This window comes from Serinus canaria, chromosome 1A, assembly GCF_022539315.1.
Source record: "Serinus canaria isolate serCan28SL12 chromosome 1A, serCan2020, whole genome shotgun sequence".
NCBI classification, from domain to species: Eukaryota; Metazoa; Chordata; class Aves; order Passeriformes; family Fringillidae; genus Serinus; species Serinus canaria.
In genome coordinates this window covers 33,926,673-34,215,030 of record NC_066314.1, presented here as the reverse complement: position 1 = coordinate 34,215,030, position 288,358 = coordinate 33,926,673, and the positions used below count along the sequence as shown (strand labels likewise).

The window sequence follows — 288,358 nt, the reverse complement described above, 5'->3', positions numbered from 1 at the left end:
AGGGCTTTCTGCCTGGGGAAATGGAGAGCTTCACAGCATGAGTCAGCCTCAGGGGCAACCTTAGCTCGATGCAGTGACAGGAGCACAGTCTAAACTGAAATATTTGGGAATCAGCATAAAGGGCACATGAAGGGATAATCCCTCCTTCTTTTCACATGGTCCTAAGAGACTGATTGGCAGGGCTCCCACAAGGCTGTGGCAGCAGGCAAGCAGAGTCTGGCCAGCAAACATAACATATTAAGGAAACAATTAATCTTCATTCCAAATTATCTGCCATTACTGACTGCATACATGTGCACAGTAATTAATCCCCTTTCTTGCTGAGGAACTGATTCACTGCAATTTCACTCAAGTTTCCCCAGCCACTTTTGCTGCCCTCAGCGGCTTTGCTGGGGCTTTATCCTGATAACATTCACCTTTTTCTCCTCCTGATGCAAGGTGCAAAAGTGAGAGTGGAGGTTCAAATATTATCCCAGAATAATGTCCTATTGAATAAGGTAAATATATATCCAGTTGAAAAAAGTCTTTTAGAGATGATGTAATTTGTTTCTGTATCTCACAGTATGTTGGTACATTAGACAAAAATATGGACAATACAGACACATCACTAGAGAAGCCTTTAAAAAACCTATAAGAGTGACTTTCTCCCTGTTTTCATTCAGATGAGTAAATCTTTCTTACATTTCAGTCACGTGTAATGATGGAAGGTGGATTTGGATCCAACCCTCCTCTTGAACAGCTTAAAATAATCCAGACTTAAATTGATGGTGCTCATGTATTGTTGTATTCCAGGTGAGCCTTCTGCCTCACAGGTGTGAGATGCAAAGATAACTTTTACAATGGTTGGGGTTCTTTATAATTATAGCTATCCTAGCAATAATGTAGGACTGGAAATTTGTTACGTTGACATCATTTATTTGGCTGCATTTTTGTAAACTGAGGTGGAAATCTATGAAAAAAAATTTATTTGGTCCACGTGTTTATTTCATTTCTACTGTTTTTAAGTCAGAATTTGAAGTCTAGTTTCTACACTTTTAAGCAGAAATCATTGTAGAGCAAATGTCTGATTAGAGTAAAACATATCTATCAAAGAATTATTTTATAATTCAAAGTATGATTGCCAAAAATTGAGGAGCTTCTTCCAAAATTAGAAAAACTCAGTAATTCCTTTGTGCAGAATACAGTTAGCACAAATTACTACAAATAATACTAAAAATATTACAGCTTAACAGTTGGATGTATCGAGAATATAGACAAGGAGGTCCACACAATTAAAGATTCCAGCCTTTTTCCTTTAATACTCTCAGTAGCATTTGCATAATTAAGCAAAATGGTTGCAATATCAAGGAATGCTACCTGGAGAGGGATTGCTCTGAAACTGCACTCTCTCCTGTTTGTGCCACCCAGTACTGTTTCACACACAACAGCTTGCATGTAGTCCACCCAAATAACAGTTTTCTGCTGATATCCACCACTAATATTTGGTTAATTATGATGCCAAAATAGGGGTGTGCAGGTGTTGCCTTGGGGTCTGCAATGTCCTGAGATGTATTTTTGTCATCCAACTCTTAAGGGAACTGCATGCTGAGGTTTTGCATTTCCTGGTCTTTTTTTCCCAGAACATACTTTTTCAAGAACTTCTATCTTCTTTTATCTCTAAATCCTGCCTTTTATTTTGGCTAAATAGTTATCTAAATTAACTGTTGTTAAGCTTTTCAGCCTCACCGTTCTGTTATTACTATGCAAGCATAAAACTAAAACCCAGTCTCATCTGTCCTCAAACTTTTTTTCCCAAATGCTTTCAGCTTTGTAAGAAAGGTAAAACAGTCTGAAAAACATCTTTAAAATAAACAGGGCTGGGGGAGTTCCTGTATTTTTTTGAATAGTTTTGTCAGTAAGCTGAAAAACCTGTCATATCACAGTTGCCTTAAGTCATGAAAGAAGAAATAATTTTAACAGTGCAACTTAAGGGAGGGAAAGCAAAACATCTAAAACACTGAAGGAAAACCAGTAACCTAATCTTGCCTAACCCTTCTTCTATTTATCTGTATTCAGTCAAGTGGATTATTGGGAATTATGCTGAAGATGTTCAGATAGCTGGGGTTTAGCTGGTATGGGATTTAGCAGGAACATCCATCATGCTTCGTTTCCTGTCTGGGAGAAACTCACTGTAAACATTCACAAAGTATGGGCAAAATATAGCTTAGCCTAAGCTGCCTTTGTAGAGCAACACAAAGCGACTGCACAAAGACAGGCATGGGGAGAGCAGCCAAGAGAAGTCAGCTCCTTGTTTGAAGCTTGTAGATCATGTTGTGCATGACCAAACTAGCCACCCTTGATCTCACATTGGCTTCACTGCCACTAAAAGTCTTTGGTGAAGTTACCATTGTTTGCTTCTGGCTGGAATGTGGGAGATAAACACTTCAGTGCATGATCAAACTAGCTCCAGACAGCTAAGCTGGGCTCTTGGATGAAGGTCCTGTTTGGGTTCTCATCATCTGAAAGCTGAGGGGTGGAAACCCAGAGCACTGGGAATATTTCTCTGTCTGCTCTCGGGTGTCCTGACCCCCAGGGGAGCACTGACATTGACCCTCATTCATGGAGAAAGTTTCCTAGACTTCAAGATAGACTAGAATCCACAAAAATGTGAAATAGATTATAGAGAGTAGTGTAGGTGTATCACTTGGTGAGAAATTTAGGTTTTGGGATTTTTAGCATGTTGTGGATGGAAGCAAGATGGAGGGCACAGGGTGTTGTCCTGGGTTTCTTCTTCATGCTTCTTTTTCCTTCTTCTTCACGGGTTTGGGTGGCATTTTGTAATTGGGCAGAAAAGTCTGCACTGTGGGCTCTTTGGGATCAGTTATTGGGTTAAAAGGGAAAATAATCCAGGTGTCAGTTCTTAATTGGATAGTTTAGCTTTAAAAGACCTTGTAACAAGAGATTGTTAGCCATTTTGTGCCTTCTAATGAAAAGGTGCAGAACTCACAGTAGTGAGACTGTTTTACTGATAAGAAATAATAAACACCTGAGTCTGAACATGAGCTACTGTCTCAAGTGCCCTCAGTCCAGACCCAGAGAAACTGACCACTGGTACCTCCTCACTGAGGTTTCATAGAAGGATTCTGTTTGGCCTTGGCAGAGCAGGGCTGCACACAGCACTCTCCTTGCTGCTCGCCTCCCTTTCCTCCCTCTTCTGCAGCACAGGATGCTTGTCCTCCCTGGTGCAGCTTCCCAGGGGTTATTCCACTTCCCTACCCTACTGTTCCTTCACCCCCTGACAAATTTTCTTTTCTCCTTAGGTATCAGGAGGGGATCCCCTGTTTCCTCTTAACCTTTGTCACTAATTTTCAAACCAGGTTCTTCCGGTGCGCTTTCCTGTTTGCAGAATGCTCCCTGTAACCTCCCTTGTCAGGATCTACCTTGTCATCCTTTCATGGTCCCTTCTTTCTCCCTCTGCCTGGATTTGATAGCAGTACCAGACTTGGTGGCAACCATGTTGCAAATGTTCTGCGGTTTGTTGCCTCTCTACAGAAAAAAAACAGAACAAACCTTCTGCGAATTAAACATTAGCCACAGAGGAGGGCTTCAGGGAGCATGTATTTTTTTTACCTGAAGGCACGTGGAGATTTGTAGTATATTTAGTAGCAATGGCTCCATTCAGAGTCAGGAATATCCTGCCTAAAGATACCAGGGATCAGCTCATTCTCACTGCTTTTGAGGGATGGCCAGGGAAACTTTTTTCCATCTCCTGAGGTCGCTCAGACCTTCAGGAGGTTCCCAGCATATGGGAAGGCTGCCTGGGCATCACATGAGCTTCCTGAAGCAGTCACAGCCCTCTCGGACAATAACTGCCTGTGAATAATGGATCACCCCAGCCAAGCATGATGGGGATATATTATTCAAATGGCAGCAATGCCCAAAAAAGAAAAAGCCATGCTTGGATTCTGTATAATCACAGGGTAGCAATCGACCTCCGAATACACGGGTGGCTGCTTTCCTGGCACATGTCTGGTAAAAGAATGCCAGGCTTGCAAGCCTTAATTAGTACTTAATAAACTGAAAAGGTGTAATTTACACTGCTCATTTACCTCTAGAGACTTATTCTTGCTGCCTCTGTGTCTTTCCAGACTTCAAGCCTTCCTCTTTCGTTCTGCTCTCAACAGCAGTGGAGGGAAAATACAATGGCATCTTTAAGCTGGGCGAGACAGTTTGTTTATTATGGTTGGTGGCACTGTTCTTACAGCTAGCAAGCTAAGCCAAAATCACATGTCTTTTTATATATAACACTCAGCTGAATCGATTCAGGACTGGGTATTTCAGCCAAAGGTGCAATGCTGTGAGGGAAGTATCCTCCAGTGGCACAGACATTGAGTCCTCCCAACAAAGTGAGTCTCCATTTGTCTGTGCTTAACCCGACGTGAACATGGTCTTTAGACACTTCATGTAATTATTTCAAATTGTTACATCTATCCAGAGAAATACAATCCGTGGCTATGGGGTAGGTGATATTCTAGTTGCTACGTAAAGTCTGAGGACTCAGGAATTACAGTCTGCCTCTGGCTGTGCCCTTTTCACAGCTTCACTGGAGCTGGCAACTTGAATGTCTCCTCTCCTTAAATGCAGGTTGTACATACAAAAGTAGGTCATACATGCATACATATCTCTGCAGTCCCTCCTGAATGCCAGAAAACTCCGTAATTTACATTTTCTCTGCAAAGAAAATGCCTGGGATGATAAATCCTAGCTCACGATCCTTTTGTATAACGGGACACCAGTCACCAAGCAAGGGGCATTGAAAAAACTATTTACTCAGCTACAGACAGCAAAAGGGCTTTGACAGTGTCCTTATGTCCAGTGAAAGACACATGAAGAATACAGACAGAGTTTATTTTGAATGATATAAAAAAAGAGAAGCTGCTAAATGTAGTTGCAAGAAAATTAATGTGGGCAGCCATTTTATAGTATATGTGAAATCTTAAAAACAACATATGAATTTTCTTTCTGTCCCAGAACAGACATTTTCTGAAAAACTATTATAAAGTACACTTATTCTGATACTACAGTAATTCTACCATTTTCAAGAAATGAATTCATCCACTTATATCTCTAAATACTGACTTTTACTCAGGCTTAATAGTGCCCCTAAATTAACTATCATTAGGCTTTTCAGCCTTGTCATTCTTTTCATGTTACCATGTAAGCATAAAACTACCCAGCCCTTTCAGGTGACCTTCAAAAAATGAAGAAGTATTGCAGATAAAGACCCTGAAAATCACAGTCAAAGCTCTTGTTGACTTTAGCAGTGCCAAGGTTTCATGCAGATTTTCTCTAATACAATGCCTTTGTGAGTCTATGAGGGCACTGATTATAGCTAGCAAGGTACATGCTGATGACCTCCAGCTGAGATGCCAATCCTTGCACAGTGGATTTCAGCCTGTTGGCAACAGATTTGCATTCCGTGGTTGTCTTTTAACCCATGTGTACCTGTGGACAGAAGGCCAGAAACCTGATCCCCAGTGGAACAGCACAGACCCATGGCTGAAGGACAGGTTCAGCAAATGGCAAGAATTGGTGGTGTGCAGCCACAAGGCTCTGAGGGCAGCCTTTGTACACCACAGAAAGTGATGTGAGCTGTTCTTCCCAATAATTTTTTATTGCTGGTTCCCAGAATGACTGTGACGTCTTCAGAAGCCACAACTTGATTTAAGAGTCTAAGCCTCCTTAGGTTTCGCTCCTGGAAGTCTTGAAACACCTCCAAGCATTGCACAGAGGTTTTTCCCAATTAGTTGCCAGAATTAAATGCATCAAAGGAATATTGAATTGGAGATTATTCACATATTTAAAGGTATCTGAGCTGATCTCTGCCTCTCATAGGCCAATGCTGATCCTTTAGCAATGTTTCTGGCTCAGGCAGACAGACTTATTTTTCTGACCTATACATATGAAAACACAGATGGTTTTGTATCAAACCAAACCAAACCAAAAAGTTGCAAGGTTGCCTTTTGAAGTCTTCTGCTATATCCAGGTACTGTAGAATCCCCTGTGCACTTGAGTCTGCCCACAGAAACGAGTCAGCAGGGCTCCCAGGGCTCAGTGCTGGCTGAAGAATGTAGAGGTCTGTGCTGGGTCTGGTGATGGGAAAGCTCCTCTGGTCTCCAATGCTCATGGAGGTGTCACAGCTAAGGTAGCAGAGGAGATGAGTTTGCAAAACAACCATCAGGTGGCCACAAAAGGAAATCTTTAATATGGACCTTTGATGGAAGAGGAAGAAAAACTGAGTCTGAGCTTCCAAACTGAGCACTGAACTGGGATAAAAGAGAAAGGGCTTCATGGAAGTGACCATTAATCAATTTTCCATACATTCCATTATTTAAAACGTTAATTACCTTTCTGCCAAATTAAGCTGAATCAGTGGCTCTGTTTAAATCTGCCTACTGTAGCAAAATCCATCATCATTTTCTGATCACTCTCCTACCCTGCAAGGGGAACCACTCTGTGAGGCAAATCTTTGATCTAAAATAAAACTAAGTAAGCATAAATACTTTGGTTATGACCACCTCATTTAGAAACTAGTGCCTTCAGAAAAATAACACAGTGTTTTGATCTATGATATATTTGAGGAACAGGATGATATATTCATCCTAGTGGCTTGCATCTCTTGAAAGACATAGGCACATTGATTTTTAGTGCAAGGTAAATACTGCCCTCTGAGTCTTGTATTTTTTAGGTAAGTTGACTCTGGAGACATTTTCCTCTTTATTACATCTCATTTGGTTCTTTTTAGTCTCTTTTTTTCTTTATTTCTTTTTTAATTTTTTTTTAACAGAAACCTTGCAGGATTTTTTCAAAATTTCCTCCAGGTTTTCTTTTGTTCCAGAATTGCCTATTAGTTATTGAACAAAGTTTAACAACACTTCTTAACCTCACTTCAGCCCACTAAGCTTTGAAAGTAGTAAAATATAAGGTTGTGATAAGAATTTACAAACATCTGAGGATTGTTTGCAGTCAGTGCCAAGATATTTATTCTATAAATATGATGAGCCAAATTGATTTATATTTTTTATGCTTTCTACTTTTAAAAAGCCAAACAGACAAAAAAACACACCTCCCTATTGCTCTAGTTCAGAAAAGTAGTTTCTAGTTTGGAATGTAAAAATAATCAGTAAAAAGCTAAAAAAAAATGCATTAATGGAGAATAACAGAAAATGTTGGTTCTTGTGTGACTGTCTTTGGAAATTATATATAAAATTAAATATTCCTAGTTTTGAACATTCAGGTGTGTTTGACTGCCAGCAGTGCTCACTCCCACCTGGAATATTTCACACAGTAGTCATTTGGAGTGTTGTGAGGAGCAGAACTGCCTTTATGGAAAACTGTACAAAATAAACAGATTTCAGCACAGATCAAAAAATAGTGATGGGGGGGGCTCAGGTAGGGAAGTGATTGCAGTGGTTTTGCTGTTTGGGGCAAATCAGCTGTGCTTGTGCAGATGATCCTCTTAACAACCAAGGAAAGTGGAGGTGGTGACAGGAAGAGACCTGACCTCCTCTTCCCTTTCAAGGTTTAAAAAACAAAAGGAAGTATTTTCTGGTGATTCTGGGAGCCATAGTTATGAAAAGGCATCCAAGATTTTGCTTCTGTGGACATTGCTTACTCCTTAAGTTAGGTCTGGTGTCTGTACTAGGACAGTACCTGACCATTTTGCATCTTTGAAGCACAGAGGATCGCAAGGACACTCTGAGGGAGAAGATGCTGGCAGGGAAGTGAAATCCATGTGCCACAGTTTTATTCCTATGCTAACACTAGTTCAAACATTTCCCTCAGACTTCAGCCTCCCACTCCTGCTCCCCATCACCTTCTCAGCTGTGCCTCCCCAGCTGGCTTTAGAGCCAGATGTAAAATGATATCAGATGATGGATTCACAATAGAAGCAAGCCTGCATGAAGAGAGGGAAGGCTTTGTTTTCCTCCTAGAGCAGTCCCCTGGTAGCACTCATTGCTCAGCCCCACAAACAGTGGTGGCAGCTCATCACCAGGACACATCAGGGAGAGAGCCTGAGCTGACATTGTGACTGAGGAATGTGAAGTGTGAATCAAACACTGTGCCTGATATCCACATTTCCCAGGCTGCACTGAGACTCTCCTGGCTCAAAGCAAGATGGCTTTCCTTTGGTTTGTTGGAAGTCAGTGAACATTTGTGTACCTCGGCCTACTGTGATTTAATGAGGTATTTTACACACTTCCCTCTAGTTAATGCGGGATAATTTCCTGAGGACGTACCTATCCATGGAGTTCCTTTGCAAAGGGAACCCCTGAGCACTCCTGTGTGTGCAGTACTGCTCCCAGAGATGCCCCAAAGCCCTGCAGCAGGGCAAGGGCTGCTCCCAGCCTCTCCCCCAGCCCCTGAGTGTCCATTCTTCTCCTACTTGGGGTCCATGGGCAATCCCAGAGGATTTGTGGGGACTGGGATTTGCACCCTCTCCACCGTCTTTGTTCTCCCTCTGGCACCCCATCAAGGGACAGACTGCTTGGCAGAGACAAAAGAAAAATTCCTGGCCCAGGGACAACTTGGTCCCCTGCAATATCTCATGGAGGAAATTACTCTGTTGTAACTTTGTCGCTACCAAATGAATTCCCCATAATTATTGCATTCAGTGTGAATCCCAGTGGAAGCAATAATGATTTTCAGTTTATTCAAAAAGGTTGCTATTTTCCCTGACAAAAAAAAAATTATGATCTAAAAATATCTGATGTATTTCTCATTACTTTAGTGACTGTAATGATATGTTTGGAAGAAACACCAATTTTCCTGTCTACTGCTTTTGACACAACAACAATTAGTCATAAGCAATGAAAAAAAGACATTAGTTTAAGAAGTGGTAAGAAATACACAATGTTTCTGTATTCAGAGCTATTGGATTATTATTTGGTTACACTAGTCTAACTCATTTTGTAGAATCAGGGATTTAGAAAACACGCCCTGTAAAAATTCAAACCTGTTGATTGTAGAGGCAAAAGAATTGTATCTCATATCAAGTATAATCCTTCCAGAGGGAAAAAGCACTTTGGTAACAGCCAAGTATCAGATCATGTAATGAAAATAATGCAGTTTTTAGAAAACCAAGCTAGGCTTAGGATGGTAGTTTTAATTACAGAGAGAGAGAACATAATCACATCATGCTATCTCTGTGCCACGTCCTTAAGTTTGGCTGCTATATCTCTATTCAAGTGAATATACAGAAAAATATATTTGTAAATGTTCTCCCTAACCATTTACTTTATCACTGTTTGTTGGCATGTTTGTTGGTCACTTCTTTTATTCATCTATTGGACAAACATAAAAAACCAGTTATGGAAATGGTCAATTAATGCTGCAGAAACTGAAAACCACTTCACTCTGACAACTGTACTGCATCGATTTTGGCCTCTCTTTTCCCCTTTTTCACTCTTCCCAAGTCCTTTCTCCTCCAGACACTGCACTTCCAACTATTCTCTTCTCACATGTTATCTTACCCTTGCCTTCCAATGGTGCAGCATTTTCTGTGAATCCATCTTCATGAACAATGTATGGGGGAAGAATCTCCAACTTCTCTGTCAGTCCTTATCCAGAGGGTAGGTTCATTCTCCAGAGCCAGCACACGTGTCACTGACACACGTCACCCTTGTCACACAGATTGTCTGGCTCTCTCAGACTGAGCTGAATTTTTCTCAGCTTTTCCTAGCACCATGTATTCATGATATAATTATGAATTTAGTGCCTGTTGAATATAAATCCAATGTGGTTTGGAAGTTTAGATTGTCAAGGCTGCCATCTATACTCAACATAGGAGGCATGGTGGCTGAGGTCTGAAGGTCCAGGATGAAGGTTTTACTGCTCTGCTGGAACTTGGAGCCTTCTCATGTAATGATGGGACACGAGTTAGGCTACATATGCTCCCTCTGTCTCTCTCTCTGTTAAAAGAAATCCCAAATCTGTCTGCTCCCAAGCAGGATATTCATCTGGGCATGACCTACAGCAATGTGGTTAAGAAGACACATTGTTGTGGGCTCAGCACAGGCAGCTCTGACAAGAACTAAGGTTTGGCTCCTGTAAAAGTCAAAAAGAAATTTGCCTCTTTCTCAATGCAAAACCAGGTTCTACCACAGCATGAGGCTATTTCTCCACTTGTTTCCTCTTCTTTCAAAGTTAGATAATTTCCCTCCCCCACTTCTTAATTTCTTGCTATTTTTGGTAAACTGGGAAATCTCATTTTGGTAATTTTTTATATCGTGAACAGAGAAAAAATTGTTTTTGTTTCATTACTGCTCACCCTGCAAAAAATTGGTTTCTGCTGTGTTCCTTGCCTGCCAGTTTCCAATTTCACAAAAAGATACACTATTAAAACAGAATAAATTGCACTACTTGCACTTTTCTGAACCTTACTGCTTATAGGAGTGATTTAAACAGCACCTACTGCATCACCTAAACAACTTGGTCTTATTTTCTACAGATAATGAGGATCATCTGTTATTAATGAAGGTTAATTTATTCACCTCATTTTCCTTGCCGAGTTTGCTCAGCAACACACCCCAAACAACAAGAAAATGAGCATGGGAAGTTTTTTTTAAAAGACAGCTCAAGCTCTCCAAGACAGAGTCTGTGCAAGTGCTGCCATGGTAAGGCAAGCCCTCTTTGAGGCCTCTTGCTCTCCAAGGCTCTCTGAGAGTGTCTTGCCTCTGATGCATGGGTCCAATAAGTCCCAGCAGAGCTGATGTCCAGCAGTGCTGCAGCTTCACCCACTGACTCTCTTCCTCTGCCCTTTCTCAGAGGGTCCTGGGGCAGAGACTAGGTTTTAAATGGCACCAAAATTAGGAAAACTCACTAAAATGGAGAACTGCCTGCACATCTCTTTGAATTATGCTTTGAAATACTTTACAAAGTGTCACAGCCAGTGACTATTAAAGAGTTGATTTATTGTTCAAAACTCATTTTGTTTAACTCCCAGAATTGCTAGTTTCTCAGATGAAGCAGATACATATGACTATAGACCATGAAATTAATGTATATGAAAGTTTCCAGCTCTCCAAAGCCCCTCCCTTGCTTATACATTTCTTTGAAATTAAAACAAAACCAAACCTCTAATTATTTGGAGCAAACCCTGTGAACAAGGAGCCTTACCATCAGAAAGAAATTTTTACCCATCATCTCTTCTGTGCTGGTATTCCCATGCAAAATCTTTATTTACACACTTTCTAAGGCATCTTCCTTCTGCATGACTTCTGAAAGTCTTCGAGTACCAGGAGCCCAGGACAATATGATTTCCTTTGAGCTCCTTGGTTTTAATGTGCTCCCTACTGAAAAGCAGAACTGTTGGAATATTCTGTAATAACAACACCAACCATGAAATATTTGCTTTAAGATATGCAATGTGAAAATTCTACATTTATTAAGTTCATCAACAGCTCAGACTATTTCACACGTGATACACATGGCCCCAAATCTGGATTGTACACTGAGAGAGGCATAATATGTGTTTGAAGGAGAGCTCTCTACTGGCACTAACTGAATTTAACAAACAGTTTGCAAATAATTTATCAGGTACTAAGTAAGCTCCAGGTACTCAGAGAAACGTTGGGTCAAAGGCAGGAGAGTGATTTCTGTGTCTCTGTGGGTAAATAAGTGATCTCACATCCATAAGCTGCCACTGCTGTGGTTACTACTGTTACTACTGTTAATTTTCACTAATTTGGAAAATCAGGTCAGCTGTGTATGTCCTTCATGATCAGTGCATCCAGGGTCATCACTCATGTTCAAGAAGCCCACCAGCCTTCAAAAGTAAAATAAGCTGCCTTGCTGAAGGATGGAGATAGCTTAGTGGATGAGGTAAAGTTGTACCATTCTCTCATTTGCTAGATCATATTATGCTGTTTCTGAAGTTTTACACTGGCTACATCCTCTCCTGATCCTGTGGGCAGCATGAGAGACCTCAGGGGCACAGATGGTGAGTGACACCAGGTGAAGAGGTACATGGCTCCCTGGGTCACTCCTTGCTGCTGCAGAGCAGTGCTGGCCATGTCTTAGCTGCAAATGAGGAAGCTTGATGGTTGCCATAAATTACACTGCCAACCCTGGGGGCTGTTCCAGCAGTGCTGAGGGCTGCCACCTTGGAGTGAATGCCAAAATGCCAGCCCCCAGGGATTGGGGGAAAATGCAGTAGCCATGTGTCCCCTGGGGGCTTCCTGGTGCTGGAGATATCTTCAGAGAGGAGGATGAACCATATTAAGGGCTGATTTGCATGTCAGTCACTCGTACCACTACTTCAGACCTAATGATCTCCTTCTCTTAAAATATCAGTTGCTACTGAAAATAATAAATGGAAGTTTATGCAGCCCAAGCAGCTAATGCCCATAAAGGAATCACACAGCATAAAAGGGATTGCCAAGGGAAGGATGCACCCATTTGAAGCTTTTGGCAACAGCCAGACTCCAGACTGATTTGCTTAAAATTAGCCTCAAGGGCAGTTGAGAGCAGTTCCATACATCCAATGTCACATGTCAAAATTTCATTGCCTAAAATGGAAATGGTTCATAAATCACAAGGCAGTGCAAGAGCATGCCAAGCAGAGGACCATTAACTGCATATTAGAAGAAATAATCTTTTTTACTAGCAAGTTTACTGGGGCTACTGTAACCAGAAGGGGGAAAAAGAAATTCTTTGTTCTGTCCTTGGAACTATTTGCCTTGATATGTCCTGCCCTCAGAAGCCTCTGAGTTTCCTTCACAGAGTAATATTTCATTCTCCTTAGCAGCTGGAAGGTCGGTGTTCAATTTGTTAATGCACAAGGTGCAGAATCAGTGACAGCTGCATCTGTGCCTGACCAAGGGCATGGCATGAGCAGGCAGATGCTACACAGAGCATGTTTCACTTGCTAAAGGAACAGCATTTTTGTTGTACTTCAAGCCTCTCACTATTGAGCCTCCAAATAACTATCTGTTGGGCTTGCTGTACCAAGGATGCATTGAGGATTATGTCATGTGCAGGTCAGCTGTCTCTCTAGCAAAATATGGGTTAGTTATGAATGATGAAATGCAGTAGATTGTCCACTGTATGTGAGTGATGCCTACCTGAGCCTGTATACCATGTGCAATACTATAAAACCTGGTTTTGCAGCTAGAGCTGTGGACTCTGACTGCTTGTCCTTCTGCATGGGAGGAGACTTGATGTGACAAACTTATATGTCAAGGAAGAGGCATGTGCATGCCTGTAAACTTGAAATACAGAATAATCATCTGCACACACAATCTCAGACAGGACTAAAAGCCTGCAGACATGTCAGGATTGACAGCATGCCAGACTCTCTGGAGAGGCGGTTTGGTGGAGGGCTTGGTTTTTTAAAACTTGTAAAACAAGAATTCCCAGGAGGCAGCCAGTCTGCAGGCAATTAGGAGGAGCCTGCAGTACCTCTGCTGGGGAGCTTGACTTGTGCTGAGGCTTGCTGCAGCCTGGAGGGCATGGGTGGTGTCACACAGGCTGCTGCACATGGGACAGAAGGAGAACCCCAAACTGCAGCCTGAGCTTCTTCTGCAGGGCCCACATGAGGGTTTCCAGCATCATTTTAGTGTGCAGACCAGCCAAGGGCTGCACACCTCCATACTGTGCCTGGGAGGAGCATGTTGTTACACTTGGGGAAAAAGAAATCTCTGTCTTTCAGCAGCTTTAAAATTTCCCCCCTGTCATTAAGACCCAATAAAGCTGTTAGCACCTCCTCAGATATCCTATTTTCTCATGCCATCTTTCAGGTGTGCTCTATGGGCTTCCCTGTTTAGTAAATCCAGGATTCATTTTAAGAGCCTCATGAAGTATTTTGGGTAAAGCAAGAGGAAGCAAACTCCTGGCTTTGGAGGGAGGTTAATATGGCAACAGCTCCACAAATGGGTATCCTGGACCTCAGCCCAATTCTCTGTCCTTCTCAGTCTCCTTTTCACTTAGGTATGTTTTCCAGGCAGGCAGCTGGAGCACTGGAGACAAGGGACTCGCTGGAGCTGCTCTCCAGGGCCAGGGAGATCCCTGGGGTGTCTCCAGTGCTGTGCTTGCCTTGAGGCTGGAGGGCACCCCTGGGGCTCCTGCCCTGCTGGGGCAGAGCTTGGGTGCCACAGAAACGCAACCTGGAGAGCCAGAGGGGATGTGGAAACGTGGGCAGATGAGGCTGGAGAAAGTGCAGCGTGCGCAGAGAGGATGTGTCTGCAAACAGCGTTCCTAGGAGGCAAAGGGAGGTCCTGCAGAAACAATCCCACTGGGTTTATCAGATTGCCTGCTCCTGTCCTTGGGGGTTTGTTCCACTTCTTCAAATTCTGCCCTTTCTTTCAAGGTTTATTGCTCCAAAAGGATAAATACTAGAGAGCCAAGATTTTACAAAACTAATTCCAGCAATGTTCCAGTACAAGAACTTTCTCCTTTCTTTCCTTGGCACTGCAAAAACGTGCTTAAATTTAATTACATCTATTTATTTTGCATTAGCATATGCCTTCTGCCTTTGTCAAATCACCATGCATTGGATTCTCAGTTTAGGATTTCTTCTATTTCAGAAATTAGCACAGAAAGAATCATACTTTCGGGGGGAAAAGGTCACTAGAACTATCTTAGGAAAAAAGAGCACAAGCACATTTTTACAGATAATTTTCTCTTTTGGAAATTTTTCTGGTTTTTATCACTTGAAAATTAAATATTTTTATAAGTAGGATTTGGGCAGGTTTCAGAAAAAAAAAAGGAGGGGTGTATATATTTTTTCATTACTTTTCCTCAAACCTGTTGAAAACAATTGACATAATAAGCTACTTAAGCACTCAGATTGCATCAATCTCAATAGGAATAAGATATCTAAGAGCTAGACATCTAAATAGCTTAACTAATTGCCTCCTGACAAAGAGACTTTATGGAACAAGCCATTCAGCCCACACAGTTGTCTTCCTTACCTTCAGAGAGCATCATTACAGCTGTCAAGGGGCTGTCAAAGGGCTCCTAGACCTGAGTTAAGGATTAGTTGAGGATAGAGGGATTGCTAAATATCTTGATTTTTGTCCATAGATCTAATGTGAATCTCTGCTTTCCACAAGCTTTTTTGTACAGAATTAATGAGCCTAGAGATGGAGCAGCAGATGCAATATTGGTATCTTCCACAGCTGTAGCTGTAAGGATGGTCCTTCCTTCTCTTTCCTCACTGGCAGAATAACACCACCACATCACAGCTGCTGTGAGTAAATGACCCCTCACCAATGAGGCTGCCACTCCTCAGCTAGCTCAAGGCCAGTAGTTAATCCAGTGATCATCTTTGGAGGACATTTGAGAGATGAAAGTAGGAGCAGGCAGTGTCTCCCTGGAGACTGCAGAAGTCCTCATTGAAGACAGGTACCCAGGGATGGAGAGAGCAAGGTGTGGAAATACCCCAAAGCTCCACTGCATAAAACCTCTGCATCACCATCTCCAGGGCAGGGGGAGCTGAGAGCTGGGAGGGATCACAGTCTGGGGCTGCCAGAGGCTGCTGGGGAAACACATCCTAGGCTGAGATCCTCAGCCTGCTGTGGAAGTTTGGTGTTCCACCAGGTTGTTTCCGTCCTCATAGCAAGGCTGGGCTCATGCCTGAGATCTGGGACACTGTGCCACAGTGGCACAACCAAAATCATGCAAAAGCTGCACTGATTCCAAGCATGGCCAGGAAATGCAGGCTGGGCACTGGACAAGAGAAACAGCAAGCACACGAGAGCAGAGGGCAGGTCAAGAGCATGGTCAGACATTGCAGGCAGAGAAGACAAGAAGCTCACGCTGGACCAGGTGCTGGAGTAAGTCAAGGGCAGAAGCAGGATAAAATAGGAAGAAACATAACTTCAAGTTTTGCCAGAAAAAGCTACAGTGATGTGTCTTCCAGTGTCTGTGCGGGGTCAAACCTGTGGCCACAGGTGCATGTGAGGTTTAATTGTGCCCTCAGATGAAGCAGTAAAATGGGGGGCACTGGCAGCCTCTCAGACAGGGGCTGAGTGGAACTGACCCTGCCAACTGTCAATTGAAAAATGAAAAGATAACCCATCCTGCTGAAGACATATTTAAAAATACAATATGGTCTGAAAACCACAGCTAAATAAAGTGTTGTTGTAGTTAATTATGTATTAAGAATCTTATTCTCAGAGACAAGCAGAGTCTTGTTTAAATTAGCATGTCGCCTGATAATTAAGAAATTTGCTACAATAACAACAACACAACTACCCAAAGCCAACATTCTAAAAATAACTTTGTGAAACAGTTTTGACTGTCTCCTAAGGTCATTAACTAGAGTAATTATGTCACAAATATTCTGTTAAGGTAGTGGCAGTGTAAACCAAGACATAGATCCTGAAGGTGAGCAGAGATTGTATGTGGTATGAAAGGAGAGCATCTTAATTACAGGTGGACTATGAATGCACATTGACATAATAATCAGTGTGCACCTCATGCATTTTCAGTAATCTTAAAATGTTGTGTATAAGATATAGCTAGAACTGCTATTGACTCCAATAGTTTCAAATGAAAGGCATCACACAGCTAAATTCTGTGGGGGTGTGGAGAGGAGGAATTAACTTTAACAGATCTGGTTCTATGACCACAATATTTCCTCTGGCCTCCCATCCTGGAATGAATTTACAATTCCTTTTTTCAGTCCACTATGCCATGGACATGACAGGCCTCAAAGGCCATTCCAGGCTTGGTTTTCTCTCCTCTCTGTTGATTTCTGCATCCATTTTTGGGAGAGTGATTGTCCCCATGGTGCTGTCTGATAACACATCACCTGTTCTTTCTGTGTGATGCACATTTTGTTCAAATCCTGCCCCTATACCTGCTCAGATGGTCTCTTCCAGCACTGTCCACTACAAATTTCCTGTGGGAGTTTTTTGTTGCTTACAATTTCACCATCCTTTCACATAAGCACCATTCTGCCCCTTAATTTAAAAAATACAGTTAAAAGGACTGATTGATCTGTGCTATACCCATCATAATCAATCAAGTTCTCACTGCATTGTCTTTCTCCCCAAGAACCATTCTCTGGTTTTGTATACTATTTTTTAAATATCTCACCAAATCTCTTATTTTGTTATTTTTTCTTGAATATTTTCTAAGTTATATTTCTTCTTGAGATCAGAAGCAGTATTGAAGAACACATTCCAGAGATTTTATAAACATACAAACACATATTCTGTTTGTACACTCAGCACAGTAGTTGCTATCACTATTTAATAAGGTTTTATGGGCATTTAATCAACATTAATGTGTAATGTTCCCTGCTGCTGTACATGTCACTGATATCCAAAAGCACTTACAGGGTTTTCCACAGACCCAGCCCAGAAACTAACAACATATATGAATATATGATTTTTTTTCCTAATATTCACACCTTTTATATTTAATCAGATACAAACCTGACTTCAGTTACACACATATTACCTAATATAAAAATCTGCTTAAACTTTTTTAATGAGTTTTTTTTAAAATTTGCTCTGATTTTTACTAATGAAGTTATTTAGAATTGAAGTTCTTCCCTTCTTGTAACAGGCAAAGCAGGAGGATGTGGATCCAAGATTTGCTCAGCATGGGACTGACCATAAGTTATTATCTGTGTGGTCATGAAGGCCAATGTGCAACCATATTTCTAATTATCTAATGTTGATTTACATCACTATTTTAAATATTTTAATGAGAGGATGTGTGAGAAGGAAAAGCGTGCACTTTTGGGAAAAAGATGCTGTTCCCTCTTTCTGCTGTTTAAGCTGTGTCCCCTTATTTCTTTTGTGCTTTTTATTTGTGACATTTATGCCAAGTCTTTCAGATTTATCTTCCTTGAGGATGGTCTTGGTGGATTTTACCACACACTTGTGGCAAGGGTTATAGGGTTTGAATGTATGCACCCAGGAAGCTAATATTAAAAAATAAATTCTTTGTACTGTAAGGAGTTCTGCACCTCAGGGCTGTTCATCAGGATGGATGGAGCAGAGGATTAATTTCAATACAATTCCTGTGGATGCATCTCTCAAACACACGTTTGCCAAACGAACTTCCTTGAGTAAACACCAACTTCATCCTCCTAATTACACTGCAAAATTCATATGCACTCACTCAATATTTGCAAATGATCTCTTGCAGCAGAGTCCTTTCCCTTTTCCCTTTTTCTTTCTGAGCTGCACCCACACGCTTTGTGGCCCATAAGAATGTGTACACTGAAAAGAAATTTAAACACCAGCTGGCCCGAGCCTACAGACATTAGAAGAGAGCTGCAGTTTACTCAGCTGAATTCATTTCCCAGCAGTATATTTAAGGGTAGAATGCAATTTCAAGGTCTAACGGCTGACAAAGTTAATGTGCACATGGGAGAAACAAAAGGTGCTGTCATTGCTGCAGATGATTCCAGTGCAGATCCATTCCCGTGCATTCCTCTGCTGAAATGATTCTCCTCAAAACCATGACATGCTCAGCCACGTTCCCCAGGGAGCACAGGGGCTGCAGGGGGAGCCAGGAGGGACAGTGGGGTGTGGGCAGGAAACAAGGGGGTGAAGGCACTGGCAGCCAGTGACTGGAGGACAAAAGAGCTTTTGGGCAGGGGGTCAGGGCACGGAAAACATCCTTTTGTACACAGCTGGAAGGAGAAAAGAGACAAGGAGCAGGATCAGAGGGATGAGAAAGACAGGGATTAAGAGCTGTGTATAGCCTGTGATCCTGCTCCTGCAGTGAGGACAGCTCCCAGATGACAGACAGTTGACTCAGCCTGGAAAGCCACCACCATCACTTGGTGGCCTCACTGCATCCAAACTGTCCTCCCCTCCAAGGGGACCAGCTGGCTCCTCACTGCCAAAACCTCTCTGAAGATCGGTTTAAAAATGAAGGTCTGCCCTTTTTTTGTGCTTTTCTTTCATGAGAACTCCTGTTCTCACTTATGATTAAAGCTGGGAGCTGAGCAGATGTCAAGACAAAAGAAAGGCTTTATTGGAAATATTCTCTTCAACAGAGCTGGAAAAGCACGTTTTGGGCAGTTCTAGCCCAAACAATCCTGGTTTTACTGAGCTGAACTTGAGAGCTTTCAGACACAATGGCCAAAGCAAATACCTTTTCTTTGTGTATTTACCAAGAATGGGAATTTAGATTATAAAGAGTGGTTCAATTTGACCATAGGAAAGGAAATAAGACCAGTACTGAAACACCAGGGAAAGCAGCACTTAAGCCACAAATGTGAAGGGCCAAATCCGTGCTGGGATGTTGGGACAGATACTAAAGGAGATCCAAAAGGGGAATGTGGCACCTTAACCCCAAACCCTGATCTTCTCAGCTGAACTCCACAGCACCTTATCTGCTACCAGAAAGCTCTCCTGCTGCCACCATTTACCCCACTGAAGCTCTTTCCCCCAGTGAAAAAAAATAATTGTGAGTTCATGCCCAATGGCACAGACCATGGACAAAAAAGGCACTGTCTGGATGCCTTCTCCAGCTCGGCCCTCCAGTGTCCCCAGCAGACATCCCTGCCCCTCCCACAGCCCAGTGCCCACAGTGTCTGGGGGAAGCTGGTAGAGAGACACAGCTCCAGTCCCTTTGGGGAGCATGACCAGAGCACTGTGTCATGAGAGTAAATAAAGACCAGAAAGAAAGAAGCACGGCCATCCCCGTGGGCAAAGAGGAGCCACTGCAAAGGCACCAGCACAGAGCCACCCTGTGCTGCCAACACCCAGTGCTGAGGCTGCACAGGCAGATCCAGGGAGCAGGGATGTACCAGTGTGTGCTGGGCTGCACATCCTCTGCGTGGCTCTCCGGGGGACAGAGTCCCTGGGCAGGTTGTGTTCTGCATGCACCAGGCCAGAGCGCCGCGGCTGCGCAAAGAGCCTGTCAGGGCTGTGAGCCATCACATCAAACTAATGAATGCTAATCTCTGCTCAGAGAGGGTTTCAGGTGCTGCTGCACAGGGCTGGAGGTGGTAGGGCTCCTGTTTAACCTGGGCAGAGAGCAGCCGAGGGGGGCCTGCTGAGCAAAGGAAGCAGCAGGTGCAGGTCCAAGGGCAGATAAAATAACTGGACCAGCAAATTCACGGCAAAACCCTGAACGTCTTCTGTGCTGAGCCAGCCACAAAGCCTTGTATTAAAGAAACAAATCAGACTTAGGAAAGATAAAAAGTTAAACCCAGAAAGGCAGTGCTGCTGATACATAAAGGAAAGCCAGGGGCTGGAACTGAAAGCTTTGCTGCACGTTCACCTGGGGACCTCCCAATGGGCCTGAGAGGTGGAGGTGAACAGGAGTGCTGTCAGCAGCTGCCCTGCACCCAGCAGCACAGACAGGGCTGCCCCAGGCCAGATGGCCAGGATAGGGCCGAGAGAGCCCCTTTTCCCTCTCAGGGGCACAGGGGAAGATGTTGTTTCTAGGCATTTGTCTGTCCCACCAACAGCCAGAGCTTCAGCCTGGCTGCTCAGCCCCTCAAAGCACTGCCCTACAAATCTGAGCTAGCACAGCAAGGCACCAATAGCCTGCAATGTCTGAAAACAGCACCACAAATGGGACCTGAGGCCTCCCTCTGAGCAGAGGGATTTGGGTGGGACAGATGAAGAAAAACTGGCAAAGATTAATTTTGCGCAGGATGTTGTATGAAGCATGGATTTAAAACCTGTTCTCCCTCTCTGCAGAAACATTTGTCATTCATATAAAAAGGGTCGTGATTAAAATCACATTCATAAATTAAAAAATGGGCAACTTGCTAATCCTCACTCTAAAAGGGAGGGGAAGCTATTCTGAAGGGAAAAAAATAAGGAAATTAAGTTATAAAACAAGACAGTGGCAGCTGGTGGCAGCTTAGGACAGTCTGGCAGTTCATCCACTCAGAATCCTCCTGTGTAATGGAGCTGTCTATCCAGGCACCCTGGCCTTGCTGCTGCACTCAGAGCCACGGGCTGGGCAGCTGCACAGAGACCTTTGCTGCCTGCCTGCCCTCATCTGCCAGGCTTCTGCCTGCCACAGACCTGAAGCTCTCTGCACTGGGCAGGGTATTCCCTTATTTTTTGAGCTCTCCCTTGCACTCCCCTGCCTTTGTCTTCTGTGGGGTCTCTCAGCTCTACAGCCAGGTAAAGTAAAGCACTTATTCTCTGCTACTGAGATTCACAATTAGGCCCTGTAATACTACAAACAGTCAAACAGAGGAGCCTGTCTTATTAAGCCATAAAAAAGGTCATTAAAATGTTGGATTTTAAAAAAAAACCCCTTAGCTCTGAAAAAACTCATTAAAAAGTTATTATTAGGTAGAACGCCATAGCAGAAGGTGGTGGGTGTTTGGGTAATGGACCTTGCACATGCACAGAAGGACCTCCTGGTGATGCCATTATGATGCCAGATTACAGTGGCTAATCAATTTCAGTGCCAATCTATGGAGACCCCATTGAGTTACAGAAATAAAGCAAGGTTCTGCTGTGCAGACGTCCCTCTACTTATTACAGAAGTAAGAAAAGAAATAGATATACATTGCCATGGTTTTATTCTGCACCAGAGGTAGTCTCATAAAGAGAACCTCCCACCTTTTTCAGGGTTCCTGTGTGCCAGCAGTCAGAGGGTGCTGCAAAACAGCGTGTGCTCTCAGTACAGAGCACACACTGGGCAGGATGTCTCAGTAAGGGACAATACACCTAAATACACTGAGGCATTTTTAGTCTTTACCATCAGCAAATGGGTAGGTGCATAGAAAAAAAATGTATCATATTTTGCTAAGAAAAAATTTTTGTCCCAATAAATACTGATCTGGCTTCACCAGGGAACAAATGTTTTGAGTGTTTGGTGTAGCCTCTACCCTGTCCTCATGAGGAGACAGGTACACCTGACAGGTGAACTGCAAGGAGTCTGACTGTATTTTGCTAGAGGGAAAAAACCCTGCCTTTCCTTACACTGGTCACAGTAGCTTCCATCCAGCAAAGAATGTAGCCAAAGAATGCGATAAATTCTTTTAATATTTGTTTTAAACCAAAATGTTTGTTGCCCACAAAGTCACAGTTGCATTTAATGCAAGTAAAGCCTTTTGGTTTCCCAGCTGAACCCCATTCAGCTGTGGAGGTTGATGGAGGGAATGGAGGGCCCTGGAGACCTGCAATTACAAGGTCAGAATCTGAGCCAGTGTGTGATGCTCCCAGCTGTGACCCTGCTGTCTGCTCTGAAAATGCTCTCATGTACGTGAAGCAAAACATCTTTGATCAAGCTGTGCAAGGGCCTCATCTCAAAAATCCCCAAATCAGTAAAAGATAAGGTAACACAGACCCCTTTTCTTTCTTGCCCTGCAACTGAGGGTGCTTTGCTCCCTGCAGATGTGGCAGCCCTGGCACAGCAGCAGGAAGGCCAGTGTTGCAGGCTGTGTGCACCTGGATTTTTTTCTGGACAACATCTGTTTCCCATTAGCCTATAACAGAGAGTTCACATCTATTTTACAGAAAACCAGTAACCACAGCATCATGGTAGCTGGAATAGAGTCTACTAAAAATATCCACTTTCAGGACAAAAAGACTGAATCTTCCTTTGTTTTCTATTTCCATCCAGCTGCAGTCATCAGGATAAAAACTGTGCAAAACTCAGCCAGGTTTACTGCTGTACACAGAGAAACTCATTGTGGCATCCTCCAGTTCACAGGGATATTTTTCTACTCATTTTCAAACCTCCTGGCATATTCACAGGAGAGGCCACTATGAGCAGGTTGTTCAGTCACCTGTGTTGCAGCGACCCAAATCCTTATGCCCACTGGCAGCCAAGTTGCTGAACTTCTTTAGCAAGAATTTAGAGTAAAGGACCTCACTTCTTGCTGGGTTTGTCTGAGAGAAGCTTCCTCTGGGCTTCAGAAGTATTTCATGCGCTTACAGAGGTAAACATTGTCCAAGGGAGGAGCTACCAAACTGGACATAAAGTACAGGCTGTTGTTCTGCTTTTAAACACATTTCTAATATTCTAATAGCAGTGTAACTAAATATGTAATTAGAGTGGAGCCAAGCTTCTCAGAGCATAACTTTCCAATTTAGCTTTGACCACCGCCCAAAATAGCCACATGCAGGCAAGGCACCATTTGAGGAGAAAACCTTTCCTAAGAGCACTTGCCTGAGAGCAGCCCCAGCCCAGGTGACTCAAAGGGAGTGCTGGCCTTCTGCCAGGATTTGTTCTGCTCTTGGATGAATTCCCAGAGTAACTTCAGGAAACTTCCTGGACCTTCTGCATTAAAAACCACCTTTTTCTATGAAAGGTTAAGCCTTAAAATACCACAGGGGAACAGATCTTGGGAGCAATTGGTGTTACAGGCCAGTAATTGCTGGTCCAAGGAGGAGGAAGACTGAATGGCCCGAAGACATAACACCTCTCCTTGCATTTCCTTGGGCCCCTTTCTCTTCACTTACAATAAGGGAACTCCTAGTGCAAAGTTAAGACAGATTACTTGGGTTTCCTCTGCAATTTACAGGCTATTTAGTGAACTGGTGAGCAAAAGTGTGGCTCCAGCCAAGGTCATCAATGTGGACGAGCTGTGCTTGGATTTGCATGGAATCTACTCATCCACCACACCTGCAGTGTGACACTGGTTGTGTGGATCTGGCTGCTGCATTCAGGCCAGAAGTACCACCAGCTTGAGCTTTTCACCCTGATTTCTTCAGGGAGGAGAGCATCACTGCAGGAAGACTTGCTAGGTTTGTCGAGAGCAATCTGTGAAAGGATTCCTCACCAAGGGGTGTAATATCACAAAACCTCAGCTATGGCTTCAGAACCCACTGTAATGTTTACCTGCATTAGCTTTGGTTGCTGTTAAATATTAAGAAAAGAATGGAATAAATGGGAACTGCCTTCATGCCCTTAGGGGTGCAGGTGTGGAATGAACATGATTAGCACATCAAGGGGACTCTAGATGCAAATGCAGGCTTATATTTATTTACTATTACTGTGGAACCCTATATGCCATATCTATACTTAAAATTTAAGAATTAAATTAAATTATCAAAATTTTAAGAATTTAGAAAATCACCCTAGGCTTAAAAATACCAGGACAGTATGTTAGAATTAATTATATTATTGACAAAATTAATTGGTTACATTCTAGTTTGAAGGTTTTGGTTGATCTCAACTCAGTCTTTTAGGGCTTTTTGTGCTATCAAGGAAGAAATCTGGATACAGGAATGTAAACATGGACCATAGAGCTAGGGCTGAGGATGTCGAGGGTCATGTAGCTGACCCTGGGCTCTGATGGCTGGATTCTGTGCTCCCTAAATCACTTCTGCCAGATGTTGGTTTGGCCAGTTCTTAAATATCTGCAGACATCTTTGCAGAGATGCCATAATTGCAATTTATTCCCATTTGACAGAAATGCTAAGTCTGGATGGAGAGTGGATGGGATAGTCCTGGAGAAGCAGCAGAAGATTGGCAGGGGTTAATAGCACCTTTCTTAGCAGGTCATCAGAATCCCATGTGGGAGGAGTTTCTCCAGACATCAGGTGTAGGAACACATGAGGACACCTAACACAGGGAACAGCCTACTAGCATCCAGAGGTGATCCTTTAATGCAGTCCAGGGGGATGGCTGCAAAGGATGGCCCATGCAGAGACATCCCAGTTATCAGGGAAGAGAAAAAAGCAGATGACACAGTGGGCTAGGCTTGTGTGCTGAGCACCTCCCACCCAGCATCACTCACATGCTCAGGGCAAGCTCTGGGGGTTTGTAGTTGTTGTCACAGCAGAAAAAAGAAAGCACATTAACATGTACGACAGCTAATGATAACAAATGTATTGACAATAAATTCAGCACTTGAAGCCACTTTCCTGTGTCCACACAGTGATGTCAAGGTAGATATACCTGCTGTGAAATGAAACTCAAAACAAAACAATTATATTAGTGGCAGCTGAATCTCTGGCATGTGAGTATATGCCATCAGACACTACCCAGGAAATGGGCAGCTTAAGCAAGCCTAATTTATTCAGAAAACCATAACCTGAGGACTAATATTTTCTTTATTCTATTATTCACATAATAAGATTATATATGAAATAGGCATGATCTTCAGTCACACATATTCTATGAGTTTGCAAGCAGGGGCTCCTGCAGTGCTCTCAGCCTCCTTCTCTCAATCTCCTTCTTTGCAAAGGCATCTTTTCTAGTTTGGAAGAATTTCACTAACCTGATGTAGAAGATGGAGCTGTGGTGCTGTAAAGTATCCTTGCTCCTTAGCATCAGGCACTGATCCAAAGAGAGTGTCAAAATCACAGTGATGAGCACTTAATTTTCTACTGCTGTGAGTAAATCTAGATGTTCAGAAAAATGTTCTTAATTGCCAGTTGGTTTTGCTGCATTTATGGATTTTGTACCTCTGCTGAAAATGAAAGTCCAGACTCTTAAAGACAGGCAACTCCATTTTCACCCATATCAGGCTTGATGCCTGCAAGTTTGCAAACTAGGGTAACAACAGACTGGAGCCTAATACCTTACCTTATTTACTATCACTTGGTTCCTTTAGGCCACAAATGCCTGCATTATTAGCCCAACAGTTTTATGGGTTTTCCATGTCCTTTATGAGCTGCTAATTACTTGATTGTGCTGAACTGTTGCAGGCTGTGATATTTTGTATAACACTGCCTGCCAGTGCATTGCTGTCAGTTTTGCAGCACTGCAAAGCCCAGCCCCCAGCCCCAGCTTAGCAAAGCTGCTTGACCGGGTGGCTGCAGCACGAGGTCACCCCTGGATGCATCCTTTCCTGGATGTATCCTTTCCTGGATGCATCCTTTCCTAGACACATCCTTTCCTGGACACATCCTGGATGCATCTATCATGGCCCAGCATCCATCCATTGCAGCCTTCCTTGCAAGCCCAAAGCAGTCAGAGCAGAGACCTGGGAGCTTGCTCTGCCAGTGTGGGGATCAGCACAGAGGCTGACCCACATTCCAGGGTGCCTTGTGGCTCCAGCACACACAGGCCAGGCAGGAGGTACATCTGGTTTGCTCAACAGCAGGAGTGCTGCCGGATCTGTCAGGAGCACACACACCCTGATGTGCAGCTTGGCCAGAGCAAGGAGATAGCCAGGGTGGACAGGATGTGTCCTGGAGAACAAGGGATCCCTGGGGAAAGGTGGGTGGGAGATGCCACAGCCTTCCAGAGAGGGTGTCCAACCTGTTGCTGTGTACTTGGCCAGCACTGCATTGCTTTGTGAGGTACTTCTTTTTGACAGGCTGCATCAATACTGGTATGAGCCCCAGGCTGTTTCTCATGGCTGATCACTCCAGAACGTGTTACACGCAGAGCCCAGCGTGCCAAACTCAGCACTGTCGCTTCCATGACTGCCAATTCCTTACCTCCACATGGGGAGGGCAGTGAAGAGCCCAGCCCCTGAAGTAGTATAAAAGCTGCATGGAAACTTACAATTTTTGAGCATTGTTTGCTTTAACCACAGAGAATACTAACAAACTTTACTAGTAAGTGTTAATGTTACTATCACTTTCTGGGAAGCGGAAGGCACAGGTGTGTTATACACACTAAACTCAGGATTGCTGCTGTGTTCCAGAGACAGGGATAACACCAACGAGCTTTGTGCCACCAAACAAAGCACAGTCAGGACACCATCCCATAGGATGTGGAATAGCTGGAGTGACAGCCCTGTCACTTGTTGGAAGCTTGCTCACAGCCCAATTGCACACAGTTATCAGGTGATCATTTACAGCTCAACCCTGCACCATCTTTCTGATGGTGCTTAGCATGAAGCAATAAGGCTTGCCATGGCTCCAGCATCAGCAGACACCTGGAAACTTTGTCTGGCATGGCTTCTAGCAGGAGAGAAGCTCCAGCCTCAGGAAGAGTAGCAGGAAGTCACTCCTGCGTTTCACAGAGTTGGGACCTCCCTGAGCACTGGGAAACTCCATGGAAAATCCTAACAGAGAGCCCAGTAAAATTGTTTTGTTTGTTGTTTCTCATCTCCAGCTTGGATACATCAGAGGCTGTATCAGACTGTACTGAAGCAGCATGCTGTTGCAAAAAAAAGCATAAAGCCAGCACCAAACCTTTCACTCCAAGGCTGTGTCATGGTTTGTCAGCTCCCAGTGAGCATCACCCAGCCCTCACCCAATCCTATCCAGCGGAACGGGGGAGCAAAGAGTGAAAGTTAGAAAACTCATTGTTTGAGATAAGAGAGTTTAACAGGACAGAGAAGGAAGAAAGTAATGCTAATCATTGTAATAATAATAAAATTATAAGAGTACATAGAACAATTGCTCATCACCTGTGGGCTGATGCCCAGCCAGTCCCCCCACAGTAGCCCCTGGCCCACTTTACCTCCAGTTTACATATTAAGCATGATGTCTCCTGGTCTGGAACATCCCTTTGGCCAGTCTGGGTCAGCTGTCCTAGGTGTGTCTCCTCCCACTTCCTTGTGCCTCTCCAGCTTTCTCAGGGCATAAGTAGCTTGGTGTAGTATAAGCATTGTTTGGCAACAACTAGAAGCATCAGTGTGTAATCATCATTATTCTCATGTTATATCCTAAACACAGCACTCTACCAGTTACTGAAGGAAAATTAAGCCAATCCCACCCAAAACCACATCAGGCTTCAATATTCATAGTGTTCTCCTGGAGACAGACAGCTGTTTTCTCATTATTTAAACAAGACCTAAACCCTGTAAGAAAAGCTGCAAGTAATGGTCTCCTTATGTCTCTACACAGGAGGCTTCCCAGCTCTGGCACTAAACCATCTCCTATTAGACAGCCAAGGTATAATTACATCTGGGTCAGAAGGCATAAACTGACAAGTTTAACTTGGAAACAATCATTGGGAAAAGAAGCAATAACTAAGCTGAGATAATGATTTGGGATCCATTTAGCCCTCCTGAGAAGGCTTTTCACAGATTCTTATTACCACAGGATTTAATATAAAATCCAGGTCCTGAAGGGTATGCAAAAGAAATTGTTCTAAGAAAATAGGCATTACCAGAAAAATACATTATAAATTCTGAATTCTCAGATGAATGCACTGCAGTGGGAAAGTGAAGCAGCAGTCTGAGGGTTGCTGTAACATCTGGGGAATTTGGCTATTCTAGCAGGAAAGAAAATGTTCCCTCTTCCAGATCTTTGGGAGACAAGACACCAATTTGATCATCCACTTTTTATTGCATTCAATGCTATTTCTGAACTCTTGCTAATTACATTGGCTAGTTATTATACCCTTAAAGAAGCCCATTGTGAAATGCAGCCAGGTGTCTAAGCCCTGGCTGTCACACACTAGACCACAAGATACTTGAGGAAGGCAGTTTTTGTTCCATATTTTTGTAACTTCTTGCAGTTCAAGCAGATGCCTAACTGAATTAGATTGTCAGTGACTGAGCTGCAGCCATGACACAGGTTTATAAAAGCAGTGCCAAGAGGCCAGCAAGAGGGAAGGAGGGTCACAATGGGATTACTGACTGGCCTGACTTCCTGCGTGATGGATGCCAGTCAGTCATTCCTGTGTGCAGGCCATTTCTGATATTTGTGCTACAAGACATAAATTTGGTCTAATGAGTAACAAACAGGCATGGAAATGAGACCTTCCAGGGAAAAGCTTCAGACTGCCAAGCTTTTCACTCATGCCAGCTGTCTGAGCTCTGCACGTACCTGCTGCAGACCACGAGTTCCCCTGGGCTTTCCAGCACACCTACCTTGGCTTCAGAGACACAAGGTGGGGAGAGTGGGTGGTCACACCAGGCGTGTAAAACTAAGCACTGTGGTACCTCTTGTGCGACCCTGTGCAAGAAAATCAGTCCCAAATAAATGGTGCCATCCTGAGGGGGCCACAGAGACCAAGGGCTTCAGTGGACTGTGCCAAGGAGAAGCCCTTTAACATTTGATACGCTGCAGGAAGGTCATGGTGAGCACACCCTGGCCCTGGCCTGGGAACAAAGTGGAGAAGTCCTTGAAATTCCAGGCTAAGGAGAGAACACTTTGGGAAAACTGTGAGTTCTACCATTTCTGAGACAAGATGGCTTCAGATGTCTTTTGAGAAATTTCCCTTTCTCCAGGGGACTTGCAATGCCAGGCGTGAGATCCTCTCCAGCTTTGTTTGGGAGGTAAATAAGATATCAGCAGATCAAGAGCAAAGTGGTTGGTGTGTCTCCTTTGCTGTGGCTGTGAAACAAGGCAGCACAGGTTGTGTCTGTCAGCTGCAGAGAGGGGTGGCAGCTGCTCAGCTGTGGTGGCTCCTGGCCTGGAAACAGGTCAAGCACGACAGCGGATCAGACAGCAAAGAGCAGAGGAGACTCTTCTCCTTCATGCTTTCATAAACCCAAGGGTCAGTCTCAGCCTAGGGACAGGCTGTCTAGGGAAAGAATAACAGGAGAAGGAGGATGGGGCTGAGAGGGCCAGAGATGAACTTCCCTAGGAATGGGGGAAAAGCCATAGATGTATAAAATGTGGAAGATCGTGAAAAGGAGAGTGGAAAGCAGGAAAAGCCTGGGCGTGGGGAAGTCCAGGGAGAAGGAGCATTTAAGAGCACAAAACAAGTTCTATTCTTAGCACAGTCTATTAGAAACATGTACATTTTCTTTAATGGATTTTAGGTTAAGCAAGATATATTTAAAATGTGTTGAGCACATTGTGTGAGGTGAGCAAACCCCTCTGATGCTCCACCAAGGATGTAACATGTTTCTAGCATCTGGTTTTGTGCCTGTGTCTCCTTGTGAGCAGTTCCTTGGTCTGCTCAGTTCTCTTCTGGGCAGGGCAGGCAAAGCTCAGATGAAACCACGATCACCAAGAGCCACTGGGGTCTCCCAGGTGGGCCGTGCCTGGTGCAGAGGTGGGCTGCATTAACACCTGCTGGTGGTCTTTGCATGTAATTGCCTAGGAAATGAGGTAAAGATCTGTGTACATGCATACCTAACAGCCCACATCAAGACTTGTGGTGTCCAACAACATCCTTCCCAGCTGAGAGGACTGTGCTGCAAACCATTTGTGTTCACATTAAAAATAAAAGGTTAATTAATCACCCACACGGTTGGGATTATGAAGCAATCAACAGATAACATTATTTAAGACCACTAAGCTAGGCTTGGCATATTTCTCCCATTTTTTAGCAGAGGTTCACAGGGGTCTGTCTTTCTAGCAAAGCTCTGACAGAGGCAAAACAACCAAATGTTCCTGACTTGAGAAGGAAACTTATTGTGGTCACCAGTGTGAGGTCAGATCCCAGTACAGGGCAGCCTCTTTCACTCTTCCAATGTTCCTTTCAAAATACTGATACCACTGTGTTCCTAGAAAATATCAAAAGATCAACACATAAATGGCTGCAACATTTATGTGTTGATCTTGAAGAAACAATACTTCTTGTCCTCACGCAGTTCTTCTCCCTCCAGGGCTGCAGATAATTTAATGGGAGAATTGGTTATTTCAAAAGGAGCTGTTCATTGTGGTATTTTCATTGACAGTTCACTGAAACTGTCAGCTCTTCTCGCTCTAATTGCTTTTGATCAACAAAGGAAAAACATGCACCCTTAAAAGAAAATTATTTGGATGCAGCTGGAACTGCTCCCTCTCTTTAAAGAGACTGATGTGGCAAACAGCAAGCAACAGACAATGATGAGAAAATAAAGGAGGAAAAAATTGACACATTTTCCCAAACAATCACTTGTTGCTCAGTATTTCTGCAGTCAATTGCAGTTACTCCAGAGGAAAACTTTCCATGTCCTTCAGCAATCTCTGCCAGGAGAAGAATTTCTTTGGATTGGCACCTGCAGGCCACTCGAGAAAAAGCCAATTCTCAAGTATTCATAGGGGAGCAAGTGGTTGGCTTGTGTTGCATGAGTCAGGTTTCTCACTGGTGCCATTCAATCAAGCTACAGAGATTAACTTGTGTATACAGTCCAGTAAAACCTGCCAGAGAATACCAATAATTGAATATAGGCAACAACACTAGTCAGAGCAGAAGTAGCAGCAATATCGTCTTAAATTCTGGTGGAAAGTATGAACTATGAACACTCAGGGTTTAATGGATTTCTGTAAAACATCTTGCATGAAAAAACCTGGTTGCTCATTGCCTGCCCTTGGTAACTCATTAAGTGTTACTATGTCACACAGAAAACTAACTAAAACATAAAAAATAACCTTTTAAAACTAACCCTTTAAAAACTAACCAGAAATTTGTTTCTGTTTAGTTCACTTCTCTTTCCCAAATAACAAAGTATGTAAGAGAGAAAATAAAATCCTGAATTCCAGTCAGATTTGGGATCAGATTACACAGAAGGCCTTGCACATTCAGAAAAGACCCAGAAAAGCCCCCAGACTCTGGAGAACCACCAGCTCACACTTTGCTGGGACTCTGGGGTGGTCAGAGCCCCGTTGCCCCAGTGAGTGCTCCCTTGCACGAGGCAGGATGGGCATTCAAGGCCAGGGGTCACCTCTCCTGCTCATCTGTGGCACTCACTGCCCCAGCACTGTCAGCCCTGCCTGACTCCCCTGCTGGTGCTGCACCCCCTCTCAAAGCAGGGCTGCCTGGGACCCCAGCTCAGCCCTGTCCTCCCTCCTGGCTCCAGGCACCAGCTGCCTCTCCAGGGCCAGGAGCACCAGGATCCAGCAAAAGCCCCTGCCAGAGACCTGGAAGGAGATTTCCAAGAGGCTGATGCTGATGAGAGTCTCCATTTGGTTCCTAGCCAGAAAAGTCAGATCTGAAGTATGAGCTCAAGAAAAATAAAGCAGCAAGACCAACTGCTGACCACCTCTGGGATGGGTGTCAGCATGCTCCCTGAGAAGGACCTGGCTGCACACCAGGCAGGTAACTCATCCTGGTTACCTCTAACAAGGGCCTTGATTTCTAAACATGTAAGATTTGAATTGCTTTAGTTGGTTTTGAAAACCTCTGTAGCATTCATTCTCTCCTAGCCAGAATGGTCACCCTTGGGATTTCAGCAGAATATGTGCTGAAATCACTCTTATTTGTGTACCTAATCATGGCTTTAAAAGCTTAACTTGTAACATGCTGGTATGAAAAATACCAGTCACCTCCTTCCTGATTGTACACAGCAGACAGAGACAAATAAAAATGATTTTAAAATGTCCCTAAACCTGAAAGAGCTTGTTTTAAAAGCCAAACCAACATGTCCTGGGAGCACATGGAGAATACCTGTGTTTAGATGCAAGAGATAAACTGACCAGCTGTGAGGCAGGGAGGATGGGAAGAGACCTTGATTAATCATGTCAAATCCAAGCTTCATGTGAAATTTCAGTCCCAATATAATCCTCTGCTTTGAATAGCTGGTATCAGGCACACAAAAGCTTTTGAACTGCAGACTCCAAAAGAGCAGAGGGAAAGCAAGAGTATCCATCACCTCCCTGACAGCCTCTGCCAGCTCCATCTACCCATTTTCATAAAACATGTTCACCTTGCGCATACCGTGCAATTTGGAAAAATCACAGTGGGCTCCACGTGATGACATTTCCCTCATGACCTTGAAGAAGACAAGATGAAAAACCAGGGGTTTCACTATGCCTTTGCAGCCCTGCCTTTGCCCAGCCTGTAATGACCAAACCAGGGAAGGTTTAGATTGGATATTAGCAAAAATCTCCTGAAAGGGTTGTCAGCCATTGGAATAGGCTGCCCAGGGAAGTGGCTGACTCCCCATTCCTGGAGGTATTTAAAGATGTGTGGATGTGGCACTTGGTGACATTGTCTAGTGGTGAACTCAGCAGTGCTGGGTTTTCTTGTTGGACAATGATTTTAAAGGTCTTTTCCAGCCTAAGCAATTCTATGATTCTGCAAGAGTAACACCTGCAGGAGGCTGCAAAGCCCACATGCTCTATGTAATTCTGCAACAATATCAAACTTTTTTCCTTTCTGACGTTTTTTTTTTTCCTCCTTGCTCTATATTTCCCTAGAAACCTCACAGTCAAGTTTATTCTAATTTTGCCCTTTCTTCTGTCAGATTATTTTTACTCCTGCATTCCTAATGTAGCTTGAAATTAATGCAGCCTTTTTTATTTATATATCCTCAATGATGTATGCACAGTTTGAGGAGAGATATAATTACAGGCTGCTGTGGAAGAGCACAACAGGCTGGTGTCATTACATCCCAGGAAACTTCAGCTTTGTTTGGAATTCATGGCATATCGGATTTTTTAAAAAATATTCTTGATCTGAATGTCATTCCCTAGACCTGATAATAATCTAAATCAGATCAGGACACAGGCAGTTCCTTGTGCAGCATCAGAAATCACAGAAAAAGGGGCTGAGAGAACACATCCCTGCTGTCTGACCAACAGGGCAGTCCTTCACCCAGGGATTTTTGAGCCATGAGGTAGTTTTGATTAATACTTTAATTAAAAGCACTCCAGACAAACACATCTAAAACTTAGACATGGAGGTACAAAATTAATGAGAAAAACTGAAGTCCCCTTTGCAATGACCCCACTCTTGGATTTGTAATGTGTTGTCAAACTGTGAATAACTCACTTCTTGCCAAAAATTAAAAAAAAATAAAAAGGTGAACCTTGCATTGCTACTTGAGAGAAGAGGTTTAGCTGTGACCCACTGGGGCCAGCCACGGCTGTGTATTTCATAGGGTGAGGATTGCAAATGAGGAGAAAACCAAGGGACATTTCACCTGGAGACTCTGACCTGAAGCAGCTGCTAAACAACAATCAGAGGAGGTAAAAAAGGGAAGAAGGATTAAAACTTTCTAGTGTCTTTCTAATGGCTTTTGCTGGGGTATCTTGCTGTGGCCTATGAATATTCAGATAGAGAAAGTAGCAATAAAATTAACATGGTTTTATTTTTTTAAATAAAGCTCACCTCACTTATCAATTCCCCCAAGGGTACTGAGGTTGAGATTAACTGTGGCTGAAAAATGGCTTTCTTGTGCTATGAAACCCCAGAGTTTCTTAATTTCAGAGTCTTTCACCAAAAAAGAGAAGGTGAATGGGAGCCTACAGAAAGTACCAGAGGACAAGGCAGAAGAGAAAAAAAAAATCTCAAACTTTCAAAACCTTCTTTATATATTAAATAGAGCCTCATCCATGGATGCTATATATCTTTACTTTATAGGAGGGACTGGGGTTTAAACAACTGAGGTTTAGCCTTTGGGTCTGTCATTTCTATTCTTGGCTAAATTCAATTTCTGTTGAAGAATATTTGTTGAATCTCCTTAATTTGTTCTTTGTATAAATGGCATATATAATGGGGATGAAGGCAGGAAAAAAAATGAAACAGTTGCTTATGAAAATGAGACATTTTAATTAAATTTAAACATAATGGTACTTAGTATTATTTAAGTAAGCCAGCACTTTTTGTTTAACATTGCTATGAGATGATTTTTCCCTTAAATAAATTTTGCATTCCAGTCCAGGTATCGAACCAGGATTTTTCTGAGTATTCTCAATGAACACTCTGGCCAGTGGGACACTGCACAACCTTGTGGCCTAAAGACCCTTGTAAGTGTGGCAGTAAATTGGTAAATTGGGATGGCACTTGTTTTACCAAGGTGTAGGCTAGATTAGTCTGATATAATCATGGAGGCTCCCTCCTCTGGCAGAGGGGAAAGAGAGCATCGCCACATGGCAGATCATCTCCTTAAGGGTTTCAGATTTGCAGGTTAAATAGCCTTCTGTGGGTGCCTCTCTGCCTGCTCTGAGCATGGAGCAGGAAACAGAAGAGTGCTTTTGACATCTGTACTTACTGCTAGGTGAATAAAAATAGAGAGATGACCTCATGCTTTGGATCAAGCCTTTAATTTACTAGCTTTGGCACAAACTGTTGCACTAATTACTAGGAATTACTCCCACATTTCAGGGGGAAAAACCCAACAAAACGAAAATACAAATAGTAGAATGTGTGGCACTTCAAAAATAACTGTCCCAGGTAAGCAGTTTTATATAAAATGGAAGATCAGGAACCAATTTAAAATGAAAGAGGGGTGGGGGGAAAATGATCTATGCAGTCTGTACAGTTTCAATCTCATAAGAAACCAACTCTAGTTGGTTTGGTTCTATTTTGAAAGGTATATAAAAACATCCCAAAAGGAAATCTCATTACACTATGACAACAATAAAAACGCTTTTTAGTTGACCAGTGGAGCAATTCTAGAGAAATACCTTTGAAAGTACTGAGCAGCAAAACAAGTGGATGGATTTGCTTACTTTTCTGCAAAAACCTCACAGGACAGGTTTGGTTGGAAACAGGGGGTGACTCAGCTCTGCAGACCTCTCCATTTAGCAGGAGAGAGGACTCGTGTCACACTCCGTGCAATCCCACATATTCATCAGTCATCTAGGGGAAAAAAGATTGGAGATGGCACTGAAAGGCACTGGAAACCCCCAAGTAACCAAGGGGGGACACTGTGAAAACTTGGGACTAAAACCAAGGAGTGAGGGACCTCTGATTTGATTCATTCTTCTGATGATGTAAATAAGTGCTCCTCGGGTCTGAAACAAGATTCAGCCTTTCCACATCACTGCAAAGGTCCAAGTGATTTCCCCAGTGAATATCAAGAAGGAGTTTATTGGCTTATTGGCCACAGACACAGGGGGGCTGTAACCCTGCTCTGCCTTGGCAGATCAGGCACGTACCCTATGGCCCCTCACCAAAAGCCCCTTTGTTTCTCAAGGGCTGAGTGTTGGATTTCACCAGCATCTCAACCCAAAATCTCTCTGACATGTTCATGTTTTATTTCTTTTCTCTTAGAAGGCAGGACAAAAAAATTCAGCAGTGTTAGTCCCTGGCTAGCTATCAAACAAATGCACAATTACATATTTAAAGTGGAGATGGGGAACATTAAGGCTATTCCAATTACAAAACCACCCTACTCTTTACTGAAACCTGCCATCACCAAAAAAAAAAAAAGAAAAAAAAAAAAGGGGGGGGGATTTCAATGGGATATTTTGTAAAATAGCAATACTGTGATAGTGATATGTTACAGCAAAGGCTGTATAATTGGATGATTTAGGATATGCAGAGCTTTTGAAATGCATTGGGCTTGTTCCTTTCACTAAGATTGCTAACACTTTCTTTCAAGTCTTTCATTTTACATTAATGGATTCATTTGACAAAATCCCCTCTTATGTTGGTACTAGAAGAAAAGTCAGTTGAGCCAATTTGCTTTCTGTGCACTGTTTGTTAAGGCACATCCTTCCACATGTCCCTGCATTCATCTCCACTCTAGCTGAAAAAATCTATTTTTTCTGTTGTATTTCCCAGAGATCTTTTCCTGCTCTCATTAATTTTTATTGCCTGGTCCAGACCACTCTCTGCTCTGCAAAACAACAGGCAAGCAGAACAGCAATCACGTTCCTAGTAAAGTGGACAACAAATTTCTCAAAAGGAAAAATAATAACCCCGTGTCATTTTTTTCTACTCTGTCCCTTACACAGTCTGGCACTTGAGCTAACTACATCAGCTGGGGGTTTTCTGTGTTCTGTCATCAGTCACATCTAGCTTTCTCCCTCCATCCCATCTGCAAATTAATCCAGCATCCCCTGGGGTAAATTCATTGTTCCAATCATTCCTGTCAGCAGCTTGTGAAGGTCTTGGCTGGCTCACCAGTGCACACACTGATCCCAGACCTTGTCACCTCAGCTGGGACACAGCTGCTCACTGCCATGCCAGGCTGAGTCCTGTCCCATGGTGAGGGCCAGGCCACCCCATGGCACAAAGATCCAGCAAATTTTGTCTCTCAGCAAGAGGCAGGGCTAGGGCTTGCTCTCATTCATCATCCAAGAGGGACAGAAATACTTTTTTACTCCACTGCATGCTGTAACCTGAAAGGATTGTGCTCCCCCCTAGCACACACCAAAAAAAGACCTTGGTTAATTGCTCTTCCCAATCTGCCTACTCTAAGGGGAAATAGCTGGTGCCAATGAATAATAAATTGAGTATTTGCATCTTTTCTAAGTTAAATATTCACCAACTACAGATCTATTGTCTTATCAGCCCTTTTTGAGATGATTTATACTCTGAGCAAATAACTCCATGGCTCACCTACAGAAGGTGGAAGTGCTGGCCTGCTGAACAGTGCCAATTTCAAAACCAATTTCAAAACCTTTCTCTTTTAATTAGAACAAAAAAGGTGGCAAAATCTGTTTGCTTTGCCTATTGCCTACCTCCTTTCTCTGAGCCAAGTTATTTCCACAATCCATTCAAGGCATCAGAGCTAGTCAGTTTAATGGAAACCCTTCCCTCTGAGCTCACAGAAAAAAAAAGGGCACAGGCTCAGCTTCTGAGGAGCTCTTCCCTTTGGAATTGTGGAGACATAGTGACCACTGAGAGATTAGACTCACTTCAAGCCTCAAAGCATTGGCTCTGTGTGACAGAACCTCAGCAGCCTCATGGGAAAAGTAATCCTGCCTGGCTGGCTGAGTGCAAAACTGACAGAAAAAACACTCAGATCAATTTTTTTTTTTTAATCTGAATACCACTGAGGGGAAGATCAACAAAACAACATATAGGGTTGGCCTCAAGTAACTATGTAGAATAAGAAAAATTGTCACTGGGATTTTTAGTTTACAGGAGCTATTTCCAAGCTTTTACAAGATTGTAAGGATAGTATTTGAGAGTAATTAATTTTCTAGTTTATCTGCAGAGCGCTTGAGTAGAGATAATTGTGTTTTAAGGTGCTTGAGAGAATCCAGAAAGCAGTTCAATGTCAACTTTTCTGCTGAGGCAATCCAATCTTGCAGATTAAATACTGATAAACATAGCAAAGATACATAGCTCTTGGTAAATACTACAGCCCATCATACTGTGAGTGTAATTTTGATGATCACTACTTTGACACTAACTCAAAACAGCACTTGTCATTGTGTTTGAAGTAGGCAAAGTGCTGAAATGACAGTGCTGGAAGCTGTGCTCCTTCATTCAGAGACACAAGTGCAGCATCAGCTCCTGCAATCCAACTCATCTTCATGTTTCCACGCCTTATGGGAAAGGCTGTGGCTTTCAGAGCATGAAAAAATCTCTTTGCTCATCCCTGATGTCTCTACCAAAATGGGGAGCAGCAGAGTGCTTCTACAATACCAGCTTTTGCAAGAGGTTTCCTTGACTGTGGCTGAATAACATCCATGATACCAGGTCCCTCTGGGACAGCTGTGGGGGAAAACTAAGAGGCAGCAACCTTTGCTCCTAACTTATGCAGAGGATGGCTCATTCACTGTGCTTTCATGCTCTGCCTCTCCAAAATCCTGCTTGCTGGGCATGCCTGTATCACCTGAAACCTTCCTTAATGATACAACTAATTTCTCTGTTCCTGTTTGCAATGTATCAGCCACTATATTCCTTTCAAATTCTTCCTGACCAATGAAAACCTGAGGTTAACTTGCTTAAGAAGACTTGTCGAAGGACACATACCAAGAACCAGTGGGCTACAGCATCCAATTCCACTGCTTTTGCATCCACATCAGATCAGCCATGGGTTTGCCAAGCTCCTCAGTGCTGGAGCACACCCTCATCACAGCCCTGTGAGGAGAGCAGGGCAGGCTGACAGGGTGGGCACAGGAGTGCTCCCCATCTCACACTCACAGCCCAAGGATCTGCCCTGGGCAGGGCTGGCGGAGCCCTGCACATCCTCTGCCCTCAGCTTGGAGCAGTGTCACTGCTCACACCAGCCAAGAGCTCCAGAGTTTTCATCATTTGTGTGACCATCACTAATTTACTGCTTAATTCCATCTCAGGGAAAAGCATCTTTCTCCCAACAGAAAATATTACTGATGTCAGTGGGGCTAGCACTGGCCGGGGTGCAAAAATCTAGTAAGTCTTGAATTAATGTCATTAATTAATTTAATGTCTTGAAATAAGACATTATCAGAGCAGACTGTCTGCCCCTCTTCAATTTTAAATAACATATTGTTATTTAACAAGAATTTAGCAATCACAATACAAGTTTTAGTACAAAGCAACAACTGTAGATTAATTAAAAGGTGCATGATTAAAACCAATAATTTTGAAGATTGATAACTTTGCAACTAGTTTTATGTTTCCTAATTCCTGTTCTCCAATATTGTTTGCAAAAGTCAATGGCAATTAAGTAACCTTATACCATTCAGTCAAAACTAATAGAACTTTGGACATTTGATTCTATCTGTTAACAACTCTGAAACAAAATAGCCAAAGCCCCAACTACATTTCCATAACAAAATTTCTTGAGGACAGTTTCTGTCCCCAGCTTCTTGCAAAATGAGAATGAGCTAGAAGAAGCCAGATTTATCCTGAGGGACAAAGGAGGTCACTTCTATCACATGAGACTGCTCCAGGATAGTGTGAAAAGATGCTGGTCATGTCCACTGGCCTTCACCCAGCCACGACCTCTCCAGAGGTGAACAACGATCTCCCAGCCTCTGCTGTTGCAGAAAAATAGTTCCCAATGGGCCATTATACTCTGCACTGAGGTGCAAAGCCAAAAATCTCCATTAAAAAAAAAATCTGAAGTCAAAGAAAAGAGGAGAAATTAGATGCCATGGCCAGGAAAAGGATACGGCAACTGTGTCACTTAGGGGACTTTGAAATAGCAAATTAAAATACTTCTGGAACACAAGCAGGCAAATGTAATACCAGCTAATGATAAAAAATGCAACACCTGAGCCATAATTACAACAGTCAAGATCTGGGAACCATCTGACCTCGCACTTACCTTTGCCTGCTGAAGCACCTGATGGACAATTAGAGGTGTCTGGGGGGGCTCATGGCTGAGCTGCTGGGCTGCAGATCTCCATGGTCACATCACACCCCTCCCATTCACAGGGCCAGAGCTGCAATCTCACCAGGAGCACCTGAAGATGAGAGTGCAGAGACCCCCTGCCCACCCAGTCAGAAATTGCAGACACCCCCTGCCCACACATGAAAATCCCAGTACTGGGAGTACTGTGCACCATGTAGCAGGCAAGAAGCTTAGTAATAGATGCATGCAGGAAAACAACTTTTATAAGCACTGTAGGTTTGGAAGTCTTCCCTAACAAAATGCAGGATGTCAGCCTCAGCTGATTAGCATTACAGCTGAAATGTGCTTATAAATATGTCATATTTTTGCAGCACTCAGAAACCTCGGGAGCATCAGACAGTCCTTAGGAAACTTTCCCTAAAATGCAACAAAAATGTTCTCATTTTCCTCAACACACTGGAGAGAAAGATAAAAGCTTTATTGGTACTCAGGCATCACAGGCCAAGGGGAACATATGGGCAGCATGTTATTACAGCCTTGATGGGCATTTTTCCCAGCAACATTGACCAGTACAGAACATAGGATGCTGACCTAGGTGTGGACCTGGGATTATCCTGGAAGGCAGCTCCTACATCTACAAAACAGTGACAACAACCCATTACTGAGAATCTCTCACAGACATCTGTTAATTACTTTATGACACACGAAGCCAAGAGAGAACAAATGCCAGGGACAGTGCTTCCCCAGTGGCAGTTTATGGCCCCACCTTGGTACCTGCAGGCAGAGACAACCACGCTGCACTGATAACAACCAGAACCTCCAGGTAATGAATCTTAGGACTGCCATGAGCTAAATGTAGTACATCCTCCCCAGTTTTCGAAGGTGGTGGAATTTGGGGTGTCCTTTCTTGGTGCTCCTTTCTGCCTAAGAGGAAAACACCACCTCCTTTCAGTGTGGTCTTGGCACCTCAGTCATGTCATGCTCCCATAGTCACTCCAGCAGGGCTGGGGGTGCTGCTGCCACACAGGGTGTCAGATCAGCTTGTGGGTCTGACCAGGCATTAACCTCAGCCCACTCATGGGATGTATCAGGTCCCAGAGTGTTCTCAACCTGCACCAATGTACCCCTCAGTGCAGCTACTGACACCCACACAGAGGGAGCTCCAGGTGGAAAGGGCAGACCCAGCCATCCCCCTGCACTCTAAACTCAGCTAAAGCACATCAAGGTAGACTTGTGAAGATGGTTACTGGAGAAGATGGTTATACTGCCCCTTGGGATGTCTCAGTAGCATTCTCTTCATTGATCTGTGCAACCAGTTGTATATGAGCTCATTGCTTCTGTGATGAAAACTCAACATTTTATGAATTTGAAACAAAAGAAATAGCACTAAATCACTAAGAACAAGCACCATGCAAATGCAGTTGGTTGAAAGTTAGATGCATTGGCTGCCAGTGAATTTTAGCTTGTGTCTGTGTATACATACTTATTATGCTTCTGTTTATAAAGTATGCAAGGATATCTGGAGACAATATTTTAAGCAGAGGGCACAAGGCACACTCAAAAATCAGACTTGAAAATAGGATTTAATTGCATTTTTTAACTTATTTGACTATGTCATCATCAAAAGTCAAGGTTGGGATTGTTTCAATTAACTGAGCTACACCTTTTCTTCTGTGTGTACTTTAAGGACATATTAAGGAACAACCATCATTAGTCCAAGTTTGGGCAATACATATGATCTAATTATTAATTGAGTCAAAACACAGATTAAATAATGTTGATTAAGACATCTTTTCCAAGCCTTGTTTTCTCTCACCCCTGAAATGAGTATAAACACATAGCTGTCTGACTTCTCACCTGATTATTCCCTATTATTATTTCAGAGTTCTCATACTCTGCCTGGATGCATGTTTGGTAGTCTCCCTTTCAAGGGTATACAAATGATTAAAAGTTTATTTTCACAAAGTATGTGGAGTGGTTTTCTCTGCTAAATACCAAAACATATTCAATTGGGAGAATTAAGCTCATGAAAGAGATGTTAAGGCAATGTCAAAGATCTTTCAGGAAGACGGAACTTCTGTGCAATAACAACATGGTTGGATTAACTTTACAACAAAAGGAAATTAGACTGGATTTCTACAGAGTCAGTTTTGTTATTCTAGCTAACAATATGATTAACATTGAATGAATAGTAAAGGCCTCATTCATGCTTCACTTAGCCCAAATTAATGTGACTGATTACCCAGCCTCTCTGTACTGGCAGAAATTCCCGTGTCTCCTAGGCTCATTTATCCAGAAAGTCTCACTTCTAAAGGAGTTGACCCCAGGTAAGAAAAAAAAACAGTAGCTGAAGCCTTTGAAACTTTTGCACTTCATTGCCTTTTCCTCTGGACAACCAGCTCCACCTTCACGTGGGGGTAAAACTCTACAGCCCCAAAGATCCAGCTGGGGTCCCTTGTAGGCATGCAGCTTGACAGTAACTTCAGGAACTGTTTCTCTCTCAGGGAAGTTCATTTTTTATTTAAATTATTCCCATGCTCCACACTGCCAATAACCAGACCATCCTAGACTGAAGTTAGTACTAGGCTTGGGATTAGCTGCTTGCCCTATTTGAGGACCATCCCTGATTCCCCAAGGTGCCATGAATTAAAGCTGCTGCTGAATAACCCCTTTCTCCCAAGCACCTGAGGAACCTGAGAAGTTCTTATGGGCTGTGAAAATGACAATATGCACATCAAGTGCTGTTTGTGTTCGCAGTGAAAAAACAAGTCGGCACAGACTGACATCAATGTCAGCATGATGAAGGCTGCAGAAAAAAAACTAAGCTGTAGATTTATCCTAAGAGGCAGGAAACCAGGCAGGAGCAGTTAACTCCCATCCCTCTTGCAGCCCTCCTGCCCCATCACATCAGTAATGCTGCAGCAATCCACTGCCTAAGAATAATCATCATGGAGAGCCTTGACTTTGCCTTCTCCTCATCCTCACCTGGGTACAACACAGATGAAAACTGGAGGCAGTGAAAACAGAACACGTGCAGAAGCAGGCAATTGTCTCTTCACAAGCTCACATACTCCTCACATTATCCCTCAAAATGCCTTCCACATTCCACCACAGGAGCCTGACCTTCACAAATGCACAGAAGGCACCTGCAAGACTGAGTGCCTTTTGTGGTTTCAAGACCTGCTGGTGCTTGCATCCAACCCCCAACCCCCACCAAAAAAGCTGGATTTCAGCTGGATTTCTAGAGCTGGACTGGATGGGGAACTGAATCCTGGCTCTATCCTTATGCATTCATGGCTGACTGGAAGGGAATCCACTGAGGATGTAATGGCATTGCCAGGGTTCTCACTGGGGTATTGGCACTGACTAGTGGGGGTTTTACTGGCCGCCCTTCAACTTCTGTCTCTTTAATCACCAGAAAAAGGACCATACTCTCTTAAATGGCACTAATTCTCCTGCTGGACAAAGTGCAAGGCAAAGTGCATTAGGGGAAAAGCCTGAGTGCAATCTAGAGGACACAAAATGGGAGCAAAAAACTGCCCTCCCAGTACCTTGCCAACAGCTGCAGCTTACTTGGCTTCTGCTGCTGGCAAGGTACTGGGAGGGCAGCACCTGGAGATGGCTTTTGGGAGCCAAAGGAAGACAGGGAAATGCGGGAAGAGGAGGACTGAAGAATCCTCTGATGGTCTGTGGGTGGGAGAGGAGGAAAGCAGGTTGCCCAGAGTGAAAATCCAGAGGAAACTGACACACCTAGGGGCATCACATTCTACTGTCACAATGCATCCATTTTTGAAGACACTGAAAGTTGAATACCCTACAGAGTATAAGGAAGTTTATCCAAGCTAGACAATAGGGTATGGATCCTAGCACTGGTGAAGTGAAGGCAGCACCTCCTTTTTCAGTGCATTTGCCTAACAAGAGTGCCTGAAGGAAACTAATTCTGGCACTAGTCATTCAGTAAGTTAGTTTGAATGCAATTCGTAACACTATAAGCTAGGTAAATCTTAACTTCTGTGGTATTTCAGATAGACCAAATTCAAACCCAATCTCACACCAAGGCTTGACATTAAACCAATTACTGCTGACTGTGAAACACATGCACCTCTTGAAGTCTTTTGATCTTTCAGAATGGGTGGCAGAAATTTCTCCTTGCAACATACTCCACACTGAAATGATCTGGCTGTGGTGCTACAACTCTAAATACTGGCATGTGCTGCAGACAATTTGACTCACAGAAAATAACATTTTACTCCTTTACATTGGTCACTGGTTTGAGCAGTGGAAACCACCAGTTTGGTACATTTTCACTAACTACGTGAGAAGAACAGGAGGAATTACTGAATACCTTCTCTAAATCACATGCAGTTGTCACTGCTGGTAGCTCCTGCATGACAGTGTCTGTGTCTCCTGAAGGTCTTTCTGGCATCTGCAATGCACATGTCACTGGTAACCAGAACCAAAACAAATCCTCCTCGAGTCCTATAAGACAAACAAGAGAATGGGAAAGTATCCCAATGTTCTTCCTGGGAAAATTCTAGGGAGGCCTAATTTTTATCACCATCATGGAGACTATGTCTGTGGAAGTAAACAAAACAAAGAAACAAAAAGAAAAGATTTATCCAAGAATATGCATGTAATTTTCACAGCAAAGTCCTTGAATCATGCAAAAGACAAAGCTGTGATAAAGTTAGGTGATATAACCCCATTTTTCAGCCCTACATGCTCTAAATATTTCACATCTAGCAACATTTATGCGTACTCCCAAAAGTAAAATGAGCATTATGATACATATACAAATCTGACTCTTGTATATTTATATAGAGGCATTTTCCCCAGGCAAGAGTCAAATCTGTATATGTATATGTATGTGTATATGTATATGTATATGTACATATAAATATTTGACTCTTGCCTGGGGAAAAAAAAAAGGTTTGTACATTAAATTGGAAAGCTCCATAGTCCAGAATATGGTTCCAGAATAAAAACAATTAAAAGAAAACTGCATTCCAATAGATTGTCCTTAGCTGAAAGCAAATCCATGTTTAATTTTAAAGATTTGTCATTAGGACATATATATGTAATAGTCTGAGCAAGAGACAGGAAAGGTGATCAGATTTTGTTACTTTTTCTGGTGTTGCTTTTTTCATGATAGTTGATTCATCTTCAAACATAACTCTTTGTACAAAATGTTTTGTAGAACTTACTGATTTCATGCTTTTGAAGATTACCCTGACACAGCCAGTAACACAGAGCATTGTTTTGATGATGACAGTGATGTTGAAAACCAGTGAGATAACCATTCCCCTTCCTGAAAGAACACACAGCTTCTATGAGCATTTCTAGAAACAAAATAATAGAAGTAATATGGCATTTGAGAAGAATGCAGAATTCTTTCAGAATAACACTAAAGGACACTTAAAGCATGCTGAGAGGCTGGAGCATGCCCAGAGAAGGACAAGGCTGGTGAAACAAGCCTTGAGGCTCCAAGGCTGGAGCTCCTCATGTCTCATGAGGAGCCTCTGACAGAGCTGGGGTTGTTTAGCCTGAAGAAGAGGAGGTTCAGGGGAGATCTTACCACTCTCTACAACCACCTGACTTGAGGTTGTATCTGGGTGGGGGTCTCTTCTCCCAGGCAACCAGCAACAGGGCAAGAGGAGACAGTCTTAAGCTGCATCAGGGGAGGTTTAGATAGGACATCAGGAAGAAACTCTTCACAGAAAGGGTGACTGGGCATTGGAATGTGCTGTCCAGGGAGATGGTGGAATCATCATCCCTGGAGGTGTTCAAGGAAAGACTGGATATGGCACTCAGTGCCATGGTCTTGTTGACAAGGGGGTGTGATGTCATAGGTTGGACTTGATGATCTCAAAGGTCTTTTCTAACCTCATTGATTCTGTGATTCTGTGGGGTTGGGGAGAACAAAGAAAGGACTCAAGTCCTGGAAAGAGAAATAAGATACCAGAATCCAGAGCAGGATACAGATGGGATTAATTACACAACAGGACAATATACACAAATACATCTGCACACTGCATTACCCACTATCTTTTTCTAAATCTAGCAAGTTTCCCTGCTCTGTCACGCATGTACAGTTTTCCAGGCTGGCTACTACAAGGACAGAAGTCATTTCCCCAAGGTAGCTCTGCCAGGAAATCCCTCGGGATGGATGAAAAGCAGGGGCTGTCTCTGCAGGGCCTCCTGCCTGGAGCCCTCTGATGTCAGGCACATGTCCCCGCTGGGCAGCAGGCAGGTACTGCACACCATGGCCCCGCACCAGTCCCACTGTGCATCCGCGGCTCCTGGCAGAGAAAGCCTGTCATTCCCGGCTAGGAAAATCTCCCTCCTCTGCATGCCAGGGGAACAAAACAAAATGACTCCTGGCAGGATGGGGCACAGGGACTGCTCAAGCACAGAGGATCCAGGTATCAGTTTGCAGAGTCAGAGATTGAAAAACTGACAAGGCAAACACGACTGGGAGGAGGAGGGACAGACAGATACAGAGGACTCTCCCCCCTTGCAAGACAAATATACTGCTTTTGGCAAAACCGTGATTAAGATTTAATTAATTACTAGGTAAGAACAATCTTAGAATCCCTAATGGAAAACCCTGAGTTGTTCAGCAGGAATCAACCACCAAATTAATTTTTGTAGGCACTTGCATAATCCAGGCTAAGGCAGAACTTACATTAGACTTCAAATTCCCCATAGAGCAAATCTTTGCCTTATCCTGGATGGGATTAAATATCCATGAACATGCTCAGTTGTGATATCACAAACAAATAGGTTTTCTGGTAAAATAAACATATAGAATAGGTTTTATTGAGTTTATTTCATAAACCAGAACAAGCAACAAACTCAGAAGGGCTGCGACTGAACACAACCTTGCAGCTTCACTCTGAGATGGACAGGGAGACACATTGAATGACAAATGAGAATATCTGGCTTCCACTATCAGCAAACTCTTTCCCCACAGCCTTAATTTCTCCTCCAGAAAGCAAGGTACTGTGTTTTCCATGTTTTTGCAGAGGACAAAACAATAGAGTAAGGCAAGTTTGTCTGCTTGGCTAGTGTCACATAACATTCAAACCAAAATCTTTCAACAGTCTTAAGAGACAGAGGGACTCCCTATTGAGCTGCATGTGCCTTCCAAGCTTGGGCAACAGGGACTCTGTTCTAGAGTGTCACAACCCTCATCACAAAGACCCTCTTCCTCCCCTCTTTAGCTTAAAACCATCACACCTTGTCCTATCACTACAGGTCCCACCAAACAATTTGTCTCCATCTTCCTCATAAGCCCTCTATAGGTATTAGAGAGCTGCAATAAGGACTCCCTGGACTTTGGAGGCTTCTTTTTTCCCAGATGAACAACTCCAACTGTCTCAGCTGTTCCTCATAGCAGAGCTGCTCCAGCCCTCCCATCATTTTCATGGCTGTCATCTGGACTTCCTCTAGCAGGTCCATGTCCTTTCTGTGCAGGGGACCCCAGAGCTGGATGGAGTGTTCCAGGTGGGGTCTCACCAGAGCAGAGCAGAGGACAGAATCCCCTCCCTGGCCCTGCTGGCTACACTGCTTTGGATGTAGCCCAGGATATATTTAGCTTTTGGGGCTTCAGGCACACATTGTTGGCCTGCATCCTACCTCTCATCCACCAGCCCCCCACAAGCCCTTCTCCACAGGGCTGCTCTCAATCCCTTCATCCAGCAGCTTCTATTGGTAATCATGGCAGTCAAATAAACACGAACAGCAAAGATTAAAGAAGTTTTACAAGAAGCTGCACACACATATAATCAGGAAAGGACGATGAAACCTGGGACACGTCATAGTACAAACTTGTAAATACTTCACCAGCTGATGCAAGTGAAGCTGGTTTGGCCTGTGTAAGAGCAAAACTGGCTGCCACTGCTTCAGGCATGAAATAGTGCTTGTGGGTCCAAGCCCATGTCTGTCAGATCAGCTGATGCAGCTGGAAAACACAGACAATACAGGCTCTGACCCCCAAGGCTCACCTTGCTCACATTCACTGTGGTGAAGCTCAGTGAAGCTCCAGGAACCAGGCACCTAGCCCTGCCAGGACTTGCAGGGGAGCATGGGATCTGAGCAATTCTAATGCCCCACAGTCCTGTGTCACAGATGACACTCCACTCCAGAGACAAAATAGCCCTGCCAGCCTGAGGGCTGCTCTGGGCCAAAGCATTGTAGCTATTTGTGAGGACCAGGCTTGGGCAGCGAGGGTTGACATTCCCTCCCCAGGGACACACCAGGCTGCTCAGCAGCAGCTTGTCTAGCTCAAGCCTGCCATCTGCACCCTGTGTGTGTAAACATGTCCTTTGCAGCTGTGCAGCCCCTCTGGATGTTTCACTGACCTATATTCCCACGTGTACACCTCACAGAGCAGCACCAGTGCTCTGCAAGCACCGTTTCTTCCACATATCACAGCAGCTTCCCACTGTGCCCACCCATCACCTTGAACACTGCAGAATGGACCTCTTCCAGCACCACCTCAAGCCTCAAACAAAAGCACAGCTCTTTGGGAATGTAGGCATCACCTCAGCTCTGACACACTCACCAAAGGGCTTTGAGAGATGAAGCAGCACAGCCCAGCTCACCAGATGTACAGCTGTGTCTGAACAGCAGCGGGCCAGTATGTCAGGCACTGCAGGAGCTCACTAAACAGGCCCATTAGCCAGAAAAATAGGGCACTCTGCCAATTAAATTATTAACCTCCGGGCGTGTTTGCATGCATCGAACATACTCAGCTTTTCCAGTTTTACTCCTTTTGCTACACGCAGTGACCCATACATGTCACAGCACTCTATGTGGCTAGGAAAACATTTTCATAGTGTTTTGTAAGTGAAGAATAGCACAGACCAAGCCCTGCAGAATATCTTATGGCAAGACAAGGGAAGAGCCTGGAGGAACGCCTCCTGACTCACCATACAGTGCTCTGTCCGTCACATCACATTTCAGTGTAGGAACATTGCTGGGTCTGCCACACACTGATAAAGTTGTACAACTACAAACAAAGGTAGTAAATATGAAAACTTAAATTGCATGGGATTGTTAGCTAAGTGAATGGTCTCTTGGTTTTCTGTTCAGCTTCTTACATGGATGAAGTTATATGCACCTTAAACCCTTCATAGGCTGTGCTTTAAAAAGTGCAAAGATCTTGCTTTTCAAAATCTGTAAAAGTGTAATAATAATAATAATAATAATGATAATTCATAATTGTTTAACTTGCATGGTACTTTTTCCCTCTCCTTTCTGCTCTGAAGCATATGCATGCTTCCAGTCAATGGCACTTTGGGCTTTGTTGCATGGGGTAAATCACCCTGAAGTGCTATCAAAATGCACAGCAGCAGCACGGGCCCCAGAGGCATTATCAGATCCTCTGACTACATGACTACACTTATGGTCACAAATTTTTGACTGTAGTTACAGCTGAAAGAGTGACATTCTTTCATTCCTCAGGTCAAACTAATTCATATTTTAAGCATGTCAAAACTTCTAAAAATCACTTAATCATTTAAATCACAGCCATGGGTGTTTTTTCCCCAAGTTTGAGCAGGGGATGTACAGACATAAGCATGCTGGGGGAAGCTCTGCAGCACAGGAAACTCCTACATACAGCTCCCACTGGTTTTCAATGGGATTTGTGGCCTTCAGTCCCACGAATGCTTTTGAACACTTATTCCACAATGCCCATCTTTCTTTGCAAGCTCCATGCCGAGCAGCACTGCCCTTTGGCAGAATATCTGACTGCTCTCCTGATGTAATGCAAATAGAGAAGTGAAAGAGGGAGACAAAACCGACCTTACTTCAAATCACAGAGCAGGGCTGTCTGTATTAATCAGTTCAAAATAAGAATATCAAAGAGCATTTTCCGTAAGTTGATATATTTGACAGGGCATTTTGAGAGGCTCAGGGATGCAGAAACAACTTTTATGTAGTCAGAACAAAAGCAGCAGACAAAACCAGGTGTTAAAAAGCCTCTAATACTGCAGAGGCTCCCTTAGTAAAGTCTGTTTTGATTATCATATTTTAATTTTGCACAGCTGTTAGGTGAGGAGCATCTTAGCCATATGCTCTAGCACCATCTAGCTTGTGCCTAAGGTACTTTCTCCTCAAGCAGGGAAATAGTTAATTTGTCATAAATGTGTCATTTCTTTTAAGTATGACTGTCTGTGTTTCAGATATTTTAGTTATTTTGACATTATAATCCAAATGAAAGCAAAGGTAGTGAGTACAAAGCAGCCTCATATGTTAGAAAGGCCCCTTCATGGATAAATTCCTTCAGATGCATCTCTTTCAATCTGTCAGTTTATCTGTTGCCTCTTTTCTGTGCTTCAGTCCTGCCAAAAATATATGTGTGTTAGATATTTCTAAAGTTTACACTTCAAATTTTGTTTGTCTAAACAAGGCTTCTTAGAGGAACTCATTAAGAAAAGCAACAAAGAATGGGCCAAAATAACACACCAATCCTTATTAACAAAGGAAAAAGCACCAACAATATGGAAAACAGAGAAGAGTTGCTGTACCTCACAGGCAAGGCTAATGGTTGGTATTGGGAATGGCTTTTCTCATGGAGCATTGAGGGGGCTTCCAGTGGCCCTTGTGCCCCACAGAAGTCACCTTGCACTCTCTGGCTCAGAGCTCAGATGCACTTAGTGGTGTGGGAACTGATGTTTAACTTGGATCACCCAGAAAGTTATACATGATTCCATTCAATACTCGGGCTGACATAAGCTGTCCTGCCCAGATCCCCAAAAGTGAAACTCATGCTTGCAGACTCTGTGATAAGGACCACCATTACCCTGCAGTGGATGTCAGAAGACCTCTCCTAAGGAGTCAAGAGGCCTGTTCTTCCTTCCCTAATCCTTGAGGGAAATGTTAGGAGAGTTTTTAAAAGTTGTGAGGGCTCACTAGTTAAACTGCTGCAGGGCTCATCAGCAATATTTGTAGAGACCTTGATAGTATTTTTGGAGGAGCTTCTAGCCCACTCACCCACTTCTCCCTGGAAAGTCCCATGGAGCTGAACACTCGCTCCTATGGCACAGGCTTACACTGCAGCAGAGTGTAACAGAGGATGAGGCTTGCAGACAACTGTGTGCAGTGCCACTGGGGAAGGTCACATTGAACTGGTGCTCATGTTATCTCCCTGCTGAACGAGAGCAGACAGGTCCTAATGCACGGTGTCTGCCCTGGCAGCCCCGGGGAGCAGTCTCAGCTCCTCCACTGCAAAGGACTTTGGCAAAAAGCAGCTGGGGCAGGCATTGATTTGGGTATTGTTTCCATTTTTGCTGAGCCAAAGCTTCAGGGAGGAACTCAGCTGGTTTGTTTTCCTGTCAGCAGCTTCATGACTAAATTAGCTAGCGAGTTACAAAGCGGTGATGCCAAAAGTGCAGCAATGCAGGGAGCCTGGTCACAAGAAGGCGTATCTGGAGACCAAGTAAAACCCTGTTCTTCTGCCAAAGCTGCACATAGCTTTATGTGTTTATGTGAAAAGCCCTTAAGGCTGTCACTCACCTTTCAACTTAATTTTGCACACATGATGAGTCTCCAAGACGTGAGCCTTTCTAACACGAGGCGACGAAAAACGCAGGAAGCAGGCTCAGCAGGGACATTGCCCTCCAGAGGGATTTAGAGATCCCCAGCTCAGCGCTACGCCAGGGCACACCATTTCCAAACACCGCATTTTCCTGCCTGCAGGTTACAATATGCTCACAGAGGCAGAAAGCTCATTACCGGCCCTAATCTAAAGGCCATCCTCCCTGACTCGGTGTCCGCACGATCCGCCCGTGCCCGTGTTCGTGCACAGGGGGCCTGGGAGCGCCTCCAGCCCTGGGAGCTGCCGGGGAGTGCAGGCACAGGCACGGAGCCGCGCGGCTCTCCGCGGCGTTTGGCAGCACGCAGGGATTTCACAGAGGATGCTCCATCTGTCACCGTGCTCTGCAGCAGAGTTTGACCTCGCTAGCACTAAGGAAGCCCCAGCAGATTAACATTTAATGATGCTTTCAGTTTCAGCCCTTGTAGCTTTTCATCTCAGAGGGCAGACATGGAAGAGAAAGAAAATCGTATACTATGTACGGCATATGGGTCCTCTTTCCGCCATCTGCTTTAATGTGCTTGACTTTGACAGATTCCGATTTTTTAATTATTTCTACTTTGATAAAAAAAATCTACAAATATCTTATTCCAAAAATGGAACATTGTTCCTTCTTGTGTACCCAGACCATTTTTGTTTAGATTTGTATAACTATCATACCTAATTCGGTTTAAATAAGTAAACACAGGGGATGTGGTTCTTGGTAGCTGTCTGAACAGAAGCAAGGAAACTAAACCTTGCCAAGACAGATGGATTAAATGAGATTCCTCATGTCACTCTTTGTTGTCCTGAAAAACACATATAACCACATGACCTAAATAAAAAATAAATCCTTAAGGGACAGTAAAGTGAACCAGAAACAGAGAGTTTCCATTCTTTTTGTTAAGCACTTCTAGTTAATTTTTTTTTGTATTTTCTGCTTGTGAAGTGTCCAGCCTGTGCTCTGCGCCCAGGAGCAGGTGCAGATAATGCACCTGGAAGTCTGCTATATGTTCCCAGAGGCCCATCAGTGCTGCCTGGAGCACAGGCTGAAGGCAGTAAGATCATCACAAGCACAGAAGATGTCAAAAAAACCCAAAACTGTGGTATGAAAGCTCACAAAGTATATATTTGGTAGCATGGCTGAGCATTTGATGGTTTAGGTTAGTATTTGTAGGAAATAGTGACCTGAAAGAGGGATTTACATGAGAAAGCGTAGGTACAAAAGTGATGGCTCAGAAGGAAGGAGAAACACAAAAGCCAGCAGAGACATCCCAAGCCCATTGAACATTTCTGGAAGATAAAGGTAAGAATTTTAATTTTGGGATTTTAGTTACCAAGAGACAAGGCAATAGTCAGATCCTTAAAGCAAGTAGATCACCTAGGAAAGTGATAAAACAACTGGCAAGAGGATAACCAGTACTGCTTCAGCCATGATACTGTAGGGAGAAGCTAGATGGGAGCACAGGAGGCTACAGGGGGGAGAAGGATCTGAATACCACTGCAGCCACCTCGGCAGCCAGAGCCCAGCTGTTATGTGCACTTTAGTAAAGAGAATATCTGAAATGGCAAAAGTCCACTGAAAGTAAGAGCTGTGCAGGCATGAGGGTAAAACCAAGGCAATTAACCTGTCCCACAGTAGCTTTCCTAGTTTGTTTTTTAAGTAGTGCCCATGAGCCTTCAGCAGCCAGCCAAGCAATACTCACCAGCACTCTACCAGCAATGAGGTTACCTCAACAAGTCACTAGTGCAAGTTTTTTGCCCGGAGAAATCAGAAAGCTATTATTACTTCCTAAAAAACTGACCGAAGTAAATTCCAGGAAAGACAGGAAGTCACTTTTTTTCAGCCTAGACCCTCCAAAGGAAGAAAAAGAAATTGCTTCTTAAACTTTAAAACTGCAAAATCATAAGGTTGCAGCAGACTCCCAAGCAGTCTAGAAGCTGGGAATCATGAGTTTGCAGAAAGGGTGCCCAATAAAAGCTTACAACACCTGCAATAATTTAGAGAACTCCATTCACAGATAGAGCTTGTGCTCAGCTGCCCAAGTTACAGCAGATCTGGCTCAGAGGAAACTTCATTCTCCTTGGTATCCGGCAGCTATTTCAGGTTTTCCTGGCCCATCTGTCCTACTCTGCTGTAGGGTGGATACCCCTGCACCGGTGGGAGATGTGCTGAGCTGAAGCATATCATTCCTCAGAGTGAAAGAAAACCTTCTAGAAAAATCTGGGGCCTTGGCTCTTCAGACTGCAAATCTCACATCCCCTTGCTAAAGCTCAAAGCAGATAGCAATGTGTTGTCTTAGATAGCACGAGTTCTAACATCATTATTGTGCAAGGATTTTATATCATCAGAGCTTCAGCCTCAATGCTTCTCACAGGCAGCTCCTCTAAGCACTGACTATTTCTTGCAGCAGTCATCTGACTCCTCTCACTCCAGATCCCACCCATCCACTCTTTTATACCACTTGTTCTCATTGGCTACAGGCCTGGCCTGTTGAGATCAGGCCTGCTTCTAATCTTTAGTAATTGGCCCAGCTGCAACTCATTGGGGGATAAGATTACCTTCTATACCACTTTCATTTCATTCATCTATACCACCATACTGTATCCCCCTACAGCAATGATACGAAATCCAAAAGGAAATATACTCTGAGTAGTAAAAATGTGTGTTTGCAGTTAAATGCAACTATAGGAATAAAAAAGTAAGGCTTACACAAAACTAAACCTCCTGCAGCAAAACCCTGAGGTATCAGTGGACATTGTTTATGAGCATCATCACATTGTGTTCTTTCTGCCCAAAGGTATGCACTGACACAGTCCCCAACAGCAACAGAGCAGGGAAGGGAAGAGTGCAGCAAAGCCCTGAAAGCAGATCTGTCTCCCTGTGCAACATTTTCAGAGTATCTCCCTTAAGTGTAGGGTCTTGGTCCATGTATGGGTGGCATAACTACAGGACATAACCATTATAACCACCACTAGATGTAAAGACATCCAAACACATTAGCAAGAATATTCAGTCTTTAATTAACACTGTGATAAGTCAGAAAATATAGATCATGCTTAGCTACTGCCTCATTTTGTTAACAAGAGATAATTGAAAAAATACATGCCAAAGTGATTGCCTAATCATCACATCAAATTTGTTTAAAATTCAGTTTACTGTGATCAAATAGTTATTTACAAAAAAGCAACAACACACAGAGCACATTACTTGTTTGGGGTCTCTCTCACCAAGTCTGAACAAACATCCTTTGTGCAAGGAATTTTACAGAGGAAGGAAGATCAAAACTATGTCCCAGCAGCTTTTGGGCTAATTTTGGGAGTATCCTTCCTGCTGCTCCATCACCTCCAGTTTAAGAATTATTCATGTCCCTTTGCTGTGCATCCTGAGGAACCCCTGATATTCCTTCTTGCAGCACTACCCTGACCCCAACCATTCTCCCTCGACCATCAAGGTAAAGGTCATGAGGGTCCACAGGAAGAGCTTGCATGACTCTGTGCCTCCAAAATGCAGGATTAGGCTTACTGACAACAAAAGTCCTCTGTCACCTTCACTCCCCCATTATATTCTCTTAATCTAGGTTTTCAGTGAGAAAATGTGTCATCCAAATGCATAATGAATTATTAGTAAGTAATTTACCAAAGAGCTTTGTTCCAAATTCATGTCAAGCTCTGCAGATATAATAAAGTAGTCAGGACACAACTTATTTTAGGAATCAGCAATATGCTTTAGGCAGAAATCTCAACTTGTAAATATTGCTTTCTGGTCCAGCAGATTTCCTTCGTGATAGACCATGACCACTTCATAATTCCAGGGCAAAACCATGAAGATTAATAAAAAGCAGAAAAAGGATTTTAATCAGAACAGCCAGCTGGTCTGTGGTTTGGATTATGTTGTGGAAGGCAAAGTATAACATTAAGATTGAATGAAAAATGCAAAGCACTGATTACCCTGCAGACTATCTACCAGCTAAATTAACATTAAACTCATATTTGCAAATCCTGTGCTTCTATTACTGCATGTAGGCAATTGTGATACATTTAATATCAACTAGAAATTTTAAAATCTGCCTTTTGTTTCAAATCCTGTTCATAAAAGTCACTTTCCACCGGTTACTAAGAAGATGACCCATTTTAGATCTCATCCTTTAAAAGTATTGTGATGAATTCTTTTTCTGGAGGGGGTAAAGCAGGACACAGGATGTCTGGAAAGCAACAAGTGAGTGATGAGGAGAGGGAGCCTGCTTAAAACCCAGGAGCAGGAATATGAAGGCTTATCCAATAGAGGGGTATGCAGCCAAAGGATGGGACTTCTGGTCTGCAGAGGAACAGCTTTGGGAGCCTGGGAGAAGGTGCCTCCTGCAGGACACAGGCCAAGAAAGGCATCAGAGGCTGCAGCCTGACCCCTGCTCCTGATCAGCAGATGTAGGCTGCTGCCAGCTGCTGTGGGGTGGAGGGAGAAGGGGAGAAACAAGCTGGCTGGACCCTGGCCAAGGAGCAACAAAAGGCTTGTGTGCCTGCCCCGCCGGCCACCCAGCCCGCAGAGCACCATGGCAACCAGAGTTAAAATTGGGTCAGGATTGCCAGTGCAAAACCTGCTCTTTTGGATACAGGGCTGGCACTGAACATGTTCGTTCATGGGCTGTTTTGACAGAAAACATGCTCTTTGGTGAAGCTGAAGAGGGGAGAGGAAACCAGGCTTATGAGGAAATCAGTGCCCAAAGTGCTGTGAGAGCATGACTTTTCCTTTTTTTACTGGCACTGTACCTGGAGAAGACACACTAGGACTAACTGAAGTGCCATTACACATCTTGAATTTCAGTGAGGTTCCAGGCAATACCCACAGTGCCCTGGGTGCATCAGCCAGGCTGCTCCTGACCACCTGCCAGCATGGCCCAGAGATGAGCAGGAGAGGAAGCAAGGCACTGGACAAATATACCTGATCTAGCTCTGGGACATACTTATGCCTTGGCCTTTCCTTAGAAAGCACAGTTCTTTCAGCTAAATGCATGACTCATAGCCAGCAACTGCCACTCCAGGTATTATGTGATGGTTTGCAGATGTTAATTAAAATTATTCTGTTCATATTGGAAGAATTTCACAAATACAATGCATGCATAAGTGCAGGAGAGGGTGTGTGGAAGTGTAACAGTGAAAACAGTTTCTTTCAATTACTTGATCCCCACTGTACAGAAAAAAACCATTCATACATTTTCTGCAGAAATATTTCTGTAGCTTAAGAAAGATATTGAATTAACATGCCAGAATCAAAGCACTCAAGCTGAAAAGCTAAATCTAGACCTAGCACACTTCTCACTGGGCCTGATTTTTCTAAAGTGCTGAGCACATGGTTTTACTAAAACAGGACCTGTTTGATTAGTACAAGATATTCATAATCCTGACACATCTGAGCATCTCAGTGTGCCTGATTCATTTACCCTTACAACACTGACCCACTTCCAAATCCTCTTCCCCTTCATGAAGTAAAAACACAATTAGCAAAGTTTTATTAGTGAGCAGTGGAGCCATGAGAGCTTCATCAGTGGTCCCAGGTCTACAGAGGAGCAGGACTGCATCCCAGCCTCCTTGTGCCACAGATGTCATCCAAAGCTTTGGAGCTATGAACTAAAACTTCCCACATACCCTGTTTCAAAAAGAAGCATCTCCCTTAAGAAACCTGAGAGACATTACTCAAGATTCTTTTGTCTGGAATGAACTAAATCCTGGCTTTTAACCCAACCAAATTCACAAGCTGATATGATCAGCTTCACTGTTCTGCTTCCTAATAATTTTAAGGTGTTGACCAATTACAATCAAATTTGACGGAGGCTCAGTCAAATTATGTTTCTTTAAGATGCAAGAAAATCTGAAGCCAGAAAGTTGAAAAATACAAAACTTGTGTCCACAGAAAGAAATAGATAGGAAGAATTTAATATTTCCAAAGGCAAGTAAGAAATCCCTGTGTGAGGGAGAATCCAGTTATACATCATCAGTATGAGAAAAGCTCAAATCAAAGCCAGTCCTGCCATTTGCCTTGTCCAGCATGTCGGGAACATGGGAGAAAGCAAACATCTTGAGGAGGAGCAATCCACAAAAGCCAGCAGAGCAGCTGGGATTTTTGCAGTGACAGACTATCAGTGATACAGGACACCAATCTGAAATACATTATTTCTCTGTAGCACCATTTATTTGGGACATTAACAGAATTACTCCAAGATGAAAGCAAGATCAGTAAATGATTCCTTATCATGAGTTTCCATCAGTTGTTCAAAGCTTCCAAGTGTACTATAATGTCACATATAAAAGCCATATCTTCATATAAAGCTACATATCATATAAAAGTCTTACAGCACTGCAACTGAAAAAAAAAAGATTAATTTTCTGTGTATTTTGAAAGTAGTTTCTATACCTAAAATGAGCTGGTTTATTTAAAACACATTGTAGCACTCAAAATCAGGTTTGCATTTTGCAGATAGATTGGCTCAGGTTCTGTACAACAGATTTGTAGTTCAAGAAGTCAGTGACTCCTGAGTGAGGGACTTCTTGTACTGTGAGCAGAATTTAACCCAACAACAAATCTTAACGAAAGTATTTTTCTGATTTTATAAAGCAAGCTAAAATCCTAGAAAAATGTAGATAATCAGAACTTAATAAAAAGCTCACCCCCAGGTCTCCCTTCAGACGTGCTATGCAGAAAAACAAACAGCAAACCCAGTTTTGGGATTGCTAACTTCTCAGGGTGGGCTCACATCCTGTCACCAGGCAGCCTCCTCACTACCTACCAGGCATCTTCTGAACAAAAGAATCACTTGAACTGAGCTGTGATAAGAGAACAAAATGCCTCTTTGCTCACAGCTGTCCACAGATGTGCCAAAGGCCATCAGCAATTCCAGCTGCAAGCTCACACCTCAGAACTGCTCATTCTGCTCTTCTGCCTTGTCCTTGGTTTCCATGAAGTGGCCATGCAGGATTTTCTGCCTTCAAAGCCTCTTGGCTCAATGCACTGGGCTTTGAAGTGATCTCTGGCTCTTACTTCAAATGCTGCTGCCACTGCTAGATCAAACTCAGAAAAAGCACAGAGAAGTAATTTGTGTTACAGTCAAGTAAAAACTTGAAGTGCCACATCATGTTCTTGGTATGCACAGCATGGTTTGAAACCCAGATCAGATGGCACAAGATCACCCCATCCTAGCCCTGCATTTGCCTTCTGCAGCTTACAGCTGTGACTTTCACACAGCCTGGCAGTTTGCCTTGCCTCAGCTCCCTCTTATTCCAGTGATGGATGTCTGAAGGTCTCTTCCAACCACATTGTGGTAAAAATAGATAAGGGAAAGAGAATTTCCTGTTCCAAGTAGAATTTATGTAAACCATTAATAATTCATTATTCAGTATTCACAAAAATTCTTTCAACTTAGAATGACCACTATTAAAAAATGTCGTAACTTTGTTACTGAGGACACAGACATGGAAAAAAAAAAAAACAAAACCAAAAAAGTAACAGACATGCCTAAACTTTTTTAAAACTATTCATTTGGAAAGGTCAATCCATACTTCCTTTGGCTGTACAGGATGGAAAATGCTGCTGGTCATGTTTTCCCTGTGGTATTCTTTTCCCTGGTAGTTCTAGTTCACTGCCATACAAGGGAGAAGGACAGCAGGAGGCCAGGAATGTCACCAGTCCAGCGCTGTCAAGATGAGTTCCACTTCCCCAAACACAGCAAAGTGAAGGCTTGGCAGTTGGTGGAGTGAGAGTTATTCCTAGAGCTTCTATATTTCCAGTCCAAAATGGATCAAAATCTGGTCATGTAGGTCAGTCACTCACTGGGCTTCTGGTGGGGCTGTGTCACAGTCTAACCCCAGTAAGCAGGTAAACAGCACCCAGCCACAGTTCTTTAAACACCAAGTATTTAATTTCTGCTAGACCTTCCCTAGTTTTGCCAAGATTGATATTTGTTATCTCAGATGTGTTAGAACACAGCCTTTATACAGCCACACGACACCTTAAACCTGAATGAAATCTTCAACAGTATCTTACTACAAACAAATGACAGGACTAGAGAATAAGTTGGAAATTCTTAAATGGGCAAACTGATGTGTAATTGAATCACCACAAGCTTTATAAGAAACAAAATAGTTGCTATCCCAGATGCACCTCACTCTAGACTCTAATTACAGAAAGCCTTTTAAAGACAGGAAACACTTAAGAGTTTATATTCTCCTGCAGTGCTCTGTGCCACTGGGAAGGGAATTACAATCCAGAATAGTGTGATGAAAACCAGGTGGGCCTAAAAATGTAGATTTTTTATTCAAAATGCACATGGTATCATCTGTGACTGGTTGACTCTACCCTCAAGTATGGACTACAAAAAATTAAAGGCACAAATTTCTGATTCTTTTGTATCTAGGGTTCCAACACCAGTTCGTCTATGGAATATTATAGAACAGTGGTTTACACCCCAAATACTTCCCAGGAAAAAAAAAAAGTCCACACCACAAAAAAACCCTTACACATACAAGGTCAAATAAATGAGTCATTTAAGGAAAAGAAGGCAGACACTGCAATTGACCCCAACTAAGCACATGCATCTAAAAAAAAAAAAATCAGTGAGAAGGAGATTCTTAAAGGAAATCCCAAAACAGCGACAAAAGAAATGCCAAATCAAGGCAGAGAAAGAAATCAAATTCTCCCATCACATTGTCAGGCAATAAATATATAATTAAGGCACACTGGTGTTTACAAAGACTGCAGCAAGGTCTTTTTTAGACATCCATTTTTCTTCCTAATGTTTTCCTTTCACTGCTAAATAATTTCATTCAGAGGACACTTGTTCAAATGTAGCTTTCACATCATAAATCTTTAAAAGTCTACAGTCAGTCTATTATGTTTACTTTCTCTTCTCTACACAAAAAAAAGATTGATCTAAACATACCCTCCAACACTATTTACACTTTAGTTGATTATTATATCTGATTTCTTTCTGAGCAACTAATGTAAAATTTCATTTGAATAGCTCATCCTTAAAAATGTATTTCCTAAATATAAATAGAAAGAATTCTCCCACACAGGTGTGTATCCATATGCAACTTAGAGAGCCATGAAGGCAAGACATTTTTTTCAATATTTCTATTCTCTTATCATACTAACAAAAATCACAAACACCAAGAAAAAATATGACCTGAATTTAGGAGTAAAGAGTTCATTCCTGTTTCAGGGGGAAAAAAAGGTAGCTAAAATATAACTCATTGAAATAGCAGTAGTGTTGTTAAATCACACAGCTGTGGTGGTAATGATGGAAGTGCTTTCTAAAAGGGAAACACTTAGACAACTGAATTGACCTGTTGATCCCTGACTTACATTTATTTTAGAGGGCATTTGCAGAGTGCCACATTTCTCTTTTAGAGTTTTGGCTGTTTTTGGTTCTGTTAGCAAAAAAAGAAATGGATTTATATCTAAAAAAGGGCAGCAGATTCTAAAAGAAGATGTATGCCTATTGGACAGAAGAAGGTTTCCTTATTGCAAAGGAATAATAAATAAATAAATAACATTTAATCATCTTTCCATTTTCTGAAAACTGAAGGTTATCCCAGCTCAGCAGTGTTCCTACCCATTTGCTCTTGTCTGCTGTACATACAATATCATAAAACTTCTCTATGATCCATACAATCATTTTATTTACACATCTGTAGCAGGATGCTCTGTCTGGGATGCAGTAAAGACTTGAGCAATGCAAATTTTTCAGAGCTATCACTGGTGAACTGAGAGGAGGTGTCATGCTGCTTTTGGTGCTGGATTACACAAAACCAAATCTGACTCATCAACCCCAAAGTTAAACATCCTGGTAGTGAGGTGAAGGTGTGGCAGATATTGTAAAGTATCTTTATCTAAAGATGCTGAGCTGACACAGCTGACTTCTCCATAACCATATGGAGACATATGACTGACAGTGAGCCACTTTAAGAGTACCGCTTTTATATATATATATATATATATATATATAATAAAAGTGCCAAATGGCAGGGATTTCTAGCATACTCCTTCTTGACATGTGTGTGAATATTCCTCCCTTGGGTGGGGATGCCTCTTAAGGTGAGCTTAAGATTGTTCACAATCATTGGTATGGGTGAGTAACATTCATCTCTACTCAATAATTGTTTCTTTTTGATAACTTTAATATCATTGCTTTAATATAGTACATTATCATATATTATATTAGTAGTGTTAGCTTCCATACCATGTAGTAATTCTAGTTGAGATCTTTTTGTCTAAGCATTTATCATAATAAATCATTCATTTTTATACATCTGGCTTGCCATCCTTAATTCTGCATGACAAAATTGTACAAAGGTTCAATCACATGTGTATAATTCCTTAGACTCAAACTGTTGACCAAGTCTGGGGCTAAGATTGGATCCAACCACACCCAGACTCTGAGAAGTTTAGAAAGACAGAGGTCATTCTGCACCTTGTAACTCAATGGGAAAGCTTCTCTAATAAGATTTGAAGCTCTCACTCCACCCCCAACAACAACATACACTCCATTACCTCGTGTCTTTTTAGAAACAGTTTCTGGAAATGCAGAGCTATGGCTGCTGTCAACACTTTATTTTTCTACTTTTATTTTTTTAATTTAAAAGTGAAAAAAAACCCAAGAAAGTCCCATAAAACCCAGAAAGAGGTTTAAAAAATATCCAGGATTATTTTCAAGTCTCTTTTTCATATTAAGTGTTTCCTCATCTTTTCCCCAAAGAACAGAATATTTGGCAGCATTTTAATTACACTGCCGATAAAAGTAGAAGTAGTAATCAGTAAAAAACATTCCAGCAAAGTAACGGTCTGTTGAGCAGCTAGCAAAACCCTGCAAAAGAAAAACAAAGGAGGTTGATAGAAGAACTTCTTTCAGTTCAAATGCTATTTGTCTTTTGCCATGCTGCCGTTTGAAAAGGCTTACCGGCACGGCCACGCGGAAAGAGTACACGCTGTCATACAGCTTCGCTACAGGGAGAGTCCAAACGTGCTGGCGTCCCTAGGTGGCAAATGAGAGACAGATTAGATAACCTTGCTCCATGAGAAACTGGAGAGAAGGACAGACTCTGGAAATATTGACAAATGCAGTGCAATGTAATTGTGATACCAAGACTTGATAACTACAGGCAAATGCATTTAAAGATCAAGTGCTGACTTTAAACCCTGCAAATGTGGGTTTACTCTGATCAGCTCCACACGGAGGAGAACTGGCAGGCATCTGACTCCCAGTGACACCCAGCTGGCTCTGAGTATTTGATTTCCTCACTCATTTTCTACACAAATCCCCCCAAAAATAGGGATTGTTCCTGAAATGCCAGGTGGCCTGAGAGCTTTAATTTGTAATAGTAGCAAATGGCAGTTCTGCTGATTTTGGGAGAGCAGCTTTAGCAGTGCTCAGAAGACAAAAAATGTCCTCCATATATTTTAAAGATATGGGTAGTCTGTTCATGCAGTATTTCAGAAACAGACACCTGCAAGGTTTCATGGTATTTTTTGTTACAGTGTTCTGCCATGCAAAAGTGAAACAACATATTTTGTACCTGAAATGTTTATGCTACAATAAATAAAACAAAATTCAATCCTCCCCTCTCTTTCTCCTAATGATCCATGGTAACTTATATTTCTAGTGTCTCAACTCCTTCATCCTTCTCTCCTCACTTCACTTTCTGACACATCCTCTCTGCTGGATACAATACGTTCACATGACAAAACTCAAATGGGACTGGTGAGTCCAAATGATTGCTGTTCTGCCTTTTGGTGGGAATAAGCCTTCCCATTCCTAGAAAAATCCTCTTAAAAGAAACCTCTTCAACTAGGCAGCATTTCTATTCTGAGTCACATCAAATCTGAAAGCTCACTGCTGCTGGAGGCTAGTTAGCTTTAGTCTTTTGATGTGGATTTCAGGTTGACACAGGAAATCTCCTTGACCAGTTTTGTCAGTAAGCTTCAAGGACATTTCTGCATTGTGAAACTCTCTATGTCTGACTTAATTTCCATTCTGTTGAAATTACAGCAGACAGGTCAAGACTTGGAAAATTTGGGCTTTCGGTTGACTATGCCACTGTTACAGAGGAGCCTGAAACTTTTTGCAAAGACATTTGAAAAGCTGAACAAAAAGCCAGCTGGAGGTATCTCAAGTGCTGTAATCTGACTAAGCACAAAAATCCAAAAAACAAACAAACAAACAAAATCAACAAAACCATGTTATGTATGGGATCATAGATCCAAATTCTGAAGACTCTTCTCCAGAAGAAATTGGAAAGTATTTCCAAATTCAGAGATGTTTCTCCTACAATGTGTTCAGAAATGCTATTATCACTGCTTCTGCCTTTCCTACTGTTTTAGCCAGAATAAACATTTCTGAACAAACATTGTCAAATGGGGGCCTTGAAGGTGGTCTGTATGCCCAGGAAACTTGAAAAAAGTTTAAAGCCTTCATCAATTTACTGGAGGTGCTTCAAGATTTGCAAGGTCTTGACACTAAATATTTTTTATTGGGAAAAGCTAACTCTTTCACCAGCTTTTATCCCCATTGAGGCAATCCAGAGAATGACACATAAACAATTTTGCTTTTAAAATGAAGAATTTTCCCTAGAGGGATTTACTGGTAAACTCCTGTTCACACAGAAATAAAGCAGAATACTACCATTGTTACCAGCAACTTCTAGACTTTAAAACTGGAATTAATTACCCGTAAGAGAATAATGGAAGCCATAAAGGAGATGAGAATTTGGAGGACTCTCCTAAAGCTCTGAGTGATAAGTTATTCCCATTTCTTAAGTATCTCTGGAGTTATAATGAGTTGTAGTGGTGGCTTAGGCTGAAGCAGAATCAAAACTGTCCTTTCAGAGAATTATTGGACAGATTTTTATAAAAGTCAGCAGAAAACTAACTCCAACAAAAAGACTGCATCTCATTATGGCCTTGCCAAAGCCAGCCATGACTAACAGACTCAAAGTACCAGCATTTGGATTTCTAGTGCTTCAACAAAGATCAGAATTTTGCAGCCATTTATTTAATAAAAATTATTCCCAAACCCCAGAGTATTGCTATAAAAGTCTTACCTGTGTGGTTTCTTGGAAATTCTTCCTACTTTTTTGGCTGGAAGAATAATGGGAGCAATAATTTCCAAATGTGACTTTGCAGAGAAATATAATTAATGGTTCCGTGGTGCTTCAAGAAACAGAGAAAAATAAGGATAAATTACTTTATTAAAAATAAAATCAGTTGCCCCCAAACCACAAACCAATATTCAAAATACAGTCATACTCAGTGAAACTGAATATAATGTATTAATCCCTGAGTAGGAGGGCTATACTATTGGATTATAATGGCATACATTTAAAAGACAAATTTTCAGTGGCTGTTAAAAACAAGCAGACACTTCAGGGGTAGTCTTATATTTAATCTTATGTGAAAAATGCAGAAGTTTATAGGGATAACATTGAAGATCAAAAGACTGGACAAGTCCTTTGTTGCAGAGACAGAAGTCATGAACTGTTGTCAAGCAGATTGTTTGGCAGCTGTTCTGGCTAATGCTGGCCTTTCTCAAAATAAAACTCCAAAATAAATGACTTGTTCCCTCTGGGAGAACATGGTGGAGGTAGGCTTTTGAGGAGAAAATTCCTGCTGAAAGGAGGTATTTTAGCAGTCTGCTGCTTTTCCCAGCTGTAAGTCACAATTTTATGCTGCACCAAAAGTTCCTGCACAAGAATCCCCTTCTTACAGGGCTTGGCACAGCAGGCCCAAAGAAGGCACTCTGGAGTTACTCATGTTATGGTCCTAATATCTTCAACAAAAGAAAAATCAGATCCCTAGGCCAGAGACCACAATCCTGCCAATACACACACACACACACACGTCTGCTCAAATGCTTATTAGGACAGAAGCTCAAGACTTCTGAATTTCAATCCCTGCAACTTTGGGTGAAATTTTCGTTGAGCTGAGAATGGTATTGGGCCTATGCAACAGCAAGGAATCTACCCAAAATCTATGCACAATTTAGTTGTGCATAGATTTTTCCCACTCCTCTGAATAGGACAGATTTGTGTAACCATAGACATCAGGCAAGAATTTCTATCAAATGAAGAACCACTATTGTCTTTTGCATGTATTCCTTTTAATTGTACTTACTTTATTTCCAGTGAGATTTCTACATCCATGGGTGTGTATTTGTTAATAGGGATAACATAGCTGTAGTTTCCAGAGCTGAAAAAGGTTGTATTAATATACATGGGATTTTGAGATAGATAGTATCTTCACCAAAACATGGAAATTGCATTTAAATTTAAACAGAAAAAAACATTAAAAGGTATCAAAGACGACTCCATGCAAGAGGAAACAACTGTGAGCAGAAGCCAGCCAGGCAGCCAGGCCACAGTAATGGTGTTTTATTCTACTATGGCAAAATAAACCAATTATTTTTATTATTTTATTAAATAATAAAATAATAATTATTAAAAATTCACCTACCTGCACTGCAGATTTTTACTGCAATAGCGGTTGTCAATGCTTTGCTGAGTTTGCAAAATCTGTATGGAACTGACTGTTGTATCAATCCCTAAAAATATTAAGAATAATAGTTTTTTCTTTATTATTTCAGAAGTAATAGATAAGAGCATAGTAAAACTGCAGTTAGTCTATTGCCTTGATTGCTACTACAGGACTTGATGCAGATCCAAATTAGCACTCAGTTACAAGCCTGTGGTTGATTACCATCATTCTGCCATTGGAGATAGGAACCTTGTTCAGTTTGCAAGGAAAAATATCCTGGGAATCTAACATTGCACCATTTTCTTTTGCACAGATGTTGAAGGCTACTTTGATGGCAGCCCAAGGAAAACTCAAGTGTGTCAATATTCATTTTCATGTACTAGAAGCCATACCCATTCAAGTAACCACAAAGTTGAAACACCTCATCTTTGTTGAGAGGAATAATATGGAATGCAACAAAATTTGTTTCTAATTCCCTGTGGGAAAAAACTACCCAAATTAAATGAAAATTATAATTTCTTCATATAATGTTGCCTTGAACTTGCAAGAACTTTTGTTTTTGCAAGAGTTTTGTAATATACTACAGATAGATGATGAGTATAGCCATAACATTGTTTTTCCCTGAGGTAGACACCACGTGTCTGAGAGTGCTGTCCAAATCCTTCCTGGACTCTGGCAGCCTTGGTGTCATGACCACTTCTCTGGGGAGCTTGTTTCAGTGCCTGACCAACCTCAAGGTGAAGAATCTTTTCCTAATACCCAGCCTAAACCTCCCCTGACACAACTTCATGTTGTTCCCTCAAGTCCTACCACTGATCACCAGAGCAAAGAGATGAGTGTCTGCCCCTTCTCTTCCCCTCATGAGAGAACTGTGGGCCACCAGGAGGTGTCCCCTCAGTGTCCTCTTCTCTAGGCTGAAGAAAACATGGGATCTCAGCTGCTCCTCATACAGCTTCCTCTGCAGACCCTTCACCTGGTCTTACAATGTGGTGCAGAAAGCACAAGGAGGACTTGGTTCAGCAGGCCCAAGCTCTCTACATCAGGCTGTGCTCACTGGGTTTGTGTTTCTGTTCCTCTGTTCCAAAGCAACCATTCCCTACTTTGCAGAGAAACTTGATGAGTATAGGGTGATCTGTTCTCTGATTGTTAAATCTCTGCGTGGTGGTATATACTTAATTTTCAGCATGCAAAGATCTACAAGTGACAGAGGGAAACTGAGCATGTTCATCTCAGAGAAGTAGCACAGGAGAACATTTGCCTATGACACAGCAACTCATTACAACATGTAACATAGTGATGCCTCAGAGGATCTTATCTGAGGTGTGTACCCATGCAAAAAAACCCAGAAGGGGAATGATTTTTTTTCCCAGATCATCCCACTGGGGCACATCCAGACAACAGGCAGAACCTGAATTCTGTTCCTCACCTGCTTTTTAAGTGCATGGTCTAGATGTATAAGTCTAAATGTTTTATCATCAAAATATTGCCTATTCTTTAATCAAATATTTATTTAAAAAAAAAATGAAACAAAACAATAACCAAGCCTTAAAACAGAGGATCCACATAAACCAAAAAGACACAAGGCATAATCCTGCTCATACTGAATGAATGCCAGAGCATGCTGTTATAACATATGTAGTCAGCAGATACTCATCTTTACATAAAAGAATCAATATTTTCAGCCTAGGCTGGCTCTGACAGCAGTGCATAGTCACTAAAAGGGGAGCCTGAAATCAAGCCAAGCGTCCTGTGTCAAAGAACTTAATTTCATCTCCTCTGAAGGCAGTGTCAGGATCTGAAGGTAGGGATGGCCCCTTAAAGCAGCTGACATTTTAATCCCTTAGGTGAGATGAGGCAAACCCCAAACACTTCCTTCACACTGTATCATGAGTTTCCTGCACATGCATATCACATGATATTAAGCACAAGATTTTAGCTCCAGTCAAGGAAATGCCACTTGTCATTTTATTGTATCTGAAGCCAAGCCTAAGAACTCTCTGGAGAGGGCAGTCAGAATGTCTATAAAAATCTAATGAAGATGTAAGAATAAACTGAAAATTACAGTGAATCACAGGTTTCCTGTTGTTCACAGGAACTAGACTCACAAGTGGTAATTTTCTATAATGATGAATTATAACTGAAACTTCCCTAAATTCCAGAAGCAGAATTCAAACCTAAAAGTAGACCTTGAAAGTTATACAAGTAACATTTTAAATTTTTAATTTTTTTTTGTTTATATGTTGGACTTACAGTCATTTCCAAGATCAGGTCTTCCACCAAATTTTTTGATGGGATCTTGGTTTGGTAACATGTCACTTTTCTTTCCTGTGAAAGGATGAATGCACAAACATTGCCCAAATTAGCCTTGCACAATTGTAAAAGCAAAGTATGTTCATACCCTACAAAACCAGAAGACATTTTGTTAATTATCTCTTGAATAAAGATGTGCATAACCACGAGAGAGATCTTTAAAATATAAAGCACCTCCATTCAGAAGAAGATATACACAGTCAAAGTAAGTTTGCAGATAACAGGAAACAAGTTCTTGAAATCTACAGAATAACAAAAGTATTTCCAAAACATAGCCCAATAGAAAAGACTTCATCATACACAGAGAACATCACCAATTTCTATAAGAGAGCCAAGCTGAAAGTCAATGTGCAGCCAGGCACTTCAGCACAAATCTGAACATAAAGCCACATCTTTCTTATTAGTGAGAAAATCATGTTAGGAATAACAGGTATCTGGTATGCAAATACAGGCTAGTGGAACAACTTAGATTTTTGAATGTGTGTTGTAAAGAGTAAAAATACTGAGGACTGAGCCAGTACTTCAGAGAGAGGATGCATGACCAAAATAAAAAAGCTAATACATGTCTCTAACAACATGGTCACCATGTTTACTGATGTCACCTCTGTAACTTCAAACATGGAACAAGGCTGTGTAATATAAGCTGATGACCTCTTTTTACAATTGTTATCCTATTAATTTGCTCAACACTTGCCTAGAAAAGTGAACTTTAAAAATCTTTTGAATAACCATCATATAATAAAACCTGGGGAAGGCAAATGGCCCTTCAAGCCCTTGGGAAATCATCTAATGCTATTCCTGTGCTTCTACTCAGATTGCCAGCTCAGAATCCGTTCAGAGACATGTTACCAGGAAACTGGCACTGGGAAATCTTGATCTTGCCTAAACTAACATGCTCCATCAAATGTCATTTCTAGAATACCATGTTTTCCAAAGGAAACTTTCTGATTTCAGAATGACTATTTCATGATAGGAGGCAGGGATCAAAATGCATTATTACTGAGATTGAAGCAAGACAGCTGGATTGACCTTATTGTTTTCTCATTCATTCCAGATTTGGATTTCATTTCAGTATTGGGAAATAAGAAAATCCAGACTTTTCTCATGCTAGTAGGTGACCAAGAGCATGGAGCAACATTAACAAATGGAATCCAAGGACCAAGAAGCAATGTAATACAAAATTGTCTTTAGGATTTTAACCTGTCTTGTGGTTTTTTATAAAATTCTCATACTGCTGCCAGCTATTCCTTGAATTAATTTCCTATTTACTAACTCATCATACAGATCTACAGGTTCTGCCAGATTTGGTGGTAACTGCTGCATTTCATAGTCATCTGCTGTCCCATTTCATTACACAGCTCCACACACCTAGTAAAATGGCTACTGAACACATGCAATCACTTACACATGTACACTCATCCTGGGGCAGATCTCATAAAAGCCTGTTCGTTCTCTCATTCCTCCCTTTAATTCACAAACTAATTGCCACATATTCATTTTCTCCTGATTTCTCTTAATAGTCCAGATATGCTAGCAAGGCATTAAACACTGTAATTTTGTATTTTCATTAACAGAGAGCTATTCTGTAGAAAACCAGTATCCCCTAGTGGAGGTAAAAGATTGCTCTATGTAGATAAAATAGTTCAGCTCATGCAAGTGTTGGTAGGAATATTTATTAAAAACTTGGGATTAGTAAACACTTAAAACTGTAATTCTTTTGCAGGTGGTGGAAGAAAGCATTAAGCAATATCAGAATTTTGTACAAAAACCAGGACAAAGACAGACTTACTTCACTAAGATTTCAACTATTTAAACTGAGTTGGTAACCAGCATAGAACTTTATTTTCACTTGTGTTTTTACTCATCATAGAATTACCATTTCATTGTTCTTTCAGATATTGCAATCTAAATTTTGAATATAAGGTGCCAACTGGGAACACCAAGAACTACCACAAAGCACCACAGAAACCTTCAATAAATTGTAAATAAAATTCCACTCTTTCACATATAGCAACACTGAGAGCTTTCTCAAAGTCCCTTGTGGGCTGTGAAGATCCAATTCAATAACAAATATAGAACTATAAGCATGGCAAGAATGTAATGAGGAAAATCATCATCTTCAGATAAGATTAAGAAAAACTCATCCAATAAATATAGTATCTTTTTTTCTTTTTTCACATACTCTATGGTTTTAATTCAAGTGAGTGGCAATATTCCATAAGCAGCGTGGGAAAAATCTGCTGATGGTTTCTCATCATGGTGGTACTTTACTATGAATCTGTTAACTGCCCTCTGAAGCAATAAATGGGAATGCCTCAGGCTGACTAAAATCCAGCAGGAGCTCTCAGCAACCTTTTATTGGGAGGGGAGAGACACTGGGGTGAAACAACAAGTAAGGACAGCTCCTGTTTATTGGTGGCACTTAACATTAAGGGGAGAGCAGTGAGCACTAATGGCATGGAAGCAGAGAGCAGAAAAGGCCCAAATGCTGAAGGGTATTCACATTCCTCAATCTCGCTGAAATCAAAAGTTCAAAAGTCTAAAGCCTCCAGAGAAATCAGTTAAAAGAAAATATGAGGAAAAAAGGTCACATTAAGCTAGGTGACATAAAGATGTGCTGAGTTTTTGTTTAATATTTTTTCTCTTGCTTATGAATGCTTTTGCTTCTACTTGAACTTTCCAAACAGCCTTTTCATCAACAGCTCTGGGATGCAAAGGATTAGGAGCTACAATATGTGCAGTAGTCTGCACCCACAGAATTCAAGTATTGCATGTAGAACAGCAAAAGGTGTGTAATAACACCTAAATTAGTATTTAATTTAATTGCCATTTCAAACAGCTCTACCTTTCCATGAATTGGACTAATCAACTGATTCTAAAGCATCCACTTTTTATCATGATTATTCCCCATATTTACTGCTCAGCTTTTTTTTCTGAAAACGTTTTCCTTTCCATTTATCTTGGCTACAGCTACATTAAACAGCTTGTTGGTTTTCCTTCTGTTTGGATTTCATATTGACATTGTTACCTTCCATCTGGGGATATATTCAGGTTCATTAAACTTGTGCAGAACTGAAATCTTTCAGTAGCTTGTGTACTGTGCTGATTTTTCACTCTTGGATCCACTCTTAATGCTATTTGGAGCATAAAACCTTGAGAAGGTAATGCTTTGTGTTTATTCTTATCTTCTCTTTCCACCTAATATCAGAAGCAGCCAGCTGAGGATAGAAGGTTTTCATATTTCATTTTCATCTATTAACAGTTCCTTCATTTATAAATTAGATTCATGTCTTCTTAATTAATCAACACTCTTTCAGACTTCAGAGCAATACAAATCACTCAGGTATGACCTCTTGAAAGCTGTATTGAGCTCTATCTGCCACAGGGCTTACTGCAGCAATGATCACAAGAATCACAAGGACCACTCACACACAGCTTGTCTGCAGAGTACAGAATGGGTGAGTCCCACTGAAACAGTTCATGCTGAGAGTGCCACAGCAATTGGCAATGCCTGCCCTGGCAGACATTTGTACTTCAGAGGCTGAACTGCATCCCTCCCCAGTTTCACTTGGTTTTGTTGACTGTGCTCCAAGAATTGTTCCCAAGGCCAAGACAGGAAGGGTATGAATGCTGGTTTAGTAATATTAACCCTTGCTTCCAGACACTGGATATGTTAAGGACTGGGAGAGAGGAATACAGATTCCCACAGGTTATGCATATCTTTATGGATTAGCCCTTCCTTATAAATATTATAAAAGCTTTAAACAACGCATCTTCTCAGATACTACACACACAACATCTGGCAGACAGTATCAGTAAAATAATTAATACCAGTAAAAGCATTTTATTTTATAGAGCTCTGCCTTCAAATACTACTGTTCACAACCCTTGCCTTAACAATCAGAGTTTTAAGTGTAAGTTTTATGTTTTCAGGCAGTTGGAATTCTGTCTCTGCCCATGGAAAAGATGTAGTACCACCACATTGTGACACAATTCAGTTTTTTGCATCTATTAATTCTCTACTACCCCTAAGCAACCCACATCCAACTATAACCAAAGGTCACTTAAAGGAATTAGTGACTTTCCAGTTCACATCAAATAATTTACCAAGAATGGCAAGGAAAAACAGTGACAGTAGACAAGACATCTTAGGGCCCCGAATTCTAAAGGGTAACCAGACTTGATTTTTCAAAAATGTATTGACTGCAGTGATGATTAGTTATATCAAGATTTTTTAAATCCTCTGGAATAAGCTCTTTTGCAGAAAGCTAACTACCTTTAAAGATTCTTGCCCCTTTCCCCACACTTTCCATACAATCTCTTCTCAAATTATAAGAATTACATTCTCAACTTACGTTTTTCCTTTGCATTATTTTTTTCATAACTTAGAGATTTGACTTTTAGTTGATGAATTGGACAACAGTAGACCTTGTCACAAGGTAAAATGTCACAGAAATTCACTTCAGGGATCCTGCTGATGGGCTGTGTGGTCTGAGAAACTGTGCTTTCAATCTGCAATGCTAAAAAAAAAGCAAACAACAACACCACCAAAATATAGTTTTCACAAATGCTGTGTACTGGCATTTTATAATAGACAATTATGTGTATGCAGACCAGTAGAGACACAGTACCTGCTGTGGTAGTAGAGGGAGAGACTGGAACAGAACTTGAGGTACTGCTGATGAAGAAAAACAATTCATTAAGAAATGGACATTAGAGTTGAGGACCAAAACAAATTGATCCACAGTCTTTGACTGATTCTACTAATTTGAATTCACTAATGATAATTTAACTACTTGCCTGTAAACTGGATGTTTTTCAAAACGGCTCTCATGAATGCTGAGTAAATACAGGCTCCATATGGTCAAAGCACTGTAGAAAGAGAATTGTTCTGTAGATTTACATCCATCTTTAATGCATCACAGTAGGAATAATACCTTGACAGCATTGTGTCAAAATGCAGTCATGCAAGTGTTACCTACCTGATCACTTTCCCTTTAGTGGGAAAAATTTCAGGTGAATTTAATGGGGTTTAGAGAAGATACTTGTATACAGTATTGTGTTCATATTCTTGTATTGAACACAAAATACAGCCACTTTCCAACCTAAATAGAATCACACCACCAGTTCAAAGTACTCAGGTCACAAAGAGGTTGATTGTAAGCCACAAGTTTTGGACTGGAGACAGAAAATGGCAATCTCAGAAGTCCAGAGCATATTTTCCTTTCCACAAGTGAATGTCACAAGTTAAAATTCCAGTCACACAATTGCCCACCACAGTGGGAACAAGTTCAGCTTCATTTCACACAACAGAATCACTCTGTACATCAGAAATTGTACTTAGGCACAGAATGATTGGATAAAACATGCAGAGTCCAGTTTGGCATCTGTAGTACAAGCCACTGAGGTATACTCAAGGTGCACCATACATTGTGACATGGAGAGAGACCAGCTGTGTGTCCATCTCATGAGTACCTTACTTTTATACAATGGATTCAACTTTACAATATAACCAAGGATATTAACTGTTAATTTTAATACACTGTGTTCTTCAAGTAGGAGGGAAAAAGAAGAAGAAAAAGTGCTATATTCTTTCAGATAAGTAGAAAGGGGAAGGAAGAAACATGTCAAATTGTTGTTAATTAATTATTACCATAGTGCCATAATAGCAATCAAAGCTATTATAGTCACCCAGAAAGTCTTCAGGGAGCAAGATTCTTTGGTCTTTGACAAACAAACCTAGGGTAAAAAAAGAGTTTGTTTAATTCAAGTGGCACATATCTAAGCAGCTACTAGTAGATTAAGAAATACTACACTAAGTTGACTTTACATCACCCTTGCTTCTTTCCTGATCACCATTATATAGGGGTCAACATCTACAGAGGAAAATTTCAGTAATTAAAAAGGTCCCTAAGACTTGTTGATAGTTTGGGGGCACAAACACTGTAGAAGAAGAAAGGATAGATAAAAATAACAGCTCCTTGTCCTTTCTTCCTGCCATTTTTCATACTTTTGAAGTATTTCAAAATCAAATAAAGAGCTCAGTAAGTGTCCAGAACTAAAACTTGGCAGCTTTATGTGCTCAGACCATGTTAAAGCAGGACTGGTACAAATACAGAAGAAAGGCACTTTCCAAAAAAGTAGGCTAATCTTAGGTGATGGAGCATTTGACTGTCATTATGGTACAAAGCATATTTGACCTATTATTTTCTCTTGCTCTTTGGCACTGGCAAAAGCAAAGTAGGCAAATGAGCATTGGTTCATATTAAGGAAGACAGCTTGGCAGCCTAGGAAGACTGTCTTGGAAAAGGTCAATATATGTATTTCATCACTCATATGATCTCTTTGAAAAGGGGTATCCACTTCCTATACCCTGATACAGGCAAGAGAAAGTGAAAGCAAATCACAGTGAATGACTCAGACAAGGGTTTCATTTCACTCACCTTCCTGGATTTTAGTGGGACTGATTTTACTGATGGCAAGAGACTACTAGCTCGACTATACCTGCTATAAGAGACAAGATCTCTTTAACATTCAAATGCTTCAGCAAGTAATTAATGAAGAAAAGACATTTTTAATGTGTTAATGTCACTTACTTTTGCAATGTTAACATTTACAAAGGGAAAGGCAGAAGTGTCAGCAGATTCATTTTCAAGGATAAAGGTCTCCAGTTAACTCATTCAGGTGAATGCTCTTAAATGCTACATTTGATTTCAAAGAAAATTTGGGGAAATGGCTTAGAAACAGGAAACTCTCACCACTTCCACTGAAGCACCAGAGAAGATTCTTTTGTGCAGAAGAAGCTCTGCAGATTTGCTTTAGAAACAATTTCCAAGTCCCAGAGCTGTATCTGGTCATAATCTACTCTTTACTTTATGCAACAGCAGCAATTACAAAAATTACTGCAATTTAACAGCCATTTCAAACATTAATTTTGCCACTGACTAAAAATTTTGAGAAATTTGGGGTATTTTGCACAACTAAAATACTGGAAAATAGCTGAACTCTACTGTCAAGCAAAATCGGTTTTCACTTCTATCTCTTTAACAACTTGTGTGACCTCTGTTAGAGAACATCCCAGCCAGAGGTACCTGACTTTGCTCTCTTCACTGACTGTTGACTTTAAACTGTTGATCCGTTTCATCCTGGCCAGTTTCCTATTCCACTGCTCCAATTCTTCTATTCTGACTTCAAGATTGTTTGTTAGTTTACAAAGCTGCTTTACAGCACCAACATTCTCCATAAAGATCTGATCCTGAGAAGAAAACAATGACATAAGTAGGTACATAGTAGATACATAGTATATTAATCAGTCAGGTGTAACAAGCAGAAATGAGTTCAGAATTCACCTATATGAACACAAGTTATCTCACTGCAGATGGGATACATGTATGACCATAAAACCCTAGACATTTAATTTGCAGTAAATTGAAAATGAGGACTTGCAGAAAAATTTGAAGCGAAAGGGCTTTTTACACCAAGAATTTAAACTGTATTTTACCTTCATACCACGTTGAAAACTTAACACTGTTCCAACAGGCATCTACTTCTTGATTTTCAGGGCTTTAGCTGAACATAGATTTTAGAATCCCTTAGCAAAATGGACATCCAGTCATCTCCCTACAGGCATTAGGTAGGCTCAGACAAATCAAGAGTTTCTATCTATGTTGTACACATAATATTAATCACACAGAGATAAGTGAGACAGATTAAAAACCAAACCAGATGTCAAGCTGTGATAGTATAATATTTTGCTGTCCCCTTCAGCCTCTCCAGTCTCTTACAGTAGTCCTTTAGGTTCTAATAACATGATTATCTCTGCAACTAAAACAGCTTAGATACCCTCCATTTACTCCTTCTGGATATTTTACCCAAGAAAAGCCTCCCATTCTCCTACCCCTGCTTATCATCTAAGTAGCAAGATGCCCTCAGTAAAATCATCCAGGTAGTATTTTATCCATTTCTGAGTCAAAAATGGTTACTGATCCACTGCAGAAGCATGGTAGAAGAGTACTTTATTTGCTGTGTGTAAAAGAATGGCTTTCTCATTCTGAAGTCCAACCAGACTGGTGACTTTGCATGAAGCTATTACTGTAGTTAATGTTGCTGTGTTCCAGTCTAGTCATGTTATGCACAAGATGAAAGCAGTTTTGCTTTCACATTGTAAAAGCCATGCACACCTTTTTTTTAAAGGTGACTGCACTCCACAAAACCAGACAGCACTTCATGCAATCAGAATCAGAGTATACTATCAGTGGCAAGTCATAAGCTTCCCTATTGCCAGAATACCAAGAGCCCATTTAAATAAAAAGTGACTTCAAAATAATCTCCTGTACCTAGAACTGTGAAATCACTTATATGGACTCTTGCCCTTGTATCAATGATACATAGCAGCTGCCCTTTCAATTGTCTTCAAATCAAGCATGAATTGCTTCAACTAGCTGAGAAAATTGCTCTTCTCACAAATGAAGGAACACTGTATTTGAGGGGAAAAAAACGGATCAGAGTTTTACTTCCCCTCTAGTGACAAAGTACTGAACACAGTGTTACTGAAAATAAAAGATTCTGTCTCAAAAAACCAAATTGCATATAGTTGAGACATTTCTCTAGAAAGCAGCAGACCCTGGTTCAAATGCAATGTAATGAATTAGTTTCACAGAGTTCAAAAGCTCCAAACTGACAGAGACGCAACACCAGCCAACATCCTACTTATCTGGATATAAACTTGGAATATGAGAGAACAAAGTTCAAGGTCTCATCACCTGCCAAACTGAAAGAAAAGAAAATGAAGCACTGCCCATTTACTATTCGAGCTGCTGAGCTATTCAGGAGCTCGGAGTTCCAGAAATTTAAATCAGATGTCCGACCTGAACAAGACATGTTCCAAATCTCTGTTAGACACAGATCTTTCCTGATCCTGTCACCCCAAAGGTCATGGAATTGACCTTCATATGCTCTGCCACAACTGTTAGGAGAAAGAGGAGAAAGCAGAGATTTATCTGACCATATTAAAACATCAAAGTGCCCATGAAGTAATCTCAGATCCAGATCTAGACAGGTAGTCAAGAAAATGAAAAGGAGCAAATAAGCCATTGCTGTAACAATCCGTTCCTGCTTGGACCACATACACAGCAGAATCACACCCTACAGGCATGAATAGAAAGTAGGCATTCTCCATTTGTAGGTCACATCTCTGGGAAACATCCTGGCAAGGACTTTCCAGACACCCAAGGTACAGAGAAGAAAGGGAACATGATGGGCCCAAATGGCAGTGCTGTGAGGCACTGCTTGAGATGGAATTTTGTGTGATATTTCAGCAAGGGAGATATGAATCAAAAGCTCAACTCTCCAACCTAAACTTCTGCCAGATGAAAAACCAGACTACCCCATAGAAGTTCTGGAGGCATTCAAAAATGTAAATGATGCTACAGGCATCATACTATATCATTGGAAAGCCTAAAGAGTAAAATTAACTTGGAGTCACCTACCACCACTGCTCTTCTACTATCATAGAAATTAGCTACAGACTGAAACTCTGACCAAATGGAGCAGATTTTCTAGAAGTCCCCTTTTCAACAGTATCTCCAGAAGTCCTCTTTAAAGTGCAGCTTTATTCAAGGTATCTAATTCATACTTCTTTTATACGGAATACAACCTAGAAGATTTAATTTAAATTATTTATAGCCTATCAAATGATGGCAAGTGACATGCAATATTTTTGTAGATATTTTCTCCAAGTTTGGTGGTGTAAACCTGTGTTTTCTATAGCATAATGGACGAATGCATTATGGTAATGAATGCAGGATTGTGTTCATTATATAATGCAGGCAAGATAAAGACACCTTTCTCTAAAACTTCCCTCATTATCAGTTGTAAGTGGGAAACTGGAAGTGCATGCACTTTGGCATGCAGTGAACCAGCACTCAGCAGAGGGGCTGCCTTGAGACAAGTGCTGTCTGCAGCCTTGTGTGACTGGACTCTGTGACTGACAGTCCCTTGCAGTTGTATTTCCACAGAAAAAGGAGGAGGAGAAAAGAGCACAGGACAATACCTCAGCAGTGTTTCCAGCCTATGAGCATGTAAGTATTTTGTGTGCCATTTCATAGCAAATAATTTTGAACCTATAAGAAGCATTTCAGACTGCCAAAAAAATCCCCCCACACAGAGCTAGCACTTGGATTTGGTATGTAGATGTTATACTAGGATTAGTCTAAGGAAGTTTTTGTTTAACAAACTGAATACCATCATTGTTTACTCACTTGTGGAACACTTAATTAACTGAAACACTTAAGCACAAAATAATGCTTTGGAGTACCACTTGTTGAACCAATGCTATGAAATCACTATCCACTTCTATTCAGAAAAGTTAGGGCTTTTACTTTTTAACTGTATATGTATATAGTATTGTAATCAGTTTCTAACATAGATACTTCTTGTTATTAGAAGATTCAGCCCTTACAAACAGCTGATGGTTTAGTTTTTCCTCAGTGATTCATCAAACACCATTTCTGTAACACATGTGGGGGGCTACACTTTTTATGGGGCATAGCATGTGTTCACAGCTCCCCACATGAAAGAACAGTCTAAACAGTCTCCACTTTCTCCCTCAAGACCATACCTTGTCAACCATGAGGAAGTTTTCTATTTTTTCTCCATCATCACAAGCAACATCTCCAACTTCTCTAACAGCTTCAGGCAAAAGACTCTTCACTTCCTGGGCTATTATTCCTGTTCAGGAGGTCACAAAAACTAATGTCAGGAAACACACTGGGCATACCTGCTGACCATTATAAAAACTACGGGCAAAGCAAAAAAATTATCTAGAATTTCTCTGTGGTAAGAAAATCCAGGATTTCAGGGATTTTCTCCATTCCACAAAAACACTCTAGAAGCCTTTAGAATTCTCATTTTTCTGCAGAAAGAATAAAACAGTTTGCAAGCACATACTTCATTCTCATTAAACTTCTGGAAAATAAACTTTAAGAATTGAAACAGAAGTTATAAAATTACAAGCAATACCTAATTTTGGCATTTTTATGCCCCAAGAGATACACAACAGTGTGAAATTGTTGTAACCTAAAATATGAGGATGAAATAGCAGGATATCAAAAGACACTGTGGCACAATAAATATCAGTAGATGTTAATGAAAAATGGGAACAGAGCTGACTTTATACCTGTTTCATGGGTATCTTTTATTCCCATAACAGATGCAAATTCAGGCTTGTAGTCATATTCCACCAGCCTCATTTGTGTTATTCTTCTCAACTGCTCATTTGTGTCGACCTAGTTGGAAAAATACCAAGATTTACATGTTGAGACATTAAGCATGACATCGAGGACACCACTGAGAGAGCAACTAGCCTGCCACAGTCATTTGGCCAATCATCGCACAGAAGAATACAGACAATCTTCCCATCCCACTCTACCAGAGGGCTATTTGTGTTTGTACTGCCAGTTACTCCTCTGTCTGACAACCCCTACAGAGAGCCTTCTCCACAGCCTGCAGGTGATGCTTCTCAGAGCACAATGGCACATCTGCCTCCTTTAGGCCAGCCTTTCAGCACAGCCAGGATACAGGAGCTGCAACAAGGATCCCCAGGTGCCCTAAAGGCTGTCCGGGCCTCACCTCGCGGATGTTCTGCTTGGCTCGGCTGTCAGAGGGGTGCATGACTCTGCCCATCACCGTGGCGTTCCCGCACACCACCAGCGCTTCGTCCGGCGCGTCTGTGTTGATTCCGACGCGACCGTGGTAGGCGATGGTCTCCGGAGCAGGTCCTCGCTGCCACAGCACATCGCTGTCGTTCTCAAACTGCCCCGGGTTAGATGCCTGCAAGGAAGTGTTTGGCTCGAAGATACAACATGGCATAGATGCACTATTGTTTGTTCTATTAGAAATGCAGGGGAAATGAAAAGCCAAATCTTAGATATTGAAATTGTATTCAAGAACGTTTTAACACACTAACAGAAAAAAAACAGAGTGGAGTTATTTCTAAGGGTTTCTGCTCACACTGCACTGGCCTCATGCTTTTTTCCCTTGAATTCTACTTTATTAGCACATTAAGCTAAACTGACAATGTCCAAAGCTTCCCAAATTTTAACTTTGATATTATACCACATAACCATTCTTTACCTACCACTACATTTTAGCTGAGACTGGAAATCAGAAAAGAGAAAGAAAGGCAGAGATTAAACACATGTGATTCATAAAATCCTCTGTAATATTCTGAAATTAACTCATATTGAAAATTTCATGTCAAGGAAACGGGGTCTTTTAAAGACCACCAATTAAACAACAAAATGTATATAACAAGAAAAGGCACTTTATTCTAATAGCTCATTTTGTGTTGTTTGTTGTTTTGGGTTTTTTTTTTTTTTTTTAATTTGAATTCAGGCCAAAATAAAAAGAAGCCAGGCTTTCACAAGGCTTTTCCAGCTACAAGGCCTGGCACTGTGTACTCACCACTGTTTGTCACAATTAGAGCATGATCTGATAAGCCTGACAAGCACCACTCAGCTGGTAGCTTGGTTGTGTTGGAGTGTATAAAGGGACAGAAGATGAGCTGCTTTTCCTCACAGTGCATTTGCATGGCTTTGCCACTTTAAGGTAGCCAGGGGCTGATTTTCTTTACCCTGCCACTGAAAACCTGTTCGACAGCTAAAAAATTTCTTTTTTTTTCCTTCTATCTTTCCTGTCAATATTTTCACCACTTCAGACCAGAGCCTCTTGATCTTTCTGACTTACTGCTTCTTTTTCCTTTGTCTGAAATAGTGGTCAGGTTTGAAAAATCTCATTCCATGCATTCCTGTTCAAGAACTGCCTCACATGCATTGAAGGAGCCCTCTTCATCGAAATTTCAAAATAATCTAATATTAAAAATAGTGGGAAAATGTAAATTTCTGAATCTTAAATAAAAATATATGTCTTGTAAAGTAACAAGAACGAGACAATTGTGAGAATTCAACGGCTTCCCCAAATTATCAATGATGTGATATCTGTAACACCGTCAGATCCAGAAAAAGAAATTCAGATGAAAATAGAACTGTGGAAATTAATGGAAAAATAAAGGAAAATAATGATATATGCAGGAATGATGCAAACACACTGCTTCAGCATCCAGCTGAAGCAAAAAAACTGCAACAGCAGCCAGGATGATAAAACTTCTCAGCTGTGCAGAAAACTGCTGAACTCCATGCATTGTTTTCAAGGTCTCTTCACAGTTCCACCCAGAAAGGAGCTCCAGACCATAATGCTCCCCCAAAACCTAACTATAACTACAGAAAGAGGGTTTATGGCACAAGAGGATGCCAAGATGAAAAAGGAGCTAGGACTGAAATCATCTGAAAGCCCCCATCTTCCTTTGGAAACCCCTGAGCACCACCCCACATGCTGGAGATTTGCCCTTTTGCTTTCCCCAAACCCAACACTAAACCAGACCAGAGTCATAAGCCTAGGCAGATGATGGGCTGCCAAAAAGGATGCAAGCAATGGGCTGCACAAAGCAATGCCAGGACTAAGAGCTTCTGACAGACTTTCTTTAGAAGCCTCTTCCCAGCTCCACTTCATACACTAGAGCTTTTGGTTTTGCTTGACTCCAAACCAAACTGCTAACCCTGCTCCTCTCCATAAGCCAAGGGCTACGAAGAGGCCATGTAAACAAGAACCAGCTCTTCAACTGACCCACATGAAAATGTTCAGTGGCCTGCAACCTTCCAGAGGCCTTCTCCATCTTTTGCAGCCCCACCACATGGCACCTTACATGTTTCCCATTTTTCTAAGCCCTAAACTTAATATTCACCCTAGAAATAACTATAACTTCAGACTATGCCCAGTTAAAACATTAGCCACCACCTACCGATGACAAGAAAAAGGGGCCAGGACTGAAAGCTTTCAGCAGCCCCCACCTTCCCTTGGCAGTCCCCTGGCAATCTCATTCATTCTGGGACTCTGTGTTTTCTCTCCTCTAACCCAAATTCTCCATTGCTCTCATTACACAACAGATCTAGGGTTTTTCTCTTTTCTGAGTCTAACTGTAGGCAAAAGTTGAGCACTAAAAGAAAAAAGTTCCGTGAAGCAGGCAAATGAAAAAAAAAGTTAAGAGGAAAAGAGATTATTCTTCTTTTTGTTTATATGAAACCTGTATTACTACCATCAAATGGAGAGGTGGGACAGTCTGGAAACACACTGGAAAATCAAAGTTATAGGTCTTAAACTTCCTAGAGCTGCTTGACCTTTTTTCCTTACTTTTGTTTTCCTTCTCATCTTCCTTGGAAACTGAAGACTCTAGCTAATGAAAGGTTTTACAAAATTCCTGGCAAGTGAAGTAAATTGTTTCACTGCAAATTTAAAAAAAGTCTGAAAATAATCAACATATTTTATATTGGAACTCATAACAAGCTTTCTTTTAAAATCCTTCTATAGCTCTACTTATAACATATTTAATTTCTGATAATTAAAAGATAACATACTCATACAATATGCAACTGTAGATTTTTTTTTCCTCAATATTTTTTACTTAGAGGTAACTTTTATCCCCAAGAATCATGACCCCTCAATCTCCTGTGAATATCAAAACAGTAAATACTTTTATATGAAAGCAATATAAATTTATACCTACCCTCACAATGATCTTTTCAGAGACACTTGCAGATAGTAAGTAGAACTGGTCCTGAGAGACAGCATACAGTCCAACCACCAGCATGAAGTATCTAATTTAAAATTGATTTAATCAAGACAATAATTGAAGTAATTCTTTCTCACAGAAAAAAAAGTTTTAAATACAGCTGTTATTATTGTAAAAAGACAGACAATGTTTTTTAAAAGTATTTCTTACAATATGAAAGAAAAAGCATTTCTTTCACTCTTAAGAAATATGTTCTTACAAACCACAATCACTACAAATTAGCAAAGAATACAATAATTTTAATTTACAAATTTAAGTAATGAAGTTTCAAAGATTAAAGCCTTTCCTGCCTCAGAAGAAAATGGTCATTATTTGGGTTTTTTTGCTTCCTGAATTTGTCAGCCATTATTCAAGCTATGATTTCCTGAAACTATCTCTAACCATGAGGATGAAGTTTGGGGTGTTTGATTCTCATATCATTCTGTGACTGAAGAGAAAGAGGCTTTTAAGACCAAACCAAGTATTACAGAATTATTACAGAATTTGAAAAAAAAAAAAACAGATTTGATAGCAGAGATTTTTCACAAACACTGCCTCCTTTCTAGAGTAGACCTTCTCTTTTCTACTTCTAACACACAGGTCAATAGCAATACCTCTGATCAGGATTAGGTTTCCCCTTTTTTCTCATATTATTTGCTGTTGTTTCACTGAAATGCAGCCGTCCCAGGGTTACTTTAGTTATCTGGTCCCCTGGCAGATCAACTCTAAAACAGAAAAGAAAACAAGATCAGGGAAGTTAATATTTGGAGATCAGAAGAACAAACAGTGATTCTGCCAGTGAGTTAAAAGCTCAAGAATGGCAGAGCTCCAGAGAGAAGCTGCATAAGTGTTTCTAGCAGAGGCACTCCCCCTTTAAAGCATTGTAAATGTATCTCATGCTCATATGGACAGAAACATTCTGACATTTTTTAAGATTGAAAATGCATCTTTTATACAGCTCTAAGCAGCGTAAAAGAGTGTTTTTAGCTGAATAGAAATATTTTGGATAGCCATAGTTAACACACCTGTAAAGCTGTTGATAATTTCCCTTAATGAAGTGTGACCAGGTATATATTACTACTATGATTCTATGTGTGCAACCACAATGAAAAAAATAATAATAAAAATAATAATAAAAAATAAATAATAATTAAAAATAATAATAATGATAAAAATCAGAAAATTGGCTTAGAGCTACTGTAAGATTTCAAGAAACAACTAGTTCGTCCTTCAAACCAATCATACATATTGAAACAAAATGGAATAATTTTCTCAAAAATCTCACTTAACAGGATGAAAAGTTTTTTTGCTTCGATCTGATTGAGACTGTTCAATAGCAATTGTTTCATTTGGAGCTTCCACCTATAAAACAAAAATAATTTTCAAAATTACAAGAATATAAAAATTTAAACATATAAAAATTGAAATAGACATTAATAGGCAAATTGTGCTTAAAACAGTGAAAATGCACTCATTTCTAATGGAATGACATAGAAATCAATACAGGAACTGACTGCTGATCAATTGATAATTTACATCTAATCTGAAGGCCCAAGTCTTTCTGCAGATATAATTTGAAAGAGAAAAAAAATGAAAGGAAAGTAAGTGCATTACTTTACAAAAGAAAAAAATGCTTTCTGAATCCAGACTGTTATTAGCTCATTCCATGCCCAAGCATAAGTGCAGATATTCAATGTGAGAACAGAACCTACATAAAGTTGTTACATGTTCCTGGACAAAAAATTACCAAGAAAAGAGTTTACTTCAGTTATTTACCTCTTTACATGGATAATTAATAATCTCAAAGAGGAGATACACTTGCCTTAATTCCATAAGCTTTCAAGTAAAACTTTTCTACTGGTTTCCTCCCCTGCTGAGTTTTGACATATTTTGGATGTCCAGTGATTCTAATATGAACTGTGACTTGGAAATGATTCTTCTTTTGGCACACAAAGGCATCATCTGCTGTTGAAAAATTAAATCCTTTATCTGTGACAATGTGATATCCTACAGCAGGTCTACAAAAACAAGGAGAAGGAATGGCAACTTTAAGTACTGACATACTTAAGTGATACCTTGAGCTCCTTTTTTGAAATGTGTGGCAAAAATCCACCTGATTTTAGTGATAAACCTGGACTAAAAATACAACATTACAGACACCAGTTCTGCAGTATTTTCTTCTTAGACTGTCAAAGATATATAAATGAAAACACAAATAAAATGTCTTCTAATTCTAGTCTGAAAACACAATGTTTGGAAACCAGAGGTTGAGAGGCTTGCATAATCCTCACTTTCAAATCTGATATAAAGGAACTCTGTGCACCTAAGAGCACAAACCAGCCTTTTAGTGTATTCAATCATTCATTATAACAGTGCTACTAACCACAGTCTGCAGCTAGTGCTCCAGACAACAGTGAGCTAATCAGCCAGCAAGACTCCCTACTTTGCTCACAAATTCCCACAGCAAGTGCTTCTGTAGAAGTTACTGGGATTCTAATGAGGCTTTACTTAAGCTAAAAGAAAAACTTTCAGTACCAACCCTCCAGCCTGACTTTAAGTTGTCCATCCTACTCTGGCTAAAGCAACTCTATTTTATTTCTTCAAAGAGCAATTTGTCACCCAAAGAAAAAGAGTGTTGTGTGTCTATGATTCACAGTAAACAAGGAAAGGTATCAAAAGGTCTTTCTATTAGAGACAGTGAACTCACCATCCCAACAATTTTTCCAGTCCTCTGACTTAAGTGATGGATAATTCTGAAATAACTACATGGCAAGGTTCTCTTATATAGATGTTGGCTTTTCTTGTTAATGAAAGTTGAATAATGATAATTTTGTATGATGCTACTGAGAACCCCTCATTAACACAATTATTGAAGATGGATTTTCATTACTCTTCCATTATTATTTGGAAAAATAAAATTGTACAGACTTCATAGGATATATACAGACTTCATTATTGTTTTATAAATTATGAACAGAAGTCCCCTTTCAAACAACTATTGATTACCTGGGACAGGGAACAAAGAGAAAACTACTTTGTAACTACTTTTAAAGAGAAAACTACTTTGTAACTACTTTTCAACTATTTCAAAACTACTAAGTCATGTGTTACTTCATATTTAAAATTATAATGAAGATTCTACCATCTCCTCAAATCATCATTATTAAAGAAGTAAAACTTACTGAGTTTTTCCTGCAATGAGATTTTTTTTTAATTTATGTATATAGGAAATGAGTCTATTTCATAGTAGGGAAAAGAGTAGGTTTTCATATTTAGGTGCCAGCAAGGTCATTAGCTGATATTCTTAATGCATTTTCAGACTATTTTCCTACACACAGGAGAGCAGCTTGAGAAGCAAAACTACAAATGCCCATGTCTCCGAGCTACAGTGTTTGGAACAATGGCTCCCAAAGAGCAATTTCATGTTATAACTTTCTGAGTATACCATTTATAGTAAATAAGAGCAAACATATATTTTGTTCTTAGTCCACAAAGAATGATGAGTCATACCAAGCAGTACAGCAAAATTTGGAATAACTCTCAGGTCAGGTTGTAATATATATCCCTGTCACACAAGCATCCCTACTAGAAATATGCTTCAAATTCCTTTTTTCCATTCAGAATTTGTCTTCAGACATTTTTGGGACAGAGCACCACCAATATCAGATGAGAGCCAAGAATGTGCCAAGCAGACACAATGAAGGGCAGAATTAACAGTAACCTTTTCTAATGAATCTACCTCAGCTAACAGCATTTTTGTTGTGAAAATGAAATAACTAAAATGTTCAAGTACTGTATGAATAAAATGGAAAATACTAATTAACCTGAGAAATACCCCTCAAATGAGTGCAGCAATTTGAAGGCATGGGATCAATCCATCTATGCTAAGCAATGAGAAGCAGGTGAGTGGTTTGAGGCCAACAGATACAGGATCCCTACTCAGAAAATCTGTGCAATGTGCTGTATTTACAGTGCATCATGGAACAACAGCACTGCCATTGACCTCACTGAAAAGTAATACTGACTTCCTCTGCAAATAACACCTCAGTCCCTCCCACAGTAATGGCAACAGAGCGTGTATTGGGATATTTTATTGCTCAGCATCACATAGTCTTTGTTCACAAAGAAATGTGTCTGGAACCTTAATTTCAGGTGTATGGGAAGCAACAACTAACTGGGTAGTGGCAGGAGAGCAATCTCCCGCCATCAGCACACTGCTCTCATGTAGTCATTGACTGAAAGTGCAACCAGGAGCTGGAAGCCTTCGCTTGGAGTGAATGCTCATATCACAAATTCAGCTGGAGGTTTCTGGGTCCAAGGAGTGTAAAGGTCTACTCTCTTGTCATGTCAACCACTACCTGACTGGGTCGTGTGGGGCATAGTGAGATGTGCAATGCCCCTATCCCCTGTGCAAACAGGGAACATCAGTGTCCAGCAATGACACGGATATACACCAAGATCCCATGAGACATTTTGGCAGGTTGGGCAAGAGGAGCATTAAATTTACTGTGCTATGCAAGTCCCATGTAGACAGTGACAAATTTTTTGAACCAATCCTGAAGAACTAACCAGATGCTGTAGAAAAGGGTTAATTTGTTAAAAGGGTTCATATGCTAAATATTAGAATGGAGAAAATCAGGGATGTAAGGTGAATTTGGAATGACCTTTTCCAGATCATGTGCCAAAAAAAAAAATTATTTACAGTTTGATTAACACAGCAAAAATCTAAATCTTTGACTGAACAGCTGCATGTCACCCACATATCTATAATTATTAAGACTTAAGTTGTATGAGCCCAGAAGCAATACTGGTAACTTCTAAAATTTTCCTTTAATATTTTAGACCACTAGAGGGAAAGGTGCCATATGCTTCGTGATTATTCGCCCCGATGCATTTGACAAAATAAACAAAAGTTACCAGGTATCTTAACTCACTTTTCATTTGCCTCTAAATCCCTGAAGGGAAATCGGGAAAACTGGCATTAATTTCAACCAGTGTTTCAAGTTCAATTTATCTGATACACCTGCAGGTTCACATTTCATCATACCTGTTATACTTCCTTCTCTGTTCTTATTTCCAGTAAGAACAAGGGATGCAATTGTATCATTTATTCCTACAAAAACTACAACAGATAAAAAAGGGAAAAAAAACAAAAAACAAAAAACAGAAGAAACCATTTTTTTTTTAAGTGCAAACATCACTGCTTACAGTTTTTCAAAATTAGAGTCAAATAAGCTGTTCCACTGAGAAGTTTGATATGGTTGCCATGTAAGAGCTTGACTGCATTTTTCCAAAGCTGCATTTTGTCCATCACTGTCATATTCTTGCACTTCAGCAGCACAGTCCTTTACAGTTGCTGTGGAGAGATAGTGATAATTCAGTTATTTCTTTTGGGACTAGCAAAAAATCCTGCAAAGACATTTTTACAAATATGTTTACATCAATGCACATACATATAAATCACAAATGCATTTATATATATAAATGTGATTTATATATAAATCACATAACCCTTATAACCTTTGCAGTTATTCCACAAGATTGTGCTATATTCTCTTGCTCTAGAAAATAAAATTTTCAGCTTTCCTGATTTGCAAAACAAATGTTTGATTGACACAGCAAGTAGTACTTTCTATTTTTTATTCTCTCCAAAAAGATGAATAGTTTCCTTCGGGGGAGGGGGAGACAGGAAGAGAAGGAAAGCTAAGAATTCTACTGTGCATCTGCAACACTGCAAGAAGCAATTAAGCAAAATAATTGCATTTGTTTCCCATTCCCTTTACCACAAGTTTGAACTGAAGAATATACTACAGGAGGCACAGTTTTCCAATAGGAAGCACAATCACCACTGCATCTGGTTGATCCCCTTACTGCTTTCTGCCTATACACTAGAGAATTCTTTGACAGACAGGGTCAGCACCAATTCTCTGAGATATTATACATTTTATGAAGACAGAGGAGAATGCGATATAAGAGACAGATAAATAGAGTACAGTAAGGATAGGAGAAAATCTGTAATTGAGCATATAACTAAGATCCATCCACTGCCAGCGACAGCACAGTAAAACAGCCTTCAGAATCACTTCAGGCCCAAGCTTCATTTGCAAATCCTCACTTCTGACATAGAGCAGAGACAAGATAGATTAGATAGATAGCTAGATAGACAGATAGATAGATAGATAGATAGATAGATAGATAGATAGATAGATAGATAGATAGATAGATAGACAGACAGATAGATAGATATAGATAGATCAGATAGATAGATAGACATAGATAGATAGATAGATAGATTATAGAAAAACACCGCAGTAAAGAAATTCACACCTCACTTCAAAATTATCCCCATGCCACTTTCACCCATATCTGTTCTTTTTCCAATGCATCTGTCAGTGAGATTTTATTGAGAATGACACCCAAAGAAAGCTTGTTTCAAAGCTAAATCTTTTAGTATTAAAAACAGCAAGAGCAATTTCAGATATAGAAGTGTCTGCTTGTCTTCTCTTTTCAGTAGTGGTTGTCTTAAAGCACTAGTCACAATCAAGAAACACTGATTAAACAAAAGACATGAAAGAAAAAGCAATTTACTGTATCCAGTTGATACTCATTAAATGTGTTCTAAGAGACTGATTTAATCATGACAAATAACTTACTCTGAAGAAACAACAAGCCACTCAAATTTTTCACTAACAGACATGAATAAAATTCCTCAGGTAAACAGGTCATTACAAACTGTTCATTCAGAGAGACCCTCACACTTCAGAGAAGCTGACTCATTTCTGTACACGCCTGATAACGTTTTTTGTATCAATTGGCATAAGCTTATTTTTTTAATCTTGATAAAACAATGAACCAAAGCAATATGGGGAAGGTGGGAAAGAGCATATAGCTTTTGCCAAGCTTGCTTATGCATACACTTTGTAGAAAACAAAACATGGAGTGGAGGAGATAATGGGAAATGGCAATCTCTTTGCTCATCCACCCCACCAATTCTCTGTTCAGCTGACCCAAAATTGTTTCTATGCCCAGTCAAGTTCGTGCCAAGCAAAGTAAGCAAGATATATTATCATCTCTGTAGTGGAGGTTCACATATGGAAAAGGGCAGAATATTCTACCCAGAAAAGCCTCAGGAAATATGAACCTCTAATGCTTTTCTCTCTTTGCAAAATAGAAAAAAATCCTGGTTTTCCATAAAGGTGACTAGAAACTAAAGCTCCCTACAAACTGGGTAGTGGAGTAGAGACCACTAATATCATTACCTTTTCTGGGCCAGCAGGAGCTGTGCTCCTCAAGTATTCCCTTTTTTATGGCATAAAACATTAAATTTCCTCTTTACATACTTGCTCACCTTGTCTGGAATCCTGAGACTGCACTGGAGAATCAATCCCATCTCCTAGTAGTTGGGAGAGCTTCCTTTTTTTGCTTGATGCTGCAGAAATACTTTTGTAAAAATACATGTTGTGTTACTCCTTCATAAGTTTAAATATAGATGTTACAGAATCATAACAAAAGAACACCTAGGTACCTCTTATCTCATTTTAACTGCACTGCCATCCAAATTCTAAATTGCTGAGGGAGGAGACTGTTGATGGGATTTTAAAACTGAATTATCCAATTTTTTCCTTCCAATTTTTTTTTATTCTACATGAATAAAGAAGTTGATTCCATTTAAAAATTTAAACAGTGCATAAGTGGCAGGGGTTTAGTTTCCTGACATTTTCATTAAAATCAAGACAGTTAAAATTATTCAAGACAGTTTTTGTCTTGAATAATTTTACTTTTTACCAGTTAATGTTAAAATACCAGAACATTTTAAATGATTGAGCATGCAGAACACATTGGTGGGTTAATATGGCATACAATTACTGCTTCACTTGCTTGCATAGATATGACAATTCCTTTTCTCTTATGTTATTTGCTAGAACACTTACAAGATCCTCATGCACAAATCTCTACAACAGGTATTGCAGAACACCCTAATATTTTTATAATCCATTTATGAAAAACCTGTTTATTTCTCATTAGCCTTCTATTGTTTTAAAAATTGAAATGCAGTACTACTTCCAATCTAAACTTCAATCAAGGTATTTTAAAGAACCCTCAACCACAAGTGTCTCAAAAACGTCCAAACACTGCCATCCTGTGGAAAATCCTACACCCACAAGGATTTACAACCAGTATTAAACCAGTTCTACTGGTTTTCACATGTCTCACCCTTTGCATAAAAGCTTTGTCATTTACCCAGAAATCTGAGATGCATTAGGCTGGAAGTATGAATAATTAAAACCCAAACAGCTGGAGGATGTAGAATGATTCCATGGAGTCACAGCATTTTCTGTCTTGAGGCAGCAGCCTTGGGAGACAGTGCAAGGATAGCCCGTGGCACTGGGGTCAGGGTAAGGCTCCATGAGCCCGCACGGAAGCTTGCTGGGTGCCCCGACAGGCTGGCATGGGAGCGGAGGCTGCAACCCACTGGGCCACACAGCATCACACCATGGGGCTGAGAGAAATGAACAGAGAAGGACATAAGAACAAGGAACAGGAGCTGGAGATCTTCCAACAGGCTTGGGAAAGGCCAAATTCATGGCACTTACTTTGTAGCTGTGGTGGGGAACACGGTTCTGAGCCAGAGTCGGGTGGGGAGTCTGGCAACTGACTTTGCCTGGGGATGAAAGAGAGATTTTAATTTCTTCTGGAACAAGACAAAGAGGACAACAACAACAAATGCTGAAAGCAGGTGGCGGGGGACCACCAGGCTACTGACAAGGATCTTCAGGAAGCATTGCTCACCATGTTTGCTGCCCCTCCTCTCAGGAGCAATGTCGCCTACACTTCATCAGACCATGTCCTTCGGCCCTCTGCCTCTGCTGTGAAGGAAGACCCAATCCCCATCCCTTCTCACCCAAATCCCCCCTTCACAACCTGCTCATTTCAGTCCTCCTTCCCATGAACAGTTCTCCTGTTACCTCCAGGCATATCAGTGACTCTCAGCATATGGCCCTCACAAGGGAATTAAGCCCCATTCTCTCTAAACTAATGGTTAAGGATCTGCGGCATCTCCATCTCTCTTCACAAAGAGAAAATTCTATGCCATCTTGCTGCCATTCAAAGGAGCTACAGAGGCTTCCTCTGTTACATTAGGAATAGATGGAGGTTCAAGAAATGGATTCTCAGTCCTTTCCTATGAATTGTCAGCTCAAACTGCTCTGAAGCCTGACCTGAAACACAAGTCTTAAGGTGCATGTTAGGCTAAAAATGCTGCAGCAGAGGAAGGATGACAGAAATCTAATGAGAAATACCTCCTGTACCAAGTGTTCTCTGAGTGTTCTCTCAGAAGCTGGATAAAATAAAAATCCTTAAAGAGACATCCTCATATGTATAAAAGGCATGATTACACATACAGAGCAAATATTTTCAAACATCAATGGAAAATTTTCACTCTATTGTTTCCACTGCAGGTTTTATATTTCTGAGTTTGGATAGCATTAAAGAGAGCAGTTTCATTTTTTGTTACTAATTATTGCTTTTGACATGTGCTTGTGTTTTTCTCAATGGTATTGCTACTGGTCTTCAAAATGTTATGTCCACAACCCTGCATTTTGGGTTAGCTTCAACCACATGGCTCCTCTTTAAAAATTAATTTTTAAATTCCACATTAGAATATTCTTAATTTCCTTCAAAATAGATTCCCTGGTGCTTTTAAATACTGTGACTACAACACTCAAAACCTTGTTTTCAACTTTGAATAGTTAGTAAATATTTCATTTTCTTTTTTTTTTTCCCTGTGGGATATTTGATCCACATATACTGAATTCCAATTGTGCTTTGTAAAATTTTAAAAGATACGTATGTAAAACACACATATATGATCATGTACATTCAGTTCATATTCTGGCTTCAAATGTTGTCTCGGAACTTGATTTCTGCTTTAATGTAGATTATTTTAGTAAAATAGAGAGACAGACTTTCTAGGAGAAAGTATTTATGAAGTAAAGAGGTAGTAGGGATATACCTCCAAGTTAGAATTTTACTGAAACTGATACTGTGCTTTTTGAAGGAAGAGAAAATAATCAGTAGTTTAAATTATTCTACATTACAAACACAGTATATCAATGAAATGCCTACTCAGCAAAGGACATGGCAACCCTTTTTCTCCTTTCACTGATAATGTAGAAGGTATTACTGTGAAAAAGATGAAGAAATCACATGGTGCTTCACATGTAATGTGAGAGAAGAACAAATGTAATGTTGACGGCCTTTCTAATGCAAGATGATCTTTAATGGAAATTTCAAGGTACACCCAAGACCTTGATGGTAACAGCACCCTTTTCATTGCACATGACATTACGGAGTTTTGCATTTTGTATGTATATATGGAGGCTTTTAATATTTTTCTCCTTTGAAGTATTTTGATATGTTCCATTATGATAGTCTATTCTGTTTATGCACAAATTTTCTGCACTACAGACAAATGCTTAATAATTTGACCTGTACAGATCTAATGAGTCAGTAAATGTTCTTAATCCCATAAATAACAAAATAGAACTCTAGTGTAAGTGTAAAATCCTGCTCAACCTTGAAAACATAATAGTTTTACAGATGGTTTTCCTGTATGTAAGTACTTTGTAGCACTGTAACTATAATATCTAACTTACTTAAGCTACATAATAGCATATATATACACATATACATTTTGGCTATACTTTATGTATAAAAGCAAAATAATGGCATTTTTAAGTTACAGGACTTCAATAATGTTGTTAATCTAAAACACATTTAGTCACTCTAAAAATAAAAGTTATGGGTATTTACATACAATCTTCTCTTAATTTTTCTTTACTTTTATAGTGTGGGCAAAGAGAATCAATTCATTATTCATGACTTAGAGCAGGTAGGAGCCTATTTGGCTCACTTTAAGTAAACATGTGCTGAGTCTGTCTAGAATGAAAACTTCCACGTGTAATTATTTTTAAAACATCCCTTCTTGCTCTGCTTCTTGGCAGTGCAAGGGTCATCCTATTAATAGTATTTTGTCTTGAACAACAACCATCTGACAGTTGTCTAGATGAAAGATTTGGTGTTTAAGTCTTTGATAGATCTATACTACATCATTTTCCCCCTCTGACCATAAGCCTTTGCACTACGTATCCTTCAATAGTTTTAAAGTTAGTCTCAAAAGAGACTGATGAACAGTTTCTGCTCTAAGTATAGGGTGAAAACAGTAGCTCTGCTTCCGTTCAAACTGGGGGACTTCTTTCATTCTCTCAATTTATTATACAGTAGTCTCACTTTTATCACTTATTCTGTACATAAACAGTAAATTAGCACTTATAGGAATGTTAAAGTAACAGCTCTGCATTTAATGTCACAATTAGCTTGACAGTTGTGAATCAACTCAGATTTTATTATCACTCATTCTACTGAACAAGAAGACTACCATATTTCCATTACTGGCTGTAGTTCATTTTTTCTAAGTCCTCCTATGCTTCAAGAAACAATGCCAAGAGAGGAAAAATCCTCTTGAAACTCAGATTGCATCATGGCATAGGTAAATTGTTTTTATCTACTAATAAAACAATTCAAGAGCTGTGGCTAAGGAGAGGAACTACATTTTGCTATAATACTTACAAAGTTCCAAACTCTATGTCACTACTAATGAATTCTTCCAACAGGCTTGTGTCCACCATGGGATTTTCCAAGGCTCCATGGACATCTTGCCCTAAGGTTAAAAGTACAAAAGACAGAAATTCAGAGGGAATTGTCAGTGTTTTAGAATAAGTGATGCTGCCAATGGTTCTAAAAAAGGAAAACCAAATCTGTCCTGTCTCATGTGTAACAAAAGGGTTGTGTTTCTGGTTTACTCACTCTGGGAAAAAGGATGGTGAGAAATGCAGAGTAATTAACAATGTGCAGGGGCACTGCAGATGACAGTGCAGCACCAGGCAAACACCACTGAATGCATGGCATTAAGGCTTCAGGGAATTACTGCAGCCGGAGGATGAAACATCCCAGTCTGCAAATGAGAAAAAGGGCTTTGAAGATAGTTTCTAACTCCTTTACGTTGAGGTCTAAACAGTTTTTTGGGTTGAAGCTCAGATATTGTCTTACACAGATCCACTTGGTGCATTAGTACTCGCAAGTACTGCAATGAATTTCTGATCTAAAACTCCATTTAAAAATCCACCAGTTTAAATAAAGCCCAAATAAGGCTTCAAAAATGCTTGATGGTGGCTTCCTTTTATTGTAAAAAAACCAGCCCACTAACATGTTAAATGTATTAGCAAATAGAAAAGTTCAGTACTTTGTCCTGTGTTGCTTAGTAACTGAAGGTTATAAACAGATTTTATGATTATAAAGTTTCCGGAATTCATGACAACTTTTGTAGAAAGTCAACAGGGACTCATTAAAAAACCCAGCCAAGCAGTCCTACTCTGCAGGCTCCCCTCCTCTGCAGCAAGCCTTCCATAAATACAGGTGTGGCCAGTCAGAACGCAAACAAGATAAGGGCCTTGACATTCCTGCTTGAGGTGCAAGGGCCTCTGTCCCTCTTCACATATGATGAAATGGACCAGACCACACAGCCAGAGATGTGAGGCTCAGCCCTAGAGTCTGACATCAACCATGTCCCCCCAGCACAGGCAGCAGCAGGTGAGAACACAAAAGGTTAACCTCTGCCTCCAAGCCAAGGGGTAGACACTGCCTTTGGTGCATTTGCTGTGTTCTCACTGTAGTACCTTGCATAGGACACTTACCCTAATATATCTCCAGTTCCCTCTCTGATGTCTTTGTCTGATACTGTGTTTAGAAAGGATATTCATGCAAGCAGAATCTAAAAATCCACCACCTTGCACAGGATTCCCTCAATACATAAATCCACATTGCTAATAAACATTTCCCAAAGTGCTTTGTGATCATAGATTAATCTAGGTACTGTTTATTGTTGGTGCTGTAGCCTTAATTTTGACTGCCTTTCTCTGGGGGATAGCAGCTTGGAGGTGTGCTACTGATAGATCCTTGCATTTCAATTTATTGATGCTGTAAACAAAACTGTCCCACACACACCAGAGAACAGATTCAATAGGTACAGCCCACTAGCTTATCTCAGCAAAACTGAAACTCACAAATTCTGGAAGCAGTGGCAGATTGCTTTGGAAAACCAGCTAGAGGGTGCAAAAGAGCCTGGGTTTCCTTAGCAGCCCTCCTCAAACCTGTTCGATTCTCATCCTTTCATTTCTCATGCCTGAATGTAGGGTCCCCCTACCCTGAATTATAAACCTTTCTCCTTTTACTAATGTAGGCCACAGGAAAATTCTCCTCTCCTCTCCCTCTCCCCTCCTTCTTTTAGCCCAGCTGTTCTTCCTGTTCAAACCACCAAATCCCCATGTAGAATGATATACTTTCATTACTAACTTGAGGCCAGAAGTCAAATACAAAATGTTTTTCCTGTACCATACAACCAAGAATCCTTTATTTTGACTAAGATCAGAGATGGGCTCTTTTGAATCAAAGAATACAACTCTAAATTAAATATGGACAAGGCTTTTCAAGTGGACATCTCACAGTTCAGAGATTAGCTCTGTTGCTAAGTGATGATAACAGAAATATCTATCATTTCTGCTTAATCTCTCCACTTTGCATGAACAGCTAAATGGTGAGGAGAAGAATTCAAGAATAAGCAGTGCTGGGAGAGGAAGGACGCACACCAGGAAGACAGGCCACCACTAATGAATGTTTGTGACGCAGGTACATGGAACAGTGGGCACATTTTGCTGCCCTGTAGAACTCTGTTATTGTACTTTCCAAGTCAGTGGCATCATGTGCTTGTTCTAACATCTGTTTCAGAAGAGGAGGACCTCACTGATCATATGCAAATTTATTTTAAATGGTGGCATCCATTTCACAGGCATTTGATCACAGTAAGTACTTAACAGGTATGGGCACCAAGCAAGACAGCCACTCACCTGGATGTTACATGCTTGTGAGAGCAGGGAGCTAACTGTGTGTATGTGGCAGGACAAGCCCTGCAGTGAGGCCCCTGTGAAGCACAGAACCATGTGTCTGGCTAAGAGCTGCTGGAGGATATGTGGAGTCAGCAGCCTCAATCATCAGCTTGGCTCTGCTTGCAGTTCAGTTTATGCTGCAATGTGCCCAGACATCACTGAAGAGTCTGCACTGAGTGACATATTCAACTTTGATGTCACTGTGCAGAGGACTACCAGCTACCCAACAAACAGACGAAGATAAAGGGACAGGGCAGTGCCACGGCAGGAGGTTCACACACAGATGTTTGCAGAACACACACGGCAGTCACAGTCTGCATATGATTATATATTTTTCTCATTTCTTCTTCATACTTCTGTTGTTTTGTTCCCAGGTCTAAAACTTGTCAGTACTACCACTGTCTTCTATTTCCTGTCCATTCTCAACTAGCCTGTCCCTAATACCTAGCCACAGGTCCCAAAGGAGAAGTATGAACTCCAGCCTATTAATTTGGCAGTTACTCTTTGGCAGACATCCCCTTCTTTCCTCCAGACATGAGGCTCTCATCACCTGGCTCCTCAGCTTGACTCTCTGGTCCTGTGACCAAGTCTCAATCCCTGAAAAACCTACCTTGATCAGTTCTCTGAATACTTTCATGTAGTCTTATGTATAGCTGCATTTAAATCAACTGCCTCCTTTTCAGTGGTATCTAAATGGAAAGTGAAGGATGGGGGACAGAGAAATAATATTGACTAAAAATCAATACTAAACTAATAATTTCCTGACATTAGAAGAGGATTCCAGGAAGCTCCTAGCCAAGTCCAGCTATCCACAGTAAGATCAGTGTTAAAATATCAGCTACTTTACACACAAAACAATCCTTATATCCAGCTCAAGGGGTAAAAACAGCACAGAGAACATGGTCAGTGCTCAGTAATACTTGCTTGCTGAACAGACAAATTCAAGTTTGCTACAAAGCCTTGTAACCTGGGGGATATATTTCTGCTTGAGAAGTAATAACTGATTTCTACCTTAAGACACCTTACCATGAAAATAAGTATTTTTTTACAAAAAGAGGTTTCAGCACTTTATGAGCTCCACTATACAGGCTCAATGGTCCAGCTGAACCTCACTGACTTACACTAAGGTAAGTATTACTTATGGGGCTTATAGGCCCTTCTTTCATGGTAATGGACTCCAAGACTAGTTGCCATTTAAATTGTGTACAAAAGTCCAGCTCAATATGACAGGAACAGACCTGCTGTCATTGACACAAGTTGCAGAGCTACAGGGTTATCAGCATAAACCAGCTGCAGCCAGCCAAGAGGTATCACAGCCTAGGTTATTCAACTTCAGAAAGACCTGTTACTCCAAATTGTAAGGAGTGAGTTTGTGTTAAGATACTTTTTTCCCCCAAGTAACATTTTCTATTGAAACAAGTCTTACTATCAATATTTTTTATTTTTCACTTCATCTTTTATTCCTGTTTCAAACTCATATCCTTAAAATAGTATGTGGCACCCCTGAGGTTTTAGTGTTTTGTATTTTAAGGTCATGTTTCTTCAGTGGCTTCATTTTTTACCACAAACTCTAATCTATGTTCCATGTTACCCATGCAGAAGTACGAGTATATGGACGGCTGATGATTCCACTAAGGAAGAGATTTCTTTGGATCACAGGCAAAACACATGCATTTCAGACACCTCAAAGTACCTTACAACAGAAAAGACCAAGTTCAACAGTAACTAGGCTGACCTTCTACCAGATCTCTCTCATTGATAACATGAGCAAGAACAGATTGTTCTGCCACACACAGGTGGAAGAGCTAATCAGGAGCTCTGACCTTCCCTTGACAAATAGTAACTTACAGACTCTAAAATGCAGAATGTTTTAATTATAAATATTCATTTCAACAAGAATAATAGGAAAAAACCTGCATCAAAGATGAGATCTCTAATGTGCAAGTGAAATGAAACAGAAAAAAATTAGAACTTCCCAGCAACACAAGACAAAAGCCATTTACTTGAATGAGAAAAAGCCATGGTCAAATCCCAGAGTCTTATCTAATCTAAAAGGTCTGTCAACTATTCAAAGAAGTGATTGCCAGGAAAACAAACATTATCTCACTTTCCTTGAGAAAAAATCCTGTTTCAGACTGTCCCCTCACAATACTGCAGATGCAATTTCATCTTACTAGTGAGTGTAAAAACAAATATGGACTGTAAGGAGCTAAAGCACAAGGCAGAGGGGACTCTTTGTTCATGAATTTCAAGTAATTTTACCAAGCAGATCTATAGATTCATTAACTGCCAGCTGATGCGTTTGTAAGCCAAAACTGAACCAACAAGGAACCACTTAGTAGCATCATACTCCAATTGATATCATAAGATCCAGTTTTTCTTAGCCTTGAAAAACCATGTTCTAACACTGGTATGACTAATCAGAGACCACCAAATCAACACCAGCAATTTATGACTCTTGCTTCAAGATTTTTTGCCTCATTGAGGTGTTACAAAGCCAGCCCACAAGCTGTAGTGCTAAGCTGCAGAGATGCCACTACTTAAAACTGGCTTTGTGCTCAATAAAAACAACCTCTGCTTGAAAAGAGGGCTAACCACCTCTTTACTTCAGCTTGCTCCCTTTTCAGACTTACCTATGGTTTATAAGAGCAAGAGAGCCTACTCTGTGCTGAATGAATGATTGGCTCTTGCAGCCTTGACACATATCCATGTCCAGATAATGAAATTCAGCCATCTAACAGCATCACTGCATGCTGTATGGCCTTAGCAGATCTTTGTCACATTCTAATGGAACACAGCACAACCACATTATAGAAGGGACATGACATCCCAAGATGGTTTGTTTTTCCTGTAATTAAAAGGAATCAACAGGGCTTCTCACCCTGGCACACACTACCAAAAGACCTTCTAAAAAGAGTTGAACTAATAATTATATATTTTAAAACAGTAATTCTCATTAAAGAGCTTATATAGCTAAAATCCCTGCCACACCTTCTATCAAAGTATCATTGTCATAAAAGTCAATAGAATCTAACCTATACTTCCCTAGAAAGCCCTATTTTCCAAAAGGATTCCTAAAAAATGTGCTTTTTTATAATATAATTTGTATTCAACACAATTTTGATATTTAACTGGTATGGAATGGAGCAGTTGAAAAAAAAAAGGGAAAAAAAAGTCTGATAAAACCAAGCATTATGCTGTTAAAAGCAAAGCCAAAAAAGTTTGTTAGCCTTTCAACTCTGTGATGTAAATTGACCTTAAGGAACATAGTATGAATTTCCTACCATCTATGAACAACACATTTGCTTGCTAGCAGCCCTAGATTGGTAGCTTGTTAATTTTAATTTCTTGGCTTAAATATATTTCTTTGATCAATTTTTTAATGTCTTAGCTTGAAATTGAAATTTAAAAGTTACAGTTGCCACCTCTCACCCAGGCCAACAGAGTGGCAGGGAAAAGAATAACACAGAAAGGAAATCACAAGAGTCATTTTGCCAAGTAGGTAACTTGGTAGTTTCCCAAGTTACTTTGAGATCAGTGAATACCTGCATTTGAAAACAAATACCACAAAAACAGCTTAGAATAGAACAGTTTACATATTAAAGACAAAAAGCAAGGTGCAAACTGGAGAAAGGGAGAGAAAAAATAGTAAAAAAAGACAAAAGTAAAAAGCCTTTGAACACATTATCAGTGAGTCTAAAAATGCAGTTTTATTATGGAATCTATTAGGAAGTGAATTGTGTAGTAAGAGAAAATGATGAAACTAATTGGACCAGCTTGAATAGAAAATGTCTTGGAGAAAAAGGCAGGACAGATAATCCCAGCCAAAAGACAAAAATATCCTCAGAAGGGTCCTGAGGATACTGACACAATTAACATTTTACCAGTTACAATCAGGCCATTTCAGTTAGTGGAAAGAAAACCCTCTTAACCTGACATGCTAAAACTGAGAAGGAAGTGAGATCCCTAACCACATGAAAATCACTAAGATTTCAGAAGTGTTACACTGCATTGAGTCTTCAGTCACTTCCCAGTTTTTCTACAAGACAATTACCTTGCCTGTACTGCAGGCTTTGCTTGGTGTGCCTTCCCTTTGGTATTCCGGCCAGAACACAAAAAAAGGCACTGCAGCACATCTGTACTATTTGTAATTATTCTGGTACTGCCTTTCACAATAACTTAGTGTAAACACAGCTTTTGGTTTCAGAGCATTTTTTCTTCCTCCTTTCTTCCTCAGTTACCCCCAAAAAATTACTGGTTTTGCTGACACTAAAAATTGTTAAGGCTTCTCTCAAAACTAGTCTTACCTTCAAAGAACTGCTGCAAGGCCTCTTTTTCTCCCACCACATCCATGAAAAGCCAGTAGAAGTGTTTTGCTTTCCTACTACTTGAAGAGCTCCCACTGGGACAAATGTAGTCTCCTCCAGATGATTATGAACATGCCAAGGAATACATCACGATTTTGTCAGAGATTTCAATGACTCCCTCGGCTGATTTCATTCCTCTGTAATAGATTCAGGGTTATACTTAGGCTTTAGGTAAAGGACCTAAACTACAAAAAAGGAGAATCTAGCAAGGCTTTTGAAGCAAGATGATGTGGGTTCTAGCCAGTCAGTAAGTCTAATGTTCTTGTTTTAAGGACCTTTGGTCCCAGTACTAATTACACATGCGCAAAAAATGCAGCAATAAAAATTACTTATCTTGTCTTTGTACTTTTGCACAGGTCATGTAATTAGTACTACCAATGAAAGCAACAGAAATCAAAAATGCAAGAGCAAAGCCATCACGGGTAGGGAAGTAGAACTTCTGTGTTGTTACTATTATTAAAAAAACTAAATCACGCATTAGCCTGTTTGTCTAAGGTAACACTGGAAAACATATGGGAAAGCAGAACATGGAACAAAACTCTTAAGGCTAGCAGCAAACTCTACTTCACTTTCTCTTAGTTCATCTTCAAACAGTGGTGCCCATTCTGTCACCACTAAGCAAACAGGAGAGAAATACTCAAGTGTTTTGAGCAGATATTAAAAAAGGCATTTAGTTATGAACAAAAGTTCCAACAAGGTCTGATATTAAGACATTTTTGGAAGCAATTATATTCACCAGACAAGTAGTTGTTGTCCAATTTTTACAAGCCCCAGGCACTCAGAGTGACACAGGTTTCTCATGATAAACAGCTCATATGAAAAATATAGAAAAGAATTTTGGATAAGGGACATGAAGACAGTCAGCATTTACAAGATGTTGAGTTAGTCATTACTACTGAGATGCATTACATGGGGTACACCTTTGTACAAGAAAATTACCTCAGCATAGTACATTTTAGGTACTACCATGTATAGAAAGGACCCTTCTCTCTGCTTAAATGAGCGACAGGATTTTGTTTTAAAGGATATTAAATCAGAATAGCATCAGCTACTGGCTACCATTTGCCTACTGTTAGCTAATTATGGAAACCATTCTCTCATTATCTAAACTAAGGATTAACAAGCATTTAGGAAGCATTTATGAGCCTAACATAAAAAAATAATACCAATAAACACAGCTTTTTTTCCAAGACTGAGTAAAGCCAGACTTCCTTAGCATTACTGAATGGATAAATAATCCTTTAACAACTGCTGGTAGAATTATTCCATGTTTCTACAACAGCAAGTAGTACCCAGTGATGGGAGTATTGCCTGAGTATTAAAATTGCCCAGGTTGGACCTACATACTCCATTATTAATAATATCTAAGTTCACTTGTTTGTTTTTACCTTAGCATTGAAATCTCAGGTCAAAGCGAACACCTGGAAAGTGTTTTCACATATATACAAGCAACACAAGCATGGTATTAAATTTCCCTGCCCATTCTACTGACTCTTATGAAGACGGAGAACATTGCAGCAAGACAATGAGAAATAGTGTTGGTTTTGTTCAGCACCAAAGAGATCCACTGAGATGCTTCTTGTTAGGAAAAAAAAAAAAAAGCATAAACTCCCCTTCTAGTCAGTTTACCTGTCAAAGTTTTAATCTTGTGTGCAACTGATAAATAGTTGTCAGGACCGAGATCCGATGTTTTTCCACAAAGGCAAGTCTAGTTCATACCCACAATCATGTTCCTTGTAGCATCACCGTCTGCTTTCAGCTGAGACAAAGCCCAGGAAAAAAATGACCACTTCAAGTGCCAAAGAAACACTTCTAACAGAAAAAGCATCTCTTAAGAGGCCAGGATCCTTTTTGGAGGTTCTCTGACACCATTTTTTTATATAAACAAAATTGTAACATTATATGGAAATTATCATCAACACGTTGAAGAAATCACATAATGGAAATTTCTGAGCTTCACGAACAACTATAGGGGAAATTATGTATAAAACATTGAAAACTGGAAATCCCAGAAGATGGGGGGGGGGAAACTAATTTAAAGGAATGTAAAAATTCTAGTGAAAGAAAATGAGAGGGAAAGAGAACGTTTTTAGCGTAATATATGGGTCAAAATAGATTTCTAACCAAAAAAGCAAAGAAGACAATTTTTTTGTTCCTTCATATTTGAGAAGCACCCTTCCTTAAAGAGAAGATACTCAGGTTTATTGTGCTGTGGCTCTTCACTATATGTGTTTCTCTTCCTATATACATTTTTTTAAAAATTACAAATATAAGAAAGCAGCACTTCAAAGAATTCCAAGTTCTCCCAGCTGTCTGTTAACCGGATATATTAACATGGCATACATGCATAGAGAGCTACATAGGTGTACCTAAACACTATAATGAAGAAAACACCAGGCATTTATTTGCTCTTCATAAAATCAGTTTTATATTTTGGAGTGTCCTACTGGGGAGGTTCACATTCTGCATCACAAAGAACAGAAGACAGAGACTGTTTCAGATTAACACTTTAATCAGAAGGTTTGTTTTTAAATGTAAATTACAATCACTAATACACCTGCAAGTGCTTACCACATTTGTTCAACTAAGTATTATATGTACGCATATACAGCATAGGTCAGTTTAAAACAATCACAGTACTTTTTAGTGCCATCTGCAAATCGAGAAAGATCTTGGACCCACTTTGTGGAAATAAATATCAAGTGACAAAAAGAGGTTCAGCAATTTTAGTTATGTATATTCAATGAAGTTCATGCACGCGCAAGAGTAAAAAGTTTTAGAGCTCTTCCTTGTAATAGCCAAGTTTTGCTAGTGACATCTCTCGTCTCAGCTGCATAACTTCCCAGAACATCTGATCCACTAAAAAAGACAGAAATATCATTAAATATACCAAATTCATATTTTATTTCGACTGATGTATTCAGGCTGCCTTACTCTACATGAGTTTAGGGGAACTTCATAACAAACATCTGATAAAACCAGCATTAGTATGTGTAAGGGCTAATTGTACTCAGTTATAACAAAATTTGTTCAAGCACATATTCTAAACATTCTAAATGAGAGGCCTATAAAAATTCCTCAGATTTTAGATATCTTTAAAGTGGAGAACAGAATTATATCAGTATTCTCGTCAGCTTCAATTAATTGCAGTTTGTTATTTAAGCTTCCCTGTCCGTGGACTAATTTTCTGTGAAACTAAATGACTACAAAAAGAAAAAAGTAGAGCTTGTTGAATAAGAATTGTTTCACCAAAGAATCTGCAATTTTGCCTTTTACAATCCTTATTGCTCCCTTTTTTCCTACAGTAATCTACCAGCAACAATAAACTGGGTAGGAAAGACCCTTTTTTCTTATTTCAGCTGTATCTTTCTAAATGTGATAAGCCTAATGCATAGCTTAAGCTTCTAGATGTCACAGCAATACAAATCAAAATCAGGGGGTATATAATTATTCAAGACAAAATTTCCATGCAGTCAAGAGCCTGATGTAGAATGTCTACAAACATCATTAACCTGAACAACAAGCACAAGTTCTACCCTACCATAGTTCAAGAACACTTTTGTATAAGTGACCTCTGTCTTAAAAATTATATGGTGCATCAGTAGAAATGCATGCAGTGCATTATACAGACAATTGTGATGAGTGCCTACATTCTTGTGAATGTATTGTTGAAATCTTTCCATAAAGCTAGAAATGCAAATTCTATGTTCTAGTGGTAAAGATGACAACTGAGCTGAAACACCAATTTTTTTTTTTAAAACTTCTTGGGAAGAATAAATCAATCTGATAATGTTGAAAATATTTCATTATATGATGTAAAAAAACCCATTAATTAAGGGTTTTTTATCTCAATAATAAAGTAAATAATTTTTAGTTGAAACTTCACAAGTCCTTTTGGTCAAAGTAAAAGCCTTTTAAAAATTATATTCAAACTTAAATAACACATTTTCAAGATCTTCAGTGATGCTAGTAAATCAGTAAACATTAACACCATCTAAAGGTTTTATTATACATAATTAAGTATAGGAAATAGCTGAATTTCTGGCGAATTCCATGACCCTTTAACACTGAAAATTAACAGCATTATTTTTGTAATTAAGTCTATCTATCACCTCAGGAGAACTTCAGGTTAGAAATATTTGGGTGTAGCTAAAATCCTGAGCTCTTGAAATTTGGAAACATCAGGAAGAGATGACTATAGGTGAGGTAGCAAAGCAGGGCTAATTCTAGCCAAATTCTTGATGAAGCAAATCCACAGAGACTTGAAAACTGGAATAATGAAATGCACAGACATCCATAAATATTACAATGTTAACTGGTTTACTTTACTTTCAAAAATACAACTGAACTAAAAAAAATTTACATTTTCACAGTGAAAGCAAACATTTTAATTTACTACTGACATGGGGCTAATGACACTTTTTCCACTATCTGTGCTCAGCGTTTCTGGAAGCCTGAGTGATAGGACCTGTTTCAAAAAAATTTGGACTGAAAGGTGTTTGGCAATATTCTTTGACCTGGACAGGAAATACAATTAAATCAACTGTGTGCAGTTTAAACACAGTCATATAATCTTTTATAGTGATAAACAGGTAAAATGGTCTTGAAAATGAAGACAAAGCTATGCCTCCAACACGCAATATATTTTTACATTCCAGAATCAAGTAACTAGGTGTACTGCAAATATGATTTCACAAACATCTTCTTTTATATGGACATATTAGAACCACATAGCCCAGCTAAGCAAATTTCTGAATTACTGTGCAGAAATAGTTTAAATAGGTAGTTGTTGGATATGATATTCTGACATGACCAAAGCAACTGGCTGACAAAGGTAGGGTACCCCCTCAAGCCACAGCCTTAAGCAATGGCAGCAAAAAACACAGTTCTCTTTTGGGGTGGAGGATGATCAAGCCTTACATTTATAACCAGAGCCCTAATCAAGATTTGGCCATGCCACTGCAATGATCTCATTTCTCAGCTGCCCTCTGATGAATGATTACAGGTCTTCTGTATATATAAAAGGTAACCTGGTTGCATTTCTCAATTTCACCCAAAATACTGCCTTGCTTGCCAGTTCCCCCTGAAAAAACAGTCTGACAAGAACAACTGTCTCAACTGCCACCGCACAAAACCAGAAGACATACTAAAACACCAAGCTAAAGAAAAAATGGTCCAGATCAAACCAAACTGAAGTTTTTTGCATCCAAAATACCCCCCCATTCTGTGACAGAGATTTGATTTTTGATCACTGTATGGAAAAACTGTGACTAACTCCCTTAGTTAGATTTTGCTTTAACATTTCTTATTGTATAAGGGGTTTTAAAATGAACTGAAAACCAATGCATTATAATTCATTGTTTTAAAAAGTAACTTTATTGGAGAGTGAAATATCAACATCTTCTCAAAATGACAACAATGACTACTGATAACTTGTAATGTCAGGTCACAGATAGCAACTCTGTTGCACAGAGAGCAACTTTTAGGAACAAGCATTATGTAAATATCTCTTTATGTAGGTCAAATACACTTTTTTTATACTCACCATCTTGCTGCTTCAACAGTCCTTGCTGGATGTATCGAATATATGTAAAGAAGTTACACACAGAAGTGATCTAAACTCATAAAAATAATGGTGGTTAATATGATTTTGTATAGAGGCATGGAAAAATAGTTAAATAACTACTACACAAAATTAAATAATAATAAATCTACTTACCCTGTAACGACAGAAAGGAGAAATGTAGTAATAACTGCTTGAATCTCCTAATTTGATTCTATGCTTGCATGACTTACTTTGTCCACTGAGAGCACATTTCCTACAAATATAAAGGTCACATGATTCAATAAACCAATCTGACATTAATGTCTAAACATGCACATGTGTTTATGGTGCTAATGTAACTGCTTCATATTGGCACAGATAGATGAATGTCTACTTCATTTTGCAAGCTGCAATTATTACATTATGTTGTCAATTATTTTAGTTCCACAAGGCCTAATTTCATTTCAATACTGGTGCATTATGATGGTTTTTTTGAATTCTAAAACTTTCTTCAGCTCTGGGAATGCACTTCCATATTCACTAATTTAAATTGGCTTGACAACTCTGGCTCAGTGGGATTTCTTTAATTAACTCTTGATATGTCAAAGATTTTTAAAAGTACCAGTTGATGCCAACATTTGAACAGATTTTTTTAAAGTTATGCTTGATATTGTATCCCATCCTAAAAAAAAAAAAAAAAAAAATCAGCCTCACAGAAGAGCAGTCAATTCTCTGAGATGTATTTTAAATCTAGTTGTGCATTTATGCCCAAATTGAAATCATATTTTACATTCAGAGTATAAAATCTTCTGGGACAAAGGAAAATGGGTTGTCTGGCAGTAATTCTATCTGTTACCTTTACAAAAAGTGAGAGTAAAATAATCAAATTTACTTCTGGTGTATTGCAACTATGCAGTATTCAGGAAAGGTCATTAGTCACCACAAACTGTTCCCAAAAAAAAAACAAGTTAGGAAACCAATGAATTTTTAAAGATGAGAAGAATTTGATTTATTTGGAATGTCTGTATTACAGCATCTCAGATGAACTGGGTCGTCATAGCAACCACAGTTTCATTAATTTTAAAAGCTGCTGGCTCTTCTTTCTCCCATTTCTACCTCATGAAACTGGGGAGTCTAAAAACAAGCTGCCTTTCAAAAACGAAAAAAAAATTACTAAGCTTTTGTGGTTCTGAACAGTGGCTCATAGGCCCTTTTAAATTGCCTGCAGCTGGTCCACAGAACCAAGTAAAATAGGAGAAAACCGAAGTGTGTATATGATTTTCCATAGCAATTTATGAGGACTGACAGCAGTTCATTGATACAAGAAATCCTAAAGTAGCTGAAGCAAGCTGGATCACAATTTCAGTTTAGCTTTTGTCAGAAGACAAACTTTCAACACCAGAAAAATAAAACCCCTTTTTTCTTCTGGTTACATAATTGCCTTCTCTATGTTGTCTTCCATCACACCAGTTAAAGCTGAGGGCTCCTGCTGGTAAGTCAGTTCTATGCTGTACAGCACACACAGCTCAGTGCTTTGTTCCCTTAGGGACAATTATGTGACTCTTCTGGGAAAACCCAGCTGCCTTTTGTTAAGGCAGCACTCCCTACACACCATCACAGTTACCATTCAGTAACTTCTGTACATTCAGAACCTTTCTGTACTACTATCACAGCTTTCTGTCCTCGACCCCTCACTATGCTATTTGGGCTGTTACCCACTATTTTATGCATTTTTTTACCCCCACAGAATGTACAACAGAATGCAAATGTACAATAAAATTACTTTTAAAACACTACTCTAGCTTTTGTTACTATTTATTTTCAGTTTGTTTATATTAAGTCACCCATTTTAAGAAAATAGTTTCAATTTAAAAAAACATTTTGCACCATATAAAAATAAAAACATGAAACTGCAATGCTGATTCAGTGAAAACTACAACACCAGTTTCCCATTCAGTGCCAGTAATAATATATAAGGCAAAGCATAACTGCTGTCAAATTACACTTAAATACTGCAGATTCCTTACCTATTACTTATCTACAAGAGGCAGCACAGAAGTTTTTGTTGGTACAGAAGAGTTGGAAAAGTGAGAGAAGAATTTGCCTGACCTTTTGGCATATCTAAAAAAACTAAATTACAACTTGTGCATTGTCATCCCAAAACATGAACCTCTACTTTGCCAAATATTTAAGGATTTTCTAAGTTGTGATTTAAAAGTTATCCTACACTGGAGAAAACAGATTAAAAATCTCCAGAAATTTCTGAATGATGCAGTTGAGTCTCCTGTCTGGGTTAAGTATTTCATTTCATCAAAATGTAGCAAAGTTGCTTGAACCACAATGACTCCAAATCCATTTGTCAGTTGTTTTTTGAAGACACATGATTTGTTTCAATGGTTTCTGACTGTCCAGATTCTCTACTCCTTTCATGGAACACAGATTACAGTGGCAGACCTTGGATAGGAATTCCCTACTCCTTGAGTAGCTCCATTACTGGTGTGGGACCTTCTGATAAGAGGCTGCTACAGCTTAAAGAGTGTGCTCTAGTGGCAGAAGGAAGCTGAAAAAAATTTGAATGCTTGAAATTTGCAGGATAGACAGGATCAAAGACTAAGTCATAAAACACACAAAACCAATTTTCATTTTATACAGCTTCTTTAAAGAGAAAATAAAGAACTCTGAGATGTGTCACTTGTAGTTTCTCTTCCACTCAAAAGAGGAAAAACTATTAAAAAGCAGTGGCAATAAGAAAGAAAAAATCTTAGAGTCAGATGAAAACATTTTTATGAAAGTTTTCTATTGCAAAATTGAGCTCTCTTAAATCAAATATTACAGAGTAAATTGTCAACTTGTCCAAAATACTTCCAACAGAAAGGTCAAGTCTTTCTCAAGATTTGGAAGGCTTCAGATTAATATCCAGACTGATCTTGCTTTCTTACTCCAACATCCACTAAGGTATCCCACAGTCCCTTTCCTTCTCCACATAATCAAAGCCTCAGTCCCTCCTACCCAACTTCAATGTTTGTATCGGTACCTGACAACAAGTCTTGCTTCACATTTCTCTAGGACCATTCCAGAATTTCTAAAATAATGTTCCTTCCTGTCATTCAAGCATACTTCCTACTTCAGATTCCAGATCTCATCTTCATTCCCACTTACATTCCTCCTGCTCAAATTCAGAGGATTAACTCTCTCTATATTTCTCAAATATTTCAGCTACTTTTGTCAGTGTCTTACATATGTCCTGAATTTTTTATGCCACAAGTACTCCAGATGTCATAAACCTAGCCTGTACTTTTGCAATACCTATTTCTTTCATGATGTTTTCTAGCTGAGAGCCCCCAGTTCAAAACCATCTGGTTTAAGTATCAGAATACTCCTCTCCAAAGAGGTGAATGTTACTTTCAGGGTCAATGCATCAAAACAAGCAAAAGTCAAGTGCTCCCCAAATGATAAGGTTTGTTCTATATTAGGGGTTTTTTTAAAAGTTTCATTTATTAGATGCTTACTTTCTCACAAAATCTGTAACAACAATTTTGAAGTCCTAGATTTTACACAAATTAAATTTAAGATACACAAATCTGACTGAGATAATCAGTTGATAACAGTTTTCTCAAGTCAAGAGAACTCAAATAAGTCAAGAATATGCCCCTGTGTCAGCTCAACATACTTTGGTCCCCCACATTCAACTGCAGAAGCTTTCACAAATCGAACAGGTTGCAAGCCAACAGGTTCAATGCTCAGAGTGTTGTTTTCAACAGCTTCCAGAACAGCTGAGGCCAACTGCAAGAGAAATTTAGAAAGCAGTTAAAAACAGCTCTGCTTCATCCACTGCCTCAAAGCAGGGACATATTTCTTCTTCTGGAAAGCTAAGAACACAGCGGGGGAAGGAAAAAAAAAAAAATCAACGCACTGAACAAAAATTCTATTACAAATAAGACTTCACTTTTATCATGATCAAGGGGTCCCATTTCCAGGCTCCTGTTTAAATTCTGCCCTACAAATAACCCTGCCTTCCCTGAGGCAACCTAACTTCCTTTACAGCCAGAAATGCAGTGAAGCATGTTTAAAACACTAACTGTATTTTCAGCCTTTCCTCACACACCCAAATAGCACATGTATTTATATATGCTATGCTCTTGTCAGAGACTGAATATCACACAAACTTTACTTTAAAAAATTGGACTGATTTTATTATGCTCTATGAAAAATACAAAATTATGCTCCATACATCTTTAGCTTAAATTAAACAAGTAAATGTTATGTCACTGTTTTCAGCTAAAGATAACTCTAGCAAGGTGTTCAAACAAGTAAGACTGAACAATATATAGAAAAGCCAGTTGCAACTTTCCAACACTTTTCCAGCCCACTTAGAGTGCAGCTTTGCTCAGGTATTTTAAGTTCACTCCTTATTAACAATTATAAGACTAGAAATGTGACCATTTTGCTTGATTGGACTGAACTTGGTTGGTCCAAGACCACTGTTTCAAGTAACAGCCATTACTTGATTTAAAGAAAGGTGCAATTTACATTACTAATGAAATAATTTTGAGCCAAGGTTCTTTCCTACTAAGTAATAAAGATATATTTTCTATTGTACTTTCATTATTTTAAGACCAGAATGTCATTATTAAAGTAGTTCATATGAAATACTCTCTCTGCCAAAGCAGAACACTACACATACACGCAAGAGGCTACTGAGAGTTAATGTAATACTTCAACCAGTCACATAACTGCACTTTCAATTATTCAAAAACACAATACATGTGTAATTTATCGTTTGGTTTAACTGCACACTAGCATCAATAGCCACGTAAAAGAGAAGCTGGTCACTAGATACAGCATTTGGAAACAGCTCATGGTGTAACTGACAAGTGCTAGAAGTCTCATTCTTCCCTTAAACGGCAATATAAATCTACAGTACTTATATTACCAATGAAGAACAAAATCCAAAATTAAGTTGCTGCAAAAGACAACAGGATGGCCTACTTATATATGCTGAAAAAGCAATTCCCATAGTAACCAAGTAAATTTTTAGTGGGAGAGGTTCATATGATGCTGTACACCAACCATAACTAACTGGTATACAATTGACTAAAAGACTGCTTACGGCCAGCAAGTAACAGTAGATGAAAAGCATGGGAAAAGAACGTAACACCTCCTGAAAACACATGAACATTATGAAGAAAATGTAGGGTTTTCTATGTGACGTGCTTAATTTTATTGGAAAAGAATATCAACACTTAGGACTTTAAAATTTCTTGTTCTGATTTTAATAAAGATCTAAGAATATGCTCCCTTTTCCCTACTGATGGATACTACAAGTACAGCCTATAAATGGTGCTTCAGAACAAAAACTAAGTAAAGCAGTTGGATATGTAATCAGTTCCATGTTATTTCCAGGATAGGTGAAACTCCAGTCTTTCCTCTGTATGGGAGAGTGTGTGGGAATAACACAAGGAAAAAAGTCTCCTAATTTGATTCCTCTAACACCATATTTACCAACTGCCCCTGATGAATCTTAAATCCCCAAGCCTAATTCTTGTAACTCAAACCTCTCTTCAAGAAAAGGCCCAGATTACACTTGCAGTCTGCTTTGACTGATATGAGAGAAAATCAGTCCACAAAATAAAATATATTGCTGTCTACTGCCCCCTATATAAATAAGACACAGAATACAATTTTGACGCTCTATTTGAAGTATCAGGAAGAAAATTTCTATCCATTCCAACAAAGATCAGATTCTAACAGACAGGTGTAACATTTGAAGACGTAGACATAAAAAGGCCATATCTGGATGAGCATAAATGGAATAGAATGGAAGAAAAAAATGTAATTTCAATATTCCAGACCAAACTTTAGGACTTCACTGTAAATTGCCACACACTAATGAAACAAAAATGGTTAAACGTCATATTGAAAACAAGACAGTAGTCTTTTGGCTCCATGTAACATATTTAAGGGGAAGGTATCAGTGAGCACATTTAGACCATTTCAATTACCTCACTTTTGGAGAAAGTTAAACATGGAAAAATATCTTCCCGATAAATTTTGTCCAAGAAAGGACATGTTCTGTCCATAGTAGGCTCATCCTTCCAAGATCTGAAGTCATTGTACAGAGATAGGTCAGCCTAGAACACACAAAAATTCACATATTTTAGTAACACAATTATCACACTAGTGTTTATCATTTGCAAACATCCACAGATAAAAAATAAACATTCAAATGCTTACTATTGTAATGTAAAAATTGAAAGAATGTAATGTGTAAATTGAAAGAATGCTAACATGGTTCAGCTATGAATACCTTCTTACATCCACTTTCCTAAGCCTGTAAATTTTCAAGCAAATCAAAATATACGACTTTCAATACACAGAGATAATGCATCTACTGGTTACCACTGCACACTACCACTACAAACTAATGACCTTTCCCCCATTTCCTAAGCTTACAGATAGCATTGAAATACTTAGGAAAAGCCAGAAAACAGTTTCCATCTTCATGCATCTTCCTTAAAGTATTTTAGTTCACCTCCATTTATGTAAGTTAAGAAAAGCAGAGAAATTCAAAGAAAACAACTGTAATCCTAGACATCTGACATGTTCATGCTGCATCTGACTCCAATTTGCTGCTATCCAAACACTAAAAGAAAACAGACTAACACACTGAATATGCTAAGAAAAGAAAACAGGAAGTCAATGTACAACTCAGTTACAAGTACACCATTATTCTTCACTTTTCCTCTTTATGCTAAAACTCTCTCCTACACCTCCCTACCACAGAAAGGCAATGATGGTCACTGGGAATGATTTATGAGACTGCTCCCCTAACAGCTTCTCTAGGCAAAGAGGAAATGCTAAAATTACCTATTAAATCATGCTCAGAAGAAATATATTCTGTGTTAGGAAAAGATAATTGTACCTGCTTTGAAAACACCTTGTTTTATCATCTCCAGGCTGAGATCAGTTAGCAGCAGGATGGCACCTACCCAGTGTGGTGGTCCAGAGATGGGTACTAGGTTGTTATTAAAAATCTATCTGCATTATGGGGCAGTCTGTCCCACAGGCTTGCTATCCACTAACAGGTAGAGCACACCGAGATGCTCCCAGAGCACATCATCTGCTATAGGGTTACTTGAGAAAAAAACTTTCATGGGCTCCAAGCAGAGTGGGAGTGAGTGCTTCTGACACATGCTCCTAATCCAACACATAAAACTAACTCCAGTCCCAAAGGGACATGCAGCACCATCCCCAGACTGCTTTGACATTCTGCTTCAGCACCTTCAGTCTGCTGAACTACAGCAGGCCTCTACTCCTAAAACTATTGAAAGGATGTACAATGCAGGAGAAAGATAAGCCAGGATGTGAATTTAAAATTTTGTACAATTAAAGAAAAGACAAATAAGATAAGAAATGGGGAAATAGCATCTACTAAAAGTTGATTTTTAATCCTATTTTAAAAGAACAGTATGCTTAAAAAGAACCTCAGTCTCTTTTTCATTCCCCATGCATCACCCCTTCTGAGTTCTCAGCACTTTGCTATTCTTTTACATATATACTTTGGGGGGTTCTTTTCATCATTTTCAAGGGGTTTTAGTTAAGCTTTTTTCTTTTTCTTTAATTTTTTTCCTTGAAAAATAACTTACAAAAATTAGATGGGAAATTTTGTTTTTCATTAGAGCCACTTGCATTATGCTCAGGTACAATCACGAACAGCTATCTTAATTAAGCTAATCCATAAGTGTTCTGGTTGCTAAGCCACCAACTTCACTGTACAAGTGCAATTCAATAGGTGTAACTTGCTCCCTAAAGGAACATTTCCCATAACTTAAACCCATCTCAGGTCTGGCTTTAAAATTAATACAATCAAGAGATACCAGCAGAAAAACATAAATTTTTACTTGTACTCTAGAATTCTAAAAATTAGGATGCATTTCTTATCAACTTGGTTATTTTCTATATTTACTCAATTTTACCTAAACCAACTGTTTATAAAGAAGCTGCCTTGAGAAAAATTGTTCAGTGACCATAGTTTGATGATCTTCATTTTCAATCTACAATGTGTGATACATGTGTATCTCCTCCCTGCCTTTACATATGCTTTCACTAGATCCCAGTTTTGATTACCTGAAATTAAATATACAGTCAAATGTAATATCAATTCCAGTTAAATTTTTTATGCTTTCACTAAATAAGACATCAGCAAAATATCTCAGATCTTTGAACAACACTGATTTATTTATCAACATTTCTGGTGAGGCAATGACACCTGTATGCTTGAGATCTGAGCAGCTCATCTCAATCTTTTTAATATCGAAATTCCTTAGACATGTCTATTTATCCTAGAGGTTACTACCACATACTAGGAAATATTTCTCTGGGATGTTGGCAGCTTTCTACCTCCACTGCAATTTAGGGTGGACACTTGTGACTCTGTCTACATTCCACAAAGAATTCTGAGAGCTGACCATATTTACACCCAGCTCCATCCCACAACACAAAGCTCTAGGTGGTAGGCTCTGCAAAAGGGTCCAAATCTATTGGCTCAGGGCCAATACACAGCCTTGAGCAAGGGTACCCTTGACCCCTCTTAGGAGTCAAGTCACTCTAAATCAGAAGAATAAGATCCAAAAAGTAATAACTCAGTGGCATGAACTAGCAAGAAGGGGACTGAACTAGGGTTTAAGACCCAAGCTCAGAGAAATGCAAAAAAACTTACCTTAGAGCAGCTACAAATAAAGCCAGTAAACAAAAAGCCAAAGTACTAGATAACAGAACAGCTGGGAAGGCATGTATCCCCTGCTTAAAAGAATGTCCTAGCTAACATGCCAAAGGTATTCTTGCCTTTTTCATCCCATTCTGCAGTCCCATTAAATACTCTCGCTCAGAATAGAAATAAAAATACTCAAGTCCCAGTGGGTAGAAAACCAATGTGCTTCGTAGTGACTCCCTGGGCCGTTACTGGAAGAAAAAGTCACCAGTTTGAACAGCCTTGGGCAGCCCTGAAGTGTCTCCTTATGCAGCCAACAAAAAGGTGAGTTAACTAAAGAAAAGTGTCAGGCTGACTGGCTCTTCTGCAGCATGTCCTCCACAATCATCACCTTCTCTCCATGAGAAACTGAGGCAAAACAGATTTCTCTGATCTCTCATTCTTGGTCAACACTTAAAAATTTCATTGAGTCATGATCTCAGTGTGATGCTTACAAAGTAATTAGATTCCATTCCAGTTCTCCCCTTTTCTGAAGGGCAACAAGCATCAGTTTTAGTAAGGAAAAATCCTGGATACCACTGAAAGTGGGCAAGTAGGTTGTAAATACTCTGATTTTTTTTTTTTTAGTATGAAACATCAACTGGAAGATGCCTTAATTTTCGAGGTTTATAGTAAAATGGTGTCCAGTACAAATGCAATTAATGATGACTGGTAAAATGAAGTATAAAGATCCAGTCAGCATATTACCCCTCTGACAATAGCCAGCAGCCAAAGAGCTGGCTGAAGAGACATCTGAGGGGAAGGATAGTGATGCATATTCTTTTACAGCCCCAAAACTTCTAGCAGTCTGTAGCTTAAGAAGCTCTCTAAGCCAAATGTCATATCTATCTTCTATATATCTTGAGAGTTTTTTTTTTTTTGTTACTTTCCATGACTTTATTTTGAACGTAATTTTAATCTTGCTTTCTCATGACAATGTTTCATTATGTAGTGACTATAAATTATTTTCTTTTTAGCTTCCAGAGTTTTCATTAATTCATTAATAATTGTTCATCATTCATCTTCTCCATGTCACTTGAGACTGCAAAGATTTTTATTCTACCTCAAGTATCTCTACACAGAAATCTTTCCATTAGTTTTGACCATCTATGTTACACTTTGAGCTATTTTCAATGTCCTTTCTGGGATGAATATATCACAGCTGCATGTACAGAAACACTCTTACTACATGTTTATAGAGCAGTACAATACTTCTTTTGTTATTTATTCCTTTCCTAAGAACTCCTAAGTCTCTGTAGGTCTTTGACCATCATTGAACACTGAGATGGGGTCACACAATGATCAACAAGGACACTAGGGTTTTTGCCAGCACAATGTAGCTCTTTCCATGTTCATAACTACAAGCTTGCTATTTGCAATTTTTTCCTAAATGCCTCATTTCTCATTATTGATTTTTTGATTTCGTCTGCTGTTTTACTAACCACCCAGTAAAAAATGCTCCTTTTCAACACTTTGGTCAATTTTTGCTACCATTCCAAGGGCTCAAGTACCAGCCCCTTGCCACATTATTTCCCTAATTTGAGTGACATGAGTAGATTTAAAAAACAAACTAACAAACCAACCAAACAAAAAAAATCTCAACACACACAAAAAAAAAAAAAAAAAAAAAAAACCAACAAAAAAAAAAAAACCATAGGCCTCAGGATTCCAGTGACTCAGCACCTGTTCTCTAATAAATTACTGATTTCTTCTTTTCCCTGGCCTCTTTCACCCACTACTGATTTATAAAATGACTCTTCCTCTTTTCTATGACAGTTTATATAATGCTTATGAAAGTTTATGAACTTTCAGTGATGGACTTCATGAAAAGGCCACCAGGACCTATCATTTAGTTATATTGTTTGATTTACTGTTTAGGGTTTTTTAATCACCACATACAATTTCAATAATTGAAATCTTATCTCATCTTCCCTTAATGATTTAAAGGTAAATAAGACTTGGAAAAATCACCACTTATTGGTATGTAAGGAAAGTTCTTTCATTAATGAAAAATACCTCTAAGATAGTAAGCATTAAATGAAGATTTAAGATATATTCTATTTATTGTGAGTAAAACAAAACAATAAAGCCAGTTTATCAGCAAAAAGAGAACGATTCTTGTACTTTACCTCTTTACAGTCTTTTACAATTGGCTGCATCATGGTAAAGTCCTGATGACTGCCCCCCATAGCACTACTTGTACTCTTGTTTCTTGCATGGCCTTTCTTAAAAGGAGTTCTTCCACCAGACTGGAATTCCTTAGTCGGAGATGTTGGTGAAGTAGACAGGACTAGTGTTTTCAATGCTGCTACTTCAGCCTGGAGGACATCAATCTTCATAGGGCAGGGGGGAATAAAGTCATTAAGAAACAAAAAATATATTAGTTTATAAATGTTACATGGTTTTCTGGGGTCCCAGGATGAGGGAAGAGACGAGACAGTTGACTCCATGCATCAGAAGGCTTGATTTATTATGATATGATATATAAGATATAAAAACTATACTAAAAGAATAAAGAGAAGGATTTCACTACCAAGGCTATCCTAAGAATAGAAAAGCATGTGTAAACGAAAAGTCTTCTCAGCTCGAGACACTGGACAGGTGTCCTGTGATAGGCTCTCAACTGGAAACAGTCCGACGGGGCCAATCAAGAGATTTTCCCGTGGCATTCCACAGCAGCAGATAAGAATTGTTTACAGTTTGTTCCTGAGGCTTCTCAGCTCTCAGGAAAGGAAAATTCCTAAGTAAAGGATTTTTCATAAACTATGTCGGTGACATATAAATACCTTAAATCAATTAAAAACATCTCCAGCTACCTCATTGCAAATCAAAACTTAATCTCCCAACAGTACTAACAGACAGACGCCCAGGCAATTGCATACTGTAGTAGCATTGGCTGCCTATGCACCATGCAGGCTGACATGACACTGAAACACCTTGTTCGTGGGCGTTCGCTAAGAATATGTCAAGCAACACAAAACAACCGACTATATATTCTAAAAATATATACAGGTAATCCTCTACCTATATCCTCATGATTTACTCTTCAGATTTAAAACCACGTGCAAATACAAAGCAAACAAGCTGGGAAAAAACTCACCTTTCCTTGTGCTTCTTTTAACTGTTTTTCTGCTGCAGCTTGTTTGACATTTGCTTCTTTAACCATTTTGTGTGCTTCCTATAAAAGATGTTTAGCTAGTGTAAATGCTTCACGCAAATTTATGAAAAATCTAACAACTAATGACATACTTTTGCTTCATGAAGACTACTTGTGACTATTAAGACGTGCAATAGTCTGAAATGAAATAGCTATGTTTAAAAAAAATCCATACAAATCTATGATTTTGATTTACCATTGGCCAACTAAGGTTCTCCTTGGTCCTGAGCCCAAATTCAGAAATTCAGCAACTCCACCTACCCCACTCCAGCAGGAATACTACCTGTCATGAACACCAGGCTCCAGTCATGCTTCAGTGGCTGACAAGTTCCTTGACCCCCAAGAGAAAGACTCAACTGGTAGCAACAAAAGCAACATAGAAACAGTAGCACATTCAAAAGAAATTCTCCCTTGTTGTAGCCAGAATAACCAGTTTCAGACAACTGTAAATTTCAGCATGAATGAAGTCTAAATTCTTGCCATCAATAAAACAGACAAAACAACAGCATAAAAACACTTCATTATTTAATAAATATTTTTTAAGTAGAATGGAAAAAGCACTAATAAAACAATCCAAGTAAAGAAACATGGCTAAGCCAATAAAGAAGGAAGCATAAAAGGACTGAGGGTTTTTCCAACATCCTTTTACCTCATAACTCTAAGCCTTTTGTCTGTATAATGTATTTGTTTAGGCTCTGATCCAGCAGTTTGTGCCTATGATCAAATTATTGTTCTCACGTGATAATTACTGAAGGCAACAAAAATTGAAATATCAGAGCCAGCAACCAAATTACTTGGGATAGGATCCTTTTCATATCTGTAAAGCGCCTAGCACATCTGGACACTATATAAATAAAACAAGAAAGTTCATACACTGTCATACCAAAAGATCTGGCTCCCACTAGCACACAACACAGCTGTATAGTATGGGTTTGTAAAATTCTCATAAATAACAAGACACATGCAAGAATGGGAACATACACATTTATACAATGTGTACAAATACATTTAACATTGACCATGCAATTTCTGCTTAGTGATGCATCTTTGAAAGCAATGCATATTACTGAGCTATTACAGAGTAATAATGTAATATATACACCCAGCTGTGCAAAACAAGTCTCAATCCTCCACTGGGATGCAACAATATGAACCCTAGCATATCCATTTATATAGCTGCTGAAATTAGTGAGATTCAAAATTAAACATGAATTCAAGGGCTGCAGATCCCAGCACAAAAAAATCAATAAACCTCACCACTGTGTCTTGTTAGAGCCTCCAAGTGAAATCAAATCACACAAGAAAACTTAGGGTAACGTGCCTATAGAAGTCTGGACAATTCAAACTCAAACTATTATTACTAATAAACTGTATTTCAGACATATTTTTAACAAACTGACACACTGTTCTAAGCAATGCAATGTTATAAATAAAAAATGTCACAGATAATTTTTCTTTTATTCCTTCACAGTTAAAATACCTGCCCAATATTTTCCTCCCCCCAGCATACACAAGTATTTCTACTATAAAATACCCTTCCACTCTTCTATTTGTTTTTTTACACAAAGGAACTGCTTAATATTTTAAGCAACCTTGCTCTACCAGGATGTACTTCGTAATTTGATTTTCAAATATTTAATAGCGCTTTTATGCAATATCACAGGCTTAAACACTGCTTCTAAAACATATCTAATGTTGTATCTTTATGCATAGGCTGAAAGCCTATACTTAAAATTTAGTAAATGTAAAAATCATCCATGGATTATGAAATTTATTCTGACAGTTAAGGATACCACAATTTAGGCCCAAAGCATTCCTATATATATTCCCAAGATAAAATGAGAATTGATCCTACTTCAAGTTATGGATTTAGCATTTTATTTCTGTGCAATACAATCTCACAATCTTTGCTGGTACTACTGCCTTTTCCTCAAATGCAAAGGTCCCAGTGAAAGTTCAGGCTTCTCACTTGGTAACCAGGTTTCACCCTGGTGCATCACTCAGCACTAATGCTTCTTTTGAAGCCTGTGGGTGTAGCATGCTGCCAGAGCCAAAATTCAGAAGCTGAAAGCACGGTTAAGTTATGTACTTGCTACCTCCATTCATCTGGAACTACGTTATTTTTTTATTTAGTCACCATGGCAACCCCAAATTTAGCTCTTATCTAGATAGCCTTGTTGTCAGACAGAGAAGCTGTCTCAAAATAGTTATGCCAAAAAATTAGCTGATTTATTTCCCTTATTTTCTTCATTTTGTGTCTAGGCAGATTGACAAGCTCAATACGGTGTCTCGCATCTAATTGAAGTCTGCTGCTTTCTCTTAAGCCTCTACTTCAACACACCCAAGTCTTCAGGACACAAATCCTTTTATGCGCTTATTGCAGAAAAATTCAGCATACAATATACTGGTTCTACACCAAACATCTGGCTCAGCTTCCCTTAAGTATATCACATCGAAGACTCCAACAAACCTCAAACAGACTAGCTGTAAGTTCTTCCAATTCCTGTCCAAGTTGATCTCGCACTTTAGAAAGCCTTTCACATTCTTCATCTTTTAACTTCAGCTCCTATGGAAAATTGAAAGTTATTTATTCTGACTTAGAGTAGTAATTTGGCCTTTTAAAGCTAATACTACAAGAGAGGGGGGACAAAAAAATTAAAGCAAATAATCAGAGGAGCATAAAACCTTTGCTACACAAAGCCTTTCAAAATAGTCATCATAACACTAAAAGCAATTAAATTAATGCTATGCATGTATAGCTGTTTCTTCCTGATGTACAGAATTATATCAGGGCAATCTAATGTATACCTAAGCTAAACACCAACACTTCCAAAATATTCCAAAGTAAAAAAACTTTTTTTTCTCCTGGAAGTATAAAAGGCTGTATTCACATAAAATATGAATCAAATTAATTATTGGGGCAGACAGAACACCAGTTCATCCACCCATTTCTTAAAATATGTTTAAAGTAATCCTTTTAAAAAAAAAATTTAAATTTATTAAAAAAATAAAGCACTGGCTCAGGACAAGCTGCAGTTCTAAACAAATCTTAAAACATATTTTACTATAAATACTGTCTTCCAAATATCTCTTTACAATGTTTCTTAAATTGTACTTAATTATATCCTTGCCCTTGTTTATGCAGATTTATAAATAAAATTAAAGCAACTTAATGAAATTCAAAATGTTAGTGTCTACCCTATCAAAATTTGAGTGAATATCTGACCATACCCATTCTTACAGTAAGATTTTAACATAGATATGGCACTGTAATGGTGACATATGCCCAATCTCATCCATACTGAGGATAAAGTAGGGTACATTGCAGAGAAGTAGAAAAAGGCTGACAAGAAATTTGAAAGAAAGTTATTCTCCCCTTCTGTATCCATTAACCCTGGAATCTCTTGCAGATAGAGAAAGATGAAGAGATAAAGTAAAAGAAAGAAAAGTAGCCAATTCTGACCTTTCAAACTCTTTTTGGCCCTAGCTCCCTTCTCATCCCCATCCATCTCCTCTTTTTCCACTTCTCCCTGCCAAGAAAGGTATTACACTGCCATCGTTCCTGAAATGCAAGACCAAAGACTGTCACTAGTAGGTTAAAGATTTCAAATACAATCTAGCAATGATTTGCCCTGAAAACCTCCACAAGCCAGTAAAAAATAGCTGCCTTCAGAAAATGGTGGGAGGTCAGTCACAAGAGACTCATAAAAAAAGGCCCAAATGGTAGCTTCTTTTGTGTTTTTGGAAGGTGGTTAGTATTTCCTTCAAAGTCTTCATGACTGAAGTAATGTTGCATACAACTACATGGGAAACTGCATTTTGCTTTGTAGCCTGCTGGTATTAGGTCTTGCTCTCAATTTCGGCAGTGAAATTTGCAATAGATTTTTATGTAAGGTGAAGGGTCCTGTTTGACTTCTGGTCCTAGACTGGACAAGAATTTAGGGACTCTTCTAGAATTATTTAATATCAAAGGCATTATACTAACCTTCTTTTATTTGGTTTTAACTTTGAACATTTTGATTGATTTTTAGTCTAGTTTGTTTGTTATTTGGATTTTTTTGCTTCAATATGCAACTATTTTGAGAGGTACCACTTAAATGATGGGCATTTTCCCAAACTTGGTATTTCTCAAATTCTTGGTATTTCTCAAATCTTACTTGCTAACTACTACTCTGCACACAGTGACCTATCTCTTTCTCAAAAAAAAAGCAGCAGGAAAATAGCAGCAGATGAGGCATGAGAAGACGAAATGAATACAAAAAAAACTAAAAACAAACAAAAAACAAACAAAAAAAGGAAAAAGAAAGAGGCCAAAAAGAAAAAGCGGGGGGCGGGGCGGGGGGGGGGGGGAATTTAATTATTTTTTCTTGGTTTAAAGTATTTTCCACATAAAGTATGGTTCTTAATCAGGAAAAATAAGATTCTGATGCAAAATGCTTAAAGCTCAAAAAAGAGTTGAAACTTTTCCTTTAAATGCAGAGGAAACATCAACATTTTCTTTTGCTTAGTTCTCTGATTTATAAGGACAATGCTATATACCTCTTAAAAGCAAATTGTATCAATATTCAGGTCAAGTGTTGTCAAACTAACAATGCAAGTACAACAACCCCAGGTTCACCCACCACTACTGATACACTACTTACTTTAAACAGTTACATTTTGCCTGCAACTGGAAAAATTAGGAGAGATTAGATTGAAATTTAGGCAGATGAGAAAAGTTTCTTAAGAAAAAGACAACATCAGGCAGTCTGCTACTCATGGCTGCTTAGCTGGATTTATCAAACACCACACAAGTTTCCAGGACATGATTCAGGAGAAGCATAATGTAAGATATTTTTGTCAAGCAAATTAAAGCTCAGATTTTTTAGGTAGGGCAGAAATGAAGAGTGCCCAAAGCAAAAAGCTTAGCAGTTATCAGAAACATTACAACTGTCTGTGATTTAAAAGCATTACTGGAGACTTCCTAGCCATACCCAATAAAGAAGCAGAAAAGACAACTCCGTGCGGTAGACTAACCACTCATGCTGCAGTCCTTTACACATCACTGTTCTGCAAAAGTAACTACATGAAGATGAGGAACTACTATAAAGCACACTACAAACACACTTACAGAAGGCAAGAAAAAAAATTAACTTGCATGGAAAAAAAAACCCCTTACAGTTAAAAAAAAGTCTGTATCAAAGGGTCATATTGTTGTTTATTTCTCTTTGATTTTCTCTGACTACAGGGTGGGTATTTAAAAAGAACTGGAAATAAGAATTGCAAATTACTACTTCAAAACCATTCTCACTTTACATTCTAGGAAGAAAATCATCCTACATCTAACTCAGCAATTTAACCAACTCAGAACAAGACGCATAATACCAAGGAAAGAACATTTTCTATAGATATCACCTAATTCTGAACTGCGGGATAATGCTGAACTCTGAAGTTGTCAAATAAGTATTTATATTAAATGCACTCCTCTTTGACTGGTCTTCACTCAGCACACAAGTTTAAAAAAAGCTACATAAAAATCAGTCCTTTGCAACCAGATTCACAAGGGGGTGATGTGATGCGACAGAAGATCCAGAATCTCCTTTCAAGCTTAGCATAAATTCACAAACTATTGAATTATCTTATGGTGTGGGTGAAGATGTTTCAATTTTGCTTTCATGTATTCTACTTTCTACTGGTCTGAGAAAATTTCACTGCCTACAATGCACTGTGATGGCATAAGAGGCATGGAAACTTTCATCAAAGACAGCCAGGAACTGCTAGAACACCTTCAGACAACATCATTAACCATCACAAGCCTGTGGCATTACAATTCAACTGGAAACTGATTTTAGAAAAGACTGAAAGCATATGTTTCAGTACAGTTCTAATGCACCCTCATTTTTACTGTTAACTTATAAGAAAACAGCAGAAATTTTAAAATCCTGCATAGTACTGTATAGTACCACTGGAATTCCTGGGTAGTTATTGTGAAACTGTTTATTATTAACCCATGCAGAGCTTTAAAAGATCATGTTTTACTGCAGATCTGAAGACATGAGATCAAACTGTAACATTCTGTTTGTTTCTGAGATGAAAAACGTATACAGAAATTGAAGCCTCTGAAAGAAAATTCTAAATTTGAGAATCAGGCTCTCAAACTATGTTGAAATTGACAGTACATTCTATACTACCACCTCTTCCACAAGAATTAGTGTATTGTGGGAAAACAAATCATTTTACTCTACTAGAAAAATATAATTAATTCACATTTTACTACAGAAAGTCAAAGATGGTTTTACTTGTTACAAATTATACAGATCTTATTCTAAAAGACCCTGGGAATCATGGAAACAGAACATGTTGTTACTAGCACCTCTGGCAGACTGCTCTTTCCTCATCAAAGAGGACTAAAACATCTGTTCCTTTGACAAGGAAATAGTTTTGGGTCAAATCACACAAAAATTCAAGAAAAACATGACTACAAAATGCTAAAGCTCAGAAACAACTATCTAGGTAATTACTATCTGGGTAACTACTACTAGGTAAGCTATCCAAAACACATGCAGTATGCTGGTTAGGACTCCACTAAATTTTTATATCAAGAAATACCATGTATCAAATGTATATAGCGATGGATCAAAATACCATCACTATTCTCTGGGAGGCTGTCTACGTGTAATTGACTTAAGGTCGATAGCCACAGTGACAGAGCTCAATGCAAACGTGGCCAAGAAAACAAAAATGCCTAGAAATGCATAGAGACATGAGGACATAAGGTCCCAGGCATTACAATCACTAAGTCTTTTAACACCTTCTCCATTTCCCTGATGCTGCTTTAGAAGATTAGTGAAACAAGAAGGGTTCAGATGATCTAAAGCAAACACTACTCAACTCCATTTTTAGAATATAGCCAGAAATTATGACTTCAGGGAAAAAATAAGCAAAAAATTATCTGAATGGTCTCGGAAATTAAAAAAAAAATCTATAATTTTAATTAAGGGAGCATTTTAAGGCAAACATAATACTGTAAATGCCCCATTAGTACAGAATTCAGCACTGCTATTAACCTCAGACCCAGCCTTCCCTCCCAATCTTATGACATGATCTGATGCTGCAACTGATCTAGACTGAAGTAGAAAGTGTATTTTTCTCTCATCAAGACACAAACCTTTGAAAGACTTTTTTTAACAATCTTGCCAGCAACACCTTTCATTTTAAGAAGTCTACAGGCACACAACAAAGCAGGGAAAAAAATACTTATTCTATTACTGAAATAACTTATTCAGGAACCATATTGAAATGTCTAACAAATACATACATTTTCTAATATAAAAAAAACTGACAGCACTTTAAGAAAATAAGTTGCACTCCAAGCAAAGTGAAAAAAATTAGTGGATCCCTAAACTTTAAAGTTTCATTTTCCTTTCTAGTTCCCTTTCTGATCACAACTGCAACAAATTCAAAACAATCTTTAATGTATAGTACAATAACACACAGTTTGAGCAAGAAATTTGGAACAAATGAAAAATGCAAAATAGCAAATTTGCATTTACTTTGTTCACTCTCTGTAGCCTGTAAAGCTTCCAGGCTCAATAAGCTTCAAGTGCAAATTGTAATTCTCATTTTTCTCACTAGTAAACAGCACAGAGAATTACAGAGAATTTAAAGCCATTACACAAAAGACAGCCAGTTATACAAAGACACAACCTATTCATTACATGCCTAGAGGGCTTGAACTGAGCTCTGATCAACAGAAGTGAGTGTGCTTGGAAACAGAAGTTTAAAGATTGCATGACATATGAATTTTACAGAGAGGATACAGCACTATGTGAACAGCCATGAGTTTTGGAGGAAAGATATCAGAGATGAGTGAGGGATAGGAAAAAGTAGTCCTCATGCAGGAAGAGGAAGAAAGTGGGTATAATGGAAGGAATAGGTTTATGGCTCTAGAGTCTGTACAGACCCCTGCCATGACTAAGCAATTCCGAAACAGTGCAAGTTTAGAAAGACAAGCAAAGCAAGTTCCCTCTCCAGTGTAACACTGGTAAGAATCACATAAAGGGTTGAGAACTAGCAAGAACTCTGACATCAACAGTCTCAAGTTAGTGCTGAATTGCTTCTGTTAAGACCACACAAAGAGCTTGAAAACATATAACATGCAGTTAAGTATGTCCTAGCAGCCTTCATGCCGCTTTCTTAAGAACAGCCTTAACAAATTTTAGAGTGAAATAAGAAACATTTCCATCTTTAAGAGACAAAGTGATATACACTGGAATAAGATTTTTAGATCATTCCAAGCTATCAACAGCAGATCCAAGTTGTGGTTTTCAAGTACGTGAGCTGTAATTTCATACACTGAAAAGAAGAGCTTTACTAAAGTTTAGATGTTAATTTGTTCTTATTTTCAAGGGTTCCAAATTTAACTGCTAGGATTATATATTCACATGCAAGGTCCTCAAGTTTAGCTCAGGTTGATGGTTTCTTTCAGTGGCCAAAAGCTAAACACACACGTTAGCAAAGGAAGCCGCTACTCAGCAATACAACAACAGAAAAAGCAATGTCTAAATCCATAGTTAAGGTTCGCTATGACAGTAATGATGACTGCATCCAACAAGATAAGGTAACAGAGGGTAGCAAGTTCAAACACAAGATGAGCTTAAACTGAAACAAGAATGGAGTCACCTAGAGGAGGAGAAAGAGCACAGATACAAACAGCACAAAATCTACTCAAAAACTTAAGCACAGAGAAATGTTAAAATGATAAAATAATGGTTTTGCATTTATATAGCACCATCCATCCAAACAAGACAAAGCGCTTTACAAATATTAATGAATTGAGACACAGTGTCTTCAAAGGTATCCATATTCAATTTGAAGTGTAGTGTAACACTACTCTAAAGAACATCAGAGGCATTTTTACTGCTTCTTTCCTATGTAAGCATTCCCCTATGAAACACTTCTGTTTCTAAAGCATTTATAAATTCCATGACACATGCTACACTTTTAAACTCTAGAGAAAAGAAGACTCGAAAGGTATATAATAAGTGTCTATAAATGCTTATTCAGTAACAACAGAATGACAGAAAATTACTCCTATTCTCAAATGTCAGAACGAAGGAAAGCCTACATTTCAAAAAGAGTGTGTTTAACCAGATATTGCAGCAAAAGTTTCCATGGTTAAGTAGCTGCAGCAGCACTAGAAAAAAAAACATTATCAAAGAATAATTCTAAGACATCAGCACTGCACTTAGAAAATTTTACATAAAATAATTACGTCATAATAAATCTATAAGAAATGAACAGACTTCAAATGAGCACCTCCTGGCCTATCTTTCTGCAATATTAGAAACACTTTGAAGAGAGAAAAAGAGGGAGGAAACAAGACAACGAACCTTACCCTCTGAGCTTTTGCAAGTTCTTCTTTCAATCGCTCATAGCCCTTTTCTCTTACTTCCAGTACAGATGGGCTCCGTAAGTGAGATAAACTGTCTGTACTCAACCCAAAAATATCTTCATTTCCTTCAGCAACATCTGCTACTGTAGTACCCTGCAAAAGCTCTCTCTCCACGTTATTGCTCTCCTTCCTGGCATTACTGTGATTGAATGACCCACTCTGGGGTCCAGAGGTAGAACAAAGTACTGCGTCGGTAACATTGATGCTGTAAAGAGAGCAATATAATTTTTATTTATAAAACACATTAAGAGTAAGTATTTTAGAAGTGGCAGTAGTGATGCTGAATATATAATTATGGACACAAATTAATATTGCAACATTGTAAATAATATTGAAACTGTATCTTTAATGAAGCAAATAGTTTATATGCAAGAAACATCAACAATTTAAATAAAAAGACACTCGGCATTTACCTGACACCTGATACTTCTCCACAATTCAGTTGTCTGGGAGATGAATAAACAGGTTGTGTAGGAAGGTCAGAAACATTTAATGCATTGGGTTGGATTGGTGTGGACACAACAGAAGGATGTGGGCGGTAGATTACACTAGGTGAGGTAGTTTGTTCCTGAGTCCCTGGCTCATTTACTCCAAGAAGATCTGGTGTAGTAGGCGAAGCGAGGTTCACTTCATGAAAGCCTTCCAAGGGGTCACTGGCCATAATAAAAGCCTCATTATATGAATCCCTAAATGAAATAATCACATTATCAGAAAGTAAACAGGAAATACTTAAATATATCTGACAGCTGTATGAATTTTAAATATGTTCACTCAAATATGTTCAGAATACTTTGTGATAGAATAGAAACTGTGAACTACTCCAGCAGAAGTATGAACTTCAACCAATAAAAATGCTTTTTCCCACCCATTGTACTGCTGAGTCCAGAAGATCTAACAGCAGACTCTGCATCTAAATGGGATGATGAAATCAAGAACATACTCTACATCATAAAACAATGCCATTCTTAATATAATCCAGAGCTGTTTCATATCAAAACAAACATATTTCATTCATGAAAGAGTGGCAGACCTGAGAATCAGTGAAGAAAAGAAAAATTTTTAAACCTAAAACTTCCACTTTTCATCTCAATGAAGCAAATAATCCAGGACAGAAATTAGTGAACCTTTAAATAAATTAGAGTCCAGAGTGGTTTTGGCTCAATTACTCATCTGATCTTTTAACAGTTAACTGAAATGACAGACTTTGCTAATAAGATTTTTCATGAAGTATGATGGTGTATATTTAATACATCACATGATTAAGTGAACATGACAATTGTGAACAAGCATACAAAAAATATATTATAGGTAAAAAGTACTATGAATTGGCAATTTCACTGACAATCTTTCAATTTATTTTTAATTACATATGGTTTTCATAAAACCAACAGAAAACATGTACAACACATGATTTTTACAAGTCCTACTTCCCAGCAATTTCTCAGAGATTATAAAAATCTTTGCATAATTTAAAGCTGTATGTTGGAAGGAGTATGAAGAAATTTGTGAAGGAATTACTTAGCACTGATTATTCACTGCAAAAAACTCCACCTTTTCCACATTACATAAATACATAAGAGAGAAAGTGCTCAAAAAGTTACCTAATGTGCAAAAAAAATCTAAACAAAATAATAATACATTGTAGTTTACAGAAAAAGTTGCTTGGATCCTACACTTGAACAGACAAGGCAGGAAGAAGATCTAGAAAGATGATGGTCATACCCATGAAGAGAGGATGCCATCAACTTACATGTACATCCACTTCATTAGCTACTTCACAAAACACACAGGAAGACATCAAGAACATCAAGAATCCCAAAATTACATATGAAGTAATGTTTTAGTTAAATTAAGACTTTCTGGTCACCTTAAACTCAAAGAACACTACTCAAAACAGTTCTGCATCTCAAGGATTGTGGTGTGTATACACCAGTGTGAAACACAGAGCTTTGCCACATCACCGGGTACATGTGGGAGAAATTCAACCATTCAGACAGCAAGAATATGTTAATTGCTCAAAAAAAAGAAAAAAGAAAAGAAAAAAATCACTCCCCTCTAAGAAACATAAGGGACAAAAAGGACCTTACATGAACAAAATGGAACGTTTTTGTTTCAGGTTCCTTTTCTGCAGAAGACTTTATGCAGAAATTTGTTTTATTTTGAACTATCAAGAGCAGTTGGACAAATATGATTTACACAGAAAGACATTTTGGGCTTTGAAGCTTTCCTATATCAGAGATGAAAAGCTTATTTTTAAGGAACTTTGGCAAATATTGCTGTTTGTTTTCCCTACAGTTCTTAACTATTAGAAACCTTACAATTACATGCTCTACATGATGATAAAGCCGGTTAAGTAGACAAATTAAAATGAAGGAACTAACACAGCTACAGGACATTTCTTCAAAGTTTAATTTCAAGAATGTTTTCAGCTCTACAATGGAATTAATACATAACTGTTTTACAGTTAATAAGCAAAAATACTGTCATCTTTATAGTTCATCACACCAGCTGAAAAATATCCATGTCACAGATCTCAAAGTCAGGGTCACATCTACACAAACAGTTTCTCTTTCTTTGTTCCCACCCCTGTCCTCTTCTTTGACCACCAAGCCAGCCATACCCAGCACCACTATACTGGCAACAATACCAACCTGCCACTTAAAATTCCTCGTATTTTGGATTCCAGTCTTCACAACTAACAAAAGACACAGGTTCTGAACATGGATGCAGAACGGCTGCCTAGATGCCTTGTCTTTTCTTCAGCACCTAGGAAAGTGCACCCAAATCCATACAACAGAAGCAGAAATTGAGACCCACCCGAGACCAAAACAGAAACAGACCAAAGAAGAACTTCTGCCACATACTCCCTTGCTGCTGACTAGTTGCTATTTCAAGTTTGAAAGATGCTAGTCATTGCTAATTACTCTTAAAACTCACAGTCTGCCTTGATAGTCAGTAGAGATATCATGGAACTTCATATCACCAGTACCACTGGCTGAACTTTGCTGTGCAAGGTTTTTTTCAAAAACCAAGTTGTTTAAAAAATGCTACTTAGCCTTTTCCAAGAATTAAAAAAAAGGCTCACAAAAAAGCATATTTATTGTTTTTTCACTTATCTTACTATTTCTGTACAACTATTAGGGCTGTCTGTTAGGAGCAAATACTTTAAGTACACAAAGTAAGCAACAGGTTAAAAGATGCACCATTCCATATATCTGTGATAACAGACACAAATTTGTTTACATTCTGAAGCCTAGAAGGCCATGCTGGCTCACATAGAGAAAAAACAATTGAAAGCCTACTTATTATCTTTCAAATATTCAAATGCACTTCTAACTGTCCCTCTGGACCATCACACCAATTTACCCTGGCAAAATAATATGTTCAGGGGATGGATGGGAGGAATCTATGCTACCTACATGGTCCCACTCCACTGAGAAATGTTCCACTGAATTCTTTCCTACAGCTTTTCCACCTAATCTGCCTGTATCCTGAAGTATTTTTAACATTAAAAAAAAATAAAGAAAAAGTCCAAACCAAAAAGATTAGGATATTTATAAGACTATCACTCAGCTTATACCTTAAGTATTGACCCCAGCCTAAACAGTAAATAAATCCATGCATAACTTTCTCAGCTATGCAAAAACAAGCTCTTTCTGATAGAGGAAGTAAAAAAGTTTTAAAAGTTATAGAAGTTATTCCTGGAAGAGCTGAAAATAAAATCCCTCAGCTATATTTTTCCCATAGCCTGTCAAATGGGCACTCATAAGCAAACCATCTGTGTAAAACACTTTCCAGTCACAACTTTTTTCTTTCCTAAGATTACTTCTCACTAGGCAGAAGCTGGGTACACCGCCCAGATAAGACAAAGGAGCCCCTATTAAGTATCGCAGTTTCAAGACTCACCAACACCATTATGAAGACACGTTACACATTCATGAAACCAAACATACATGCAAAAGACCAGGTGGTTGTAAAACTAAAAGCTCTCTCTTGGGAAAGAACTCTTCAAAGTAGTGGTAACCAAAAGGAGAAGGATTAAAAATGCATAATAAATTTCAGTGTCATTAAAGATTAGAGGCCTGCAGGAAGGATTCGGATTATTGACTAAGGCAGCGATGAACAGCCTTGCTGTGAAGGAACATGAAGCAAATGGGAAGCTGAGAGCTTCCCCAGGAGCCAAGCTGACTGTGTGCAAAAAAACCACACACTGTTGACACAGCACTCCTTAGTAGTAATTCTGCTACTGTGAACAAAAGCTGATATTCTTACATTTCAGGGCAGCACACATGTTAAATAAAATAATTAATTTTCTTATTATTTCTCCTACTACATAAGAGAAGGCTTGGAATATAAGGTGAAGGTTTGGAATCACATTAGTGCATACTAAATGGGATTCTTTTTTTCTTAGTTGATACTATGCAATTAGCATCACATAAAAATGTCAAGTACTGTAATAAATCAGGATGAAGCAACAAAATAATTCATTTCCTTATGCTTTCACCTGGAAATAATGCAAATTTGGAGGGAGCTGACAAATGCCACTTTTTATTACCTCTTTGCTGCCTCACCTGCACTGCTGACTAACCACAACTACATGAGGAAACTATATTCAAATCTGTTATTTTGTCTAATAGTAAACTAAAATGTACTACAAAGAAACCAGTTTAACAACAGTTGGTTCAACACTTCCTAAAGCTTCTAACAGAAATGGAGAACCACAAATATTTTTAACAGCAGTCAAATCAAAATGCTTATACCTAATTTTTCTGTTATAACTCTAAGAGGGGTTTAACTATTTGTCTGAATCAAAGCACTCAATAACTAAATACTAAAAAGCTCCCTGAAAGCCAGTAATTTGTTAAGGTTTGTTTCCTTTAGAAAAAAAATTGTTGAAAACCACCTACCACAAACTTTGGAGTTTGTCTTTCACAGATTGCTTTTGAATACCAGACACTTTGAAGATAACAACTCAGAACAATTTCCTGACTGCTATAGTCCATTTTAAAGCAATGCCAACACCAAACATTTCACACATCAGTAATCTCATTTTCAGCTTTAATAGTAAAAGAGTACAATCGTAACAGAATGGCTACCTGCTCGTAACAGAATGGCTACCTGCTCGAGTAGGAAGAGGAAAAAAAAAATCCCTTAAGGAAGAAAGTTAACACCTCTAAACATTATCACCAAGAGCAAATTCTAGTTAGTATTTATCAAAAGAATGTGCCCATTAGCCACTGTGGTTTAACCTCCATGCAGCAGGCCTTTAATATGTAACTGAGTCTCAAAGACTTCATTTATTAGACTCCAACATCTGCTTCAGCTGATTTGGAAGGGGTATGGAGAGTGGATTTTTCCTCAAAACAACTGCCATTAACCCACCACTGGACCTGCATTCTTCTCAGTGGGTTTAGGGACAAAAAATTTTAAAATATGTGGCATTACAGAGCCTGGAATGTAATATGTTTTAAACTCTAAAGAACTCAGTAGGGAATTAAGAACAGTGGATTAATGAACACCTTTTAAAGAAGCAGTTCAGTTAAGTACTGCTACTTCAAACCTATCAGATGCAAATAGGTGGTTTTAAATTTAAATTGTTGTAAGGCATATGCACGCAATAATTTCAAGTTCAAAACTAATTCAATTACATCTATCCAGTATAAGATATTCAAGAGATGTAGACACAGGACAAAGTGTGGTAAATTTTCTTCCTAAACTGTTTTATATTTAAGGTTAGCCAGAGATTTCAAGCAAGTTTAAATACCATTATCAATGCCAGTTGATTGCATGAACACAATTCAAGATTTGGTATAGGAATTCCTTTAAGGTTTGCAAAAAATAATTCCCAATCCTAAAATCTTGCAATTGTCATAGAAATTTCTTCTCCAAGAACCTAAAACAAAGCTTTTATTTTTTTAATTTTTTTTTTAGCCAGTAAGATATGAGAGAAAAGAAAGCACTGGACTATTCCAGTCTTTACATATTCTACTTTTATTTTATTTTCAAGTGACCTCACACGATGTATTTACCAACAAATGGTAAACTAGGCAAGACAGTAAATGGAAGGTAAGGTGTAAGTTCAGCAAGTTTACAGAATTTAACAGCTAGCAGAAACACATTTGGTTTAACGTGAGAATATTTTTTTACTGCATTCCCTCTACTGTTGTCATAGAATACTATGATGTGGGTCTAGTTTTACTCTCACTTTATGCATTGAAAACACTATTTTGCACTGTTTTAAAAGAAACAGTCTACTTGATAGCAGGATTTTATGAAGTTACAAGGATTTTTGTTGTGGTGAACTGATGATTAAAAAAAAATCTCTTAAAAACTTTTTTTAGGTATATCTTCAACTAGAAAAATATAGGTACAGCAAGTGTCTCTCTTACAGAAACAAGCAGCACACAAGATTCAATGACCTATATTTATGAAGTGCTTGTGAAACTTATAAATAAACATGGTTTAGAGTCTGGGAGATACTACACCTCTTACTAGAGTGAAAAGTCAGTGCTTTGCAAAGGAAAAGAACACCGCAAACTTTCATTGTAAACAAACATTCAAAGAATGCTGTTCTCTTAACATGACTCTCAAACCAAGTTAATTAAAATGAAAATATAATTCTCTTTGCAGTTCCTGTTCTTCTTAAAGCAGAGCGTTGTTCTGCCTTATCTTGGAAACAATTTCACAAGCCCATCTCAGGTTTAAACCTGATCACAATGACTGTAGTGTCATTCTTGCCAAGACTTGGACCTAAAGATCCTCTCATTTTCAGTTAACACTGAATATATTCAGTAAGTAAACTTAAACTTCAGTAAAATTACCATGAATTTTCTGTCATTGAACCTCCAAATGCATTTAAAGAAACATTTTCTTAATTTATTAAAAAATGGTTAGTGTATTAGTGCTAATAAAGTCTCTAATACAAGTCTTGACAGGTTACAGTAAGACAATATTTTACATGCCATATTAAAAAGGGTCTTAAAAATAAAAATCCAAAGTACACATCTCCTTTCTGAGAAAATCCATAAACCTAAGTGGAACAGTGAGTGACCATCTCATTTGGTATTTTACATGAATTTTTAAACCAAATCAATAACAGCTATGAAGAAAGCTGCAGTCTATAATCAAAATGCTTCTTGTGACTGTTCTGTTCTCCTGTGGAAAAAAATATCCCTTTTAAATATAGCATAACAAGATGGATATTCCAGTTGCAGCTGTGAGGTGCACTCCCATTTGTTATTTATTAAAAGCATAATGAGAACAGTAAATTATTTATCCTTCTTTGCTCACTAGGTAACATTAACCAAGCACAATGGATGAATGACTGCCAAGAGACAAATACAGAAGGGCCAACTTTAACCTTTCCAAAAACTCTTTAAACAGATCTATAATAGAAACAACAATAAAAATATTAAAGCAACAAGATTTCAGGTTTTGCCCTACAGTGAGGAATACAAATATTTGAACAGATGGTAGCTGCCAATACATACTTCTAGTCTGAATAACCTTACATCTGCTTCAAAAGAGAAGCTGATAATTTCAGTTACAGCAAGTCTATACAAGAATAATTATTTTATCTATTTAGATAACTGTTTTTGAGACTTCCTAAGAACATGCTTTAAAAGGAACGCAGCAAACAAAGCAACCAACATAAAACTTAGTATAATATCTGCAAACAAAACAGACAACACTTTCAAACTCATGAAAACACTGTAGCTTTTTGTCAGCAAGATAAATTCTGATGGTATCATTAAGGCTTTGGTCACTCTGTTCTCCTACTTCCAAAGCCCTGTGACCCTCGGGGAATTATTGGAGCATCTGCACTCTGGCAGCACAAATTTCTGCATAGCTCATCGCCTGTAATCAACTTGTAACAAAATTTACTTTCTGAGCCTTACTATCCAACATAACTACATTAGAAATAAAGGCAAAGTCAAATAAGCTACTTAACTACTTCAGTTTACAAGACCAGTTATCGGCGACTTAAGTATGGCCCTCAATATTGCTTGACAGACCATAAAGCAACCACAAAAGCTACAGGCGAGCGCAACCCCACTGTCCCACAGCGCAGAACGCCACTCCGGTCCCTGCCCACGCTGCTCTGGCACCGCTCGAGGGGGGCAAAACCTGCGAACCACCCAAGGGGGCCTGCCCGGCCCTCCCCCGCTTCTCCCTCTGCCCCTTTCGGCGCTCTCCCCGATCCGCACCTGCCGCCCCGCCGGCCGACAGCTCCGTGAGCGGAGGCGAAGCGCTCAGCACTAGCTCAGCTCCTTCTCGCATCCCTCCTCTCCTCGTCTCGGCCACCGCCGCCGGGCCGCCCTTCCCCTCGGGCCCCGCACAGGCGCTACCCGGGGAGCACGGCAGCTGCTCCGACCCGCCGGCCCCGGGGATGCGATGGCTCTTTGTCCGCCGCCGCTGTCACCCCAGGGGCAGGTGCCCCCGGCACTTCCCGGGGTGATTCCTGAGAACTACTTTTGCCAGTTTTGCCTTTGACCGCGGCTAGACTCGGGGACAAGCGCATCCCTGCCGCCGACAGCCCCTTCCGCGCCCACGCAAGCCCCGACGGATCCGGGGACGCCCCCCACCGCAGACGGGCACAGCGGCATGGCCCAGGCCGTCACCTGTCCCCACGTTCTTCCGGGCAGAGTCCCACAGCCGCCACAGCCAGCCCGCGCCCGGTCACGGCGCCCCGGCTAGGGGCAGCGCTCCCCGGCGGCGCCTGCTCCGCCCGCCTGGGCACAGGCTCCCGGAGACGCGTCAGCGGGCAGGTGCAGCAGCACTACCAAGGAACCACAGCCCGGGCAGCCACCCCACGTTCCCACTGGCGGAGCCGGAGCCGGGACTGGGGCCGGAGCGGCGCAGCCCCCGCCACACGTACCTGCCGAGCCTCGAGAGAGGAGCGGCCGCTGCCGCCGCCGCGTCCCCTCAGCCGACCTGCGGGGCCGGGCCGCGCATGCGCGGCGCGGCGCAGCGCCCGCAGCGGGGCGGGGGGGGGCAGGTGTGCGCGGCCCCGCTGGCGCCCCCTAGCGGCGGGGGGGGGGGGGGGGGGGCGTGACCTCCGTGAGGGGACCGGAGCGGGGGCGAGGGAATGAAGGGGCCGGGGCCGCCGCTCCTCAGCGGGCCAGAGAGTTAAACATGGAACATTGCTACTCTTCAGGGGCTGGCGAGCACAGGGCTGTCCACCTCAGTGTTCCTTTGCCGCGAAAAACACGAGGAAGTTAGTCATTCTGTGTTTAATGGCATGCGGTAACAAAGGCACGGGATTGCACAATTGAAAATGAGAAAATGAAAAATATGCCAGGTGGTTATCCAGCAGTTTTCATTCATGGGGCATGCACTGTTCCAAATCAGTTCCCAAGCCTCCCTAATGTATTTATAATTTCATAATTAAAGACTGAACTGTACACACAAAATTTCTGAAATGAGGCCACATATAGAGCTATAAAAGGCCTCACTTGCTAAGGAGAGGTGTTTTTCCAGTCCCAGTAGTTTGATTAAGGGCAATTACTATGTCTCATCTGGGCCTGCCTTAAGCCGTTCCCATTGCCACCCTGACACAAGCATGGTACTTAGTGCACTTGAAGTCCTGGTCTGTACTGTTCTGTGTGTCCTATGTCTTAAAGGTGATAGGCAAAATGTTATAAAGCTGCTATAAATAAGCATCCATTTCACCACTGGTCTGATTACAGAGCCAAAAAATATCCTTCAAATGACAGCACTATTAGCTGGACCATGTACTTTCCTTGCTGTTAGTGCAGCTGAACTGAATCGTGTGCTGCATGGTGAGGAACTTGAGCAAAAATCTAAGGTAAACAAGACCTTGTCCCATTCATGGGTTAAGGAATCTAGGCCGCATTCCAGTCAATAATTGAAACTTTAATTATCTTGACAGCTTTCCATTGAATGTGAAAGAATCCTGTTCGGCCAGTCCTGCAGGACATAGCCACAGACAAATAATGCTCTCTGTGGCACATTCCCCATGGCATCCACCAAGCAAAAAGTTCATTGGCTTTTTGAAGCAAAAAAGAATAGCAAAAGAACACGACAAAGATGACGTCCAAAGGCAAGTGTATCAATGCCACTCCTCATAATGTAAAAATACAGTACCCATTAATACTAATATCTTCTAAATCCAGTATGTAAATCTACATTGACTGCAATGGGGCTCAGGCAGAAATATGGCTACAGAAAGTCATCATCTATAGCTTTTCTGGAAGCAGTCTGAAAACCAAGAAACCAAAGTGCCAGAAGTGGAATATTCAAACAGCAGTATAACTTAAAGTTTGTTATAAAACCCCAAAAGAGCAGAGATGTTCAGTATAAGGACCTTGAACTTTAAACTATTTAATTTGCTAATATTGACATGAGATAGAATCCAGGCAGTGCTATCAGAATACAGGTCTGACAAATTAGAAGATGCATCAGAAATTTATTAAAAACATGCTTGCAAAAGAGATGACAAGTGGAATCATAAGCTGAAAACAACCTATTAAGACATAGTAAACCAACAAGAGTCTATAATTAGGATCTGTAATCCTATAGTTCTTAATCCTGTACAATGACTGTGCTTGGCATGACAGTCTGCTGTCTTAACCAGATTAGACGTCTTGCATTTCAAGAAATAATAGCAGTATAGTTCCAAAGACATTTGACTGCTGAAATTAATCACCAACAGATTTATTTTGTCAAAGTACTCCTGTATTTTGCTGTGTGCAATACTTTAAAGAGTCAGGCAACAACAAAACACAGAAAGCATAATTTACATGATTAAAATTAAAAGCTAAAATAAATTGAATAAATAAATTGAATTAAATCCAGAGTCATAAATAAAAGGAGTGTTTTGCATGGGGCAAAAGAAAAAGATATATTAAAAGAGTATTTTTATCCAGCCCTTTGCTCCTTCCTGAGTTGCACATCAGTGTCAGGGCAGAGCTACTCCTTCAGGCATCATGAACTGAGAGCCAAGGTCACCCATGAGGGCACAGCCAAGAGCAGAGCCAGGTGGCGATAGCAACAAGCTTTGCCATACACCAGTGACAATCATCCAAGGTGAGATGTCAAATCAAGCCCAGGATCCATTCAGGAAGTCTTATCAGGAAGAGCAGAGGCAGTACTGGAGACATGTGTGACCTATGCGCAGACCTACACCTGTAATGTAGGTCCAAGGCTCATCCAAGGAAAAATCATCCAAGACAGACTCACAGAAGACAGTACAGTTTGGCTGTTTGTTTTGAGCTCCACAATGTGGTCAAATGCCCCAGATGAGAAATTTCCATTCTCCAGCTAGATAGAACACTGAATAGGTATCTTGGCACAGACTTGGCTGGAGCAATCTATATACTGAAAACTGAGTCTCAACTTGTGTAGCTTCTTTCCAGTCATACTGATGGGAGGTGTGATAAAAATCACTGCAAACAGTTCCTGCACTGCACAGAGTCCCCCTGAACTGCAGTTCTGTCTGTCACATTTGAACCATCTCTCTAAGAGACTGTAACTTCAAATGTGGTTGTTTCCTTTCCTAATAGCTACAGTCCACTCATCCTAAGAAACCTGTTTCAGGGAGGAGAAAATGGAAGAGACGAAGGCCTTCTGTTTTGCAGAATGTAGTCCCAGACCATGGCAGGGCTCTCTGTTGAAGGCAAGGATTGCTGCAGGACTTTAGAAAAAACAAGTGTGTAGTTTTTCTTTGATCTGAATTTAGTTAAAGTTTCTCATCTCCACACAGAAGTGCAAATGCCAGCTAATGTAATTTTTCTCCCTACAGGTTGGGAGGAGTTAAAGAAAGAGATGGTTTTTCTCTTTGTAGGATGTTTAAGTGTTTAGTAGGGGAGGATGTCCCAGCAATGTCATGGATTAATAAAGCAAATAAAATTTGAAATCTCACTTTCTACTTGCCTATGGTACTTCTTACTTGTTTATTTTATTACTTTTTAAATATTAAATGAACTGTACTTATTACCTCCCTGTTTGTCAAGATGTTACAAAACAATAAACTCAAGAAAGCCAAAGGATAAATCTATTAACAGCAGTCACACATGCATTGAAATGCCATAGTACAGTGAAAAAAACCCCAAAGAATGATCCACTATATACAAAAAAATCTACAGAGACTGTAAATCTTATCTATTCTAGAAATTTCCTCCCCCCCCACCTTCTACTAGCTCAGTTGAACCAGTGCTAGCAGTACTGGGAACTGTAGTTCCCCACTCACGCATATTTCTTCGTTGTTTAGCTAACCATTTTGAAAGCAAATCCAATTGGTACATTGGCATAATTAAGCTTCCAGCTGATTGGAGCCCTAAAATTTATCTCTATTCTGCCCTCCCTGTCCAGCTAATAGAATGTTAAAACTGGTGACATCTGTGTTATTTTTCAAATCTACCCACTAAAAAAAGGCCCAGGGTAACAGAAAATAAGCAGGATTGATATTAACTGCTACTGAAGCTCTTTCTTAAAACTTCCAATGGTGAAAGACAGAACAGCCTCCCTAAGCAGAACATTCCAGTGCTGAACTAACTTTGGAGTTACAAGTGTCTTCCAAAGTCTAACCTCATCTCCTGTGCTGCTGTGTAGAAGAGGTAACGAGCTTATCTCAGTGAATACAAGAAGCAGAATTCAGGGTATTTGATAGCATCACTTATACCCTCAATTTCATCCAAAAATAAACAATTGTTTTAATCTTTCCTCAAAGGTGATGTTTTTTAGGCCTCCAATTTTTTTCTTGTTCTCTCTGGGTTTCTCCCTGTGGGTCTTTATCAGAACAGCGCTCGATTCCAGACACAGCGCTCCAGCTGGGGTCTGATGAGCACTTACTTTAAGATATCACACATTTGCTTATACATCCTACCAAAGATCCTTTGCTTTTTCTCTTATGGCAGCAGAACACTGCTTAACCAGTCCTTCTCCAGCTTGTGTCTAACCTCACTTGTGAATTTTCTTCTATGTCCATTGATTCTTACTGAATTCTAATCTTGTTCTGAAAAAAAAATGTTTAAGACCCTTCACATCTTGTAGATTTGATAAGTGCACTGTCTATTCCATCAGCTGAGTCATTAATTAAAATACTGCATGTTGTCAGCTGAGATGCTCCTCTTGAAAAATTGACCTTCTAAAAGCATGGTTTGAGTGGGGTTTTCATACTCTTATTGTTTTTACAGTAGTTTATGCTGGAGAGCATACCACTCCCTTTCTTATGATATGTCACTGGAGGGAATTTCAAAAGCCTTAGCAAACTTTATCTGTATCACATATATTGATTCTTTCCTATTTGTCTTCAAATGATGTGCTCAAATCATGCAACAAATATGTTGCAGCATCAAAACCTCAAACTGCTTTATAGTCTTCACCTCTGCTACCAATGTTATCACCTCTGCTGTACATGCACTAAATTAATATAGAAACAAGAACTTAAAATGACGTCTAAAAAGGAAATACTCATTTAAGCCTTGTATTCATTAATTGAAAGTCAAGGCTTGAATACTAAAAAATAGAAACTTGGCAAATAAATTCATTCATACACTGTACATATCTATACACAACTGGCAGAGCTCACTGACAAATATTAAAACAATGGCACATTCTTTACTGATTTAATAAAAAATCAAAACAACACTGTTAAGGGAATACACAGAACACAGCCTAACCAAAGAATGTACAAATTAAAAAATATATAAATTCTTCATTAACTGTTAAAATGACAAGGATTAAAAAGAAATTTCCCCTTCAAGCATGTTAGATTACAATTGCCCACTTTGACTGTAAGACTGATTCTGCAAACAAGCTGCCCAACTAGACAGATTCTGCTGTTGAATATGAAATAATAACGCCTCTACATTTTTTGAAGGTGCTTATAAATGTAGCAATACTAAATAGAAGAAACATAACAACTGAAATGGGCTTACCAACTTATGTAAGGACTGACATGTGGCTTTGTTTATCTTTAGAAGCAAGCCAGGGACACATCCAGAGTGCAATTAAAAATAGTACAACGTGTTCATCCCTAGTTGGAAGATAGCAGATATACCAAACCTGAACTCAGAAATCAGAAAATAAAAATGCAAAATAGATTTTCACATGAAAGTTACCTTTCCAAAAATCCAAACAAACTTTGTAGCCCAAAAAAACCTGTTGTTAAAACTCAAGAATTCTTTTACTTGATGAGACTTTAAAAACAGCTCCACAAATACTGAAAATAAAAGCAGTTAAAGGCACCAGGGAAGAATTCAGGAACCCTGTGTTTTATTCACAAGTCTGCTTTGGACCTTGGTACCTTCCCTGCACCTTATTTTTTCCATCTCTAAATGAAATTCATGAAACTTCTTCCTCCTTCCCCATAACACATACTCCCATGATAAAGTTTAAATAATTTTTCAAGGGTCTTCATTCTTTCATATGAAGTTGCTCTGAAAATGGAATATGTGGCTTTAATGAGCTGGGTTTTTTTTATTTTTGCCCAGCAACCCAGAGATTCAAAATCAGACTTCAGTCAAGCCTGCCAGTTATTGCCAAGTTGTGTTCTCAGAGGGGAGGCTGATCTTAAGGAGAAGTTTTTACAGGTACCAACCATTTCCCTGTTTGACAGAAGCACTGTTTTATTCACCTTCTATTTAGAGTTACCTAGTTGGAACAGGCATCACTCCAATGGGCATAGGAATGTGTCCCAGTTTAGAGTGGCCTTTTCTTCTCCTTGTCTTCTTCTCTCTTCTCGAGCTCAGCACACTCATGACGCCAATGCTCTGCAAGTTCAGTGCAGCAGAGAGGCATTTCTGAAAAGTAATCTGAGTTCTTTACTTGGTAGATGGTAAAAAATGCTTAAGTAATATTGAAACCAGAGCAGTTTCAGTTGCACAAAAGAAAGGGATTACTGTTACACTTCCCAAAGTGACCTTAAAAGTGCTAGGCCTCCCAGGAGTCCAGTCTCCAGTATCATATACATCTCTGTTACCTTGATTGGAAATGTTCTCTCACACTCACCGTGGTAGGAAACATTTTCTGTCACCTCATTAAAATAGTCAAAGCATGGATTTACCCAGAGGAGAGTGAAGGATAAATTCCCCAGCCAGCACCATTCAATGCCTGTGCATGTTTTCAGCCAGGCACTGGCTCAACAGCAGCACAGCAAGCAGAGGGTTTATTTCATCTGCTCTTGGCAAACTGATTGAACCTCATGTCTGGGGGAACAACGAGGCTTTAGGTGCTGTTCAGGCAGTTTTTCTAAGTGAAAAGTTGCAGAGAACAGAGAATGAGAGGATTTGTTGAAATTCAGGTGGAAAAGATCAGACTTGCTGTCCATAGAAAAAGGTTAGTTGTTTATCTCTGTTGGTTGACTAAACATGCTATTCTTTTTCCTGCATGCTACTTGATCTTTTTACTCTCTTCCTGGTTTTTTCCCTCTTAATCAATATCTAAAAAGTGAACAAATGAAGTTCTGAGGGACACGTGTGGCATTGAACTATGGGAGAGAGGAAAGCCAGTTCGCTTTAATACATGACTGGCAGGACCACTTAGCTGATGGAGTAAAGACCTCAGTTTTATCCTTTTCATGTGTGTACTACTGATGCTTTGAATACCAGAATGTATGATTAGGGTTATTTGAAATAAAACTAGTTAAATAAGCTAAAACTCATGTGAGTTGTTCCCTTTACAACAAGAAATTAATGATGGTTAGCCATCTCAGTGTAATCCTTTTTATCACAAACACCAATAATCCTATTCTCACAAATACAGCAACAACAACAATTCCAAATTCTTTCCAGACAATAAGTAACACAAAAGAACTCACCTTTTCTAGACACATTTCCCTGGAAATGCTTTTCTGTTCATAGTTGCTTTCTTGTTCTTGGAATCTCTTTTGTCTTATCTTTCCCTTTGTCTCTCATACAAGCAAATACTCCGACAAATCTCTCTGCCCAAGAGACGACTCAAGAAAATCCTCCATCCTTACCAGTCCCATTTGCATTTGCCAGTACCATGACTCTAAGTTTTTGGTTGAGGTACCCTTTAATTTGAATAGAGGAAATGAAGGGTGTTCTTTCTCCAATCAGTTGCCACTGATTTAATCACACCTCTAGCAGTGTTATATAGAGTGAATTGCTCCATAGTTTTGTATCACTCATCACTGCATGGTGTTATTATCTTAAATAGTGCACTAATCTGCATTATCATTCTTGTAGGTGGATTTTCATAAACACAAACCAAAATATAATCCTATGAAGTATTTCTCCAAATAAGCAAAGCTGTCCTTATAAAATGGGAGAAACACAATGGCTCAGTTGTAGTGTTATGTGTGTTGCCCATTTTTACATACCATTTTTATTATTTTTGTTATTATTATTATATTTCCATGCAGGGCACATGGGACATCGTTTGCTATTCTGAGATGTAACATCCCTCACTGAAAACCTAGGCTATTAAGCCATGAAGAGCATGAGTTTATGTGGCTTCCAGTGATACCTCAAAAATCTTGACATAGAGCACAAAAATGCCTATTGTGCAAAAAATTATGCATTATTACCTCGAATATGAATATATTAGGTGAATATTTGTGGTACAAAATAAGCATTTAAATGGGAGAAAATATTTGTCTTTCTCTGATTTAACTCCCTGAGAAATACAAGAGATATAAGTACTAAGTATATATTATGAAGCAAAGACTATCAACTATCAGTATTCTTCAATGTCCAGAGCAATACAAAATTTTGTTAACATAACTTCTTCATTAAAAAGAAATTACAGTTTTGCGGCATCAGCATGTAAAAAAAGAGAATGATTATAAAATGGCTGTGCAATCACATGCATTTTTAGGTAAGTAAAGAAATTGTCTAATATCTAACATTTGATAATGTGTAAGAAGTTTTGAAACCCTGGTTATATTGCAAAGTACACTGACACTTCAGAAATGCCAATTCATAGAGCAAGATCAAGCACCTCTCCTTCTGTGATTGCCTTTTAACCATTTAGCTTTCACTTAAACTCTGCTAGCCTGTATTAAATAACCTACCCGGATTGTTTCAGATGAACATGATATGGAGCACTTTGGAGACATAAGTCTTAAGTCACGAGAAAGCTCTCCCAGTCAATTCAGGCACTGGCTTTTGAATCCAGTTTCTGGACACCTTATTCCTGGATGCATTGTTGATCTCATCTTCTGTCTGATAAGTCCTATGGTGACATTGTGTGTCTGTGCCTTTTGCCAATAAAAAGATTGTTGAGGCTGATAAGAGTCACAATAATCATATTTCTAATAGCAAACTCAGCACTGCTGCATACCAAATGATGTTTATTTCATCACAAGGAAGTTGCAAAGCATAGTATTTTTGATTGCAGTTTTACAGTACTCAGAGAATTAATCTGTCAGGACAGCAGGCTTTATCCTGTAGACAAATTCATTTGTAATCCTCTCAAGTATTCTACCATGTGACTTCAGGAGATAAAAGAGCCTCTTTAAAGTATATTTCCATAACCCACATTGACTGATGCTAAGTACAGCGGTATCTCTCCCACTAGATTAACTTTTAATTATTGCAATTTCTCTCATGAAAGAGACTGTAAGATAGCATAGCAAGTCTCTACACAGTCATTCTATGGGCAGAGGACATTTTATGGTAATTTACTGATTTATTTAAGACAGGAATTCCAGCAGCAAGTGACAGAAAGTAGAAAAGTATAGCAAAACTCAATATATTCTCATATGAGAAAATCTGACAGTGGGTTCTTTAATGCTGCTCTCTTCCCAACACTTTAATTATTCACTTACTTTCAATAATAAAATTCTTTCATGTTGTTCAGACCATATTTTAGCCTATTTTTTATGGCATTTCTTTGGATATTGGCATTATGTGATGTCGTTACAGATACTGAAGTGCTTGCTTGAAGCTTCACTAGCACATGATACTTATTAATGTCTCTTCCAGAAATCTTCCAGTATAAATGTGCTCAAAAATCAAGAGGAGAGAGAAGTCGAAAGCATAAAAATATTAAATAACTTTTATTTGATGGATTTCTATCTGTTACATTCAGCTGTCTTGTTAAACATCCATGGATGATACTAGCAGGAACCTGTCTAGTTACACAGTGCTAAAGTGTTTTTGTCTCTTGTATTTGTTCAAAGTACATCAAGAGAAAATTAATGCAAAATACACCATTATCAGTGATCATTAATAGAACTGCATATAGAAAGGAACTTCTGAAAACTGTTTTTGTAGATGAAACTACATTTCCTAAGAGAAAAACAGAGGAAGAGAGGTAAAAACATTGACTATCTTTGGAAATATCCAACAAGGAAATAGGGACACCTTAGAGATAAAAAAAAGGAGTATTTCCTACAGAACCAGTCCCAGTGGAGCTACACAGATGGAAACCTGTATTTATTTCTGCCTCTGAAAACACAGGAGCACTAAATCTCATGTCCTCTGCAAAACAGCTCAGAGCCAGTAGAGCAATCTCAGCCACTCAATCTGCAGGAATACTGAAGAGCTGCCAGGAAAACCACCTGATACCTACTGACACATAGAGGTACTATTATTTACCACTCAGTAAGACCAGCAAACTATTATGCTCAGCAAAGAAAAATGTTTTAGGTCTAAGTAATTATTTTCCCAGTGACCTTAAAATATCCCTGTTGTTAAAAATTTTCCTTGCACAGGGCAGTCTCTGTAATAGGATCAGGCAGTATGTTTCTCCATGCCAAGTCACTGAATGCTAAAATGATTTGTCATCTTTTGCCACAGGCCACTGCCTGACACACACATGCCACAGTCTAATATCTCGCCTGCTTTGACATCAAAGTGTCTGTCTTTGGCCATTAACAACAAGAAGAAAGGTAAACAATGGCAGAAACTTCCATTCTTTCTGGGAGAGTTTTAATTAAATAAAAGGTCTCAAATAGCTTAATGCAACTAAGGCAGAGGGGAAAACCTTTCATCATAAAATGAATTAAATCTATAAATCTTGCTTATTCTCTTTCCCTGCATTTTTGTTTTATTTACTTCACAGTCACATTATTTCATTCTCTGCTGAAGTTTATGACAACATTATATGATATCTCCTGGGCTTTCACAGTCTACCACCTTCTACAGCTCACTCTTAATGCCATAGGTCATAAAAGACAGAGTTCATCTCATTTTACAAAGGGGAAGAGGGAAAGAAGTCCTATGTAAAACCTCCAGCTGCAGAAGGATTTTCACGTGCTGAAATATACAGTTGTGAATAGGTCCACTGAGGCTTTTCCTAGCAGCAACTCTGCCTGTTTTGAGGGATGAGTGATTTCTACAGCATGCCCCAGAGACCTGATTTCCCAAGTCAAATCAGCAAAGCAGAAATGCAGCAAATGCTGTGCTCCAGGGTTGGACCAAGTGCAGCTGGGGAACATTTTCAGGTTTGGAGGGGCTGTCTCTGGTCTTCCTGTTTAGATGTAGTTAATCAGTGCTATTCATTGATGTGTCTGCCCAGGACCATGTTAGGGACATATCACTTTTCAAGACAAGTCTCAGAACAAAATACTCCCTTCTTGTCCATCCCATTTTGGAGGAAATAAAATGCAAAAAAACCTGTATGTGCCAGCCAAAACCTTTGCAAGATTCTTCATTCAAATGAAAGAGGTCCTTCCTCTGGCAAGTGGCGTTATAATTATAGACTAGAAAAGAGCAAGATCAGCAGCTGCTGCTGCTGCTGCTGCTTGCGTTTGTTCCCTGTGTAACTGACAGGACAGAGCACTTGGCAAAAACAGACTTCCAGAAGTGGAAAGACATTTTAACCCCTGTTCTTGTCAGTCCACTCCTCTTAGGGCTCAGCAGCAGCAACCCCTTGCTTCAGGTTAAGGAAAGAGCAAGGTGATTTTTGCAAATCTGAAGGGGACTTGGTTAAGGACGTCTGAGAAAGAGGAGGGGTCCAGGATTTGCCTTCGGGCTTGGATTGCTGAATCAAAATAGCAGGTCAGTGGATATAGCGTAAGCTTAATATGTTTTTATAGTTGACTTAACTCAAATATCTCTCACTCACTTTCTCTTCTATGCCGTAAACTAAAAAATAAGGTGAAAAATGACAAGGGGTAAGTCTGCATAGAGGTGCTATTTATTTATATATTCTCTAAAGAGCCTTTCATGGTCAGTTAGGAAAAGCTGATGACTGTTATTTTGTCCTGTGCTTTCTCTCTGAATCCTAATGCATCCTGAAATTCTCAGCCAGGCAAAAATCCCATTTACAATTAGGTTCAATATTAACAGAGAGGACACACTTATATTTTTAGCTGTTTATACCTAAGGTCTTCTGATGGTCTTCGCAAAAGCGGAATAATATACAACTCACATTTCAGTCTGTGCTTGAGAAAGTTTCAGAAAGGAAATAAACACCGAGTAAAAGAAAAAAAAAAAAAAAAGCAGCAGCATAGATATGAGTCAAGGTCTCTACAGGCATCAAACGGGCATAACTTGTGTTATGTCCTCAAAACTCACAAATCCATACCAGCAAAAAGCCTAGCCCTATATCTTCTGATGAATTTAAGGGCAGCATGATAATTGGGAATGTTTTTCATTACACTGGTGCCTGTGGTATCTGATCTAATGTACTCTGTCCTTCTTCAGCCCTGGCCAAAAGAGTGCTTAGGAAGGAATGTGCTGGGGGGCATCGTTATGCTTTGCTCTTCCTGTCCATCTCAGTCTTAGCTTTTTAATTTCCTGTGGCCATAAGTAATGTAGGAAGGGCTCTCTGCCAGCATGCTGCCCATGAATCAAGGGCTTGGGACCACTGTGCAAGAGCCAGAGTCAGCTCAAGGCTTTACACCAATACTTCCTGTTGCAAGGGGAGGCCATACCTAAATGGTTGTTGTTGTTCTCAGAGAAAAAAACCCCACAAATGCAGATTTAAACTTGTGTTTGCTGTGTTGAGAAATCTAACCAGACAAACGCATAGCTGTCTTTCGTAGCTTTGTATAGTCAAAACTGTTCTGTAATCACCTAATCTGACCTAATGTATGTTTTAAGACTTAGAATTATATTATATAATTCCCTATATGAAGTCCCTATATGAACCCAATGATAAATGTTAAGGAAAGCATTTGCTTAGCAGGAGGATAAAACAGAGCATACAATAGGCAAGGAAACCAAGGCAACAAAGCCTAAAATTTCTGTAACAGTCCCACTTTTCTTTGCCCCATTTCAGAGGCAGAAAGAATAAGCAGGGCCATCCAGTGTTTTCCAAGAATTTCTATTCAGAGTCAAGGGCATTGAGTAAGGTGCTAAGAGATGGCTGGAATGTGATTAAATGGAATATACTTGCTACAAGCAGACAAATTGCATTTGGTGGATAAAAATCTTCTCCCTGTCTAATGCATGTGGAAATAATCTTGATTCTTGCTATCACTACAGCTCTGCATTTGTGGCCAAAGCCAATTTACTAGGCCTTGCAAGACAGGATTTGCTTCAGGTCTGTAGAGAAGGTAGACCCACTTTTTCCAGCTTAGCTACTGACCTGTTTTTGGCACTTTCCACTTTCTGATAGCTGGGAGAAGGAATCCTTCCTAAACCTTCAATGCAGAAACCAAGTCATGTTTTTGACACTAATGGCTGCCTTTCTGTAGAGCTGCAGAAGTTCCAAGGGTGTTGCAAGCAATCTTTTTTCTTCTGTGGCCCACAACAGATGCCCAGATACCAGGAGAGAACAGCAGAACCCCTCAGCACCTGCCTGACTCAGTTATGTGAATTCTTCCCAAAGGTTATCTTCTGTCCTAAAATTTGCCCTCAGCTTAAAGATCCTGAACAAGAGGGTGACTATCCAGTCCCCTGTTCTGATATCTGGCTGCCTCCACAGTTAGCAGTTTATGTTTTCTTTCATCCTGCATTTGTCTAACTTCATCCTCTCATTGTGGCCCTGTGTTGTGCTGAGGGTCTGGGTTCTTGCCAAGCTACAAGCCCTCCCATGATCAGACATCTTTTCTAGATTCAAGTCCCTGCTGGAGATTTCCCACTGGCGATTTTCATTACAAAGTGGATATTAATGGGGAGATAGAGACACACTTGTTGGTGGCATGGCTTAAACACATTCTCCACATATCAATGGGCAAGATCTAAAGGCTCCTACAATAGTTCCAGGAAACACACATTTTTAAGCATATTTTTTACCCCATTCCTCCCCTGTAGCCCAGCCACAGATTTCTTTCATGTTCATAAAGCCCTGCTTTTGCTGGAGAATGGACATCTTTGCCTCCATTTTCTTAAGAATTTTATCCTGATCACAAGATTTCTAGTAGACAGGACTGCGTTTCCATGCATGCAGGTCAGACAAGTTGGCTCTTGCACTGAACTTCTTGGAGTACAACAATGACAACAAAAAATTTAAAGGTCTGTGCCAAGGCTCAGGAAAAGAAAAAGTATCATTTGGATTCTAAAGACCAAAACCCATGCTTTTTTTTTTTTTAAGAAAGAAAAAAGCAACACAAAAAATAATCTTCAGACCCATGCTGGCAAATATCGAGCAATCATTCTGCAAAGGAAAAGAGACAGCCTGTCAGAAATACAAGGCTTATAGTGTCTTTTCCCTGCTGATTCCCTTGGTGACTAAAATAAAAACTGGCACATTTACAGGTGAATTTTAATGGCTTACATTATGCTCTGCATCAGAGACACAGCCAAGATGCACAAAATATTTGTCATCTGTTAACTAGGAGTTCAGATTTTTCTGCCTCACCCCCCAATAAATTTGCTACAGTGGCATCACAAAAATGTAGACAAGAATAATATTTGTAATACAAGGTAACTTAAGATTTTGTGCTTGTCTTTAATATTCTGTTACTTGCATGCTCTATAAAACTGTTTTCATTCACATCTGGAGCTGGGATTTGTTCTGTAAGCTTATGAAAGCTCCTGCAGCATCTCCCTGCACTGGGTAAGCAAGTACCAAACCCAGCACAAAGTATTTATCTGTGTATTTTCAGTTGTACTTCAATTACTCTGTGTCTCACACTACCTACCTGAGCAGCCCTTGGGCTTGTTTTGCATGGCCATGCAATGCTGAAGTATTGAGGAGTAAGTCTAGCTGCCAAGGAGAGAAATAACAGCATTCCCCAGCTGATTTCAGCTGCTGTCGTAACTGTTAATGAAAGAGGCAGTCTCCAAATATCATTTGTTTTTTCAATTATTATAATTACCACATCCAACTAAAAATACTGACTGGGGATGTACATGCATTTGCGCAATTTAGCTTTATTTCTGTTACCAAGAAGCTGAAAATGTTGGAAAAAATGTCAAGCAAATTTGTTTCCTATTCTTTGCTCACACTAGAGTGGAGCAAACTGAGTGTGAACAGAGACTGCAGAGGTCTAATATGTCTGTGCCACTGTCCCTCAGAAAGGTGGCCACATTCAGTGCCAACTGCTGGATTTGGGTGGTCATTGACATAAAGCCCAAATACAGCCTTGCACCAGTCAATCTGCAGGTCTCAACAGGCCTTGTAACTGCAAGATTTTTATTTTTCCCTCTCTATGGATATATGAATACAAACACCATGTATTTGTGTACACATATTTTATGTTTAAATTTACATGTATACCCATGTATCTATCTATGCAAGGGTACATTCAGGTTAGGAAATGCTGTCTAAAATGTTGTTGGTGTCCTGCTTCTCTTCTGCTGTTTCTAGGCCCAGCCTACCACGACGATGACAGTCACTTATTCCAGCAAAGTAGCAAATGCCACTTTCTTTGGATTTCACAGATTACTCCTAAGGTGGAAAGGCAGCATCTACAAATTGCTGTACAGAGAATTTATTGTTTTTGCTACTCTTTACACAGCGATAAGTGTATTATACAGGTACACTCTTTCCAATTCACATCTCATTGAATGTTATGCTGAAGTTTCAGACTTCCTAGAGTTAGGCTGATGAATAATGGGGGGAGGTTACTCTTTACTTATTGTCTTTTCCTTGGACATATTCCAATGTACTTACCTTTCCATGTTTACTTTAAGGTTCCAGAGGAAATATGTAGAGTGTCAATACTGTTTATCATATTCAGCTGATTGTACTTTTAACCTAGCATTGAGCAACCATCCTACTGAAGTTAGACTAAATAAAAACTCAGAGCAAGCTTAGATTATACAGCTTTTGTCATTCTGACATTGAGCTGTCAGTTGTGAGAGTGCCTCCCTGCTTTAGATCAAAGGTATAGACCTTTTGTTCTCCCTGCCACGGGGAGTAGGGAGGGCTCTGTCTTTGGTTGCCCGGTGGGAATTTAGCAACCCTGAGAGGTAATCATTTTGGAGTGAAGTTATAAAGCCAAGAAAAGCAAAGTTTTGCTTCAAGCTAGGAAGGCATGCAAACTTGATTTTTAAGCTTGCAAAGAACCAAGTAAACTGCATGGAAGCCAGACAAGGTTATTATCTGTGTGTCACCCAGCACCTGGCAGGAACATATTACAAGAAGAATTGCTTTTTCCACCAAGGTGTGACTTAAACACAGTATGACAGATGCATTGCATCAATTAGTACAGTGAAACTTTTAATTGATAAAGTACATTACATAGAAGTATCAAAATTATGGTTCAGTTCTTACCATGATCTCTAATTAGATCTCTGCTTTTTATTGGAAGCAAGGATAAAATGAGCTTCAGTTTTTCTCTGATTAATCACTATTTTTTTGTTCAGTAATCTATACCTGTACACAAAGAAAGAAAATTATAGCATTAATATGTAAAGGAACACCAAAGTCTCACAGTTATTGAAATTAATCTAGTTTTATTGAAATGTCAGGCAATTGAAGACCATGGTAAATACACCACAGAAAGCTTTCTATATGCACTCCATTTTATTGCACAATTGTAAGCAAAACCCACCAAATATTTGTTATATGTTCCATTTATAAGAAATCAAAGAATAACTGCAATACCTATACAATTAAAAAAAAAATATATGCAGAAGCTTGTTGTATTTCATCAGATACCTTTTCTGGTGGGTTAAAGCTACTACCATGGCCCATTTGCTATCATTTGGTGAATATTTTCCTGATTGCAAAATACAGTTGTATTTTAATCTTGTGGAATAGAAAAATTTCATAGGAGTAAGAATAAAAATCTGTTGCAAAAATGTAACATTTTTTATTCAGAGGAACTCTATTGGTAACCTTTTGCAATTCAAGCAGACCTCAGCATTTCCATTAAGTACCACCCTGGAAAAGGAGACTAAGTTCTACTTGCAGACTTAGAGCTTGCTGTCATCTTTGGTCTGTATGGGACAGCAAACTGATTCTCCAGACATATTGATCCAATTAGTAGTGCCATTCAAATTAGTCCTGAGAAAACTACAAAAAACAGGGAATAATACTGTTGTTTCCTCCAGCTTCTTTAATACTTGTCAAAAGTGTTCAGACCTTTACCTTTAAGAATTTGCTTGAAGGCATTAGCCAAGGTTGCTCTCCAGAGTACATATCTGATTATTTATACATGTTTGCACTTAGCAGCTAGTGCCAGAATGTTATGGAAGGACAGATACATTTTATTTTTGCTGCAGATTTTTTCTTACAGGTAGCCAAAAACGGTTCTTTGAAAAATTATCAATTTACTGTGACAAATATGCTGAACAAATCCCAGTAACTTTTGTGCTTGGTAAGTACCGGTTAAATGTGAAATTATACTCCAACTATGTCTCTGTTCAGGCATTTTGTGAATGTTGGTGCATGGAAGCATTTCAGAGCTGAGGGGCATGTGGGAGGTTAGAGGTTCTCAATAGCCATCTGCTTCCAACAGGCCTTCTCAAGTTCAAGTTGCTTTTGTCACATCGTTTCTGCTCATGTTTTTAATATACTAACAGGAAAGGTTTCCATATATTTAGATCATGCCCACTTACACTGATATATTGTACCTGATCTCCCAATGAAAAAAATTCACCCTGAGTTTTACTACACAAGAGGAAATTTGGAAATTCATGGGTATGAGATACTCAGCTGAAATGTCCATAAAATAATTAGTATTTATTGCATCCTGGGTTTTGACATGGCTTATTGCATTTATTCTGGGAAATGTAGCAGCTTAGTGATATGAACAACACTCTGCAAACTAAAATTAAAGTAACTGAAATCCTAATAGGTACTGGACTTTTTTTTCCTTCTACCCCTCAGGTTTCTATGTAACTTTGGTGGTGAATCGCTGGTGGAACCAGTTTGTGAACTTGCCTTGGCCAGACCGTCTGATGTTGCTCATCTCCAGCTGTGTGCAGGGCAGAGATGAGTATGGGCGCTTGTTAAGGAGGACTCTCATGCGTTATGTGAACTTAACATCTCTGCTGATCTTTCGCTCTGTCAGCACAGCTGTGTACAAAAGGTTCCCCACCATGGACCATGTGGTTGGAGCAGGTACTGCACTTTGCCTCCCCAAAATTGCTTTCCTTTCTCTCAGAGGTGGGGGCTCAGGGAGGGAAGGAGCCAGATTAATTTTTTTCTTTCCCATGGCCCCATGTGTGCCTCGTACTAACCCACCTCAAAGCAATCAGACTTTTGTTAGTGACTTTGATGATATAACCTTTAGAGTGCATCTTTAATGTTCTTAAAGTCTTCAGCAACACTATAGAAATCAAACGAGTTTGACAGTCTTAGGTGTTTCTGCTTTCAGACCCCATGGAGGCAATAGGCCTGCCTCAAACACTCAGGCATAGCGAGCAGGTACAACATTCTCTAAAGCACAAAAACCCCAAAGCTGCAATATAGTATGATGCAGTAGGAATGGTGACTTGTTGTATGGCATTGCCCCAATGTCTGGGATATAACTTAGTCTGGTGTATCAGAGACTGATCTCTGCAGGTGCTTCACAAATACAGCTTTAGCTCAATTTTTATTTAAGTAGAATGCATTTTTAATAAATTGCACATTTTAAGTGTTGTGGTTTACTTAAAAAACTCCTCAGCCCCAAGGGTTTTTTCTTTGTATTGATAAACATACTTTGAACTTAGTTTAAAGGATAACTAAACTAAGTATTAAACATGCCTTTGTTTTCTGTTTCTTTCAATAGTACAGTGAGTGCAATGATGGTGAAGAGAGTTCAATCGTCTAACACTTTGATTGTCTATCAAGGGCTGACTGCTCAGTATTTAAAGGCAAGGTGCAGCACTGTGCCTTCTGACAGTGTCAGTGGTAGAACAGCAGTGCTAAGATATGGGGATCTGTTCCAAATAGAAGTCATGTTTTCTACTGAATGTCTTGAATTTCTTAAAATTATTCCTTTGGCAGAGATTAGTAAGCAAAGTTGTAGCAATTTAAAATATGCAGTGTAATATACATATACACATTTCAAATATGTGAGAAGCTTTAGATATTAAAGAAAAAATGCCAGGCAGAATGCACCAATCTTACTGAAAAAAAACCAAACCCAAACCATTTAAGTAGGATTCATTGAATTTTAAAATTCTCTTCCTTGTGCTATGCAACAAAACTGTTTACCTGAGCCTGGGAGAGGTCAAGGAAGCTTCTGTCACTGTCCCCAGCAATCTGCTTCTATTATGTACTGGAAAATTACAACATTTCCAGGCAGCTAATCCAGCTCTGCCTCCCTATTGCTAAAGACAATCTGTTCCAAAGAGACAGAATGTCACAGCATTGTACCAAAATTGTAGACTGGAAAGCAAGTTTTGATTGTTGGTGTTTTTAACAGTGAAAAATCTTCTACTATAAACTGTGTATATAAGTACAGACAGTGTAGCCAGCTTTGGATCAGTACTTTTTTTTGTTGGTTTTAATGCATATTCTGCTGCAGAGCTTTTATTGATGCAGTACTGAGCTTTTCAGGGTATATTTTGCTCCTGGTAACATCTAGTGACTTAGACAATACTCTGCAATCCTCCCCTCCCTAGCTCCCTGTGGCATTGCTTATCAGACTGCATGGGAGGAAGGCATTTTATATGAATGTGAGCAGCACAAATCTGATACTTTCAGCACAGTCATCATTGAAACAACTTACAATGCTTTTGCATTTTGCTGTCTGTGAACTGTGAACTGCCATGACATAACTATTGCTACACACTTCTCTTTTCAGCAAATGAACTGCTTAAATTCATAGATTTTAAATTTGAGAACAGTGCCAGAGTGGTCTAGTCTGACTCATCCATAACACAAGGCACAAAAGCTTGCTAGCAGCCTCCTTTGTCATGCTGCAATTTCTCACTGAGCTGTAATACCTTCTAGGAATGCAATCAGCCCAGATTTAAAATTCAGATGGATATACTGGAGACTACACTGCATCCTAGGTGACCAGATGTTACAAGTTTACAACAGCAAACTTGCTGTTGAAGAGTGGCATCTTATCCTCAGTCTGAACTTGCACAGTGCCATCTTCTATTCACTGCATTTTGTAATAGGTTTGAGTTCTTTTTTTTTTTTTTAATTAGAAGAAAGCATATTTTTTCCCCTCAATAGTTACCTGTTAGCAGACTGCATAAAGGATTGAATGAAACTCAGGAGCTTCACCAACTCTAGGCTCTTCCTATAGGATATGGTCTTGAGTGCTGGACCTTCCTTCTGACTCTTTTTCATGTTTTAACACTCTTTGTGGAACTGTAGACAGTAGGTCCATGTGGATTCACTCTTTTATGATGCTGACTGCTGGTGCACACATGCTCTAAGTGTCAAATGCCCACCAGCTGTCCTGAGCACAACAATCATGTTGGCTGAAAGGTGCAATGGGGAAGTTGGATGCTCAAGAATACAACTGCTAAGAAACAGAGTAATGAGTGAGCAGCTGAGGAGAGAGCAACCCCAAAAGAGCTGATGGGAAACACTGAAGAGAAACATGAGGTGTGAGCTCAGCAACACGAATATCTATGGTTGGCTGAAGAGTGCAGTCCCAAATCCTCTACTGGAAGGAAGCACCTAAATTAACCCTTTCCTACATTAACACAAGCAGAAAATGAAACTTTTATCTACTTGATCATGTTCCTTCTTCTCTAACCACTAGTATTAAAAATATTTAATGTGAATAACCTGAACCAGTCTTGTCTCAACCCATTGAGTTTTGGCAAGAGAACTGAATGCTCTTTGAATCACTCATGGGAGAGCATGAGTGATTTTGTCCCAGCCAGGCTTGTTTTCTCATCAATAATTTTCCTGTAATATCTCTTTGGCTGACACCGTTCACGTTAGTATCCTTTGATTGTTTATTGATTGCTCTCCATGTCACTCTTCTAATAACTTTCACAAGGATTCAGTGGCCTGTCATTCCTTAGATCAACCTTTTCATGATTTTGGCACCATGTTTGACAAATGTTTCCCATTTTCTGGAGCTACTTCAGTCTTCCAGTACTTATCAAAACCAGTATTCTCATTAATAGAGTTTATTGGTTAATTCTTTGAATACTCCTTAACAAAAATGGCATGACCACATAATTTTAATAACTGAAATTTGGTACCCTCCCTTATATTTAATGGAATATAAAGTGTTTCCTTACCAATGCAATAGCAGTGAGCTATTCTGAACTGTATGTTGTCTGTATTGCCAGCAGTAAGAGCAATCCACAATTAGTATTTTCTGCAATAAGAATACTAGGCATTATTAATATTAATCAAAGAGAATATTTAATCAATATTAACACAAACACTTCAATGCCAATTTGAACTTTATCATTTAAAAAATCAGACTTTGTTGAGCATTCTGAACAGAAGGTGCCCAATTTCAATTGAAAGCTGAACTGATCCTTGCTGTTTTTGTGACCCCTTCAGGCTGAGTCTTTCCAGAGCCTCCAAGTGACTTGCATCCAGTGTTTACTCCAGACTCAATTTTTTGTTTTTCTCTCTCTGTTTCAGCCTGACAGAAGCATCTTTTCCTGTCCTGTAATAAGCAGGGCTGGCTGGACAAAAACTAAAGGCAGCCTGAAACACTGAATTTTAGGAGTCAGGAGCCATGACTAGCAGGTTAATTTGTCTGGTTGCCTGATTATTTCTGTGAAGTTGATTATGAGAAGTGGCTGCAAAATGCCCAGGGAGCTTTAAAAAGCTTTATCATATTCTGTTCTGAAATTCTATGATATTGCATGAGCACTGTCTCTTACTGCTGAGTATTTCCTCTTCCACAGTGTTTTCTGTCCTGTCCTTGACTTCCTTCTCAGTAGTTCCAGTATTTCATACCTTCTGTGTAGGCTTGTTCCAACTGCACAATAGTGACATTTTCCTCAACAACAGAATATTTCAGATCACTGTGCTTAGCAAATCTCCTTTAACTTAATTCACATTTCCATTCAACACAACTGTGTTTCTATATATTTATTTTTTTGCTGTGTCTTGTGTCTTTAGCAATGTTAGCTGTAATGAACATATTCTTAGTTACTCATTGGAGTCTACTGTCAATTCCCTTACTGAATTTTCAGCATTCAAACTTGTAATTGGTTGGCTGAACCCCCTATTTTGGGGCTGTCATGTTACTAACTTTGTCTTATTTCAGAGCTAATGCCAATACAATAAAAGAAGCTTTATACCCATATGATAGATGTCATAAACCTGAGCAAAAACTAAGATCTGCCAAACATGACAATTGCTCCAATACCAGAAAATACAGGATTTGGACAAAAGAAAATGTGAATTTTCTGAGGTTGTTTTTGTCAAAGCCTGGGTGGAAGGAGGACAGCAGAGCAGAGCTTTCTTCCCCAGAGGGGTAGAGGTATTGCTCCAAAAGCCAGCTGCTCCCTTGCCAGTCCCAGGCAGAGATTGGCTCTGGTGCAGGATTCGTCACACACAGCCCTGGCTCCCTGGTTATGTGACCTTGGACTTGCTTGCAGCAGGGGGAAGCAGGGCTTCACAAGGCAGGAGAACTCTTCAGGAAACCTAATACCTTCCCAGCTCCCCAGTAAGGCAAATTGCCAGGCAGAGAGCATCTTCAGCTTGCAGCCCCACAGCATGTCACCTGGCCCAGTGTCCCCTTAGCAGCGGGGTTTCTGTGCATGATTCCCTCTTCATCTCTTTGCATGCCTTCATAACCCCAAAGAAAACATCAAACAATCTGTCAGGGAAGTATTTCACTGGCAGAAGGCACACACTCTGTTGGGCTTTGTTTCATGCAAGCACTTGTATCCTCTGTTGCTTGCTCACTGCTTTGCAGATGAAAGAAAAAATTATCAGAATCAGAAGGTCATGTAACTGCCCTTACAATATGTCAAAATGCTTCTGAAAGCCATCACTGGTAAAAAATGTTTCTTTACTGATATGTCCAGTCCCTTGTTTTTCTGAGAGCAGAATATGAAACCAGAGAGTAATTTGTACAATTCTTAGTATTCTATGTATTTACCATCTGTCAGCAGTTAAATATAAGAAGACAGCAATGGCAAATTATTGCCTATATTGGTAAAGAGGAATTTAGCTTAGGTAATTAATGCAAAAAGTTCTTTCAAGCAAGATCTGTCCTGTATTTTTTTTTTTTTAAGAGGAGGTTACTAGTTTGAATTATAAGTTGTGTTTAACAGAGTTCTTTGCAAATAATACATAAACAGATAAAAACATATTCCAAATGTATAGAATTAGTAGTACTGAAAGCAGAGAATAAATGAAGGCTGTTTGGCTGTTTTGTTTTTTTGGTAAATAGGTTTTATGACAAAATATGAAAGAAAACTTTTTGATGATCTTAAGTCTCCCCACCTGAAATACTGGGTCCCATTTGTCTGGTTTGGAAATCTGGCATCAAAAGCACGAAAGGAGGGAAGAATTCGAGACAGTGTGGATCTGCAGACACTGATGAATGTAAGTAGGAAAAGGAAATCTACAAAAAGCTAATCTGAAATTGCTATGGTGCTTTTCACTTACATAATTGGTTTTATTTAGTATGCACAGATCTCCTGTGTCATCTAAATGACCTTACTCGGGATTTAGCCCACTTTTCTTTGTGTATCAATGCACACTTAAACACACAGCAGCATTCAGTGGGATTCTTTTTACATGACTAAGGTGGTATTGCAAGAAGCAAAAATTGATGAGTGAAAAATTATTGTAACATCACTCTAAATTCATACTTGTCCCATTGCTAAAAATATGAGAAATTAGAATAATTTGGCATTTTGAAGATTTTATTATCAGCTTCAGAGAAGATAATCTCCCTGAATATTTCATAAAGTGGTAAAATATCCTTTATATGATGTAATATATTCACTTTCATGTATCACTACACTGTGAATAAAATAGAAGCAGAAGATGAATTGTGAAGAAATACAAAGTATACTAAGGACTCCAACTCCATAAACAAAGTTAATATTCAAATGGGGTGCTGGGTACAGTCATAGTATCAGTTTAAATGTACTATACTTTCTTTTCTCCCTGTCCTTTTACACGTGCAAAAATGAACTGCAACAAAATATATACAATTCAGAATTGTATCCCATGCAATTTTATTTTGTTGTGGTTTCTTGCTGGTTGGGTTGTTTTCTTTTTTCCTTTTAGGAGATGAATAAGTACCGATCTTGGTGTAGCCTTTTGTTTGGTTATGACTGGGTTGGAATTCCACTGGTCTATACCCAGGTACTGAGCTATTATCCTGTAGAAAGTTCAAAAGACAATTTCCATAAAAGGGGGGTTGGTTCCAAACATTCATGGTATAAAACATTCATAGTCCCAACCTGAGTCTCTGAGATATTAAGCACTGCTTCACTTGCACAGGATCATGGATGACTGGCAAACTAATTAAGGCATATTTAATGCAGAGATATTTTGAAGATCTTGCATAATTTGGAAGATGGGAGGGAAGCACTGAAATGTTTTTCTGTTTCCTGAGTGTTCTTCCTGGCTGTAATTATTCCTGTGGCCTCTGTATTTGCAATGCCTCCTGCAGATTTATAAATTATATGGCAAAAGGTAGACAAAGGCCTTTGGGTATGGGTTGCCTTATGCATAAGACTGCATTGGTTCATTGTTTCAATGAAGTTCTGTTCCTTGCAGGTTGTTACTCTCGCAGTCTATACCTTTTTCTTTGCCTGCCTGATAGGGCGTCAATTTTTGGACACTGACCAAGGGTACCAGGGACATGACTTAGATATTTACATTCCAATCTTCACACTGCTGCAGTTCTTCTTCTATGCAGGATGGCTCAAGGTAAGCTGGCTTTCTGGACATGTGATGGGGGAAGCCTCCCTGGGGGGCAGGTCAAGGTGCCAGATCTGTGACAGAAGTGTAAAATCTCCAAAGAATACTGAAGTTACACCAGAGGTGAATTCAGCCTGAAGTGTTCTGTGGTCATATAGAAATATCATGCAATGCATTTTTAATTGCACCTGACAGACCGCATGGTAAGAAATGGTGGTGAGTCTTTAAGAGCCCATTTTAGTAGCACCAATGCTGCCACAACTCCCTAAGGGGACTTTACTCCCACAAGGTCTCAGGACTTGAACTATAAAGTGACAGAAAAGAGATTTAAAAAAACCCTTTGTCCCACTCCATTCTGCAGTGGGGAACTATGGCTGCAGACCTGGCATCAGCTGAAAGGGACTGAATGATACTTTCTTCTTATGATCAAAGCTGGAAGTATCTGCTGTTAACCTCATCAGATACAGGCAATTAAAGGTCCCCAGTTCCAGAGGGCTATGAAAGAGTGACAGACAATACTGGCTAGAACCCCACTGCATAAAAATGTTTATTAAGGAGAACAGTTGTAGAGGAATTGGGTGCTGCCCATCAGCCTCTTAGTGACTGCTAGCTAACATCTCACAAACAATCTGATAGTTGAGTAATTAAGCCATATACTTCAAGGTGGTTCTCTCCTCTGAAACAGACTTGCTGGAAAAAAGTTTAAAAAGTTTCATTAAGGTCCATGTACATTAGATTTCCTTTTGTGTTTATTAATCATGGATGGAAACATAGAGGTAACTTTTCTGTTAGAATATAAATTGAACATAGCTGGCTGTAGACACGCCTTCCCACAGCCAACTCTGAAGGGCAGAGTAGAGAAGGCAGCACACCAAGCTGGCAGACTGTAAGGTAAAGTGCATGCAGGACAAGCTCCTCTAGTGTTGTGTCCTAGGAAATGAGGGGGAAAAGGATTTTGCTGCATAGGGACCAGCCTGGATGGGAGCGAGAGAGAGAAAAAGGGAGGCTGGTACAGTGAAGGTAACAACTTCTGGAGAAAAGTGAGGCTTTATCTGTAGGCAGTGTCTTCCCATTATACTAGAAGGTTAAAAACTGTAAGCTGTTCCTCTTGACTACCCTGCTGGTGCCCCTGAGGAGAAATAAGTTTTCCTTCTTCAGCACCCAAGGATGTTTATAGCATCTCCTCCTATAGCTAAGGTCAGAGCTTCCAGCCAGCTCCTGGCTGTGGCAGGTATGAGATGCCATTGTAACTGAAAAATATTCTACATAAGGAGATGAAAGAGAGGAGAAGTTGGTTTTGAAAGTTAATTTAATATCAGCAGAGTTTCCTCAGACTGGGGGTTTGTCCAAACCTTCAGTGCCCCGAGTCAGGATATTTTTGTCTTGAAGGTTAAAGCCAGTTTCCTGCTGAGAGTGTTGGACTTTGGCTGCCAGGCAGAATAAAGGGCCCTGAGGTATTGACTTCCAGTAACTTGGCAATTCCTCAGAAATAATGGGTAAACTGAGCTCATTCCTTGGCCTCAAGCCTGGTCTGTTATACCTACAATAAAGGGCCAAAGTTTTCCATTACATGAGACACTTCTAAATCCCCATTTTCTTTACAGGGACAGATGAGCTGTCCAAATACAGAGTTTAGTTGATCTTCACTACATTCCTTTTTGGAGAATAAAGTCATGTGTCACATGCCAGGACCAGGTTAGCCAAAAGAAAGCCACCACCACTATTTGCTCTGTCCCAGTCCTCACTTTTTTAAGCTCATGTGATAGGTTTTATGGAGAACTTTTGGGTGATGGTCTGCTGGCTTACAAGAAGCTGATCAAGGTCTTCCCTGGAGAGCCATAACACAGACTGTGTTCTGGTTCCTTCCTTTTGCAGCACTTTCATAGCTGTACCTAGAATTTAGTACCATGTGAATGAGTGTGAGCAGAGGTGAGCCCTGTCTCCTTGCATTGCTCCCACCTTACAGATGTTTTGTAGTGTTAATCTACTCAGCAGTTCTTTTGTTGTGTGCCACTGCTGGCCTGGGAGGTGGTGGCCTCAGAGAGTCAGCAGGTGCTTATCCACAGGTACAGCCTAGAGGCACATAGGAGAAATATGCAGGTACAGCTATAAGCTATTTAGATCATAGCTGTCCATAGTGAGGTTAATGAACAGGACTGTTTAATCATACAGTTGCTTTACACATATCCACATTAAACCAAGGACCTGACTGCTGCTCCTGTGCATGGACCTGGTGATCACAAGGAAGGCTTGGAAGAGTTATCAAAATATGATCAGCTTCAAAACCAGGGATTAGAAAGATAAACAGAAGGAGAACGGAATGGAGGGGAGAGGACATTTAATGTCAGTGTACCAAGAAAATAGGAAATAGAGAAGCAGTCTGAATTTCCAAATTTTTTCTTTCTATTTAATTTTTTTTTTCCTCCATCAGCAGCTATGTGCTTACTCTCCACACTTTAGTGATCCACGGGGATGATCACAGGGGTAGGTAGGGGGCAGTCTCTGTGGGTTTTTTCACTGGTTATGGGGAGCCAGAGAGGATACCTTTCCAGACTAGTTCCCAGACTAAAGTACCTCACCACAAATGTGTCTGAGCTCACTGTTTGATTGTTTCCTCCACAGGATGAGCTTCTGCCCTGCAGTTTAACTACTTCAGGTACACAACCCAAGCCAACAGGCTGAATTAAAGACAGGTTCTGTCTCTGGGATTTGGCTAGTATGATGCAGAGTTAACTTGAGTCAAGTTTTTTGTATGCTGCTTTTCCTCAAAAGTCCTGGAAGGTTGCCATTGGGATTAATGCTGATAAAGAAGTAGAGGCTGAGGGCTGAGGTGGAGAGATGAGCTCCACTCCCTCCAGCAGACTCCAGCTGCAAGGCATGTCCCCATGGGCTGGTGGACTATTGCAGACAACAGTGCAATAACAGAGCCTCTAGCTGCTAAACCATTCATTTAAATGAGCCAAAGACAACAGTAAAGAAAGGTAATGACTATTGGATGTGACAATTACCTTGGCCCAGACATGTCTCAGTTCCCAGCAGGCCAGCACTGACAATTGTGATTGGCAGCACCAGCGAGGCACAGAGATACGAATCTATAGTGAAAGCAAGCTGTTCCTTCACTAGGCTGGCAGAACAATCACACAGGAGCTCAAGATATGATTGCAAGTGACAGGCAGGGAGAGAGAGAAAAATCCAATCCTACTTTCTCTGCAGCAGTAGTCCTGACATGGCATGCCAACCTCTCTGCACTGTCTTGTTTTCTTTCCAGGTCGCTGAACAACTCATTAATCCGTTTGGAGAAGATGATGATGATTTTGAAACTAACTGGTGCATCGATAGAAATTTACAGGTTGCTTTTCTTATTTCTACTTCTAGCTTTACTCTACCATAGGTTATCATTACATCCAACACTGTGTCTTAAATTGAGGAATAAATCAGGGCAACAAGTGCTAGGAAAATATTTTTTTTCCCTGAAGGATCACCTGTGGCTGTGATCCACAGAGTTTGTTTTCACAAGCTAATTCATCTTGATTTGGTATTTGGCATTTACAATGCCTGACTAAACACGCAAACAGCTGACCTTAAATTATGAAACCACTCTATGCCTGGAAAAACATGTAATGTAGGTCAATCCTGAAAAATCCAAAATTCATTCCCACATAGATAAGAACACATTTTGCTAATCTGAATGTCTCAAGATTAAAATATTGCATATGACCCTTCCTTTAAAAAGAAAGGCAGCAAAAATAGTAAAAACATTAAGCAGGGCCCTGAACTAATAAGCAGGGCCAGTAGCATGACTCCTGTTGGGATGCTGTCACCCACAGCAGTATCTGTGGTCAGCACAGGAGCCAGTGTCCCCAATCACAGGGACTGTGAGATGACAAGGGTACAGTTTTATTCCAGTTTCCCGTGATTCCTAAAGAGCCCTGGCTGTTGTGCTGTCAAGGAGCTCAGAGACATGAGGAGGTCCCACAGCACCTGCTGCTTCCCTTGCATAGAGCCAAGCACAGGGCTGGCTGAGCTGCTGTCAGACTCCACTCCAGGAAAGCAGAGCCCAGGAGTTAGGGGGAGCAAGAGCCAAATAAACCACCAAATTAAGCAAAGCAACCAGAGTAAGCCATGCAGGTATGTGCAAGAATGGGAAAAGAACTTTACATGGACAAAAATGCTTCCTGGCTTAGCACCATGTCAGGATACTCATGCTACTGTTCCTTAGAGCCTGTTGTGTAAAATTTATCAGAAGGGTGTTCCCGTACTTGATTTGGAATGTCTTAAAATGGCAATGAAGCCTATCAGAAAGATTCTTGACCTCTGGACACTTCAAGGAGCACATGTGTAATATTTTACACAGATTTTCCATAGCACACGAAGGATCGCATCTAACTCATTATATGTGTGGGAAGGACTTCAATCTGGCACAAATACCTTTGCAGTACAGAAGATTCAAGTTATGATAAAATTTATTTTTCAGGAGTATAGGCAGATATAGGGGGTTTATTTTGTAATATTGAGTCTCTTCCTAATGCGCAGGCCATCATACACAGCTTATGTTAAAGGGTTTCTGAAAGAAATGTTGACCCAGGGAGTATAAAGTAGACCATTTCATATACTCCACTATGTTGAAAGTGACATGATTTATGCAAAAAAAATTTCAAGGTTTCACTTCTGGCTGTGGATGAGATGCACATGAACTTGCCAAGGATGGAGAAAGATATTTACTGGAATGATACCTCTGCCCGCCCACCCTACACAAAAGCAGCTGCTGATTACTGTATTCCTTCCTTTCTTGGATCGACTATTGAAATGGGGTGAGTGGCACTAGGGGTCCTTAATGCCATCAGAAAGATCCCTACCCCAACAGTCTGCACTGACTGGCAGACAGTCAGTGCAGGGATGCAGGCTCTGACGATGCTTCCAGCAGAGAAGATGGAAATGGGAAATTAGGAGGGAGTGGACAGGCTGGTGTTGGTGGGAGGATGTCTCAGTGGTCCATGTGTTCATCCAAGTTGTGCACACCTATCTTAAATTGTATAATCAATAAATAAAGAGTGTTTGCAGGGAGGGTTTGTTGACAGTCTCTGAACACATTTGTTGATAGTCTCTGAGCACAGAATGATACCTGAAGACAGTGACTGACTTATCTTAATGATACTTGCTTTGCTACAGCTTCTTCATGCATCCCCCATGAGCAAAACAGCTATTCCTTTGTTTATTTAGTTAGCAGACAACAGTTGAAATCAGTCCAGATTTTTGTGAAGATCTACAACAAATCATCTTAAATGTTGTATGACTTTTCATTGACTAATAATCCTGGCATGGAAGTTGAAATGGCCAGATTTTGTGAAGGTATAAAGATTATTTATTTGCAGAGATCAACAAACAATGGTTACAAAGAATAGAGGGTATGGGATTGCCCCCTGTTGCCAGGATCTATATGAGGAATCAGTGACAGGCCAGTTAGCTTAGAAGCTGTTAGTTTAAAAGCTTGTGAAATTTTGTAATACAGAGAGATCAATAAGCATAAATACCATCATGCCTGAGAAAATACCAGGCAAGTAGATATTCTCATCTGAAAACCTTTTAAAAAACTTTACAGAAAACATTTTTTTAACTTTAAGAATTATCTCAAGATATTTGCAATTTCCCCATCATTTCCCACCTTTATCAAAATGTCTTTAATTTTTTGTTTAATTTGGCCTCAAAATTGTGGTTTTCTCATTTTTGTTCTTCTTATTTTTTCATTTTTGCATGCATTCTACTACAAAGGACAATGGTTTTATCACATACAGCCTTTTCAGAAGTTATTTCCTTCTGGAAAAAACTATAAAATGGCAAAAAGAAAAGTAAAGAATGAAGTAAAAAAACTAAAGAAGAAAAATTCATAGAATAAAATTTATTTTAAGGTAATATCTAGGGGAAAATGTGGCAAAGAAAAAACATCATTAAGTCTGCAAACATTTTTTTAATGAAAAAGTACTTCACACAAAAAGAAGGATAAAATGAGAAATAGCTCCCTGATAGCTCCTGTGGAAAGCAAACAGCTCTGATGTGTTGACTTTTTATTATTTATCTTCTCATGTGAACTGTTTCTCTGTTCATATCTCTAAAAATTATTTTATTATTATCTAAAAATTATTTTATTATTTATCTTCTCATGTGAACTGTTTGTCTGTTCATATCTCTAAAAATTATGGATAACTCTTACACAAACTTCAAAAACAAGCTCTAAAAATTCCTCCGAGTCCAAAGCAGATGAATAAAACTTGAGCCCAAACCCAAAGTCCTCTCCAGTCACCTCAAGCTAACACCTGAAACAAGTTCCCTAAAGAGGTGGTAGGTGTCCCATTCTTGTAACATGCAAATCCAGGCTGGATGGGGCCATGAGCAACCTGATCTAGTTGAAGGTGTCCCTGCTCATCACAGGGAGGTTGGATTAGCTGTTTTTAAAGGTTCCTTCCAACATAAACTATTATATGATCTTCACAAATGCTGGAAGAAGAACCCCTGTCTCTCCAGGTTAGAGTTGCCTGCCTGTGCTCCGTGCCTCAGATTTGGCCCAAGCCCCTTTGCCATTCTTGTCCTTAGGCCAGGTAACTGGGCCAGTTTGACTTGCCCAGACTGCACTGACTTCACTGGCATGTGCAATAGTTGTTCTCATGAAGCACCAAGGCTGTGCAGGAGAAGAGTACCAGATACAGGTGAGACCTTCGACACACTGTCATGTCCCACCCTGGCTGGATGCCATCCCAGCCTGGTCCTTAGAAAAAGTGACATCTGGATGTGGAGAGTTCTTTGTGGGATCTGGCTGATTCAAAGGCACAGACCCACTTTCCTGGCACCCTCATCCTTTTCTTCATTCTCTTTAGGGACACACTAGGGCATTGGTTCCTATGTCTTGGGTCCTATGTCTGAGACAGAGGGATAAATGGGCATTGATGCTTCCTATATTTAAGTGACATGTACTACCTGGCTTTACTTGGCAGGCTGGCTGATACTGAATTTCTCTATGGGGAAGAGTGGCCTTGGGAAGAGGAGAAACACCAGAGACACTATTCGGTTTTGAGAAGAGTCAAGAGGTTTCTCAGCGTCCATGAGGGTCCTTCATACCCCACTCACCAGCGCTACAGTCGGCAGACAAGTGAGAATTCGGTGTTTTTTCCAGCAGATGAAAAAGGACACATCAGACAGCTGCAGGAAATGCACACAAGAGGGAGGCACTCTACCTTAAGCTTCAAGAAGAAACATGAAGGAGTTACCAGAAGTAACAGACTTCATGGCAGCCGAGAGCTAGGACCCATAACAGAAACCTCAAGGAACGAGGCACAGTTTGGTGACAGTGACACCTCATCTGAGACAGCCAGGCCAGTTCCTGAGGTCATCATTTCTGAAGCCCAGGAGATTGAACCTGATGTGCTGGACAAACCAGACCTGCCAACAGAGCGCTCCGCAAGCATGCCAGAAGAGAAGCTCCAAAGGATCATAGCTGAGGCAAATGTGGCTCTTCTGAACCAACACTTTTTCCCCCCAGAAATGACTCCATACCTCTCAAGTTCAGAGGTGCATCAGTCACTTCCTAGTTTGATAGGAGAGCCCAAACATGAGCCCCAGGTTAGTAACATAGCTGGTCTCATAACAGATCATGAGAGAAACCTTCAGCGATGGAGTTTACCGAGCTTCCATAGTCCTAGTACCACATCAAATGCTGATGATGCACCATCTTCAACAGATTCTGAGACCACTTCACAGCAAAGGACATTCAGTGATGGAAAAAATGGTACTTCCGCTTGTGCTCCACAAACATTTGAGATGCAGGACTGGGAAAACCTGGACAGCAAAGAAACTGCCATAGTAGAATTTTCTAATGAGGAAAGTGAAAGAAAACTTTGACCATTCTTCCTCTGAGTTTGACTGAACTTCTTGTCTTCTCTTGCATGTGGTTCTCACACAAATTTGCTGAAAGTGCAGAAGGGCAGACTCAGTACTCAGACAAGTAATGAAAAAGATCCAGCAGAGGATTTGGGTACCTAAATAAGGAGGCATTGTGATGACATATTTTAAGCCTCTTGGTCACTGGCTTAAAATCTATGACCCTGTGGGAAATACATTTACAGAGAGCACTGGGAGCCTCAGGATGTGTACTTAGCAGTGAGCTGTGTAGACATAACTAGAGGAAACACTAAGGTTATCAGAAGAATGGGTATGGTTCTGTCTACTTTGGATATACACTGAATTCTGCTGCCTTTGTCTGCTCCTTCAGCCTAAGATCCATGACATCCCTGTAGGATCCACCAAGAGTTTTGGTTTCTACTCAGGTGGCTCAAAGGCAAGATGTGGGCTCACTTCCTTTCTCAGCCTGGAGAGATTCAGCCCATCATCTCTCACTGCCTGGAGGAACACTTGAAAAATCAGGCCCCACATTTCTGTAGGACAGTATTCTGTCCCACTCCCGATGAAGCTATACCACTAAAGAATAGAAAAAATAAAAGGATTAAATATTTATTTTAATTTTAAACAATGGAAGGTGCAAAATAGCTGATGAGCTGGGCATGGTATATCTGAGCCTTGGAGCACATATGTGGCATACCCAGTGACAGTTTATTGTAAAATGAGGCTCTGAGGCAGCTTCCCTCAGGATGACAGGGCTGCAGCACTCTCTCAAGAGGTGATGGAGCTGCAGGTGCAACTAAGCCTAGGCCTCCACTCTTGTGGAGATCTTCAGCTGGAAGTGCACAGGCTGTAGTCATCCCAGGCAGACAACAAAGTGACCCATGACTCCTACCAAAACTGGTCTCCACTTCCTAAACCTCTCCCCCATTCCCATGCTAACCAGATGTACCACACACATTCTTAATTAACCCAAACCTGAGTCAGCATTAGGTGGCTCCTGCTACTCCAGGGATGACCAAGCCACTCCCCTAAACCTGCTGACCTGGCCTTTCATCTATCACTCCTGCAAAGTAGGCCAGGAAGGCAGACACAGCTCCTTGGGTTTAGCTCTCAGCCATGTTTCCAAAAGTGTAGTCTGGAGCATGTTGCCAGCGTTCTCCCATCAGTGAGAAGAGGACAGAAAAGGGAGACACAAGGTAGCTCAGGGACTGAAAGAACAGGGCGGGGGGGGGGGGGGGGGGGACCAAAAGTTGTGAGCCTGCAACAACCAGCAATAACAGTATGGACTGCACAGACAGCAAGTCCACCCAGCTCTCTTGCTCTGAAGGCTGCACTTCAAAACCAAACCAGCCTCTCAGCCATAGTAACTGATAACACGAGTGGCTCCTGGGAGACTTTAGGACTCCCTGAACCTGGGAAGGGAATGAACAGACCTGCCTGCTACTGCTCCTATGGCAAACAACTTAGGTGAGGAACCCTTCTAGCTGGTATCGCATACAGCAGGACCCTATCTCATCTGGGTGGGCTTTGAACAAAAATCAACTGCCCTCCCCACTTGTACTTCTTCCAGCTTTATTTCAGCCTGGAAATTGGCTTCTGCTGCTGTATGTTAGGCATGGTCTGAGCAGAGCCACGCTGTCAAACCCTCCACAGACACTAGACAACAACACATGTCCCATCAGTTTGTCCCATCAGTTCAGGAAGCATTGGGCACTTGGCCCAAGGAGGCACTTTTTAAACTCATATTATGTGAATTCCAGTTATGCAGGAAAGCCAAGCACAGATTTACCAGGCGCCTATGGAAGGACTTCTTCACACCATGAGGTGACACTGGTGTCTGACAGCAGGTCATTGAAATTTCATCACAGTTTGGAGTCAGGCATTCTGGTGCAACCTCACACTTGTGAGGTTGCACCAGAACAAGTCTTCAGGCAATTCAGGTTGCTATGTTTAGGTTTGACCAACAAAATGAGAAACTCTGTGGAGTGAAATGATACAGAAATAAACAGTGCCTTAGCCTAGCAGTCCAATTTTCTGAATGGTCCTTCTGCAACTTGAGGAAGCATTCCTTTCTCCTCCTGATTCCTTCTTTCTTGTATCTGAAGCCATACTTTTCAATTCAATGTTTCTCAATGAAATTGCCTCTGCAACTCTCAAGGAACTTAATTTACCAATGTGCTCATCTTAAATAAATGGCTAATTTTAAGTACAAACAATACATTTTAAGGACAGCCAGACAGCTCCAGTCACACAGCTAGAAACAAAGTAAAAGTAACTGCTGCTCACCTCTATAGCACTTTTGTCAGGAGAGCAGTACAAGTTTCTGGGGAGTTTGGCCATACTCCTCCCAGGCAGACATGTATAAGAAATGTTTCCAGCAGCTGTGAAGGAAGTCTGGCCCACAATCTAGCTCCCTCCTCATGGTACATAAACTTGAGGAGCTGTGCTTCAGGCTGTAAGGGAGCTTAAGCCAGAAATCAGAGATGAGTCTCAAGTGTCCACCACAAATCTGCACTGAGAGTCCTGTCCCACCATACCTGTTTCCTGTAATCCTTCACACAGCTTCAAGCAGGGCTTAAGGTATTGGACCAAAATGCTCTTTGTCCCCAACCCAGACATCAGCTTGTTTCATCCCCGCACTGTTAAACGTGAAAAGCCTTCCCAGCTTCTCATCATCGAGCTCTGCTCATCTTCTTCTCAGCCTGGCTGCTGCCTAGGAGGCACACTGCTGCTTTCCACCAGAACATCACACATCTAATCAGCAATGATTTTGCTACCTCTCCCACTCATTCTGCCAGCACTCCCTGGCCCTGCAACAGTGTTCATTATTTGATGGAGGCTGAGGGTGGCCACACAGCAGCCATTAGGTAGGTAAGAGCTTCAGTTAAGCCCCACAGAGGTGTCTATTACACACGTAGATGCATGCTAAATTAGGAATTACAGCTCTGAAGTCACACAAGGCAGTCTGTAGTACACAACCAGCATTTCACACAGTGGGCCAGCTCCAGATTAGCTACATATTCTGTTCATTGCTTCTGAAGAAGCTAGTGCTGGGATGAGTTACCAGAAAAATTTCCTCGCACCATTTAGCTGGTTATCTCACTTTGCAAACATCAGTGTACTCTGATTTGTATTAAATTGTCTTTTGGGATTATGTGCTCTCATATGCACTTCTCTCAGTAAATTATTTGCCTTAGCATGGTAAACAGAGTATTTTAGCAAACCCAACAAACTACAATCCATGTTCACAGGTTTAAGCCATGTTGAATTATTGCATGAATAAAGGCACTTTGAGACACACCATCATCCTGATTTTACTGAACTCTCAAGAAGCAGTTCTAGCAAGGGTTGGACCTATCATGCAAATCAACTTGATGTCCACCAGGAACAGCAAGGCACAGAAGCTGGCCGAGTTGGACAGCCCGAGAACAGGGCCAGGATAGACAAATAGGTCAGAGCAGCAGTTTGCTCCCATCAGATGGTGTTAATCTTGAGCAAGATCAGATATATCAGAACAAAGAGAGGGCTAGTCCCTGTGCATGCTGCCTGACTTTCCACCTGTTTCTAGAATGTGTTCACAGAGCCAAGATGTCAGTGCTGGGACATCTTGCCTTTGGTCTGTGCCAGGCACATCCAGACAGACAGACAGCAGCAGCAGCAAGTGCCTGGGGGCCACCAACTCTGTCCAGTGATGCCAGCATGGGGCCAGTCTCCACCTGCCCATGGCTCTGCCCTGCTGGGGATGTGCCCAGTGCACATGGCTGGGACTGCAGACATTTATTTGCAGGCTTTAGGAAGATACACGCAGCCCCAACACACCAACACATTTTTTATCCTCCAGAACAGAGAGCAAACTGAATTATCAATTGTTGTTCCACTCACAACTCCCCTTCCTCCCAGCACTGGAACACTGTAATGAAACAGCACTAAGATAAAGCAGGTTTTGTTTGGTTAAGTTTTATTCATGTGTGTGGGGGCAGTATCAGCTTTAGCAATCCAAACAAATAACCCAATGGATAGAATTTAGATGACTCTTTTGCTAAATCAGCACAGCTACCTGTGGCTGTTTCATCTGAAAGTCCTGCCACTGCTGACAAGAAGTGGCTGAGCAAGGGGCAGTAGATGTGTAGTGCTGCTGCGTGGGTCCCATAACTCATCTGAGGTGGAGGAACACTGGTATCCCTTTGCATGGGCTGCACTCTGGGTTTCTAATGTGAATAGATACTGCTCCAGCTGCTCACACTGCAGAGGGGGAGAGGAGCCAGCGCTAAATGCAGCATCCGACCTAAGGCACGGATGTCAAATGCTGAGACCCAAAAAAGGAGGATTGCCAAGGTATAATGAATCCCAGGGAAAAAGCAGGTTTGAGAGGTGGTATAAGGAGCAGGAAATCATGCAAGGAACAGTAGCTGAAATTAGTGGCCACACAGGCATCAGTCAAATTCCCTTTTATATAAGCTGGTTGGAGCAAGCTAATTTAAAGAGAATTTCCATGGCACTCAGGAAACAAAGTTGAACAAAACCCAAACCATGGAAAATAATGATGGAAAGGAAAGCTGTAGGAAATTAGGTGGAACCTAGCACACAAGAAGAAAAAAAAGATAGCCAGACCAGGCAGGATTACTATTAGTTTTCCCCACACACAGCTGCTATCTTTTCAGCCTGGCATAGTTCAGCATTTTTATTCTTCCTGATCTTTTGCAAATCTGAGTGCTAACCCGCTCTGCTGCATTATCCTGAGAGCTGTAGTGTTCATGAGTTACTCAGGAAGAATTGTTTCACCAATGTAAACATATAGATATTTAACCAAACTACAGCATTTGGGACAAGGATCACTGCAAAGTCCTTAAAACTTAGAGAGGAATAACACAATGTGCATTTAGGTCCCGAGTTGCAGTAAAAGCTCTTCTTCACACATGCGTTGAAGATCATTACATTAACATGAGTTAAGACAGAATAAATGCTGCTACAGCTCAGTAGTAATCCTTTCTGTGAACAGCTTTTGCAAATCCCACTCTGTCATTCCCACGGTCAAAAATACAGTAAAATGCAGACATGAAGACATCTCCTAAAATCCAGAGTGAGCCCGTACGAGTGGGGATGTCGAGAGACTGAAAGCCACTAATGCAGAAGGTTTGGTCATCAATAGACTCCTGGAAGGGAAAGCACATATGCCTGCAGCAGCCTGCTCCATGCCCAGATCAGGGAGTGAGGAGCAGGGAAGCTGCTGATACTCACCTTTATGATGTACTGCTCTGCTGCCAGCCTGTATTCGTGGTGTCCGATCGTGAAGCTGATGTGAGGCAAGCTCGACAATCTTCTGCAGTCTACGAGAAACTGGACACAATGCATTGACTGAGATGGGATTGCTTTGTCTTTCTTCAAATACTGCTCTTTGAATTCAAGGCTTTGGGAGTAAGTAATAGTGAATTTACTAGAGAAACACCATCAGGCTGACTTTAAGATTAAAAATGCCCTCCAGCTTTCCTGTGCTCGGTCAAACCAGCCCAGCAGCCCAAACCACAGCACCCTAGGGACCCTGGGCTGATGAAAATCCTTGCAAGTCCCAAAAGAAAGGAGGTGAAGGGGCTCTGGTATCCTCCCTGTGCAACTCAAAGGCAAAACTAAGCATATGAGCCCCAGCCAGCCTACATCAGCAAGGTCTGCAGAGCAAAAGTTCTCCAATGCTCTGGCCTTGACAGGGCGGAGGGAGCACCCTATGGGTGCAGTTCACCCCAGGTGCTCCCATAATACCATCACCATTGGGGGAAAAAACCTAGTGAGGAACACAGCTCTTTATGCTTATACTTTGCCCTGGAGTGGGATTTAAAGAGTAGAAGGACTAAACTCTGGCACAACCATTAATGTACATAAATAACATATTCAGTTACAGTAATAGAGAAGATAATTTCCTGGCCTTTCTAGTTATTTTATGATACAGCTGGTGTGGGAAACGGAACTGAAGAATGCTCCAAGTCCCAGAGGAACCTTTGCTGTAAACTGTAGTGTTTTAAGTAATTTTTTTAGAGGCTTCCTAGAAAGAAAAATCTTCTTTTTGCTGTTTTTCAATCTATTTTATGAAAACATAACCCTACATCTTGTGTACACTTACCAACTGTCATACCATTAGAACAAAACAAATCATGGGATAAGGGTACAAAAAGCCAGTTAAATGATTTGTAGGATACAGGAAGTGAGACATAATTCTTTTACAGAGCTATTACAGAATTTTACATCCAGAACAAATCGATCCTTGCTGAAAAGAGATAAAAGTTCTGGTAAAACCCAGGATGGATACACTCATTTTTACTGGGATAAATTTGAGTCAATATGTGCAGTCTGTCTATGATTGCTAAAAATCAGCCACAGAAACTCTTATTTTCAGGATGCTTTTTTGTGAAATCTGAGATGCCAGATGAATGTTCTTAGGTCTGCACTGGTGTATATATGAACCTACACAGCAATGACCCATTCCTTGTTTGTATTAGGCTAGTATAAGTACATTGGAAATACATATTTTATCTATGTTCATTAGCATGAACCAATATAAAATCAACTTGTTATCAGAGCATACTCTTTGGCATGTATCTAAAAAGTTGAACAAAATCAGGATTACAGGTTTGATAGAGAAAGAATCAGGAACCTCAGGAGCTACACAGAGGTCACTGCAAGTCCTCCTCTTACAAATGAAAGTGAATTAAGAGCCCACTTTTGTTTTTGTTCTTTGTCCAGTGCGCTGGGCACTTGCAATACTCTTAATTTTCTTCCAAGAGTAGCTTTGGGTCAGGATCAAGACAAATTGAGATTAGCTTACTCAGTTAGAACATGGTGCTAATAACACCAAGGCTGTTGGGTTTGATCCCTGTACAGGCCATTCCTGAGAGATGGACTTGATGACGCTTGAGGTTCCCTTCCAATTCAGAATATTCTGTGAAATGTGAAGTTAACAAAAGCCACACATGGTTTGTTAACAAAGTTAACAAAAGCTCAGCTTTGCTGGAGCTGTGGCAATGTGCTGGTGACCTGTGGGAGTTAGGCAAGGGCCAGCCATAGGCATGGTAAAATACACTGCTCTTTCCCTGGAGGCAGGAGCGGTGAGGAGTGTCAGCAAGGGAGATGCAGGAGGCAGCAGCAGGGAAGAAAGGAAAACCAGGAAAGGGTCAGTGGGGTAAGGGTCAGCAGGAAGAGTAAGAGCCAGCAAGCCTTGTCCTGTACCCTGCAAGGAGCCAGCATTGTGAGTGACACTGATGTGCAAGCCTCCCAGGAGCTCTGGCATGACACCAACTGCTCCACAGCAAGCTGACTGTGAGAGGCCCTGTCAGTGAAGCCACTGTGGGGCTGTCATTAAAATACCATTCCTGACATGGCTGGCCATCAGCACCAAATCCCTCCTGGCTTGGGAGAGCCAACAGCTAGAGCTGGGGACCTCAAAAAGACTACAAGCTTCCGAAAGAAAATTATCTCTCATGCAGAGTACAGATCAATTCCTCAAACAGATGTTCCCATTATTTCCTTACACACCAGTATAGAAGATGAAGTGAACATTTGGGAAAAGGACTGGGACAAGGCATATAGGTCAAAAGCAGCTTGGCTCAGAGCTCAGTGCTGTCCTGGAAACAAGGCTTGGTGTAAGCCTTAATTTCTTATTTTCCAACTCTCTGCATCATATACCAGTTTCTCTTCCTCTCTAGCTGTTTTCTGGCTGCACAGTTTTTACCTCTCCAGCATTTGATGGACTTGCCCCAATATATGCCTGCAATCGCCTGATTTGTGAAGAGGGGCCAGTGATAAGAGAAGTGCCTGAGTCAACGATGGCTTCACAGCCGTGGGAGCAAAATGCCACCCGGCCCTGGATCTTTATACTGCAAATGAAAAAAGGAAAAAAAAGCAGCTTTAAGCAAATGGCATATACACTGTGACTGAAACACTGTATTATTGCTAGCTCAAGTACCAGAGTACTGACTGACGTTAATCCCAGACAAGTGACAGGACAAGAGGAAATAGCCTCAAGTTGTACCACAGTAGATTTCGGTTCAATATAAGGAAAAATTTCTTTACAGAAAGCATTGTAAAGCATTGGAACGAGCTGCCCAGGGAAGTGGTAGGGTCACCATCCTTGGATGTGTTCAAAAGATGTGTGAATGTGGCTCTGGAGGACATGGTTTAGTGATGTACTTGGTAGTGGTGCTGGATTGACAGTTACACTCAATGTTCTTAAAGATCTTTTCCAACCCTGATGATTCTGTGTTTCTATGATTAAAACTATCTGCCAAGCTTTGCTAAAGACAAGAATGTCTGTGGACCCACTTTTCTCTCTCGAGACTCCTACAACTCTAATCATGTGCTCCTGCTGATGAATTTCTCCTCTCCCCCAGATATGTGTTCTCATCAATTTAGGCAGTGTGCTAGAGGTGGGACAAAGGAACGTTGGCTACTTTGACCAAAGTTAGTGGGACAGATGAAAGCAGGACCCAGAGCTGGATTCTATCCCTGGCGACCCTAACCTCTTAACTGAACAGTCCAACAAGACTCATCTTGACCACTGGTGTATCATATTAAAACATACTAACATGCTCTCCCAGACACCAGCTGAGCACGTCACAGCAGATTTAGAGAACTAACAAACCCCGATCTCATCCTGGTGAAACCCTCTTTGAAGGGCACAGGGCTAAAACACTGCAGCTGAGCCCTCCTGCTTCTGTGTCACCAGGTGTTTCTGTCTCTGGGGGTTTAGCTAGAGGGGTGGATTTCACCAGGTTTTTTATACATACATACATACATACATACATACATACATACATACATACATACATACATACATACATACATACATACATACTTGTTCATGTGTATTTGCCAGTAGCTTTTCTCAGTGACTGGGACCCAGTGGATTGAACCTTTGTAGAGAGAATGGTCTATTCCCCCCAGAATCAACTCACCGCCATTCTCGGTGTCGTCTCCTCTGAAAGCAGAAAACAGGCTAACACAGACTGGGGAGTGTGCCAGTGTGCACCAATGAGATTACACTTAAAAAATAAGAGTCAAATCATAGCCCTTTCTAAATTCAGATATGGATGGCTGAAAGGGATTTCTACTAAATTATCACTGTATGTGTTCCAACTCTGACCCTCCAAACAAACTATGAGAAGACTTAATGTTGACACCAAGGTAGGCATGGGGAGCAGGATGAGCCAGCTGCTACTCTCAGCTCAGAAGAAACACTAAAGAAATAAGTGGAGTTGCAGCTGGGTCCAGATTAGGGAACAGTATTTTTCTGAAATGTGGCTATTTGGGTGTAGCACAGCACTTCTGCTCATCTACATGGGCCAGAGGGAAACCTCTGGCAACTGACATGGCAAGTCTGAGCTGGGAACTTTTATTTATGACCAGCTCCAACAAGAATAAATCTCTGTCCAAAAAATCCTCCCCATAACATTTTTTCTTTTCATGCCATAATCTTCAATGTCAAATTGAAAACAAAGCAACAACACAAATAATCAAAAAGATGGGAGGAATATCTTTCTAGGGTTGAAGATTTATACAGATACACAGTTGATTCTATCAACAGTTAAAGTAGATTTACTTCTTTTTTAGCAGTGTCATTTTAAAGACAGACCTGTTCAGATAGAAAGAGAAGATTGGCTCCTCTACTAGCTGCTGGTTTATGATGCTGTCAAACACAGGCAGAGCGTTGCCCACTGCTAAGGAGGGGTAGCCTAAGCCCAGTACACCATCAAAGTGGGCAAAGACAAAAGTTGTTCCTGGCTCAAACACAGACTCGCCAAAGTCCTGTCCCTTGATGGAGATGTTACTTATCTGTTTGGTAAAAAAAAAAAAAGACAACAAAAAACCAAGCAAAGAACAACCACAACTGAAAGTAATGACACCACTAATAACAAGAAATTAGTCATATTTCTGATCCATATCAATGGATTCATTCAGTTTATAAAGCCTGGCTATCTTTGTGTGACTTGCATCAACCTAGCACATGTCCATGTGCTATTTGGCAGGTAGGCAGCACTGATTCCTTAGAATGCCTTAATTATGTGGCTGCTTCTTCATAAGCCCAGAAAAGGATCCAAAAAGACAATTAGAAATGAAAAATAAAATGTGATGCATTTGTGTTGGTAGCCCAAAGCTGGAGTAGAACCCACACCTCTCAGCTTAGTGGGACCTCACCCTGCCCTTGCCAAAACCAGGCAAGGTTTTCCAGGGCAAGGCCAGTATCTGAACTGCCCTGCAAACAGCCAGTGTGGAGGCTGACAGCCATTTTCAGTGGACACTCACCTGCAGCGTGTCCTTGCCAGCAATGCCCAGAAGCTGTCCTGAGCCATACTGCAGGGAGAAGGCTTCCCCTCCGTGCTCATATGAATCTGACTTGAAGGACTTAAATTTCTGGTGCACCCCTACACAAAAAAAATGACACCTCTACACTCAGGGGAGGTCCTGGCAACCCACCCACTCCCCAGTGCAGAAGGAGATGAGGAGAAGCGGATTTTTTCTCAAAAGTGTTGTAGAAGTACTGCAGGCACCTCAGTTTCCCTGCAGACACCTCAGTTTTTCTGTACCTGAGAGGTAATTTTGCATTTTAGGGAAAAATTAGAACAGAAATGGGCCTTTCCACCTCTGTTTTGAGGTCTCCCAGGTCTATTTTCCTGCCTTTTCCCTCATGGTGCAGAGGGACCCCAGGCAGGTGTAGCCGGTGCCGTCCCGGCTGCAGAGTGCCATGAGGGGCAGGGGAGCAATCGGGGGAGAGGAGAGCAGCCCCGAGGGATGCTCCAAATCCTCCCCTTGCAGATCCCTGCTGCAGGCAAGCTTCTTGGGAAAGGAGAACTGGGCAAGGCCTCTGCACCCGAGCCAAGAGAAGCAGCAGGGAGAGCACCATTTCTTACTGCAGGCCTCGCTGATGCAGTAGGCGGACGGGACCCAGAAGTTGGAGGAGCCGGTGTCGAAGACGACGGTGAAGCTCTGTGGCGGCGTCCCCACGCTCACCACCCCGTAGTACTGGGCCTGAGGGAGGAACAAGGCGCTCAGCCCCAGCAGCCTCCAGGCAGCTCTTCTGAGGAAGAGCCCACAGCCACCCTCGGGGCCTTCTGTGCGATTCCACTGGAACGGGAAGGCACAGCACACGAAGCGGGCCTGGTTCCACGAGTGGCTTCAAGCAGCAGGTTTTACTGCAGCTGAATAAACAAGGGTGTGGCATTTTTAAAAGCCTTTTAAGCAAACATTCAGCTGGGTTCCCCATGGAGTTATCAAGCCCTCTTGCACTGGCTTCAGAGGTGGCAAGGTCATCCTCAAGATGAAACTTTCCCATGACCACACGGACTGGGCTTCCAGGCTGTTCCTTACTGATGTCGATAGGAAAACAGTGTTGCAAAGTCAGGACAGCCTGCCTCTGCCAGCTTCAGAGGGCTCTGACCAGTGCCACAAACACTGTCTTATGTGGCTGCCCCTTTTCCTTTGTAATTAGCAGCTATTATAGCAAGTCAAAAACTGTTGTGTTGCACAAACTGTTCCTGATGTACTGGACAAAGCTCATCCAGCAGATGAAGAAACCACTGCCCATCCTTGGATACCAATTGAGGCTGAGATAATCTGTGAACACGTGAATGCTGGAGTGAAGTGCTTATCCACATCCCGAATACAAGTGTCTAAGTGCTCCTATCTGGCCCTGGAAGAGCACTTCAGCATTAGGGGACCTATTTTTAGGGAGAGGTATTTCTGGAATTCAACCACAGATAGAAAAGCAATAGCTAGTGCCAAACTTTTTTCAGCAATACAAGTATTTGAATATGTACCTTCAAGTGCATACTTATTAATTAATAAACTGACCTTTCTGACCCTAGAATAAACAGTCTGAATGAGACAATCTTGAAAAGGCAAGCAAGCATGCCATTTAAGAGAATATCCAACTATACCAGTGGGATTCTATTTCTTCCTGCATTAAACAAACCTAAACGATGTTCATTAAAAAAAAACAAAACTAAAACAAAACACATACAACCAGAAAACCCACATACACACTGCAATAAAACCATCCCTGGTGCTACCTGAATATGCTGGGTTATGCTTTGTTGTTTTGAGATTTTCATTTATCCCTCTTTGAAATAAGCTTTAGAGCAGGTTGAAGTGTTTCAGTGTCCTTTCGTCTTCTTCACATACTTATTTCTTTATGGCCCTCAAGTGTCAGTAAGTTCTTGCTGAATGAATTGGGCCTTCCCTTCGATTTCATTCCCTGTTCAGGTGAAGACTTCACAACATCTCTGCAGCTTAGTTTTCTTTCAGATAGGCATAGCATGAAAACCAAATAAAACAGAAAGCAGAGACCATCCAAATGGACAAAATCCTAAAACCAGGAAAGACAGCTTACAAAATGGTAGACCTGCTGACTTGCCTGTCTGAGATCCAGAGAATTTAATTTTTTTCCTTTTTCAGTTTAGGTGGTAAATCCTCCCAGGTCAGTCTCCAGTATTTAATACATATTAAACTCCAGAGATAAAAGCAGAAAAATAAAAAACTCTATTAAGTATTTATCATCACTGATTTGTGACTCCACCTGATCAAATAAATTTGAAGATTTGGGGGATCTTTTTATAACACAGAAGCATCCAAGTGTCTGGTAAACAGAACAAGACTAAATGAAGCAATCAGATTCTGCTGTGAAAAACCCTGTAGTTTGCCAAGACTGATTCAGGCAAACCTCCCATATTTCTTTGGGGACTCAGCCGAGTCCACTACAGATCTATACAAAAGTAAAACTTGTCACAAGACTACCTGCTAGTCTACATCAGCATTCTATTCAGGTCCCACGTTATCCCAGATCTAGACATGCTTTATTTTGCAGATTGCAACCTGGTTTTTACGATCTAATATTTATAAAGCAACAAGACACCTCAAGCCCTATAATTTCATTGACAGACTAGATTTGAAATGTGCTGGGAAAAAAACTCTGCCTTTAGTAGAATGATGAGTCCTAATGATTGCATTACCAAAACTGTACTTACATTCATGTAATCATACAGCCTTTCTGAAGCAGTTCCTACTGATAAAGCAATATCTGCAGGGAAACAATGCAGATACCTCCGGGCAAAAACATCAGGGTGGTGATTCCTCCAAAATTCCTCTAATTCTCCCTTTTCCTTCAGCTGTTTCTTGATAGATTTGAATCGAATCAAGGGGATTCTATGCAAATAAAATAAACACACACAAAAAAAACCTGATTGTCCTTTCTAGAACTTCCAGACACTCTGTCTTTTTAAAAAAAAGGTTTCTTTTTGGAGACCTCAAGTAGCACAAGCAGAGGTCAGCACCCCATGAAGCCAGCTGAGATGTGTGCCAGTAAAGGCAGACATGTTTTCTTACCGTTCCACAGCCATGATGAGCGGGATGTAAACCACAGCCAACAGTATTGCCCTCATGGCTCCAAGAGGTTCAGAGTCTGATGACACTCCTTTGCTCACAAGTCCCTTTTTTATGGCCTGTTGTCAGCCCAGGGCCACTGGCCAGGTCAATCGATTGCAGGAGGTCAGTGCTTTGGCAGAGAACTGATTCATTTACTCTCAGACTAACCGCTGGTTTGTGCAAATAGTGGTGTCCAGTGGAGCTACTCAGGCACAGATAACCAGGGCACAGTCTAGACCAAACAGACATTTGACTAACAATCCTTAATGTCTTTAACATAAATATAATACATGGGGCGAGCCTGGCTCCTGCTAGAATGAGAAAGAGGAAGCTGTCCAAGCGCTTGCTGCTTTTCAAGCTTGCATTAGTGAGATGTTGCTCAGAAGTGCTCAATGCAGAGAAAGAGGACATAATATATATCCATTTCCCTTTTGCATGGAGACACTTCAGCAGGGCTGAGCAGATATTTGGTGGGCTTGTGACAAGTCATCCCCTAACATCTGAAGTTTAATTCCCTATCTATGAGAGAGATCCAGTCTAAACATAAATGTGACTGCCATGCCACAAAATGGATCTTCAGAGTAAAAAACACAACAGTAAAATACAGCAGCGTACAGTAAAAACCAGCAATAATTTTGCATACATTTCAGCAAGACATTTGGAAGAGCTCTCTTGGATTTATTTTCAGGCAAGTTTCCTGGGGTTAGTGGCTCCCACCCCTGCATGTGGGTTCAAGTCAAGCCTGCAGAGAAATAATGGTGTCAAAAAGAGGCTGATTTGGCAGAGTACATCCCCCAGCCCATCAGCTGCCCAGGAGGAAGCAGAGCACTGAGTCTGCAGTTTACTTACGAGACTTTTTGAATCTTTCCTCTGCACAAGAGCAGTAAGCAACCACATACTGCAGCCTAGCATATGTTAAATCTAACTTTGAATAATCAGCCATTTTTGTTCGAAAGGCTGTGGTATGATGCTGGGAAAAGAGCAACCACTTTTTTTTCTTCGCAACACACCATGTATTTAAAATAAACTGCTCACTATGCAAGGTGAACTGGAATGAAGGAATTCTCCCAGAAGAGAGCAGATGTGCAACAGCACAGCAAGGAGTGAATGTCAAAGGACACAGGAGGTAGGAGTTGTCATCTTCTGCTCCAGCAGCAATGTCAAGAAAAAATGGCAGAAAAACCCAACCACACAGCATTTGTGAGCCAAGAAGGTGTCTAGATGCCCATCACAGACTTGAAATAAATACAAAGCAAAAAAAAAATTGCTCCTTTAAGTCACTTCTCTTGCTATGTCAGACTGATCAAGGAGAGGTATGAGAGCCTTAAAATCAATAAGTTTAGAGCTCTGTTTATTAGTTCCCCCAGGTTTTGAAATACAGTTTGCTTTTTCCAACGTACCTCCAAAATTGTAAGGGCTAAAAAAACACAGCAAAGGTTGAGCCTGGTGTCATCACACAGCTGCAGGCAGAGCTTTGGATCTGAAAAAGCACCAGCATCTCTATTATAATATCTTGTTTCAAAAAATAACAGAATCTCAAAAATGCATCTTTTCTAATTTTTTTCAATTACCTATCTCTGAGTAATATTTCCCATTTCTTCTGAACTCAAGGTTTTACACAAGTTATCCTCAAATGATCACATTTTCTGTCCCACAGTCAACCCAGCCCTGCAAGAGGCTGGGTGCTGGAAATGGGAATGGTGAGCAAAGATGCAGCCATTTGTGAAATCTAGAAAGAAAAGGCATTTCCCAAGGAGCCCCCACCTGTCACTTGATGCACAGCAGAGCAGATGTCATGCCCTTGGGTAGGGCAGTGCTGCTTTGACAAGAGCACGACAAGGTCTGTGCCGAGTGCCTTTATCACTTGAACTTTTCCTCAAATGCTACAAATGCTTCTGGGAAGTCGATAATGTTCCCGTTGGAGGGCACCACGGTAACTTTGAAGACATGACTCTTTCAAAACACCCCCTGGCTCTACTGTGAGGACTGCCTTTGCCTTAGTGCCTCCACTGAGTGGCTGATTCTCAGAAAGAACACGATTGTTCATTTTACTGCAAGTGTAGTCCTTTATTAATCCACACACAGAGGTTAGTCTTTCCCAAATTCTCTGGTCTCAGTCTATGTTCCAAGCAGACAATAATTTAGCTAACAGAGGTACAAAATGCAGCAACAAAAGGTCATTGTGACCTTTTTTGATAAGCTGGAATAATGATTAAACTACAGTGCAGAGGATCCCTAAGAAATAGTTATCTGCAGCTTAAAAGTTCCATTAAGGAGAAATAATTCAAGCAGAAAAAAAAAAGTCCATATCTGTATCTGCAGACGTAAAGTACACTTGGCTAAGTTATTTGTCTACATATGGATTATTGAGAAAAAATATGCCTAAACTACATCATTAATATATTCTTAGCTATGCTCTTGTGGTTTTATGATTAGTAGGTTATCTGAAAAAATTTGTCTAAAAGACAAGGCTTTGCTGTGGATGTATATTCATTATTAGTTATCCCAAATACATTTGGTTTTCCACACCTGTAGTCTACAGTGCCTTAAGGAGAGGGACCCTTGCCTTCAAAAGGTGCCACTGCTGTTTAGAAATGAAAACAAATACAACAACCTGCTGACACATTCCCCACAGTGGTCCCCTGACAGGCCACAGAGTATCCAAGCGGTAAAGAAGTGTCTAAAAGGAGATGCTCATGCAGTGCAAACTGGCTTCTTGCTTCTGGGATGCCATGCATAGCATGTCCCTCCATCAGAGAGGGAACTTGCAGGCCCTCTATTCCACAGCACCACCACAGATGACTGTGACGTTGTCTTTTTTCTCCAGACTTGATACTCTGTCCAGCTTCTCCATCCAAAACTTTTTTAACAGCACTCAGGTCTCAGCACTCACTGCTCTCTGTTCTGCTGCAATACTGTTCCTCAGGTGCCCTCTCTATTGTTCTCCTCCATGCACTTCATAGCATCATTGCTGCATGGCATGGCCACGCATCCTCTGGGGAAAAGGCTCATAGACATCCTATAGCCTATACCCAATTGATAGCTAAGAGCTGCTTTACATTTGAAAGCAAGTGTTAGTAGAGAGCTCTGTGTAACTAGATTTGACCAGAAATCTAGACACCTTAAGTGGTGTCTTCTCCTCAATTTTCTGTTTGCTCTTCCTTTCGTTTTTCAAGAGTGTGTGGCTCTCAGCAGTCACATTTGGATTTTGGTAGTATAGCACCTAATACCAATTGCAGATTGTGCAAAGAACGTATTCTCCCTAAATTACAGCAAGTGTGGAAATTTACAGCAATGAGCTGTAATCAAAGCAAAGAACCAGGTGGTGAAAAGGCTATTTTACCTTAAAACACTCTGCCAGCTTACACATCCGAAGTTCATGATAGTTATGGCCAACACACAGGCAGAACAACCACAGAATGGGTTGGGTTGGAAGGAATCTTAAAGATTATGTAGTTCCCACCTCCCTGACATGGGTAGGGACAAATGTGAGTCCCCAGGAAAGCTTGAAATAGCAGCAGCTCAATATGTTAAACTATGCAGAGGTTCTTATACATGCTTCTAGAAATTAGAACTGAACAGCAAAATGGATCATGATGAAACTAGAAAGGTTTACACTGTAACATCTAAATAGCCATAACTTTTCAAAATCAGACTTATTTCACTCGTAACAAGTGAGAATCTTGATGGAATTCATGGGACTTTCTTGACAGTTTTTGGTACAGACACAGGAACTGCAGTAGCACAGTTGGAAAACGATAGAGGGAGAACAACCTTGGCAATTTGTGATAGCATATTACATTGGGATTCAGACAAGGAGTAAAACAATGTAATGAAAAAGGCCCTACAGACAAGAAGTAAAATGTAATGAAAAAGGCCCTCCACAATCAAGAGTGCCAGAGGCTATAATAAATACCATTAAATTAGGAACATAAACAGTAGAAACACTCAAGATAGCAGTTCGCCAAGTATTTGTGTTAAAGCTTTAAGATAAGTACTGGGTGGCAAGTTACACTCTGAAATCCAAGTATTTGGCACCTTTCTAAATACATCCCTGAAAATGCCACTCATCTTGAAAGTCAGTCAAGTCTTGACAGGTATTTTAAACAACAATTTGATTATATCCGACATTTCTGCTGAAAGTTTTATGAAAGTTAAATATCTGAGCTTAAAACTTCAGTCTGCTGTGGTGTTTACTTTCCCAAGCCCATCCTTGCTGCCTGCACTGGTTACACAGACAGCACAGCTCAGGCAGCAAGTGAGGGGCTGGGGCATTGGTGTAATCTTGTTTGGGGCAAAATCAGAGAACATTTGCAGTGTGCAAGAGGAGGAAAGAAGGAATGCTTTCAGGAGGAGGGCAAGCATGTGGGAGTGTGGGTGAGAGAGGGAGACCTGGGCCCTGAGTCGTCCTGTCTATAATCCCCGTCACCAAACACTCATTCAGTTATCAGAAGCATTTCAGAGCCCTTGAGATTAATGGCTGGTGCCATGTAAACAGAGCCTTATATTGGGAAGAACAAGTTACCAACAAGCCAGTATGCAGCAGGAGACCAAGGCAGCCTCCTGTCCCTCGCAGTCCCAGCCATTCCAAAACAAAATCCCAAGATGGGCAACAGTTTGAAAGCTGTACTTGCTTTTGTGCCCTCTAACAAGTGCCAGAAGTACCTCCTAGAAGATCTAGAAGAGATGCCAGTGGATAAAATGGTTGATCTGAGTGGCAGGCAGATGAGGCGGCTGCCTGTGCACATCTGCTCTTTTAGGGAACTGGTTAAGCTGTACCTGAGCGACAACAACCTGAACCATCTGCCCCCCGAGCTGGAGCAGCTGCAAAACCTGCAGATCTTGGCCCTGGACTTCAACGACTTCAAAGCACTGCCCCTAGTCGTGTGCACGCTGAAGCAGCTGTGCATCCTCTACCTGGGCAACAACAAGCTCTGCAGCCTGCCCCTTGAGCTCCGACTCCTGCAGAACCTGAAGACCCTATGGATCGAGTCCAACTGCCTGCAGTACCTGCCCGAAGTGGTGTGCGAGCTCAGCCTGCTCAAGACCCTGCACGCCGGCTCCAACGCCCTGCGCAGCCTCCCTCCGCAGCTGCAGTGCCTGCAGGAGCTGCGCACCATCTGGCTGTCAGGAAACCTGCTGGCCGAGTTCCCGCCCGTGCTCCTGGACATGCCCTTCCTGGAGGTGATCGACGTGGATCGCAATTCCATCCGCTTCTTCCCCAGCCTCGCTCACCTGCCCAGCCTGAAGCTGGTGATCTACGACCACAACCCCTGCAGGAATGCACCCAAAGTGGCCAAAGGGGTGCGCAGGGTGGGCAGATGGTCAGAGGAGACTCCCGAGCCCCGCAAGCGATCCGGGGCGGTGATAGACATCACGCTTGACAAGAAACCATTGCTACCTCCTGCCGCCAAGACCGAGCCAGAAGCCGAGCCCTGCTGATGCTCAGCTGCCCCTTTTGGTCAAGGTGGCAGCACATTCCCACCGCTGCCCAACCACTACCTCTCCCTTGCTTGCTGGTGTCCAGGGAGCACCACACCGCCTGGCAATCTTAGGAGTACATGCACCAGCTTGGAGATAATATGACAGGAAAACTCTTGCACAGACACCTGTCTGCTTTGTGCAGCACCCAGCACTCTCCCTAGAACAGATTTCTTCCCTCTCCTGCTCCTCTCATGCTGGGACCACGAACAGTTCACAAGAGATAAGACAATTTAGATGTTTGCCATGAATAGATTGCATGGAGCATATATGGACTTGCTGCTCCTCACCCATGGGCTCACTCTTCTCCCTTCGACCTTGTTGAGGTGTCCCAGCTCAGCTGGAAGCCACTGCTCAACGTGATCATTGCTGAGACCCACAGCTCTAAAGCATCATTGGTCTGCTTCAGATAAATTACTTTATCTGAAACACAGCAATACCTTGAAGGTTTCCCTGTCTGCTGAGTGGGAAGTGGTAGCAGAGTCCTGCCTGCACTATCAATGAAACAGCCCATATGTACAGGGGGCTCTCCTCTTTCTTCCAGCAAAATTTGTGACAACTGTTTCGTCACTGCTGAGCAGCATACAATTGATGGTGAGGAAAGCTGTAGGCTTTGCTGCTGGGTTTTGTTACTGACAACACTGCCTCTAAGGGCAGCTGTACAGGACAAGTTTTCATGCAGGAGCAAAGAAGAAAATCAAAGCCTGAATAAAAAGGAAAAGCCACAAGAGCTGCAAAGGTAAACCTGCATGAATCAAATCCAGGGCTGTGAGCTGTCACTATAAGCTTACACATAATCTGATGAGGCCAACCGTACTCATGATTTCAGCTGGGTATTTCTTAAGATTGCAACTTGGACCAGTTCAGATCCCCTTAAAATGCACTTTTTTCCTAAGCTTTGCTTTAACTGAGTAACAGAAATCTGTCTCAAAGTGACATTTTAAACTTTAGACTCCATAGCATGAATTAGGTGACAGGTTTTTTAACAGGGATGGAAAGTCCTTGGTGGCACACCCTTCGAGTCTGTCTCACCAGTGCAGCCTGGTGAGAAGCAGAAGCAGAAGTTGACTTTCCAGAAAAGGTTTGATTTCATGCCAGTTCATGACTGTTTAATGCCATCTACATACTTGAAAAGTTATCTGGAAATATATACTCTGCTAGCACTTGTCTTGTAAAATGAAGTCCAGATTTGCATCTGGCTGGCACCCATGTCCTGTGCTCCTAATCAAATTAAATAAAAGTATACTAGCAACTTGCCAAGTTAAAAAACTCTTCTTCGGAATTAACAGCAAATTCTTTATCTAGTCTTGTTCCAACAATTTCTTCCTACAAAAAGGAAAGCAGGACGTGAGTTAGGGGCGCTATTTTAAAATCCAAGGTCAGTATTTTATATCCCACAGAAATGAGCTGGTACTGTATTTGAGGGAATGGGGAAGAGCATGCTTTCACTGGCTTATCAGTGGTCTGTGTTTCACTCAGCCCTCTCCATAGAGCACCGTCGCTTCTGGAGAGCTGAAGAGTCTCTGCCAAGAGTTAAGGGGAGGATTCTGTAATCAGATTCCCTTCATTTTAAGAAATGTAAGGGAGAAAAAAGCCTTTGCATACATCAGCTTGCTTACTTCAGCCTAATCTTTCTGCTTTGGCAGACTTGCCCTGGTGTTTGTACACTTGCAAGGGCCAGAAAGATCACAAGGCCTGCAGGCACCATTCTGGGCTCCCACACAGAGAGGGTCCCTGCTTGTCTGTGCTCACAGTCCTCACACATCTGCATGCAGACTGCTGCAGGCATCACAGGCTACCTTCCAACCTAGGCACAAAGAAACCTGTCCAGACAAGAAATATGTTGCCTTTGCAGCAGTGAATAGAATAGGAAAGTGACTATAAAGACAGGATTCAACAGACATAAAAGGGGTGGGGCAGAGAGGGCAGGAAGCGAATGTTATGGAGCCTGGCATATTTTCTGCTAGGTGTCCACAATTATAAAAGTGTTCATAAAGTCAGCCCAATACTTTGTAGATCAACACTCATACTGTTTGGTCCAGAATGTTGCTCTCTCTCTCCCAAACTGCACATTCCTATCAACTCCCCTGAGCAGGATGTATAATTTGTGGTGTTAAAAGGTGTAAGATCACTTAGTTGTAGTTCTGGGCATTGACTAAGGTTCCTCGTCCACTCTCTCTCTTCCATCATTAAAAAAAAAAAAAAAGAAAGAAGGGTAATACTCCAGTATCAGTAGAAAAAGATACCATCTAACTTCAGAGCCTATTTCTAAGACCCCAACTCAAAACCTGTGCAGCCAGGACTGGAATGCACCACTCATACTACCAGAAAGTCAACACGAACCAGCGAGCCACAAGGGCATCTGCCCTTCCTGGTTCTACAGAAAGAAATACAGCTTTGGGGAATCTGAATTATTTATTTTTATTTTTTTTTATTTCTGTGTATTTTAAGTGGAACCTGGAAGGAACAGAATGAATAGGGTTGTGTCAAACCCCTGGTTTATACACCCCTGTAAGTGAATTCTTCCACACAACACATAAAAGCTCCAGTAAGTAAAAACCAACTGAAGACAGTGCCATTGATGGAGATCCGTTTGTCTGAAGCTTCTGTTCCATAACCTCACAAAAACTAGACCATTAAAAAAAATTACTAGGTGAGATCTGGTCCACACATCCTCAAGGTACTGAAGAAAATTTAACAGGGGCGATGGTCTGGTACACGTTTTCTGGGGAGAAAAAGAAAAATCAGAAAATTCCCACCATGCTGATGCCCACCAGCCCCTCCTCACCCACCCTTATTTTTAATCTTTAGTTAGCATTTTGTGTTCAGTGACAGCTCTATCTCACAGTTTTGAGGTGGTACTGTTTTTTGTGCTAACACACCATCCATGACCATGCTAAAATAATATTTTGATTCAAAATGCAGTGAAAACTACCTGGTTGCAGGCCCACAAGGGATAACCTGCCTATGAGTGGCAATTCTTACCAAGCCTTCTGAGAAACATGTTTGTGTTTTAGCTGCAGATTCTATCTCAGAAGCAGCTGGACTTTTCACTACAATTCTTGCCAAAAGAAAAAAGAAAGCATGATCCCTTACAGCCGCTTGTGCAGATGTTTAGTGGTGACCTAAGATTAACTAGGCATTACTCAGGCACAGCAACTTAAGTTTGTTGATGGCTCTAAAGGCCTGAGGATACTGCTAATGCAGTAAAATTATCTAATATGAACACCAGCATGTCCCAGGTCAGGTTCCCTTTCAAGTAAAGCATTTTTAGACCAAGACTCTTCTGCACCCTTATTCTTCCACAGAAGGAGGTTTACTCTACACCACTGTGACTGACTGACCATGCAGATACTCTGATCATACCTTGGAGCTGCTTTAATGATGTCATCTACACGAAGAATCATTTCTGCTGCTTCAGCTGCACTCAGCAAAACTTGTCTCTTGACTTGGAAACTTTCTGTTACTCCCAAAAGAGACATGTCCCCAATGACACCCTCTTTCATATCTGGAAGAAGAAATACATTAAGAGGTAGTTTTTTGGGTTTTTTAAACTCAGCTTGGTTTTTTTTAAGGAAATTTCAAGAAGCTAAGAGCATAGTAACTTACCTGCTCAAATAACTACACAGATAGTCAGGAAAGTATTAAATAAAGTCTTCTACCTCAAGAGTCCTGATTTAAGCCTAATGTTGCAATTACATACAAACACTTGATGATAAAAACTTTATACACTGTGATGAGGAGACAAGATCCCAACAGGACTCTCAGCACCATGTCCTTAGGTACATTAACTTTAGGTTTCTTCTCCACAACTCTGTGGTTGTTGTTCCGTTGGGGTCTTTTGGTTTTTTTGGGGGATGGGGGGAAAGGGCAAAGGGAAGGATATTTGGTTCCTCTGGGTTTTTAGCTGGTTGCTGGTTTTAAAAGAATGTTTTTGCTTTTAAGCCTCCTATAACTAGACTGAGTGTAAGGGAAGTGGTTTTTAGAGGTGAAAACCATCCATTTAACAAACAAAGATTTTCATTCTACTGTCAAAAGCCTGGTAGAAAAAAGGAATGTAGTGCTGTACACCAAGCTCTATGCAAAGCAAACAAATCAACATACTCTGCTCTCCCTGCTGAATATATGTGACAGACATACATGAACAACTTTAATGAACCTAATGGAACTGGCCAAACAGCAATTCAAACACAGAAGTAAAACTGATCCCCTTACCCAGTCCATAAGTAGTCTTCCCTTCACTATGAGCAGCTCTGAGCTGAGCAACCAAATCAGCACTGTCATAGCCAGCATTATCAGCTATTATTGTTGGGATCTAAGGGGATAAACACAGGTTGTTTTTAATTAACGGAGGGACTGATTATTAGCAAACATGAAACATATTTTGATGTCATCAGTTTACAACTGAATTTCAAGAAGATGCTTCAGAAACACGCCAGTGTGAAAAGTAAAAGACCCAAACTACCTTTCTAACAATTTCAAGACTCTGTTGTAAGAAAGTACCTACGAGGACAGAAGCATGTTAGCAATTTGTGCACTCATTTTATATGGACAGAAGTAAAAAAAGAATCTTGTCATTTGATCATTTCAGACTACAACTAGAGAAATGTTTCCATTTAAAAAGCACAAGTCTGCTGGTAAGCATTAACTACCTGACCATTCTGTTTGCTGTTTCCATGACAGCAGTGCAAACTTGCATGTGCTGACTGAAGAGGTAATGCCAAGTGTTACTATGCTCTTGAATTTAATTTTCTCGGGAGAAAGTTTTTCCCTAATTCAAATTGCAGAAAGGCAATTTTTTCTCAAAATAACAGTCTGTTATCACAATTTTATTAATGTTTCTTGTGACACTCTCATTTCCTACTAAGATGCAATCTCCAATGCAAGACCAGAAACTTCTAGCTAGTACTAGAGTGTGAATACACCCAAACAGCACTAGAGCATCAGTGGAACAGAAGGGTTGCTCTTTTCTAAATCAGTTGTCAGCTACATAAGATGAGATTTTTATGTACTATTTCTGCAGCACTTTTAACTAGCAGGTAAGGTGAGCAAGAACCAATTAGAGGAGGGTTAGCATATCAACATTTAAAATTCTGTAACATACAGAATTATTAAAACACCAGTACTTTTTTCCTAAGACAAAAAACCAACTTCCCCCTTTGTTTATCCAAGATGTGTTGCTAAACTTCACTTTTTTACTTTGGACAACCAAAACTTTTAAAGTGAAGCAAATATCTGATGTCACAAGTTAGTAAACTTCATGAAACTTTGTCTCATAGTCCAGCAATATAATTAAATAAACCTACCATTCGTAAAGCCTTAGCAAAGGATTCCATTGCAGCAGACTCTTTGCCAGGTGTTCTGACAGCAAGTTCTGCAACAGCATTAGCCATCAGCATCTCTGAACAACCTATTCATTGAAAACACACAGATGTTAGATATATAACCTTCAGTACTACCAAATGTGTGACATGTACAAAGAATCTGATATTCACCTCCACCATACACAGTTCTTGTGTCCTTCACAGTCTGGGCCAGGACACAGAGAGCATCATGCAGAGACCTCTCTGCTTCATCTAGGATCTGCTGTGTGGCTCCACGCAAAACTATGGTGCAAGCTTCACCTAGAAAGCACACATGTAAAAGGATTAAAAAGAGAAACCAGGACACAAAAATGGGCTATCAGAAAGCATTTACAATAGTTTTGCTATCGCTGCGGTCAAGTTCTGCGTTACTTAATTTTGGGAACAAAAGAAAGCATAATGAAACTTCAGAGACAGAATGAAATTATGTGCACAGTTCTATTGCTTTGGGTCCACAACACCTTATTTAACAGAAAATTAATATTGCCTCAAAACTCCTTGAAAAATTAGAGCTTTGGCATTTACTAGAACAAGCTCTTTAAGCATGACATATTGCTACTTTTCTTGTCAACTGAATTTCCCAAAGCAGAAACCTTGGTTCCCATCCTTAAAAATAATTATATGTTCATTTACGTAACAAGAAACATCCACAGTTTCAACCATGAAACTGTGCAGGATTTTTACTGAAAAGCAAGGTTTTAACAGAAACAGCTACATAAATCATTACAGAATTCCTATGCATCACTGGAAACTGAACAGCATTAGCAGAGGGTTAACACAAATGTTACAACACACCATTAGTGATAAAACACATACCCATTGCTACTCCGGAGAAATGAATGAGTTTATCTTCTCCAATCATGACTTCTTCAATAAGTTTGCAGCTTCCTAGTTTTACTAGCTCAGGGTGATCAAAGGTTGAAGCAATTTCACCACCTGCAAGTGTAAGATCATAAAGAAATCAGAGCTCACAACGAAAGCACCCTTTCAGGCAAGGTCTACCAAGGGGTAGGGGGTGTTTGAAAAAATTGGTCTTCATAACTGCCCCAAAATAAATTTAAATTAACAATACTGATAACTGAAGACTGTCTCATGTCAGCATGTGGTACCAGAAACCTTCAACCAATGCTGATAAATCCTTAAAACACCCATGTTTTGTTTCACATCACAAGGACTAAAATGCTTGTGAGTTGTGTCTGAGAACAGAGTAAACATTCATCTTTGCTATCATTAAAATATCAGTATGTTTCAAGTTTTCACAGTATTTACTGATTTTATTTATAAAATACTAAATGAAGTCTCTTATGCTTTACAGCTTGAGCTTGTGACAGCATTCATTTTGCCTGCCTGATGATGGCTGAGAACCAGCGGCCAACATTCTGCTGCATGGCAAGTCTCATTCCATGCTGTAGCAGCAATACCATGCACGATCTGTAAACTGCCGTAACATAAACAAAACAAGTGCTACAAAGAACAAAATGTCTTTGAACACAACATCATTCTAGTTCTTGTTCCAGCTCTCTCCTCTTCCTATCAGAAAACTCTTTACACACATGCATTCCCAATGCATGCTCAATTATCCTGCAGTAGCTTGCAGCACTGCGTAGTTGCAGCACCAGAAGAAAAACCAAGACTTGTAGCAGAGAGCTTGTGTATATTAAAAACTTGTCCTTTTTTCAGTATACTATTCAAGCCAGTGTGGTCTGATAAGGCCCATTTGCTCTGTATAGAAAGTCTGCTTTCAATTTGTTCCAGAATGTAAGCAATGTTCCTCTCAATCATGCATTTGCCAGTGTCAATGTGCCTACTGACAGTTATAAGGAATTGCTACTTCAGTTTTGCTAAGATAAGCAAGTCAGTGTCTTTTCTCCTGTAAAGCAGATTCATCCTCCTGATCACTTTCAAAATCACCTATGATGTCCCAGATAACTATCTATGGCTTCAGCAACGAGAATTATCTGTAGCATTCCAGAGGTTTCATTTTCAATAGTTACTAGAATCACATTTATGCTGATCACTACTCAAAATATCCAGGTTGTTCAGATCATTTGAGATCCACCTCAAGTCAAAAACTTAGCCCCACATTTTTAACAAAGGATGACTCCTTAGTCTTCTCTATCATTACAGTCAAACAACAGCCATTCAGAACCAATTGTTAGCACAGAATCAAGAACTGTTACTATTAACTTGTGGAGTTTTTCTTTCTGTTGCTAAGTTTCATCTTTTCCTTAGGAAACAAACATATCAAAATCTTATCAACAGGAACTGAAAATATTTTTAAAATATGAAAGAAAATTACTAACTGGCACTAACTTGCTGCATTATATCCCATGTTTTGCATTATGATCCTTTATTCACAGATGCTGAAGAAGTACGTTTAGGTAAGTTTAATGTTTACTGATGATCAAACAAATAATGTGCCCTCCCCCCATTTCATACAACAAAATACTCCACACACCTGTGACAAGAGCCAGACGTTCTACACCTGCAAAGTCTGCATGTTCAATAGCCATGACACCAGCAGCTCCGAAGAGATGTTCAGGGTAGTTGTAGATCAGCTGTCTAAAATTAAAACACACCTCACCATCACACAGAGAACAAATCTCTGAAAATAGCACAGTAACAAAAGACACCAGATTCTCAGTAGGATGGACACATGACAGATTTCTGAGAGCTACTAAAGCAGTCAATGGATGAGGCATCCCCACACATGGAATGTTACACAACACAGAAGCAAATGTAGTGACAGGAACATGCAAAGCTAAGGGGAAAAAAAAAATCAAACTATGATTTTTTTTGAAATATCCTTTCTCTGAAGAAACACTATCACACTAAGCACAGGCAGCCATATTCTTTAAGGTCTAAATCCTTTAATCCTAAATGCCTGATGGACACTTAAAGCCTATTCTAGCAGAGTGAACTAGAAAAACATGGAAAGTAACGTAACTCTCCCTTTTTCCCAAGAAATATGTACCTGTTAATAAAGCAATTTATTCCATGTTTAAGAATCCGATCCACTTTCTCCTTCATTTTTTCTTTTTCTGCCTGTTCTATTTCTGCCACTTTTGCTGTAGAGTCCACTCTAACACGAGAGCCAAAAATCTAAATCAAAGAGAAAAGAGCTCAGTCTCAAAATTCCATTTACAAAAATACAGCGTCTCAACAGCAGTTCTGTCACATACCTTTATCTTGTCTGTATCCATACCAGTATTTGCAATAAGAATCTTTGCATTTTCAATTCTTTTTGGCTGATTTACACCAATCTTCTTGTCAAGCAAAAAGCCTGTAGTAACAGAAAGGTCTTGTAAAACTTCGAATTAAAAAAGGAGAGCAACTACTAGTTATTAGAAAATCCCCCATCTTCAGTATTCAGTTTAATAATAACATAACAGTGTTTCCTATAACAAATTTACATAGATGTGTAATCTTTAGCAGCTTTATTTCTCAAGTGCATACACAGTCAACACTCAAAAGACTTACCTTCATCTAAGTAGGAATCAGCCAAACTTCCACCAAGTTTCTTAATGACATGGATAGCCTCCAAATTACCAGAACCTTTCAACCTAAGAACAGCTTCTACAGCTAGCTTGACAAAGTGATCCTTATGGTGAGTAAGTAATTTTGATGAAAGAGTTGTTCCCGCAATGTTCATCAAGTCTTCACGGAACTTCACTTCATCATTACTAAAATAAAGACAGCTCAGTTAAAGTGGAAAGTCTGAAAGCCTTTACTACCACTAGCTACCACCATGAGTCTTTGCCCACTTCTTCTGGCCTGTATCTACACGTACCATATTTTCTTCTGAGGAATGCTGCACAGAATCCCTCCACTGTCCCAGAACACAACCTTCTACTTGAAATACAAGTTTTGTTAGGAGAAATTTGCATTCAGCTTTAGAAAGTTTGTGCTCTTAAAGTGCTGGGCACAGGAAATAGCTATATTTAAAATGTGAGTACAAAATCTGAAACAACAGCTCAGATCTTTGTTCCAGGGAGCAAATTACAGCTTGTACTTAATTTTTAATTACAGCTTGTATTTAATTTATTTACTTCACATAAGTAATTTTGAAGCTTCTTTAACTCATTTGAAAAAGTACCCAGTATTTTTTTTCTCAACTGTTAAAATTTAGGAACTCAGCCTTCACACTGCTTTAATAAGAGTGAAGAATTTACCAATGGACGGTAATTTGCATTGACATTTTGATCTTGAGTAGTTTTTTTATAAAGAGTGCCAGCAAATGGGCATTACTAACCCATGATCCACAGCTGCTTTCAAAAGTGCCTCTCTTGAAGCCTTTGTGGCTGCTCTCCAGCCTGCAATGATGGTCTGAGGATGAATCTTCCTTGCAATCAGTAATTCTGCCTCCTATTTAAATGAAATCAATAATTATTTCCCCCCCAAAAAAGTATATTGACACTAACTAGAAAAGACATTTTCATTTATGGATGCAACTTAAGTGTAGTTGAAAAAAAGCTATCTTTATTTTTCTCTGGAACTTGATAAGCTGATAGATCATTCCTTAAGATGCCTTTGATCCCAGTTACTGAACCCGAGATGATCAGACTGACATAGCTCTGCAAGGAAGAATTACTAATTACTCATTTCTCAAATCTCTTTCATAGTAATTTCAGGTTTAAAGTTTGGAAGTGTAAATTCTTCCACAAGCATAAAATCCATACAGAGTTTAAAGGAACAGAATGAATTCAGGCCTTGAGCAAAGAACAGAATGTAGCAAGATTTTTTTCCTATGGCAATGGATTTCAGAGGACTGAGCCTCACAACTAAGCAGCGCTGCACATTGCTCAGTGCAATAGGCAGGAAGTGAGCTGTAAGAGTCAATTTAAAATACTTGAGAGTTTATAAAAAATAATATAAGGAGTAATAGTCTAAAATAATACCCAAAAAATGATGATGCAACATCTAAGGGCTGTTTTTTTGCCCCCAATCAACTTCACCAGCAACAGAGCAAGCTATTCCTTTCTATGCTATGAGAGCCCTTTCACAAACACAGGATAACACACCTCCTACTGGAGGCACACCGAAGTACATGACAAACATCTGAAAAAACAGAATACATCACCCTCAGTAATTCAGCTGCCAACACTGTGACAGATGTAGTTCCATCGCCAACTTCATCATCTTGAACCTTTGACATATCTGAAGAAGGAAAAGATATTATTAATGCTATTTTTCTCATGCATTAATTTGGACAAGAAAAACAGATCTTTGTGTAAAGAGGAAACTCTAAAAAAAAAAAACCCAGAAAAACAAGAAATGCAAATGAAATTCGGCATCCCTCAAAATCCGACTCTGCATTTGTAACCCAGACACCACTTTCAGCCTGGTAATGGTCAGGATGCTCCCTTCTGTTCCCCATCCTAACAATGGTTATCAAAAGGACAGCTGGATAGAAGCTCTAAGGTACAAATACAGGATCAGACACTGTAATAACCAGGTCTGCTGCATGAACTGCTGATAAACTGGGATGCAGCAAACACAAACTCATTAGGAAACCTGACACCCAACAGATCAGACTCCTGCTTGTCACCAGCAGTGGACCCCTCGTACAGTCACTCACAACTGTAAGCTCTGGGCAGAAGTACAGTGGTCACTGAGTGACAGAGATTTAAATCTGGGACAGCAGAGAGAACTTCTGCTGCTGCAAAGATTTCTGTTCTGAATTTTCCCACTGCAAAATGAGGGGTATACAGCTGTCTTTTGTCCCTTCTGACTCTTGGGACAAAGCAGGGTTAAGGGAAAAGAAGATAAAAAAACAGTTTTGAAGAGCAGCACACACCACAATTTTACTTTTGCAGAATGCCACAACTCTTGCAGTACCCTGCCCTTCTTACTCCAGGATTTCTGCTCCCTTTCCCTTCCATTTTCCACAGTATTTCAAGAACACTCTTCTAATAACAAATAAAAACAGCACAACAGAGTTACAAATTAAGAAATATCAAGCCTTTAAGAACTTACCAACCAAGACCTTGGCAGCTGGATTGTCAACTCCAATAGCTTTCAGGATGGTTGCACCATCGTTGGTAACTGTGACAGAGCTGTCTCTCCCGGTACTTAAAAGAATCTTGTCCTACAAGATGCAAGATTTAGCATACTGCTTGAAAAGGCACTGTGACTATTAAAGCCAAATTAATGGCCATGACTACTGAGAGCCTGCAACTGTCTTACCATGCCTTTAGGCCCCAGGGTGCTCTTGACTAGGTCACCAATGGCAATGGCACCAACAAAGGATGACTGAAATGAAAATAAATATACCTCAGGGAACAATTGATTTCTACTCTAATACAAGAATTATACACTATCACATAGCTTTTGATATTTTGACCAATCCTTCTACCTCTTTCAATGGAGGCTTAACTGAACTTAAGGCAAGTTTCTTAACTGCTAAATTTTGATAACCAGATCAAATATACCCAAATCTCCCAGAAGTTATAAGTCTCTCTCAAAGCCAGAAGAAATGCCACCCAACAAACACCAATCTTCTGAGCTCCAGTTAAGGTACTTTGACAATTAAGAGTTTCTCTAATTTTTAGTATAAACAAAATTCCTTTCTGTTCACAGACATGCAAAAAAAAAAAAAAAAGCCAGTAAAAGACAGAAGTTCCATATCACGATATAGTAAAAGTATTTTTAGTAGTCAAAGACAAAGTTTAATTACCTCAAGTACTACCAGTTTCTCAGAGAATTAAACTTACCAACCGAGCTGTTTCTGCCTTCTCTTCATCTGCACCTGCCTTGAAAATGTTCACAGGAGCAAGGGAAATGGATGCCTGAAACAGAGTTAATGTAAGAATATTGAACTAGCTTCAACAAAACTCTATGTTCTAACCGTAACAACTTCAACAGTGTGTTTTTAAATAAAAATTACTTCCATACCCCGTTCATACCTGTTGTGATTACAGGTATAAATAAGAAATAGTCAAGGTTCTTAAAAACCTGTCCTGCAATCTCACAGCCCTGCGAAGGATTGCTGGCAGACTGCAGCGCACACAAGGCCCCGACCAGCACATCCTTTCATGGCTGTGCGTGCGCCGCTGCTCTGCCCAACCAGCCCCCCCTTTCCTACAGCCCGAGGGCACGCAGAAGTAGCAGAACCAAAACAAGTCTATTTATTGGCCATACTGAGCCTTTAGCACGTTGATACCTGAGCCGAACTCGCCCTTTTACTTTTTTTTTTTCCCTCAAATCAATGCAAATTAATCATAGCGGTAACCAATACCCGCCTTTAAGGGCCAACATTTGCAGAGCACCCAAGGCCTTAAATGAACAAGGATCAAATACCCGAACACAGGGACCAGAGCTCTCAGAGTCGCCCCGCCCCGGCTCGAGAACCTTCGGGGCCGCCCCGCGGCCCGCAGCCCCCGGCACAGCGCGGGGAAACGCAGGGCGCGGCCTCAAGGCCTCGCGCTCCCGCCCGCCCGCCCGCCCGCGTGGAGCGCAGCCCCGCCGGCCTCGCCGCACCCCGGCCCGGCCCGGCCTGCCCTGGGCCAAGCCGCCGCAAGCGCCCCGCCGCTCACCATGGTGCCGGTGCCGCCGGGAGCCGCCGCCCGCCCCTCCTTCAGCAGAGAACCAGCGCCGCGCCGCAGCCCCACGAGCTCCCCCGGAATGGCGTCACAGCGGCCGCCGCTTCCGGCGGCGCGCGGCCTGCTGGGAGCCGCAGTCCGGCCCGGCGCCTCAGCGGCTGCGCCAGCGCCTCTCGGGCTGGGGCGGGCTCTGAGGCTGGGAGCCCTCTTGGGAAGAAATTCCTAATGCTGGGCGGAGAGGCACTGGAACAGGTTGCCCAGAGAAAGCGTGCGTGCCTCATCCCTGGCAGTGTCCAAGGCCAGGTTGGATGGGACTCTGAGCATCCTGACCGAGTGGAAGGTGTCCCCGCCCATGGCAGGGGGTTTGGAGCTGGGTGATTGTTAAGGTCCCTTCCAACCCAAAGCTATTTTATGATTCTGCGTGATATTCCTGGAGGATTTTCAGACAGGGCAAAAGCATTTTTAGTTACTGCTTATGGCCTCCAGCGCGCTTGCCTGCCCGTCCCCGATGGCTGCTCTTAGACCACGGCTCCAGTTACAAGCCATGACCAGGAGATGCCCAGCGCAATCCCACTCAATATGCTCTCCAATTCAATACAGAAAAATTGGTGACTATTCCCCTGGCAGCTTTGCCAGAGTGAGACAACACTTAAACTTTGCTTTGTCACTGCTTTTCCTCTACACAAAGCCTGTTACCTGGTCATATAAAGAAAAAAATCCAAACCCAACTTGTATTATTTTGTATGACTCATCTTCAAGAATTAATTCCAGCTGGTATCCCTCTTCTTGCTGCTAGGTACTAAACTCTTGGGACATATGGAAAGTCGTTTGTTCTAGATTTAAACTGGCCAGAGACAGAAATCCATCCCAATTGAGACAGCAAAAAAGGACATGACTAAAACTCTGCCAACTCTCACCTGTATTGCTTATTTTGTCAATACCTGGTTAGGATTAGTTCTTGAGTATGTTAGGCCTTTCATCCTGTTTTCTTCACAGAGTTAGATACACTTCCCTCTGCAACCCTGTTCTGAATCTAAACTACTAATTTAATTTTCTAATTTTATTAATTCAATAAATATCTCTAGTTTTCACCATAGTTACAGCAAAAACTATTTAAGTTTTGGCTAGGACAAATAATACAACTAAAACAATGTAAATAGCTTCTCTCAGAATCACAGCTTTCATAAAGACGTGCACTGAAGTAATAATTCATTTTAATTCACATTTGCTGCTACTGTGGTGAGTTGGGAGAAAAAAATATTTTAAAGTGCTTCAGACTTATCCAAGTTATGGCCTTTGAAAGATCCAATGCTCACAGAAAAACTACAGCAAATTAGTAAATTGGGTTTAAGGGGCTTTTGACCATTGTTAAGCTATGCTTTACAATGTGTAAAGGTAGTGACACCAGAATAGGAAGAGCACAGCAGCAGTGCTGGTTCTGGGCTCCCCCCTCTCCCAGCTGTGCCGTGCCCTCACCTCTCTTGCACCAAGGGCAATTTTTCAAGTTACACCGTATGTGAAGAAAAAAATGCCTCATTTTAAAAAAATCTTAATCTACATGCATGACAAAGGTATGACAGAAAACCAGCAGAAATGAAACAAAAATCTTGGAGATGAATTTACAGACTTCAGATCACCATGATCAGTTTTGGGGTTTTTTTTACTACTGAGTAATGAGTGGAATAGGGACGAGGGCAGAGAGAGGTACATGAAGCAATGATTTCAAGAAAAGCAAAAAAGATTATACAAACAAAACACCATACAGTGAAACTAACACTGCAAACCACTGAAGTAACCCACAGACAACTTTTAATGTAAAATCAATAGTTTATTGCCATGCTACAATTTTTTTTTCCAAATGAAGTTGGCACTGGTAAGGGGAAAAATGTACATAACACATTTTTTTTAAAAATGCACATTTGGTAACCTTTCTCTATAACAGCTTAAAAGAAGTGAATTTTTTTTTTTTTAAGATTAATGTGGAATGGCATAAAAATACACTCTTTCTGCATAGTATAAGAAATACGGAATGTTTGTAAAAACAAATTCACTGAACAGGGAAAATTACTTGAAATTTTATAAACAATTTGGCAATGGTACTCCCACTGTTTAGATTTTTTTATATAAAAGAAATAAAAATCTAGAAAGCTACCTTTATACAAAGTTGCTATATTTATGCCTTTAAGTAGGAAAAAACATTTTATAATGCAAATTAGGACATACAATAATCTTACAATATGATACAATGTAATGACAAGAAAGGAACATACAACAAAAGATTTTGGCCTTTGTAGAAATGTCTATTTCTGCATTTAATAAATGCATTTGTGGCACACTGGTGACTACTGTATCACTCCTACCAGTCAGCTTTGACGCTAGTGCGGTGCGCGGCTGGCCTGCGGGTTGGCCGGGACACAGACTGCTTTCCAGGAGACCAAAGGTGATGCTGCAACGAGGCGAGACGTGAGAAAGGCAACGTGCCTGCTGGTCGAGCCATCTGGACTGTGGGACATCATACAACACTCTTTCCTCTCATACCAGAGCATTTCTTATACATTCAGTTATTAAGTACCGAAGTCTTACAAGTGAGAACATCCGTGTTTGCGATTTGGCAAAATTTCAAAATACAAAGTTAGTACCAAATATATAATATATTATATATAAAATGTGGGTGTATGATATACACACATATTCCAATGCAAAAAAACCTGCATTTTTATGGAGTTCAATTCGCTGACATCCATTCCTAAATAACATTACCATTAAGAAACAGGTGTAATCCTGATCTTTCACACATTTTAGAATCACTTCCTCTTTCATACACAACAGTTAAAGCAATATATATGCAACTATGACTAAGAAATCGAAATTCCCATAATTATCTGAACTCTGACCACAACAAATAGGATTTAGTTTTCAGTACATGTAATTAAATATATTTTTACATCATCTTAGACCGTTCCTGAAGAACTTGACCAAGCAGGTCCTCAGGTATAACAGAGCTGTTACACCAGCAGTACTTGATTTTGCAGGAGCACATCCAGTGGCCCTTGAAGTCAACAGGAATCATTTCTTCCTCTTCAAAGGACACTGCATGCAGACCAAACAAGCTCTGGAAGGGTCACCCCCCTAACAAGGAAGATTTCCTGATGGCATCAAAGCTCCTTGTCAGACTTCCTTTCCAATTGCCAAGGAGAAGGACTGGAGCAAAGGATACTATGGGCTCTGTGGGTCGCTTGGCAGGCGGTGCTGGGGACAGCCATACACTGCACAGCCCCAGCAGCAGGGACTGGCAGGGTGAGCTTCATGGCACCTTTCATACTAAGGCTTCTCACGGAAAGCAGGGAGCTGCTTCCCCCACACTCCTCACTTGGCAATTCAGTCACTACAGGTCTCAGACAGGAGCTCTAGCTGGGACCCCAAGGCATTTAGTACTTTGTAGACACAGAGGAAGACGGTCCCTGTTCTGAAGGGCTTGAGCCTATTTTTTAATGACAGTTTTTACATAATCTCCTTTCTATATACACATATGTGCTACATAAAATAGAATTACACCAAAGTAATGGATATAGCGGAAAACATTGTCACAATATATGTATATTACCACACTAAATAATTACTAAAACTGCAAGAAAAATTCCAAAAATGCCCTTCATAATGTATAAAAATATAGAAATGTCCAACACTTGTTCATCAACCTTATTTCTCATATTCTATTTCTACCTGTACACCTACATACTTCCAAACAAAATACTGCGTTAATCTGGAGTAAACACCATGTTAGGAAAATATCCTCATAAGACATCTGACAGACTTACTCACACACCACACAGCACAGCACAGCACAAGAAATAATGTATACATGGTCAGAGTTGCAGATGCTAAGTTGCTCTTTTTTTTCCTTCTGATTCACTCATCTTGTCCAAAAGAGGAAGTAATTCCTAAAGATTGTGAAAGAACCTCAACATGACTTCCTTTTTCATAATCTTCTGTAAGAAGGACATCAGCAAACCTGACTCCAACTTAACGCAGTTTTTTGTGGTGGAATTTCTTCTGGTTTTCTTTTTTCTTGGAGTGTATATGAATTAAAAATAAAGATATAATAAATGAACTTAGGTTTATATTAAGTAAATACTGTCAAATATAAATGCCTGAATTGCTACCTCAAGGAAGAGATGGGAAAGATCATATTAAATTCCAAAACCACCTAACTCTATCTATCACAATGAAGGACCAGACTCCTTTAGGGAAACAGGAGAATTTCAGATTTAAGACCACTACTAGTTCCTACTCCATTAGTTTCATCTTATTTGCAGCCATTAAATAAATTAGTACAGTGCAGAAATGGAATTTCACCATTGATCTCACCTTACATGAAGCGAGAAATACTGCTTAAAAATAGATGTCCAAATCAGATACATCATTGTATGCTCAAACTACTGACATGAATCAGAATTTCCACTCTTACTTCACCGACAGTGAGTAAGAACAATCTGCTCTCTCTTGAATGTCTCTCATTGAGAAGCGGGTAAATATAAAACAAAAACAAGAACAGATTTTGAGCCAATACACAGTGTTATAAAACCAGCAAAATCCATTGCTGATCTGTCACCTATAAAAAGCAGCCCTGTTTTGACATTGGTTTGGACTTTGTACACTTTACATTATTTCCGTGCATTTCTGTGATCCTTTTTACACCCAAGCCCTAATCAGAGGTGCAAACACACACAAATATCCACAATTTGAGTGGGGGGGCGGTGGGGAGAAGGACATTTTATCAATTTATTATATGAAATTTCTACTTCAACACTTATATTTTCTAGAAAAGGTCTGAAGACTTTAATAGTAATAGTGCTTCAATGCACATCATCAGATTCAATCCCTGTTACATGTAGAACATGCTTATTGGGGGAAACATAAGATGTTCTAACGAGTGTCACGGTTTTCAGAATGCTCTTTTTCAATATTGTTTTAGAAAGTTAGCAAAAAACACCACAATAATTAAAACAATTGGTCCTCCTTCTGACACGATTTTGAGGAAAAGATAATTTTCCTGATATAACAATGGAATAAATTCTCATTCCCTGTATTTCTAGCACAATATTATGTACTTTTGGTCACTTTTCTGTGATCTTTAACAACTGAGTTTCCTTGTTTAAAATATACAGTAATGTATGTCTTTCCCAAATCTTTGCACTAAAGGAATACCTACAGTTAAAGGTTTCCCCTTGTCAAATGTGTTTGAAGAGCAGCAACCAACTGCACATTATGGATGAAAAGCAGAATTGGATGGATATGCTACCATTTTTACAGGATCTAGTTTATGTAAACTTAACACACCACATTTACTAAAGAAAATGGTTACATATTTCTACTTTCTCAGTCTATACACCTGTGGGCCCAAAATAAATATGTTCTAAATACCATGGAGAGATTTCAGCTGAAAACTGAATCCTAGATTACAGACACTAAATCTAACATCACAGCCTTTAAAAGAGACTGAATTGAAAAAATATTTACCAAGTCTCAAAGGGTAAAGTGCATTGCAACTGCATCTACTTCAAGGGGCAGAAAATAAGGAATGCTAAAGATGAGTAGTGTGGGTGACAGGGACTACCCAGCATGTTTGCAGCGTACACAAAACAAGAAAGTGTTATCCCACCTGTGAAACATAACAGGTTAAAAAGTAGTCCTGGAAAATATGTCATCAGACTTCTTAATATAATTAAGGCTACAGACAGTTGAAATTTCATTATGTTCTCAATTCTGGGGACCAGAGCTAAGAAAACATTGTGAAACTTGCAACAATGTAAAAAATTTGCTCAGACCATTCTTTTTATCTGAGACTATTCAAAATAAATGCATAGGACAGTGCACTGGAACTAAGGAGGGATATGGCTGGTTGTTGAAATTTCAGCAGGTCACTTATGATCTACCCAAAGCCCCTGCTTCCCTATTTAGTAGTTAAGAATATTATTACTTCCCTGCCTCACAGGTGTGTTTTAAGGGTTCAGTTAATTAGTCCAAACTATACAGATGAGGACCATATATTGCTAAGCAGCTAGCTAGATCAAACAGGTTTGCCTCAAAACACATGCAGCTCACAAATTTAAGTGAGCTATATGCCAAGAACAAGAATCACACCAATATTATTAACCCAGTAACTAAGTTGTAATACATGGTAATTTCTCTTCAGTAAAGACCAGGAGGTCCATAAGGTGAGGCAATGGCAAAGATGTGAGGGAGCAGTTACAGAACCACAGAATCAGTAGGCTTGTAGAGGACCTCTGAGATCACTGAAGCCAACCTATGACCAAACACCACCTTGTCAACAAGACCATGGCACCAACTGCCATGTCCAGCACATTCCAATGCCTAATCAGCCTTTCTGTGAAGAATTTCTTGCTAACATCTTAGCTTAAGCCCATGTCCTCTTGTCCTGCTGCTGGCTGACTGGGAGAAGAGACCAATGCCCCACCTGGCTACAACCTTTAAAATGCCTAGCTCTAGGTAGTCTTTACCTTCTTGAGTACCAAGGTCTCCTCACAAGTCAGCAAGTCTATCACAAGAGTATGCAGAAGCTGACCATGAAGTAATTAATTAATTTTTTTATTAAAAAAAAATCTCTTTTAAGTTCCTCACAATAGTCTTAATGACTCCCGTCTTTTACTTCAGTAAATTATGTTGTTTGTCCATCTGGTATTTCAGTACCATACAGTCTGTAAAGAATAATGAAAGCCAGAGTGAAAAAGATGGCCTGATGCCACCTATTGGTATGGCAAGAGACATATTTCAGGTGCTGCTACTACTGCTTCACTACTAAATGAGAGAAGACCAAAGAAAAAAGTTGTAGGAACAGAAATACACACCAATTTAAAAGACAGAAAATAATTGTAGTTTGGTTTTTATGAAACTTCAATTCAAATATTGCATGGAGACCTAATGCTTTTTCAGATCTCCAAATGGCTTTTCTTGCATGTTTTTCCTCACAGTTCAAGGGTAATTTTACATCATACCAGCTCACACAAGTGTCGGTTCCTTTGCAATCACAGGCTCAAGAGCAATCTCTTCTGCTGCTAGTACCAAGGTGCACCTGCAATACTGCCAGAATTCTAAGATTATTCAGAGTATTAATAAACAAAACAGAAAAAAAAAAAGTCTAGGTGCCTCTGGCATATTCAACAAATAACATTCTACCTGGATGTACCTGTAACACTGAGCAGCCATCACTGTAACCAAATTCACCAACTGCAAAAGGAAAACAAGTATGCTCATAGATAATACTACCTCCAGATAATTTACTATGTATCTTTTTAAATTAAAGTACACTATCACCTATGGATGCACATTGCTAGAACGTACAACTTCCTATAAAGAACTATCAAGTCCAGTACCCTGCCTCCCATGTAACCTGTGTTTGATGCTTTAGAGGAAGACAATAACTGCATAATAAACCTTTCCAGTTGTGCAATAATGCATGCGGCTGGAGAGCTGGGATATTTCTGTCAGGCATAAAAAAGTAGAACACTGGACGAAGACAACCATTTGACCTTCAAGAGTCTTGCTTTGTCAAATGCAGAGAGTAAGACAAATACATAGATGATCCTGGACAATTAAAGCTATGTACAAAATTATGACTTTTAAAACAAGACATTATGGAACAAATAAAAAGGAAACACACAAATGCAAAGAAAAGAAGGCACACTGAACTAAGAAATGACAAGAGAGCCTTAATTCACACAGCCCACCTGTGAATTCCTTCACAAAAAACCCCAAAACTCTAATGAGATAAATTTTTTGTCAGATTTCAGAGGGAATTTGATATGTCACTGGGAATTCTATTCCATGGGAAGGAGCTTAAGGTTGATTTTTGATGTGTTTATAGCTCTGATCAACGACCATCAATGGGACCTCTCAAATATCACACAAGTTAAGAAAACTGTCGGGAATTAGAGGCCTTCTTGCCCACAGACAAAAAAGATGTGATGTTTATATTCCTTGAGATGAACCAATATATCGTGTGTATGTCAAACTGTGTGAATTAACATATTACACACAATTCATTCTGGAGGAACCACTTCAATGAGGAATGAACATCAGATATGTATATTGAAAGATTAGGTTTACCTGCTAATAATGCACATATCAAGAGGCTTTAAAAAGTGTTATAAATGCCATTAATGAATATAGGCACCAGACCAGAATATTTATAAATTCAAAACTGGCATGTCACTCAGACTCTAATCAAAGAGGCACTGTGAAAGGTGGTGATGCTGCTATGCAGTAATTACTTCTACTGTAGAATGAAATAGTGTTAAGCTAAAATGAATACTTGCTCTACATTAATTCCCTTTAGTAAGACAAGTACATGAAGTATGCAGAAAAAGTTCTATTAGTCTATAAAAGGCGTTAGTGTTAAGAAATGCAAAGTACTCGCATCTTCAATTTTATAAACTTCACAAAAGGTGCAAATGATTCAATGCTCCCCAGGCTCACATAGGCAGGTCAGTACTGTTATGTCTAGTTTTCCTAGAAGTACCGTCATCTCGGGGCAGTGCTTTTTGCAAGCTTGACATAGCAGCAGTTCTTTCAATGTCTATCACAGCATACAGCTCTGTGCGCCTGGTTGGAGTTTGCGGAAGTGGAGTGGTGGGGGTTTTTGGAGTCTGAGGGTTGTCAGAGTCACTACCACCTTCCAAGTCAACCTGTATATAGTTGAGCTGCCTGTGTTCTAAACTTGGACGCCTAATGTCAAAGTTAAAGACTGTTGGGGTACAGTCCCGACGTCGTGTAAATTCTACTTTATGAGCACTTGCTGGTACTGTTACATTCTCTGTATTGACATAGTTATGCATTAGATCTAGGTTATTGTGGTAGCCATTCAGAGACGGGGTCTTTGGTCCTAAACTGTCGTCTTCATCTCTGCTCAGCTTCCGGGCTTCCCAAACAGGAGGCAAGGATGGCAAGTTCTCGTAGTTCAGCAGCGCAGTTCTCCTCTGAGCAGAGTTGTTAATGTTCTGGGTGTCTGAGGTACTGGTTGATGTCAAGCGACCTCTCCTGACCCCTGAGGCACTAGGGATTGATAACCTATTTATATTTTCATACACCAATTTATTACCAGATGGTGTCTCTCTACGTTCATCACTGTCGTACCCAGTGTCCCATTCAGTGTTGTTTGTGCTGCTGCCACTAACTTGATCTCTCCCAAGTTGTTCCAGTTTCTCTCTTTCCATTAACTGCCTTTGAACAGGTGTTGGTCCTAAAACAAACTTCACTGCTTCAGGCTCCAGGAGAACCTGAGCATCTCTGTCATCAGTACACATCTGATCTTCTTTTGCTTTAGTTGTTTCAGTGTTTGAAAGCTTTGATTCCAGTGGCACATGCACACTTGATCGATTTTTTCTTTCCTCTTGGACTCCAGTAGTGTTTACGTAAGTGTGCACCTAAAAGAGAAAGAAAAAGAAGAAATTCAAACACTATTGTGCCTTCCCCCCCACTCCAAATTTATTAGCTTCTTAACTCTCCACTTTTCTAATCAAAATACCTGAAAAGAAAAACTTGTGATGGCAGACGTTTAAGAGCAAAAGTCGTCTCTCTCGCATTTTGCTGAACTGTAATCAGTTTTAGGTTTTTTTCCCTCAAATTTTGTTATCAGTTATGTTAATATTGTGGTAATGTTCCTCTGAAAAAATAGAATTTATATCTTACACTGATAATTATTTTTATTTGATGTTTTATCTCTCAACATTTATCTCATTTGGCTCTAATCAAGGCCACTTTGGGCGGCTCCAGCCTAGCTCATAACTTTACCTGGGCAGATCACTGAGAGCTCTACTTTGTTGTCCCTTACCAGTTACCAGCAATTACTTTGGCTAAGTTTATGTTCGTAACTTCCACACTGCAAGGAAATCTATTGTCCATACAAGGAAGAAAAAAAAACAACCAAAAAGAAAACCACAGAGACACCTAAGAAAACCCTTGATCTCTTGCCTTGCGTATTAGTCCAGGAACAAAAAGAAAGGTTGGGTCTCCAGGGAGAACTATCCCTTCTTTCTTCCAGGGCCAACAGCCTCCTAAGAACAGGAACTTATAGAAAAATATACAGTATATTCCATATGAAGTGTGGCACTCAGAATTAAAAAGAAGGAGGAGTTGCCACTGTATGTCACTAAGAAAGGTGGAGATACCCTCCTAGGTTATATCCCTCTAATTTCCACAGTGGATCAAGACAAGGCTGAATGGGAAAGACTGGATTCCTTCTCTAAATTTTAATTTTATGTCTGGATTCCCAAACAGCAAAAGTAGTATTTTACAGCAGCAGTCATGTAGCTTGCCAATCTCTCTGTCAAGCTCTGCCAGCTGAATTGTCATTTACCAGATCACTTGACTCCTCCACTGATTTTTTAAACTCACTTACTATTCAGTAACTCCAACAATAACACCTGAGCTCTTCTGGGAGGGCTCCTAACAAATCCTCTTCCAGAAGACAGTTCACAGCCCTCTGCCCTGGCTACCTTCTCTGGTTTCCAAAACTGTTTCCTGTCACACATGAAAGTCTTCCTAAACCACATGACATTTATAAATTTGACTGTCATTTTCATCAGCAACCTGAATGATGAGAGAGAAGATACCCTGACAGTTTTCAGTCCATCTGGACTGGCAGGGTTTCCGCTGTGAGGGACCTCTGCAACCTAGAGAACCGACCTCAGAGAAACCTTATGAAGTTCAGCAACAGCAAATAGAAAATCCAGTGCTTGGTATGAAACAACACCAACAGTACAGGCTAGATACCAACTGATTGAAAACAGCCTTGCAGCAAAACTTCAGGGGTCCAGGTGGATGGTAAGTTGAATGTGTGTCAGCAGTCTGCTCTTGGAGCAATGAAAAACAAATATGCCCTGGTTTGTGCTAGCACTAGCACAGCCAGTAAGTTAAGAAAAGTCACTATTACCATCAATTCAGCTCTCACGAGACTGAACCTGAGCTCCAGAGTACACGACAGACAGCACCATACTGAGGCTAGTCCAGGGGAGGGCCATGACAAGAGAGGAGCTGGGGCACATAACATACAAGGAGAAGCTGAGGACACCATCTTAGTTCCATTTTAAGAAAATACAGTGAACCACCTAATAGCTGTTTTCAACTACCTAACAGATAAAGCAAAGACAGAGCCAGACCCTTTTTGGGCATGTTCAGCAAAAGGCCAAGGGACAACCAACACCAGATGTAACAGGAAAAAATCTGGCAACACAGAGAGAAATGATTTCACAGCAACAGTGGTGAAACACTAGAACACATGGCTCAGATTCTGTGGAATCCCCTTGCATGTAGTATTCTAAACATGACCAGAACAATGCTCTGTGCAGCTGTTTCTAACTTAAAACTTTGATCTAGAGGACTGGAGGTCCCTTCTAACCCTAAATTATTCCATGACTTCTATTTGGCAAATAGAAGACTACATATAAAGAAGCTTTTTGACCAGGATCTCTCAATTATTCATGTTTAAAAATAGCTGCTGAAATTTTTGAAAAGAATATAATGCAAACACATACCTTCTCTATCTTTATTTTTATATAAAATATAGGTTCCTCAGCAAGCCATTTTACAAAGTATTATTTTAAAGAGGCAAGGCAAACACTTTTCTGAGGCAGTTAAAACACTGTAGGAATACTTTACACCAGACACTGAAACACAAGTGAAAGCCTACAGAACAATCACTAGAAAAGTCTGAAGTAATGTAGAACCTCAGTTGCACAAAGGGAAAAAAACACCCACTTGCTCCTCTGCTACAAGTAAAGGATGTGTTGACTCTTCACCGACAGAGGGGAGGCGTGCGCTGCCGACAGAAGGGTGTCTGCTGGAAGGGTGTGATGAAGCATCTCCAAAAGATGGGTATCTGGGATAGCCGTTGGGTAAACTTTGTGCATTGAATCCAGGAGCTGATTCAAGGAGAAAACAGCCAAAACCATATTAAAATAGAACATTTTACTGTATATGAATAAGATACTTTTTATCTTAAGTTTAATTTTCAAAAGAGAAAGTAAAATATGTAAAACAATATTAAGTATTCACAAAGCTCAGTTTTGCTTGGAGGAAGGAAATGGAAAACAGAACAGCATCCCAGTATGTACCACAACACATTTATGAGGCAGCCACTGAAACCTAGGTGTATTACACACCCAGTGAACTCCCTCCAACTTCTCTTTCCCCCATTAGCATCTCCCCCTGACAAACAGAGACTCCTTTATCTAAGCTTCCATTTCTCTGAAATCATCAATAAATTGGAATTCCAAGTTTCAAATATCAAGCCATCTGCCTGAGATTTCAAAAATACCAGAAAATTTTAGGTAAATACTTCACTCATCCATTCACCTACTCAGAGCAAAAGAAAGATTCCAAACCAACTGCACATGTGATTTAAATAGTATTTTTGCCCCTAATAAAAAGTTTGAAATATTGCCCAACATTAACATTTCTCTGAAATGCTACAGGTAAAGCATGTTGACATATCATAAAGCAATTCAATAGGTGTATTCATAAGTGTTCTTATGCAACAACTAAGTTCCCAAAACTTACTTCTTGAAAATAATCCTCAGCAAGTACCTTGAGAGAATGCATTACTACCTCTTAGCTTTAAATTAGCCTTCTTTTTAATTACTTAAAGATTAAATTCAAATCAAATGCTATTTTCAGCTAAGTACCACATTACATTCAGGAATGTCATCTGACAGTAGAACCATACTTACTGGTAGGTGTTCGAGGGGTTCTTGGTACTTCCAACTCAGTTTGATGATTATTCCTTTCTACTACTGGTTCTTCTACCACATTTATGCTATTATTCTGCATTATCTCTTGTAACATGTTAAATAGCTCTTCTGCCCGGGCACACTTAAAGGCAAAGATTCCTATAAATACATCAGAAAAAAAAAATTAAAATCCTGTAACTCAGAAATGTGCCCTACAATATATATAACTTGCAAGAAATAGAACTGGAATCCACATAATGGAACCTGTTAAAGAAGCAAAAGCGTTACGAAATTTTTTTTGCACCAAAACTCACGAAATTACTGTGACAACCTTTAAAGAAGTTATCTAATAGAAGAATAAGGTTCCCATGCACCAAAAGTTAAATAAGAACAGAAAACTGATTCAGTTAGGAGCAAAACTAAGTTTTGAGGGCTAAATGAGGGAAAAAAAAACAAGTTGGTTTTTTTTAAGCTAATAAAAAGGATACCTGTTAAATAAATACGTATTTTAAAAAGCATTAAATGAAACTACAGTGGTGCTACAAAGTTGTATTTCCTAAATCAGATTTCTATTAAACTACCATAAAGAAAAGATACCTGCACAACAGAAAAGGATTTAAATATTGGATACAAGTTCAGTTTCTTTAAGAAGACTAAAATGAAAAGCTAGTAAGACAAACTGTGTGAAACAGACAGTAACAAACTAATTGCTTTAGGCTAAAGGATAGACACAGAACACAAAGTTAGCAGCAATACCGTGTATTTTGTGTGTGTATTGTGCCACTTTGCCTTTGAACAGCAGGGAATGTCCCAACTTACCCTCACCAGCAAAGTCGCAGCTTTGGATTATTCTTCCATTGAAAGCATGAAGTTAAAGTTGACATGCTTGTTAAACGTGGGTGCAGGTGCTCATTTTTTAAAGTGAGTATTACAATCTTAAAACACTCTTTACTGAAAAGTACCTACCTATATAGTCACTTCTGTAAGTGTAGTTATGTGAATATGGTGGCAATTACTACCATGGTATATTTATTTAGGGATGCAGAGCTGGGACAGATCAGAATCACCAGAAATGCTTCACAAGGCAGAAGTTCACACAACCCCAGCTGGGAATACACCAAATGGGCTACGAGGAACAATGCTTAGCTATTAATATGCAGCTGCTGCACTGAATAAGCTTCATGTTTGCAACACTGCAGCTATAGAGTTTCTACTACTATATGTCCCTGACCCCTAATCCAGCCATGTACAATAGTCCATGTTTAATATTTTGTATATTTCTGAACATTCACACTAGATATTTGAATCTTAATGGACAAAACTCCAAATTTTAAAAAAATCTAGGTTCACAAACTTTAAAAAGCTCCCAGTATGTTTCTGAGAAATTCAGCTGCCTTTAAATACATTCAAATTAAATACAATGTGATCTGTCACACAACATGGTGACATACCAACTTCTCCAGGTTTTAAAGGCTGAATTATCTGTTAGATGTGCTCCCAAGACATGTCTGCAGGGTTTTTAATACCTAGCACAAACTCAATGTTTCACCATCGCTGCTCCTCACAACTTAACAATAGAAATAACTTGATTTTAAAGGAAAAAAAGAAACAAGAATACTGACTAATGTAAGAAGTTGCTGGGCAGTATTCAGGGAATTCTCAAACGAAAAACTTCTTGGTCATCCCATGAAGTGAAGATGCAGTTTTGCAACTGTGCCCACAAAACCCACTCTAGGTCTCAGGAACAATGTTCCATTGCAAAAGGGCAGCAGAGAACATTTTGTGCCAGATTTATTTTTTCCCAATATTCACAGTATTTTAGTATTACATAAGGAAGGCAAGAAACAAAAGAGGGAGGAAAGGGTTGCTGCTTACACAGCCTGCTTAATCTTGTTTAAAAAAAAAAGGAAGAATTAAAAGGAAAGCGGAGAAATCAATTAGACTTGGAGTAAGATTTTGCAGACTTGCTAACAGACTGTAGAGAACAACCTTCAAATTAGTATTTCAATTAAGTATTATTAGTATCTGTTTTCAATGTTCAGAAGAAATAGTAAATTCAATTGCAAAATCCATTAAAGTGATTATCTTCAAAACAAAGTTTATTACTTTAAGAATTATGAAAAATTAGTTTAGTATGGAGTATACTTCAATGTTTGAAAACATCTCCATTTCTCATTAGGGGATGAACTGAGAGTGCCTTTTAAACTCCCATAAAAAAAAAAAAAAACAAAAAACTTGTCTTCCTTTATCTCTGCTTAGACAATGAATATTGACTAGTTTATACATGATCCAATTCTTCCATCTTTCTGACTTTTTAACAGTGAGATTAAAAAACAAAACCTGTGATTTCTCAATGTCTAAAATGATTGATAAGAACACTGGTAAATGCCAAAAATCCAGAAGAACATTGGAACTTAACTTCACAGCATATGAATGCGTAAGAATTCCAACCACACACAGCTATTTCACACTAGGAAGATGCAAACCAAGGCTGAGAGCTCAACAGAAACAGCTGTTGCCTCAGGGACTGCTGCAGGGAAGAGAGAAACACCTGAATAGTCTCAGAGGGAGCCAACCTCGGCCAAGGCAGGCATGGTCTGGGTACTGGAATGGTAACCATCTTTTTCTGATGAAAGCCACTCAAAAAGTAACTGAGCATAGCTGAAGTATACACACCTCACACGAAAACATCAAAATTTGAGAATTATGTCATTGATATTAATGAAAGTGGTATTTGCTTTAGGAAGAGGATGAAACACAAGTGCATGACTGAAGACAATAATAAGCTGGGGACATCCTGTTCATATCAGTGCTCCAGGCTCTTAAAACCCTAAAAATAGAGAAGCTGTTGAATTCTGAGGGCATTCCTCCACACTTTCAGATTCTACTGCCTCCCCAGGAAGTAAAGTCAACCTCTGAGGCAGGAGAATTTCCCTGTCAAAACCAAGTTGACCTGTCCTAAGTTGACCAAAAGAATACTCACACAGAACCTTGAATACTCCCATAGACCTTGAATACTCACACAGAACCTTGAAGTCCTCCAGACCTACAAATACCAAAAACCACATGCAACTCAAATCCTCATTCTACCTGAAGTCCATTCCTCATAAGGTAATTTTTTTCCATAAACCGCATTCACACACAGAGCTATAGCCTTTATAACTCTTGCCAAAGGACTGGCAAATATCTTCCAACATCAAATAAATTTGCAAAAAGCTTTATGTACAGCATTTCCACATACCTTGTCCAGTTTGACACCTTCGACCACTTTCAAAAGAGAAAAGATTTGAGTCATAGCCATAGCGACGGAGACAGAGGTAGTGCCATTTTACAGAGTCCCTTTTACGGGTGTACAAAACTAGTTCTGTATCTGTAAGTTCCATTATGCCAGAACCCAGTTCATTACCATCATCATCCACATTAATAACCTATAAAAAAGAAATTAAAAGGAATTAGGGAATTACTCTTTTGAGAAACAACACTTATTATTAACCACTTTTAATAATCTTAATGCCTGGCTGGTAGACTCCATCTGTGCTATTATGTTAGTTAAAATCCTTGAAGTGAATGTTTGGAAAAAAACAAAAAAAAGAACTTAAACTAGCTTCTGTTTAAATTCTAACCCAGAATTTTAAAAATTAAAATAATACTTATTTAAAAACAATACAAATGAGGCTGCCTAACATTACTGTAAAAATCTGATGAGAAATTTAAAGTAGAAGAGATTTGTAAGTTAAATATTTTTTTAAACTGGCTTTATGTACATATTCTAGCATTCCCACATGGATAAGGCATACCTCAGATAATGGAATCTTTCAGAGCCCCATTTCTAAAAAACAATATTTGCTTTGTCATATAACCCTGCTTACAGTTGGGAAAAGGAATGAGAAAGGGTAAGTGGCTCCAAGATAAAGCTTCCTTCACATACATGTATAGCCTTGCACTGTGCTGAATCACCCAACAGTTTTAGACATTTTGCTGCCTTTTTAAAGTCAACAAACAATTCAAATACCTTATAGTTATCTTGTGTGAAAAAATGTATATAAAGCTAAACTCTTGCTCTTTCTGCTTTTAAGCCAGTTTTGAGGTCATCTGCATCCTTTATAGAATTTGGACAATATATATTTCTCCTCTATTTTACCTCAAAATGCTGCTTTTTGGAGGATTCTTTCTTAATCAATAAAAAAGCTACCAAAAAAAATCCTTACGGAATTAATGTTACTCCTTAAAAAAATACATTTTCAAATTGAAATCTAGTCAATTGAAAAGAATTAGGAATCATTTAATCTGCCTGGGAGGCTTATGCCTATTTTCCTCATTTTGCAGATTACATTCCTTCATCTCTCCCTCCCCTACCCCCCCGCTAAACAAACAATAGAGAAATTCTACAAGGAGAAAAATAGGAACTAGTTACACAAAGTGATGCATAAAGAGCAATAAAAACAGAAAAATATTTTATCCTTCAGCTTTCCTAACTGATAATATTAAACATTTCCAGAAATTCCCATGGCTTTAAAGCTCATTTCATGGTTGCCCTTAGGCAACACATGAATCAGTTTTCACTGTGGAAGCATTACATTCCTTTGTCAACTCAGAGACAGTCTGGAGCACAGAAGCAAATCTGACTTGTGTGACCTATGCAAAGGTATGTTGACTTACAGTCACTAACTTCAGCTGCTTCATGCTTTGCAGGTCAAGCACATGAACGAGTGTTCGCGGGCTAATAAATTCCAGAAATTTTTGAGACAAAAGGGCACTTAAAAATAAAATTTCTCCACATAAAGGACAAAAGTTTTCAAAATGTATAATCAGTAGTGACCTTCAAGTCAAATCAGCAGTCCTAAAATGTTCTACTGAAGACCCCACATTCAGGTTCATAATCACACTTCCCCAAAAGCTATTTATTCCCTTATGCTAAGGACTCCTTTCCTAACGTAACCTTCTATAACCTTCCATAGGCAACACCACTTAGTTGGGCTCTACCAACTGAAACGGAGATGGATGAAAATCACAGGCTTCTTCTCTTTCCTGAAGATCAAAACTGTCCTAAAAAGCCTACCCTGTCTAGGGAATTCCTGCCACCACTGAGAAGAGAGGGTTTCTCAAAGGCACAAGAGAAACCTTTAGCCACAGGCACCTGCAACTGCAGTGTTTCAACTGTTCAGAAATTTGTACTCTATTTTCATTACTTTTTTTTTTAATCACAGATGTGGTCTGTAAGAAAACAACAAAATAGTTCACAGCACATCACACCAGCTGCTTACCTTAAACTTGTTTCGGTGGTTATCTGGGACAGTTTCTTTATCTGGACAGCTACAACAGCTACCCATGACTTCTTCAGAAGACCATCTGATCTCTACAGGAAAAAAAAAAAAACAACCAACAAAATGATCATTTAATTGAAGTAAAAATGAAGTAACTTCAACAAACAACCCAATGCAAATTACTCTGACATGCAATTCTTTGTGATGAATCTTCCGGTCGCATTGAATAAAAAAGTCAACGTAGATACTACAAATATGATAGTTAAATTTGGATTTGAGTAAGGAGTGCCAACACTGAGCTGTTAAAGTCCTACCAATAACTCAGCTTGAGGCTACTACCAAACAGACTCATTTAATTTGTCACCTTAATTCCCATGGTAGGAGCTTGAGGGGAAAAAAACCCCAACCTCTTATTGTGTGAGATTTTCATTTCCTAAACCAGGATTTTACACAAGAGAGCTATCTGGATTCCAGTTCCATCTAAATGAGCACTCGCTGGCTGAGGAGCACAGCACTAGAGACACCCCTAGAAGCCCTGGGCTGTAGCAGGTTACTAGGCACAGGCAACACAAAGAGCCCATATGGCAACCCTGAAAGGCTGCCCTGGCTCTGGCAGCTCCAGGGGTTCCAGGAGGGGTTCCAGGCCTGCAGGCAGCCCTCTGCTGGCAGCCACACAGTGAGGCTCTGTGCTTCCAATTTAGAATACTTCCCATATGGAAGTGTATATCAAACTATGTAATCAAAGACAAGGGAAGGAAAAAAACCCCACATTCAACATAAATATTTTAAAACTCGGGGTTTCCTTATTTCTGTTAAGTTCCATTTGGATTAAATTGTGTTACACATTTGTTTTAAAACAGTAAAATACTCAAGTAACTCTGAACAGCGTGGCTAAAGTAATGAAACAAAAAAAAAAATCTTGATATTTTTGTATTTTCCTTTAAAGACTTCTGTGTGCATGGCAAAACTTTCACAAAACAGTTTAATAAAATGTTCACAGAACGAAGCCTCGCAACTTGCTGTTTCATCCTCTACCACCATGAAAAAAGAGTTAAGTCTCACATTTCTTAAATAGAAGAAAGTCTGACAAAAGAAAACTTAACCCATTCACATAATTTTTATATTGGATAAGAACTAAAATTTTCACTACACAGATGAAAAATGGGGCAAAATTCTGGGAGAGAGCTTTCAAGTCAACAAGAGAGACAACACTAGAAATCAAGAAGAATGAAGACAGTATGGACTGATAAGTTTTCCTGACTAGAGGGGAAAAAATCCAATGTCATCATCTTAAGAAAACCATGACTTGGTTTCTACACAGGCATTTGTATTAGCATGCAGCAGTAGTGTTCATGTAGCTCATTAGTCTGCTAAGGGATAAGATGCAAAGAATACAATGAAGAGCAGTTAACTTTTCCACTTTTTTTCATCAGAAAATCCACTCAAAAGAGATACTCCTACTCTAGAGATTGTATACATCAGCCACCAAGAATTCCCTGCAAAGGTAACAACACTGCTCCAATTAATCCAGTGATAGAGGCAAAATACCAGACACCTAATCAAAATCATGGATTCTTTAATGTCGTTTCTGTCCATACCATGAAAACATGCATTATATTAACAAAGATTTTTTCCCCAAATCAAAATTAAACTGGACATTGCTTGTTTGCTTCTACTACTGCAGAGAGAAGCTATGCTACACACAAGCTATTTTTTTTTCTTTTTGCATTGTGAAGTTTGGAAATTTTTACAGTAGTAGTAGCAGCTGTAGTTGTAGTAGTAGTAGATGTTCCTCTTCTGTTTAGAAAGGGAGATACAGGTAACACCTGATCCTGGTTTCCTACCCTGGCACCCCTCAGTGCCTCCCTGCAGTAATGTTCAGATGTTCTTGTCAGTCTGCTGCACGGTGCTGTTTACCCTGAGAATCCCCTGCTATGAAGAGCAACAGGTGACAATAGCCTCAGTGCAGATTAACAGGGAATACTCTGGTCCATACAAGGTACTTGCATATGCCTCAAGCAGCCTTAATAAACATGCATGCACTTAATAAAGCCCAGACTTAGACCTCCTGAAATGTTTTTTGCAGTGAAAACAGATCTACATAGCTGCATGCTATTAATATCAGACTTTCTATGCATTCAGCATGAAATAACTGACCAAGTCTGTTTACTACAGGTGCCTGCCTGCTTCTTTAAAAAAAACTTTAAAAAAGAACTCCAGACCTTAAAATGCAAAGCACTTTGGAGGAAAAAAAAATCACTAGAGATCCAAGAAGAAAGCTGTAGTATATTGTGTATATCAAGATATTTGAAACACAGCCTCTGTACCTCAGGAACAACAAAGAAAGGGTATGTAATCAATAATCATACAAGCTTGTTATTTTGTCTCAAGTATGCTCTACTATTAATATTTCAGAAAACCGAGAACTGAAATGCTGCTTCAAAGGAGAGATGTGAATCAAGGCTATGAGGAAGAAATTAAACAGCTAGGGAACTGGCAGAATTAAAAATCACTCACCTAGATTTGGCCATTAATATTCCCAGCCTCTGCTGCAGCATCAGGGCTTCTGTCATACTCAAAGTGTCATGCTGTCTTGTCACAGAACTAATCATTGGACCTAGAACTAGAAGGGTAAATAAAATTAACTTTTTTTCCTTGTTTTTAAGATGCCAGTTAGTAAACTAAGAAAAAGACATGCTTTTATTTATAATTATTTTGTGAGTATTATGTCAAGCAAGGTCTTCCCGATGTTTTAGATAAGACTGATCTCTGAGTTGCCCTGGCATTTCAATGCTATGGAAGAAAATAATCTGGCACTCCTTTCTGCAATGCAGCCTGTCACACGGGGGACTCCATTCATTCTCCACTCACTGAGTATCCAGTTCAGTGTGGAAATGACAGATGTGAAGCTCCCGTTATCCTCAGTGCATACCAACCCAACCCAAACCAAACCACAGCAGACAGACAGAAGAACATGTACAACTCACTCTATTTAACTCCCTCTCGCTTATCCGACTGAACATACACAAATGCTGACTTGTATGGCTAACACATCACCCTTTCTCTGCTTCCCTCCTTGCTCCATGACATTAACCATAAATTGCTTGCTTTTACTTCCCCACCCCCTGGATTATTCTCACACTAGCTATCTACTCACATTTAACACTTAAAGCTAACTGCTGCTTCCATCATGCTAACAGCTGGCAGTCTCTGTTCTCAGTTTGTAAAATTGCCGAACAAGCATTTGATGTTTCCTTTGATGCTGCTTATTAAACTCAACAGGAGGGCTAATTTCTCAGAATAACACTTTATTATTATGTCTATGCAAACTTCTTTGAGACCACTGCAGCTTAGCTTATACATTTTTTACTGCAATTCTTTGTATTCATCAGCTGTTCCCTGTCTTGCCCCTGGATTAAAATCATCTCGGGAAACCAAAGCACTCTCTGCATTTTTGCATAATATCACATGTAATGTCGTCCTAATTTCATCCCAGGTCCTAGGCATGATTATATCAGTTGCAGAACCCTCTTACTTGTGAAGGGATTGTGCAAGTGATTACCAGAAATTCAACACTGGGAAATGCAAAAATAACACCCCAAGCAAAGGAGCTCTATTTGTCAGGAAAGATCAGTCACATAGTCATGCAGTCCAATGGAAAGTCTAGCTGGACACCTATCATAAAGTAAATGAAACACAACAGTTTGGAAAGACTTAAAAGTGCCAAACCAAAAATACAATTCTATTGTATGAATCCATAGCATACCCACAGATGTAGTAATGTATGCCATCAGGCCTCCCCTGTCAAAAAAGACAGAGTAAAAGCAGAAATACTTAGACAACTCAGCCTCAAAAAAGGAGCACACAGAGCATGAGTACAGAATTACAGGTGACAAAAAGAAGATAAATAAAGCACATCTATTTTCCAAATGTAACCATTAGGGAACAGCAATTGACATTATTAAGGGGGGGGGGTTTAAACACATAAAAGTTCTTTTTTGCACATGGTCTGTAGCTAAGCTTTGTGATCTGCAATGTCTTGTGGGAATGAGTTCCAAAATGTTAAAGATTCACAAAGTAAATTGAACAAATGCAAGCTCCACAAAGAACTTTTAAACTCAACAATGTCATATCTTGCTCAAAAAGTCTCTAAGGTACAGATGCTTAGAAGGGTCTTAAGGAATGATCATAAAATATTCCTTCTTACTATCCCCTTTCCTATATATTTATATTGGCTCTCAGAATTTACTATTTTTACTATTTACTATTTTACCATAAAAACAGGATACTGGACAACCTGATACTCCAAGTGTGAGCCAATAAAGCCATTCTGATTAACATATATGGATGATATCCACTCAGCATAAATTTGTGAGTGCTCTGCAATAAGACATTAAAAAAAGGAAATCATTAACAACTTATATTCCACTTGAAACTAAACCCTAGATTTCACAAAGGTACCAAAAGGTGAACTTATTGAACTGGTTGACAGAGATGCACTTTTGCATACAGTTGTGTAACTATTCCTGTGCAAGGTCAAGCTTTGGTTATGGGATGACCCTACCCAATCTAGCTGGTATTATTAACCTGTGATTTTGGTCACGCTAGATTTTTGCTGGCTTAGCATACCAAACCAGCTAGCATAGAGTCTAGCAAGTGCCAGAGCAGCTGAGGACAGAATCATAGCTTTAGTCACATACACCCAGTTTTCAGAAAAATTAGCCACTTTACTAACTACTGGGATTGAAGCTTACCAAATCCCCTACTAAAATTTTCAGAAGAAGCAAATGGTAAGAGGGAGCAGAAAACCTGATCCACCCACTCTGGTGAAATCTTAGGAGGTAGTCATTAGAAAAATAATTAAAATAAAAATGTTTATAGGCAAGCTATCCTAATGCAGGTTATGTTTGCACTGGTCTTTACCTTGGTATTTTTCTAGCACAGTTTTAAACTTTTTACATGGTTTGGCTATCTAAAGCAGAGTAGCCTATTTCAGTTACCTAAGAATGATTCTTAGGCAATCTTAATCAGAGCTTTTTAAGGATTAAAGAAAGCACACAAACTTGCAGCATCTAACTTCTTTTAAATGTAAAGCAATAACAAAATTCTCCAAACAGTTGCTTCCAGTCACAAGTTGGCTGTTTATTCAGTTCGGGACTTTTAAAAATTTTCCCAGATTGCAAAATATTTACCCAAACTTAAACATACAAGAAGAAATAGACATTTCCACAGTCACAACCCTAAGTTGTGTCTACAATGTCAAATTTAGTAGCTGTAATTTCCCATTCACAAAGCATGCGTGATGGTTGGGTGCAGTCCTGCAAGGAGGGAGAAAGGGATGGAAGGTATCTTCTGCTTGTCCCTAACACATTCATTACTGCATTGCAAAGTAAACATCCCAGGCAAGAGAAACCAGGACCGACACTCATCTAAACCTTATTAATGGGAGGGAAAGGAAGGAACTGCTGTAACTTCACTAAGATTTAATACTTGGCCTTGTGAAGTAAAACGTGGCTCTTTCCCTCATAGATTAAGCAGGGCCAACAAATGATGCTAATCTCTCAGAAGTCAAGGAAGACAAGGCATCAGTGTAAACAAGAGTAGGTACTTTAAAAAGAACAATACAGTCAAAAGCTTGCAGATATTCTAACATTTACAATTCTGCAGGCTCTCCAGGCTGGGAATGATGAGAACAAGGCATGCATTTCCCTCGCACAAGAAAGACCACACGGCCATGCTGCTATCCTACTCCTCATTTGCTCAAACTCACCCCAGTCAAGGCAGCTCATGGTTGCAAAGCTGATCTAAAAGCTGGTTTTAACTTAGTTCTACACGCTCTGGTTGCAGAACCGAACATTAACTTCAGGAGATATTTTCTTACATATAAATTCCTCTCACAATCCTCCTAAAAATCAGGCAGAGAAAAAACCCCAAACCATAGCACACCTCAGAAGAGGCAGGGAGAAGCAAGGGTGCCTTCTCTGTTAACCCATCTTTTGCACTATCTTTTCAAATGAAAAAGTGGCCTTCCAAAGCACTAGCTTGCCACAGTGCTAGGTCCTCTGCTTTGTCTTTCCATTTAGTGTGTAAGAAACAGAGTCCAAATGTTGGTTGTATAAACTGCATCTAAACTAGACTCTAGGAGTAAATAATCACAAATAATGTGACACATTTAATAAGTCACAAATAATGTGCTAGACAATTGAACACATTGAAAGAGGCAAAACTAACTTGGATAATTTCCTCCCAAAGTTCAAAATTCCTAGCCCTTGAGAATTTGGATGTTTACATTTTTAGAGGGATTCAGAGAAGTATCCCCTATTTAGCAGTATGGTGAGCACCAGTACCCCTGCCCATCCTGCAATCTCACACGCATAGAGGAAGTTCTTAAAGAAATCACATCCAAATCCCTACAGATACATTCTAACTCATTGTCTCATCTCAGTTTCTGAGCACTTGTTGAGGTCAATGGTTTTTCTACAGCAGGTGATAATTTCACCTGGAAAGTGTTGCCTCAGAGATTAAATTAAAACTGTGTACAACCTGAAATGTTCAGATTTATACTAAGAAAATTTCTAAGTAACTCATTACACCCTCTCCTCATTAACCAGAGTAGTCACTACAGCAAAGCACCTTTCAGCTTTCTACACGAAAGAAATTTTGCATGAAAGTGTAAGACAGCAGACAAATAAGGGAAACCAATTTCACATGTAAGAAAAATGTTATTCAGCAAGACAATGACTGTTTTATTGGCATGCTATTCATTTCAGAATACAGGTGAAGGATGTTGAATGGTACTGCAGTCAGTATTTTGAATTTTGCTGGTAGCTGAAAATTGCCTATTTCACAACTGGCTAATGTAACAGATTAAATTAATAACCTCTGTACCAAATGTGATATATCCTAGGTCTTCAGAGTTGTGATGTAAACCATGCTGGGAAATTCTACATGATTCAAGAATCCTGGTATCCTACTCAGACTTAAAATAACCTATACTTTGACCTTCTGTTTATTTTGGCTAGCATATCTTCACTGCCATGAAGCCAAGTTTTTCAACTGGAAAACAAAATGTTTCTGGTACACAGACTCCCACGTACCAGACCTCACATGCATGTAAGAGATGAAGCACCAAAATAAAGCTAGTAATTATTGAGTTTGGACTTAAAATCCAAGAGCTTTATTTTCCCAACGGTTGAAAAAAGAACTTCTTTGCTTTAAAATTACCAAAAAGAAAAAAGGTAAAATCTGTACATCAGCAATGACTGACTTGAATGTCTGGAGTCACAACAGACAAAAGAGGCGTCAAAGCTGGAATGTTGTCCCATGGAAACACAGGGGCTAAATGGCAATGAGTGTTCAGAAGAACAGGGAGAAACCCCATGGGAAATACAGCAAAAGAAGCACAAAATGTTCTCCTTGCCTGCCCACACCTGCAACCATCATTCAAATCTACTCATCTTCTTTCAGGAGTTCTGGAAGGCCCCTGCCTTGCACAGTCTGACAAACAACAACGTAACAATTCACACCCAAGAAGCAAATGTGTTTTGGGAAGAAGGTGCTTTAATATTAAAGCAAACTGAACTAGGGTCAGACATAGTCCTTGCCCTTCATCCACCTGGCAACAATTACTAAGAAAATTAATATTGAAGGTACCTCAGTACCTTAGAAGGATGAAAAAAGCAGTACTAACAAACCATAGCAGAGTTAAAAACTACAATGAAGGAGATCCAAGAAGAAGCTAAACATGCTGAGAAATAGTTTGGTGCCCCTGGCTGCAATTAGGGAAAACAAAGTACTAAGGATTGAGGTGAAGCTGCAGAATCTAGTTTATAACTTTGCTTATGCTAACAGGTGGAGCTTTCACTCAATATTTTTATTAAATGAGCATGTTGTCAGACTTATGATTAAAACACAGCTATAAACGTACACCCTCTTGTGTACAATAAATGTACACAAGTTTTCTCTCTTTAGCCCTTTCCAAAGGAAAAAAACCAAAAACAAAACAATAAAACTGACATAACCCAAGCTAAACTGTAAAAGCTTTCTGGCTCCAATGAAAACAAAATTATTGCAACCACACACCAGCTTGAGCAGACCAGCTTGCCATTTCAGTGCAGTGCCCTCAGAGCCTCTTTGAACACGCCCTGAGGAGGCTGATGCAGGATCACAGCAGAACTCGCCCTCTCAGCAGCATTCCTTTGCCAGCACCTTCTGCTGCTGCCAACTGCCTGCTCCTCAAACTCCAAGGAGACTTCTTTTTCCTTACTCCTGCTTTTTAACACTGAGATCACCTCACAACTTGACCTGTTTTGCTGTATATGTTTCCATATATTTGGATTCAAAATGAACAACAACTTTTAGTTTCATATTTATTAGTGCCACATAAAAATAGCCAATATCATTTAATAAAACAAAAATGGAATAAAATGAAGCATTGGAGCCTTGTTGTTTGTTTGAATTCCGAAAGAGCAACTGATCTTGAAGAGTCATTATGCAAAAATTTGACACAGTATGCTAATTTTAAATTAATTCTCTACAGTTCTCCTTAAAAGTGATCATTTCAGCAAAATGCTCAGACTTAGGTGAGAGAGTTAAACATTTGCAGGAACACTGTTCAACAGTAATTCCTTAAAAAAACACATGCTCATTCTGACAGAAAAGCTTTTATATTCACCACAATTACCACAGAAGTGAAGATTAAAGACCAGGTCAAGTAGCTGAGCAAAGATGAGCAGAGAGAGAACTGCAGCAGGCAGCAATGTTGTGCCAACCCTAAACACTTCATGGTGTTTAAGACCAATTTACGTAACAGCAATCCTACACCTCTCCACTTTGCTCTAGCATGACATTCTAAGAACTGCATTGCCTTATGCTGAGATGTGGTACCCCCATACTTTGGCCTGTTCCAGTGCAATATAAAGGGTAATCACGTGTTTCATTCAGGTACTAGGTTGGTACAACTGTTCTATTCAACAAGTGCACACAGACACACATACAGCCTTAAAAGCAGTTTCAAATTTTCACCTCAGTGCATTGTGAAAACTCAACGTTTTTAATGAACATGAACAATCTCAGTGCATTTTGAAAATTCTAGGCCTTCAATGAACATGAATCTTGAACAGGAGCACAAATGCTGTTTGCTTCCCCATCCCCATTAGTCCTTCTGAGGATGTGGGACATCATTCCTTGTTCTACTCTTTAATCGCTCTCCAAAAATGATCCTCTTACACTAAACTTCTAGAGAAACAAGACTTATGTTTTACTTGGTATCATTTTTAAAACAACTTACACACATGCAAATATTTTTCAATTTCTTAGTCAAATAATTTCTCCAGATCCACATCACCATATTGTTTCGTGTGAATGTCTGCCAGATTAACTGCATCCTTTCAAAAGAAATAGCAGAACATCAAACTCCAGACCATGACATTAGGTTAAACAAGCAAGTATTATAAATTATTTTATTTTTGGAAAATCTGAATCTCTTTTAAAACAGCCTTTAAGAAATAGCATATACTGAAAAACATCATTTTTACACAACAATAAACCAGCAGAAATGGGACTGAAGTTTTAAGAGCTGTGCTATGGAAATGCTTTTTGGATACAGGATCAAGGAGTAACGCAAGGAGATGGGAAAATATAGTGGAAGGCTACAAACATTAAATAATGGGGCCAAGGAAGAAGAGAGAATCTAGCTTAATTCTTGAAAAGGAAGCCTGACTTGAAATTGTTTAAATAGTGAGTCAGTTCTCCAATATTTAACCACAAATGCCTCATACAACTTGAGGCCTGCTGCTCCTGCCAAGTTTTCAAAAGCCAGTAAAGTGCCAAATCTTGTCATTAAGTAAATGGCATTGAGTTTATATTTTGCAATATTTTAATCCTTGAAATATTGTTTGTTCAAACATTTCAGGAAGGGTTACGTTTCTACTTTCATGTTTTTGACATGTTTTACACACAATTTTCTAATACATTAATAGAAACTACTCTGGAAAACCTATGAGGTCTTTCTTAGTGAAATATTAAGCAGATCCAGTAAGAAGTTGTCAAAACTGAGACCATGCCACTGTGTTTTATTAAAATAAATAAATAAACAAGCACAGTTTGTGTATCATTTTAGTATGTATTCTCAATATGTGCCCTTGTTCATCTATCCATTGCTTCCACTATCAGCAAGTTCTTAGCACTTGGATGCAGGGAATCTGGCCTTACCTGAACATCAAGCTTTTATATATGGTTTTTATTTCTTGGAAAACTGACAACCGAATCCTCCCAAGATCTCATTAAAGCTATTAAAAAAATTGCTTGCCTTCTTTAATTACCATTTTTCCATTTTCCACACAGAAATCTTCCTATCACTTTTGAAAGGCTCTCAATTTTCTTCGTTCTGTTTACATATCTCCTCATGTGCTTCTTGTACATTTTTTTTCTTCCCAATTTAAGGAGACACTCTTAATTTAAACTTACCTACCCTGTGGCCCCAAATCATTACATAAAAGGGAAATATTAACAACAGCTAGTTACACCTCTAAATCAAAACTATGGAGATTGAAGCAAAAAAACTGAAGCAAAAAAAATCCACAGTCTTAGGGTATCTTTTGTCACCACTGAACTGCATCTGCCAAAAAGCAGGTTTAAATTAAATTTATTTTCTTTGTATTCACAGTGAAGAAGAGCATAAAAGCATTTAGTTAATGTGGCTGATTTGCTAAATCATGCTAACTTCATTGCATTAAAGTCTGTCTGTGCTTTGGGCTACACCAACTCATTAAAATTCTGATTATTAGGATGCACACGGCAGATTTAAGTAAAATCCAATTATAATCACATTTTTGCATCCAAGCAATTATTTTCTCCTTTTCATTGTTGAATCTCTTACAGTCAATTTTACGTCATTAAACAACTACATCTTTGAGTACTTCTTTGTTAGGGATTTAACACCTTCCCCACTTGTCTAGTTGATCCATGCCCTAAAAATTATTTTTCTATTTGAGACAGAAGCTACTAAATACTAGTTTGATCTACCTGTACAATGGAGATCAAAGTTTCATTAAGCAAAACAACCTTTATTCACAGTCCTCCATCATTAACACAGCTAAAAGGTCCACTTCCTTGTATTATACTTCCATGTGTTTAAAAAGCTCCATTTAGGGTCTTATGTGTCCTTCTTGATCGCTGCTGAAACACTACAGAAACATCTGTATTAGCCTACTTCTCTCAATACAATGCCCTACAAAGACTGATTCTGTTGTGGATGATTTACATCACATTTGACAACTGCTGTTCAATGTTAAGATCAGGTACCATTTTGTTCTAACAAAGAATAAATGTACCTTTTTATAAATCCATATTGTCTGCTTTGCATAACTGTCCTTTTAGTATTTTAAAAAGCTACAAAAGTACTATTAGAAGAATATGTATCAACAGAAATGTGGATGCCAACACGTGCATGTCAATATCCATGCACCAGAACAAGGAGCAGGACAAAGATTAAAGCTTAGCTTGCCCAGATAAGGAAGAGCACCAGGAGAGATCTAAGGAATTTCCACAGGAGTGCTCCCAGCAGCAAGGCCTGATCAGAAGAGCCAGCAGTGGAAGAGCCTGCAGCCTAACATGAGTTTGCATCTTACTGTGTATATTGTTCCTTTTCCTGTTACCGCATCCCCAAAAGAGACTACTGACACATACTCAAGACATATGAAGTAAATAAAACAGAAAATTAACAGATGCCACTCCTGTGACTCATGGAAGCTGAAGATTGAGAAAAGCATATCACAACATCTCATGATGATTAAAACACATAAAAGATCATGCAAAAATCATTTTGACATTACCAGTCAAGAAAGATGCCAGAGTTGCCATTAAGATTTTACAGCTTTTTCTTGTCCTGTGTCACTCACGAGGGATGCCAGCTAAACCACCTTGGCACAAGTCTGGCTGCACGGTGAGCAAGTGGAAACAAGAGTGCAAGCAAATTGAATCTGTCAGAGAATGCATCTCAGGTAACTTGAAGAGCAGAGAAACAAATATCACCTTGCCCTGCCATAGGATCTTGCACTGAATTTTGTTATGCCATTCATCTGAAAAAGATAAAACTAAATCTCTGATTCCTATGGTAAAATAACTGTCACAGAACCATTGGTTTCATTACAAAGTTAGCCTGAGGAACCCACTTGCTCTCTTTTACTTTTCCACATAATGAATTGTAATATAAGAATGAACATATGGCTTGCAAACGCAGCCACTATTTAGAATTCCTCAATACCACCAGCTGTGGACATCATTATTTGCTACTATTTACATAATAAATTTTTTTCCATGGGTCACCTTTTTGAATTTCTATTACCAACTCTATTTCCTGGAAGAGTATGGCCTGGGATGACAGGATTTGAGATGGTGGGAAAGGGAGGGAAAAAACCAATCTGACTTTCTTCTTCTTTATGAAAAATTTAACTCCTCCCAAGACATTACTGTAGCTTAATCTTCAGGCACTTTACTGTCCCATATATTTAGACTGAAAGACTGTACAGTGAAGGTGCCCATTTCGAAGAAAGGATGCTTTTTGTCAACTTTGTGTGTCACATGACATTTAGAAGCACTGGTACATTTAACTACACAAAAAAATCACATTCTCTTTCTTGCACTGAAATTATCTCCTATAGTCATAACTGGAAGATATTTAAGAATAAAAAACCTTTTTGGATTTTTATTTTCGTAACACATGCATGTTTTCTAATCAACAACTATGATGCCAGAAGGTGTGCACTACATGCTCTCACAAAGCAACCATATCCAAGATTTGGATTCATAAGTACCCATGAAGACTGAATAGGCAAGAGTGACACAACTAAGTTAAAAAAATAAAAATACAACCCAAAAAACAGCCTCCTAAGTGAAAGTCCTAAAGAAGTGCCCTGAACTTTCCCAGCACAGGCATAGTAGCCTTAAGTTTCAGCTTCAGACTAACTTCACACACCTTCTCTTCTCCTTGGCCATGGGGAATTCCAAGCACTGCAGAGTGTCAAATATCACCTGAAACACTGAAGCCCTCAAAGCCTGCATACAGATGTCTTGTTTCTCTACAACTGCATTCAGTAGTGATCTCCACATGCTCTATCAGTTCATGCTGGCTATATGTCTCTGTATTATTTTGTGCCTCAATTTTTTGTGCTGCTAATTTCTGTACCTTCTAGATAAGAAGAAAGAGGTTGATGTAGTTTAAATACCACACTAAAACTCCAAACCCTTTTGCATATGGAAAATAAACTGATTTGATTTATAGCTAGCATGAACAAGCTTGCCCTTGCCCATCCATTTTGTTAGCATCTGATGGCTATATTGAATGCCCATTTTCTCTCATAAAGAATTAATTCTAGAAACTGCTGAAGATGCCAAAACTTCACTACCATTACTAACCATGACTACATCAAAGCAGCACCCACAGCACTCTTTGAAAATGCTATCAATTACACAACAGGGTCTCGTCTTTACTTGAGACTGAAGTCTCCAAACTTTACCCTTCACAGCTACACAGTTTGTGTGTTTTTCTGATGAACTTCCACAGTGGAAAACATACACTGGAAAGCATTTGAAGCTTGGTGGGGCAGCATGTATAGAGTACTCTACATTAATTCTTCATATTTATATGATTCTCTCTTTCACGAATCACTCCTCATACTGATCCCATTCTGTGATACTGTATGCCAGCTGTGCTATTTAATGGATAGTGAAGCAGTACCACTTGGCAGAGATCATTAGCTTATAAAGTCGTAACAGTAGCTCTGCTGTTAATTTTTTATTATTAAACTTCAAAAAGGCCTTGCAAGCAAGAAACCAAAACAAATGGAATTCTGAAGCTCTAAAACCCCTGCAGGCCTCCATGAGAGCTGTCGATTCTGAGGCAGTATTGGCTACAGCAGACGAGCTGTCTCCTTCATGAAGAGTCCCTATTCCTACGTTAGCCACCATCTCCTAAACCAGCAACCCTCAAAATGAAGCTCAAAATCTCAAGGTTCAGTTCATGTTCCCATCCCTCTTTTTCTCTCCTGCAGTTCAAGCAGCTCTTTGCAGGAGGCAATGGAGAATTGCAATGGGATAAACTGACTTATGCTCCTCCTCCAGCTAATACATCTCTACCTATATGTATGTAAAATACCATTTATTTCTACTGAGATATAAAATACAAAATAATAATAAAATCCCATAACCACCTGAATTCCAGCTGTCTCAGGTTTTCCTTTCCAGAAATATTTTTTCAGTTACCCATCACTTCCAAACATCAACAGGTCACTCATAACTGCTCACAGTTTTCCTTGCTCAGCTATTTTTTTTAACCTGGACCAGCTTCCTGATCAGGTTCACCACATGAACAGTCAAACACAAGTCAGGGGCTGGCACTGTTTACACCGACAGCACCACAAAGAGAAATGTTCTTTGAAACCCTGCCTACAGATACATCTTTCCAGTTACTTATTCCATGTTCCAGTTAAGTAACCAGTCACATCTTACTGTAAATGAAAAGTCACAGAAAACCCAAAAGAAAGGACAGAATAAAGAAGAATTCAGATTTAGGCAGGTTCTGTTAAACAGAATAATTAAAAGTTATGGCTCTGACCAATCCATGGGACATGGAGCTTAATTCTAAAGCAATTACAACAAGCAAAATGGATACCACTCCAATACAACAATTTTCCAGAAGAGGACAGGTAAGTTTAGTTAGATAGTTCAATCAGCCAATTTGCTGTTTCAGAGCATTAGAAGTCTGCCCCAAAAGGACACAAAACCCAGTCCTTTGCAGATGCTGAAAGTACAACCCTTTGTGGGTAAAAACTCTGCAGTCTCTAGCAAACCAGCACCACTTGTTTAAAAACATGAAATGTAATGACTTGGCACAAATCCCATTTAAATAACAAACCCATAAAACTTGCTGGCACTTACTTAGAAAGGAGTGGAAAGAAAACAAAATCTATTCTAATTCACTCAATTCTAAGAACTAGATTTGTATTTTAAATGTAGTATTTATACATGACTCAACATCTTAAACTAGACTTCAAGTACAGAGGAATGCAAGTTAAAAACCAAATCCAACAGATAACTGCCTTACTAAGCCCCTTCTAGATTTACTCTCTAGGTGAAAACTCAAAGCAGTAATATATATATAAAGTACTGATTTCCTTTGTTCTATTTCTCCACTCCAGCTTATTAGCATTTCTGCAGTGAACTATACATTTTACCAGCTTTTTTAAAATAAGGGAAATTGCTTCTTACCACTGTTAATATTCAAAATCCTGTAAAGTAGTTACAGCATCTTCTCACTCTCTATAGCACATTTCAACTACTCAGGGAAGTCCAAGGAATGATACACAAAAAGCCTACACCAGCTAAACTGAACTACCACTGTCCACAGAAGAGACTGGCTTTTACTAGTTACCATAACAAAATACAACTTTATTGTGTAAAGAAATGCAGTTATTTTTGAGGTGCTCTCATGTGTTTAAGAGACATGGGATACTACCAGATTCCTGAGCTGTTTTATCTTAAACAAGTTCTAGGATTAGAAGTTACAGTTAATAAATATTTACACACAAAAATTATTGGCTACATAAAAAAAAATAGTTTACACTTCAAGATGAGATAACTTGATAGAATATTTGAAAATGAAAAAACCTTTTAAACCCATTAATTATAAAAAATACCAAATAATTAAACACAGAATAAATACATGATAATTAATGTCTCCAGTAAGATGACAAGAAAACTGCTGAAGCTTTGATGTCTTGAAGAGCTCCAAGATGAAGGCTAAAAAACTTTCTGGAATACATAATTAGGTAGAAAGTTAACAGGTTGCAATAAATGGATGAGATGTAGTGTCTTATCAGAACACAAAGGAGTCAAGACAGGTTTATGCATGCTAATCGTAAGCAACTTATAATAAAGAATAAACACTGGCATTGAAAAATCCAACTAAACAAGAAAAAAATCTTTCTCCAATACTTATCAATTTTCAAAAGCAGTTTCAGAATAAAAACTACATTTGAACTGTGTGCTGAAATATATTCCTGGCAAGAACTAAATTGTACCATAACACCACATGACATACTAGACTGACATAAATTACAGAAGCGATTACTGAGGATCTTAAAAAAATGGAACCATGGAAATAAAACCAATGAACACCAAAACTTTGAAAGTATGTGGATGTTTGAACAGAAAAAAAATGACAATGTTTGCTATGTAGCAAAGCTACAAAGTCTGAAATGTAAACTTTAAGGTTTCATTAATGTAACTGGTACTGTTAATCTTTTATAATTACTTACTTTGGTACATTTTATAATGACTTTCACATATTCATTAAAGGAGAAAATATCACTGGACTCTCTAAGAGAAGGTTTTGCAACAGCAAACAGTTCAGGTAAGATTTTTATATGGCAACTGATTCATAAAACATAATTACGGAACAGAGTGTTTGATCCTTTTCTGTCTCTCAGTTACTTTTTCCTGTCTTTTCTACAGCATTTCATCTCCACATACACCTCTGCTGGCAAACACCTGAAAATAACAACTGACCCTTTTGTACCAACTTTGGGTGGTTCAGTCAATCAGAAGGGTGATCAGTAATAATCACCACACTGCCAGTTATTCTGTCCAGTGGAGACAGCATCAGATGGAGCCAGGTAGCAGGACCAGAGGCAACTAAGGCCTGGACCTTTTGTTTCCAGGACAGCAAAAAGAATCTCTGTACAGCTCAGACTGATGGTCTTTCCTATGTTGTTGAGAGGTTTTCTTTCTGTTCAGTTCTCATCTCAATTCCTTGCACCCTCTCCTCTGAGGCAACTTCATCTCAGTTTTCTTCCTCTTCCTCATCAACTCACCCTAGCTCATATTTTGGAATTTGCTACCACCATTGCTGTCAATCTACAATCACTTATATAATGTAGTGTTCTTGTTTTGCATGCCTGTCTTACCCATTTAGACTGTACTCTAAAAAACAGTTGGTAATACCTGCTCTAATATTCATACTGCAGCTGTCACAGGAGATGTGACTGCAGCTGATCATTACACACAATGTAACAGACACAAACACTCTCAAGTCCAGCACCAGTTCCTCGGCAGGAACATCTCTACCAGTCTAAACTGGCATCCCATTTTATGGCACAGCTATCTTGCTTTTGTCTGTTCCCATGCAATGAAAATATTCTGCATCTAAGAACTAGCAATGAGCAGATTCATTTCAATTCTGTTAAAACACTCTCATGCTTATAATACAGTTAAAGTGCCTTGTACTTCATCCTTCATTTGTGTACATGTTATGAGGGGGTTTCATGGGCAATTCTACACTCACAGAGGTAGTACCTGATATTGTACTGCTTATAACCCTTCTAACCCTAAACCATGAAGACACTAAACACACTTTTGAATGGCTAAAGGCTTTAAAAAGGGAAATTGTGCAGTTTGTCAATAAACATAGCTTAAACAAAGCTTCCTAAAAAACTACAGCTACACCTTATTTACAGCCAGCATAGTGATGACAAATCTGCTTTTTTATTTTTATCTTTAAAAACTTTCTCTGCAATAGTTCAAGAGACAAGGGAAGAAAACATAATGGTGGAAGACCTTGAAATAAAGAAACTTTCAAGACATGCTGTACCAATTTTTTACTTTTCTTACAGAAACTGTGTTCCTGGAGATACTACAACTAGCAAGTCCAAAGGTCCATATTTAGGAAACTCAAGCATGTCCTAAATACTAAATATTTTAATGTATTAATAAATATATTAATATATTAATAAAGTATTTAAAATATTTTCTGTAACTGTTTTTAGAGTTTTGCTCATACATACTAAGGTAACAAGAGGCACCCTGTCATGAAGTCTCATCTTTCCCTTACACTCTGAAAGCTATAAAAAAGAAAGTCTATGTGGCAAAGAGCAAAGGTGAGTGAAGAGACCATCAAACATTTCAAAGAACTTACTGCCTGGCAAACAAAGTTGAGCCCTAATCAGTATGGATTAGACTGTAAACAACCAGTGAAAACTTCAATGAATAAATTAAAGTTCTTTTGGAGGACTTATTTCTACCAAATGCACAAAAATTATCTCATCAATCTGCCCAAGTGGTCCAACAAATTTGCAATTTTGGATATAGGCATGTTTTGGAAACACACTGGCAAATATACCTGACTGGTTAAAAAAATTTGATCATTACTTGTATTGAAATATCCATTAATTACCTACTCCCAAAATACAAAGAATTACTCCAGTTAAGGGCCTCTAAAGCAAGAAGTTCAATCTCTACCCAAACAACACAATAAACTAGCAGAAGGACATGATCATTGGTACTCATCAGCATGGTGATATGGATGCAGATCCCCTGAGCATGTAGTTTCTCTTTTCCAAAGCTTTACTACACACCAGAACCCCCAGTTACCAGTGTCACTGATTTTAAGCATGGCAGATTTTACATGTGGTCTCAGCATACATAAATCCAGCATTTGCTCTCCTAACTGAAATACCTTGTTGGTCTTCACTTCATAAAAAGGAATAGCCTCTTTGAGCTTTCTATAAACTTCAAGGCAGGAACTGTCTGCCTGTGCCTCCATCTCACCACTGCTACTGCTGCCTGTGCTAGCTAGATAAATCCTCCCTCCTGTAAATATCAACATGGATCCCCAAAAAGCTGCACCAGATCTGTGAGAACTAAGAGAAAGATTATCATTTTGCAATGAGTTAAGAGACGGTCCCCTCAAACCACCACTTAAAAACAACCAGACAAATTAACAACAGCCCAGCCGTGTATATCACACTCTGCATTTCCCCATAAAAATTTACATATATACACAATATGAACCATTAAAGGACGCCATTAAAATTTAAATGCATTTTCCAAGTCATCCCTTAAATTTATTCCTTAAAGTATTTTCCAAGTCATTCCTTAAAAGCCACATCTTCAATTACCAGAAACTGATGCTTCCAAATTCAAAATACTGAAGTGGTCTTGCTTATTTAGTCTATCCAGAAAAAGACATGAGTACAAATAGCAAAGCCAGATGTTGTTAATAACATCTAATTAACACCACAAGGTTCCTACTGATTCACTGCAACCCCAGATACCTGGGGTTTCTGGTGTTTTCATGCAACCAGGATAGATAGGATGTTTCTGAGAAGAACAGAGAAAATAAGTAAACAGCTGTGTCTATCTAATAACACCGCTCACAGTCAGTAAAGCTACAAATTAACATTAAAAATTTAAGTTTCTTGTAGTAATATTTCAATCATTCTGAATTTAAAAGTCAGCAGAAATCCCAAATAATTTTGCATTTCAATATATTCTGCACATCCAGGGACAATACTAATCTAGGCAGAATGTACCCAAAAGTCCAAATATTTTGCAGGTAATAATAATATTAATAGGAAAAGGAAATACATAGGTTAAAACAAAAGTGTGCCTTTTCTACTCCTATAAGTTCGTGTTAATAAGGGCCATCTTTATGCCAAAGATTTGAACATCACAGCCAGACAGCTTTCAAACAGTTGAAACTGTGAAAACTCTTTTGACCTTATACTCAAGATTAAAGCTAAATTTCTAGAAGTTTTGAGTTTCTTTTGAATATTCCCTTTCATAATTAAAAAAAGAAAATCCCACACATGACATTACATGTGTCCCAGGAGCCATATTTAAGCACATGTGATACAGGAATTATGGGAGGTAGGATGAAAGATGTAAAAATAATCCATAAACAAAAAAAAATCAGTTGTATTCTACTGAATATAATTTTCATTATAAGAAGCAATTTACCACAGTGTTTTAGTTATATAAAGGGAGTAACTTCAGATTACTGTACAACTTTAAAAGAAAAAAAAAGGCTAAAACAGTGAATATTGGTAATCAAACAGTTGCGTAACACTCACTAAAGATTAGGTTGGGCTGCTCCATAAATTTTACACTGCCAAGTTCTGCTTGCTTGCCTGAAAAAAAACCCCTAATTTCTTCCTACTGTTGAGAAATCACAGGGAAGTCCAAATGACTCAATACTAATATTTACATACCTATGTCCAACTCCACTTGTTCTTCTTTATATGTTGACACCAAAGCCCAAAAATGCCAAAAATAATAACTTCTAAAATTTGTAATTTTCTCTACTGCAGTTATGTCTACTAGAACTGACATAATAAGAGGTAAGAGGTAATAACAAAACCCATCTCTTTCAAAACCAAGCCTGTGTTTCTGAGGTAATACAAAGTCAGTTTCTATCAAGGGTGTATCATTGCCTCACATGTAGAGAAAATAGCTGTATTTTATCAAGTAGTGTGAAGCTTTCATTTGGTAAATTAAAAAGTCATTGTGAGGTGGGATGTATGGAATTAACTGCTTTTCTTTCTCAGAATGCTATTCTGTGTTCCCCTCAGCTAATCTAAAGGTGACAGCAGCTGGAAGACATGATCTTTCCTGCTCTGGCCATATTCTAATCAGCCAGACAAGCTTCAATCCCAACTACTGCACTGGTCTTGCAGATCAAATGACCACACTGTGACCAGTGCCAACAAAAGGAAGGCTGGACCATGATGCCTAAGGAGAAATCAGATCCTTCTTTTTTCACAGCAGGTCACACTTCAACCATCTTAAAGTCCTCATGAAAATAAAGCTTCATTATAATATAAGATGATAGTACCAGAATTTGCTAAAATAAATTAACCTGGGTATCACTTCTACAGAACCCTACAGAAAATCTAAGGGAAATGAACCAATCTGTAGCCTCTGAAACTGCTTTCTTTTAACATAGATTATGCAAAGGTAAGTTCATATAAAGGCAAAGTTATGTGCAAAGTTTGAATCTGTTTAAAAGTTGGGAAGAGTTTTATACATACAAAGTACAATATTTCAGTTACAACATCATAAATTCCACTGCTAAGGCTAATTAAATCTAGATTTATACATGTACCTTCTTGGTATTCTACAACTTCTAACATGCTATTTCTAACTTCCATTTACCTCAGAAGTGTCGAAAATTCTGCACAAATACAGCTTCAAAAATTCCTAAATATTTAAAAAAAGTATGAGTAACAATTTAGCCAGTATGGATTTTTTTTCTTGCAGAAGTGCACCTAATTTTGCATTTTGTTTAACATAAGAACACAAAACCTCATTTAAGTGTACAAGTTAAGACTAAGCTCCTGACAGTTAAGCTGTTTCAGCTGACTGATGGAAGTCATTCCCATCATTTCTCAAGAAGTCAAATATGGATATCAAGTTTTAAATTATACTTTACATAACTACTCAGTATGAAACCTTTGGAAGTTTGACATTTTCTAAACCTGATCACTAAAGTATTCAGCAAGCATAGCTACAAACTGAAAGATTTTTGTCCTCCCACCTGCAAAAGATAAATAGGAGAAAAATTAATTCAGAGCAAGAAGAAACTTTAAGCCTTCACATTTCACATTTGATTTCTAATGAGAGTGCAAGATAAATTATTTGTTTTCACCTTACACTTACTACTGTCCTAGTTTACTGAATACCAGTTTAAAAACTTATTCTACTTCGCTTTTAACTTTCAAGTTAAAAGGATATCTTTGAAATTATGACTACATATTGCCTGAAAATATTTTGGCACTGGCACAGAATCTGCAAAGAATAGACCAAACTTTAAGTTAATTATCCTTTTACAAGAACTGTGGTTTGAGAAAATACAACAACTTCATAAACATAATAATCACTAAGAGTAATTGCCTTTGGCAGTAATGTCCCAAAGCAAGTTTGGATATCCAAGATAAACCATGATTCCTATTCTTTCCCCCTGTACTTTTCAGTTAATATAAAAATTCAAAAGCAAATGAAAATGTTGCATCTAACAATGTACAAGCAAACAAAACACAAGTTTCTGTCAGAGCAACATATTACCATCAATAAATAATTGAATCATTCAACAAGAGTATGTTAGAGAAACTGCAACTCAACAATAAAATCTGCAAAAGTTATATTATTTTCTAGAACAGAAATAGAAAGGAACTGATGGGAGTTTAGATACAGTTACAGAAGCAGTGTGAAATAATCATTATGCTACTTACAGTGTACTTTAATCCCAGATACACCATCCCCTTACTGCAACCCTTTTGTATATACTGGAAGACACCCAAAAGCACAGAAGCCACTTATCCCTGTCTAAAAATATTGCAGGGATTTTGAAAGTAATTTAGAACTAAGAAACAGGATAATTAGCTAATGTTAAGACAGTAAACCACCATAATTCAAATTCTATATGTAACAGGCAAGATTAGGATAAATTAAAGCCAGCACACAAAATTCCTGAAAATCAAGCTTCTTCCTAACTGACTTCAAGTCCCCTTTCTTTATCAGTTCCCACAGAATTCCTGTGCTGATTCACTGCCTTACCTTATCTTGCCCAGCTCCTACAATTTCTGTTTTAACCCACCAACCTTTAGGTTGCTCACCTGTGCAAAACACTGCAAGTTTTCACAAGTCCAGTTCTACATCTGAATGGATGTATTCCTCCTAATAGCTGATCATTAAAAGAAGTTAATTATTACTGTGTTTGTAAACATATGTGCTTTGATACCTCTGTACAACTCCAAGTAAATTACTTGACTCTGAACATTTTCAGTATTAGTAAAATAACATCCCTACACTCATTCATAAATTCCAACCCATTTATGCTGACTATCCAAATATGCAGCTCAATTTCTGTACATTACCCCCCAAACTACAGCAGAAGAAAACTGTTCAGTTTAGTTGGAAGTCAATGCTGTTTAACAAGGGAGTTTTAATTTACATTATTTCAGTCATCCTATATACACCTGTAACGTCTCAAGTGAGAGGGATGCAAAATGTAGTGCAGAAGGGAAAAGAAGCAGTTAGAAAACCACAACAAGATTATATTCATACCTTGCTTCTGCTGTGCCAACAAGTAAAAGCCTGTAGTATGATGCAAGGAGACCTGCTGTCAAATTCTGAAACCTGCCTAGTGCTGCAGGCTGATATAAATTCTCCTACTGCAGCAGTGAGGAGGCAAGGCAGGCAGCCCTATTACACCTTCAAACAGCACTATGAGCATGTTAACTTTGCCCTGTCTAACAACCCCACACAGCAGCAGCATGAATCAATTAACCCCAGTGGTGTAATTTTTCTGTTATTCAACCCAAATTGCATTAATTCTTGATTGCTGAGGCAATACATTTTGTCTATTACATTCACTGAACTAAGACCAAACTGGATAGGACAAATTTGGATGGGTATGTTAATGCCATTTTTGTAACTTACTATGTATTGAAGCAAGAGCTGAGCTCTTTAACCTCTAGCAAACCTAGGTTTCCTTGATGGTCATCAGATAGCCCAGGGAACCAGAAGCAATCACAGGGTTCTAAGAACTCAGTCTGCTACTTGTGTGGTACTGTACATGACTCATTTGAGAGTTTCCCTAGGGAATCTTCTAAAGTGGACACTTATCAGAAGTCTCATTACACTTTTAAGTGTTTAAAATCTCTGCCAAGTTACTACTATACACCTATGCCATCAATTGTGAAATATAACCTCAGTTGAAGCATATCTAGTAGCTTTGTTAGCTTAAAAAAGTACTAAAATGGATTTATAAATAATGCTTAAAATCCATATGAAAAGCTGCAATGCACCACAAAACCCACTAGAACAATTCATTACATCAGGCACAGGTCTAATGTGTGCCTGTGAATGCACACACTTCATAGAGAAACATCTACAGTTTTCTTAGAAATCAAAGGAAGTTCTGGGAAGCAGCAACCACATCACCAAAAAGCCAGCAGACAAATTCACTGTACTCGCTAAGTGCCAGCCCCCCACCAAAATCCCCACCTTACTCAGGAGACAAACACTGAGTCACTCACAAATCAGCTGCTAAACTGCTGCAGCTTACAACGTGGCCTCTTAAAGCAAACAAACAAAAAATACTGTAAACTCATTTACAAATAGTTTAATCATGCGTGTGCAAGAGGATTGCAAAACAAGCTATAGAAAAAAGTGTCCCCAGATATGGGACTGCCATTTCTGACTTAAAAACCCAAACCAACTGATACCCAGTTTAACTGTTGCCACTTCACCCAAGTGTACAGCTGCTGGGCAGAAATGTGCTATTCAACCAAATTAAAAATATAGTTAGAGAAAGGGGGAATGATCTACTCACTGTGCATGTGCACCAGTATAAAACTTTCATGGCCTGGAAATAAAGTGTTTCTATTAAAATATTTAAAAAAAAAAAAAAAAAAAAAAAAAAAGGGAAAGTCCCTGGTCCCAAATTGTACAATATTTAGGAATGACCAAAGGAAATCCAGCTTCTAGATTTCTGTGATTTTTGCCAAATTTCCATTTAACAATGGTTTTACTTTCACCACTAACATAAGAGTAATATATTCACAAATACATTTTTGAAGCCCAAAAAAAGCTTAAATAAACTTTGTTATTAGGATTAGCCTATCAGCAGCTCAGCAAATAGCTTTTAACATAAAAAATTTAACAATAAACATTTTTGGTAACAATTTTAGTTGCATTTTATTCACAACTCCAGACTCGTATTTCAAAGACAACATTCCCTTTTTCTTTCTAGTTTTATGCTCTTTTTACCTGTCCCTATGTTCCTACAACTACCCACTTCGAAAGAGTTCATTCACACTGGGAGGTAATCACTGATGTGACTCCACTGATATAGTCCGATATTGGAATTAATTCATAGAAAGCCTTTGCAATGAATGCCAGCCAAGATCTCCCAGAAATTGCTCTCAGACCACAATAACTACTGTTAGAAGAACTAATTAAAAAAAACATTTCTAATGTTCACCACTGCTAGACTTTATTACTCCATCATCAGAGGTATTCTGTGATACTTCCTTGTTTGAAGTCATGATTATGTAAAGTACATTTCCCTGGTACAGCACACTCAATAAATAATATTTCATACAGAATAAATCTAAAGTGTAACTACTTTAAAAGCTCACTAATACAGTATGATAGGACACTACTGATAAGAATCCAGTGCACCCTCCTTAATGCATGGCTCACTTCAGAAGTCAGCACCAAGGAAATGGTACCACTGCATCCAGTCATCAGTGCAAGAGCTGTCTGACATGCCACATAACAACTGATTCCATCTCAATTTATCAGCATGAAGTATCTCCTGGTAGTTAACATTTAATCATTTATTTAGAGCTCCCCCCAGAGTACACCATTTATCATTAAGTACTTTAGCCTGTCCTCAAGGCCTCAGCTGAACATGTTTCTTCTCTTCAGGCACCATCCTCCAACTTCAAAAATAAACCCTTCCTATGGAGATCTTATAACCAGTAAAGCTAAACTGATATGGTAATGGCACAAACATTCAGAGAGGTAGTTTTAATTTGATACTACTGACAATGTTAAACTGCTTTCACTTTGATATGAAACTTTTTTAAAACCATACCATTTACAATTAGTGAGTTACATCCATTTAACAAATAGAATTCTATACTACAGCTGAAATAAGAAACACAAACTCTTCAAGAGAAGTAAATTTAAATGTAGCAGACATACATGAAGTTGTGCTCTATGGGACTAGTGAATAGGGACTTAACAGAATAACGAACTCTAAAGCAGAAAGATATAAATATTTATTAAGTAAATGTACTGACACTTAGGGACAAAAATCATTATAAAAGAAAACACATTTGTGAAGGTCACATGATAAACATAACACTGTAGGCAGAGAAAATCCAAGACAAATAACTTGAACTTTAGATTTTGAAGAGCACTTTGTTGCACTTTACTAGCAGAAATATTTCAAGACCCTAAGTGGCCATAAGTATCTAAAAATAAGAGTCATAATGTACACTTAAACCCAAAGAGTCCTACAGAAACTAGAAGCTTATCTAAGTTTCTGGTATATGTTGTACTTCTGAGACAACACATACATTGCTCTAGAACTAAAGAGCCACAGGACAAGCTGGAAATGCTCTCCAAAGCTCTGTTATCAGAAAAAGTTCTGGAACTTAGGGAGGGAGAATATAAGTGCTGCACAAGAAATGTTCACCTCTCTACTGAAAAAAAAAATAAAAAGGAGGAAGGAAGAAAATACAAAAAAATAAAATAGCTTGTCTGAGGTCTATGTAGCACCTTCCCTTTTTCATTTCCTCTATACATTCTTTTCTAGTCCAGCAATTTTTAAGAATGGAGTAGCAGGACTGGCATGTATTACTCAGAATTTCTCTAACTATAGGGACAACAATATTGTTAACATAATATTAAATAAATACCACAAAGTTCAAACTTAGGGAACAATTTATTGGACTGGATTTAATATTAACTTGTTTGTTCTTTTTAAGATCTAAAAAGCCTTAACTAAATACCTTTTAACAACAAAAATTAAGATAATGGCATCATTCCTAGCAAAACTGCAAGCACAGAGGAAGCTCATTCAGGAACTGAATACCATCACCTAAAACCTGAACAGCAAATGAAGAAAGAGATAGCTATCAGAGAGATAAGAAGGTCAAGTATTCACATTCATACTAAGATCTGAATATTTGCCAATTAAATGCTTTTTGTAGCCTAAAGTAGTAGACAATTATTTAAGAATTTAAGACTTCCTCCAGTCTGGCTGCACAAATTCTGTAGAGTCTGACAGCAAACATCCAGCTTACTTTAGTATTAACCTGAGAGAACTAACACTAACTATCACTGCCCTAGTCCTTTTACATTTATGGCAACACAAACTGATGAGCAACACATACACTACATTCTCAATTTCATATGAAAGTCTACTCAGCAGATTTTAAGAGAAGAAAAAATAAGGCAGCTGCCATGACACAGAAGAGAATCACAACAATTTAACCATACTATCCCAAAACATTTCTAAGATGCATACAGCAAGCTATATACTAAATGTATTATTTTATCTACTATAACTAGTTTACTTTTTCATGATATTACCAGCCAAAGAGTCCCAAATTACAAGTAGCCACAGCAGTTTACCTTTCTCCAAAATAAACCCCCCAAAAAATCACAAACAAAATGCAAAACACAAGCCACAGAAACCCTGGGACCAAAGCTTCATGAAACATTAAAAAATATTTAAGAGTGACTTGGCTTTAATTAATAACAAAAATAAAAGTATTACCTCTGTTAATATTAGCATTAGTTCTACAATGAGTCAAGTATATGACATAGCACTTAATAGTACTTTGATTGCCAGTTTAATTCAATTCTTACATTATTTCAGTAAAAGCTGCAGATTACATTTGCCTCACCACAGAAAGCTGCAAAGTGCAGAAAACAATATTTATTAATTGAAATCACATATGATACTAAATGTCCACAAAATATGACACTGTATTTATTCACACAACAGATTTTAAAGCATGCCACTGGTGCACTTTATTCCAAATAAAATCACTGGACAAATGGATCAGATTTAAAAGACATACAGTGATATACATTTCCCAAGTACCTATAAGAAAGGATCTACAGGTAACATGTATTCCTGTCCGCTTACACAGTTTAAAATGTTATTTATCTGTATAAGCAAAGAGACAACAGGAAACTCTAATACCCAAGAAGAAAGGTCAGAGGTGCAGTCATTTTCTCTTATAATAGTATTAACATATATAACATCTCAGAAGTTTTGTAAATCAAAGTATATGACATGAAACATACGTAAAGACGTGGGGGGAGGGGAGAAGAAAAAAAGATTCAAGTGCCAAAAGTAGCAAGGAAAAAGACTATGCTGCAGAAATATGAGACATGGGTCTTTGAATTCAAAAACAATAAGGGAGCTTCAGCTAGATGAAGAAATTAACAGACTACTGAAAAATTGTAGCAGCTGTATTTTGAACAGATTGCAGAGATAGGAATATCAGCTAAGGGAGAAGGTTCTTGAAGTACTCCAGATGGCAGATACAGAAACTTCATTTGCAAAGACAGAAAAAGAAAATGTGGTCTTGAAAATGTTATTTGGACGAGGAAGGAGTATATTAATAAAACATGATTGTGGACTCAAAGAGAAGAAGAAAGGGCTATTCCCAAACAAGTGCCCTCCCTGGGTGAGGGAGGATTAGTACACTGTCAGCAGCATTGCAGATGGCAGGCAAATGAGTTACGTTTGAGAGAGAAGATAAAGAGCTCTGAAACATCCAAAATATTTATGATGATTAAAAACACTTAAATGAAATGCAGTGTTTTTAATCCTCATAAATATTTTGGATGATATGTGTGAATGAAGACACATATAGAGCCATGAGACTCTACAAAGTTTACAGAAACCTAAATATTGGAGATGCAGAGATTTCTATGAACGTTGCACACTTTGGGGTCAGTGGGAAGAGGGTACAGACGTGGGAAGATGCTTGCAGCAAGCAGCACCACAAAGGCAGGAGAGGGTCAAGCCTGTGACAGCCAGACAAGTTTCCCTACATCATACATCCTCTCATTCCCACAAACCTAAAACAGCTTAGTTATGTGTTTCGTAAAAAGCCCAACAACACTTTGAAAGTTTAAAAAAAATTTAATTGCATTATTGTACCACCTGACAGATGCACAACAGCAACTACCTTCAATTACAATTTCTGTGGTGATTTAAAGGAAGACTGTATTTTATTTAAACTAAAATTTGTGTTCTAACTACATGCCTCAATCACTGTGGAGTTACTGAAAAATACAGACAGATACAAAGTAGTCTAACACCCTCTACTTGTAATGGTTGCCTCTACTTGTAATGAAAAGGCTAAACTTGTTGAGTGACATCAATAGGAAAAAAAGGTCCCCTTATGTTTCTGTAAGATTTTCTTAAAAGAAAAACAACAACAACTGTGCTTTAAAGGAGTAATTCAAAGAGATTAAAAAAAATAAAATAACAAGCCCTTCAACAAATGCTAAGATGTCAGAAGAATCTTAACATACTTCCCTGAAGAAGCAGCCCTCCCTGTGTTTGCTTGGTATCTTAATTTGCCTTGGGTTTCAAAACCCTAAGCTTGCCAACAGCTATTCCATTCAAAACCTCAGGAATTCCATTACTAGTTTTCAGCTAAATTAAAGGAAAATAGAAGCATTCAATGCATGGCAAAAGTATGCACAAAGTGTTTGTTGATACTCATAAATAGACTGAAAAATTTAGCCATGTCTGAAGGATAACTGCTGCATAGTCAACTCAGTTTTGCTCTGCTATGCTGCTAAGCAAAAAGCTACTGCTGTCAGTTCAAGCAAGCTCAGCATAAGATTGATACATTGCTACCAAGATTGAACAGAGCACTAGGTCATTCATTTCTCACTTCAAGTTTAAATATAAACTAAAGTTTGCGTTTCTGCTGGAGAAAAAAAGGAAAGAGTGAGAGTTCCCTCTTTAAAGCAACTGCTTCAACATCTTCATTGGGGAAAAAATGACTCACTATCCTAAAGCATGGCAAAATCAGTCAACTCTCCACCCTGTCAAACATCTTGCAAGTAATGAAATAAAGACATTTCATCTCAGAAATTCATCTAGTATTGTGCTGATGAATATCCTTCCAATGTCCACACTACTGAGTCTCTTCCAAATCATGGTATTTTATGATTCTCAGCAAGCAGTATTACTACAATCACATTTGCCCAATAAATAATGGTAAGAATGACATGTCCCCACCTGCATATTGTGCCAGGTGTCATACTATCACACAAGAAGGTAATATCCCTGTGCAAAGCATTGAAGAAAATCTTTGTCAAAGACAAATGCTTCATCTGTGTCAAGGCATGCAATCCCAGAAGACACCAGTATGCAATTTAACTTCTCTGGCAGTAGTGACAGCAGAACAGTGAAAATATCAACACACTATTTTAAACTGCCATTCTCATGAGAGATCATATCTCATGAGATATCTTGCATTAAAAACCCAGGGATCTGGGTACATGGGATAGAGAGTTTATTTTACCCTTCAAAAGGCAGGAAATTAAAGCAACTTTTCACCACTGAGTCAGCAGCACCCAGTTCGGATCAGGGGTTTGCAGTAACCATCACCACTGGTGAATGACAACAGCAGCACCTCAACCCTGCCAGGACCAAAATCACTAGGAAGAAAAGCCAAGGAAAAGGGTCAGTTCTTCAGCCTGACAGCATGGGACTCTAATCTATCCTAACTTGGGCATACATAAAGGAAAACTGACACTATCTCAGATATGCCAACTGCCCATAGTACTTTACATTTGCTATAAGCACAGACATGGTATTTGTGAACTAGATTTTTCTCAACAGAAAAGTAACAAACACATGAACAAGAAAAAGATGAATAGCAAGATATACTTGAGCATCTTTTCCATAAGATGCACATTTATCATAAGTAAAGGAAAAAAACCTACATCTGAGATATTTTTTTAAATCCTGGTCCAAAAATGTACCAACACAGAGGCATTTCTATCTACAGCCGAAACAGAACCTAAACATCTATTAAAAAAAAACTCAAAACCAAACAATAACAAAATAGAAATAAACCAAAAAATCCCCAGTTCTGTGAGAAGAAACAGCAGGTGTAGTAACTGGCTGATTCTAGAAGCTGAAGTAAATAAAGGCCATCCAGCATGGTCAGGTATGATTGCAATGCCATGCGACACAATGATTTTACATTTGCAGTATCTGAAAGGAACACACTGCCTAACACAGGTACTAGTATTACTTTTTGACTGAGATTCAAGCAAAAAGTTCAGGGATTACCCTGGACTGCCTGAGAAGTCAGTGACAGATTGAATATCTCTCCTGTGACAAGGAACTTCTCATCTCACTACCCTGCATATGGATGTAAAAGCATTTTAGGAAAAGAACAAAATAAAACATGAAATTAAAGTACTCTAAGACATGAGAAGGAAACAGTCAGTAATCTCAATGCCATTTCCACTAATTAGAAAAGAATGCATATAGTCAGTCGCAAGCATGCAATAATCATGAATTTTTATTGTATAAACATCCAAAATAAGTTATTAGTTCTTTTTATTTAAGCCAAGAGGTAATTATTTCTGTTGTCATTTGAAGCTTGAGGGGAAAACTGAAATTGTGGAGAATCCCATGGTTGCAGGGATAGGGAACTCAATAAAGAGCGAACTAAATTCACCATCATGATTGTTGCCACCCTGCCAGACTCAGTGAAGATGAAGCTTTGAAAAGTACACTATAGTTGGAGAATACATGACATACATAGTCAGACATTTGTCAGCACATATATATGAGAAGCACATATGAGAAAGCACCACACACCTGTTTATCACCAGTTCAAGTTTAAAAAGAATTGTCACATCTAGCACAGAAGGGCCAACAACAAAAGATGATGTTTAAGAATAGAAAACTGAAAGTCTATTACAACTGCTGTTTTACAACTCATACACAACCAAAATACCATCTGCATGCCCTACATGAAATTACACATCTCTGAACAGCAGTTTTCAGCCAACAGTTCCTCAAATCCTTTTGATAAAAAATCGCTAGCAGACAAAAATAAAACCCACTACATTTTTACAGAAAACGTTACTTAGGAGCTGCAGATAGGTCATCTCTTCCAGCAGTAGCTACTGCTCAGTTACTCATCACCACTGAGCAAAGAGAGACTACCACCCATACAGACTTGCAACAGAGTGAATCATGTAAGAGCACACTTATCCACTTTGGGAAAAATTAATCAAGGTAACTGACCAGTGAAGCTGAGCTAACACTGTCTATTTAATGGCTAAAGCATGTAACACTGCATATAGCTTCCCTGGTGGAAAGGATTACTACATGTGGTAAACTACAGCAGAGAAGGGGAGACAAATGGATGGGGGACACTCTATCTACAATTTTCACAGACATTAGGGGAGAAAAAAAAAAGATAAAAATCAATGCCTATCCATATCCTGAAAAATTAACTACAACCTCTATGACAGGCTGAATAAGACAGATTTTGAAAATCACTAACCATTATAGTTACTTATGAAGGGAAGTCACAGACTGCCTCCCCAAAAACTGTGTGAAGTTATAATGTGTATCTTTCATCAGCCTCATAATTTTCATAGATTTGTTCTGTCTCTTTAGCTACTTGTTACTGCAAAATTGCCACTTTCTTAGTAGACACTGCTCACTAACTTTCCTTATTTAAATCTTTTACATTTAAAAATTCAATATACATTTAGAAATATAAATAAATTAATTTGTGCAGTAATTTGATGAACACCAGTTATATGAAACAATAGGTACCAAATATATTTTTTTAGTTACTAAACAAAAGGCCAGATTCCTTCAAAGCACAGAATGAAATTAGACACACACTACCCTGATTTAAGGGGTCTTAGACGTAAATATCCCATGAACCATAACCAAATGATGTCTTGAAACCCTCAACGCTGTACCATCTTAACTTCACAGAATCAGGCCAGTATCAAATATACTTTAAACTGGCATCATGTGTCACTGTCACCAAAAGAAACAGACACACCCTGCTCCCCTTACTGCTTGCTTCCATCCCCATCTCTGCGCCAGCACAAATGTTTGTGCAGCAAACTGATCCAGCTCAAAGCGAACCCTTCCCTGCCTGCCCCTCCCCCAGGTTAGTTCAATCCTCAGCCCAGCTCACCACATAACCATACAAGTATTTCCTGCACAAAGGAGGAAGCAGCAGAGCAGGGAAGCAAACAGGACCATGTTTTTCAATGGTGGAGCTGGTCTGTGCCAGCTGTGTGCCAGTGCAAAGCAGCAGCAGTAGCTCGAAGGCTGGAGTCCTGCAACACCAACAGATCTGCCTGCACCAGCCTCCCAGATCCTGCACCAACCTCACAGCTCAAGAAGGCCTGTGGTCTGCCACTCATGCCCTTCCTCTCTGGGATCCCACTCCTCTGCTCACACAGCCACTGAGAGCTGTGCAACTGCTGGGTGAGTCAGTTCAGGGTGCCAAGTCAACTGAAAAATAATTCTACCAAGCAAAAAAAAAAAAATTGCTAACTTTCAGCCAGTAAAGGTTTGTGAACCAGAGCAATCCTTACCAGCACAAGGAAGGAAGAGAAGGAAGGATGCTGGGAAAGTGGGAGGTCCAATTTTTATCAGCTTGGGATGCTGTGGAAACACTCAGACACCACCACATTCTAAATTTCAACTTGCCTGCACAGCTGAATGTGACTATTTTAATCGATGTTTTCCAAAGATTAAACCTTATTCCAATCTTTGCAGGAGCCTAAGCAGCCATAGTCTACTTGGGCACAAGAAGCAAGAAGTGAGGCCAGCTCACTACATTAACCACTTTTACCCTTCATATTCAACACAACAAAGAGGGAGCATTAGTTTCTCTAACTTAATGATAGTTTTACCAGATAATTGTTTTAAACATCACTGATTAGGTGACTCAAGATATTTGCATAAGAACATACATGGAATAAAATAACTGTAGTCATGTTAAGTATTATCTTAACCACAGTTTGATACTTACAAGGAATTTAAATGGTTCTGGTGATTTAAGCTGTCTAACAAACCTCTCTACTCAGGAGTGAATTTCATCTATTATTCAAAAAGTTGTTTTGCTTAAACTACAAGTCCCAGCATCACAGAAATGAACAAACTCAATTTCAATGAGGTCAAAAGCAATTTCAATGAGGTAATAATAAAAATAGATGTAGTTACTTTCAAGCTAACTTTTGATCCAAGTATTGTAAGAAGGAATACAGACTGTTAGCAACCATCTTTTTAATTTATAAACAATGGGGTTTATAACTGAATTGTTAAATTTAGCAGAGAACTGTTTCCATGCAACGTAAATGTACGTTTATGTTCATCCAGTTAACAAAGAAAAGAAATATAATCATATCAATTCAAAAGATAAGACCTAGCAACATTGCAGTTCAAGAAGTGAAGGGCAGAATCAGATGCTTTTCCTAAAAACCAGTCTTCCCAAGTGCCATACATTGTATTTTCCCAGTTAATGAAACTCTCTTACAAAGCTAGAATCTTTCACAGACTACCACCTGCCTACAGCAGCATTTTTTAAGATAACTGATCTTCTCCTTAACAGAAATTTCTTGTATGATGAAAAAGTGTTCCAAAGTACTCTGCCTATAAAAATTTAAGAAAAGTTAGAACAGTTTATTTTTACTACAATTCACCACCAACACTTGAGAGAAGACACTGAACTGGAAAGTCAGCAAAACCCTGAAAAGCTATTTAACTTTATATTCATACAACTGCTGGCACACTGTTTCAACAAGCATTTTCAAAGGATTCTCGACATGGAAGGAAATAAACTCAGGGACTCTCTGTCAAGGAATAAGGTTTTTAATTTTTTTTCCCTTTAATGTGGAGTTAGCAGTTGGACCTGAACTGGTGACTTATACTGATACAGGTTTCCTTTCAAGCAGGCATAGACAGGTGTGCTGTTCAAATGCACTTGCTAACCAAGGAAAGCAGACAATTAATTTCCCTGGCGGTTCTGCTGATTTCAACAAAAAAATAGAATGCTTATTTGATCTGAACCTGTATATCTTAATATCAAGCCACTTTTAACAGAGCAATAAATCTTTTAAAGATTAGATTTTCATTTTGCTAAATACAAATACATTGTAGAATTAGCAGAACAGATTGACAGGTTCATGATATGGAATTACTGCTAATGTTGACACCATTAAAGATTTACTCAGAGAACTCTTTTTGCTCATTACACTAAACATCACTTTGTCACTAGGCCTTAAAGTTAATAAAGAATCCAGGAATATTTAAAAGTCACAAATAAAATGCATGTTAAAAATATTAGTATCAAACCACAGTTGGCAATATTTTCAAAATACTTACTAAAATCTATCTTGATTTTTACACTATTTCTTCATTGCAATAACAGCATTACTTTCAACTCACAATACAACAACATCCCTAGTGATTTCTAATTATGATTACTGCATCTTATGCAATGACTTTGAGCAAGACGCAGTGACCAGGAAGATGAAAAAACATACACTTTTCTTCCAAAATTTCAAGTTTAGATGAGCACTCAAGCCAAATCAGTGCTGAGACACCTCTTGACGTCAGTGTGTCTTCAGATCTATCCTTGCTACATTTACATGTAGCGATATGTCAGAGGAAGGGCAGTTTAAAATGAGGAGGAAGAGTGCTGGGTATCGCTTTCATTCATTTGCACAGCACCCCTTCCAAGAGCCGGGAGGAGCCCCTTCCCCTGGCAGGCTCTGTCTGCGGCTCCCACCGCACCGACCCGACAGAGCTCTCCGCTAGTCTCGGGGCTCGCACCCCGAACGCCCCCCGGGTTTGCTCACAGACGTGGAATAGCAAACGTACTTTTATCTTGGCAGCCGTGTGACGGACACAGCTGACATAGAGGAAGCTGCGAGGGCTTGACAGGTGACACGAGATGAGACACAAGCATCAGACAGGCCGAGCAACGAGGAGGCGGTCAGGCAGCCGGGACCGCTCCCGCGCCAGACCTGCCTCCAACACAGCCACAGCAGGGACAAATTTATCGCCTCGTCTTTTGTTTCTAAAGTCGCACTCCGCTCGTCGTCCCCCCCCGCTCCCGCCCGAGCCCCAGGGCAAGGCAGCGATTCCCCTCCGTGCCCGGCCTTCCCCGCCCAGACACAGCCCGGGGCCGGAGCCCCCCGTGCCCGCGGGGGCCCAGCAGCCACCGAGCTCCCGCGCCCGGACCCACAGGGAAGGAGAAGCGGGTCCTACCGCGGGGCACGTCCCAGCCCGGCTCCCGCGGAAAGAGCCAGGACAAGGGGCTGCTCCGGGGCCCGGGGGGCTCCACTGGGAGGGGGCGGCAGCGGAGCCGGCCGAGCACCCCGCGGGAAGGAGCCGGGTGAAGGGAGAGGACCAGCACCCACCTGGGCCATGAGCCCCGCGCTGGCCGCCGCGCCGGGCCGCCTGTGACGGGCGAGACGGCGGCCCCGCGTCGGGCCGGGGCACAGCTGCGCCTCCGACCGCGGCAGCAACAGGGCCGCGCTCTGGGCCGGACCCTGCCCGGCTCCGCTTCCGGAGCGCGGCACGATCGCCTTCCGGGGCAGTGCCCGGGGAGCCGCGGGGCGGGGCGGGGGTCCCGGCAGCGGCACCGCCCGGGCGGCGGGGCGGCCGCGGGGCTGCGCCGGGAGCGGCGCGGGGGCTGGCGGGGAGGGAGGCGGCCGCGAAGCGTGTCTTACTGGTTCCTCAGGTTTGAAAAAAAATTAAATAAAAAATTAAAGCTGTAATTGCGCGCAGAGCTCTGGGAAGAATTGGCTCGGTTTGCTCTGAGTGTTGATGTTGTAGCACTCGGTGTCACGCTGTTACTTTCGGCGCTGCCGCCGTGACTCCTCACCTACAGCCGTCGGAGTTGGGCCGTGTTAGTAAGGTTGCGCTGCATGCGACTGAATGCAATGGCTGGCGCTGTGCGCATTAAAAACGAAGATACGGCACAATTGATGCGGGAAACAAGAACCAGAGGCGGTGCCACACCTGTACAGGTCTGTGGAAACGCTTAACACTCCTGTTAGCCAGTGCAAAAAAACCCAGATGTTTGTTCTTGCTCTCACTACCTCTGTGTCACCGTGTCTGTTCCCTCTTTACAGGCCGATACGTGTGACAGGTCTTGGACCAGAAGACGCTGTGATCTACAATGAATCTTGAATGTGTAGGTTTTGTCCCAACATACACAGAAACACACTGCTCACAGTCAGAGCAGCCAGCAACCTGCATAAAATTCAGCTTTGTCTTTTCTTGCTATCCACCTCCTTTGGCCATAATCAAACTTCTGAACTCTTCACCAAACAATGCCTTGCACCAAGTTGCTTCACAGAACAGTTCTGTCTATGTCTATAACTTTCTCAGGAGTTGTGCACCTCCTCTTTTGACTCTTGTTTCAGTCAGTTCATTATAAGGAAAATAGAAAATGTTGTTCTCACAGTTGCTCACTTTCTTCCCTTCCCTAGACAGTTACTGCTTTGTAGCAGAAATGTTGAAAGTAAATGGATCACTACTCCACTATCCTAAGCTTCATTTAATCTGTAGGTTGCATGAGACCTGAAAAAGTCCATGCAGAAATGTTCTTCAGAAGGACATGCTAGAAAGGTGATAGAGTATATATAATACCTAGAAGGAAAAGGGTGGAGAGAGTACAACTGTGGTTTAGCATTTGTACCACTGCAGCTGTTAGCTCCTGTGCATGTGAGTCAGGACCCAGAGGACTAGATGGATAAAGCAGAGCAAATGGGATTTTCCTATATCTGAGTCATGTAATAGGTGAAGTCATGTAGCAAACACTGTCATCTAACATACAGTATCTGCTTGCTTGCCATAAACATAATATACAATGGGCTACAAAGCAATAGGCCTTCTTAAACATCTGCAGGATTCCTTGTGACCTTCTGTCTTGGTTTGGAAAGACAGGTGACTGCTAAAGAAGGCAGTAGCCTCCCCTGAAATGGAGAATGCAAACCCTTCCCACCCCTCTGAATTGCTCTGAATTTTAAATTAAGGGGCTCTCAGGCAAAAAATATGGGAGCAGGAAATAACAGTTCTTTAATAGGTAAGGGAAAAAAAAAAGGATAAAATAAAACAATGCAATACACTAGAACAACACTGCCAGAGTCAGAACTCAACCTGACACCCTGTTGGTCAGGGTGTTGGTAGCAGTCCAGTAGGAAAAGTGGCTGCAGTTGTTCTGAAGTGTCAGATGTGGTCCTATTCGAGCAGGGGGTCCTGTAGAAAAAGGGTGTATTCTTCCTCTGCAGATCCGTGGAAGAAGAAGCAGCTGCTGTTCTTCTGGGAAATCCAGTGGGAAGCCATGCTGGCATTCCAAAATCTCCAGATTATATCTGGGTAGGAATGCTTGGCTCCTCCCTCTGGGCAGGGCATCTCACAATGGGATGTTACAGTTCATATCAGCCATGCAGTGACATTCAATAGCCTGTTATCAGCAGATGTCCCCTGCCAGGGAGAAGAGATTGTGATCACTCAGAGAGATAAGGAAAATTGCCCACTTTACACAAGACAACTGCTATACGGATGGTAATAGAATACATCTTGCCTTGCAATCTGGAACATCTTCAGGTCACAGGACTTGCCTTAAAGTCTGTTCAAATACAGTTGCTGATCCCCATCTGTGAGTGCACATTCAACTAATATTGTGCCTGGCAATGTTTTCCCCTAATCTTTTCAGCAGTGTGTGGATGAACAAGGAACAACATTTTGACATGTCTCTTCTTCTGGGTCATTTATTTATTTTCTCCTCCCTCTAGCCTTCACCATGCCTTCACCTGTTCATTTAAATGGCTGCACTTTAATTATGTCAGGATTTGTATTAAATTAGGATAGCACAGTGTCTCTTTGACAATCAAGTTCAACATCTTCATCAAAGGTGAAATGCTGTGTTTGTTCATGTGTGAAATTGGTCATCCTTACTGTTTACCTGAGCGTGACCTTCCCCAGCTCACTCAGATTAACTGACAGACCAATTCAATATTTAGATACTGGAGCTGCACTTAGTGGCTGTTATAGATCTTTCACCAGGGCATTTTCTTGTTTCTTGAGTCCTTGCTGTCTTGCATTCCTGGTGGGAATTTCTGTTCTGTTCTTGCTTTTCATTCTCACTAGATAGATGTTTTGGATCCATGACATGTTTGTTGCTGCTGCTATCTAAAATCATTTCTATTATTCCAAAATGAGATTATTGCAGCTCTGTCCAGATGCTGCATCAACTGCAAGTCTTTCAAAGATTACATAGCTGTTTACAGACTTTTGATGGCATCTTTATTTCTATTAGATTTTGCTAAACTTTATTTATGTCAGCTTTGAAGTCAAAAGCCTTCTGTGTTGTTTCACTATAGCTCACTTTCTCTCTTTTTAAAAATTATGTGCTTCAACCATCTTTAAAGCTTTTCCATAAATATTTCATCCATAGATAAAACTTGTGAAATTATTATTTGGTAACTAAACTTTTCAAATTGCTTCAGCATTTCTTTATATGGTATTATACAGCCACCACAAGGTGTGCTAAATGCATGGTTTTTCTGAGGCAACAGAATTTAAAAACTAGGTCATATAAGTATTTCGGAAAGATTCTTCGTCTTTTAAGAGGAAATAAATTTAAACTGCATCAGATATATGATAGATTGTATTTCCAGAAGTTCTTATTGCACTGTCCTAATGTATTTCAGTGTTGATTCATAGACCACTCTTATTCCAGGTCCTGAATTCTTACAGGATGATACCTGACATGTTCTGGTGCCTTTCGTAATGAAATTGGACTCTGTAGATCAAGTGCTTTTGCCCTTGACCTGTGTTGATTTAGGCAGTGTTCAATTCTGTAGGCAGGAGTGCAGTCCAGTCATACATTCTAACAACAGATTTTTTCCCCTGTACAGATTTTTTCCCCTGCGCTGGTAAAGCCTCACCTTGAATCCTGTGCCAGTTGTGGGCCCCTCACAGCAAGAAAGGCATTGAGGTGCTGGAGTGTGTCCAGAGAAGGGGAATGGTCTAGAGAGTAACTCCCTCAGGGGCAGCTGAGGGAGTTGAGGTCGTTTAGCCTGGAAAAAAGGAGACTCAGGGGAGACCTTATTGTTCTCCACAACTACCTGAAAAGAGGCTGTAGTAAGATGGGGGTCATCCTCTTTTCCCATGCAACTGGCAGCAGGACAAGAGGAGATGGCCTCAAGTTCCACCAGGAGTGGTTCAGGTTGGACATCAGGAAGAATTTCTTCATGGAAAGGGTTGCTGACCATTGGAATGGACTGGCCAGGGAAGGTGGTGGAGTCACCAGTGCTGGAGGTGTTTAAGAAGCGACTGAACTTTGTGCCATGGTCTAGTTGACAAGGTGGTGGTTGGTTACAGCTTGGACTCAGTGATCTTAGAGGTCTTTTCCAACCTAATTGAGTCTGTGATTTATCTGATTAAAACAGCATTTCTTACTTATTTTTTATTCTTTCTTAATGTCTGGACCTGACAAAGAGAGGACTCTTGGGGAATAGAATGCCAGATTCTGCATTCTGTTTCTGCAGTTTCCTTTCACATGCTGTTCAGAGATTCATGGCAGCGAACTTCTCAAAGCCATGAAGTGGAGACTTATATCTCTTCTTTTCAAGAACTTTGGAACCTTTTGCATTTCATGTGTGGTTTTTCTTACGCTCTGGGAAGTCTTTTCTGACTGGTGTGAGATACATCTACACCAGCACAAAGCCTGGATGTGTTTTGGGAGATAAACATGGACTCAGATCCTTAATGTTTCAACTTCTACTCTTGCAATAAACTTAGGAGAGTATACAGTTTCTCTTAAAAATAAAATCATAGCAACAGCCTCATGACAAATCACAGAAGTTTCCAGTCACTTTGTTTTGTAATACAGAAGGACTTTGGTATTCCTGTCTGTAGACACCACCTAAACACAGCTATAGGTGAGGGCTGTACTATAAACACTCTTTCCTGGTTTATGACTGCTGTGAACGCATTTTTCTGGTTGAAATGCAGTGCAGAAGCTTGTGCTCTTTCTCTGCTACCTAGAGTAATTGTATTCTGATCCACACTTTCCAAAATCCACTTGACACTAACAAACCCTTCTTTTTAAAAATTCAAACCACACATTCAAACTATGAAAACATTTCAGAAGCTGGAAAACAAATTTACAAAGGGAGAAAGTTGGACTTAGTATGCTAGCTGAACAGAGTAACTCCAGCCACGTCACATTCTGCGTCCCCTCATGTGTGGCGTGTTAAGTAGAATAACCCTTTGTATATCACATCAAGAAGTTTTTGTTTTCACAACCAACCAAACCCCCTGCATACAGTAAGGGCCATACACCAGCTACTTATAGCCAGATCCTACCCTTCTTATGAAAGCACACCTCCCCAGTACAGTTAATATTTGGGGGTTTTTTCAGAAGGAATTTCAAGGCTGAGCTAGTTTAAACTAGTAGTTTACTGCTTCATTGAGTATTGTCATTAGTTGTGATTTCACTTAAAAGTGAAAAAGAAAGTATAAATCCAATAGTAAATAAAGGTGTCATGCAGCTGGACATTTTAATTCACATAGTGAATTTTTTCCTGAAATGACTGCTGGAACATGACAAACTTTCTGCTCTCACAGGGAAACGTGGAGCAGACCTGGTCATTCAGGAATTCTTCTGATGGCTGTTTGTATTGTAATTTGGTTTTCCTCCGTTTTATAAATTGTCTTGTCCTTGTCAAATAGACCATTGACAAGGTTAAAGGATCCATGTGTTCTAAGTAATATTCTATGAAGGACAAGGTAGTTGTGACAGTGGGTCAGTAAACTTTTAAAGATAATATGATGAGTTGCAAAAATGTATTTTTAAACCTAGGTATCTCCTCTGACCTCCTTTTATTCTGAGCTTGCTGTCTGAGGTATTATGTATTTTATTCTTAGAGATGTTTGGTCCTTTATCATTTGAATATTGAGAGGCTGAAAAACATCCTTGCAAGTGAAGCTGCTTTTTGGACCTCACAAGTATATCTTCTAATACAGTTCTTCTCACAAGTTAATGTTCTGTGTAACCAAGTTGAACTGGTTTCATTTTCCTGAAAAATGACATATGCAGTTCCTGTAACTACTTGGTGATTGTTTCCCCAGAGAGCCATCAGTTTGTTGAATGTACACACGTCTGTTTCCAGGTTATTACGCCTGTAATAAACAAGTGGGATATAAATCTAATTAAGGGCCTCAGAACTGCGTACACCTGACTATGTGCTATGTACAAAACAATGTCCCAAGAACACCATCACAATGGCAGACCTTTACAAATTAGGCAACTTGTGCAGCTGTGTTTTTGACTTTCTGTGTTGGCACCAATTATGATAGAATTAGGTTGCCTATTATACAGCATTTTTCTATTTTGTGCCTTTTGGGGGACAGAATAGAGGCCTCTCACTGGAGGAAACAGCGGGTTCTTTTAAATCTCTGCAAGCAGCAAGTGCCCTTTGCCTTATTCATTTAGTGAGTAAATAGATATTCTTGGGTCATTTGTCATTGTGTTAGTTGATACTTCATTATCATTAGTGGAATTATGTCTGTGCTTCTTTGGCAAGAGAAGCAATAGACTTTCATTTTGCTTACAAGGAAATGTGGGTTAAGTCTGCAGCGTCTTGGTACTGCACAGCTCAGATTTCTGGCCATTAATGGGTGAATTGGTGCTGGGTGAATTCAATTGCATCTGGTTCTCTGTCCAGGTTTCCTATGCGGTATGTGAGGGAAGCAATTGGACAACAAGATCACTTGGGATCCTCTCTGAAAAAGATGATTTTCACTGTGAAATGATGTCTGCATGACTGAAGTCACAGTCACTGGGGAGTAGTGCTAAATAATCTTGGCAAATGCTGGGCTTGTGTCAGCTGTGCTCCGTGAGCCAGTATTACAACTGCTATTGGAAAAGTTGTGGGTGGACTGTGCACCTTTGCCTCAACCATGACAGTGCTAATTCAGGAATATTCAGTTAAGTTGACACTGAGAGTTCATAACCAGGATGCTGACACTCCATTTTGCCAACACAGCAAGTGTTAGCAAAGAAAGAATTTATGGATGTAAGCACCTCCAAAGCTGGAAAAGAACTGAGTGAGAATTTTTGAGACAGTCATTTCAGATTTAAGGAACATAAGTGCTCATTTTCAGCATCTGAGCCCTCTTGTTGGAATAGTCAGCAAGACTTGTCTCAGGTCATGGAAGCTAACCAGTGACAGAGAGGTGGGGTGAGGTTTTAGCATACAGACAAATACATCAGACTGTGGAAAAATCAACATGGGTTTTCATAGATAGAAGAGCTTTGTCATAATTATGAAGTTCTTTGACAAAATCAACAAATTGATAAAACAGAGTGATACATGAGTTGTAGTGATTTCAAAAGAGCCTCTGGCACTGTCTCTCAGCAGTGCTGCTAAAGAGTACCAGCTGTCACAGACTAGGAAGGATAATCCTGTGAATTAGTAACTAGCTGAAAGAGAAGGGTTAACAAGGTAGCAATAAATAGTAATTTTTTACAATGTGGGAGAGTAGATTGTACTCCCACAGGGATTCATGCTGGGACCTGCACTAGTTAGCATACTCAGAAATGGTCTTGGAAAGAGGCTTGAGTAAAAGCAGCAGCTCAGTGCAAAATCCTGTGCTCTAGTCCACCACGAAGCTGACAGCAAAGAGCTTCAAAAGGATCTGCTTCTGCTGAACAGCATGGGTGTTGGACTAGAAGTGGAAATTTGGTCTCTAAATGTAAAGTAATGCAGGCAAAACAAATAAAGGAAATAAAAGCAAAGCAGTGCATTAGCAGAAGTAAATTGAATGGAATACAGTGGCCTTTGCTTCTGTTTTTTCCTAGCCAATGATTTACAAAAACCTGAATGTATATCAAAAATGATTGCGCTGTACCTGACCTGTTCTTTCTACCCTTGACTGTTTAGTCCTGGTCATTAAGTCCAGAAGAGAGTTAGGGATAATTGTGTAGCCTGATGCAGAATGGCCATTTGGCAGCTAATATAGGACAGAGACACTGTCAGAGATGGTCAGAGGGCTGGGAAAATGGTGTATTGCTTCAAGGAGGCAGCTACAGGAAGAACTTACTGCTCTTGCCCTCACGGAAAAATGTGCCAGATTCTTCTCAGAGGTGCACAGCGATAAGCTGAGAGGGAATTGACACATCCTGCTAAGTTCTGCTTAGATTCAGATGTTTATTTATTTCTCTTTCTTACTCTCTTTCTTTCTTTCAGTCTCTCTATCTCTCTTTCTGTCTCTTTCTGTCTTTCTTTCTATTGTGAAGGTGGTCAAATATTGTAAGGTGTTGCCAGGAGAGGCGTGTGACCTCCTTCCAGGGAGATACCCAGAGTCTGACTAGACATGGTCCTGAGCAGTCTGGGCTGACTGGCCCCCCTTTGGGCAGCACCTTGTCCTAAGTGGCCTCCAGAGGCCCATTGCAACCTTTGGCTTCTGGCTTCTTACCCCGTGCTTGTGCCCTAACTATGCATTATTTCAGATGGCACATTCATGACAGAAGTGGAATGTATTTGCTCCAGGTTAACAACTACATATTAAAACTCAATTCAAGAACACTGTGGGGCTAAGACCCTTTGGATTTCTGTCTAGTGGCTTGACAAAGTATTAAAATACTTTGTAAAATGTCAGCAAGAGGAATTGATTGTCAGGGTGAAGCCATAGCAGGAGTCAATAAGTGGTGCTGTTGTTTGTCTATCCTTAAGGTTTTTACTTTGAATGTCTTCTTTAAACAAATGACATAATTCATTTGTCAGACACTGAATGATGGGGAAGAGTGAACCTGGCATAGCATGTGCTGCCATGTGACATGATTTGTTTGTATAGGTACATATTCTCTGGATCAAACCTGTCTCCAGCAAGAAAGTCAGTAAAAAGATGTTCTTCACCCTGATATGTCTAACTAGGGTCAGTGCTTCTTAGTACTTGGGCTAAGATCTTTGCAAGGTGAGATAATGCCTGTTTGTGGCTGACTGCTTCTGTTCAACACCTGGAACGCCTGGCATGAACAAACAATTCAGACTACAGCAACACCCAAAACTGCCCATCACTGCTCTCTCCCGTAATAAGAACTTTTATTTGTAAGCTGAAGATCCTGCCACAGCTCAGCAACTCAACAACCATGTGTTCATCAGCAATACTTATGGAATAAGCTGAGTCCTATAGTTTTAAAGAACAAATGTACTTCAACTTAATTACAGCCAGGCCTGAATAGAAATTAAAGGGTTTGCATGTTTGTTAGTCTGTATGTGGGTAGAAAGGCAGTGAGGTTAAGATCATAGTCTCAAAAATGTATTCTCAGAAACCATTTAAAACCACAGTAGGGTGTGATTGTATGCAAATAAGTATTTTTGCAATAGCAGATTAAACACCTTATGGAATTTGTATGGAAAACTGCATGCTTGTACTTGATGTAAAGTATGATTAAGCACCAGTGTGTGGAGTTTTTGCCTTTGGTCAAAAATTAAGGCAGATTTAAATCAATCAATGGGTTTTTTCAGTCTTTTCACAGTATATGTTATAAGTTATGAATGGTGCCTACTGGAGAGAAAACACAACTTTCTCCTTGGGTCTGCATTGTTACAAGAATATATCCTGCTATGGTTTCCAATCAGTAAATGCAGGGAAGTAGCAGAAAGTCTGGTGATAACATTGCAACATGTAGGATCAGAGACAGTGAGGGAAGAAAACTGGCAAATGGATGTAAACTTTTACTAGAATAGCTCTTACTGTATGTATTTTGCATCAGCTTACAGACAGCTTTTCATGAATGGGTAAATGAAGCATTTCAGGTTTCAGGACTACATTTAAATAAACTTTTTTCATGTTCAAAGATTGTTAAAATGACCCTCAGGCAACCTGGTGCCTTTAGGGGCAGCAGGTACCTTCTCAAAAAGCTATCCTTAGCAACAGTGGAAAGACCTGCATTGTCACAGGCAGATAATTGCTACTTGGTCATTTGCATAGCTAAGGGACATTAAAATAGTCTTCAATGTTAACTTCTAATCTACATTACATACCAGAGTTGTGTATCTGCCCTCCTGAAATTCCTCTTACACACAAATTAGCTGCAATGCAATGAGAATGATCCCATGGCTTTTCCTAGAAAATTGCCATTTGCTATGCTCAGGAAGATGATTAAATGAACATTTTAAAGTTGCAACCTGAATTTTTTTCTCCTAGAAGTGATAAAACTGATTTACCAAAATCAGATATAAAGGTGATTGTTTTAATCCTATTTTTCCTATCTGGAGTAAAAAAAATAAAATTCATCACTTCCAATTAATTTTTATATAAATAGTGACATAAATTGGACTCACGCCAATATGCAGTTTCTCTGGGATGAATATAGTACTTCAGGAAAAATATAAAAGCTTCTCTGGAGAAGTCAAATTATCATGTTGAGAAACAGTAAAACACACTCTCTCTTCCAAAACAGTTCTGCCTACTCAGCAGTAAATCTACAGAGGGAACCCAAGCTCACACTGGCAGGATTACGCTTCTGCCTCTTAATCATAATTTGTTAGTGAAATGAGTGGTCAAAGGAAGTGCAAGGTCAGCTGTTCTGAGCACTGGCAGAGCAGGCTTCACTCTCCCTCCTTCAGGTGCCGTTATCCCACAGACTCCAAAATCACATCTGGACACGAGCAGAGGAGTAGATAACTAAGCACTGTGATTTTTACAGACAGGTGAAAACTGGAGCACTCTGAAAGGCATCACCTACCCTCCCCTGGAAGGGTGTCACCCCTGCCTAGGGAAAGGCTTGGTTTTTGAAGCTGTGCTGAAGTACTGATCATACCCCGATGTTTTAAGACAAGAAAAGCATAAATGGCAGGGTTTGGTTTTGGTTTTTTTTTCATTTCTCCCCATCACATTAGGAGTGGGCTTCTTCAGGAAAAAAAGAACCATGTGGGCAGAAACCACCAAGTGAAGGTAATGGGCCATCCAAAGTGATGAACCACTTCAAGCCCTTCAAAAAATAACTTTTCAAGTTAGAGTTGAGACAGCCAATGTAAAAGTCTGGAAATAACTTTGGGCATGTTCTCTCAGAAGAGGCATAGAAGAAGAAAAGGTGACTTGGGGCAAAGCAGAATTATTGGTAATGAAATGTAAAGCTGTTTTTACACTGCCTCATTTTGCAGCCAGCATATTCTTTCTCTCTTTTAGGACTGCCTAAATTCACACACAAGCCAGTGGAAGCAAACTACATAATTGCTTGAAACAAGGGAAATAAAAGCAGAGTTGTTAACATAATGATATTTTAAGCAATAATTATTTCAAGCAGAAATAATTAGATTTCCCTTCAGTAGCATATAAAAGCTTACATTTTAAGGCAATTTAGGGACAAAATCAAAATATAGACCAACATTATTCCCTCATGCAGAAACAAGTATGGGGAAGAGTCTGAAGGATGGAGACCAAGGAAGGCTTGCTCATAAGATTTTTCCTGAAGCAGTTTGGTTCAGGTGGGACTAACTAACTCTATTAATAGAGATTTGCCCAGTTGTGTTTGTTATTCCCCACTGCTTCTCTGCTTGCAGGAGGAGGGAAAGATGACGGAACAGTTTTTGCTTTAATAAAGCAATTTTTAAAAAATCTTGTGTTTACATCAAAGAACCCCAAAGAAACAGGCCTTCAAGATGAAGTGAGAAAAGGTGAAGTTTATGAGCCTGCCTCTTGGGGAAGTTCATTGCAGTGCTAAGAAAACTTCTACCCCTCGTGACAGAGAACTTCATTATGTCAGGAGAGCCAAACTGGTAACTGTGGACCATAGATGCTCTTTTGATGGGCTTTTCCTTCTCTCTCTGTCACACTCTTGGCCTTTCCTGAGATGTTCAATTAGTTGCTTTTTGTGTCAGAGTTCAGGATAGACTGCATATCCTGGTTTTAAATGAGACCCACTCGTCAGTGCAGACCACTGTGAAGCAGCCTGAAGTATTTGGGCTTTTTGTTCTGCTTTCAGAATTGGTGAAAGTAATTACTTTGTCAAAGTATGAAGCAAGATGCTTACAGGTTTTGTTCTTAAGTTTTTGGTTTTTTCCCAAGGCTACTTAATTCTGTACCAAACATGTACCCACTTCAACCCTCAAACAGCCTTTTTGCTACAAATGGCAGATTTTCAGAATATTTGGCTCTTTTTCAATCTCTCCTTTTTTGAAGGCATAGCAACATTTTTCATGCAAGTGACTTCTTGGAGTACTACTTCTTTTAAAATAAGTCTGTTTAGTTAAAGATGGTGAATTCATAGCCAGCAGTTGCTTCTCTTACCCACTACAGTCAGACTGGGTTGTGCTACCACAGGATGAGAACTGTACTGTACTGAATGCTTCTTCAGATCAAAGTGGATGAAGGGTATAATTTTAGAGCTGAAAGACCTTGCTTACATTTTGGGTAAAGAACTGCAATTTATTATCCCACGCATCCTAAACTGGCCATTCAGATTGCAGGCCTTCAGGCCTGGAACTCTGCCTGTGCATTTTACATGTGCAGTATTCTCAGGATACAATATAAATAATAATCTATCATCAGCGAAGGGAATAGCCCAGCGGAGCAATCCACAACTGAGTGAACCTTTCAGATATTGTGGAACAAGGCCAGCATTACTTCAAAAACATTTCTTTTTTCATAAAGTCAGTCAAATGCCTAAATTAAAATCCCACTCAATTGCTTTGGTCTTATCAGATAAAGTATCTGTATGTTCATTTAATATGCTTCTCCTGCATTTTGTCTTTATGCTTCATTTAAATATGAGAAGCAAACACATTTTATATAGTTGTTATTCTCCAATTACTACAAAAGCTTCTTGGAATCTTTGATCATGAGAATGTTATTTCAAATCCAGTTCTGCTTCACAATTACAAAGTGTCTTCACTGAAGTTAGTTTGGATGCAATTCTAACCCCTGTAGAGTAAACCACAGTCAGTCCTCAAAAAACCAGGTATGACTATGGAGCAGTGAAGAGATCAGAATGAACCCAAATAACTGAGTTGATTTATGTGGTGGTGGGGTTTTTTAGACAGAAATTCCAACCAAAGCTGTAATGATAGCAAGAATCTGATGTGAAACATCAATGATTTAGCATTACATTTACAAAACATTACTATTAAAGTACAGTAGATCAGCAAGTTTTTTTTTTTTGTATCAGGGATACTAGGATAGAGGTTCAGCCCCAGAGCCTTGGTTTCTTAGGGGTATTTTTACACAAGGCCACAGAGAAGTGATGCAGGTATATAATGGCTGCAAGTTCAACAGGCTGGAGTGCACATCTATTCAATGATGACAATGTATTCAGAGCTGTCACACAAACTGTCTCTAGATTTAAGTAAGACCGAAGCCAGCACTCCACAGCATCAGTGTCAAATAAAGCTCAGGAAGCAACAGCAGCAGCAAAACAAAGTTACACTGCTTTTTGTCTTAGATATTGTTTCTCTAGTGTTTATTGAGTGGTGAAGTAGCTGTAACATAGAACTGAGGGGAATGATGGAACTTACAGAGGGCAAATATTTTGGCAAATGTGTAAAATATAGTGCAAAAAATATTTTTACTGCAAAATCAACAAGAGGGCATGCAGTAGCAATGGCTGGGTGACAAACTGACAAGTGTTCTGTTTAAATTTGTGCATAGGGTATTTTCAGATTTCCAAAAGCCTTAGCTTAATACCTGTAAAGTCTTTACTATCATGAAATAGAAAATATTACTAAAGTGTCCTACTATTAAAATGTGGCTTTTTCATTTTCTGATTTATTACCTTCATTCACCAGAGGTCTGATTGAAATTCACTCACTTCACAGGGATCGAAGGTCAGGTTTATTTAGTGAAGAACTGAGCATTTCCATCTCCAAACACAGAGGCAGAGCAATTGCAAGCATTTAGTACCATATGGAGTCAGATTAAAATATGAACAAAGTCTTTTCAGACAGTGAATCCATGAAGTGTTTTACTGCTTTTCCATTTTAAAATACACATACTGTGTCAGCTTCTTCCACAAAGTAATGATTTTGTTTCTGCTTTTTATCCCTGGGGGAAAAAGAGTACTAGAAAAATTCACAGCCTTAGAAAAGTATCTTCTTTATTCCCAGCAAAATGCACAAAGACTAGGACTCTTCTTATTTACTAATAAAAGCCAAACAAAACTCACAACACAGTTTAGTTTAAATTCAGCCAGACTGTGTTTGCTATTTCAAACTGTAGACTCCTGACTACTAAATAATGTCAAGTGGATCTCTCAGGCTGCAGGACGAGCAGACTGAGCAGTGATGAGATGCTCCAGGAGTACAAAGCACCACCCCAGAGGAGCAGCCTTGTGGCTGGTGCCTTGCAGGCCTGGCAGCTGAGCTCACACCAAACAAGCCGTTCCCTCTGACATGGCCCATGATTTTCTGTCCTGATCCCAGGCAATGCCCGTCTTCATCCAACACTGCATCTCCTAGCTGCTGCTGCTGCTAAGGACTATACAAAGAAGATTCAGAGCAGCCACAAAGCTTTGCAAAGCAGCAGATGCTTGGATCATTTTAAACACTATGCAGTGGGTGCTGGAGTTCAGTCTGTCTAGTTTAGTCCCGTGTCTTTCTTCACCATGCAAACATACTTAATCTGTAGCAAGAAGGAAAAAAATACCAGTTCTAGTTGTCCAATATATGTATATGTGTATATATATATATATATATATATATACACATATTTATTCTACAATCACTAAAAAGTTGTATAACTTCCAAAGGTAATGGGAAAAGAATTCCATCTAATTTAGACTTATGTATTTACTAAGGAAGCAACTCTTTCCTGAGATGATTATTTTTTTCAGCTTGAAAAAAAGCACTCCATTTGTTTTCTCTAATGCCCTAATCACTACATGAGGTTATGCTTTTTCTTGCCTGTTCCCTGCCCAGTCTTAGAGAAGTTCTGCAGAGCTGACTGTCCATAGCTCACCAAGGGCAGCAGCACAGGAGAGTACTCTCATGATTTCATGGGGAAGAACTAAAACTGCATGGTGCACTTTTCCCCAGGAATATTTAGCTTCCCAAATAAATGCTTTACCTACTACATAATCTTCCATAGAGAAACCAGGAAATAACATCAAAAGTTAACTGCAAGCTCCTCAAACATAACTTCTTAACATTCTCCTTTTTACCTGCTCAGAGTTCAGGTGGATTGGGACCTGAATAGAGCTTTAGGTGGAACACAGTTATCACTCTACTCAGAACAGTAATTAAAACAAAAATAACCTGGATCAATTCTTATTTTAAAAACATAGAGATGCTTTTATAACATTCTAGATGAGAGGTTAAATAAAATGTTCAATTTGAAAAAAGCTGGTTTGTAGACTGAAAAAAAGTGAGATTTGCCCAACATTGCAGAATTAAGATATTAAGAAAAAAAGGTATTGGTCCAATCAGGTGAAAGTATTTGCAAAGCAGAAGCCAGTAGTAGATCAGATAAAATTGGTTTTCTGTCCTAAAGTACAGAATTCCCCACAAGTGTGGGGGAATGAACACCTAATATAACAAATGAACACCTAAAAAATACAGTCATTATTAAGGGCAGACTAAGACAAATACTGCATGTTGCAATGTTAATGAAGTTCTTTTTGTGGCCTAATCACTGACATTCAACAGATTTTTCCTAAGAAAATCAAGATGTAAATTTTAATTTTGGCTACATGTTAGCTATTTGCGTAGGCAAGACTGTTTCACTAGGAACTTACATGACTTCATGTGCTAGCTTAAAACATTTTTAAATGGAAATAGTATGAATGTATCCTGAGTGAATGTTACACAAATCCCAACTAAATATATAGATAACATTAATTTCTCATTGCTGCTATTCTTTCCTGCCATCCTAATTCTCTTTTTTTCCCCCTCTTAAATGAAACTGTTCTTCCCTGCAGTATGCAGGGAAATTAGAAGTTCCAACACACTTGGAAGCCAAAGGTTCATTTGTAGTATTCATTAAGCAGTAAGTAGTCAAAGAAGTTTATTAACTTTATCAACATTAAGTTGATAAAACAACAAAAGTAATTACTTTTACTGGTATAAAATCCTGACATTTTGGACCTGCAATTGAGTGCAAGCAAAGTATGCAGTCCAGTAGAGCGCCTGAGTTATGTTTCATGCACTCATATTGTCACACAATCTTGGCCTGAAAAAGGAAATAAAAAGAAAACAACTCAAAGCAACCCCAGAGATTCGTATTTTGAAAGCTCCTTCCCTTCCCAAATGGAGAAAAATTCTTAACAGTCACACTTTATTTTGTGCTTCCTGGCATGGCACACTTGATTTGTTGACAAGGCTGCTGCAAAGTTCTTTAACATGCAAGAGATCATTTGGTCACCTCTACAGAAACAAATACAGGTGTTCTCATCAGATGACCAAGTCTCAAAGCAAATGAGATTAACCAAAGGCGTCCAACAGATCTACCAAAATCCCAGTAATTAAGCTGCTGTAGACTGGAGAATATTTTGGGCATATCTGCCACCTGGTGTTTGGAAAACATCATGTCTGAAAACAACCTGAAATGCTCTTAAATCTGTATTCTCATTAAGACACAAACACACATTGATGTATTTTATATGGATGAAATGCATAATCAGTGAAAGGTTGGTGCTATTACCAGCATCTGTCTAGAAAGAAAAGGAAGACAGTGCTTTAATGTTGCTTCCAGCTCCAACTCTACTGACTACAAAAATTCTTTAACTGGATCTACACATCTCCTGTCAGATAATGGCACTTCTGGTGAGAAACATCCTGGGCACAGCCTTATAGTACTTCACAGTCTGACTGTAAACTACAGTGTACCAAACCCAAAGGAAAGAACTGAGTTCTACGAGATGGAGCCAGGCAAGAAAAGGACTAGTGATATATAGCACTGGGTACTGAGTAATGAGTCCTTGTCTGAACTTACTGTGATGAGTATTGATTTGTCAAATCTAAAACATTTAAAATGCCCAAGTCTTTATAGTGGAAGTGGCAATGACACTAATAGTTTTGCATACTTGATATTGATGCTCATGGTAAAACTCAAAACAACAAGCATGTAAACTGAGATAAGCTGTTTATCTTTACCTAGCAAAAGGTTACTTCAAGTGGTGGCTAAAGCTTTAGTGCAGGCAACTGAACAAACCACTGTGCAATTCAGTGATATCAAACAGTACCTATAGCACTGTAAGATTTTTTCCTCCTCCTCTGCAAAGCAAGATTTAAATACAACTGTGTTTCCCAGTGATAACTCAGGATGAAGCCACAGTCTAAGGTCAGTCTCAGCAATATAAACAGCATTTAAGTTTGCACCCTGGCAAGCACAAACTGGAACTATTTTTCTGGAATCACATCTTTGTAGGGCTGCCAAAAATGAAGCCAAGTGTAGCATTTGGGTTTGTCTTTTTCTTCAAGGCAATGGAAGTCAAATGCAACTGTGTCCTGAGGTGCCCCACTCCATTTCAGTTCTGATGACTTTGAAAATGATATGCACTAGAAGATCAACACTGTAAATTTACTGTGTACACACACACTCCCTGGTGTTTGCATCAATAACTTTTAACTGCAGAGCACATGGGAACAAAAATAACCTCTCAATTAGCTGAGATCCATGCAGTTCTTGAGGATGGCCTGTGCATGGCCAGGAGTCGGATTCAATCCCTGCGGGTCCCAGCCAACTCAGGATACTTTCTGAGTCTATGATTAATTGTTGTTAACTTCTCCCAGACTGTATAATACAGGGCTCAGTTGCTTTCTCAGCACCTGAAAAAAGTGTTTTCTAATGAAAGCACAGATCATAACGTGGAACTTTGTAAAGCAGAAGGGGCTCCTCCTGTTGTCTATTGACAGTAACTACTCAGCAGACAGCTGTGTTAGCAAATTAGGACTGTTTTCTTATTTTTGACAGGAGTCTAATGACTCTTCTAGGATCTTTGCAGAGAGCACAAAGGAGAAGAAAAAAATACAAAAAGTTGAAAGAAAAACTGAAGAAAAAAGACCACTAAGGCCAAACAGAAATTACATTAGTGGTCCAGCATGCTGATGGCTACTGGCAGTGGAGCCAAGATCACTGCTCCTGTATCCAAGGAAAATAGGCTGTTTATTGGATGTAAACAAAAAAAAAAAAAAAAAAAAAAAAAAAAAAAAAAAATCAGACTCCCAAAAAGAGTTGGATTCAAAAGGTACCTGTCCATTATTTTTTGGTCAGTTCAAGTCTGTTTCAGCAGACCTGTTTATATTACTCACAGCTTCTGCAGAACCTCTTTAATATTCCATTTGAGTTGGTCATCATTACTAATACTTTAACTGACAAATATGAAAATAACGTTGTGTACACCAAAACCTGTGCTTTCCATTCCCATTTTTATTTCAGCATGCACTACAGACTGTGGCTCATGCAAGTCTTATTCTCGGGGCACAGCTCTGAAAATGGCATTCTTCTTCAGCTGCTGCTTAAAAGGAGATTGGCTACTGAATAAAGAAACCAAAGCAGTTAGGTAGCCAAAAATTGAAAAATTTGGATATTCTGCACTGCTCTGGATACCACAGTACAAGCTGCTCCTCAACCTATGTGTACTCATAATACCATAAACCAAGTATGCCAAGTAGCTGTTCTTAATGAAAACCCTAAGTCTACATACTGAGTGATGAAACTTTCACTTTACCAAGCCATGTAAAAGCCCATCAATCATCAGTTGTTTCAAATATGAAGAAGTGATGCTTTGTTTTTAAAGGATTGATGAAATCATGTAGATTTTTCAGGGAAACACTTGCAAGTGACTTAAGAATTATGTGGCAAGGCTTTGGTAGTGAGGGGGCTACAGGGGTGGCTTCTGTGAGAAGCTGCCAGAAGCTTCCCCTGTGTCCACCAGAGCCAATGTCAGATGGCTCCAGGATGGACCTGCCACTGGCCAAGGCTGAGCCCAACAGGTTACTGATTTTAAAAAGGGCAATAAAAACCTGCTTGGGCAGGGGGAACAGGAGCGGAGAGAGGAGTGAGAATACGAGGAACAGCTCTGCAGGCACCATGGACAGTGAGGAAGGAGATGCTCCAGGTGCTGGGGCAGAGATCCACTTGCAGCCTGCAGAAGACCTCACACCAGAGCAAAGGGATGCCCAAAGGAGACTGATCCCATGGGAAGCCTGCACTGGACTGGCTCCCGTGGCCCCTCGGAAAGGAGCCCACACAGGTGCAGGTTTGCTGGCAGGACTTGTGACCCCATGGGGACTTCACGCTTTGCGAACAAATGTAGCCTAGGAGAAGCTCCCACTGGAGGAATTCATGGAAGACTGTCTCTTGTGGGAGGGACACCAGGCTGGAGCAGGGGAAGAGTGAGAGGAGGAAGAAGTGGTAGAAACAATATTTGATGAAGTGACTGTAGTACAGTACAAATATGAAACAAAATCCTACAAAACAGTATTGGAATAATTTGCTGCTTCTGAGCATAGTCTGTAGCATTGATGCATTTTTATGTGTTAAAGCAGCTTTGGGGCTAGAAACTCTTACCTGTAGATACACAAGTTATTTAAAGTCCTATTTTCAGAAAGTGTTTTCATTGTGCTGATGACAGAGAGACATGCAAAAAAACCACTGTAACCAGACTTAAATAAATTGCATACCTTTGTATTTCAACCTCGGCCTGAAATCATAGTATTGCTACTTACAGTAGCATACTTACAGGTGTTGAAGCCCACAGCTGGACAGAGACAAAAAACATTAAAATAAAAAACTGCATATTTTATTTTTAGCTTTAAAGATGCATGTCTAAACAATCAGTAGAAAAAAAAAAGTAAAAAAAGTAAACACCAGCATTTTGTAAAATCACATTGAACTAATACAAGACTTAATACAAAGTTTTCATACACGACTCAAATGCAGTTTTCAAAGAAAAAGTAGTCTGGTCTTCAAGACCACTTCCACTGGAAAAAAATTGTTAAGTACCCACAGATTTTAACTATAAAACAAGGATACATTCTTTCTTTTTTCTTCCATTTGGAGTTGATTGCCATAAACTTCAATCATTTGCCAGTGAAATTCTCATAGTCTCAGTTACAACTGAAGAGAACTCATACAATTCCATGACTGAAGTCTTTCCATTTTCAGTACACACTCAAGTCAGCACTTGTCACATATCCTTAGACTGATCATCTTCTTCAAGCTTTCTGATTTCATTCTTTAAACAGTTGATGGTTTCACGACTTGCTTTTAGTCTTTCTTTAAGCTCAGCAATTTCAAAACTAGTCTTCTTTTTGGCAGCTTCCAGCTTCTCCCTGGTTTTCACTTCAAGATCTGCAACTGTGGCAGTGATAAAGAAAAAAACCCATATTTTAAGGGCCATGAAATTTGCCCTTTTTTTTCTTTTTAACTGAAACAGTAATTTAGACAGCATTTGTCCTGAAAAAAAATCTGTTAGCCTTAGAGATTCAGTGATTGTAATCAAAATGGTATCCACTTAAGATTGCTTGTTTTGCAGCCTCATTCAGCCCTTGGCCCATCAGTTTTGCAGATATCTATACAATTAATAAAATAACTTTCTACATTTTTTTAAAGATTAGGTGAAGAAAATAAAATCTGACTTGGTGACAGCAAATACTTGGGAAATTACAGAGAACTATGAATATGTGGTGCCCAGTGACAGCACACGAGGCCACAGGCACAAACTGACACATGGGAGGCCCCCAGTGAACATCAGGCAACTTTTCCTGTGAAAGTGACCAAGCAGTGGCACAGGCTGCCCAGAAAGGTTGTGGAATCCCCATCATTGGACACATTTAGAAGCCATCTGGATACAGTCCTGGGGAACCAGCTGTAGGTGGCCCTGCTAGGGCAGGGGTGGACATGATGCATCCAGAAGTCCTTTCAAGCCCCCACCATTCTGTAGTTCCTTCTCCATGTACTGTAGTCATTTTCTATGTCTCACTGGAGTTCAATTCTATGGATCTGAAAGTTTCAGTTATGCTGCCCTGCTTTAACAAATATCTGACATCAAGTATCCTATTTTTTACTATTTTTACATGCACAAGTTTTAGGACAGAGATGGTAAAGCCAACAAGTCTATGATGGCTGCAGAGATCACTCATATCCCATACATTACATAGCTCTGGGCAGTGGCAAATATTATCTGCTTCATTAGCACATTTTAAGGAAGTATTTATACAAAGAAACCACACTGAAAATTTCTACCTACTGCCTGGAGAAATATCCAAAAATTTTAAATGAAAAAAGTTTAAATTTGGATGTTTTTATCCATCATATTATTAAACATTTTCTAAACAAAAACCATAACATGCAACAATAACAAAAATCCACCTCAAGACTGGCTGAACTAAGGCAGGAAATACAAGCAGCTCACACATCCACACAGTCAGGCAGACATAAGGCAAACAGGAACCCTAACTTTGAAGAGCTTCACACTCATAATCACTTGCCACTCAGCTCTGCTGGCCAAAAACTACATAACATTTGTTGTCAGGTGAACATAAAGCCAGGTGGGGTGGACTACAATGGATTAAAGTTTGTAATTAATAGGGCAGGATTTTGGCTCAATAAATACTACATTTCTACTCTCAGAAAGCAAAAAACAGATGAAATACAGAAGATCAGAACAGAAATAATCACTAAATGCATTACAACTTATGAACCAACTGATCTTTAACTTAGTTTTCTTAGTTCCCTTAATATTTTTTGCTCATAATTGGACACAAACTGGATAAAAAGGACACAAAAACCATTATACTGTAATTGTATGTTATGAAGTTACCTACATACATAGTTAAAGAAGTAGAAGGGGAAAAAAAGAGCTTTCAGAAACTACTCTTTATCCACAAAGGGTTGCTGCTTTGACTTAAATATCACTAACTGCTCTGTTCTTCAGGCCTTCAAGTGTGACCTTTGCTTGCAGCGCTGAACAGAACTGTACCATAGGGTGGCCTTCATTTATCCTCTGTTTTAATTAATGTCAAAGATGTCAGACTAGGTGTAGTTCATGCCATCACTCTTCATACCAAGTAATTCCTAATTCCTTTTTTTTTTCAGCAGCCATGGTCTTAGAAGTTTTCAGGTAAGTATTAGTACCCTTGCAAAAGCTGAAGTTAAATTTAATGCAAAATTACCATCTTTTTGCAGCATCCAAATCCATTGTACTGTTACAGCCCCCCCCACCCCCCCAAAAAAACCACATTAAAAACAAATCCAATTATTGTTATTTCTAAAGTTTAAAATATTTTAATTTTCAACTTACACTCTGTTTCATGTTTATAAGCACCTAGTGTTAGTTGACGAGACGTTGTTAACAGCTGCTGCATCATTGCAGTAGGGTCTTGAAAAATCTAATGAAGGAGAAAAATACATGGTATCACTAATACTCTTCAAAATAGAGTGAGGATTACATTAAAAATGTTCATACCATTTCATCATAGAATTCAGAAACTACAGTTTTCTTCCCCAGGATGGCATTGGTATCCGACTGAAAAAGCTTCAGCAAGTGATATAAAGTTACCTATACAAAAGACAAAATTTTATTAGCTTAAAATTTGTAGTGAAATAGAAATCTTGTTCTACCTATCAACAAGTAGTATTTGTTCATACAAAATAACTGTATGCGATTTAAAAACGTTTTAGGAATGCAAATATAAATGTCATACAGCTTCAGTAGAATTACTTTGAATTTAACATTAACTGTTAAAATATGCCAACTATCTAAAGGCCTCTTGAGACTTTAAAAATGCCTGGGAAAGTGGTTTAGGACTGGTATATAAAAAATACTAACACCACCTTTTCTGAAACATTTCCAAATGGGTGATTTAATTCAAACTGACTTTCTCAATTAATCAGTTAGAACGTGCTTTCTGTGACCTTAACCTCTATTCCTGAGAAAATGAAGCACCAGGGAGGCTGTGAATCGGTTTTCACTGAAATCTCTCTTTCTGGGGTTACTCTTCCATCCCTGCACTGCAAATGGCAGGGTGGGGAGAGGACTGGAAGCCCTCTGTGCAGCCCTGGAGCCACTGACCCATGGCCTGGGAAGTGCACACACAGCCCACACTTCTCCCCTTCCACAAACAGGCCCAGGAGTGGTGATGGAACAGAGCAGTACCTGACTCCCCTTGGTACTTCCTGGAAAGGAAGAACGTGGCAGGCTCACAAACAGCCTTCCAAGAACAGCAGCAAAGAAAAAACACCCAACCAACCTTAGGACAGCTTGGTCAAGCTGTGAATGGAATTAATACAAGTCAGGATGCTACCAAGCCCAACAGGACAGGAGACCCATCGTTACCAAGAAAAAACATGAAATTCAATTTCATGTTTCACTCTCATCCAGCAAAAAATGGATTAAAAGAAAGGATTGTTCATGTGACAGAAGGAACTCAATCCTTCCAGAAATAAACATCTTTTCCCTAAAATAGAGTAATCAAGTTTCCTACTAAACCTGCATAAACGAACCTACAAGATATGTCTAAAACACAGGAATGGAAGAAAGAAATTAATTTCAGTACTTTATGAAACTACAGAGTTGTTTTAACCTGGTCTTCTTAGGCAGAGACTTATGAGAGCATAGTACCCTGCTGCTTTTTGACTGATTTTGATCTGACAGAAAAAATGAAAATTAAAATACTCAAATATCCTGGAACTTGGAAGCTACGTGGAAGAGAAATCCTCAGCATGTGCTCAGCCCAGGAAAGGTGTAATATGTGGTCACATATTTATAAATGTCAGAGAAGCCAAGCACAGGAAAAGCAGTCATAAAAACCAGGAGTGTAGCACAGAAAGGGGAAAATGTGACCAATTCTTAAAATTTTCTACAAGAAGAGACTTTTATTACTTCCACGGCCAATGAGACTTATTTTGACCAGCAATTTTCTAGAGCTTTAGGCCACCATAGTTAATTATTTAAGCTTTGTTAAAAGTTCAATGTACTTACAGGTCTTTCATTTGGATCAATGAAAAATATCTTAATGATTATTTCAAATTCACCCCAGCCTGTTTCGGTGATTTCATATGGTGGTTTGGTAACAACTGCAAGAGGCAACACAGAAGTGTTAATCCCTTGATAAAGCCAGAACACAGGCCCAGTTCTAGGAACAACTGCCGAAATGCAAAACCCACCTCTTAAAGGATTACCGTAGCTTTCGTGCAATTTGAATTGAATTTTTTTCACATATGCAGACATGTCCTAAAACAGAAACATTGTTATTTCTGATTATTTTTATTTCAGCACACCAAGCTACTATTCTGTCATTATCCCATGTGCCTAGATTCCTTCTGATTTTAAATAGAATTACTTCGGACTTTAAGCACAGAAGGAAAGGAAAGCAAAGCGGTAAATCTAAAAATTAGTTCTCACACACAGGTCTGTTAGCGTTTCATCGCCATGAATGTTCACCAGTCTTGCCCTACACTGGAAAGATGACTCCAAAAAACATAAGCGGAAGCATGCCTTTCCCATGGTTTTCCTTTTTGGAAACCCACCAGCCTATGTGTTTTCTCGGCTTACAGCCAAAGACCCTCCTGCCCTTTCCTATAATCCCGGCTTTTCAAACCCCCACGTCCCGGTGCTGCTCGGCAGGAAGAGACCTCCAATATCACGGAGTACAACCCTTAACCCAAGGCCACCACTAAGCATGACCCCAAGTGCCACATCCATAGGCGTTCTGCACATTTCCCTGGATGGCAGTTCCCCGGTTTCCCAGACCGCCTGTTCCAAAGCCTGACCAGCCTTTCAGGGAAGCGGCTCGGCCGTACCTCGTTCCGGTACGGCTTCACATACACCGTCCACTGGTGAGTGTGACCATCCTCCTCTCTCTTCTTCCCAAAATACCGCGCGACGTTCCCGTACACGATCGGCTTCACGATGGTAACGCCCTTAAAGACAAGGAACACAAGCGGACCGGGCGCGTTCAGAGAGGCGCTGCGGTACCGCGCCGCCCCCCGCGGCTCGCCGGCGGCCGCCGAGGCCATACCTTCACCCTGCCGCCGGAGTCAGGCCCGAACTCTGCCATTCTCTTGAACATATTGCCCGGGGGCGCCGCCCGTCGCCGCCGCCGCCCGCGCCCGCCCCGCCCGGCCCCACCACCGCTCCCGCCGCCGCCGCCGCCCCGCGACCGCCATCCCCCGCGGCTTCCGGGGCGGGGCCGCGCCGCTGCCGCCGCCAGCCGGGGCGGAACGCACCGCCGAGGAGCGGGCCCGGCCTGCGCCGCGGGAAAGGCACTCGGCCATGGAAGGGACTCCAAAGGGCGCCCCTGTTCCACACCCCGCGCCCAGCACAGGGACACCTTCCACTACACCAGGGTGCTCAAAGCCTCATCCAGCCTGGCCTTGGAACACTGCCAGTGATGGGGCATCCACGGCTGCCCTGGGAACCTGTTCCAGTGCCTCAGCACCCTCACAGGGAAGAATTTCTTCCCAATATCGAGTTAAAATCTGTCCTCTTTCAGTTTTAAAGGCATTCCCCCTCGGCCTGTCACTACATGTCTTTGCAAAATGTCCCTCTCCAGCTCTCTCACAGGCCCCCTTAGTGGAAGTGTGCTCTGAGGCCTCCTCCAGATGACCCCAGCTCTCTGAGGAGATGAGTCTGAGGGGTTGTTTGTGGAGTTGCTCCGTGCTTCAGCTGCACCCTCTGGTCAGCCCAGCTCTGTTCTGTCCGTGTGATGGACTGGAGAACTCGCTGGACTCCTCTGGAGAGCTGCAGCCAGACCCTGCCAGAGCATTTTCCAGAGCATCCCCACAACCCATCCCGTGGCCATCCAATGCCTGTGACGTGCTGGGACTCCTGGCAGACAAGAAGACAGTGAACATTATGTTTAACCCACTCCCAGAAGGTAAAAATTTCCAACTCTCTTCCTTGTATGAACTAGATTGTGTGAACAGCACTGCTCAGCTCTGAAATGTTACAGCTGTTTTTATTAAAGCAAGTTGGCAAAACTGGCAGCTGGGCCAGTCTTTTACAAGTGGTCAAGCTCTGTCTTCAAAGAAAAATTTTCTGAGGTTAATCTAACTTCTAATTAATAATTGGCTTCTGTGGAAGACTCTTTATTCCAATAAAAAGATGAACAAGAAGGGGAATGGTGCAGTTCCTGATCTAAAGAGACCTTTTCCCCCATGTGCCTGTGACTTAGATCTCCTTTTGGGATGGGTGGGGTCAAACATTTCTGCTTTGGTTTTTAAAGACAGAGGGGTAAACAAACTTTGTTAATCTGTCAGAAAGAGAACAGGATTTAAGAGCAGCAAAAACTTCATCAGAAGCTATCATACAAACCCTGTTAAGACCCCATCTGGAAAAGAGTGCACCTTTCTGTTAAAAGAGTCTATAATAAAATGGGTTGGGAGGAGCCTTAAAGACCATCTAGTTCTCGCCTTCGCCCCTGCTGTGGGCAGGGATACCTTCCACCAGACCAGGCTGCTCAGAGTCCCATGCACCTTGGCCTTGAACACTTCCAGAGCTGGGGCATCCAGAACTTTTCTGAGCAACCCATTCCAGTATCTCACCGCCCTCATAGTAGAAAATTTCTGAATATCTAGTGTATTATCTCCTTTTATAGAAAAAAAATAACTGAAAGGCAAATACACAAGAACAGGGCAAATTGGTGTAACATGGACACCATGTGCCTTAAAGGCCAGAGCCTCCTTAAACAAATTGTCAAAATAAAGGTAGAGAAAGTATTAACTAGCTGTTGCAAATGCCTTAGGGGGTTAAGTAATATGGGAAGGGAAATAACAAGAGGGGAAGCAGTATCAGCACAAAAAAGAGATTAATATAATCTAGCCAAGAAACAACTCAGGCAGCAATTTGCTTCTGTAACCCCTGGAGCATGGGAGGAACAGGATACTCATCCTGTAAGAAGTGCAGGAGCAAACACTTCAGACAGACCCTATGAGGTTTCAAGATAAATCATGGAAGAAGTTAAATGATGCGATTGCCTGCCCCAGGACAAGACTGAGCTTCATATCTCAGGCAGCACTTTACAGTCTTTCTTGCTATTTTGCTTTCTTATGTGGCCTTGCAATGGAAGGCTAAAACACACCCACACTATTCCCAACCTGTTTTGTCTATAAGTATGGCCGATCATAGAGATATAGGTTGATTGAAAAATAATTAAATTCCTTTTTAAACCTGATACAAAGATTTGTTCACCAAAAGAATGGTTAATGGATTTATTATCTAAATATTCACAGGCTTGAATGTTATTACCAAGATGGAAGCATGTTTAAGAAAAGAAGTGGCAGAACTGGAGAAACTGGCACTAGACATGTACTCTGTAGCAATTGAAATAAAGGAAATAATCTCAAATGCAGAAAGCTTCAAGACAGTCACTGAATTTCAGAGTCAGATTGTGGCTGTGGAGGGAAAAACCTTTGTTGGAACATGTGGAATGAGAAGAATCTGCAGAATATGACATAGGAAAGACTGGAAATGGATGGGATTGTTTGAACTAGACCACGTTAGGCAGGTTCCTGGCTGTAGCAAAGGGCTAGCAGCACCCTGAAGAATGTAAGTGCTGAAATCTGCTTCTACCAACCTGTTTTTGGGAGCTGCTGTACATGATCTGCCGCCATGCTGTAAGTGTTGAGCCCAGCCTGTGTCTAAGTGTGCAGTTTAGGTGAAGTTTTTTCTTTTGCAACTGTTGTGAAAGAGCCACATACATACTGGGAGCTGGCTGCTCCTCAGAACGGAGCTCTTTACCTGCCAGCTGTCCTCAGATAGCACACACAACACTGGATACTGGCATACACAACAAATAAATAAAGAACAACTTCCAACTCCAGATTCTCAGCAAAATTACCAGGTCCCTTGGCATCTTTACCCAGGTCAGGTCATTCCAAGATTTAATTCCAAAACTGTGGGTGTTAATTTTCCCCTTTTTCCTTTTTTTCTCAAGTTCAAAAGAGATGGTTACATTTTTATTCTTTGTAAGGGGATTACATACAATCTCACAGGACTTGACCTTGCAGAAGTGTCACGTGAGACTTTCCTCAAACTTCTTCCAATCCTGGAAAGGACAAACTGAGTGGGCAAAGAGGCCACCTGTTCCGAGGATCAAGTGCAGCTAGAGGCAGCACAAACCTGGCTCCAGCAAGGAATGGTATACCATCATCTCTCTCACTAACCCTGTTTTAACAGACTACTAATTTAATTTGATGGTAATGTGGTTTTGGCAAGTTGCTACTTTTTCCCCTAAATAAAGTTGCATTTTCCTTCCCTTCCCTTCTTCAGTAATGTACCCAAGTGCCCCACAATTAAAAATCTGAACTAACTATTGCTGTAATTATAACCAAAAAAACCCAGGAGATTATAATGTAGAGGTTTAAATTTTATTTCTAAATTATTTTTGAGTAAAAGGCATAAAACTAATTTTAAAATATTATAAATTACTTAACTAAATGGAACAGGCAGGGGATAACCAGGAATTAAGAGGGCACAGTAGGAATCCTACATGAGAAGATAAGTTAGTTTTCTGAAGTATCATACTGTTACCACTGTGAAATTAACACCAGAAAAATTTTCCAGGACTCTGCTGAGATGGAAGCCAGCAAGCAGATAGTTTTAATCTTAAGGAGAATTTATACTTACATAGAGAGGCTCAAAATACAGCTTTTCAGAGCTGCTAATGAAACATTGGCCTTCTCTGACTCTTTTTATTCAAAGTATCTTATGTACTCAAAAAAGAACCCACCAAACAATTTAGACATTATTTTTAACAGTATCTTCTGCAGGGTTCTCTTAGCCATTCTACACTATTCACCATTTTCAATACCCTTAGACTACAGGTCATGGAGAAAGTAGGGGCTGTGCTTCATCTTGCAAAGAATTCAGGCCAAATCACTTTCAGGAAAGTGAGAACTGCAGTTTTAATTACATATAGGCTCCAATTAACTTTTTGAGGTGGGAGCCCAAGTTCCTTACAACTTGACCCATGAATAAGGATTCTGTTTGGCATGAATGGTCTCCTTTTCTATCCCCTCCCACCATGTGGAGCTATAACACATCCAAGCAGAGCCATAGATTTTTTAAGAGAAGCACAGTTTGCAGACTGTAAAAGGTGGCAAGGGTAGCTGCCTGTCAAAAGAAGTAAATGGCTAACAGAGAAATGGGACACCAGCGAGCCTCAGAAACCAGTTTTAAGTATAAGAGAAACCATTCTGAAATGCAGCAGCTCCACAGAGCTCACTGCTCACTCCAGAGGCAAATGCTGCCTGTTCCACAGGGGAACCCTCCCATCTTCAGAAGGGTTTTAGAGATGCATTCCACTACAGGCAACATTTTATCTCCCTGTGCAGATAATATCTTTTTTCCAGTATCTTTGGCACCAAATAAAGGTTTCTAAGCCCTAAAGTATTTCAGTACGAGTGTATTATATAGGGAAACAAAGGAATTTAAGAGCAGTGCACTCAAAAGGCATTCAGACAACAAACAGGAATTTGGATTTTTTCACAAGGTGTCAAGGCAAGGAAAATACAGGTTGTTTCTTTTGTGGAAAAGGGGAGTAAAAAGTGACTGCTATCTTCTTAAATTTAGGGCAGTTGAGGATTACTACACCTGGTTCTGCTGACAATGCAGACACAATTAATGAGATTATTAATTAAGTGAATAGAAGTGGTTTGTTTTGTTGCCACTAGATGGCAGAAAGAGCCCTTTTACACTCCTTGATCACATCTACACCATTTTGAACGTACCCTTACACGACACCTAGGGGCCTAGCTTCACCACTAAGATGCCGGATAAACGAAAAATATCTACTCAATGACTTCCAGTGCTAATAGAGTAAAGTTGTTTTGAAAAAAAAGTTCAGCAATATATAATTTTTAAAACCATCTGTTTACAGTGGGTCCTCTCTGTAAAGCTGAGAAGCCTTGTTTGAGAAGATATTAATTTTACTTCCCACTTACACCAAGTACACAGGATTTACAAGACTTCCAGCAGTCTGATGGGAAGCAAAGTGCTAAAAATTTTCTGCAAATTGTTCACAAGAAGTGCATAAACAGGTTCAGATTGAATTAATTGAAAGGAATAGCAGCAAAGAGCTCTGTTTCCACTGGGCTGCATTTTTCACACTGTCTCTCGAGGAACAGAAAGAATGGAGAAAAAAGCTAGCAAATTTTTGATCAGTTCCTTGACCACCATATACTTTTATGTTTCAGCATTAAGAGTATGAGCTGATCTGCATCTGTCTTCTATAATATTACACATTATGTTACACTGTGTCACTTCTCTGATTCACTTCAGGCTCAAACTTAGTCATTAAAAATCTGTCCAGCAGAAGAGCTTAACTGCACCAGCCGTTCTCCCTCATTCCAAGAACAGCTCCGCATCTCTCAGGCTTGCAACATCCTTGACATATGTGCTTCATTCCCCAGCTTCACTCCACAGCAGAGCTTCTGCATGTTTCACAAACCCCTCCTTTCTCCCAAAGGCTAACAAAGGAAATATATTCCCACCTCACTCTCACTTTGGTCTCTGTTGTCTCTTTTGTACCTCTCCCAGCAAGTTACTTTTCCTGGACACAGAGCACGCTTATCATCTCCCCATTCCCAGCCATTTACTTACATTTTACAGAAGCCATCACTTGCTTTTGTATCTTCCAAGAGATGAAATAGCTAAAAATTCAATGTGACAGGTAAGTTTTCCTCCTTATGTATTTCCAGTTCATCTGTCCATCTATTGTGTAAGTCTCCTGAGCAGCTGCAGCCTTACCTATACTCATAGAACATGGATGTGCATTAAGTCATAAATTCTTTACTAGGTCTGGAGTAATCTCTGTTGTTAGTCAAGATACATGCAGAAAGTAGTGTCATGCTTTAAGAACTTTAGGATGTGCTAAACCCATTGTCAGATGTGTTGAGTGTGCAGACTACATTCCTTTAACAAATATGCTATGCTGACCAGGAGGTTATCTTTACAAAAATGCTAACTGGGCAAAACTCCTTTCTCAGTTGACTACTTTATATCTAGGAGCGTGATACTTCTCAGGCCTTCCAGGGAAGACAGCTAAATCCCAATGCAAAACAGAGGGCCTGGCCCCAAAATTATTAAACCAGCTGTTCCTCAGCTTGTGTGTCGTGATTTGTAATAGTCCAGAATTTTGGGGTACAGACACTCAGGTGCCTGCACCTGAACTTCATGTAATAATGTTTGTAAAAAAGGCATCTTTGTGATCATGAACTACACACGTACCTCTGTCTTCCTTTACTCAGTCTGCACTGGACAAATGTACCTTTTCTAGCTTCATAGATTTTGCTCTGCTTATTTGGGTGTTTGATTTCCTTTCTGCTGCTCCTGTCTTTTGCAGCTTACCATTTTTCCTGGACAAGCTGCAGTATTATTCAACTGTCTGAATGATGAACCAGGAGAAAATTAAAAGGCAGAGAACAGCACTAATACTCCAGACCTGAGCATCTCTTTCCAGCCCAAACAAGGGTTAAAAAAAGACACTTCCAACTCCTTGTTCAGTCAGTGCCTGCTTCCCTGAAGGCGCTCAAGATGTCTCACTTCCATAGAGACAAATTTTTAAAACTAAAGCCTCTCTCTGATCAGTAACTCCTGTATTGACAGTAAATAAAGCAAAATGCCAGCTTTGCAAAAAAGAAACTTGAGTAGTGCTTTCAGTGAGGCTGGTGCAGAAAAGCCACAGCAGCAAAAGGGAAGACTTCTTCCTGTAAAAACATCTGGAGAACTCAGCTGTCCCACTATCTGGGATGCAAAACCCTCAGACGTGCACAGGAACTGCAGACCTCCCTCACAGAAAAAATTCCTACAGTCCAGTTGACTCCCTTCAATTACAATTAGTCTAACAGAAGGCTCACAGAACTATATTAGGCTCCCCTGCCAAACCTCACAAATGCCTTCCACCTCCCTCTCCTCCCACATAACTAACTGTCAATAATAAGGGCCACACAGTGAGGTTACTCAGCCAACTGCAGCCATGTTCAGGAACAGGTTTATCCTCGTGTGGGTGATTTTGGGTTTTTGGCATCTTTGTTTCCAACTGTCAGAGGACATAATAGATGGGAAGAATTCGCTCTCTTTGCTGAGGTGGCAAAGAAGAAGCTTCTGCAACAGCTTCCACATTGCTAAGTATTGGGGACTCTCCAGTTAGAGAGAAACAAACAATGACAATAATCTGAAGCCTGGATTCCACCAGGATCTCTCCCTCTAGCTCATCTAGTCTCTGGGCCTTTCAATCTGTAGCAGTTATGAAGATGATCCTGAAAGAGGTTGGAGGCAAGGCTCTTACAAGCAGAATTAAGAACATTTTCCTAGCACTATCAAATTATTTCTATGTCTACAACTCAAAGGATAATATTTTCCCTAGGGAACTCTCATGGAAGAAAACAAACCCCATACTTGTTATATTACTTTCGCCATTCTCCAATACCATTTCAAAGCATACCTTGTTGGTCCTGCGTCCATAGGTTAGTTGACCTATGCCTGAACACCTCCACAACGAATTCATCCACGTACTACTGAATCCTCACTGTGTTTATCTTAAGAGTACACATCCCATGTTTTGGGGGACAGGATGCTTTACACTTGTCTCACATTTCAGCAATTGGAACTGCTGAACACCCTAACCTGGAGGAAAATTGCAGGAAGATACTTTCAAAATCAAGAGTTCACAATGATTTCCCCCTCTGCTTTTAACCCAGAAGAAAGCCTGGAGTCCCCTAAACCCCACCCGCCACAGCCCAACACCCTTTCCATCTCTGCCCGAATTTTCACGTGGTCAATAAAACCAGGCTACAACACATAATCACGTTAGGAACTCAGGTTGTTACAGTGAATTCTGACACAGTACAGTAAACTCAGTGGCCAAGTTGGCTTTGCTATCCTATTGCTTGCTATTTGGACAAATCATGTCTGAGCCCTTTAGAGCAAGTGAATGTTATTTCCATTACTGCAGGTTTAGAGCACTACCCCAAGAAATTCAGGTTAATTTTCTAATGAACATTTTGTTTTGTCTACAGAGACCTGTACAGTTACACACTGGGTTTAAATACAGTCATGAACGTTGTGTTCTTCCAAACCAATTAGATTTAATTTTACACTTCTTTTTGAAAATTTAATTTTTTCCAAAAGGAAAAACAGCAGCATTCTCACATAATCTTACCACTGTCAAATGGCAGAGGCTCATCACAGGCCAAAGGTGGAGCAAACAGCACAGAAAATGATACGAGTACTCTAGGATGGTACAATGGATCTAGCTCATTTTGTGCCAGTGAATGAACTTTGACAAGTACTATGAAATATGGAAGTTCACCACTAGAAAGGCACAGTATGGCAATACAAGTGGCTTTGTGTTTGTAACACAGTGATGTGTTGTATGTAACACAATGTTCTGCTTTAGCAGTTAAAATATTTGCAATCCATGTAACCCCAGTATCAAAAGTAGTTTTAAATCATCAGAGGATAGTTACTGTCACTGGTACCAAACCAGTATTTTGCATGAAGTGAGCTGACAGCAGTTCAACCTGCCATACAGCTGTTTTACAGCCGCCGTGTTTAATACTCACATGCTCTGCAATGATTAACGTTTGCCAGATTTAGTCAAAGCAAGATTAAAAAGAGAAAACCCACATCACCAAACTGATGTCTGAGTCTACAGAAAAAATTACAAAAATGTAATTTTAAGAGACTCAAATTGCTTTATGTACATGCTTATTTTATTCCCTTTAGTTAAAGGGAATAAACACTTCATGTGGGGCACTGTATTTTACAGAAAAATAAGGTTAGCTAAAAAAAAAGTCTGAACTACTCACTGGTCGTAAACTCTGCAAAAAATCCAGATGAGGATAAGAGCTAGTATAAACTATTTTTAGATTCAGAAGTAATTACAGCACAGAATCTAGGTTTAACTATCTTAGAATGTCCACCCTCCAAGTTTTAATGTCTGAAAATCTGAGAAGTCTGGCAATAATGAGAATTATGAAGAAATTAAACAAGCTGAAATGAAGACAGACAAAAGAATCTTTTAATATAAAAATTGTCTTTATTTCTTCAATACAAGGTAAACTACTATTGCAGTTTAAGACCAACACAAAAGTTGGACAGCAAATTGCTTAACAGTCTCCTAAAGGCTGAAAAAAAGAAACCTATGAAAGCTAAAAGTTGTGCAATATTTCAAGTATAACATCTAAAAAAATGAAATTATCCCTAAATTTACAGATTATTTAAGTACCTCTGCTGAAAACATATTGAAATCCACATTTGCTAGGATACCATCTTACCTTGCGGAGAAATAGAGGTCTCCAAAAACTGCAGTATTCAACAGACTCTTTGGCCTGCCAGCATCAGGGAACTGTT

At 39.8% G+C, this 288,358-nt stretch overlaps 8 protein-coding genes and 1 long non-coding RNA gene across 11 annotated transcripts; 3 read left to right on the top strand and 6 right to left on the bottom strand.

The window, feature by feature from the left end:
- Positions 1–61,441: 61,441 nt before the first annotated feature.
- On the bottom strand, positions 61,442–101,043 carry MYRFL (myelin regulatory factor like). The gene is made up of 25 exons (XM_018910167.3): positions 100,998–101,043; positions 94,319–94,409; positions 91,285–91,352; positions 90,932–91,190; positions 90,039–90,130; positions 87,899–88,046; positions 84,513–84,708; positions 83,976–84,052; positions 83,305–83,415; positions 82,646–82,736; positions 79,657–79,857; positions 79,205–79,313; positions 78,647–78,756; positions 75,120–75,283; positions 74,472–74,535; positions 73,682–73,767; positions 72,829–72,900; positions 72,660–72,706; positions 72,384–72,548; positions 67,969–68,043; positions 65,698–65,785; positions 65,359–65,433; positions 64,290–64,398; positions 62,150–62,224; positions 61,442–62,056 (listed from the first exon to the last, which is right to left on the bottom strand). Exons 1-25 carry the CDS (start codon positions 101,041–101,043, stop codon positions 61,970–61,972), a joined length of 2,706 nt encoding a protein of 901 aa, XP_018765712.2. The 3' UTR covers positions 61,442–61,969.
- A 2,504-nt stretch (positions 101,044–103,547) lies between these two features.
- Positions 103,548–136,900, bottom strand: RAB3IP (RAB3A interacting protein). 2 transcript variants are annotated; one of them, XM_050969682.1, is made up of 11 exons: positions 136,820–136,900; positions 128,355–128,627; positions 127,885–128,146; positions 120,979–121,074; positions 118,452–118,529; positions 117,481–117,684; positions 112,605–112,733; positions 110,273–110,385; positions 106,777–106,876; positions 106,603–106,672; positions 103,548–103,916 (listed from the first exon to the last, which is right to left on the bottom strand). In XM_050969682.1, the coding sequence occupies exons 2-11, from the start codon at positions 128,600–128,602 to the stop codon at positions 103,834–103,836; spliced, it is 1,383 nt and encodes a 460-aa protein (XP_050825639.1). In that variant the 5' UTR covers positions 128,603–128,627; positions 136,820–136,900; the 3' UTR covers positions 103,548–103,833. The 2 variants fall into 2 exon arrangements, with proteins under 2 accessions (XP_050825639.1, XP_050825640.1); XM_050969683.1 differs by lacking the exon at positions 120,979–121,074 and adding an exon at positions 130,593–130,707 and having other exon boundaries at positions 136,820–136,885.
- Positions 136,901–151,590: 14,690 nt separating this feature from the next.
- BEST3 (bestrophin 3) lies at positions 151,591–168,971 on the top strand. Its single transcript, XM_030238265.2, has 9 exons — positions 151,591–151,742; positions 153,435–153,529; positions 154,042–154,275; positions 159,479–159,633; positions 160,327–160,404; positions 160,822–160,974; positions 164,234–164,314; positions 165,625–165,776; positions 167,952–168,971. Exons 1-9 carry the CDS (start codon positions 151,591–151,593, stop codon positions 168,853–168,855), a joined length of 2,004 nt encoding a protein of 667 aa, XP_030094125.2. The 3' UTR covers positions 168,856–168,971.
- Positions 168,972–172,803: 3,832 nt separating this feature from the next.
- On the bottom strand, positions 172,804–182,293 carry LOC103813448 (cathepsin E-A-like). Its single transcript, XM_009086734.4, has 9 exons — positions 182,218–182,293; positions 181,860–182,037; positions 179,748–179,865; positions 179,143–179,261; positions 178,472–178,671; positions 177,695–177,817; positions 176,573–176,717; positions 174,094–174,192; positions 172,804–174,008 (listed from the first exon to the last, which is right to left on the bottom strand). Exons 1-9 carry the CDS (start codon positions 182,271–182,273, stop codon positions 173,829–173,831), a joined length of 1,218 nt encoding a protein of 405 aa, XP_009084982.2. The 5' UTR covers positions 182,274–182,293; the 3' UTR covers positions 172,804–173,828.
- Positions 182,294–186,861: 4,568 nt separating this feature from the next.
- Positions 186,862–187,698, top strand: LRRC10 (leucine rich repeat containing 10). The gene has a single exon (XM_009086735.1). It carries the CDS (start codon positions 186,862–186,864, stop codon positions 187,696–187,698), a length of 837 nt encoding a protein of 278 aa, XP_009084983.1.
- Positions 187,699–190,139: 2,441 nt separating this feature from the next.
- On the bottom strand, positions 190,140–200,749 carry CCT2 (chaperonin containing TCP1 subunit 2). Its single transcript, XM_030238342.2, has 16 exons — positions 200,636–200,749; positions 199,814–199,888; positions 199,287–199,352; positions 199,077–199,188; positions 198,181–198,257; positions 197,353–197,465; positions 196,581–196,783; positions 196,283–196,383; positions 196,075–196,202; positions 195,559–195,662; positions 193,917–194,036; positions 193,233–193,361; positions 193,044–193,147; positions 191,953–192,052; positions 191,104–191,245; positions 190,140–190,462 (listed from the first exon to the last, which is right to left on the bottom strand). Exons 1-16 carry the CDS (start codon positions 200,636–200,638, stop codon positions 190,432–190,434), a joined length of 1,608 nt encoding a protein of 535 aa, XP_030094202.1. The 5' UTR covers positions 200,639–200,749; the 3' UTR covers positions 190,140–190,431.
- A 1,679-nt stretch (positions 200,750–202,428) lies between these two features.
- On the bottom strand, positions 202,429–254,603 carry FRS2 (fibroblast growth factor receptor substrate 2). 2 transcript variants are annotated; one of them, XM_030238082.2, is made up of 7 exons: positions 254,463–254,603; positions 221,169–221,274; positions 218,652–218,743; positions 216,629–216,815; positions 213,388–213,546; positions 212,417–212,580; positions 202,429–210,084 (listed from the first exon to the last, which is right to left on the bottom strand). In XM_030238082.2, exons 3-7 carry the CDS (start codon positions 218,715–218,717, stop codon positions 209,134–209,136), a joined length of 1,527 nt encoding a protein of 508 aa, XP_030093942.1. In that variant the 5' UTR covers positions 218,718–218,743; positions 221,169–221,274; positions 254,463–254,603; the 3' UTR covers positions 202,429–209,133. The 2 variants fall into 2 exon arrangements, with proteins under 2 accessions (XP_030093942.1, XP_009084984.1); XM_009086736.4 differs by lacking the exon at positions 254,463–254,603 and adding an exon at positions 241,100–241,152.
- A 144-nt stretch (positions 254,604–254,747) lies between these two features.
- On the top strand, positions 254,748–259,413 carry LOC108961601 (uncharacterized). The gene is made up of 3 exons (XR_001989948.3): positions 254,748–255,074; positions 255,180–255,241; positions 257,973–259,413. It is a non-coding gene; the product is annotated as an uncharacterized LOC108961601 (long non-coding RNA).
- A 14,367-nt stretch (positions 259,414–273,780) lies between these two features.
- Positions 273,781–279,138, bottom strand: YEATS4 (YEATS domain containing 4). Its single transcript, XM_009086737.4, has 7 exons — positions 279,024–279,138; positions 278,806–278,925; positions 278,170–278,236; positions 277,985–278,079; positions 276,470–276,562; positions 276,305–276,392; positions 273,781–274,359 (listed from the first exon to the last, which is right to left on the bottom strand). Exons 1-7 carry the CDS (start codon positions 279,072–279,074, stop codon positions 274,190–274,192), a joined length of 684 nt encoding a protein of 227 aa, XP_009084985.1. The 5' UTR covers positions 279,075–279,138; the 3' UTR covers positions 273,781–274,189.
- Between the last annotated feature and the right edge of the window lie 9,220 nt (positions 279,139–288,358).

Excerpts from the sequence above, each read along its gene's own strand:
- MYRFL (XM_018910167.3), bottom strand. The coding sequence starts at position 101,043 with ATGGATGTGGTGGGAGAAAAAGAGGCCTTGCAGCAGTTCTTTGAAG. Across the intron at positions 88,047-90,038 it reads GTCTCAGGATTCCAGACAAG|CAACTGTAAAGGACTGTGCT; the intron begins GTGAGCAAGTAT and ends ATCTCTCCACAG. Across the intron at positions 72,549-72,659 it reads TCCCTCTACTACCACAGCAG|CATTGCAGATTGAAAGCACA; the intron begins GTACTGTGTCTC and ends CTTTTTTTTTAG.
- RAB3IP (XM_050969682.1), bottom strand. The coding sequence starts at position 128,602 with ATGGCCAGTGACCCCTTGGAAGGCTTTCATGAAGTGAACCTCGCTTCG. Across the intron at positions 117,685-118,451 it reads TAAAAGAAGCACAAGGAAAG|ATTGATGTCCTCCAGGCTGA; the intron begins GTGAGTTTTTTC and ends TGCCCTATGAAG. Across the intron at positions 106,673-106,776 it reads CTCCTTTCTGTCGTTACAGG|ATCACTTCTGTGTGTAACTT; the intron begins GTAAGTAGATTT and ends TTATGAGTTTAG.
- BEST3 (XM_030238265.2), top strand. The coding sequence starts at position 151,591 with ATGACAGTCACTTATTCCAGCAAAGTAGCAAATGCCACTTTCTTTGGA. Across the intron at positions 159,634-160,326 it reads ATCTGCAGACACTGATGAAT|GAGATGAATAAGTACCGATC; the intron begins GTAAGTAGGAAA and ends TTTTCCTTTTAG. Across the intron at positions 165,777-167,951 it reads GGATCGACTATTGAAATGGG|GCTGGCTGATACTGAATTTC; the intron begins GTGAGTGGCACT and ends TTTACTTGGCAG.
- LOC103813448 (XM_009086734.4), bottom strand. The coding sequence starts at position 182,273 with ATGAGGGCAATACTGTTGGCTGTGGTTTACATCCCGCTCATCATGGCT. Across the intron at positions 182,038-182,217 it reads CTCATCATGGCTGTGGAACG|AATCCCCTTGATTCGATTCA; the intron begins GTAAGAAAACAT and ends TTATTTGCATAG. Across the intron at positions 174,193-176,572 it reads GTCCATCAAATGCTGGAGAG|TTTCTCGTAGACTGCAGAAG; the intron begins GTAAAAACTGTG and ends CATTGTGTCCAG.
- LRRC10 (XM_009086735.1), top strand. The coding sequence starts at position 186,862 with ATGGGCAACAGTTTGAAAGCTGTACTTGCTTTTGTGCCCTCTAACAAG.
- CCT2 (XM_030238342.2), bottom strand. Across the intron at positions 199,189-199,286 it reads CCCTGGGGCCTAAAGGCATG|GACAAGATTCTTTTAAGTAC; the intron begins GTAAGACAGTTG and ends TGCATCTTGTAG. Across the intron at positions 196,384-196,580 it reads TGATTCCTACTTAGATGAAG|GCTTTTTGCTTGACAAGAAG; the intron begins GTAAGTCTTTTG and ends CTGTTACTACAG.
- FRS2 (XM_030238082.2), bottom strand. The coding sequence starts at position 218,717 with ATGGGTAGCTGTTGTAGCTGTCCAGATAAAGAAACTGTCCCAGATAAC. Across the intron at positions 216,816-218,651 it reads ACCACCGAAACAAGTTTAAG|GTTATTAATGTGGATGATGA; the intron begins GTAAGCAGCTGG and ends TCTTTTTTATAG. Across the intron at positions 210,085-212,416 it reads TACTTGTAGCAGAGGAGCAA|GTGCACACTTACGTAAACAC; the intron begins GTGGGTGTTTTT and ends TTTCTCTTTTAG.
- YEATS4 (XM_009086737.4), bottom strand. The coding sequence starts at position 279,074 with ATGTTCAAGAGAATGGCAGAGTTCGGGCCTGACTCCGGCGGCAGGGTG. Across the intron at positions 278,926-279,023 it reads ACTCCGGCGGCAGGGTGAAG|GGCGTTACCATCGTGAAGCC; the intron begins GTATGGCCTCGG and ends CTTGTCTTTAAG. Across the intron at positions 278,237-278,805 it reads TGAAGCCGTACCGGAACGAG|GACATGTCTGCATATGTGAA; the intron begins GTACGGCCGAGC and ends TTTCTGTTTTAG.